Genomic DNA, 255,073 nt, shown 5'->3' with positions numbered 1-255,073 from the left:
ATGAGACCCCAGGACACCCTGAGAGCTTGTGCAGTGTTTGGTTCAGAGGCCCAGGTTCTCCCAGCCCTCCCCCTCCACTTCACTCCTATCCTCTAATTCCAAACTGCCACCCAGAGCTCCTGTCAGCCCTGCTCCTAATGTTTGCATAGGCGTATCATATACCCTCACTGCTCCAGGGTCCCTTGGTAGGTAGATCCACAGAGTGGTTTACACGTAAAATTTAAGGCACTAGCCGTTAGTGGCGCTCCAGGTTTCCAAAGACATTGAGCCAAACACTATCCAGCAGGCTCTTGTCAGAACACATTTTAATTAACCATGGTTCCCCCAACAGGCACTCCTGACTGATGGGAATAAACTGGGTCTTAGTCTTTAGTATCTTTAGTGTCTGGCACAGTGCTTTGAATATAATAGGTGCCCAATAAATGCTAATTAAATATCAATGATAGATGAGGATGGGTACTTAATATGTGTCAGACCCTCTTCTCTACATATGAATATGTGCTAATTTAATCCTCAAAGCCAAATCTTAAATAGGGTTCACCATATTATTCCCGTTTCACAGATAAGAAAACCAAGGCACCCCAAGTGAGATAATTTCCCTAAAGTCACATAGAAGAGGCAGAATCAAGATTCACATTCTTGCTCCAGAGGCCACACTCCCAACAATACATTGCTTACACAAACATACCAGACCCTGAAGCGGTCCGTCCTCGAGGCCCCTGTAAAGTTAGCACCGCCTGTAATAGAAAAGAACAAATCTGACTCCATATTAGATCTGCTCCTTTGACTTTAACCCTGTGCTCTCTCTCCCATGCTGAGTCGTGCTGATTCTGCACCTTTTGTACAAGAATGTTGCGTGTGGCCTGAAATATACAGGAGAGCCCATTCTCAAGGCTCTGACTTAAGGGTATGATACTTCCGCATTCATATAAAAAGTTGCAGAGTGGAAAGTAGCATTTGTCTTGTTGCAGGTATACAGGGACACCACGACCTGACCCATGTGGACAGCTGCAAGAACGAAGGATTCCAACACCAAGAAGTTTGCAACAACCAACCGCACGCCCTCCCCTTTTCAGTATAAAACGGGCCTGAATTCTGACTTGGGGGAGATGGTTTTCCAGGAAGGTAGTCTGCCATCTTCTCGGTCTGCCGGCTTTCCGAATGAAGTCATTATTTCTTGCCCCAACACTTCATCTCCTGATTTACCGGCCTGTCGTGAGGCGAGCAGGACGAATTTGGATTCCATAACATGACTTTGACGACATTAGAGGTACTCTCTCTCCTGCCACAGCTTCCCACTATTTCCGGGATTAGAGCGAGAAGGACACGCCCATCCTGAGCGCTATTATGGAAGGAGCTCCCGCCTGAGAGGGGCCCAGTGCTGGCCTACACCGTCCCCATGTGACTTGAAGATAGATTCCTTATTTATAATGGAGGTCCCTTGGTTGCCTGAACACCAGGGGAGTCTCCGTCAACCCTTTTGGGCTCTTCTCCCTGTCAAGTCACTGAGTCAACGCAGTTTCCCTGACCTCAGTGCCTTTTCAATTCCTCTGGGGCGATTTCCATAGCCCTTGGGGGCTGTCAACCCCTCTGGGGGTCCAACCTCTGAGAAAAGTACCCATTTTTGTAACCACACATCTCACTCACACCTTCAGGGCATTCCAGACCCTGAAGCGGTCCGTCCTTGAGGCCCCAGGATAAAACCTCCTGTGCGAAAATGAGCCAGAAGTAGCGGGAGCTGAAAACAACACTGACCAACTGGATGTGTATGTGACCCGAGGGAAGGGCGAGCTTTGGCTGAATGGGCCTCGTTCGGGGCTGCAGGTGTGGGCAGCAGGGGTGCCTGGGCTCATCCAGAGAGGAAATCGTGCGGGACTGGGGAAGCAAGGCTGCCGGGGGCTCTCCTTTGTGCCACTGAGTTCTTCTCCTGGGGACCCTCCTGGGAGGGGGCAGGAGGAACACCTGAGCCCCTTTATCCAGACAGCACAGGCCCATTTCCTAATCAGTTACCCCATCTGGGAAAACGACCACTGACATTGACGACTCTCACCTCCTACCCAGACGCACCTGACCTTCTCCAGATGCCTTCCAGTTTGTGCGCCGCCAGAGTGGCTGCTTCTTTATAGATGCAAGCACTTTATTTTTAAGAGGAAACTCACTTAATTCAATACCTTAAGGTCCCTGAGGCCAAGAGATAGCCATAGAGATAAAACTCCAAGATGCTCAAAGCTTTTAACATGATTGCTTCTAAAAATATCTTTTGGAAAGGCATGCTGAAGTTCAAGGTAATACTTTCAAACAGACCCCAAGAAAAAGCTGTAGCCGAATCCTTCTCAGACACTGTAATCTTGGGATTGTCTGTCTCTTGTTCCAGGTCTTTACCCCGGATTCTGTAACGCATCACTATAGCTTATGCAAAGGAGCTTATTCTGCTAACTGAGACTTCCTGACTGCTGCTCCCAATAACTCAGCCTGTCAGCTCTTCCGTTCACTTGTCTTTTGTCCCTGGGGGGACAACGACCCCCCTTTCTGGAGCAGCCAAACCTGCCTCTTTGTAGATTAAAGCACTCTTATTTGCTGTGGAAAAGAACATGCACAGGAAACCTCAGGAACTAATGTCAACATTAGGAGCTTAAAGACCTGTGAGTAAACAAGGGGGCTGTGTTTCCATTTGTGTGTTTGCTTGGAGTTGCTTGCTCTGAAATAGTCCCCTCTTTGTGTTTGCTGAGGGATAGTTACGATTGTCTTAAAAACAGACCGTGAAAGTTGCTCTAAGTTTTTAAAAGCATTAATTATTTGCATAAAGCTATTCGTGTGGGTGGGATGTGTTTTCAGTAGCAAACGAGAACAAAGCCGGGGATAACACGGGGCTTAATCCAGGGCAGTGCCAGGTGTCCAACCACTATTTTAGCAAATAGAGCACCTATGTTTTTGTCCCACCAAATGCATAACCCACGTTTAAATCTATTGGTTTTGGATTTAGCAATGTCTGTGTGCATCTCATTCTGGGAAAACACAAGTCAGGCAAAAATTCACTGTTGAATAACTAGGCATTACGAGGATGGACTTTATTACACTAAGCAAACAATAGCTTAAAAAAAAACCAAACAGGTGCTTTCCAGTTTATTTTTTATAACTCAAAATTCAGCCTGTCTGTGACACGTTGTAGCCAAATTCTGGGCCATTTGTGGAGATTATGGCAGGAAGCATTAGATACTGAGTTTCTCATGTTTGTTTAAAGATGCATCTTTTTGTTTTCAGTCCTCTGGGTGGAATGCGTCTGTTTTGTTCTTAGCTTCTCTGCGTCGCTCCTGTCAAGGGGCTCCTACTAGTAGCCTGGGAGACGAGTGCCCTCCTGTGGACAATTCACTAATTGCAAATTCAGGAAACTGGTCTGGTAATCAAACAGGCCCTGCGTCTGAATTTCCTTGGTAGAGAACACACAAAAAAAATTAGTATGTTCTGTGCATTCAAAGGGCCTGCTTTCGGGGATGGCATAGCTCAGTGGTAGATTGCATGCTTAGCATGCATGAAGTCCTGGGTTCAATCCCCAGTACCTCCATCAAAAAAAAAAACAACAAAAAAAAAACCCGTAAGTAAATAAACAAAGGGCCTGCTTTTACTTTAGAAGATAAAGCATCTTGCTTTGGAATTTTCGAAGTGATTTGAAGAGACAAGAAGACACCTTATTTTAATAGCTTTTCTTTAAAAGGTGTGGCCCTACTTAATAGCCAAAATTTCATTTTAAAAATCTTATGACTAATTTTTTTTTTTGCTGTGTAAATTATTTTTTACAGTATATGATTTAAAATCCCTTTCTTTTTAAAGATTAAAAATAGGATGAATAGCAAGGGCATTTTTGTTTGTTTTCAGTAAAGATAGCTGGATATTTAAAGTCATTATAAGAATATAAGTTATTTTTTGTAAATCACAAATCAAATTACTGTCTTGTGTATCAATAAGTTATCACAAAGTGCTTAAGACAACTCTACACCCGTAAAGTGTCCTTTGCCAAAAATGAAGTGTACCTTTCACAATCTCTCCATAATGAATATCAAGGAGTAAATACCCTGTATTTCTGGGTTTTTTTTCACTCAGCGGAGGAGGGGAAAATAGAGTGTGGGGATGGCCTTGCTCGTTCCTTAACTTTACTTGTGAAAACATTCAGTTTGTGATTCGTCAGCAAATTTCCGGTCTACCACTCACTAACTTAAGACCTTGTTCAGGTTACTTAACTTTTGTAAACCCTCAGTTTCACCATATGAAAATGGGGATAATAGTGGTGATAATAGTGAGAGAATTAAATTAAATAATCCATTATCTAATTAGTAAATGTGCAATAAATGTCAACTATGCCACCACCACCACTACCATCACCCCATCACTACCACCACCTCCACCACTATCAGCAGCAGCATCAAAATCACTCCTTCTGTCTTCCTTTGCTCCCCTCTTTTCTCACTTTTTTATTGTAAAATAAAATACATAAAACCCTCCCCAATAAATGCACAGCTTTTATGAGTCATCATAAGGTGAACACCCATGTGACCAAAAGTGCTGGCCTCCCAGACGCCTTTCCATTGTCCTGTTCCAACCTCAGTTCTCTCCATTCCTGGAAGAGTAACCACTATGCTGACTATTATCATAATCACTTCCTTATTTCTTAATGGTTTTGTCAACCAGATACACATGCCTAGACACACTGTAGTTCAGTCTGTGCCCCTCCTTCCTTGTTTTTTACATTTTATATCTTTTAAGTTTACTTTAATCTACAGGTTCCCCTCCATCCCTTTCTTTCCAATTGATCTGTTGATGGACGTGGGGTTTTCTGACCTACAGAGCTCCCCAGAGTTTGTATTTTGCTGACTGCGGATTCACGGTACGATTCGGCATGTACCCCCATCCTCTGCATTTCCGGCACACTGGTAGCTGGATCGCACTCACGTTCAGTTCCTTCGGCAGGCCTCTGGGTGGTGGTGTGTCCTTTCATCACGAGACACGTTATCACCAGTTGTCTTTTTTGTGAGGTTACCAGCTGGTGATACTCAACATCTACCTCCATTCATGCACTAGGGTCTGCAGAGTGGTGATAGTCTCATTTCATCATTTACGTTTCATTTATCATTTAGATACTTTTGTAAAGGGCTGCTTCCTTTCGTGTTATATTTGCTTTCTCAGTGGCACAGTTCGCAGAGGATAGGTTTAATTGTCTTTGCTTTAATTACCCTTTTTCCAGAAAATGAATTCGTTCCTGTGATGATACTAGAACATGGCTCCAAATTCTCTGGCATTTCTGCATTTAAGAGGTGGGGTCTGTGTCCCCTCCCATTGAATCTCAGGACATGTGACCACTTCAAACAATAGAGGGCATAGAAGATGATAGTGTTTGACTTCCATGGCAGTGTCACAGAGGTCGGGCAGCTTCTGGCTTGTTTCCAAGAACACACACTCTTGGAGACCTGAGCTGCCTTATAAGAAATGTAGCTACCCTGAGACCACCTTGTTCCAGGCTTTCTGGTCAATGGCCTCAGCTGAGCCCAGGCTTGGATTCATTTCAGCCCAGGCCTAGCCCTGCAAGTGAAGTAGCCTCCAGGTAATCCCAGCCCCAGCCATCTGGTCTTCCCAGGTGAGGTCCAAGACTTCATGGAGCCATTTCCCCCGGGTCTTGCTGAAGGGCTGAAATACAGAATCCATGTGCACAACAAAATTGGTGTGTTACTGCACTAAGTCTTGGAGGGAGTTCATTATACACAGCAGTTAATTGGAACAGTTCCTTATCACCCTCTGAAGGTGACCAATGAGATATTTTGATGTCCATATGAACCCGTAGATTTGATTTCATGATTTCATTGATTTCATCATGATTTCATTTGATGGCATTTGTTATGATTTTTGATTCTCAGATTGTCCCTTATTTGGTCGGTGGGCCTCTTCAGGTTGGTGTTTGAGTCCTTTTGGTGTGACTCTGTGGTCTGTAAGAGTTTACCCATACTTGGTCTGACAGGATGACCCAGACTAACAATGTACCAGGACTCAGACACTTCTCTGGGAAGCCTTGGTTTCTTCTAGTGGGAAACCATATTTCAAGCCACAACCTGGGTACTGGAAATGTTCAGTGCAACTGGGTTGGGGGATTATTTCTAGGCCTCTTTTCGAAGGATAGACAAAGAGATATATAGTTTGATAGAAATAAAATATCTCATGAATTCATACTAGTATTTCAAATTCAGTTCAGGACTTGAGTTTTTTATATCATCTCTTACCTGTTAGAATTGCATTTCCTTCAACCCGACAACCCTGGTTTCAAGGGAATGAGAGAATTAGTATATCCCATAATATTTATTTGCTTCAGCTCACATTACCTATATGACAGTCTCAGAATAACATTACTATCCTCACTAATAAAATTATTGGGAATAGCCTAAAATTTCTGCATGGGCTCTAGTCACCTCTACTATTTTTTGTTACTTGTGTTGTGTCTTCACTGCCTGCACTTTCAGCCATGACTTACCATACGGTCTCCTCTTTAACCCTCACTTAGTTTTAGTTCTCAGTGTCTAATGTTCCCTACCAGTCCCTGTGGCAATACATCTCTAATCTTCCTGGCTTTCTGAAAGTCTTTCTCTAATTGATTGCTCAGGAAAGAGTCATGGAAACAATTTTCCCTGATATTGATAACAGTTTCTACCTTTTGCCTGAAAGTCAGTTTTGCTGGGTATAAAATCTTTGCATGCATTTTCTTTCCTTGAGTGTCTTTTGTTTGTTTGTCTGAAGTACAGTCAGTTACAATGTGCACAGCATAATGTCCCACTCATGCGTATACATACATATATTTGTTCTCATATTCTTTTTTCCTTGAGTATCTTAAATATATTATTACATTCTCTTCTGATGAGAATATAATTTTCTTTCTCTTATAAGTATCTTACTAGTTTTTCATGGACAAGAAAAGGACATTTTCCTTTTCTTTGTTTCATTTTTTAAGTCAAATAATTTTACTGGAATAGACCTTGGTGTTGGTTGTTCCATCAATATTGGAAATACATGTTATGCTATTTCCAAATACAGTTTCAAAACTTTTATACTTCAGGAAAATTTTATTGAATTACAGTTTTTGGTATTTGTTCTTTTCTCATGCTTTGCTATTTTTCTTTAGAAATCCCTACTGTCTTTATGTTGGATCTTCTTTGTTCCGAATATTTGTCACTTTCTCTTGAATCTTTGGCATCTGTTATTTCTAATTGATTAAAAAATTTCTTCCTTTTCACTTTCTATTTACTCTTAAAGCATTCTCTATTGTTTTTATTCAATCTGCTGTTTCTTGTAGTTAATCCTCATTTCTGAAATGATTTTTTCTTTTATTTCTAATTCTTTCTAAATTCTATCACCTCATTTTTGAGTTTGTCTAATTCTGGTTTATATTGTTTGATAATTTTCTGGTCTTAAATAAGTGTTTATGAGATAAAATTCTCATACTGTACAATTCACTTATTAAAAGTGAACAGTTCATTGGCTTTTAGTATAGTCACATATGCAAGCATCACCACAATTAGAACATTTCATCACTCCAAAAAGAAACTCTGTACCCATTATCAGTCACTCCCCATTTCCCCAACTTCTGAGGCAACCACTAAACTACTTTCAAAATAGAGTTGCCTATTCTGGGCATTTCATATAAATGAAATTCAGTATGTGGTCTTTTGTGCCTGACTTTTTCACTTAGCATATGTTTATCCATGTGGTAGCATGTGTCAATACTTCATTCCTCTTTATGGCCAAATAATATTCCATTGTATAGAAATACTACAATTTGTTCATCCATTCATCAGTTGATGATTATTTAGGTTTTTTTCCATTTTGGGGCTGTTAACAATGCTGCTGTGAATATTTATGTATAAATTTTTGTGTGGACACATGTTTTCAATTCTCTTGGGTAAATACCTAGAAGTAGAAATGCTGGGTCATATGGTAACTCTATGTTTAAGTTTTTGAGGAACTGCCTAACTGTTTTCCAAAGTGGCTGCACCACTTCATGATGCCACCAGCAGTGAATGAAGTTTCCAATTTCTCCAAATCCTTGCCAACACTTGTTATTATGTGTCTTTTTGTTTATAGCCATCCCACTGGGTATGAAGTGATTGAGGTTTTTTAAAAAAAAAATGTTATTGCTGCATGGTTGATTTATATTTTCACTGAGGTTTTGATTTGCATTTCCCTGATGGCTACTGATGTTGAGCATATTTTCATGTGCTTATTTGCCATTTCTGTGTTTTCTATTCAGATTGTATCATTTTCTTAATGTCTTTTAGGTCATTTTGAAAGAGAAAATTACAACTCTGATCTTTTCTGTGAACTTTTCTTTTTTTCTGGTGTGCTTTCAATGTCTGTAGTATTGTTGTTCTGAATCTGTTCTTTTTTACCCCTTAAGGATTTTATTTGGAATTTGACTATATTTTTTGTTGTTATGTTTAGGGAAAATTAGTTTTTCTTAACTGTTAGAGGAAAGCAGGGTAGGTTTTCTATCTTCACAAAGCTCTTTGTTGTTTTTTGATTGTGTGTGTGTGTTGTGTTGTGTGTGTGCTGTGTGTGTGTGTGTGTGTGTAACTTGCTTTTTGAGATTTCCTGGCTCTGTTCATCTTTGTTACCGTTATTTGGACTTTCTCTTCCCTTGTCTTTATTGTCCATGTCCTGTTCGATTTTGATCACACGGTTTCTCCTCCATGTGGAGTTCTTTGTCTGAAGGGGCCCTGGCTGGACTGTTTAGGGGTTTCTGGGGAGTAGCCTGAGCTTACCATGGACCTCCTGTATCATCCACTGTCGGACTGGATGGCCCCCCCGCCCAGTTTCATCTGCTCCTCTCAGACTGTTCCCTCATGCTTTCCAGTGAACCTGAGGTGGGAAGCCCCATGAAAAAGACAGCAAGACCCCCAGGCAGGGCCACTACCCTCCTGCCAGCACCATTCAGTTTCCTGGCCCAACAGCATTATTTTGCTTTTTAAACTCTGCAATGGCTTACTTCTAGAAAAGTGGGACTTACCCCTAAGATTCTATTGGGTCCCTGAGCTAACTCCTGATTGGTCCATTTCTACAAAGTTTGTTCCTAATTAGTTACCTTTGTTATACCTTATTTACATATGATGTTGCAAAATGTTGCAAAGTCTAGACTGGTAGCCTATAAAAGCCTGTGTAAACCTACAGACAGGGTCCAGAGCTTGGAGTGTTAACTCCTCTGGGCCTGCTGGCAAAATAAATCTGAGTTCTCCAACTCTCCGAGTGCTGCTTGGTCTCTCGCCCGGATCCAGGTTGCTTTCACAACTGAGCTGTAACACCAAGCTGCAATTCTGAGCTGTAACACACTTTTCTGCAACAAACCCTTAATGGCTACTTTGGGATTCTCCTGTTCAAAGGTCTTTCTGTGTCTTATCCACTTGTAGTTTGGGGTTTGTGGGGATGGTTTAACTTCCAGTTTCATTTCAAAGGTTGTTCATGGGCTTTGGTTTTGCTTTTTCATTGCCCTTTCTGTTTTTATGAGGAAATTTGGTGTGATTAAAAATCTATGCTGTCGGGAGAGAGTATAGATCAGTGGTAGAGCACATGCTCAGCATGCACGTGGTCCTAGGTTCAATCCCCAGTACCTCCTCTAAGAATAAATGAATAAGTAAAACCTAATTACATCCCCCCACCAAAAAAAAAAAATCCTATGCTGTCACCATATCATCTTTCCAAAATCCCTCTCAGACTCCCATTTCACTGACAATGACAAATGACATTTAATTTGCCTTTCACTTTGCTGTCTGCTTTGAACTTGAGTCATCTGTGCAGTGCAGACTCAGGTCCAGGTAGATAATCACATTGGAGGTCATTAGTTTACTTCAGATGGTGTATCTTTGTCCTCACTAGGGCTGATTAGAGCCAATTGCTCTGGGCGTCCTGGGCTCTTTCAAATCACACTGGGCAGTCAGCAGTCCTGAAAGCCAGCAAGTCCACCTAAGACGTCTAATCGAGAGCTGAGCCACACCAGATCAGGCTGTGGATCGTCTTTTCTGGTCCCTTTGCATGTCTTCCACGCACTTTGCAGACTCCATCTTACTGAGAACTTACTATGGGCAGACTTTTTGAAAATTTCAGAACCTCCCCTCTCAGCTTATCTACTAAATGTCTAGGATCTGTGGACTCTGGACAAACTCACAGTCCCCAGAACAAGAATAACCTCAGTCCAGACCAATCTACTCAGGTTACATTGTGCTTGGAATCACTCCCTCAACAGGCACATGTGCTCCACCGCTGAGCTCTACCCACCTCCCTGATGCACTTTCACACGAGTCGTGAACAAAGCTCTTGGCACAGAGGGTGGGCACCATAAGGGTTTTCATTCTCTTTCCTTCCTCACATGAGCTGGTGTGGGATTTCAAAGTGTCACCACCATCATGATTTTCAAAATTCGAGGTGGGTGCTGAGTGTAACTCAGTGATAGAGTGCATGCTTAGCATGCGCAAGGTCCTGGGTTCAATCCCCAGCCCTTTCACTAAAAAAAAAAAAAATTGTCATTTTCAAAAGAGAAAAGAAGTAGAAAAAAACTGACTAGGAAAATGATTGCGGCATAAATCCCAGACAGAATCCTTTTGAAGTAGAAACTAAAGGGAAATGCTAAGCAGGTGTTTCCAGACTCATAATGAAACTTTCAGCAAGCCGCCAGGCAGCAGCCTTGCTGATTGAGGGACACCCAGGGAACGGCCCACCTGCAGGGGGCAGCAGCGGAGCATTCACAGGCCCTTCACAGTCGAAGGGGTGGGGATGGTGGGAATGACAGATGTAACTACCTCTGAAATCCACGGAGGACAAGGAATTCACCAAAGACAAGGCTGCTCCGGGCAGGGAGGAGCGTGGGATTTTAACAGGGGTGGAAGTAACGTTGTGTTTTAGAGAAAGTGAGACATTTACACTCGCTGCAGACAGAATAAAGGAGTCTGAGCTGTATAAGAAAGGGAGTGACATTCACTTAATTTTGGAAGATTGTCTGCCAGGGCACCAGAAGATACGTCTGCCTCTGGTCATTGTAGCGCCAGCAAACGTGCCGTAGGGTGCCCACTCCCGTTTCCAGCTGGGCTGAGACCCATAATCTGACAGATGAGCAGCACCGAGAGCTGCTGGGTGACAAAGCAGGGGACTCCCTCCCTACCCAGCTGGACTACATCTGAAAACCGCAAATAAAAGTCTGGAAGCCTCCTGAGTCCAACACTCTCCAAACTGCTTCTCCTGGCTTCCGTCCCCAGCCCCTCCCTATACTCGGAAGACGAGGAATCGGGGATGACTCACAGAGTTTTCCGGGGACTGCCAGACAGAACGTGGTGTCAGCTTGGCATCAAACCTGCTGGATGACAGCTGAAGAATTGCCATGTGTCTGAAAAATAATTTTCCTCAATCAAATTCGATTTAATATGTCTTGGGGGAGCTGTATTTTTTTTTTTAATGGAGAAAGAAGGAAGGGAAAGTTTCAAAGGGGTCGTTTCCTCCCATCACTTCATTGAATTTTTTTTTACTTTATTGAATTTTTAAAGAGGCGTTTCCCATCGCCCCACCCCCACCCCATGAATTGAGTGGCAGAGCGTAGACGGACGCTTGGCAGGTGTTCATCGTCAAAGATCCTTCAGTCTGAGTTATTGGGAAGAAGCACTTCAGGGGTAAGGATGGAAGAACGCTGCGGGGTGGGGAGGACGAGAGCAAGTCACATCGTTAGCAACAGCCAGAGCCTCCTGAGAGAGGAAGCTGCTCCCCAGGTGATTGAGTCCAGCCTTGGATTCCACTACCTGCAGCATCTGCTTTGGAACAGCCCACCATCCAGTTCCAGCCAAGAATCAGACTGCAGATACCACGCTATCAAGGAATCCCAGGAAACAAAGGCTGGTGTTGGCTTCAAGAGAGAAAGCGCCAAGCAATCTCATTAGCATCACTGCCTTTCACATCACCCTCAGAACTGCTTTTTGGGTTTTATTTTATTTCCTGCCATGGTCACGTACAGGGACTCCAGCCCCAGCCCATTGGGTTCTGGTTGGTTAGTGGCTGGTGGCTTATCTAAAATGACAGAAGGCGTCTATGACTCAGAGGGCTAAGTGCCTGTTATTCTTTTCAACAAAAGGCTTTGGTAGCAGAAATGTTAATTTCTCTCTCATTTTCTACAGAGCGCAGTACATACACTCTTCACCAAGTTCTAAAGATTACCACATTGTGATCATTACCTAGACAATGAAACGTCAAATGCGCCACAAAGTATCTTAGGTGAACTGTGTGCATGTGTGTTACACTTAAAATCTGATCAATAAAGGTCCGAACGTACAAATGGAAAGAATTATGGTACAATCATCTTCAGCACGGAATCTTTCTCTTCTCCCTTAAAGAATTGATCAAAAACCCTTTTATAGGTTTTTACAAGGTTCCTTTGTACTTGTAGGATAAGAAAGAGCTCTGATACTAGGTAGGGCTGTGATCTCAGGCCACCTGAGCTCATCTGGCTTTGACATTTATACCCGTTGGGATGTGAGGAGAGCTGAGTAATCAATTTGTGCCAAACGTGCGCCGTGAGCTTGCTGCACAGAACTGCTGGGCTGATTACATGAGATAAAGCCTGGGGGAAAGATAGCCCTGGGCCTGGTACAGAGAAACCCTCGATAAAGGTTAGCTGTTATTATCCTGTTTAACCATTGATTTTCTCCCCCCTCTTTGGGGAAGTTATCTGTAACGCAGAATCATAGTTATAGCGCGTGAGTACTCTGGCCTCAAGTCAATTTCTGAATTTTACAAACGAGCAAATGCAGGATGAGGCGATAGGCATGCAGATCTTTCTTATGGTTGGTGGACTAACGGGAAAAACTAGACGCTAGAAACACATAAACTGAAAGGCAGCCTCTGTTTTCCTGGGTGTTGTGTCCGACCACATGCTGGTAGGACACAGGAGACTCTTTGTTTCCAGCTTCTGCAGGGAAAGTGATTTTGTGCACAGTGTGTGCCCCAGAGATGCCTATGCTGCCAGGATCTCAGCACATGCACTGTGCCTCATAGGCCAATCACTGCTAAGCCTTGATTTCTGCCGTGTCTAAAACTGCAGACTTTACCGATCGCAGGCAGCAAGGCTTCACCAGGAGGAACAGAGCCAGCCACAGCCACAGCCACAGCTACGTCCTTCATGCCCGCCTCTCAGGACTGGCCTGGCCTGCAGGAGTAGGAGGGGGGCTGAGGTGGGCAGGGAACCTCTGGAGGAGGGCACAGTTAAAAGCCCAGGCTCTGGGCTGTTAGGATGTGACCATAAAGTCACAGGGCCGAACGGAAGTCAGTGAACAGTTTTGATAAGCACTTTGGTAATCATGCTTTTGAAATTGTGATAAAATATACATAACATAAAACTGACCATTTTAGCCATGTTTAAGTGCACAGTTCCATGGCACTGAGTGCATTCATGCTGTCGTGTTACCATCACCACCACCCATCTCCAGAAAGCCACATTTTTGTTGAGGTTGTTGAAGACAGGGAATGGAAGATGTTTTTTTAAATAACTTTTTTTTAATGGAGGCACTGGGGATTGAACCCAGGACCTCGTTCATGCTAAGCAGGTGCTCTACCACTGAGTTATACCCTGCCTTCTTTCTTTTTCCTATTAAAAAAAAATTATTGACTCAATGTATTGGGCCTATGCTATGCACTTTTTCAGCTACAATAATGAGAAAAGGCAACATTTTCATAGACAGAATGGGACCTCTACACGATGCGCAAAGAGCAGTGTACACAGTAGGTATGTAGTCTCACAGTAGGTGTGTATTTGCAGTTCTAGGAGACCAGTAGAGAGAAAGTGAAGGGCTCTGTGCTTCTCCATCATTAAAAAGTCTACAAACGATAAATGCTAGAAAGGGTGTGGAGAAAAAGGAACCCTCCTATACTGTTGGTGGGAACGTAAATTGGTGCAGCCACGACGGAGGACAGTATGGAGGTTCCTTAAAAAACTAAAAATAGACTTACCATATGATCCAGCAATCCCCGTCCTGGGCATCTATCCAGAGAAAACTCTAACTGGAAAAGACACATGCACCCCCATGTTCATAGCAGCACTATTTACAGTAACCAAGACATGGAAACAACCTAAACGTCCATCAACAGAGGACTGGATAAAGAAGATGTGGTATATATATATACAATGGAATACTACTCAGCCATAAAAAGAATAAAATAATGCCATTTGCAGCAGCATGGATGGACCTGGAGATCATCGTTCTAAGTGAAGAAAGCCAGAAAGAGAAAGAAAAATACCATATGATATCGCTCATATGTGGAATCAGAAAAAAAGACACAAATGAACTTATCTACAAGACAGAAGCAGACTCACAGACATAGAGAACAATTTTATAGTTACCAGGGTGGGAAGGGGGTGAGAAGGAATACATTGGGAGTTTGAAAATTGCACCTCTTGGGGAGTGATGGAAATGTTAACTATCCTGATTGTAGTGGTGGTTTCATTGGTGTATGCATCTATCAAAATTCATCAAATTGTACACCTGAAATATGTGTAGTTTACAGTACAGGAGCCATACCACAATAAAAGTTTAAAAAAATAAATTATTAATGTATCATCCAAAATGTTCATTGTTCCTTGACTCAGGCAATAAATTAGTGCCAGACCAAAAATCCATCTCTCCTGATGAAAGAGGTTTTGTTTTTTTTTTTTTTTTGTAGAATAAAATAATGCCATTTGCAGCAACAAAATAACAACAGAAAAAGATCAGGTCAGTGGGAATTACTGAGTGTCAGGACACTGGGCAGCTATCAACTTGGTGTCTGCAGGTTAGAATTCTGAAAGTCTGAAAGACAGTTGTGAAATTTTGTGAAAGCTCTATGAAAAACCTAGGCAAGGTATAACTTTTAGGCAACGTCTAAATGAAACTCTAGTTTTAATCTGAGCATCTTTAAATAAAATGTTACCTTTTTTAATGGCAAAAGACAGAAAACTGCAATCAGGCTGCTGTATAAGATAAAGGGAGTTTATGGACTCAGTGGTAACTGGAAACCTAGAGGGACTGATTTCAGGTGAGGTTTGGTCCCGCAGCTCAAAAGATGCCACCTAGGGCCAGGTTTCCTCCCTGCTCTGTCTTCTATGATGTTGGCTTTGTCCTCAAGATCCATGAAGGAGCCCCAAAGGCAGCTCCAAGGCCTCCCTTAATGGAAGACTGGCTGCAGCAGCTCCAAAATTCGTATCTAATCTCTTCTTGCAGAACTGCTACAAGAAAAAGAGGGTTTATTTTGCCCCAAAGCCCAGCAAAGCCTTCTCCTGGCTCACTGACTCTGACTGGGTTACTGCCAGTCCAGGCGACTTAGGGGCACAGGTGGGTGTGCCAGGGTGTAAGCCTGCAGGACCTACTCCTGGAACTCGGGGCAGGTTCAATCCCACCCAGGCCAATTTTTCTCTAGATATTTGAGGATCTGTTGCCAGGACGGGCATAGTTGCTGGGTAGCAAATAACCAGTGTGAACAGTATCACAGTTTGAAGAGGGACCACCGAATTCCCACAACTGTGCTTACAGGTTTGTGCAGTAAAAACAAAGGCAAGGAAAATGCCTGTTTCTCCCTTGATTTTTGTCCCTGTTGACAGATCACAGTAATCAGGAAGGCGTTTAGCACTTGGCAGTTTTGCACTTTGGTTCTGTCCTGGAAGGTGGAGGGACGGCAGGTGTGACGTTTATAAATAAGTAACCAAAGGCCAAGGTCAAATGAATGGAGGGCCTAATTAGTTCCCTGAACAGAGAAATCTGTCTGTTGCCTTCCTGGCTCTGCTCCCCTCTGGGAGAGCTGTTGGCTCCAGCCCAGAGGGCTCTGCATTCTTTGGCTTCTGTTAATGTTAATGAGATCACCTGATCGCCAACAGCATTGCGCTCTGACAAACACTGATAGTTTCTTCGCGTTTAGATGAATCATGTGTACCTTAAAAGGAGCACAGGATTTAAGCCTTGGAGTGAAATAGGGTGCTGAGTTTAGACTGCCGTGACCAAAGAAGGCTGGAAATGGATGGAAACCAGGGGGGTCAGCCAGGGCCACCGAAGATTAAGCCCTGGGCCGCTGTATTTCTCCTCTCCCAGCCCACATTGTGATGCTCTGCCCCCTGGGCTTCCGGCCCAGAAAACAAGAGCCGGAATCAGTGGTTTCTGTAACGTCATGGGGCTAAATGAAAGGCTTCTAACTCCAACCTTCAATTATAGTTTAGAAAAGGTTTGAGTAATAGAGTTGAAGGTAATGGGAGATCAGCTGGGGGAAAGATGTATGATCAGATTTTCCAGTGTTCAAAATCGCTGGGGGGGGGCATGTTGCAAGGGGGCTATTCATTTATTCAACAAATGTCTTTGTTATCCAACACATCTTTATCAAAGGCCCCATGGGCAGATCCTGGGGTACGGTGGTGAACCCAGCCAGGACCCTGACCACATGCAGTTTATGATCTAGCCCGGAGCCAATAAACAATAACCAAGTGACCATGCAGTTCCACTGAAAGTAAGGGCTAGGGATTAAATATGCAGGCACAAGAGGAGAGAACATAGCTCAGTCATAGACTACAGGCTTAGCATGCACGGAGGTCCTGGGTTCAATCTCCAGTACCTCTGCTGAAAAAGAAAAAAAGAAAAGAAAAAGAGAAACACGCAGGCAAATTTTGACACAGCTAAGAAAGTCTTAGGTGAATCTTGTGGATTAAAAAGGGTAGAGAAACTTCCAATATAGAACACCTTAAAATTCTGGATAAGATGCAAAAACTATAGTTTTTTTGGTCAGTTTTATTAAGGTATTATTTACATATAATGAAATTCACTGATTTTAATTGTACAATTCAATGAATATTGACAAATGTACAGAGTCACGTAACCACCACCACAACGATGATACAGTACCTTTCCATCACCCCTCAAAGTCCCCTGTGCCCCCTAACAGTCAGCCCTTTCCCCTCCCCTCCAACCCGAGGCAATCACAGATTTATTTCCTATTACTATAGTTTTGCCTATTCCAGAACGTTCTATAAATTAAATCATACAGTATGGAGTTTCTTGTGTTTGTTGGAGGAGGTCAGTGAGAAGACGTGACCACTGGTTGACCCAAGAGCTGGGCAGCTGGAGGCTCCTCACCAGACTCCTGTTCTTGGCATGTGAGGGAGCTCCTTCCAGTGCTAGCACTGCCCGAGGACGCAGCCTTGGGAGAGTGATGTGCTGTTGAGCCCATCTGGACAGAGTATGGACATGACTTAACCCAGTTAAGGCCTCTCTATAAAAATTTAAGATTCTGGCAGGCAGGGGTGAAGATCTACTTATCCCACGGGCCCCACACAAGGCTTGTAAGTTCCCTTAATTACTATACATGCCACCTACCAATCTGAAATGCCTCTTTCTTCAGTCCCTCCCTGTCCTCTGTGGATGGGAGCCAGTTTCAGATTTCAGAATAAAGTGATCAACAGTATATGAATTCTTCCACTTGGCGCCGTATTTGGCGATTTCCCCATGCTGTTGTGCATGTCAGGAGTCTGCTCCTTTCTACAATGAGCAGAGTTCCACTGGATGGATATAGCACAATTTGTTTTATTAATTTACCAGTTGATGGGTATTTGTTGTTTTTCCTGGTTTTCAGCTATAATGAATAAGTGGATATAAACATTCACCTAGAAGTCTGGGTAGACATGTATTTTCACTTCTCCTGGGTAAATACTTAGGAATGGAATGGCTGGGTCATATAGTATAGTAAGCAGAATTCTAAGAAAGACTCTCAATGACCCTCACCCTTGCATAATTCCCTCCCCTCTGAGGGTCAGTAGAACATGAGAATATGTTGAGATATCACCCCCATGGTTATGTTACCTTACATGGCAAAGAGAGATGGCAAAGGGAGATGAGCTGGGTAGACCTAATCTAATCACATGAGCCTTTAAAACACTTTTAGACAAAAAAGAAAGTCAGAGATGTGATGCAATCACAGGGGTGATTCAGTATGTCTTTACTGGCTTAAAGATGGAGGGCACCCACGTGAAGGAATATGGACAGCCTTAAGGAGCTGAGCGAAGCCCCCGTTGACAGCCAGCATGAAATGGGGACCTCAGTCCTGCAGCCACAAGGAATTGCATTCTTCTAACAACCTCACTGAGCTTGGATGAAATCTTGGATGAAATCTTGGATTTCATCCTAGAGCCACTAGAAGAGGACTCAGCCCAGCTAACACCTTTACTTCAATCTTGTGATACCATGAGCAGACAACCCAGCCCCACTGCCCCAGTCTCTGACCTTCAGAACTATGAGCGAATAAGCAAATGTAGTTTTAAGCCACTAAATTCACAGTGATTTGTTATAGCAATAGAGAAGTAATACATATACATGTATTTAACTTCATAAGAAATTGCGAAATTGATTCGCAAAGTGGCAATACCATTTTACATGCCCACCAGCAGTGTATAGGGGCCCAGTAGCTCCACATTCTTGGCGATACTTGATATTGTCCGTCTTTCCCATTTTTTTAAGTCATTCTTGTGTAGTGGTATTACACTGGGGCTTTAATTTGCATTTCCCCGATGACTAATGATGTTATGCATCTTTTCACGTTCTCATTTACTACCTCTACATCTTCTGTTTGTGAAATGTCTGTCTAAATCTTTTTCCCACTTAAAAAAATTGGGTCATTTGTCTTACTCTTTCAAAGCACTGTGGGGTTGGTGTAAAGTAAAGGGAAGAGAAGGCAGAACTTTGAAAAAGCTTGAGTGTAGCCCTCTACAAAGCAGACCTTTGCTGAGAGGGATGGAGACAGGGGCACCTGACAACCCCCAGAGTCTCAGTTTGAATGAGCCACATCCAAGGGGCAGGAGGTAGAGAGAACTGGGCTTGAGCAGGTTGGGAGGCAAGAACCCTGGAAAGGCAACATAATGGATTTACAAGAGCACAACTTGCCTGCATAAGGAGATGTTACCTACCTGCGCCTTGGCACTGGGGAGAATACTCTGCCCAAAGTATTTCCAGTCTTCGGCTTCCACTCACAAGTGCTTGAACTTGAAATTTACATCTCCTGCATGGACCTGAAAACTTTAAACACAAAATTGATTTTAAAGTGCTCCCACCTCCCCAGCCTATCTACCTGGGCGTTTCACTTTAACACAGGGACTCAGAGGTCCCACTGATAAAGTTCCAAGGTACATGAATTCACAATAAATAAAGATCATTAAATAAACAAGGGAACAACATCATGAGTGAGAGTCACGTGAGACAATAAACCGCTGTGTAAAACCTGTAAAGACTACGATATTGAATGACTGGGGACAGAAGATTAAATAAGTGTGTTTAATATTTTAAGGAGATAAGATAACGGAATAAAAGCATAACAAGGAACAAAAGATTCAAAATTGACAGACAACCTAGAAAAACGTGAAAATTACATGACAGCTGACTCCTCAGTAGCAACAATGAAGCCAGGAGACATTTGGAATATCTTCAAAATGTTGATTGAAAATAACCATGATCTTAAAATTATATGTCACATGAAACCATATTTCAAGAACAAAATCAAAATAAAGGCATTATCAAACCAAAACTGGGAGATTTCAGTAACAAAAAACCCTTACCATGAATATTCGTAGGGATGCCCTTTAAAGAAAAGGAGAATGACCCCAGAAGGAAGTTCTGGGATGCAGAAAGTAAAGAGGAAAAATATGGGTAAAAAATGTGGACAAATATAAACAATATTGCATATACCAAATGATAATGTCTAATTGAAGTGTCAAAAATATCCAATGTAGAATTAAGATCCTGGGAAATAAGAGCCTAAAAACTGGGACGAATGTATTTGCTATAATGAATATATTCTTCCATGTGCCACACCCAGTGCTGAGTAATTTTCAGTCCTTCTGCCACTTAATCCTCCCAGCCATCTTATGAGGAAGGTGCTGTTAGCTGGGTTTTTCAAATGAGAAAGCACATATAGCCAGGAAGGGTCAGCTGGGACTTAAGCCAGGTCTGTCTGACTCCGAGCCTACGCTCTTAAGCAGTCTCCCATTGCTCTCATTGGCAATATTTGTTCTGGAAAACATAGGCATGTGTAAAGAAAACATAGACAAAGTGTAAAGCCAAAAATCCCCCCGCATCATAACTGTCACGTGGACAAGTACACGCACCCATAACTTTGAAAAAAACTGGGATCGTATCTGATGTTTTGAATCTCACTTAAATATTACCAATCTATATAATATTCTAAATATAATCATCTTGCTGTTAATTATTTTTGGAGCAATATTTTAAAATACTTCATTGCTTAGTATTTTTCAACCTCTTTACCCCTATTCTTCTGTCTTCTACAGTATTCACTGTGAATGTTGGTTAGAAGTGAAGATAATCTGCTTGATACTTTTTATTTTCTCAAACTTGAAATGTAATAAGAGAGAGAGGTGGGTGTCTATTCTATTGTTGGCTCTACATATTTTTGTTTTATAGAGCCTCATTTGCAAATGAGCGTCTGTGTAACATGATTCCAAAATTATATGCTTCAAAGCAGATTCAGGATACAAAATATGGATTTTCAAAATATGTAAACTAGATAGCTCTTAGATGAGGTTTTTGCTTCATGACAAAAATTTCCTGTATGTTTTCTTTTACATAAACTGGTTTTATAAAATATAGAACTATCAAAAAATATAGAAATATCACTTCGTGAAAATTAGAAGCATGTGGAACTTAACAGAAATGCATTTGAGTTTTAAAGAGACGCATTTGTATACACACATATACAAATATATATTTCATTCTCAACCCAGAGATTAATTAACATCATCATCATATTATAATGTGTAAAGTAAAATCTCAGCAATTTAAGCATGCTGTTGATTTCAAACTTTTAATAACCCAGATATGAAACATACAATTTATAGCGAGGAGAAACCAATATATGGGGGGGGGTGTATGCAATTGTATTATGCCTTGCACAAAGCACACTGAGTTGTTTCATTTTACTTTTGAGTACCAATTTGTCGTTTGATGAGTATAAAACGTCCATAGCCGAAAGTAACAAGATGTCATATGAACATTTAAATGTTTAGCAAATATGGACAGTCTCATCCACCCGTCTTCTTTTTTTTCCCCACCCGGAATTTCACCTGAAATAGTGAGTTTAATTTTGTTGCCATCATTGTGGACTGATAGTGCAAAGAAATCCCCCGCCGTCACATATTACTCCCACGAGGTCTCCCCTTGGCTTCACACATCTTTACAGGCCTCTCCTCACCTGTACCGGGAGCTAGCTAGTGCTTGGTCTGTGCAAAATAACTTTATAGATAGCACCTTAAGCGGAATGGAGAAAATCAAATGTGCTGAAGAGAATGAGGTAATTCATTCTAAAACCAAGTGAAAAATCATTTGGGAGGGGGGAGGGGGGAGCCACGCTGTCCCTGGGGTCCGCGATGCCACTAACCCCACCCACGCGCAGGCTCGCGGGGCTCCACCTCCATTCCCAAATATCGCTGCCCTGCTATTCCTGTCCCACCACCCTCGAGAATCTCTGTGAATCTGTGATTTAAAGCAGGCATCCACTGCCATCCGTCTTGAACCGCCTAAAGCTAGTTCGCAGTTCTCCGGGTAACAGAGAAGGAAGGAAGGGAGAAATGGCTCTCCGGAGTTTCCACGGAAACCACTCCCGGCAGAGGCAGGTGTGGCAGGCGGGGCGGGTGGGACGGAAAAGGGCCTTTGGGGCGGGGCGGGGCGGGGCGGGGCTCGGGGAGGCCGTGGGGCGTGGCCGCCAGGCTGCTGGTTACCCTGTGTGGATTGTATATGTACTGTTGTTGTTTTGTTTTTTTTTTTTAAATAAAGCACTACTTTCACTTGCAAAATAGAATCACCAGTTCCTTCAGGCTTGATAAAATCAAGTCGCTCTCGAGGAGCTATTCGCGCTTTGGAGATGGTCCAGGTCGAGAAGGATCTGCAAAGGAGCCCCCCCAGACAGTAAGGTTCCACTGTCCAGCGTCCTCTGCAGAGGCTGGAGCTTGCGTGTGCGCGACGAAACGTGAGGGAAACCCCATTCGATGAGCTTCCTGGGCTTTGCAAAGTGCCAGGACATCCCACCAGTTCCCAGAAATCAAGTATTAATAGGATTGAGGTTGACTGCTTCCCTCTACGTAAGTCCCCTTTACATTCGAGACGCAGGCTAGATTAACTGGAAAGGGACTTCCCTCTTATTTTGTTTCACAGGTACCTTTGGGAAGAGCATGAAATTTATGCTCAGAGCGAATAGGAAAGAACTGAGGCTTTTGAAAAATTCCTAGGTCAAGGCTGGCATTTGAACCTTTTCCTGGTCCGTGCGTGCAATCATTCCAGCTGCGGCGTTGCCGGGGCTGAGGCTTGAACGTGAGATCCTCAGTCCCCAGCCTGTCATCTTTGTGTCTCTTTATGGGGGGAGGGGCTGTCTGACACAGTTATTAAACCTGGCAGCTGCGTTGGCGGCACCGAGGCGCATTTTGAGTGAGCCTGCAGAAAATGAGGGGCTTTTAGCTGGGAGCCTGCTTGTCACTTCTCTCTGCCTGAAAGGCGGCTCTCAGGGCGCTTTCCCTTTTTTTTTTTTTTTTTTTTTTTTTTGCCAGTGGCCGGGGACAGTGTGCGCACTTAATGAAAACAACTGGAAACGTGAGTATCCGTGGCTCGGCGCAGCCTGTGTGTTAGGAGCTGGGCTCATAAGGCTTCCAGCCTGGTTGCGGGGACGCAGAGGCAGCGAGAGGAAAGGCCGGCGCGCGGGGGATCCGGCTACGCGAGGGCCTCGCGACGCGCGTCGCCACGCCTTGTCTGTGGGTGGTGCGCCCTGGCGCGGCGACAGGGGGCTTGAGCGCCCGGCTTCTAGCGCACGCCTCGGGATCTCGTCCTATGGTTTGGAGGCGGACGCACAAAGAAAAGACGCTGGGCCTAGGCAGCCGGTGTAGACAGTCCTGTCCAGTCCCCAAATACTTGGGTCTTTTTTGAGAAAGGGGAAAAACTGCATTTTACGGTTGGCTCAAAGCAATGAGATTAGGCCAGTGTTTTCCCGCCAGGGAGGACCTTTGTGCGCTGGCACTGACCACCGCGATCAGTCCTGCAGGGACCTGGGCGCAGCGGCGCCCCCGGAAGCATCGCGCGCAGCAGGGCCTCGGCTCGCGAAGGCGGCGCGTCCGGATTCCTTCGGGATTTCAGAGCCTTTTGGGCCCCAAACTCTCCTCTCGCCGAGCCCCGAGCTCGCTCCTTCCCCTGCCTCCCCACACGTTGTGTTCTAACACGGCAGACATTTTATGAAGACCATAAGTAAAGCGAAGAGACCTCAATGCCCTCCTTTCTCCCCGAAGTATGGATGTAAAGGGATGTGGTTTTATTCTATCGATCGCTTAGAGAGAATCTTGAAGGTCAGCTTCAGTTTTATATTTATTTCTGGACAAGGTTTCCAAGTTTACAAAGGTGGCATCCTGCCAGGGTCTCTCCGTGGTTTATATACTTTTAAAAGAACCTTGACTTTCCCCTAGGGGTTCCTAGGGGAGGCTAACAGCGTCAGTTGGCTCTGGAATAGCTTGTTCAGTGTTTCTTGTGCATTTCCTCATCGATCTGTTTCGGGCCCGAATATGTGATACTGAGAAGTAGCATCTAAAGCCTAACACCACACCCCCCTCAACCCCGTTCCCGCCCGCCCTCCGGGCCAGGCTGGATTTCTTGAGGTCCTGTCGGGTGTTCAGAGTCAGGGGCTGATGGCAATGGAAGGCTTCACCTTCCCCAGGGACCAACAAAGCCAGGACTCAGGCGATATTTGTGTGTGGGCAGTCAACTATGGGCAAGCTGCTTAAACTTTCCAGGCCTCAGTTTCCTAATCTATAAAATGGGCATGCCAAAGTGATATCTTATAAAGATGTGCTAAAATGTGTGCTGGTTTTCCAATGCCATCGCCCACTAAGCAGCTTTCCTGTTATAACCTGAGAGTTGAGGATTATCTTAACGAAAACAAAAAGGAAAGAAAGGAAAAGTCTGTAAAATGGGGGGAAAAATAAATAACCCTCAGAAAAGCTGTTGTCAGATTAGCTTGGAAATTCCCTAAAAACAGACTAGCCTATTGGCTATAAATTAGTTAATTTATAGGTAAAGAACTAAAAGTGTTACGGACATGCTTGTGGCCCCTTTAATTTTGCATATCGGGTTATGGCCCTGGAGGAAGATTGATGTCCCTTTAATGAGGAAATGAGGCTTGATATTCATTGCTTTAATTTGCCCCGAAACTTGATTTTCCATCCTGGACTGTGGTTTCTCAGGTTTCTGCAAATGAGTCCCTTGTTAACAAAAACCAGATGATGATTAAGAAAAAAAAAAAGCATTGTGAGAAGACATTAATGTGATTCTGAGGTGTTAAATATACAAGGAACCGGAAATAAATACCTCGACTGAATTCTACTCTAGTAAAATAATGGTTAGGGTATTGTTTCTAATTTTGTGCATTGTACTTTAAAAAGAATGTGGAGGAACTGGAGGAGGGGTTCAGAATGGAGCAGCCAAAATAACTTAATGGAGCAGAAAGAGAAGCTTAAAAAAAAAAAAGAAAGAAAGAAAGAAAAGAAAAGAAAACCCTGAGGCTGAGTGAGGCACTGAAAAGAACAGAGTATGAGAAAACAAGGTTTTCATAGAACAAAATGAAGTACTTCTAAAATGGTGAAAGAATAAAATGTACCACTGAGGAGCTTCAAAAAGAGAATAATTTACCACCTGCCCTTCATGGTCTAGCCCCAGCTCTTTGTAAACATGATTGCATGTTCGAATCACCTGGGGACTTTGAAACTCTTCTGAGGCCCGTATTCTAACTTAACTGGTCTGAGTGTGAGTGTGGATATTTTGTCTGCGCTCCCTTGGTGAAACATTAGGTAGGGAAACATTGGTCATGCCTAAGAGGGCAGAGTGCATGGCTGCAGGGGCCAGCAGGGAGCAGAGATGCCAAGGAGAGCCAGGGGCTGATGGGGCTCTCGGAGGGAAAGCATTTTGATCCACTTGTGCATGTCAGCCAGCTTTGCCAGATCTTCTGCTTTATCAAAGATTTCTGGAAATCCAGTTACTTATCTGTTAATACAAAATACTCAGATCTCTAAGGTTGCAACTAAGTAAGAGTAAAACATTCAAAAATATATTGTGCCTGCAGGGGATAGGGGTCTAAATCAGTGGTAGAGCGCATGCTTAGCATGCAGGAGGTCCTGAGTTCAATCCCCAGTACCTCCATTAAAATAAATTAATTAATGAACTTAATCCCCCCCCTTAAAAGTATACTATGCTGGCCAAACAAAACATATCTGAAGCTGGAAATGGGATTTTCCATAATGACTGTACCAATTTATATTCCCACCAAAGTTTCCCTTTTCTCCACATCCTCATCAACATTTGTTATTTCTTGTCTTTTTGAAGATAGCCATTCTGACAGATGTGAGGTGATACCTCACTGTGGTTTTGATTTGCATTTCTCTGATAATTAATGATGTTGAGCAATTTTCATGTGCCTGTTGGCCATCTGTATGTGTTCTTTGGAAAATGTCTACTCAGGTGTTCTGCCCATTTTTTAATTAGGTTGTTTGTTTTTTCAATATTGAGTTGTATGAGTTCTTCATATATTTTGGATATCAGTCCCTTATCAAAGATAGAGTTTGCAAATATCTTCTCCCATTCAATAGGTTGCCTTTTCATGTGTTGGTGGTTTCCTTTGTTGTGGAAAAGCTTTTTTAGATGATGTAGTCCCATTTTTTAAAACTTTTGTTTCTCTTTTCTGAGGAGGTATTCCCCCCCACCCACCAAAATAGTGCTAAGACTAATGTCCGAGGGTGCCCATGTTTTCTTCTTAGAGTTTTATGGTTTCAGGTCTTACATTTAAATCTTTAATCCATTTTGTGTTTATTTGTGTACACGATGTAAAACAGTGGTCCAGTTTCATCCTTTTGCATGTAGCTGTCTAGTTTTCCCAACACCATTTATTGAGAAACTGTCTTTTCCCCATTGTAGATTCTTCTTAAGATTGCTTTGGCTGTTTGGGGGCTTTTGTGTTTCCCTACAAATTTGAGGATTATTAGTTCTATTTCTGTGAAAAACGCCACTGGTATTTTGATAAGCATTGCATTGAATTTGGCGATTGCTTTGGATAGTGTGCACATTTTAACAATATTGATTCTTCCGATCCATGAGCATGGGGTGTCTTTTTATTTATTTGTGTCTTCTTCAATTTCTCTCTTCACTGTCTTGTATTTTCCAGAGTATAGATCTTTCACCTCCTTGGTTAGATTTATTCCTAAGTATTTTATTCTTTTTGATGTAATTGTAAATGGGATGTGTTTCATTTCTCTTTCTGATTGTTCATTATTAGCGTATAGAAATGTGACATATTTCTGTATACTAATTTTGTATCCTGCTACTTTACTGAATTAATTCATTTGTTCTTTATTAGTCTTTGGGGTTTTCTATATATAGTATCATGTCACCTACAAATAGTGACAGTTTTACTTCTTCCTTTACAATTTGGATATCTTTTATTTCGTTTTTCTTGCCTAATTTCTCTGGCTAGGACTTGCAATACCATGTTAAATAGAAGTAGCAAGAGTGGGAGTTGTCTTCTTCCTGATCTTAGAGGAAAAACTTTCAGCTTTTCACCATTGAGTATGATGTTAGCTGTGGGTTTGTCACATATGGCCTTTATTATGTTGATTATATTCCCTTCAAAACCACTTTGTTGAGAGTTTTTATTATAAATGGATGTTGAATTTTGTCAAAATGCTTTTGTGAATCTGTTGATATGGTCATATACTTCATTTTACTAACATGGTGTATCACATTGATTGATTTGTGAATGTTAAATCATCCTTGCATCCCTGAAGTGAATCCCACTTGATCATGGTGTATGATCCTTTCAATGTATTGTTGACTTCAGTTTGCTAATATTTTGGTGAAGATTTTTGCATCTATGTCCATCAGGGATATTGGCTTGTAATCTTCCTTTTTGTGGTGCTTTTGGTTTTGGTATCAGGGTAATGCTGGCTTCATCAAATGAATTTGAAAGTGTTTCTTCATGTTCAATCTTTTGGAATAATTTGAGAAGGAAAGGTATTAACTCTGCTTTAAATATTTGATAAAATTGACTTGTGAGCCATCAGAACCTGGACTTCCGGGGAGGGTTTTTTTTTTATTACTGATTTAGTTTTCTTCCTAGTAATCAGTTTGTTCAGATTTTCCATTTCTTCATGATTCAGTCTTGGAAGATTGTAAACTAGGCATTTCTTCATTTCTTCTAGGTTGTCTAATTCACTGGTATATAATTGTTCATAATATTCTCTTGTGATCTTTTGTATTTCTGTGGTGTCATTTGTAATTTCTTCTCTTTCATTTCTGATTTTATTTATTTGGGCTTTCTTTATTTCTTGATGAGTATGGCCAAAGATTTGTAGATTTTGTTTATCTTTTCAAAGAACCAACTCTTAGTTTTATTGACCTTTTTATTGTTTTTCAGTCTCTATTTCATTTATTTTTAATCTGTTCTTTATTGTCCTCCCTTCTACTAACTTTGGGCTTTTCTTGTTCTTTTTCTAGTTCCCTTAAATGTAAATCCAGATGGTTTATTTGAGATTTTTTTCGTTTTTTGAGGTAAGCCTTTATTGCTATGAACTTCCATCTTAGAATGACTTTGGCTGTATCCCATAGATTTTTGGAAAGTTTTGTTTAAGGCTAATATTTCCTTACTGATTTTCTGTCTGGATAATCTATATATAGAAGTAAGTAGGGTATTAAATGTCCCCTACTATTATTGTATTGCTGTCCATTTTCCCCTTTATTTCTTTATATATTTGCTTTATATATTTAGGTGCTCCTATGTTGTGTGCTGGCAACTCTGACCCTGGAGAGGGCTCTGGCAGTTCCTCACCCATTTGGATTTCCTTCCCATATAGTCCAGGTGCCCTTTAAACTGGCATTTTTTCACTGTGTCCCAGAATTGTGCTTGGGACCCTCAGTAATATCCCTCCCTATTTCAAGTTGCTGGGTCAGGGGTGTAGCACCCATGGATATCATGTCTCTGTCTTTTTTACCCATTTCTGTATGGTTCTTCTATGTGCAGAAGCTGTTCAGTCAGCCATCAGGTATTTTTCAAGGGTAATTGATCTATATGTAGGTGTAGGTTCAGTATGTCTGTGGGAGGAGATGAACTCAAGGTCTTCCTTTGCTGCCATCTTGCTCAAGTTCTTTTTTTATGCTCTTTTTAACTCAAAGAAACATTTCTTGGCCTCCTTCTCTCTGAAGGATCATGTCTTCCTGGCTAAGTGCCTACTCTTTGACAGATCTCTCTGGATTATTTGAATGAAGCAATATTACCTAGTTCCCTAGCCTTCCCTTGACTGTAAGTTAAGGAGGCTGGCCCTGGAGATTGGAATAGCGACTATGACACCCTAAGGTAAGAGGGAGGCAAACCTGCTCCTCCCCAACATCTACCACCCAGAGCCCTGTGGTTCCCCATGCTGATCGTGGAGATAAGATGAAAGGGGATTGGGAAGCTTGATCTTTCTATGGGAGGCCTGGGAACTGTCCTAAAGCTGCCTTCTGTTGTCTCTTGGGTTGGAGGGGAGTGGGTACCATACACTGTCCATGCATATAAGCAGCAGTGATGTTGAAACATGATTTCAAAAATTCCCAGTTCATACATCTCTTAAATTTCCCTGTTGCTGCACACAAGCAATGGAAGAAAACTATGTCTCTATTAGAAAAGAGGAGGCATTTAACACCACTTTTCACAGATAAGAACTTTTCCAGAAGTAGAAAAAATTTTAGGAGACCTCAAAGTGTGACTCAGCTGGATTTGCCCTGCCTCTTCCCTCTGGATTAGGGCTGCTGTTATTTTGTTTGGATGTTGGGGTCAGGTGAAGTAACAGGAAGGCAGAACAGCAGCCAATGTCTGGCTGTACCCACTTTGTGTGGTGCTGAGACCAGGGTGGTACCTGCCTTCCCAGTGATGAGGTGGCCTTCCAGGCTGACACAGAGGACTGTGTGTGCAAGGTGGCAGAGACTCAGCACAGAGATGACCACTTCCCCCACGGCAATGAGCAGATGTCAGATTTGTTCAAAACAGCTTTGTTAAGTGACGTAGCACTGTAAGTAAATGAAATCAGCATTCTTTTTTTTTATTGAAGTATAGTCTGTTACAATGTGTCAATTTCTCTTGTACAGCATAATGTCCCAGTCATGCATATACATATATACATATATTTGTTTTCGTAAAAGGTTATAATAAGATATTGAATATAGTTTCCTGTGCTATACAGAAGAAATTTGTTTTTAATCTATTTTTATATAGTGGTTGACATTTGCAAATCTCAAACTACCAGCTTTATTCCTTCCCACCCCCTTTCCCTTGTAACCATAAAATTATTTACTATGTCTGTGAATCTGTTTCTTTTGTAGATGAGTTTCATCAGTGTTCTCTTTTTTCTTTTTAGATTCCACATATGAGTGATATCATATGGTATTCTTCTTTCTCTTTCTGGCTTATTTCACTTAGAATGACAGTCTCCAGGACCATCCACGTTGCCTCAAATGGCATTATCTTATTCTTCTTTATGGCTGAGTAATATTCCATTATATAAATATACCACAACGTCTTTATCTAGTCATCTGTTGATGAACGTTTATGTTGCTTCCATGTCTTGGCTATTGTAAATAGTGCTGCTATGAGCATTGAGGTGCATGTATCTTTTCGAATTAGAGCTCCCTCTGGATATATGCCCAGAAGTGGGGAAATCAGCAATTTTTAGCAGCTGCTATTTTTGCTTCACATAGGCTCTGGGTCGACAGGCAAAACCAGAGTGGTTGAACAGGTATGAGGCTCCCCTCTATTGGCTGTGAAAGGCCTCCCAGAGCCATGGCCATACTGTCTTTAGTCCTTTTGCTAGCTCCTCTGTTCTCCAGTGAAAAAAGCAGCACCTGTGATCAAAGATTTCACTATCAAGAAGGAAAAGAGAGTTTTGAAGTTAGAATGTGGAAAACAGCTTCAAGCAAGGGGAACAAAATAGGATCCAGGAGTTTGGTGGGATTCTGGTTGCCAAAACCCAGAAATATGTTTCTTGAAGGAGCAAAAGTCACATCAGCCCGAATTGAGCTGCCGAGGCCTCAGGCTGGAGTGAAGATGCTCTGCCCTGGTATAATCTTCCTCTCTCCTAACAACTGCGTTAAACAAATGATTGATTCTCCCACTGGAATCCTAGATGAACACATTCCACCCCATCAGCCTCTGCCACTAGCTTCAAAGGACCAGGATGTAAGGTGGGGGCGCTGTGAGGTGCCTTTGAGGGTCTGACTTCAAACCACCGTGCAGCCTCAGGACTGTGGCCCAGGAATGGGCTATATGCAAGACTGCTCCCATCCCTGCTCCTTTTAGTCCTGGGACCAACCTGCAAAGTGCACGTACTTTGGAATCAGCCTTCCTTTATGTCTGTCCTTCCAGCCATTGCCCAGGCTGTTAAATATACCAATCATCGCCTCCCCTCCAGCGCCTGGAACAGCAAGTTCTGCCCCTTTCTGGCTTGATAATGACAGGTTGCCTGTGGAGCATCCTGGCCCATGTGCTGTCGACCAGGGTTACACAAGCAGCTTGTATTTTTCCTTGAAGTAGATGATCCGGTTTCCTCTCTATTCTAGAACCTTCCTGTTGGCTCTTTTTAGTAAGTTCACTCTTAACAGAAGATCTATTTAAGTGCATCCAGGGACAGAGAGAAGGTAAAACTCCTTCAGTCAGTCCACTTTTTTTGAACTTCTTCATGATGGAGGTGGGAAAATTGATTAAGGGGAAATTTCATACTGTTGGCTGAAATGCAGATATATAGGTATGACTGTTCAATTCATCTCTGTCTTGCACAAAGATTCTTATACGAGAGTCATAAGAATATTAATAAAGTTCAATTATGCAGTGCCATAAGCTATAATTGGATTTAAAGAAAAACAGCAATTCCATTGGAAATTTTATTTTATTTTAAAGTAAATTATTCTCTAAGCCAGAAAGAAAGAAAAATGCCATATGATATCACTTATGAGTGGAATCTAAAGAAAAGGACACAAATGAACTACTTTTATTTATAACTTAGATGACTGATTTCTTAAATATGTGTTAGCACATTTGACTGTCCTTTATGATTGGATTACCGCATCCTGTTGATTCTTATTTTGTGGTTGGCTTTATTTCTTTGATAACTATGCAAGTTTAAAAAGCTAAAGCTCTAAACTGTTCTTAGAAACAATGAACAGTACATATATGTGCAGTATATTGTATATATGTATTTACATGCAATATAGTGTATATTAGGTAAAATTGACATAATTTTACCTAGTTAAAATGTGTAATTAAAAATTTATTTTTTAACTGTTAAACGTATATACGCATTAAAGTGTATAACATGTGTTGTATACAGCTGAAAAATAATACTGGAATGAAACATGCTTGTATATTCCTCCCCAGGTTAAGGCATAAAACATGATCAGACCCTTGAAGCTTGGCAGGTGCCCCTCTCCAGTGAATTCCCTGCATTCCTTCCTCCCACAGAGGTCTTCCTTCTGAAATTTTGGTGTTAAACCATTCCTCGATTTTCTTTATATGTTGCCACTTACATGTGAATCAGGCTCTTTCGTATTTTATTATAGAGTCTCATGACAGAGGTTACTGGCATCTAGGACCCAACTGCCAAACTTCCTGAGTTCTCATCTCGCTTGTCACGTGCCAGTTGCGCGACACTGGGAAAGTGATTTATCTTCTCTCTGCCTCGGTTTCCTTATCTGTGAAATCAGAGGAGTTCCCCCATAAAGGGTTGTTGTGAGAAGTAAATACATTTAGGTTGCAAGCCTTTATAACAGGACCTGATATATCATAAAAATTATGATGATGTCGTTGTTTACATTAGGCTGACATCGACCTTCCTGTAGATCAGTGCTTCTCAGTTATCTGCGGTAAGGACCAATCCACTGTGGATAATTTTGTAAAATATAATAACATGGAATAACTGAAAGATAAAATTTAAAAAACTCCAAACATATAAAATTCGAACTCCAATTTTTTATTTTGAGTCAACAGAAATAAAATTACTATGTCAAACTGCTTAAGTGTTTTTAAATGATTGCTTGCAATTGCTGCACTTACTTGTCATGAACCAGTAGCAGACAGCTTGTGGACAGCCACCAGCTCACAGACACAGTCCAAGCTGCTCTGGTCCAGATTTCTGCACACTGGTTTCTGCCTCGTCCTGCAAGAGGCCCATTCCTTTTTCAGGAAGCAAAGTTTGGCAGTCTTTTGTCGGGTGGTCCTCAGAATGTTGTTTATTTTATAAACACTTGCTAGAAATAAAAATGACTTTAAAATAAACATACTTAATAAGTGCTGATTATCACAAAAAAAGTAGATTACTCTCATCATTATATAGTGGTAAGCCAAAAAGCAAATTATCCTTCTAATGCATAGTTTTATATATATATTGGGCAACCAAAACGCAGAAAATTTTCAGTTAAATCTATGAAATAATTACTCTGTTTCTCCCACTAAATGTGAAAAAATAACAAAGCACATGGCAATTTTAAAAACTAGTTCCTACCATCATGTTTAAAAGAAAGATTTACACGAACAAAATCAGATAAAAAGCATCACAAAGAAAGTGTTAGGTGGAGTGCCAGACTGACTAATCAAATGTGAGAAGTGATACAGTCTGTTCTGTGCCAGGGCTGGAGGGGGGACACTGATGCCTGTGGGTATAATCCGGTGCTCTGTGATGGCTCCAGCGCCTTGAGCAATGGTCTAGAAAGGTAAGCAGAGAAGGTGGAGGTATTTTTCACCTAAAGGCGAACAACTTAAGCAGTGGCTCAAAAGGCATGGATTTGGCAACTCACTTTTGGCAGGGGGGAGGGGTAATTAGGTTTACTTATTTATTGTTATTTTTTTTATTTAATGGAGGTACTGGGGATTGAACCCAGGATCTCATGCACGCTAAGCATGCGCTCTACCACTGAGCTATACCCTCCCCACTGACAACTCACTCTTGATGGTTAATGGAGAGGAAGAAAGAGGCTTTCTCTCTGGAGGTAGGTGATTGGGGTTTGTATTCCAAAGGTGTACAACCTTGAGAATTTGCACAACACCCAGAGTCTTAGTTTCTTCTTCTGTGAGTGGGGACAACCATTGCACTATTGTAAGGAATAAAGAGAATTGATGTAAAGGGTCCAGATGGTTCGTGGCACCCAGATGGTTAACTCATGCTGCGTATTTGCGAGAAATATGTAATATGTGACTCAACCCCATTTCCATATCAGAATGAAGACTTTGAACTTGTTCCCAAGACAATATGGAGCCACTGTAGAATCTTTAGGAAAAGAAAGCTTTCTTGTACCACATACATAGAATGCCCACTGAATTTTTACAAATTCCTGTATGACCATTTGAATCTCTACTTGGATTTTTTTCCCCTCTTTTTTGTGTTTGTAATTCAAACCCTAGTACTTGAACAAGTTAATCAGAATTTAAATGTACTCCTCTAAATATATGAGAAGTCTCCTCCCAAGATGGCTTGTGAGTAAACCGTGTGATCTATGGCCACCATCGTATTGGCCTCCAGACTTTCTGGAGAAGTAATAGTAGCTTGGAATTTAATGATGTGAAAAGCTGTGACTGCCAGTTACTTCTGTAATAAATGAGCCTCGTGAAAATTCAATACCTAAACACTTTTACTAGTGGGGAGAGTATAGCTCAAGTGGTAGAGCACATGCTTAGCGTGCACAGGGTCCTGGGTTCAATCCCCAGTGCCTCCCCTAAAAATAAATAAACCTAATTGCTTCCTCCCCACAACATAAAAAAAATTAAAAATAATAATAAATAAAATTTTTAAAAAATTTTAATTAAATATATAGGATTCCCTAATTTCCACTAGTATTTTATTCTTCTTGGACACTTCCCGACAAGTCTTTATTTTTAGCTCTTTTAAGTAAGTTACGATTTTACTATGCTTTTCGTTGGGCAATAAGGAATATGTTTCGATAGAGTAATATCTCTATTTTACAACTTTCCACAATTGTTTGGTGCAATTTTTAGAATATAAGTCAGTTGCAGTCTTCACACTGTGGTTTTGAAAGAGGTTTTATAACCCCTCTGAGCAAATGTTTCTTTGAAATTTTTTCCCTACTCCTCTCCTCCCTCCTGTCCTTAATTCTTTTGAGTTCATCTTTGTTACACATAATCTTGATGCAAAATAAACTGTGTTATCTGACACTTCCCCTTCACCATGGTACTAGGAATAAGCATTTCTGAGATAATCCAGCAAAAATCACTGATCTCATTAGCTTCCCCAGAGGAAAACAAATCAGTCTTCTGAGGTAGCATAAGGATTTTTAGAAGATGATTATTTTCCAGGCTTTATTTTTAAAGGCAGGAGGGGAGGGCTGGGGGCTAGCTCTCTGCCTCACAAACAATAAAGCCTTCCATTTCCTGTTCTTTCATTTATTTCTGTGTTTCCCCAGGAGGGAGAGGGAGACCAGGCCAGTGTGAATTAACTCTTCCCTGGCCAGATTCTTTGGACATCCATTCACCGTCCATTCTGTAGTAACAGATTTTGTTGTACTTTGAACTAAAATAGGACCTCTGTTCTAAAAGCTCAATACAAAATTTTGAAATGAGGACTACGATCCTTCCTCTGTACAGAAGCACTATGCAATCTAATGTTTATAACCAACCCCTGCTGCTTTCACAAGCAGAGTGTTGGATCAACAAGACATCAACGCTCCATGTTAAGAAATAGCCTCCTTGGATTATTAGCACATGTGCAACCGAGCAGCCCCGTCCTTGTCCCTGCACATGCGCGATTGCATTGCATCGCAACAGGAACCCGGTGTTAAGGTATTATTGTCCTCATTTTAGAAGGCCAGAGAAGTTGGATACGTTCTCCAAGGTCATCAGCTACCAAGGAGCAGACACAAGGGTTTGACTCAGACCTGCCTGTCTGACTTTCCAGGACACTACTTACACTATGATGCTCAGCAGAATCCCTTGGAATATTCTGTTCTCCAGGTTGGGTTTCATTAGAGCTCTCTAATTAGTGAATGCTTCCCTCTCAAAGACCTCTCACGAGAAGACCAGCACACTTGCTAGTTTTCTTTGAATCATCTAGTTCTCATAAGCCAACCACTTCAAGGCAGGTCCAACAAGCTTCCTGGAGGACTGCATATTGGGCAGTATTCCAAGGTGGCAAACTATGCTTAAGACCCACTCAGAAGTGTAAGTAAAGGTAGCTGCCTGGACTACCAGCAGATAAATGCACTGTGTCGTCTGCAGCTGACTTGTTAGGGAGTGGGGAGTTGCAGCATTTCACTGGAACCTTCCATCTACTGGAAAAAAGAGATAAGGCAAGACTGGAAAAACCAAGTGCTCAAGTAAACTTGGTCAGCCTGATGGAAAAGCCTGATGATGCCTCAAGCTCCTAAATGAAATTCAAGTGCACGTTCTCTTAGCAGCCAACTTTGCCAGCTTACTCTCACTGTAGTTTTAACTCTTTATCCTGCCACTTAGATTATTGCTTGGCACACAGTATATGTTAAATAAATACTTGCTTGAATGAGTGTATCCATCGGGGTTCTCCAGAGAACACAACTAATAGGGTATTTATTTGTTTGTTTACTTGTCTGTTGGAATTGGCTCATGTGATTAAGGAGGTTGGTAAATCCAGTCTATAGTGTGGGACGGCAAGCGGGAAACCCAAGGAGAACCAGTGTTCCAGCTCAAAAGCCATCAGGCAGGAAGAGTTATTGCAGATGAAGTCGAAAGGCAGTCTGCTGGTGAAATCTCTTTTACTCAGGAGAGGGTCCATCTTTTTGTTCTATTCAGTCCTTCAGCTGATTGGATGAGGCCCACCCATATCGTGGGGGGCAGTTAAAATGCTAATCTCATCCAAAAACACCCATTGCAGAAACACTCAGAATAATGTTTGACCAGATGTCTGGGCACCCTGTAGCCCAGTTGAGTTCACACATAAAATTAATCATCACAGTGAGTGAAGGAGTAAATGAGATACAGCAGTTTCTGGAGTGTGGCAGAGCAAGTGGGATGTCGGCCATTGATCTCTGTCATTGTATGCTTCAGTTAAAATGACATCTTGCTAATAAGAAGGACTCTTTTTTCCCATGAGGGAGCTCCAACAGACCACAGAGTTTGAAACCATGATGCCACTCTAGGGGAGTCTTCCTTTGGCCACTCATGCCCAAGTGATCAGTTACCACTGGATCAAGTGAATTAAAAGGGTTGACGCGTGCACCATGCTCTCCAGAACTGAGGGGTAAGATTTTTTTTGAAGTCAGAATGTCAGAATCCTAAACACGTGTAAGAACCCAGCTTTTCCAAGACTTAATGGAAAAACTAAACTTTATGTACTCAAGTATACATAGCCATATTTAAGAATACTTTGTTTAGTTGATTTAATGCAGTTAGGTGATTACTGTAAATTTCTGAAATTTGCAGATTACTGATTCTCTAAAATCACAACTCATGTCATGTACTCTGGGATCAGGTTTCTAGATTTTCATATTAAAAATGTAGCATATATTCATTTTCATGTTCTTTTTCATTAAAGATTATTATAAGATTGAATATAGTTCCCTGTGCTATACAGAAGAAATTTATTTTTCATCTATTTTTATATATAGTGATAAACATTTACAATTCTCATACTCCCAGATTTATCCCTTCCCACCCCCTTTCCCCTGTTAGCCATAAGATTGTTTACTATGTCTGCAGGTCTGTTTCTGTTTTGTAGATGAGGTCATTGGTGCCCTCTTTTTTCTTTTTTTCTTTTTTCAGATACCACATACAAGTGATATCATATGGTATTTTTCTTTCTCTTTCTGGCTTATTTCACTTAGAATGACAATCTCCAGGACCATCCATGTTGCCTCAAATGGCATTATTTTATTCTTTTTTATGGCTGAGTAGTATTCCATTGTATAAATATACCACATCTTCTTTATTCAGTCATCTGTCAATGGACATTTAGGTTGTTTCCATGTCTTGGCTATTGTATATAGTGCTTCTGTGAACATTGGGGTCCATGTATCTTTTCGAATCAGAATTCTTTCCAGATGTATGCCTAACACTGGGATTGCTGGATCATATGGTAAGTCTATTTTCAGCTTTCTGAGGAATCGCCATACTGTTTTCCATAATGGCTGCACCAAACTACATTCCCACCAGCAGTGTAGGAGGACTCCCTTTTCTCCACACTCTCTTCAGCATTTATCATTTGTGGATTTTTTAATGATGATCATTCTGAGTGGTGTGAGGTGGTACCTCATTGTAGTTTTGATTTGCATTTCTCATAATTAGCAATACTGAGCATTTTTTCATGTGCCTATTGGCTATTTGTGTGTCTTCACTGGAGAATTGCTTGTTTAGGTCTTCTGCCCATTTTTGGATTGGGTTGTGTATTTTTTCTTATTAAGTTGTATGAGCTGTTTATATATTCTGGAAATGAAACCTTTGTCAGTCACATCATTTGCAAATATTTTCTCCCATTCTGAAGGTTGTTATTTTATTTTGTTTATGGTTTCCATTCTTTGTTTCATGTTTCTAAAAATTATCTTCTTGCTGATATTTCTTTTTTTGCCGGAGGGGGGGTGCTCTTAGGTTTGTTTATTTCTTTATTTTTAATGGAGGTGCTGGGGATTGAACCCAGGACCTCATGCCCGCTAGGCATGTGCTCTACCACTGAGCTGTACTCTTACCCCTCTGTTGTTTCTTTTTAATTATTTCTTTTCTTTATTCAAACAAGTGATACATTAACAGAATTCACAATTCAAAAGAAAAAAGGGTAAAAACAATGAAAAGTCTCCTTCTCACCTTGGTCCCCAGCATCCCTAATTCCTTCCCTGGAGGCAATCAATATCCCCAGCCTCATGTATTTTTCCTGGGATTCCCTGCACATACGTACATTACTGTTTACTGATCGATTTTATGTTGTATCTATTGACTCTTAGTCACAGGAGATGAGAATTTCGCTTTCCCTCCTACACTCTGTTTTCTCCCTTTCCTTCCCTGCGACTTAGTCAGAGGACATGTCTTGATTAAATCATAGTTTACATTAGTACGACTATATAAATGCTGTCACTGCTGAGCCCCATAGTTTATATACTGCATTATGTTTTACCCAGAGCTAATAAACACTTCATTTTTTCATTAGGTTTTCATTGGGCCTATTGTTAGCATTTTTTTCAACTGTCCCAACAGATGTGTCACATGGCCTCTGTTCTACTCCAGTTTGGACGGCTTTTTTTTTTTAATTTTGTTTTGCTTTGTTTTTCCTCCACTCCCAGTGTGCTATTGTTTGGGGACTTACTTTTATCATTGTCCTGTGTTGAATTCTCTTTTCCTGGACCCCAGTGTCTTTTCCTTTCTTCATTTGATTCTGTTTTTCTGAAATACATCCTCCAGTAGTTTTTTTAAGATAGGGTACATGCAAGGTGATTTTTGAGTCCCTATATATCTGAAAATGTCTTTATTCCACCCACACACTCTATAGTTTGGCTGCGTATAGAATCCCTAGCTGAAAATAATTTTTCCTAGAATTTTGAAGCCTACTCCACTGCCTTCTCATCTCTGCCATTCCCTTTCTCTGTCTCCTTCAGTGTTTTTTCTCCCTATGTATTCTGATTTGCCACGATCTGAGTGTCTTTTCATTAATTATTTTGCTTAGTTGGCCCTTTTTAAATATGGAAATTCATGCCTTTTATTTCTGAAAAAAAATGCACTCTATTTTCACTTTACTAATGTTTCCCCTTTTATTTCTTCCTGTTTTCTCTCCTGGAACTCTGGTTAGTTGAACAATATACCACTTGAATTGATCTTCTAATTTTCTTACCTTTTATGCTATTGAGAACTTTGCTTTTCAAATTTTTGATTTCTAAGGTGTCACTCTGTTTTTCTAGTTTTTAAAAAATATCTTGTCATTTCATAGACATAATAGGTTCTTTTTGGCTCTGAAGATGCACAGCGAATTTTTTAAAACCATTCTTCTACTTCCTGTATTGTTTCTGTGGCCTCTGAGTTTCTTTTCTTGATGTGTTTGTTTCAGGCTATTCTCAAGTGTCTGGAGACCTCTGATCTCTGTCCACTCATAGTTAAGAGTGAGGCTACAAAACATTTGGTTGCTGTCTTTGTGTAATAGAATTGCTGGGTTTGGCAACTGGTAGAAGACCTCCTTTGAAGAATGATCTGGCCATGCGCCTAGCTTTCCTTTGGGAGCCCCCACAAGGCTGTGTTGGAAGGATTTTTCTTTAATGGGGACATTTAGTTTCTTTTAAGACTAAGAAGTCCTAAGAATACGTCTGCTTTGGGTAGATATAACTGATTTCCACCATTCTGGGAGCATGAAAAGGAACAGAATCTGGAATGCCGACCATTCAGGGCACAGACTTCACTTTAACCTCCAGCGTTCAGTTTGATGTGCTTTGACCTTCCAGGAGTGTGTCTGGTGACCTCAGATTAAATTCTCTTCTTGAATAATTACTTAGCTTTTTACATGACCGCAAAGCTGGGTGTGTGCGGTGGCATCAGACATTTAGTAATATCAAGAATTTGGACTCTGCCGCCAGAATGTCTGGGTTAAATCTTGCTGCCACCAGTTACTAGCTGCGTGATCTCAGTCGAGTTCCCTAAGCCCTGTAGTTCGTGATTCCCTGCTAAAGGTAAACAGTACAATCCCCTGGGAGGAAAGGAGCACATTTAGATTTTATTTCTCATTAAACTGGGCTATTAATATTGTATTTTTAAAAACGGTTTCTCTTATAACGTACAACCAAGCCAATGAAAGCACAAAAGAACACAATGGCCCACGTGGCCTTTCTGCAAAGATGATACGGGGTTTCCTACTGAAGTAATTCATTGTTCACAGAATTTGGCAGAAAGAAAAGGAAAAAGTCTCAAAACAAATAGGCCGTTAAGAAATACACCATGACACGAGGATGACTCAATGGCAGATTGCAACATGGAAAGAAGTCCTGAATGACAATTTTGTGTTACAAAAGGATGGAGAGAGTCCAACAAAATGGCAGGGAAACAGTGTTTATTTTGAAATCTTATTAGGGTTTTCATGTTTGGACTCTCTAACAAGTTATTTGTTTCCAGTTCACCACCACACACCCGGACTTCGAATCAGCATGGGATATTTCTCAGCTCCTGAACTCCCTTTGCTTTGGGGGAAGTATGACTATGGGATGCAGAGTCTGACACCTCCCACAGTGAGAATGGAGGGTGTGTAAGAACCCGGAGGAAAGCACAGTAGAAGAGCGGTGCAGACAGACTTTGGTCAAACCTTCAAAACACAAGTCAGGGAGAAGGAGCCAGGCCTGGGGGTTCTGTCCCCCAGCAGGCCCTAGGCTTGAGGGGTTTGTTGAAAGTGGTCCTAAGTCCCTCGACCTGGAATTTCTCTTCTGCAGATTTTCTGGTTCAAATCCATAGCAAACTGCAGGGCCACCTGGTACCTCCCGAGGCCCCCAACCTTCCAGCCCTTAGGCATCTGCCTGTTCCTGATGGGCGTTTGTCTTAGCACAGTTAACGGCCCTGGGAAATGACTAACCTCACCGTAGCTCAGGCTGACTTGTCTCAGCCCAGGTCTCCTCCTTATCGGAGTCGTAAATTCCACTACCTTGTTTGTGTCAGCTCATGTCTCCATCTTACTAGAGTCGTAAATCCACTATCCTCCTATATGCCAAAGCCCCCTACCTCACTCACAGCCAATCAAAACTCTGTTGCCCCATCCCTTTGTGTTCACAGCCCCTTCCCCAGTAAAAGACCCTGCACATTCACATTGGGTGGCTGCACTGGCACCTCTTCCCTGGGTGGCCTGCTAGAGCAGCATAACTATTAAACTTTTCCTTTGTTCTCTGCACCGGAGGACACACAGGCACTTGTGTGGCCCACTGTTGCCTGTAGCAGCATGCCTATTAAACTTTCCTTTGCTCTTAAACTTTCCCTTGCTTTCGGTAAATTCTTACCAACCCACGTCACCATCCCTGACAAGTGTCCCCCAACACAAATGACAACATATGTAAGTGTTTGAATAACATTAAATATGAAAATATGTACCTTTTAAGGTTCATTTGCCAATTTGCTTTCATTTACTTAATTCTTGATTTATCCATGATGATTAAAAAAAACAGGGAAAATATAACCAGCTACTTATTTTATATATAAAGAAAACATTTTATTTTTTTAAGAATTTTTGTTAGTTTGTTTTTGATAGAGGTATTAAGGATTGAACCCAGGACCTCATGCGTGCTAAGCATGCACTCTACCACGGAGCTATTTCCCTACTCCTTAAAGAAACCATTTTAAATAGAAGAAATATGCACAGGTGTATGTACAAGGATTTTTTTTTTGCATTTGTTTATAATATTGTTTTACCCACATTGGAGATTGGTGAAGTAAATTATGCTACAGCCATAAAACAGTATTCTGTGCAACCACACACCAAGAAATGGGCTCATAGAACCAAACATTTCCATAAGAGAAGTTGTCCATGATATGTTATTGGGAGGAAGGTAAAAGAAATGATAAACTACTGTTAATTATTTTGTTTTGGTAAGCATTGTTTTACGAGTATGTTGGCCTAGAAAACCATCTGGCATGATGCTAAACTGTAATCATTTCTGTGTGGTAGGATAATAGATGATAATTGAATTTTTGTAAAGAGTATGTATTGCTTTTGAAACTAGAAAAAAAATGTATATAGCTATAAAGTGACCAAAGGCAGGCAGTGAAGAGCAGGGAGTTAGAAGAAAATGAACTTAATATGCACATAATGGGTAGTCATGATGGATAAGATCAAAACTATGGAGACTTTCCTGGAAATAACTCAAATGTTAATTTCCCATTTTTCTCAAATGAAACCAATTTAGTAGGTCTAAGGATAAAAACAATCTTTCTTAAATCAGAAAGCACATTAATATACAGTGGTTGATTTAATCACATTGTTAAGAGATCTTTAAAATACATTCCCAAAATGTGTTCCAATTCTATTCTAGCGCTTACTCAAACTTCTTCCAAGGATTTTCATTTGATATAAATTCTGTCGGGGAGGCACCTGGTTCTCTTCAGAAATCAATCCATACTGAAGAGTGGAGAGTCTGCTGTTCATGACACCACTGGGGCCAGTATTTCAGGCGGATTCTTGGAAGAAGTGTATCGTTGTGACCGGCATGTCTCAGAAATGTAGACTCACCGCCCCATGCTGTGGTATAGAGTTAATGTCTCTTGTTTGCTTTTAAAATTTTTTCCTACACTTGTTATCTGGAAGGCAACAGTTTTAGTTATTGGACTAGTTAAGAGGAACTGTGTAGCAGGATGTGCTATTATGGTCTACTCTGGTGTATGAATTTGGATTTAATTTCACTTGACTATTTGAGGCAGCATTTTTTACTTGCCGTTTTTTCTGATGTAATTCAAAATTTTAAAGTATATGCAAATGTATATGTATTGATAGGGCATCGTACTAGAAAATGACAGTCCTAAACCACTGCATCCGTAAAGATGTTAATATTGACGAGGGCTCCCTTTAATCCTCCGGCATAACATGGACAAAAGCACCAACTTAGTGAAATTTCTCTGTAGCCTCCCAGACAGTCTGTACTGGGTTTAAATGGATGTGGATTTGGATTTCTGAATGGCTGCATGTGGCCTCTGCCCACCTAAATACGGTGCACGTGAACCGCATACGTTTCCCCCACGGCGCGGTGCTCGGCGTGAGGGAGGCGCGTGTCTCCGCACCGTCGGGCACTTTCTCGCCTCATCTCTGCCTCGGAAACAGACGTGCACTTGTGTGACTGTCCATGGAGGCAGCCATGGCGCCTGCAGCTGGGATGTGGATGGTACGTCTCAATCCACCGCACAGCAAAATACATGCTGAAGTGAATGGCCTGATTGTAGGCGGTAACAGAGTCTGCCTTTTAATTAAAGAAGAGGGAGGGGGAGGAGCAGGAGGAGGAGGAGGGGAGGGGAAGGAGAAGAAAGAGGAGGCAAAACAAGATAAGGTATAATCAAGCCTAGTGCTGAAGTGACTTTCATTCCAAGTGAAACAAGCAGTTAATCTACATTAATACACAAGTCAGCATCCCCATTACCATCATTTAGGAGAAATGAGAACACAATTTTAAAATCAGTGAGTAGAATTTCCAGGTATTCCTTGAGCACCAGGAATGGCATGTTTAGCCTGACCCCAGCCTGGTAAAGTCCAGGCTAATGGCTGAGGCCAGAGTGGGCTTCGGGGAGGGAACTGCAAAGCATGGGCTGCATAGATGGATGTTTTCCTTTACCCTGCAGTCCTGCCACAGCAGCCTTCAGACACAAGTGGGTCAGCACCAAGCACCTGCTTCTGGAGTGCTGAACACGTTCACCCACAGGCTAAATTGGAGGCAAGTCCTGGAGCTTTTGTTCCTTTTGGGAAATTTGATGGGCATCAGGGTGGACCTGGGAGACCTGTTCAGAGATCCTCCATATGATGTACAGATGACAGATGATACAGGAAAAATGAATGTGGGGCAAGAGGATGGCCGTGTCCCAGGTTCTGGCTGAGCCCCTGGGACATGCCCCGCCAAGCATGGGTCCTTGGCTTTGAGCAGGAAAGAATTCAAGAGGGAGCCACAACTGAGTAAAGGTAGATTTATTTAGAGAGATACATACTGCATAGCGTGTAGGCTGTCTCAGAAGGTGAGAGAAAGGCCACTAGGTGTGGGGTTTGGGGAATCAGGTTAAAGTAAAAGTAGATACACACTCCATGGACCGAGTGCAGGCCGACTCCGAAGAGTCGAGAGGCCTCGACGCGCAGTGTTGCTACTTTTTCCGGGCTCTGTAGCTTCATATGCCAACGAGAGAACCATTCCAACTACCCTGGGGAAGGGGCTGGGATTTCCAGGAACTGGGTCACTGCCAACTCTTGGAACTTTTATGGTCAGCCTTGAACCTGTTATGGCACCTGTGGGAGTGTCATTTGCCATGTTAATACATTACAGTGATCGTATAATGAAGCTCAAGGTCTACTAGAAGTCAAATCTCCCATCATCTTGAGCTTCAAGGTCTACTGGGAGTCAAATCTTCCACCATTTTGGTGTTAATTGCTCTCATTCCTTGAATGGCTGTCCTCTGCCCACTTCTTTCTTGTCTCACCTACACAAGGGAGCCCATTCTGGGGTAAAACCAGCAGCTGAGCCCCTCACCCTTGTTCAAGGCCATCCCAGCCTGGAGAAAGGGGCACTTCTTTCTAACGGCACAAATCACTGCTGGCGGACTGCTCTAACCAGGTGATGATGTTGGCTGCTGTAACTGGCTCTATCAACAGCCTAAGCAGGTACTAGGCTAAGCCTGTTATGATCTCAGTTAATACTCATAACCAGCTCATGAAGGGAGTACTACCATTAGCCAATTTTTGTAAATGAGAACACGGAGACCTAGGATAGGTTAAGTGGCTTGTCCAAGATTGCAAGGGGTGTGGCCTGCTGACACTAGGCAAACATATCCAGCATCTGGGAAGAGTCAGGGTTCCCCACGCCCAGGCAGCCAAATAGAAGCCACCCTAGATGTTTATCCTGCACGTGCTTTTGGTGGGGAGGAGGTAATTAGGTTTTCATTTCTTTCTTTTTTTTTTCATGGAGGTACTGGGGATTGAATCCAGGATCTTGTGCCTGCTAGGCACACACTCTACCCCTGAGCTATGCCTTCTCCGCAACACGTGCTTGATATTTGTGTGGCTCTGTAACCCTCACAGGTCCTCCCTCAATGCTTTTCACACCGCAGGGATTCCATCAATATGTGTTGAATTAACTAATGGGAAAAAGATGACACATCTGAGTTCAAGGATAGGAGATTATGGATTCTGTGACTTTTAAAAGATTTTTCTTTTGGACAATTTCAAAATTACACAAAAGTAGAAAGGAGAGTATAATGAACTTCCACGAGGAATCTAAACCCAGTGTCAACAGTTACCAACATTTTGCCAGCCGCATCCCTTCCCCGCCAACTTTTTGCTCTATTTTGTTTTTTGCTGATGCATTTTAAAGAAATCCCCAGATCTGTCACTTTACCTATAAATACTCAGGTTGGATGACTAACAGGCAAAGACTTAAAAAACAAGAACAACGTAACTACGATGCAATTATCATATCCAATAACGTTACCATTAGTATTTTAATATCTAATACCTCATTCATATTCAAATTGGTTGTCTCAAAGGCATTTTTCATACTTAGATTGTAGAATCAGTAAGGAAATTATGTGCACATTGCATTTGATTGTCTCTCGTAGTTTTTTCTCTTATAGTCTCACCCATGCCTTGTTTTTTCTTTTTTCTTTGTAAGGTCTTTGGCCTTTATTAGGTTTTTTTGTTTTTGAACACCTTTATTGTGGTATAATGCTGCTTTTTTAAATGACTTTTTCTTTACCCTTTCCTTCCCTCCTTCCCTCCCTCTTTCTTTCCTTTCCTTTCCTTTCTTTTCTCTTCTTTTCTTTTTTATTCTTTCTAGAAACCAGGGCATTTGTCTGCTATAGTGATTTTTGACTGACTCTGGAAACATTTCCTAGAGGGAGTTGACGATTGCCGATTTTCAGTTCTTCTTCCCAGTGTCCTCTGGAACAGTGTCTGTGTTGATGAGATGCCAGGTTAGATCATAATTGCTCTTTCCGCACACAAATGTGTACTGAATGCCTGCCATGTGCCCGCCCTGTAGGAGATACAGCAGCATCCCCGTGGTGCTAGAACTGGAAGCACACAGAAGGCAGAGCGCTGATGTCTCCATTTTTAGGTTCAAAGCCCTACAAAAGCAATGGAGGTGACACATCCTCCTGGTGGCCTCAGGAAGGACAGAATCAGAAGTCCCGCCAGGTAGGAGCACCCGCTCCCTCCCCTTGCCACATCCCTTCTCTCTGCCTTCTGTCCTGGAGAAGCTGGCCTGGAGCCCTGTTCCTCTCTGAGCTCACCTGCCATCGGCTGTTGCAGCATCCTGCCTGGCAGCCGCAACAGAAACTGTGTTCCTGACAGCTTCCTTCTCAGTGAAAAGGGTCACCCTGACCATGGTTTTCTTTGTCTTTCTCCTCACGTGGCTGGTGATTCTGAACCAAAGGGACTGCAGTTTGAAGACGTGCCAGCCATGATGCAGACAGTGGTCTTTCCTGAAAGTGCGGTCAATGCATTGATTTGACAAAAAAGCTACCCTCCCTCCCTGTCCTCTATTCTCTCCAGGTGCCTGGAGACTCCAGGCTCAGGCCTGAGACCCAGGTTCAATGGAGAGACAAGGCACATAAACATCTAGGCCAGTGAGGTTAATTGTGGGGCTTCCCTGGCTTCTCAGCAGATCCCTTAGAGTGTCTGAAGGAAAGGACCTGTCAGCCCACTTCTCAGGCTGGCTTCCCCCCAGCACACACCCACAGAGGGTGGCAGCCAGCCGGGCACCACCCTAATTCCTCAATAACAGTTTCCCAGGAGCAGGGCGATCATCTCTACCTCTTAGTTAATTTCATCGATTAAAAAATCCTATTTCGGCAGGGAGGGTACAGTTCAAGTGGTAAAGCACATACTTAGCATGCCTGAGGTCCTGGGTTCAATTACCAGTGCTTCCTCTAAAAACAAATAAATAAATAAACCTAATTACCTCCCCCCTCAACAAAAAAATAAAATTTTAAAAAAAGAATAAAATAAAAATAAAAAATCCTATTTCTTTCCCTATAAAATGCAAGGAATTAACTGATGCCTCAAGAGTAAGCTCAGTGAAGATGCAGAGGGCTCTGCTGTGCATCAGCACTGGGCCGTCAGCAAGCCTCATTCTTGCTGTAAAGACCTATGCTGGAAATAAACCCTCAGGGAGGAATAAATCGTACCTCCTAAGTCACCCTTATCAAATGCATTCATGATATTGATTGCTACTACATCTGAACAAAATGCAACGGCTGTTTAATGGCTGGTTACATCCAGGAGGCTTAAGTGATCCCAGTTTCCACCTCTTTGTCAAGTGCACGTGCAATTTTTCCCAGTGTATAGAGTCCATTAGGCAATTATGGGAAACAGGGTGCACGACGGGGTGAGCTCCACTCTTGACTGCTGCTTAGGTGAGAATTTCTAACACTGCAGTTACCGTGGTCTCATTGTGTCTGGGACGGACTGGGACGGACAGAACTCCTGGAAGCAGGAAGGGGCAGAACAGGGGAAGGGGGTGTGGGGAGATCTAGGGAAACTCGTGGGGTGGGGGGGGGCACTGCATTCAGGGGCCTAGAATTGACCCTGACAGCAGGAGAATGCCAGGTTTGTCAGTTAGTAAAGTGGTAGAAGTGACAGTAGCTGAACACAAAAACGATGTGATTTCTTTTTAATTTGTATTTTTTTTTCTTTCTTCTTCTTTTTTTTTTTTAAAGAAATACACCCTTAAAAATGGTTATCTGAGACTTGACAAATACATATATGATTCTGATTGGATCCTGGACTGGAAAAGACATTATTGGGACAATTGGTGAAATTGGACTATGAACAATAGATTAAGTAATAGTATTCAATTGGTGGTGAAATTCCTGAATTTGGTGACTGTGGTTTTGTGGGAGCTCTTGTTCTGTTCACATCAGAGTATGCAAGATTAAAGGGGCACAATGTACACGGTTACTTCTAAATGGGTTACAAATTGTGTGCAAAGAGAAAGTGAGACAGAGAGGTTAAGAATAATAAAACACAGTGATTCAGTTGTACATATATATATTCTTTTTCAGCTTCTTCTCCACTATAGGTATAACAAGCCATTGAATATAGTTCCCTGTGCTGTACAGTAAGTCCTTGTTGTTTATCTATTTTATATGTAGTAGTTTGTATCTGCTAATCCCAAACACCATAAACTAATACAGCATTATAAATCAATTATATTTCAATTTTAAAAAAAGAAGGATAAGGCAAACGTGGCAAAATGTTAAGAAATTGGTAAATCTGGATGCAGGGTACACCAGAATTCTTGTTGCACGTACTATTCATGCAACTTTTCTGTACGCTTAAAATTATTTCCCAGTAAAAAGATGTTTAGGTGCTATCTATTATATTAGCTAAGGCTTAATTCAGCTGTAACTGCAAACCCACAATAGCTTAACAAAAGGAAAATGTATTTGCCTCTCGGGTGAAAGGAATCCAGAGGTCATCAAGTTGTCAGGGTCTAGGGGTCCACTGCTTACGTTTTGGGGGTACCCTCAGTAACTGGCCTCCACCTCTTGAACTACAAAGGCTGCTTAAGCACCAGCCATTTCCCTTATTTTTGCAGCAGGAAAGGAAGGGCTTGGAGAGGAGAATGGGGGAAACAAAAGGGCCCATGTCAGCTGTCCTAAGGTTTCCTGGAAGCTGTCACTCAGTGTTTCCACGTACATCTCATTGGTCAAAACATAATCCTGTGGCCATAGTTCCTGCAAGAGGACCTATGAAATGAAGTCTTTATTACAGGTATTCCTGGATCCACTTAAAAATCAGGGCCTCTAGTATATGGAGCAAAGGGAGAATGGCAGGAGGGCAAATAAATCAGCAGCCTCTACCAAATGAGGTCACTTTACAGACACAGCTTCTGCCCTTGAACTTGTGGCCCAAGGGCCCAGCTAGACATCAGGCTAGCCTCCTGACTATGATTCAGGAATGCGGTAGGTGATGTGTGCAAGCTGTAGATGCTACAACTCTCTGCTACTTCACACAGCGCTCCACCACCACCCCAGCCCTGCTCAGCCAAACTGGGTTTGCAGGAGACTCACCTCCCGATGACCAGTTCCTCTACTTGTTGAAGATTAATCTTTCAAATGGCTTTGGTCTAAGAAGATAGACTATTAAAAAAAAATAGCGGAAGAGACTATCTCGAGTCAAAATAAAGACTCTAATGCCTTCTGGCTGCCTCACATGCTTACAGGGAAACAAGTCATTTATTTTGTAATTGATGGAAGGCAAAAAGGCCTGTTTTGTGAGAAAGCTTGCTATGCTAAAAGCAGTTTTTATAGTTCCTTGAGATGTTGGCTTTGAAGCAAGAGGAATACAACATGATTTGGGGTCAAAGTTGAGGATTATGTATACTATAATCTTCTGTTAGAGGTTTACAATACATAATAATCCACTAAAGGCTCAGAGAAGTCCTGGAGTAAGGAAGTCTGTTTATTTTTTTTTAACACCTTTATTGTGGTACAGTTCCTGTACAGTAAACTACATATACTTCAAATATGTGAATTTTAATAGATGTATACACCAATGAAACCACCACCACAATCAAGATGGCTAGTATTTCCATCACTCTCCATGACGTGCAATTTTCAAATTCCCAATTTATCCCTTCCCATCCCCTTTACCCACGGGTAACCATAAGTTTGTTGTCTATGTCTGTGAGTCTGTTTCTGTTTGTAAATAAGTTCATTTGTGTCTTTTTCTTAGATTCCACATATAAGTGACATCATATGATATTTTTCTTTCTCTTTCTGACTTGCTTCACTTAGAATGACAATCTCCAGGTCTATCCATGTTGCTGCAAGTGGCATTATTTTATTCTTTTTTATGGCTGAGTAGTATTCCATTGTATATGTATATGCCACAGCTTCTTTATTCAGTCATCTGTTGATGGACATTTAGGTAGTTTCCATGTCTTGGCTGTTGTCAATAGTGCTGCTATGAACATTGGGGTGCATGTGTCTTTCTGAATTATATTTTTCTGTGGGTATATGCTCAGGAGTGGGATTGCTGGATCATACGGTAAGTCTATTTTTACTTTTTTAAGGAACCTACATACTGTACTCCATAATGACTGCACCAGTTTACATTTCCACCAGCAGTGTAGGAGGGTTCCCTCTTCTCCACACCTTCTCCAGCATTTATTGTTTGTGGACTTTTTAGTGATGGCCATTCTCACTGGTGAAGGAAGTCTGTTTAATTCGGAGTCCCCAGACTTCTTGTTGCCAATTTTTTTTTTTTCCTCCTGTCTCTTATTTGCTTCTCCTCCATGGAGCCTACCTTGGAAAATACTGTGTCAAGAATGCTTTTGAGTCATGAAGCCCTAACTAAGCTGTCTTTAGCTTTGTTCTCATAGAGTGATCCTGGATGCTGCTGGTATATATTATTCAGAAAATGGGGTGTAAGTCATTGCTTAAGCATAATGACAAGATTTTTTTAGATGACTGAATGAGGAAGCAAATGGAAGCTGCAGGCCCATGGGAAAAGGTGGGTTGACACCTGAGTGGTTTTTAAGGGATGCACAGGAAACCAACATCTTGTTTGTGGCAGTATCACAGCGAGGCTATGGGAGTAAAGTTCAGGCATTGATTGTCAGTAAGCCCACCAGGCACTAGAACGGAGGAAGCCACGGCTGTGTTTAGGATGCCTCTTTATGGGGAAGACCCTTTATTTGTAAGAATTTCACTATGGAAGACAGTATGGAGGTTCCTTAAAAAACTAAAAATAAACTTACCACATGATCTAGCAATCCCACTCCTGGGCATATATCCAGAGAAAAATATAATTCAGAAAGCCACATGTACCCCAGTGCTCATAGCAGCACTATTTACAATAGCCAAGACATGGAAACAACCTAAATGTCCCTTGACAGATGACTGAATAAAGAAGTTGTGGAATACTACCCAGCCATAAAAAAGAATAAAATAATGCCATTTGCAGCAACATGGATGGACCTGGAGATCATCATTCTAAGAGAAGTAAGCTAGAAAGAGAAAAATACCGTATGATAGCACTTGTATGTGGAATCTGAAAAAAAGGACACAAACTTTTTTACAAAACAGAAGCAGACTCACAGACGTAGAAAACAATCTTATGGTTACCAGGGGGTAAAGGGGGTGGGAAGGGATAAATTGGGAGTTTGAAAATTGCACCTCCTGGGGAGTGATGGAAATGTGAGCTATCTTGATTGTGGTGGTGATTTCATAGGTGTATACATCTATCAAAATTCATCAAGTTGTACATCTGAAATATGTGTAGTTTACTGTACAGGAATCATATCACAATAAAGGTGTTTAAAAAAAAAGACTTTCATCAAGATTTATAATGGTTAACAGGAAAAGCAACTAAGTCCTGCAGTTCTCTTCCAAACCGTGTCAGATTTTCAGAATACATACAAAATTAAGTTTTATTTAAGCCAGTGAGGAGATGAGAACAGGTATTTTCCCTTTGCATTTGAAACCTGCAGTGAATAAATGGATTTGCTTTATCTTCAGAAAGTTAACTGATAACACGGTGCCCTTGCCTCTGGGAAGGGAGCTAAACAGGAGTAATACTTGGTCTTCAGTAAATGAATAGCCCCATTAACTCCAAGCATTTTTGGTACATGTTAAATAATTTTGTTTTATAGTAATAAATAGAGTAAGGCTTTCTTTTGTGATGCTCGCGGCACATTTCCCATGCCATCTCATTAGCTGTTACCATACCCCAAGGATTGGGTATTGTTAGAAACAGAGAAACAATGCTCTAGACAACCTCGAGCCTTGCAGCTAATTGGGACTTGGCTGGGAGGGGAGGCAGGGCTCCCGGTCTCAAGTCTTAGCTGTCGGAGCAGAAAGCTTTTGAAAGGCAAGTTTTCGGGGTTGTAGTCTTGCCCAGAAATTTAAAAAAAAAGTCCTTTAAGAAAAATAATAGTTCCTGCTAGCTCCTGGGCATCTTTGAGATTACTGCATTCATTCATTCATTCATTCATTCAGTAATTACACGTCTGGTGCCCACTTATCCCAGGCATTGTCCTAAGCGCTGGGGATGCCCTGCCCTCAGATATGTGCCTGTCACTGGTCCCAAGTGTCACAAAGGGCCCTCGGCGGGGTAGAAGGTGATAAGGGCTGAGGAAGAGGACCTCAGGAGAATGAACATTTATAGTTGTACGAAAATAGCAACAGGAGCCAACTCTTACATACTGAGCCTCGCGCTGGTCCCAGTCCTGACTTGTGTGTGCTCATCACAACCCTTGGAAGTGGATCCTGTGACTAAGTCTGTTTCACAGACGAGGACCTAGAGGCCCACAGTGGTTCAGTGATGTGCCCAAGTCCTGCAGAAGAGGTGGGGTACTGTCCAGGCAGTTCGCACTAACCATTTCGCTGAACTGCCTCTCTAAAAAGCCTTTAAGAAGCAGGCTGGAGAAAGGAGGCCGTTCTGGAGGCCCCATGAGCTCTGATCACAAGTGCCAGGCTAAGGGAGCAGGTGTAGCATGCCAGGCAGGGACCACAGGGCCAAGGTTGGGATAGTCACTGGGCAGAGTAAGGGCTCTCCTCGCCCCCAGCTGACACAGCAGGCTGACTTACTCCAAACAAAGACCTACCAGATGGTGAAAGGCTCGTGGCCCTGCACTCTGCCACCTCCCAGTCTGAAGGCGACTCTAGCTTTCAAACCGCCCTCCCCCACCCAGAAGAAGACAAGGCCAGGATGCAAAAAGGGGGTGTGTGGCAGTGGCGAGTCCTGGCACCCTTCCCCTCTTGTTTGGACTCCACCCCAGCCACCCCGTAGGTAGCCCTGGGCTGGAGGGGGCACACACAGGGCATCCTGCTTCCTTAGGGCCGTCAGATGTCTGTTGGCTGCCTGCCCCTTTTGTGGTCCAGCTCATGACCCTTCCTCTCCTCAGGTGATGCTGCGGCTCCTGTGCTGAGGAAGGTGCTGCAGAGGTGTTAGAAGACATGGGTTTCTGCTCTCTGAACATCTGTTTCCTATCCTGCGGGCCTGGCACCGGAGCTCTTTGTTTTTAGAAATGGGCGTGGGCAAGAAAACAGTGTTACTGCATCCTAATGACCAGCTGTGCTTCATCCAGGCCTCTGACACCTTCTGGTCTTTGAAGAAAAAGCCAGGGAAGGGCTGGGAAGGCTCCCTACCCACTACAGTCCATTGAGGGCTCACAGCAGCCCATTTCACAGGTGAGGAAACTGAGGCCCTTGGACAGATAAGAAGTGATGGAAGGAGATGAGGAAGGAGTTCTTTGGTTCAGAATCAGAAGTGAAGCCAAAGGGGCACAGGTGCCTGAACCGTTGTATTTGCAGACACTGAGTGTTTTTGACATCAGAACTTGGACGTGGTGAAGAGACTAGAGTCCAAGACAGCCTTCTTGATGTGACTGCCCTTCTCCAAGGGCCTTAGAGGGAAAAAGACGTGAGAGGTGGTGTAGGGTCATGGCTGAGGGTGGGAAGTTCAAGCCTGCATCTGCCACTTCTCAGCCACGTGACTATGGGCAACATGTGCCTGTGACTCAGTTTTCTCATCTGTGAATAGGACACACCTGGTAGGGCTGTTTTGAGGGTTAAGTGAGCTATTCCACGATAGTAAAAGCAGAGAGCATGGCCCTGCCCAACAGCAGGCACCCACTCAGTGTTGGCGTTTTGGACAAGAGTTCATTTCTGGTATTCAGGGTGCACACAATATAGAATGGTTTATTTTATAATTTTGTGGATTTCTCCCCAAATCCATGAGGTATTTCAGAATACTTTTTAATTCTTGAGTGAAATTATAAAAATTGTTACTGTCCTCCAGTCCTGTTGGCCTCTTTGCGTTCCTCATTCCCACAACGTAGCTCAGGGCTGCTCTGTCCTCTGCTTCGGGTTTTCTCCTTCGCCTCCTCAAGATGCACTTCCTGCCCCTGGATCCTCTATGGCATCACCCTGCTTAGCCGCCCAGAGCCTCTGTCCAAGCCTGTGATCTCCTTATTGTCTGATTTCCCCAGGGAGTTGTTCATAGCTGTATTTCCAACAGCCCGTGTGGCACCTGGAACAGAATAAAGGTTTGATGAATGAATGAATGCATGAATGGCCCCAAAGCCTGAGCCCCACCACGTGATGCTGCCTCGGATGCCACCTGCTCCGGAGCCCTTCCAGCCTGTACTGGTGCAGAGCCACCCGCTCTCTGAACACACAGCCCTCGTGTCTGCGCCGGCCCCTGGGAGATGTCGCCGGGGCTGCTTCTCATCCCTCAGGCTTGTCCTGATGATTTAACAGTTGCATTATTTCCCACGCCCATGATGAGGCTCCATGGCCCCAGTAGAATGATAAATGTTCCTAGAGGGCACGTATTGTGTGAAGTAGAAGAAAAAGACACCTGCTGAGGGTGTCTGCAAGGGGTGGAGGAGGGCTGCATGGAGAAAGTGACAAAAGTTGGAAAGGGACGGGCATCATGTCCACAGCCCCAGCTCCGCCATCGGTGCAGTGAATCCTGCTAAGGGGTGGGGCAGGATTGTCCAGATGGCTGTAGGGGAAGGGAGCGGGTGATGTGGTATCAGGGCCAGATCAATGCACGAGCTTGCAACCGTGTTAGGAAGCCCAGCCAAGGGAGAGGACTTGGGGTGCGGGGGCTTGGTCTGTGGGTGAGAAAGAACCTAGGGCACCCCTGTGAACGAATAAACAAGAAGATGGTCAGAATAGATAAAAAACAAATTTCTTCTGTATAGCACAGGGAACTATATTCAGTATCTTGTAATAACCTATAATGAAAAAGAATATGAAAACTAATATAAGTATGTATATGTATGACTGAACATTATGGTGTACATCAGAAATTCACACATTGCAACTGACTATACTTCATTTAAAAAAAAAAAAGATGGTCGGAGATTAGCAATGAGAACCCTCCCCCCTTCCCCAAGCAGAGAGGAGCATCACTTGCAGGTGTGGGTCAGACGGCCATACGGAACTTTCAGCGATGTGTTCTCTCTAGTTCCAGCTGCACCACATTGGTCAGTCTTATCTTGGGCAAGTTTAACTGTTCTGAGCTTCACATTCTTCATCTGCAAAGGGAGGATGACAATGGCCGACCTCACAGAGAGTCAGTAGGAGCGTCAGGGTAAAGCACGCAGCACTGCTCAATACTGTGAAAGCTGGGCTGCACAGTGCTAGCTTCCAGGGCACAGTGGGTGAACCAGGGGCCTTTTCCCTTGGGCCGGGGGCCCCCCCACAGAGGGCAGGGAGGGTATTAGTCCGCTGGGGCTGCCGAAACAAAGTGCCACAGCCCGGGTGGCTTCAGCAGTGGAAATGTGTATTCTCACCCTTCTGGAGGCTGGAAGTCTGAGATCAAGGTGCCAGCGTGGCCAGGCTCTGGAGGGAGCTCTGTTGCTGGCTTTTAGAGGATGCTTTCTTCATGTGCTCTCACGCGGCCTTTCCTTGGGGCGCGTGCGTGGAGGGCAGAGAGAGCAGAGCTCTTTGTTGTCACTTCTTGGGAGGACGCTAATCGGGCCAGATCAGGACCCCACCCTTGTGAACTCTTTAACCTTAACTACTCCCTTAGAGGCTCCGGCTCCAAATACAGCCACACAGGAGTTAGGGCTTCAACGTGTGAATTGCGAGTTGGGAGGGCACAAATATTCAGGCTATAACTGGGAGGATGAGGAGTAGCTCAAGGGACAAGAAGCGGTCTGGGCACTTGAAAGGGAGCCCCGTTCTCCCCAGTGGTGGCCTGGGCGGGCTTTGGAGCCTAGGTGTCAGGAGGGATGGGCTTAGCATTATTCACTTGTGGTCGGTCTCACAATAATATTCCCCTGTGTGCACGGTAAAGAGCTGTCACCTTTTGCATGGTGAGGAATGCCAGGCCTTTGGGGAGTCAAATAGGGTCCTATTCCATTTTCACATACCATTTTCTAGGACAAATGCCCAAGCTGGGCATTCTGACACTCCCTGGGCAGCCTTATTCCACAGTGATTTACCCTTTTTTGATACCTGCATTCTTCCCGTGTATTTACTAGGTGAATTGCAAAGATGAATGAGCGAATGAATGAACGAGTCTCTTTCATTTTGACTGTAGTTTCTCGAGAGCAGAGTTTATTCTTTCCACAAAAGCTTTCTGGGGAAAAGAGTACGTGACATAGTTAGTTCCTTATGTGACAGGCTTCTCATCATACAGCTTTCACTTAGTGTCTACATTTGGAAATCTCACGAGTGTTTTCATTTTCCCATGTTGGCCTTTCTACCTCAAGCTCGCTCAGTTCCAGAGGGGAGGGTACAGCTCAGTGGTAGAGCATGTGCTTAGCACGTATGAGGTCCTGGGTTCAACCCCCAGTACCTCCATTAAAATAAACAAATAAACTAAATTACCCACTCCCCACCAAAAAAAAAAAAGGAAGGAAAAGAAAATAAGAAAATCGAGTTTACTCAGTTCCAGCCTCACTTACACAAAGTGAAAACGGACGTGGGTCTTAGAGACTTTCCCTCCCTGTGTCCTGCGGCAGCCTGTTTGTTCTCAGGATTGGCTGTGTGGGTCCAGAACGGCTGAGGCGCTACGGGTCAGTCATTTTCCGGGCGATGCCCCTTTCACCTTTGCCCCGATGCTTCCACGTGTGATCGAGCACTAGAGCCAGAGCCCAGGGAAGAGTGGTTCGCCAGTCACATTGATTCTCCTGCTTGGTCCCTAGCACTGCCTGCGGTGGGGACAGTGTGGGGTGAGTGACACCAGTCCAGGAGGATGTAGCTCTGCTCTCAGGAGCTCTGAAAAGGGCTGGGGACACAGGACATAGGAAGTCATCTAAGGAGCATTGCAGAAGCAGAAGAGGCCTGCGGGCCAGTGATTCCTGCGGGCCAGTGAGCACGGACCAGGGCTTCTCTCACTGAGGAGGGAGGTGGATGATAAAGACTGGGTTCAATTAGCACGGACTGGGGGAAGGGAACAAAGGAAGGTGCACTTGTGCAGACAGCTGTGGTCATTAAAGCTGCCCCTCCTGAGTCCCTATGCTGTACACCAGCAACTAGCACAATGTTGTAAGTCAACTACAACCAGAAAACAAATCAAAAACTAACAATAAATTTACCATATGATCCAGCAATCCCACTCCTGGGCATACACCCAGAGCGAACTCTGATTCTAAAAGATACATGCACCCCCACGTTCACAGCAGCACTATTTCCAATAGCCGAGACATGGAAGCAACCTGAATGTCCATCAACAGATGACTGAATAAAGAAGTTGTGGTATATTTATACAATGGAATACTAACTACTCTGCCAATAAAAAAGAATAAAATAATGCCATTTGCTGCAACATGGATGGACCTGGAGATCATCTTTCTAAGTGAAGTAAGCCAGACAGAGTAAGAAAAATACCATATGATATCACTCGTATGTGGAATCTAAAAAAAGAAAAAAGAAGACATCAATGAACTTATTTACAAAACAGAAACAGACTCGCAGACATAGTAAACAATCTTACGGTTACCAGGGAGTGTGGGGGTGGGAAGGGATAAATTGGAAGTTTGAGATTTGCAAATATTAAATAGTATATATAAAATAGATAAGCAACAAATTTCTTTTGTATAGCACAGGGAACTATATTCAACATTTTATGGTAACTTATAATGGAAAAATATGAAAACGAATATTTGTATGTATATGTATGACTGAAACATTATGGAAATAATTGATGCATTGTAAACTGACTAAACCTCAATAAAAAGAAATCAAAACAACTGGCCCATAATGGGCAGGGGACCGAGGAAATTGCTAGACTGGTGATTCTCAACCAGGCTGACTTTTCCCACCCCCACCCCCCTCAGGACATTTGGCAATGTCTAGGGGCAGTTTTGGCTGTCGCAATGGAGGAGACAGAAGAGGTGCTTCTGGCATCTAGAGCGGAGAGGCCAGGGAAGCTGCTAAACATCCTGCAGTGCACAGGACAGCCCCGCAGCATGGAATTCTCCAGCCAGCTATCAGGGGTGCAGGGGTTGAAAACCCCCATGCAGCCTGGCAGAGTCTGGAGTCTGGTCTGGGTGCTGGGAACTGGGCCACATCACCTCCCTGGGTCACGGTTTCCTTATCCATGATGTGAAGACCTCTTAGGTTACATTTGGCTCTAACAGTCTGTGATTCAATGACACAGACTCAAACTAGAGTCTGAAGATGGGATGGGGATAGCTTCAGAATTTCATGCTTTAAAACAAACAAGCAGAAGAAATGTGGAGAGTTTTTAGAAACTTTCTAGGAAATGGTGCTTAAGCCTCAGGTGAATCTTGAAAACTTTGAACCATATCATCCTCATCAAACCTAAAAGGAGCCAGAAGAGCCCTAATCTCATGCTTTGTGGCTAAGGAAGGAATTTTTGTTGGGGCTCGAGGGACAGCTCGGGACAGAATCTCCTAGAGTTACACGGGACCTAAGATGCCAGCCAGCTGCACCTGAGGGCAGCTCTCGAAATGCTGTCCTGGCTGCCAAGTCCTTGAAAGGGAAGCGCAGCTCTCCCCAGCCTGGGCCTTCCTTCCCTGAGCTCTGACTGAATTAGAGCCACACCCTGTCTGCCCTCTGTTTCTCTTCTAGATCTTGAGAAATGATCAGAAGGGAAAGACTGAGAAAACAAGCTTTGCCTACACAGAGAAGCTGGTCTAAAGAAAACACAAATTGCCAGAGTTGCCCAGACAGGTTGATGGTATTATGTTTATTGGAACTTTCCAGAAAAAGCAATAGATTCTAATAAAATCCCCTTGCCACAAATTAGTAAAGAAATTCTTTTCCAATATTAAAAATTCAAATCACACTTGTAAAACATGCTTGTTTTTAAAGAGAAAATTGTATATGGTGATAACTCTAATTAAGGATCTATTGGGGGGTGGTATCGCTCAGTGGTAGAGCATATGCTTAGCACGCATGAGATCCTGGGTTCAATCCCCAGTGCCTACATTAAAAAAAATGGATTTATTGCCATGGCATAAATATGGTAAATTTGAATTTCTGAATGAGCAGTATTTTCATGGAAGTATCAGAATTTATTTGTAGGTATTTACAGACACAAATCAGTGCTAACACAGAATGCTAAAAAGAAAAGAATCTATTACCATGTCATAAATAACGATAAATCTGAATTTCAGAATGTTTGAGCAGTATGTTCATGGAAGTATCAGAATTTATTTGCAGGTGTTTACAGTCACAGATCAATGCTGACACAGAATGCTTTCTGTATGAGTGAACACAGAAAACCCCAAAGGTCAAGAAAAATAGTAGGTGTTGCCTACACTCATGAGCAAAAGCAAGGTAAGTCCCCCACGAAGGACTTACCTAGGGGGTGGCCGTTACTTGTTTCGTGGCCCTAAGCCCATCCCCCACCTTGAGGCTTTCTTTGGCTCTTTGAAGATGATGGTCAGTGTGTGAGCTTCCCTGTCCCTGCCCCACCCATGGGAGAGGGAGGTGGTGCTTCCTCCTCACCTTGAACCACATGACAAAGGGAGATTCCAGAGAACCTTCCAGAGAATTTGATACCCATCCTGAAGCGGGTAAGAGCATAAGGACTGGGGTGAGAACAGAGGGAGAGGAAGAAGGAGGCACTGAGGGTCATTGCTGCCCCCTAGTGGTCGGGGCAAGCCTGAGGGTCCAGTGGGAGCCACTTCAAGAGGCCCTTGTCTAAGAGGGCTGCGTGGAAGAGGGATTGGGACCTGACAAAGGGAGAGTCTGTGAGAGTCCACCCCTGAATGATGAGGCACTGACTCTCAGTGACAGCCACATCATGGAAATTTTAACTGGACTCCACAACAGAGCAATCTCCAGGGCCCCACAAATGCCTGTCAGGGACAAAGTGCCAGCTTCAGGCAGCTGCCAAGTCCCAGCTGTACCAATGTCCTATGACATCTGAACTGTGACCACCTTTCCTCAGTTCTCCCTCTTCAGTGTGACTCTGGAAGGGCGGAAACCTCAGAAGTAGTGGGAGGAGGAAGTAGAATGTAGAAGAAAGAAATCCAGCCTTTCCTCATAGCTCTACTCAGGTTTCCAGGATGAAAAGGAACTGCAGAAGGAGAAGCTCTAAATGAAGAAAGAGGTTGGCGTTGTCATCATTACGCTGGAAAGGGTGTTTTGTTTTTTGTTGTTTTTTTTTAAATTTTTTATTGAAGGGTAGTTGTTTTACAATATTAGTTTCAGGTGAACAGCAAAGTGATTCAGTTATGCATAAACATACACACATATTTTCTTTTCAGATTCTTTTCCATTATATGTTATTACAAGAAACTGAATATAGTTCCCTGTGCTATATACAGTAGGTCCTTGTGATTTATCTATTTTATATATAGTAATATGTGTCTGTTAATCCCCAACCCCCGATTTATCCTTCCTCACACTTTCTGTTTTGGTAACCAACAGTAGTTTGTTTTCTATGTCTGTGAGTCTGTTTTTGGTTTGTAAATAGAATCTGTATCATTTTTTTTTAGAGTCCACATATAAGTGACATCATATAGTATTTGTCTGGAAAGAATGTTTTTAAAATCACCTTTATTAAGAGGTCTAACTTACATCCAATAAACTGCACCCATTTTTGGTGGACGGTTCAGTGAGTTTTGACAAATGGATACCCCTGCATAAGCACCACGCCATCAAGACACAATATTTCCACCATCTCCAAAAGTTCCCTGTGTCCCTTCCAGCCATTTTCCATCTCCTTCCAGCCCCAGGGAATCACTGGTCTCCTAGCTTTTGCCACCGCTGATCAACTTGCACTTTGTAGAATTTCATATAAATGGAGTCCTATAGTGTGTATTCCCATGTGTCTGGCTTCATTCACTCAGTGTAATGTTTTTGAGATTCATCCATGTTGTGTGTATCAGCAGTTTGGTCCTTCTTATTGCTGAGTAATGCTTTATTGAATGGATGTACCATAGTTTACTTTCCATTCTCCTAATGCTGGACATTTGGGTTTTTCTCCTGGATTTGGGCTATTATTAATAAAGAATAATATTGTTTTTACAAGTATTCATTAGACATGTGTCCATTTCTTCTAGGTAATTACCCAGGAATGGAAATTGTTTGGTTGTATGATACATGTGTGTTTACCTGTATAATGAATTGTCAAAGTGTTTTCCTTTAGTGGTTGTTCCATTCTATATTTCCACAAACAATATATGAGAATTAGCAACTGTATCTGACAAAGAACTTGCGTCCAGACTATATGAAGAATCATACAGCTCAATAATCAGAAAACAAAATAACTCATGTTATTTGAATGTATGAGAGTTCCAGTTACTCCGTTTCAATGTTCATTTTCTGGATGACTAATGACATTAAGCATCTTATGTGCTTATTGGCCATTCATATTTTTTTTGGTCCATGCCTGTTCCCATGTTTTGTCCTTTTTTTTTTTAGCAAGTTATTTGTTTTTTGATTATTGAGCTGTATTCTTCACATAGTCTGGACACAAATTCTTTATCAGATATAGTTGCTAATATTTTCTTCCAGCCTGTGATTTGCCTTTTCATTTTCTTAATGGTGTCTTGTGGAGAACAGATGTTTTGAAACTTTGATAAAGTTCTATTTATTGATTTTTCCCTGCTATCACCCCAATTTTTTGTTTTATAAGGTAATCAAATGACTGAAATAAGATCTTCTTGGTATTGAAAATGCTCAGAAGACTTTTATTTTTTATATTTATATTTATATTTTTAATTTTGGGGTAAAAATATATGTCTATTTTTTAAAGTTTCATGTGTACAACATTGTATTTCTAATGACACTTCATAAAGTTGTGAGGCTGGAGGAAATAATGCTTAGTGCTCTTAGGACTGTGTGACACATAGTAGGGCCTCTATAGATATGGACTATAGTTAGAAGATTTTAATTACCTGAATGTGACTGGAAAAGTTATTGGAGAGGACATGCCAGTGATTCCATCCAAAGACCAAGAAAGACCAGCTCCCTTGGGGGCTACCTCTGTGTCATGGGCCATCCCAAAGAAGGAGAAATCACTATAAATTGGACAGCCACCATCAAATGAATGTCTAAAACACAATAATGAGGAACATGGGTACCTTTAAACTTGAACAATTTAAAATCAGAATTGCATAATTATACAACTGATTTAGTGTACCACAGAGATTCAGTGGAACTCAAATAAGCTATGCTTGGAGAAATGTACTGAGATTTTAGGCTATTAGGTAGAATTCTAGGGAGATGTTAGCTAAGCTTCTTACTTTTTGTAGTTTTTTGTTTTGTTTTTTAACAACTGATTGCTTTATGATAATATAGTTCTAGAAACTTTTTTAAAATCTATTTTTATATTAGTGGCTAACATTTGTAAATCTCAAACTCCCAAATTTATCCCTTCCCACCCCTTCCCCCGGTAACTGTTAAAGATTGTTTACTATGTCTGTGAGTCTGTTTCTGTTTTGCAGATGAGTTCATAGTGTCCTTTTTTTTTTTTTTAAGATTCCATATAGTATTTTTCTTTCTTTTTCTGGCTTACTTCACTTAGAATGATGATCTCTAGGTCCATCCATGTTGCTACAAATGGCATTATTTTATTCTTTTTTATGGCTGAGTAGTATTCCATTGTATATATGTATCACATCTTCTTTATCCAGTTCGGCAAATCTCTTCTTGATCTTCACCAACTAACTGAAAGCCTTCGTGGTGTTAAAGGTCGTCATGCTTTAGCTCAGTGGGCTGAGCGATGGCAAATGGGCCCAAGGCCTTTGCTTGGTCCACCATGTAAGTCAACATACTGATCTTTTCTGTGGCTATGGCCTAACTTTAGGCATCATTTTGCAAAGTGGGTCATTGGTACTATGGGGACAGAACAAAGACTTTAGGAGGCTTGTAAAAATCTACCAGCATGGTTGGAAAAGGAAAAGTACATTCATGCTGATGTATAGTTAGCAGAGTCTTCTTCACTGCTCAACTTCATATGAAACCTGACTTTAAGCCCTACTGTTGGTGTCTTTCTCAGAAAAATACAAAGAAGTCATATAGGATAGTAAATACGGAACATCCACATAATTACTTATAAATAGCCTCTCCTACAAAGAACAAATGTATTTGAGGATGATGAAAGTCTAGTGGAACGTGTTTAGAAATTTTCACTTCTTTAACAGGTGATGGGTAGACCAAAGAACTAATGATTCTGATCCATAATTGACAATGCACTGAGGAACAGCTAAGCAGAACAAAATGAAAAGTCTTGTCAAGTTAAGAGAAGATTGTTTCTCTCATTCCTTCTATCTACAAAGTCCTTCGATGTCACTGATGGTTGAATCTTCAACTTCTTCCCTTTATTAAGCCATGTTGCCTGTGCATAACTTTTATTGCCCTAAAAAAGAAAGTAAAGGATTTGTCCTTAGAAGTGTATAATTTTCAGAATCTTCTGAGAAGACTTAAGGGTCTAACCATTCATCTGTATATTATCCAAAGGGCCTCTATTCTGACTTCACTCAATTCCATTAATCATAGGCTCTCCCAGCATGAGAACCTAGTATTATGTGTGTATCACTTCAAAAAAATATATCAGTAAACAATTTAATATTTTGCTTCAGTACAGTGTTTTGTGTGCTGGCAAATCAGGGGCTTGATAATTGGATGCTATGGGTTGTTAAACTAAATCAGTTAATTGGGGCTTCAGCTCTGAGGAGGGTTGAGTGAAGCTCTGCTGATGGGTAATTGAAGCTTCAGGTTGCCAAGAGGTGGGTGACTAAGAGGTAGCTGTTTCGGATCAAGAGTAAATTTTTAATTGTGTGATGAGCATTCTCAAAGGGCATATAGCAATTTTCTGAATTGCATAATCTAATGGCTTGAAATTTAGAAAGTGATGATGTCACCTCCCCATCTTTGAAAAGAACATACGTCTCCCCCTGTAATTATTTTGTGTATTATGTTTAATAACAGCAACAGGCCAATGCCAAGAGATACTGTAGTCAGAAAAGAGACAGGCCTCGGGGGGGGCGGGGGGGACAGCGTGGTCGGAGACTTTCAGTCCTGTGTGGTTGTGTTTTCTTGATGAAATTCCTGGCAAAATCTTTCTGTGCTTTCAAAGCCTCCTTCTTCTTGTTCTCAGTTCATTTCCTGTTCCAAGTTTCCAAGAGGCTTACCTGTGCTGAGATGAACTGAGTTCAAATATAATCCTTCCCAGAGTAAAACTTGTGAATTACTCTCTTCTTCAATGGTGTTTAAGAAACCATGTGAAGAAAGAAACAGTAAACTCTCAAGAGAATGTCACATTGGCTGTAGGGCGTTACACTCAGAGTTTACAGAGAGTAGAAATTATGTCTACTAATACTATGGAGAGGCAAAGAATTTGAGATCTACTCAGGAAAAATTAATCTGAGATCGATTTCTTAATTTTTGATGTATAGCACAGTAGAAAGAACACTGGTCTTGGAGTTAAGAGATGTGAATCTTGCTGCTATTTTGCTATATAACTCTGGGCATGTCACTCAGTTTTGTGCAGGGCATTGGATTTCCCATCAGAAAAATGAGAGTATCTGGTCAGCTTACTTAGAAAACCACTCTGGGTCTAAAGTTCTATGGTTGTTTTCTGAAAATGAAACTTTTTGAGTAAGCCTTTGATAGCCGGTTTTGTATTTTCCCTGGTTTGTGTCTTTATCCCATTAGAAAGAGAGCCTAGCTGCCTTTTTTTTTTTTTTTGACTTCTAAATAATAATACATTTAAGTCATTTATTTATTTTTCCCTCTGCACTGGGGATGGATTCAGTTCTTCACACACCTCTGTTCAGGGAGCACCTGGTGGAAGGAAAGAGCCTGCTTCGTTGCCTATGGGCTGGGTGCCTTTGGGAAGGTAGTTAAACTCTCTGATTCTCAGCTTCTGTCTCAGTAAAATGAGAATAATAATTTCCACCCCCTCAACTCCAAGTGGTGTTTTTTTTTAATTGAAGTATAGTTCATTTACAATCTTGTGTTAGTTTCTGATGTATACAAAGTGATTCAGTTCTACATTTATATATATTCTTTTTCATTACAGGTTATTGCAAGTTATTGAATATAGTTCCCTGTGCTGTACAGCAGTTGTTATCTATCTTTTATATAGTAGTTTGTATCTGCTAATCCCAAACTCCTAATTTATCCCTCCCTTTTTGGCAACCATAAGTTTGTTTTCTATGTCTGTGAGTCTCTTTCTGTTTTGTAAATAAGTTCATTTGTATCATTCTTTAGATTTCGTGCATAAGTGATACCTGATTTTGAAAAGTAAGTGAGATCAAGACTGAGATGACCTAGCAGGTCACAGCCACTTACCAAACATTAATTCTCTCACCCTGCCTGCCATGTTCCTTTCCCCTTTAGATGGTCCTGTTCTTTCTCACCTTTGATAGAGAAGGTGTAAGTGGGTCTCCTGGCATTTAATAGATGCTGAACAATGCACAAATACTGAATGGATGAGTACATGAATAAATCTTAAAAAAAAAATCTTCAGTAAATTCCTGGGATGACCTTTCGAGGAAGGTTCCTGTTGAACCCAGAAGATACTGAAGCTTAAACACACACACACACACACATACACAACTAGCCATTTTAAAGTGAACAATTCAGTGACATAATCACATTCGCAATGTTAGGCAACCACCACCTCTATCTAAGTTCCAAAATAAACCTTGCATCCAATAAGTGGTTTCTCATTCCCGCCACCCTACTCCAGTCCCTGGCAACCACCCGTCTGCCTTCTGTCTCTACGGACTTATTGATTCTGGACATTTCATATAAATGGAATCATGTGATATATGACCTTTTCTGTCTGTCCTCTTTCATTTAGTATAATGTTTTTGAGGGTCATCCTCTTTGTAGTCTGTATATCAATACCTTATTCCTTTTTGTGGCTGGACACTATTCCATCGTATGTATATATCACAATTTGTTCATCCATTAATCTGTTCACGGGCATTTAGGATGTCTCTACCCTTTGACTATCATGAAAAATGCTGCTGTGACTATGAGTATGCATGAATTTGTCTGAGTGCCTCTTTTCAGCTCTTTTGGTTACGTACCCCCGAGTGGAATTGCTGGCTCAGCAGTTCTACGCTTGACTTTTTGAAGAACTGCAGGACTCTTTTCCACAGCCGCTGAACTGTTTTAAATTCCCACAAGCAATGTACGAAGCTTCCAGTTCTTCCTTATCCTCCTCAACACTTGTTACTTTCTTTTTTGTTTTAAGCCATCCTAATGGTTGTGAAGTGGTACTTCAATGGGTTTTGATTTGACTTTCCCTAGTGACTAATGATGTTGAACATCTTTTCATGTGCTTGCTGGCCATTTGTATATCATTTTTAGGGCAATTTCTATTCAAGCCCTTTGCCCATTTTTAAATTGGGTTATTTGTCTTTTTGCTGTTGAGCTGTAAGCGTTTATTATATATTCTGCATATTAAACCTTTATCAGACATGTGATTTATAAATATTTTTTCTGTCCTGTAGGTTACTTTTTCACTTTCTTGATAACAAACTTTGATACAAAAAAGTTTTTAATTTTAATGAAATCTAGTTTATCTGTTTTTTCTTTGATTCAGCTTTTGGTGTTCTGAAGCATTTTTAAAATGACATGTTCTTTAGGCTTTAGAGGAAAACTAGACATTTTCCAGAAGGTAACCCGTACTTTAAAATCAGATATAACAGCATCTCTGGAATCACTAGAAAAACAGAAGGGCCAGAAGGTGCCTCAAACACTATTTAGAAGAGCTACCAGAGGAATCTTACTTTAATATAAAGTAAACATCAGTGTCAGAATCATAAATATTTTAAAACTGCCATAGGTTAGAAGGGACAGTGTCTATGGATTATCATTTTTATAATCCAAGTCAGAAGGGCTTGATAGAGAGTTTGTGGGAAATGATTATATTTCAACATTTTCCTGTTTCTCTGCTAGTTAATTTTGATAGCCACCGTGCCTCCCTTTATAAACAACGAGTCTACTCCAAATTGTACTGAGTGTACTTTTCTCAACGTTTCTATGCCTGTAATTTACACAATGCCACAAATCATCCAAGTAGCTCTTAATTTTATTTTTACCTCAGTGTATTATTTAGAAATCATATAAAGAAAGAAAAAGCCACAGTTCATTTCCTTTATTTCTTGATTCTTGGTTATTATCACGGTATTGAAAACTTAAGCTGACCTCGTAGCTTTAAAAGCAGAATTTAGTTTAAGTTCATAAGAGAGAAAAAAGCCACAGCTGTCCTGCCTTCTCCCAGATGCACTGACCTAACTTCTGCATAGGTATGATCAGATAAATGAGCATTTAAAAAATGAATGTGAGTCATTTATATTTGGGAAATAAAATAAGCCTGTTTCTTTAAGTTCTGAAGATATACCTATCAAATCAAGCATTTTCCCTCTAGATGTAGTGAGTATTTCTCAACAGATATTATGTCCAACAGAATAAGCGTGCCATAAAAGCATCTTCCTTGGACTTTGTTCTTTGAAAAACTCCTTTCCCCATTGATTCATTACCCCAGTGAATACTACATTTATTAACCGGGAGAGATCAAAGATGGTTAATGCAACACAAATGTTCGTGACTTCTAAAAATCTATATAATTATGTGCAAGGCATACAAGCTCTTCCTGGAAAATGATTTTCTGCAGGCAGCGATTAAACTTTTCAACTTGGACCCATTTCATGCTGCAGGGCTGCCCTTCCTATTCAGTGCTGTTCCCTCTCTGTCTCTCCTCCAGAATGAAACACAATCTCTAAGCTAACAGAGCCCGAGGAGGCTGATCATTGGCTCCCATTGTCCCCCGCTGCAGCCCCGCCCCCTTGGCTCGCGCTGACTAGCTGTTTATATTTTCCTAAGGGCCACCCTTTAACTCGGCAGCCTGCTGACTATAATGCGCTGGATTGTCCGTAGGCTGCAGGGAGCTGAGTCCCCACATCCGAGGAGGCTGGGGCCCGGCTCTGATGCGCGGGAGCGGCCGGTATGGAACACCGGTAAGGGAAATTCCAAGTGTCAGGCGATGCTTTTCCTGGGCTAGCTGGTTAATTAATCCTGGGCGCTGCTCTGGGGAGAAACAAGTTGTGGTTGAGTTGCTGGCTTTTTCCTGGTTTTGATTTTCTGCCTTCTAAAGACGGAAGGAAAAGATGGGTTCTCTGGATTTGCTGACCAAGGGATGCCTGTCGATCCAGGCGGGAAAGGGGCAGGGAAGCAAAAAATCGGGGGAGAGACGCTAAGCACCATGGAAGAGGCCAAGTGTATGTACGGCTACCTCGGTGATGTTGTGAGACTCAAAGGCAGTTTTACTTTCTAACTTAGCTGCTCACAGTCAGGAGTTTAGCTCTGCCACCGCCGGGTTTCTGTAAGCCAGCTGTTAGCACATGTCACTCGGTCAACCCCTCTTGAAAGGGTGTAATATCTGTTCGTGTTTTCAAAGGGCAAACCGTAGTGGTCTTGTAAGTCATAAATAGTTCTATTCAGAAATGTGGGAACCGTTGAGAGCTGCAGGCTGTAAAGTTTTACTGCCCCATAAAAGTGCTCAAACGGCACTGTGGCCCGCTGCACTGGGGCTCAGGAATGAAGGAAAGCCCCAGGGGGCAGAGCACTTGTCCTTGACTACCCAAGGGAGAAGCCCGCGGAGCCAGAGGACAGCGTGTGAGAGATGCGGTGAGCCCTGAAATGGGCTTCCCACCCCCTCCCCCAGGGATTCTGTCTGGTTTCCTGTGAGTGAATGAGCAAGATGGAGAACCTGTGTTTGGTGCCTGATTTTATCATCCCATGTGCCCTCTTTGGCCAAGCAAGACACCTCTCCTAGGGCAGAGGGGCAAGGGAGGAGGTGTGCTCTGTCTGGTTGCTTGGCTGCAAGTAGGGACTAGGGGATAGCCCATCCAAAGCCCTGAGAATTGCTTTGGGAATTCTCGCCTCCTGCTGAAGAGAAAATCACTTTGATCGGAGGATTTTGCCCTTTCCTTTCTGATGAGCTTCGTGGGGTGAAGTCAGCCCACTCAGTCTGTCTTTGATATAGACAAGAGCCTGAAAAACGAAAGAGATGTGACTTCATTTTTAGATAAAGCAAAGAGTGAATCATGGGGCTTTAATACATCAAGTGTTTTATAAATCTCCCCGCCTGGCCTAATCCCCAGACTTTGTATTTATTATCTTGACACAGGATGTTTAAAGCCAACACAGTTTGGGGCTCCTGGAGGAATTAAATCAGATGCAAATGTTATTATTATTTTTTTAATGAGTTTGACCCAAAGGATCATGAATGCTTCAGTGCAGTGTATGAAAACACCAGGTGGTTCCAAGTGAGGCCAAGTTCTCCTTCAGCGGTATGAGAGCCTGGGAAAGGGGCATGAGTTGCCTTATGGTGTGATCTTGATCAGGAACAGAACTTTTGGTCCTGCCAGTGCTGCCAGGTGAAGTGGAGGCTCAGCGGGGAGAGTACATCACCTCGCCCTGCGGCTTCAGGCCTTCCAAATGCCAGTTTCCTTCAAGTCACTGCATTTTTACCTTTCCACCTGACAAGCACCACTGGAAGATGGCGAGATGAGAAAGAACAAAAAGGAGGCCAGTCAGAGCAGATGGGGTCAATTTCAGGAGACTGCACAAGGCACAAAGCCAGCTCTTGCCTGGCTGCCTTCATCAGAATGGTGGGCACGCCAGCTCCTGGAAATTCAGGCACTTACAGCATCATTTTCAGACACAGAATTCATACAAACTCATGCTAAAGTAGGAGATTTGCAATAAAAAGTAATATTTCTCTAGAGCACTTAAATACTGAGGACTGTTCTCATGGGCTTATGAAACCAAAGAAACAAGCATGTATGGATGAAATACTGTGACAATGACAAATACTACTGGGAATGATAGGTATCCTTTATTGAGCACTTACTGTGTGCCAGGCCTTTACATGTATTTTCTCACTCAGTCCTCACTTACCCTTTGAAGAACAGTTATTGTCCTCATTTTACACCAAAGGGAACTGGGGCACAGAGAGGTTAAGTAACTTGTGCAAAGTCACACAGCTAATAAGTGACCTGAAAGGTGAATCATTGGGAAGGTATACAGTCCGTAGCCTTGTATTATGAAGTGAGGATTTTCAGTGGAATATAGTTGGCATTCATCTTCATAGCTTTTCAAGTATCCATCTAGTCACTGCCACCAAAATGTAACCTCCTGCTGGAAACTAACTGGCAGCTGGGAAGGAGAGCCCAGAACCACTTCCTCTAAATTGGAGAAAGTGTCAAAGAGAAGCATCCTTGTGCAGTGAGCCGGATGCCGGAAAGAGCCAGCTGAGGGGGCACTGGGGGCCTGTGCTATATGGTGCTGGGCCCATAAGGGATGACACACAGAAGAGAGACTGAAGAATATGGGACTTAAAAGAAAGACCTTTGAACAGTCCTGGTTCAAGGCTCACCTTTGCCATTTTCTTGTGTATATTGGGCAAGGTACCTAATCTCTCTAAACCTCAGCTCCTCAGCAAGATGATGGGGAGGTCAGTATCCACTTCACTGGACCACTGTGGGGATTAAGTGTGGTAATGAGTGAACATTCCTCACCCAGGGCTCAGCACACAGCAAATACTCTGTGAATATGAATTCTTTTATTGTGATAGCTCCCAGTGCTCAGTGATAGTCCTAAGCACTGGCCAAGTGTGCTGGATGTCCCTTTGGTTTCCCTGTGACATCTGGAGGAGAGAATGGTGAGCGGATGCAGTGTAGCGGGGAGAGCAGTGCGCAGACACCAGCAGGCTCACGTTCTAGTGTCGACACCCCCGCCCATGTGGAGCTCTGGACCACGGCTTTCTGATCCGTCCATGTGGCCACCTCTCTGTTTAAGGTCCATTCTACCTCCTAATCTGTGACTCTGAATCTGACAGGAGCTCCTTCACAGGGACTTGATAAGCGTAAGCTAAACAGAGTTGGAAACTACCCTTAAGCTCACTATTGATCATGCTTATCCTTGTTGAAGTTTCATCCAAGAATTAGTAGATGGGCCTGAAATGAAATATTCTTTTTAAAATAAATTTTTAAATAAAATTATTTTGTAAATTTTTTATAAATAAAATAGAGATTAAAAAACAATACAGAAAAATCAATCAAACAACAAAAAAGAAAGAAACAAATATTCTTTTGGAATCTCCTAGTTTCAAAGTGCAGTTTTAAAAACAGACTATTTTCTCAGGCAGTAACACATTCTAAGTCTGTTACTTGCTACAGTAGGAAGATACCCATTTCTTAGATGATCTTTTGGATGTTTGTAGAGAATTGGAAAATGTCCAATTTTGGACTGATATTGTCTGGAGGCAAAAATTCCAAAAGGAATTTGTGGGGACAGCCAGAAAGAAGCAGTTCTCAGTAGCCTGGGACCCACTGCTCCGGGGATGTTCCCCAGGTGCTGGTCTCATATTTTCTTTCTTATTCTCTCTGCCCACCACCTGGCTGTTTGAAGACCCACTGCATCCATGCAGTGGAGGCAGCTCTTGTGCCAAACACTCACAGGAGAGGCGCTTGGGGCTCCACACATCCAGAGACCTGCAGGGTTAGGAACCCGGGTGGCTTCAAGTTCTTCCCCTTTCCGTCCTTCTCTTTCCTTGCTCAGATATTTACTGATCACTAGCTACCCTGTGCAAGTCCCTGGGGGCACAGAACTCAGAGCCATGATGTTCCTAGAGGAATTCACGGTCTGGTGGAGAATTGCACCAGGGCAGAGTACAATGGATATATGTATGAGATGCCATGGGAGAGTGGGAGGGAACACCTCTAGCCAAGCTCAGGATATCGGTGAAGGCTTTGTGGAGAGAGGGATGGTTCTAGAAGGGAGTCTGGAAGATGGAGGAGGAGTGAGTCAAATGGACACGGAGGGAAGCATGACTCATGCTGGCAGTTTCTGATGTGGTTGGTCAGTGGTGGGTCCTGTGGATATCTGTATACCAGGATTGGAAACCCCTGAGCCCAAGGGATCAACATGTGCAAAGGTCCAGAGGCAGAAAACAATATTCAGAGAACAACTAAACAGCTTGTTTAGTCTGGTTGAAACGTAGCATGTGAGTGAATGAGTGATCCTGGATGAAACAAAACTGACAGGAAATGAAGCCAAAGAAAATTGCCCCACAAGGATGAAGCAAAGTGGCAAGATCTTGACAACTGTTTTATCAGGGTGATGGGTATTTAGGGATCCATCATCTACTTTTGTGTTTGTTTAAATGGTTCATAATAAATTTTGTGAAAAGTAGAATATTTCATAGAGGCACCAAGACCAGAACATAGTTCAGACAGAGCAGAGCTTGAATCCCAGGCCTCCTGGTTTCTAGCGACTACTGGAGACCTTGTCAAGTTACTGAACCTCTCTATTTCTCATTTTCCTCACCTGAAAATGGAAGTAATAATGTCTACCTTACTGCACTATTATGGGGATTGAAAAGATGAAACATGCAGCCATCCTTGCATAGTATTTGGCGTGGAATCATCCCTTTTCCCTCTCAGATGGACCATCCCATTCATTCTGATTGAGGTTTCTAGGTGGTGCTGTAGAGGGTTCCAAGCAGAGAACCTCGAAATGTTCTGTAAGTTACGAAAGCAAGAACCTACAAGGCAAGGTCTAGAGCTGGAAGGAAATCTGGAGCTGGGCGAGTGGCCTGAAAAACATCCACACCACAAACCAACACGTGCGGGTTTAGACAGGTTAGGCCTGTGGATGGCTAAGGAGGAGACAGCTCAGTGAGCTCGGGGAGCTTGGCTCCCCCTAGAGCAATGGAACCTTAACTTGATTTGCATTTATAATCTCTTGCATTTCACCTATTTGTGTATTTCTGGGCTTTAAATTGCCTAGAAAATACACATGAGAATGTAATATTTTAAACTGGGGCAGATGAAGTTTCAGTTCACCTCCCCCTCACTATTAGGGCCATTTTAAACCGTCATATGCAAAACTAAACTCTACCAAGATGTAATAAATATCCAGGATGGAGGAAAAAACTTTTCAAATGAAACACACTCACACCACCACTCACACTTAATAAGCATGCTGTTTGGTCATCCAGGATGTTAAAGGGACCCATCAAGAAAGATGGAAAGCGAATCAGAAATGGAGACTGGGATTCCAGCCCCTGGGGAGCCCCTGGGAGCTCTGAGCATCTCACCTCCAGGCGCACCCACTGGCAACATTGTCCCTGTCACACCTGCAGTCCTGTTCAGCCTTTCAAGGAGAGTGTTTCCTGGTATGTAGGTCTTCAACTACCAGGTGTGTTTGCCCACCCTCGGCCTGTACTTTATAGTACCGCACCTGACAGGCTGACACTGAGGGAACAGCACGTTTCACATTTTGTAGCTGTTGTGCAAATAGAACTTCAGTGGATTTCCTCCAACCACTAACTCTACGGAAACCACAAAGAGCCGAAGAGCCAACCTCTGACTTTCCAAACATCAGTCATGCCTCTTGACTCCTCACTCTGGAACTAACTTGGAAAATGCGGTCCATCCTTAATGGGTGTGTAGGAGAAAGACATTTAAGTCCGTATCATCCTCAAAGCCTCAGTATAAACTGGGTCAGGGCAGACGGTGTCCAATATGTGTTCTTCGATGTGTTAGGGAGCTAAGCCTACTGTCACTGAGATCCCACCAGGGACCCTCCAGGGAGAGTTCTCGCTGGGTGGGTGTCCCCGCTCTGACTTCTCCCGCTCTTCCCAGAAGGGTAAAACATAGAGTCTACTCTGGACTTAGAAGCTACAACCTGGCCTCAGAACCATGTACCCTACCGAGCACTCACATGCTTTCCAGGATAGTTTTCATATAGCTTCCCAGCTGCAATCCTGGGTGATTTCATTTTAACTACAGGCGCTTTAAGCTAAATCTTGCTGAGGCTCCTCTGTCTGCAGAACAGAGGCTGGCTCCTTCCATGGCCCTCAAGTGCTCCGCGCGCACCTGGGTCGTCACTGCATTTCCAGGAAGGCCCAGGAGAGCCCAATCTCTTTGAAATGTCTCCGACACATGGGTGCTTGCACTGGAGACCAAGTGACAAGAACCAGGGCTCTCAGGATATGGGATTCTTGACCAGTGTTCCTCCCTGGATGATTCTATCATCTTAAGAGCATTTTTAAAGGATAAAACAGCAGCAATCAGCATTTTTCTTAGAAATGGGGCCCATTTAAATATATCCCCAGGGAGGATGGCTATTGTGTGTTCTGGATACACCGTGTGATCTGGACACACTGAGGGCACCGCGTAAATATTAATTCATGTTGATCCATTATGGAAAGAAAATGGAAAGACCCCTATAAGGCAGCAGTGACCCTACAAGACCCAAAAGGCTTGCTGGAGCTGTGACAAGGCAAGATTGTGACAAGGCCCGAGAAAAGCAGTTTTTCTTCCCTCACTCAACACAGCAGTGAACCGAGGCGCGGCATTGCCTGCGCGGTCACTGGAGGGCGGGGAGGGGGCCCTGGCAGCCGCCCGGCGGCCCCCATCGCTGTCCCGGGATGATCAGGGAGTAGCTGCCTCTGTGCCCACCAGGGCTTCACGGCTGCCGGCTGCACACAGAAGGGGGGAGGAGGCTGGCTCAGGCTTGCGTGCCGCCTTGGAGGGGCAGGGTCCTTGGGCTGATAGGCAGGGGACCTGAGCTCAGAGTGGAATAGGGCCGGTGGAAGGAGGGCTTGGTGGCCGCCGATACTTGTCCAGGAATCATGGTTATTGGCTCTGAGAAACGGCTCAACTCCTTCCGGGGTTCCGAGGCTGCTTGTAAACCTGCTCCTTTAGAGCGGACCCCGCATCCGCTTGCAACCCTACGATGGCTTTCGGATCCGGATCCGGATCCGGTGAGGAGTCCCATCAGAGCATCCCATTTCTTTCTATGGAAGCTGTGGCTGCACATCTCCTCTCCGCAGTGGATGTGAATCTGTCTTCGCCATCCCTGTTCTGTAGTCTCGGGAGAGCCGGGAGTGAGAAAGGGGCGGGGTGGGGAGGGCAGGCAGGGAGAAGAAAAAAGTGCGTGGGTGGACGGGGCCGAGAGAGTCTGGAGAGGAGGAGAACGTTCCAGCTCCTTCCTCGCCAAGACTTGTTTGCTGCTCTGTTGGGAGTTTTTTGTTTAGAGGCCTTTTTCCCTTTTAATCAAAGCAGTCCGTTCTGGTGCCGCCCCTGCAACAACCCTGTCCAGCTCCTTCGCATGGCCACTGTGCACGTAGCCCCCAGGCCGGGCTCGTGTTCCTAATTTCTTCTGATGACTCCAAGGGAACTTAGGTTTGGTTCCCATCTCCGCTTCCTCCCAGACATGTACTTTCCCAGCCATTGACTGGGAAGCTTTGTGTCTGTGATGGATCACAGGGCAATCAGACTCCAGCTCTTGAACTTCAGAGGGACTGGGACATTAACTCTCATTAAGCACCAATTGTATGCCAGAGACTGTTCAAAGTGCTTTATGTATATAAACCAGTCAGCCCTCCAAGGTAGGCATTCTTATTCTCTATTTTCAGGTGAGGAAACTGAGGCTTGCAGAGTTAATTGTCCAAGGCTGCACAGCTGGTGGGGGCAGGCTGGCACTCTGACTGCAAAGGCTACACTTTTAACCACCACACCTCAGCCCTAGGAGGGTGTTCTGTTCTTCCGTATGGATACCCAAAAGTGTGTGTATTCATTCCCCTAATTCTGGTCATTTAAGTTCTTTCAAAAAATGTTCCTAATGTTAATAATGTAGTGATGAATGCTTTTGTAACAATAGCTAATAATTCTGAACATCTACTGAACTGCCAACTGTGTGACAGGGGCTGTTTGAAGGTCTTTATGCATCTTAACTAATTTAACCTTTGGACTACTATTAGTACCATTTAACTGATGAGGAAGCTGTGGCCAGGGCAGTTGGTTAACTGTTTTGTCCCAGGCTGCACAGAGCTATCGCTCTTACGATGCTGTCTGGACATACATCTGTGACCACACCACTGATACTGCTTCAGGAAAGATTGTTATGATGGAATTACTAGGGCTTACAGCAGAAACATTTTTAAGGATCTAGATACATATCACAAAATTATTTTTCAGGAACACTGGGTGGTTATGCTAATTTATATTCCTATGAATGCTGTGCTGCTGATTAAGGAATCTGAAAGTTAGATGAGCCCCAGGGCAATCTGTCCATAAACCTTTTGGGCTTTTGTCAGTTGATCTAGGCACTAACTACCACTAATGATACTATTTTTATGAAAATAATATATATATCTGGCTCAAAACTACACTTTTTATTAAATTTTTTTTTTGGCAAGGGGAGATAATTAAGTTTACTTATTTATTTTTGATGGAGGTGCTGGGGATTGAACCCAGGACCTTGTGTATGCTAGGCATGCACTCTACCACTGAGCTATACCTGCCAACTCAAAGCTACATTTTGGAGGAAGCATCTGGGTTGCTGGTTATGTTCCAGTTCTTGATCTGCGTGGTGTTTACTCTGTTGTGGTTCTTTGTGATAATTCATCAAGCTATTGCCTTAGGACTTGTTCACTTTTCTGTTTGTAATTTATACTTATTAAAAGTTTATGTTTTTCTTTTTAAAACCTACTATTATAATCTTTTGGATATTAGGGATAGAATACATTGAAATCTGTTGTAAAGAATAAGACAATGACTCAGTTGTCTCCATATTTTCACCACATGTTGGAAAAAAGGAGATTTTGAAAGATTTTTCACAATTCCTTTTTTTAAAAATCTCCAGTGTGAGAAGTGAATAGACATTAAACCACAATATTCCTAAGAAATACAGTTCTAAAAAAGTCTTTTATCTGTTTTTATTGCTTTGGTTTTTGTCCAAGAAAGGTTAAGATTTTCTGTTTGAAACTTGAGAAGTATGACGTATATTTAAAACATGCAGTTATGATGATTGAGTTTTTGGCAAAGACTTGAGAACCATGATTATGATCCCAGAGAGAGTTGTTCTCTTTCCGTATTGACGTTCTAATGTGTTCTTCCTTAATACTGGTTTGGGGGTAGTGTGTGGTTCCGTGACATGGCCTGATGGCTGTACTCAGTAACGTCCCTAGAGATTCAGGTACATCTTTCCATGGCTAATGGATCAGCCCAAGAAGATCAATATATCATCATTTCAAGAAACCATTGTAAGAAAGTATGCTCTTACTCTAATGGAAGCCAGTAGCGATTTCCTTGTCAACTTCCTGATTGTTTTAAAGTATTATTTCAGTGCTTATTTCCCTCTGCTGACTTTATTGTCGATCTAAAAATTAATTGTTTAGCCCTATTCAATTTCTTAGTCGAATTTTTACCAGTTTTTATTCCTCTGCCACAGAGGACGTAAGTGGCAGCAGACTAAGAGGGCATCTTGTGCCATTTGTGACAAGACAAAAGGAGCCATGTTTCCTAAGTCTTCCCTAGTTTCTACCCCCAAAAAGGTCTCAGCATGAGATTCTGTGAGTCAGCAATATTCCTTTATTTAGACTGGCTTTCTTCCACTTCTAGCTAACATCTTACCATTACCACTGTGTAAGTCTGCCTAGGCTGCTGTCACAAAACACTGGAGGCTGGTTGGCTTAAACAACAGAAGTTTATTTCCTCACAGCTCTGGAGGCCAGAGGTCCAAGATCAAGGTGCCCACGTGGTCGGGCTCTGATGCAGCCCTGGTCTGCAGACGGCAGCCTTCTCACTGTGTGCTCACGTGTCCTTTTTGCTAGGCGCATGGAGAGAGAGAAAGCTCTGGGGTCGCTTCCTCCTTTTATAAGGACACTAATCCCGGTGGATTAAAGCTCCATCTTTTGACCTCATTTAACCTTAATTACTTCCCTAAAGGACCCATCTCCAAATACCCCTGAAATGGGAATAAGGACTTCAACATATGAATTTGTGGGAGGGCACAGCTTAGTCCGTAACATGACCACAGTCCCGACAATTAAAATTAAGCTTCATTGGGGGAGGGTATCGCTCAAGTGGTAGAGCGCATGCTTAGCATGCAGGAGGTTCTGGGTTCAAGCCCCTACTTACCACCTCCCCCCAAAAAATAAATTAAAAAATTAAATCAAAGTAAGCTTTGTTTTCCTTTTCAAAGTAGCTTTTTGGGGGGGGAGTGGGGCTAATGCTCTGTTAAATGACATTTAGTTTTTAAATTTGTAAAACATTTTGGGGTTTCCTCTAACTGCATTTTGGGAATCCAGACTAAAGAAGGCACGGACCCTACTCTAGGAGACTCCTCAAGGAGTTTATAAAATAATGAAGGAGATGAGTTGCATGCACGAAGAATAGAATCTCTGGAAGTTGGAGATACTGTAAATACAAGAGTGTGCTGGGGTGGCGGGATAGCTCAAGTGGTAGAGTGTGTGCTTAGCATGCACGAGGCCCTGCGTTCAATCCCCTGTACCACCAGTAAAACAAATAAATAAGTAGAAAACCTAAATATCTACCCCCCCAAATTTAAAAAACCAAAAGCAAAAAAACAAAAATACAATATGCTATGGGATTCAGAGGAAAAGATAATCACCATTCAAGAGCCGCCTTTTTTTTTGATGGAACTCTCTCTCTTTTTTTCAATTGAAGTATAATGAGTCACAATGTGTCAATTTCTGGTGTACAGCATAATGTCCCTGTCATACATATGCACACATATTTGTTTTCATATTCTTTTAAGGGCTGCCATTTGAGCCTCGTAATCATAGACAGGCAGGATCCAGACCGGGGATGATGTAGCCAAGGCCACACCAGGTTTAGCAGGAACAGACACCACGGAGGCAGCAAAGTGCAGTGCAGTGGAAATGCGGGAATTAACCGGGGAACACTGTGGGGGTGAATTTTATGGCCTAAGAGAAGGTTAGGTTCTGAAATCAGCACTTAAAAAGGGTCACTGTGACTAAATGGCCCTTGACAATTTGGATATTTTTTTTGTCTCTCAATGATTCTCGTATCGCCAGTTTTTCCTCCAGTGTTGCAGCAGACCAGTTTCTTTGAGCACCAGATGAAGAGTGTGGTTGGCTGTGCTGTGGCAGAGAGACAGAGAGAGAGAGAGAGGGAGAGAGAGAGAGAGAGAGAGAGAGAAAGAGAGAGAGAGAGAGAGAAAGGAAGGGGAAGGAGAAGAGAGGGAGGGGGAGAAAGAAAATGAATGAGAATACAGCTTTAAAAAAAAAACACACACTTACCATGACAGGATGCTCACACGAAGATAACCATAAGAGAAACCAGATTGACTGAGAGCGTTGCAGATTCTTTCCAAGTTTTGCAAACAAATATATATTCCATTTACAGCATTTGATGTAAGTACATGAACTGGCAACGTAAAGGAAACATTCATGGAAACGATCACGTTCAAAATGTTCCACATTACTAGTGAGCAAATACATACACAGTGTAACAACAATGAGTTACTATTTTCTCCTTATCAGATTAGCAAATATTTTAAAATAATACTGTTGGTGAAGGCGTGTGTCTTAATAGCACACCTTGCTAATGGCAATGTAAATTGGTACAGCCTTTTAAAAAATTAGTTGGCAATATTTTACTCTCTTGAGAGTCCTAGGAAGGTTAATACACCTTGACTTGATAATTCCACTTACAGGAATCTATGCTGATAATACAGAGGTGTGGACAAAGATTTGTGTTGAGCAATTTCATTGAAGTTTTACTTGTAATAGTTGAAAATTTAGAAGCAATCCACATGAGAATGCTATGAAAATTGGTTGCATAAATGATATATCAATTACTGGAATATTCTTGAGCTTTTAAAAAATATGTTTTCAAATAATTTTACTGATATTAAAATGCATATTCTATATAATATGTTTTTAAAAAGTGAGTTCCAAAATTATGTGTATAATAAAAATATGCACAAGGGAAAAATAGAGACAATAAATGGTAAGGTCATTTATTCATTTTGCAAATTTTTATTAAGCATATCATATGTTTGGCAACGCATTTATCTATTGTTAGTGGGTCTATGGATGATTTCCATTTTATTCTTTATGCTTTGCTAAGTTTTCCAAATTTTCTAGAGCATTTAATTGCTTTATATCCAAAATATGCATTTTAATAAATTCTTCCCACCTTTTAGGGCCCAAACCCACCCTTCCGTAAAGTCTTCCCTGGTTACGCTATTAGGAAGTGATCTCCAGCTTTCCAGTGACTCTTTCCTATCGGTCTTAACACGTGTGGTCTTGAATTGCAGCCACTGTATGTATGATGCTCATCCCAGCTGGGTTAGGAGCTACCGAAGAACAGGGACTATGGTTTAGACGGCCTGAGTTTCTAAGCAAAAGCCTGGCTCTCTTTCCCACCTTCCAGAAAGGCTTTCCTACTCCTTAAACCAAATGGGTGATTTCTTCTTACTCTGAATCCTCAAAACAGCTTTTTATGCCTCTTTTATTGGAGGTCCGCTCTGCTTTGGATGATGATTAATTGTGTTTGTCTTGACGCCTCATTTGTCACCCAACTCCTGATCATGGGAGACGAATCTTACTCCTCTTCGTACCCAGAGCTGTGTCTTGTGTAAAGTGCGTGCTCAGTAGACAGGGGATGGACCTATGACTGAATGAGCACAGGCTCTTTTCTGCTATTTCCAACAGATGCCTTCCCCCAATTTCTAATCGGAAGAGTTGCAGACCGCTGGACAGGCTCAGGGACAGACGGGATAAGAGACTGTCCACAGAGACTAAGCAGACCCAAAGCACTGAGCAGTGGTCATCATGAAATGCAACCCACCGGATAAACCTGCCCTTAGCCCCGCGATGCCCCAAATACTGCTCTTAAGCTTCTCTCTGGGACCTGAGAACTTTATCAGTGAAGCATTCACCTTTTTTAACCATTTCACAAACTCACAGAAATTAATTCCCCCAAAGAATTCCCCTCTTCCAGTCATACACTGAATAGCATAGATTTGCCTTGTTACCCAATTTCATTCCCGAAGCCCCCAAAGGTGGGTCATTAAGAGAAAACTTTAAAATCAAGGATGGCATAGATATAATTTTAGAATAAAAAATACAATTAAAGAAAGAAGGCCCATCATTCAGTTCCATTTAGCACGTGTTTATTATGCTCCAAGTGTTTGCAAAGCCTTGTCCTGGGCTCTGAGGATGGTCTATAGGTTAAGTAGGACATTGATCTCATTCATAAGCTCTCACTATAGCGGCTCTGACCCTGTAACAGGAGAGGGAGAAGTGCAGTGGGGGAGAGGGTGGAGAGGGAGGTCCCTGCATGGTACTGCAGGACTCTGGCTGGGACTGGATAGACGTGAGAAATGAATGGAAGGCTGCTGGTAGTCCTGCTCAATTGTGTTAGTGGTGGCCATTGATACTTTCGGTCCGTAACCAGGAAATGTAACATGTGGGTGTCAAAGGGTTCAGAGCACAAGTTCCAACATTTGTCTGGGCAGTGGGTCCCCCCACATCACCAAGCAGTTCTCTGTGACACCAGCAGGGTGGCCTATGATTCAACTCAATTCTGACACTGATATCTGGAGATAGCATCGGACCACACAGGTTAAGGGTTTGGTTTCACAAGACTGCACTTCCCCCACTCCTCCACTGTCCTTCCACCTCGTTTTGAGGCCAGTCACAAGTCCCGATGGTCACCTGTGCTTCTGACCAACCGCCTATAGATGGGAGGGTCTGACAACTCCCTCCTTGGGTTCCATTAATTTGCTAGAGAGGCTCACAGAACTCAGAGAAACATCTTACTTACTGGATTATTGGTTTATTATGAAAAGATATCACTCAGAAACAGACAGATGGAAGAGATGCACAGGGCAAGATATGGGAAAAGGGTGCAGAATATCCATGCCATCGGAGTGCACCACTCTCCTCAAATCTCTCCAGCTGTCCACAACCTGTAAGCTCTCCAAATTCCGTCCTTTTGAGTTTGTATGAAGGCTTCATTATATAGGCATGATGGATTAAATCACTGGCCATTAGTGATTGATTCAACCTTCAGCCCCACTCCTCCCCCCAGAGGTCAGGGTGTGGGACTGAATATTCCAACCCTCAAATCACAAGGATGGTTCTCCTGGCAACCACTGCCTCATCCTTAGGTGTGGCCCAAAAGGTGCCTCATTAACATAACAAAAGACACCCTTATGGCTCTCACCTTAGGAACTTCCAAGGATTTTAGGAACTCTGTGCCAGAAAGGAAATGAAGACCAAATATGTATTTCTTATTATAAATCATGATATCACAGGGCGGGATTCCAATAGAATAGAAAGGCTTTAAGAGAAAACAAACCCAAAACCGAAGTTCTAAGGCAATCTTGGAGAGAAGATGTGATATGAGACAGGTTGTTACAGAAAGAAAAAATAGAATAAGATGGTATTTAACAGAATCCAGTGCACCTGTCAATGTTCTTAGCTACTGACAATGCTATTCTAGTTAGTTTGAGCATAAATGGAATTTATTAAGGAATATTAAAACACCATCAGGAAAGTGAAAGAACAACCTACAGAATGAAAGAAGATATTCTCAAATCATATTCTGGTAAGGGACTTGTATCCAGAATGTAAAAATTAAACAATAAAAGATACATTTAAAAAGACCTTTAAAATGGGCAAAGAATGATGAGTGCACAACAATGTGAATGAACGTACTTAATATCACTGAACAGTACACGTCAAAATGGCTAAAATGGGAAATTTTATGTTACGTATTTTTAACCACGATTTTTAAAATTTTTCTTTAATAGGTAAAGATTTTAATAGATATTTTTTCAAAGATACACAAATGGTCAATAAACACATGAAAAGATATTCAACATTATTAGTCACTAGGGACATGCCAATCAAACCCACAATGAGATACCACTTTACACCCACGAGGAAATTAGAACCCTCACACTTTGCTAGTGCTAGTGTAAAACGATGTAACTGCTTTGGAAACCAGCCTGGCAGATCCTCAAGTTTTTAAAGATAGAGTTACCCCGTGACCTAGTAATTCTACTCGTAGATATCTAACTAAGAGGAACAAAAATATGTTCATACAAAAACTTGCACACACATGTTTATAGCAGCATTGCTCATACCAGCCAAAAAGTGAAAACCATCCTCGTGTCCAGCTGATGAACAGGTAAACAGAATGTAGTTTGGCTATGTTATTTGGCAACAAAAGGAATCATGGACTGATACATGCCACCAAATAGATAAATCTTGAAAAAGTTTTGCTCAGTGAAAGAAGCCAGACCCAAAAGGCCACATGGCGTATAATTCCATGTACATGAAATGTCCACAGTGAGCATATCCACAGAGACACAAAGTAGATTAGTGGTTGCCGGAGGCTGGGATGGGGTGGGAAATGGGGGAGTGACCACTGGTGTGTATGAAGTTTCTTTTCAGGCTGATGAAATTGTTCTGGAATTAGACAGTGGTGATGGTTGCACAACCTTGAAAATATACTGAAAACCAGTGAATTGCAGACTTTAAATGGATGAATTTTTATAGTATGTGAATTATCTCAACAAAGCATTGGTTTTTTGTTTTTTTTCCTATTTTTAAAGAATGTTACCTGGCTCAGAGAATCTCTAAGAAATCCAGAGAATTAGGCTTGGCTGCTATCCCGCTGAGAACAATGCCTAAATTGTACCACGGAATGGCTCCAGGGTGAGCCGGGGTACAGGTCCTCAGGGCACAGGCCCCGGGGAACTTTGCTCTGCTGGCCCAGAGCCTCCATATCTTTCCACCAGCCTCTACCACCTCCCAGAAAACGCCTTCTCTAGGGTCTGCTTTCCCGTTTTGCTTTCATCCAGACTGAAGTCCAGTGTCTGTCCACCAGATTCCAGAGCCTGGGCCATCTTTTCGAGCCCTAAATCTAAATAAGGCGGAGAAAGCCGGTTAGGCGTGGAAGGCAAGTCCCCTCAGTGAGTCTACTGAACAATGATTTTAGAGTCGCAGAATATGGAGTTAATGGGCCCTTTGAAGTTCATCTATTCTGACCATTTGGTCTAACGACTGTCACACTGCCAAAGGCCATGGCAATTTCTATCTTTATGTGCTTGACTTTGTAAGCATTTGGCAACATGAATCACTCCACACTTAAACATTTCTCCCCCTTCCATGTTGGTGGGTCTCCTCCCTTTTCCCTTTCTAATCGTTTTCCTCTGACTTTTCACCCAGAACTCTTCTCTTTGCCCACTGAAAACTGGGGTTTCCCCTCATCTCCATATTCAATCCTGCCCTTAATAACTTAATTCACACTGTGAATGTGATGGGTTGAATGGTGTCCTCCACAAAATCCGTATGTCGAACTGCTAACAGCCAGAACCTCAGAATGTGACTTTATATAAACACAGGGTAATTTCTAAGCAGGAGACAGAAATAAGGGCAGATGTCATTGGTTACAATGCGATCATACTGGAGTGGGGTAAGCCTCTCACCCAGTATCACTGGTGTTCTTATAGAAAGGGAACACCTGGACACAGACGCTCATACCAGGAGAAGGCCACGTTGATTGAAGTTATGCTGCCAGAAGCCAAGAAACTTCCAGAAGCTAGGAAAGAGTCCTGGAACAGATCTGAGGGCTCCCCTGGCACCCAGAGGGAACATGGCTCTGTGGACACCCTGATCTTGGAGATCTAGCCTCTAGCATTGTGAGCCAGCACATTTCTGTTGTGTAAGCCACTCAGTTTGTGGTACTTTGTTATGGCAGCCCTAGCTAGTGTTGGGACTTTTCTTTAGTCCTGTATTTACCTTCTCCTTATCAGTGGACAATTGCCTGATTTATATTTTTAGCTCATAACACTGAAAATATCTACAGATCCACGTGGCTTGTCTTGCTTGCTGGGACATTTGCATCTGGATATTCCACAGAGACCATAAACTCAACCTGTCGAAACGCAACTCATCACTTCTCTGGCTGGTCCCGCTTGCTCCTCCTCCTTCTCTTGTTGCTTCTGGTGAATGTCGCCCTCCATCCCCCGTGTTGCTCATGTCAGAAAAACCTGAGTGATAGCATACAGCTTTGCTTTCCTTTGTTACCAGGCATCAAATCCTCAAGGTTCCACCTCTCTCATATCTTTGGAGTCTTCCTTGTCCAACTCAGCCCCACCTTCACTCCCTTCCTAGGCTGTCTTCCTTCCAGATGCGTTCCACAACAATCTTTCTGAAACACAAACCTAATCAAGTCACTTATCTGCTTAAAATTCTTCAGGGAGCCTCCAACAATCAAATCCCAGAGTTTGGCAGATAAGATCTTTATGGTCTGCCTGCTTGCCACCCTGGATAACCCCATCTCCCACCTTTGCACTCATCACCTGCTTTCTGCAGCCACCCAGAAGCTCAGACCTTCCTCCATTCTATCTCATGCCTGCTCAGTCTTCATAATGCAAATGCAGCCACCTCTGGGAAGCCTTCTTTGATTTCCAGCATGATTTAAAACCTGCTTCTGTGTTCCTGTAACTCTCTAGACATAAACTTTATCGCAGCAATTTCACCATGCCTTGAAATTGTCAGTCTCCACACCCTCCTTCCCTCTCCTCACCCTCCCCTTCCCTCCCTCCCTTCACCCCCCCCCACTAGTAAGGCACTCGAGAGTAAAAACTTCAGGCCTTTTCCAAACTTCCTTTTCTTAGTCTAGTGCTCGGCACTTAGGAGGCACTCAAATGTTTTTAGGAGGAAGGAAAGGGAAGCGGGGAGGAGAGGGGAGACTCCCTACCCCACTTATTTCACAGGGTGAAAAATAAGACCATGAGAGGCAGCAGTTTCTCCTCGTTTTGAGGGCTGATTGTGTCCTCTTTGACTCATTGTCAGAATTTACTTAAACGCAGAAGATTTTTTCCCACTCTCATATTCAGGACTTGTGATTGCTTTCAGTAATGAACTGTTCTGTCCTGGAGGCTGGCTAGCCCCTTGCCGCGCTCTCAGCCGCGTCAAACTGAAGTCACTCCCCTGAACGGACAGTCTGTAGTGTGTTTACAGGCCGGGGGGTGGGGTGGGGGGTGGGGGGATGCATTTTCTGAAGCAGCCCTGAGAACCGCGTCCACCCTTTTTCTACGCCACCCCCCCCACCCCGCCACCTCCCCGGGCTGCGATTGGCGGTGCCCCCGGGGGGGGGGCGGCCTCCTGAGCCTGCAGTTCGCGCGCGGGGAAAGCGGTGGGAAACGGGGCGCCAGCTTGCGTGTCGTCTGCCTGCTCTTTGTGCGGGGATTAGTCGCCGCGCCAGGTCCGGGAACGCGGCGGGCGCCGGGCGGCGTGTAATCCAGGATTTGCCGCGGCCGCGCGGTTTATGGAAAACAGATGTCTCAGCCCTGGGCCTGAGCAAAGGATGGAAGTGACCGACCCGAGAGCCTTTGGGAAGCGAGGACACCGAGCTGAGGCCCTTCGGGATCCAGCTGGGAGGCGGCTTGCCTTCGGCCCGTCCGCTGTTGCCGCTTCAGCCTAGAGCTCGAAAGTGCCAGGCAGTGCCGCCACTTCTCCCGCCGCGGGCCGTGCGCGCCTCTTCTGTCGCCGAGCGGGTCGCCGTTGCGCAGTAAGTCGGTCCTTGCTCGGCTCCGGCCCGGGCTGTGCGTGCGCAGTTGCGGCCGGTGGGCCGGACCCCGGCACTTGGTGCCCTCCCCCCGGGCCAGGCCCGCGTGGACCGAGGTGTGCGGACTGGCGGAGACGCCGCTTCTGGGTCCCCCGGGGGAGGGGGGACAGGCTGCCACCCCCCAGTCCGCCCGGTCCCCGGGGGCGGGGACCCTCTGCCAGTCCCGAAATGTGTGCGCAAAGCCTCGGAAGCTTTCACGTCTTTTTGCACTGAAGGAAAAAGAAAAGAATATATTCTGCAATCTAAAGCAGTACATTTAATAATTGTTGAAAAGATGGGCCTTGCTCTCTTTATGGTTTGGTCGTTTGTTCCTCTACAGCCCACTACTGAAATCGACGTTCTTTTTAATTAGCTTCCCCTCTGCTTCTCTGCTTAGCTTCAAACTGCGGTTCTGGCATCTTAGAGGAGGGAGATGTTGAGTTTTGAGGGTTTTCGGGGCTCTTTTTGATTGTTGTATGTATTCTGAAAATGTATGCCCCATGTTGAAAACTGCACGCTGCGGCCAATTAGGTAAGAGGCTGGGAATGGGGAGGAAGTTTTATCACATGAAATGCCTGTCAGATCCAAAGCAAAGCGTTCTATGAATCCTAAATTGGTTCCCACCTGTAATCCAACCCCAAAAGCAACTGGTTTCTTCATCACCCCTTCACTCCTAGAATTCACCAGCCTTAATTTATGAAACAGAGACACCTTTAGATTCAAATGCTTTTTAAGTGGTTAATTTCAAATCCCCTAGAGTCCCAGACATCTATAGAGTAGGTGAGCCCCTAGGGCGGGAGGGGTTCCTGTGACCCTATGCACACCGAAGCCTTTTTTTTCATGAAAGAGTTTCTAGCCGATTTTCCTCTAAAAATGGAGAGTAACTTTCCCATCAATGATTTGGAAATCTAGTTATGGGCTTGTTGCACGGCTACGTGTATTTCCGGGTTCCTTTACTACGAGGTGGAAGGGAGATTGTGCTTGGTTCACTACCTCCCTGCTAGACTGACCTCTAGTCTCAGATTTCCACAGGGTTTCACCCTTGGGAGACCTGATACCGGACCTGATACCTGCCTTTTTATGTTGAAAGAAACAAAAGAGCAGGAATGACTCAGAGCCCCTTGGCTACCACAAACTTAACCAAAGATGCAAATTGCTTGATTGGATTCTTTATGACGCACATCACTTTGTTTCCTTCCTCTTCAAATTTAGGTACATCTGGCAATGACGGATCAGTTTAAAACACCAGCAAAAGCTCTACCTCCCTCCTCCCTTAGAGTAAACACCGATTTGGTTGAGTCCGGCATGGGCACCTACAATAATGAGATGTCTTCGTGGTGAGATCATTCAGTCATATTCTGGACCAGGTACAGGAAGGGTAGCCCCAGGCTTCCTTACTCACCCCTATGTTTGAACATTCTTTTCCCTGTACCCTCCCTTTTCTTTCCACCATTTTCTATGCTCTTATTTAGCTCCTTACTATGACTATCTTGGATCATGGAATCTAGGCTATTATTACCTTTCAGTGTCAAGTTTGTTTAGATGACAGTGTCCCCTTGTCAGTATTCCTTTTTTAAAAAAATGAATTTTTACTTTTTTTAATGAAAGTGCTGGGCGTTGAACCCAGGACCTTGTGCATGCTAAGCATGCGCTCTACCACTGAGCTATACCCTCTCCCCCTCTTAGCAGTATTCTTAGAACATTTTCCCGAATCTAGCCTTTATTTTCCTGGAAAACTCTTTGTGTATGAAATCCTCCACTGGAAATTCCATTGCATCTTTCAAAAGTAAATGTGGCACCTACATCTTGAATTATTTTTCTGGCATCGTTATTTTAATGTTGACTTGCATGCTTTCCTGATCGTCTGGTCAGCTTGTTTTTTCTACTTCCTTTTGAAACATAAGTGGAAAGAACTGCTCATACTAGGCACTGAATATAAATGGGTTATGGAGTCTCCCTGAGAATTAACAGCATACACTCGGATCTTTTCTTTGGTCTGCCCTTGGAATTTCTGTCCACTGCTTACTCTAGAAAGAAGCTAGATATTTATCTTGGGGCTTGGGAGTGATCTGTTTATTTGGCCTTTTCTGAGCAGCAGTAACTCACCACCTCTCCAGCTTTTGTGGTGACAATTCGGCCTGTCAACAGAGATAACCCAATCTGGTAATACAGCAATGCCCTTGAAAAACATCATCTTGAAATCCTGAAATCTGGGAAGATAACATTATCAGAACTTTCTCGTCTCTCCTTCTTACTCTGTGAAAAATGACACTGCTTGGTTTACGCCAAATCTATCTTATATTATAAATTCCCAGCAAACAATTTTAGCTTGATTTGTTTGTTTTGTCTTTTCTTGGGTGGGGGGATAATTAAGTTTTATTTATTTAATTGGAGGTACTAGGGATTGAACCCAGGACCTCTTGCATGCTAAGCACGTGCTCTACCACCGAGCTATACCCTCCCTCTAGCTTGATTTATACAGGATCTAAAGGCTTGTGCTGGCAGGTGCTGGTAAGATTTTTTTTTTCTTTCCCAGTGTCTAAGTCTTTCACCTCCTTGGTCAGGTTTATTCCTAGGTATTTTGAGATGCTTTTGATGCTGCTGCTAATGATGCAGATAAAGACAATGACGGTTTTCCTTTTGGGTTTCATGAAAAAATGCATTCCAGGGTATCTTTCTGAGGGGCCCCTCTGAGACTGTTGTCTTAAAAACCTTGAGTCAAGGCTGAAGTACTGTCATCTGTGTCACCAGCATTATTTCTTGGGCTCTTATGTGTTAGACCTTAGGACTGACCAGCCAGTTGGCAAGTCTGAAAATGTCCTTGCAAGTTATCTGTGAGTTTAGTTTATTTTCTCTGAATGAGAATGGTAGGTCTTTGATACGACTAGTATTTGCTCTGAGTTAGAAGAATTGGTAGATGCAAACTTTGAAATAGACAGGTAGAGGAGAAATGAAGGAGAAGTAGGTCTAGACGCTGAGCCAACTGTTCACTAGTCACTCAGCTTTTTTTTTTTTTTTTTTGAGAGTTGAGTGGAAATTCAACCTCAGAAACTGAGCCCTTGTTGGCAGATATTTTGTCTTATGAATACTCATTCCTTCCCATGTAAAACTATTGTTTTTACATATCCTGCCTTTGAGTCTCATCTTAATCCTTGAACAGAAATCGCCTCTCCCTAGAATTTCCAATACATTCTTCTTTTTCATAATAACATACTGGATGTGTAGGTGAAATTTATTTAGACAGAAAGGCTGGCCAGGAAGATTAGGACGTGTCCTTGAGTCAAACAAAAATACTGTGTCTGTCAACATCTTTATTAATTTATGACAGTTTAGAAAGTTCTCAAATAGAGGCTGTGGGACTGGTTCCCTTCCACCCTAACAGCAGTAAAGTGAATCAACACGCAGACTTCTGGAACCAAAGCCATTTGTACAAATATGCTGGAGGCGATTGGAGTTATGGGAGCTGATTAGCCTTTTAAATCACCATCTCCTTATTGTAAATGTTTTTCAGGTTTCAGAATGTCTGCTGTATGAGGACTGTGTTTTTGCATGTAAATGTAGCCACCAACCTAATCCAAAATATCAAGAGAGGCATGAAGTCTTGCTAACCTGTTCAGCTTCCGTTAGGATCAGGATTCGCCTTTTAGGACCCTCATTGCTGACTTTCAGGGATGATGATTTTGAGGACTAAGAGGCAAACAAAATGGAAAGGCTCTCAGATTAACACTCTTGAAAAGAGAGATCTGACATAAGACCAAAAATGTGAAAGATTAGACACCGTTTCGTTTTAGGTGGTTCTGTCCAATCAGGTAGACGAAAGGAAAGCTGTTTCAAGCCCAGTCTCCCAGCCAGCAGGATTTATTGAACAGATACTATGTTTCAAGCCCCCTGCTTTATGATCTGAAAAATACAAGAGTATAAAAGGCAGAGCATAAGCCCTGAAGGAGTTTTCAAGCCTTGGAGGTACCTTTGGACATTCACAAGCATCCTTCTCCCACCTGTTCACTGATTGCCTCACCTGGGAAGCCAGGTCTAGGGCTGTGGTAGGACCCTCTCCTGTAGTTCAGCTCAGATTCCTGAGGGAGTCAAGATGGCCCCTTGACCTGAGAGTTGATTCTTTTAGCAGTGAAAGGTGTGTTCCTGGCTCTTCAGCACCACCTGGACAAAGTGACACTTGCTACCAACCCCAAAACTCCTTTTCAGTATATGGTTCTATATATACTGAAATCCTTAATTCTCTTTCTTTTTCTTTCTTTCTCTCTTTCTTTTTAGTGGGGCGGTAATTGGGTTTACTTATTTAGTTTTAGAGGAGGTACTGGGGATTGAACCCAGGACCTTGTGTATGCTAACCATATGCTCTACCACTTGAGCTATACCCTCCCCCCGAAATCCTATAATATTTCTTCCCCAGCCACCGAGCAGTTCAAAAGTGACCAGACTAGCACCAAAATGACCCATCCTGGGGGCATTGCTGGAGGGTAATATAACTGTCCTTCAGATTCGCCTTAATTAAGAAGACAAGATCAGGTCTCTTTAATCATGAAAATAACCTCTCAGACTAAACAAAGACAGAACTGTCTCTTGCTGACCACATACAATTTATTTAAATTAGTGTTAGACATTCTACAGTGGTGTCAAAGCTATATTATAAATCTGCCTAAAAGAATGAGTTTTCTGAGCCTTTGCTTAGAGATAAAAAAGGCATTAGCCACACTGAAGGGGATTTACATCTAGTTAGCCTGCCTGGACGGCCGGGCACAATGGGAGGGTCCACGGCCATCTTTCTAGCTGGGAAGCCTGTCTTAGTTATCATTCTGCTGGGACTGGAGATAGTGAACTGGAAGCACAAGATGGGGAAGGGAAAGGGCTGGAAACTGCAGGACTCAAAAGAAGTGGGGCTTGGGGTCGGCTCTGTAGTTCAAGGTTAAGGGCGCGGTTTGCTTTAGCCCCAGGCAGTGCTGGCTACATACAGCTCAGCGTGCAGTCATCTCCATGGTGTTGGTGCTGGTGGAGTGAAACGTCTCATTGTAGGTCTGGGACAGCTGGTTCCCCTGTATTGTTCAGCATATGTCTAGGGCTCCCTCTGCTTCCCTTGTATAATGGATTCTGCTAATAATTGCCAGATGAGCCAAAGAAGGAAATTATAAAAGTTAACCCCTTATGAAACTTAAGCACATGTCCGGGATACCCCCTTCTTTTAGCGTGAGCAATCAGGAGTCACCCACGGAAAGTGAATAAAAAGGTACTCGAATGGGTTGAATGTTTGCAGCTTGATCGCTGCAGAAAAGAAATGGCAAAAATTAGGTGTCTTTCTCATCTTAATCTTAGCCAGTAATGAAGCCACTGATCAAAACCACACTTAAATAGTTACAGAACGTGGTCTCCAGATGCCTGGTACCATTAAGAAGAAGTCTTTTTTTTTTTTTATAACAGAACTTTGCATTTTAGAGAATCAACGCCTGCCAGTACTGTTGTGCCACAGACTCTTTACAGCAAATGAGCCTCAGATGACAAATGCTTTCTTCTGCCCCAGGTCACACGGAAGTCACACAGTGACTTGTTGTACAATAAAGTGATGTGACGGGGTGCCGTTTGCTTAGAGGAAGGATGGGCAGAGGTTAACTGCAGTCTTCTTGCTGTTTTTCCTTATTTTCAGCCATCAAATAGCACTTACCCTTTGAGTGTCCTCCATCCCCTTCCTCCCCAAACTCTCAATCCAGAAACCAGAAGTACAAAGTAATTGATGCCTGAAGGCTAAAACCCACTCAAGCTGCCAAACCACCCACCAAAACAACATGAAAAGATCAGGGAGCCTGAAACAGGAAGGGGTGGGGGGAGGTGTTCTATGCAAAGTCCTCCTTTTTCCTGTGACATTTACTGTAATGTCTCTGCTTCAGCTACAGACCCTGCAGAAGAAGGTATGTTTTATTCATTTTTAAAACAATATCATGGAAAGAAAAAAAAATTGGATTTCCTCTATAAGGCTTTTTTTGGGGGGTGGAGGAGGTAATTAGGTTTATTTATTTATTTTTAGAGGAGGTACTGGAGATTGAATCTAGGACCTCATGCATGCTAAGCATGTGCTTTACCACTTGAGCCACACCCCCCCCACAAAAGCTGAGTTTTTAATAAGCCTCTATTACAGATTGAATTCATACTACTTTCTAATAAAGCCTTTACATATCAAGAATGGGAAATAATTAAGAAGTGGCTTTGAATAGTTAAAAGCAGTTTCTGTAATGGGAGATAGCCAGATTTGGGGAGTTATAAAATTATGAATTCCATCTGCATGGGAGCTGGTTTTCATTTGTAATGCAGTACAAAATATTCTTGGCATGTTTGGGGCTTATTCCACACAGGATGCTCCACGCTAGAACTAAATCTAAATAGAACTAAGTAGATTTCTTTTCTTAGATGTTGTCCCCAAATCATTTCCTTTTCATCAAGTTCCTTGGATAAATGTACTTACCGAAGTCTGCCAGGTCTTTCTACAAGTCCTCTAGTCTTCAGTCTGCATTATTCAGCTGTTCAGCGAGGATCTGTTGATGGGTGGTCAGTGGGGACTGGAGTTCACCAGCAGACCAGAGGGTGGGAGTCACACTCAGACCTCCTGCTTGTCTCCTACATCTGTTTTCCAGGCTGTAGAGACCCAGGGCCTGTTACGAGTCCAAGCTTCTAATGCTCGCTGCACGACAGGCCAATAAATTGAAGGATGAGTTGTTGGGGCAAGGAATAGTGACTTTATTCAGAAAGCCAGAAGACCGAGAAAATGGTAGACTAGTGTCACAAAGCACCACCTTGCCTGAGTTGGAACTCAGGCTTCTTTTATACTAAAAGGGGAGGGAGCAAAGTCAAACATTTCCTGGTTCCAGTCAGCCTCCACAGGGGGTGTGTTAATTTCTTCCTGCCTACAGTCATTCACAGGTGGGCCTGGTCAGGATGTTTCCTATGAGCTAAACAGAGGTATTTTTGCTTAACGCTCATTAGCTGGGAGGCAGGGTTCCCAGAGACGGGCCATTATGTATAATGTAAACTTAGAGGCAACATCCTTTTAGTGATTAACTTGTAGCAAAAGCAATAGAATGGGAAGGTTAAAGTAAAAGAAGCAGACCCAATATGGAGTCACATTTGTTCTTCCCTATTACAGGCCCAGCTTTCTGAATTTTACACATAAAACCTGCTATAATACTAACGTTTTTAACATGCATGCTGCATTTGGCATCTACAACTTAAGGACGATCACTTAACTCATTCAGAATCATTGGCTAGCATTTACAGTTTGTGAAACAAATTCCAAAGATGAAGTAAAAGAAAAAAGTTAATTTAATTCCTGTAAAGAAGAAACATTTAAATTAAGAAAAACAACAAGTCTAAATTCATACGGCTGGGGAAAGTTTGGTGGTTTCCGGATGTGAATACTTACCAAACACATTGACTCTACACCACTAACGCTCATCTTCATTGGAAATTGGAGTGAGAGGTTGGTTCATCTTTGATTTCAGTAGGCTCATGGGATGAATCGTATTGTGAGTCTAAATCAACAGAAGTTGACTTGCTTTTTGTATTTTAGGCATATTTAGTAATTCTTGGTTAGCTTTCAGTCTTAAAACCAGGAGGATTAAATTACCAAATAAAAACAACACAAAACATTCAGCTCTTGACTTAGGGATAATATATTACCTGGTGGATTTATTGTACCAGAACTGATGCTGTCAGGGACTGTCAGTCATTTCTTCTGAGAGCTGGGGATGCCTGCCTTAAGGTAAATTGAGGTGACTGCATGCTATCTGTCTTTTATTTATGAAGCTGACCCTGTTCACTCACTGGATGTGCTTTGTGGTTTTCTCCATACTTCTTCCCACTCTATTAGTCCTGAAATTTATTGGCCCCTGTGGCACAAGTCGTGTAGAACCAGCTCACTTGATTCAAGCCCATAATTTCCTGAGCAAGGCAGCTAACTGGGCTCTGCCATGATCATAATGCTCTAACATTGGAGTGAATCTTTACCTTTTAAAAATCACTTTCACATTAAATTATTCCATTTTATCTTTACAGTGGTGCTGAGAAGTAACATTTCAGAGGTGAGGAAACTTAAGTCTAGTGACTTCCAGGAAAGGAAGAGTTAGGACTCACACTTCAGATGTCCTTCTCACTAAGCCAAATGCTCAGTAATATTTGATTGGCTGTTACATGATAAAAATAATACAAGAATCACGGGCAGCTCTGGATGAAAGGATTTTTTTTTTAATTTTGGGGGGATGGGGTAATTAGATTTATTTATTTATTTATTATTAATTTTTAATGGAGTTTCTGGGGATTGAACCCAGGACCTCATGCATGCTAAAGCACACCTCTACCATTGAGCTGTACCCTCCCTCTGATCCCAAAAAGTATTTTATTGAGGAAATAAATTTAGGAAGGTGCCTGGAAAAGTGGCTTCCAATAGAGACTTAAAATTTAACTCTAGACAGAAGAACATCACTCAAGATGCCACTCGAGAAGTATGTGAACAAGACGTGATCGGATGTCAGTTTATATGACACAGACAATAGTACATGACAGTTCAGAGAAGAGAGAAAACAATAGGCTGGAGAATCAGGGACAGTATAACTGAGGAGGAGGGGCTGATGTTAGAGCTTAAAGAATGTGCAAGATTAAGATGAAGTGGAAAGTGGGTGGGGCGTGGTAGGCTGCTGAGGGCCTCCCGAGCAACTGCAGAGAGCTGTATCAGATGAGGGCACAGCTCTGATTGTAGGAGGGACTGCCTGGGAGGTCTAAGTAGGGAATTCGTGGGAACTAAGGTCAACTAGGGAGGATGGGGCCGAATCAAAGATCCTTAGTGCCAAACAGAGAAACGTGGACTGTTGTTTAGGTGCCACAAGGTGTGTGGCCGGAGCTGGTTCCTTCTCAGGGCTGTGGTGGCCTCAGGCATTCCTTGGCTTGTAGACGGTGTTCTCCTTGCGTCTTCACATCGTCTTCCTTCTCTGTGTCCAAATCTTCTTTCTTTTTTTAAAATAAGGATGTCAGTCGTATTGCATGAGGGTCCACTCTGATTACTTTTCACTTGATTACCTCTGTGAAGACCTGTTTCTAAATAAGGTCACATTCTAATGTACTGGGGGACTTCAACACATCTCTTTTCGTTGGGGGGGGGGACACAATTCAACCCATTATAGGAGTTATTGAAGAGTCCTGAGCTGCAGGGTAAGAGAGGGAAATGTTATTTTAATGAAGATAGACAACAGAATGCAGGAGACATGAGGGAATGGGGGAGCTATAGGCTGGGAGAGGAGGATGAAGAAAAAGATAAGGTCTATAGATATTTCAGAGGTGTAGTTGAAAAGATTTCAGTAGTAGTGACAATAATACTTCTTAAGTCTAGAACATGACCGTTCACAGAGCATTTCCTCTGTGCTACCGTCTTGGGTCTTGATGACTGTGTCTGGTGTCTCCGGGTTTCTGGCCTGGGAGAAGGACCAGTGTTGAAGTCACCCACACCAGTCAGGGCAGCTGGCCAAGGCAGCTACACGTGCTCAATTTGAGGTGGTGACAGAGCCGAGTGGAGGTGGCCACTGGGTCACTGGAACCCCGAGCCGGCTAGACAGATTTTGGAGTTAAATGCGTCGAAGCAGTCCTTGAATCCAGAGAGTGGGTGAGATCCCCGCGGGAGCGAATATAGGAAGAGAAGGCAGTAGGCTTGGAATATGGGCAAATTCCCAGAGTCAGAGATTGCTCATAAGTCAAAGCATCTTTTAAAGAGGCGGAGGAGAAGCAGCGAAGTTCTGAAGAAAAAGTTTCTAGTAGAAGTGTCAGTGCCAGGAGCTATGGAAGGTGGGAAGGGAACAGGAGGGGAACTGGCAGGGAGTCACCTGGGGGAAGACTTGGGTTTTAGCTACGATGAAGAGCATGGAAGGAGCAAGTGTCAGGGAAAGGAAGACAGGAAAGACAGCGATGACCACAGGGCGGCAGGATGAAGAAAAGGATCGGGGGCTTTTATTTTGAGGTCATGTTTGGTTTTTTTGGTGGGGGAGTCATTTTTTTTTATGGTGACAGTTTACAAATAGTAAAAGTCACCCTTTCTAGTGTTCAGGTCTGTGAGTTCTGACAGTGTGTGGTTGGGTAACCACCACCACTATCGAGACAGAACAGTTGCATCTCCCCAATATTCTCTCCTGCAGATGAACTTTTTGAGAGGAAACCAGGGTTTCCTTAAAGTTGGAAGGGAAGGAAGCTAAGTTAAAGGAGAAAATGATGGTGCTACAAATGACCTTCTTTACAAAACAGAAACAGACTCACAGACACAGAAAACAAACTTATGGTTACCAGAAGGGTAGGGTATGGAAAGGGATAAGTTGGGAGTTTGAGATTTGCAGATACTGACTACTATATATAAAATAGATAAACAGTGAGGACCTACTGTGTAGCACAGGGAACTGTGTTCAGTACCTTGTAATAACCTATAATGGAAAAGAATATGAAAAGGAATATATATATATGTATAACTGAGTCACTGTCTATACACCAGGAATTAACACAACATTGTAAACTGACTATACTTCGGTTTTAAAAAGTTATTTAAAAAAAATAAAGGTGCTGAAGTAGAGGAAAGGCTGCTGGGAGAGTATAGCTCAGTGGTAGAGTGCATGCTTAGCGTGCATGAGGTCCTGGATTCAAACCCCAGGACCTCCATTAAATCAATCAATCAATCTAATTACCTCCTCCCACCCCCCAACTCCTCCAAAAAAAAGAAGGGTTAACTGAGGGAGTGAGACCTGGAGGTGGTCAAGAGGCAGACCGGCTACGCAGAAGGGGTCAATCTAGTGGGGAAAAAAAAATCTCCCCTCTTCCTGTGAAGTAGGAGGGAGGAAGAATGCATACATTCAGGGTCTAGGATGTCTGTTGGGAGTGGAATCCTGAAGTCCTGTCAGCAGAACCATTTCCTGCTGAGCGAGATGCTAAAAGTCCTATTCCATAATTTCCTCCTCAGAGGTATTATTTCCTGTTGCAATTACTGTTTGCAGGAATCACATCAAAGTAAGGACGGGCAGAGGCCTGGTTTTCTTTGGGCTGTGTGCCCACATTCTTCTGCCGTGGAATACTGGAGCAGTTTGAGAGCGAACCACTTCACAGGTCTCCAAAGTTAAGGGCATCTGTTTCTTTTCCAGTGGAAAAACCTGGGAGCAAAAAAGGCTTCAATCCCCATCAGTGTGTGTGACAGCCAGTGAATGACACTCGGCTGACAAGCTCACTTCCACAGACACATCCTCGGGGCATGATTTGGCAGATGAGATTCACTTCTCATCATGTTATACTTTTGGCTTAAAATCACCTTGCAGTGACGTGCCCTCCCGTGGTCTGTGATGTCACTGACATCCCTCCTCCCCTTTGCCATCTCACTGCAGCCTACCTGATTCAGGTGAGGGAGGTGGGAGGACGTTGAACAGCAATCCTCAAACCATGGGTTTCACAAGCAGGTTGTGAATCCAGTCATGGGCTGCAACCAACCTATTTAAAAAAATGAAATAGAACAGAAGACAGCAGGGAGCTAAGTGTGATCTCACGTGACTTGTGTTTCAGTGAAACATGTGTCTGTCCTGGACCACAACATATAATGTGTTTCTGTATGCCTCATGGTCACAAAGGTTTGGGAAGTTCAGGGGTACAAGTGTCTGGATCCTTCACTAATAGTGTGGCCCTTGGCAGGTTACTGAATGTCCCCGTGGCTTAGTTGGAGCTGTAGTCTGGAAAATGGGATAATACTGGTATCTATTTCGTATGGTTGTTGAAAGGATTAGAGAGGAAATGCCTGAAAAGCATTTTGCACTTCGCCTGGTTCATAGTCAGTGCTTCTTATTATGATTTCTTCTCCCACCTAGATTTAGAGCCCAGACCTTTGCCTCCTACCCAGACCTTTCTTCTGCAACTGGAGCTGTGAACTCCCCAGTCCGCTTGACATCTCCTCGTGGTTGGTCCACAGCCTCTCCAGCTCAGGCTGTCCAGATTTGAACTCAACTCATCACCCCCTTCTCTCCCCCGTCTTCCCCTCTCCTGGTGCCCCATCCCACCCCCCGAGCACACAGACCCCTCTGCTGCTCTGCCAGAATCCACCTCTCTGTGAGAGGTGCTATCACTCACCTCTCACTTAGGCTGTCTGAGCAGCATCGTACTTATTCTTCCAGGAGCAGGCTTCTGAGCCACCATCACCCACTGGCTTAGTGAGATTCTGCCCGAAGTCATGCTCCGTTCACCACACCTCAGCTTGCCTAGATCCATCCCCTCCAGCCTTTCACGTCTGTGAGTCTTCAATGGCTCTCATGATTTCCAGGTTCAGGTCCACCCGCTTCACCCTACAAGGCAAGGTCCATCATGGCCTGGCCTCTGACTGCCTTCCCCTTGTACTTCGTACTCTGGTGATTCCAAACTGCTTGTCGGTGGACACACATACCTTCCAGTTTCCACTGCCCTGAATGCTCGTTCCACCATTCTGTTGTACGTATGGCTAACTCTGACTTGTCCTTCAGGACTCAACACTGATTTTCGAGTGAGAAAGACTTAGATTTGAATCTCCTCGTCAATAGTCAATAGCTGTGTGAGTCTGAGAAGCAAATTTCTGAAGCACTTGATGTCAGTTTGTGCATCTGTGAAATGGGAATAGCAAGATCTACCTCAGAGAGTTGTGAGAATTACATGAATGGCTGTGTGTAAAGACCAGTGCCTGGCAGGTACCAAGGACTTAATAAATAAGTGGCTGTGATTGTTTTATTTATCATCATTAATTTTCATTTAAAAAAAAAGGTTCAGTTCACCTCCTTGTGGACCAGAGCTTCTCACAGACCTGAATGAGTCAGGTGGTCAAAGATTACTGTCTTTGCACCGGCTGTTCCTTCTGTCCAGTTACCCTTCCCACTCTTCTTCCCTTGATCCACCCCTCCCTCTCCATTAAGGTACATTCAACCGAAGGTTCACCTCCTCAGGGACCTCCCCATCCCCCTGGACCCCCAGGGCACCCTGTGCTCACCTCCATCAGCATTCTTGCTGCCCAAACTGTGATGCCTTCTTTCTCCCGGACTCTTAAAAGTCTCCTGGGGGCTCTATGCCTTATTCACCGCTGTATCCCAAGCTCCCTCAGTGCATTCAGATGCCTGACAATATAGAACGTGATCGATAAATGTATCCTTGATGCACACATGGATGGGTGGGCGCACTGTTGTAATTCCTTCCTCCCTGCGGTGCCTGCCTTCTCCCTTTCAGGAAATTCTTTCTGTTAATTGCAATCAGATTAGTTCTCTTACAGTCTGTCACTCACCTGTGCTTCTCCCATGGCTCTGGTCGCTGCACTGTGCTAACATCGGCGATTAGGACCTTCCACAAGGTGGCTTCTATTTAGTGTTCCAGACTTCTCTCCTTTTCTCCACCTTATCCTTTATGCCATGGGAAACCACGCTGTTTTCGCTCCCTGGGTGCTTATCCCCTCTGGCTCTTTCTGCTTCCAAATACACCTTCGCCACCTACTTTTCAGCCACGCCTCTTTACATGTCCCCGTCCTACAAACCCACGAAGCCCTCTTAAATGCTACTGTGCGGCAATTCCAGAACCTTTTCTGATCTATTTTTTAAGCTTTATTTATTTATTTTAAGCTCCTTTATTGTGGTATAATTTCTGTACAGTAAACTGCACATATTTCAAATGTACAATTTGATGAATTTTGATTGATGTGTACGCCAATGAAACCACCACCACAATCAAGATGGCTAGCATTTCCTTCACTCCCCAAGAGGTGCAATTTTTGAATTCCCAATTTATTCCTTTCCAACCCCTCTACCCCATGTTATACATATTTGTTTTTGATGGCAAGCTTTTTGAGTCCAAGAATTGTGTCTCAAACTTCTGTGTAAACTTTCCAACATCTAGGACATCACGTTGCTTGTCGTTTCTCATCGGCGTTTGAGGAAACGACCAGAACTGACCATCAGCTAGATCTAGCTCTCCTTTCTGCCTCCTGCTTTATCTCTGGGGGCATGGGGTAGGAGAGATCAGAGTTTAACTCTTGCCCTTTGATTCTTAAATATAATTCATTTAACTTTACATTTGCACCATGTTACAACCACATTGTACCAGGTATTCAATAAGCATGTTTGATGAATTAATGATTGATTAGTGGTGTGGTTTCTTTTAGAATTAATACACCTTCAAGTCTGTTGTTTCTGGTTCTTCGTTATTTAGAAATGTGCATACTAATAAAACAAGAGGCAAAGTATATGAAATGTGTAGATGTGAATCCACACACACATTGGTGGGTGGTGATTGCATATATATATTTTTTATATATACATGCGTATACTCTACACCATCAAGTAAAAAACAGGAGGATTAGGACAGTCAGTGAATGAACTTACAAACGTGAAAACCTAACGATAGTTCTTTTTCAAAGCCTAGAATTTATATTAGTAGTTTGTTCTCCAGCTCAATCCCTCTACAATCTACCGCTTTCCCGGTCGTGCAAAGCTTGGGGTGTGTGATGGGTGATCTGCCGTGGTGGGAGTGGTAGTTGAGTGACCTCCAGAGCTGGTCCTGGGTCCAGCTGGTCTAAAGCTCTGTTTCTTTGGTCCTTATGAAATTGAACCCCTTTCTCCAAGCAAAAGAGTCAGGCAGCTGAGCCTTCTTATCTGTTTGTCCTTCTGCCTCTCTTTCCATCCCACTCCTGAGTGACCGTGAGCCTTCAGGTGGTGTTGGCCCTCGCTTTTGTGTGTCTGAGTCAACCGTCCAAGCAAGACTCATGAACAAGTTGACAAAGCAAGTTTGCCAGTTCTCAACTGTTGATGTGTTTTGGCCGGGTCTAACTTCCAAAATTATTAAGGCATGCTATGTGGCATAACAGAGTTCACAATTTATATCCAAGCAAATTCCATGGAGGTAAAGGTAATGAGTTAGCTATTGTGAAATCTCACATTGGTCCTTACTGACGGGAGACATGTGGAATATACTGGCGATAACCAGAAAATGACTTCTATGTACTTTTGGTGTTGTTCCTGGGAGACCACAAAATCAGAACAATAATAGATGGTTTTTCTAGGCATCGAAACACCAGCAGCATCCAAACAGTGGAATTATTTTCAAAGCACTATTTTCATCTAGTTTTTAAAATCATGCCAATGTAATCATCGAAGAGCATTTGCTCTAAGGAACACTGCGAGTGGGGATGCTGTGATCCACCAGCTTCAAAGGACGAGTGGGTGGTGTGGCAACAATAAAATCCACTGAATACTGGGTAAACTGGATTGTGGTGGATTGCTCCTCCAACATCAAGGCAGTCTCACTGTTCATGCCAAGTTGTGTGGCTCTTGGTCATTTCCATGTTTTGGTCGGTATAAGCTATGCTAAATGTTAAATTTCAGTGATACATATAACACATATTACTTGCTAAAGCACCATTTTTTTCTTTCTGTTTCTATAGTGCTTCTTTTTGTTTGTTTTTATTTTTATTTTTAAAGCACCGTTTTCAGTTACTGCTTTTTCAGAGTTAAGATAACTAAGCTCCAGAAATATTATTAATTCAAAATAGATCCCATAGGTCTCTAAACATTTTGAACAAATATATTCTCTTATTTCTAATAAGATGATTATTTATAATTTTTTAATCGACATGTAGTCAGTGTACAATGTTGTGTCAATTTCTGTTGTACGGCAGAATTCTTCAGTCATACATGGATATACGTATATTCATTTTCATATTCTTAAGACGATTCTTTAATCTCTGTTTTATTCAAACCAGTAATTCCTATCTTACGAATTTGTCCTTGAGAATAAAATGGTACATTTAACACAGAATCTGGTACATAGTACAGGCTAAATAAATGTGAGTTCACTTGCCCTTCATACGCCATGAATCAAAATGCGTATAAGGGAAAAGTAACAGTCACAGAGTAAATGACTGATACTTACTGAGCACTTACATAATACTTCTAGACCCTGCTGTATCAGGGATAAAAAGATGGGTAAGGCAGGGCCAGAAGCTCGCTCTCTAGCAGGAGAGGCAGACATTTAAACCCACAGTTGTTGCTGAGAGTGCTAATACAGCAACAGAAGTCCATCCAGGGAGGGCGGATTACGTTGCCTGGGTGAAAGGGCTGTCAGGAGAATTTTCAGAATAGAGGTGTTGCATCAGCTGACTCTCTAGCAAGAGAAGAAAAGGATTGGATTCCAATCGTGTACAAAGGCACCAAAGGCAGAGGGAGGGGAAAGACTCAGGACTCCCTGGAGTGTTGGAATGAGTGCATTTAAAAGTCCTTTCTAGAAGAATAGGAAAACAAATGTATGTATGTTTATGCATCACTGGGATGTTGTGTTCTACACCAGAAACTGACACATTGTAACTGATGGTACTTTAAATAAATAAATAAATAAAAATAAAAATCCTTTCTAGAAGATTCGTCGGAGGGCAAGCCTGTAGCAATTCCAGCCCCAGTTACAAGCATTGGAGCTGCTGGGCTTAAATGTCCCATGGTTGCTCATGGGATTTTCGTGTCTCCAGTAACTTGAAGTGGTTTGTATGTTCTCATCACTGCAGGGAGGACCAGGAGATGGGGTCACAGGGGCAGAAGAGGTCTAGACCCTCCTGTATAAAAACCTAACGGCTCCTGTAATGGATTGATTGTTTGATCCCCGCCAGAGTTGAAGCCATAACCCCCAGCATGATGGTATTCATTAGTAGATGGGGCCTTTGGGAAGTAATTGGGGTAGATGAGGTCATGGAGGGTGGTGATTAGTGCTCAGTCTCCAGGTTAGGAAATAACTCTGGCTTTGAGTTTTGTTTAGTTTTGTTTTATTGAAGTATAGTCCGTTACAATGTGTCAGTCGGTGGTGTACAGCATAATGTCCCAGTCATGCATTAACACACATGTATTCATTCTCATTTCTTTTTTATTAGAGCTTATTACAAGATACTGAATATAGTTCCCTATGCTACACAGAAGAAATTGTTTTTTTCTGTTTTTATACATAATATTATGTTAACATTTGCAAATCTCAAACTTCCAAATTTATTCCTTCCCACCATCTTTCCCCTGGTAGCCATGAGATTATTTACTATGTCTGTGAGTCTGTTTTTGTTTTATAGGTAAGTTCATTAGTGTCTTCTTTTTTCTTTTCTTTTCTTTTTGTTTTTTGTTACATTCCACATATACATGATATCATATGGTATTTTTCTTTCTCTTTCTGGCTTACTTCACTTAGAATGACGATCTCCAGGTCCATCCATGTTGCTGCAAATGGCATTATTTTATTCTTCCTTGTGACTGAGTCGTTTTCCCATAACAAGTACTTCTGAAGGCATTTTACATGAGAACCTGGCCAATAAGACTGTGTTCTCCCAGGAGCGCTGGTCCAGCCCCGGGAACGTCCAGGCAGACTGATGATCAGTCAGTCTTCATCATGGGCTATTGTAGGCCACGTGCCAAGATTGCATGTGCTCTAGGACATCACTGGGGCAGGATCCTGTCCTTGTGGAGTTTACATACTGGTGGGGAAGGCAGCTGTAACCAAGCAAGCAAATAGATACGTCATTACAAACTGTCCTAATTGCAGTAAAGGATTCCAACAGGGTAAAGTGCTAAAAAACAAAGGGGGGACACCACTTACAATGGGAGGGAAGAGGAGGTCATATCAAGGAGGCACCATCTGGGCAGAGAGCCAAGGGTGCAGGGGCAGCCTTGCACCTGGGGGTGGGGGGCTGGGAGCAGGGGTCTGGGAGAGCCCTGACTGTTCGAACAAAAAGAAAAATAGAGATAAAATCTGTTCTTTTCATGAATCGGCTTATGGGCAAGTCTAAATTAAGTCTGGGTTCTTCCATTTCCATTTCTAGGAGCAAACAAACATGTGTTAATAGCTTTTTAAAAATAGAATGGAAATCCTACCAAGGCCCTTCAGGGAAGGGCCGGAACTCACTGGTCATCTGAGGCCAACAACACGCTCTTCAGAGTAAATCCAGCTAAAAAGGCTTCATATGCCATCTGTACAACGGCTAATGATTTAACTTCCAGTCTTCTGTTTCTACGTTAGTGCCAAATTTTTATTGACAAGGTCAGAATCTGAAGATTCACAACTTCTTAACTATGCAGAGTTGGTAAATACACTCTGTTATGTCTTGTTTGTTTTTTTTTCCCCCTTTCTATTCCCAGGAGCCTGTCTTCTCAGTGAATCCCCCTCTAACAGGATGTCCTGGTTTATTTTTTCCCTGCCCTTTGCCGAGTGGATGGCCAGGGTTTTAACCTTTTAGTACCCTCATCCTTTGTGGTACATCCTTTGTGGGTTCCTGTTTCTCTGCTATCTTGGGAACTCCTGCTGTTTGACTGCAGGGTTTGCATATTCATAAACTCTAAACCTTTAATTCCTCGGGCAGACCTGCCGTGTGGTATGAGAGCTGTTTGTTATTCCTCAATACAGTTTTCTACTTTCACTTGGTGAGAAATACACCTGTGCTTGTATTTCTAGTCGTTTCTGTTGTGGAACAGTTTCCAGAGAACTACGTAGTCATAATGAAACCCCGGCAGCCTGCAAAGGCGGCTCCCCAGGTCTGCCTGTGCAAGTCAGGCCTGAGTCTGTGCTGGGCTTTGCCACTTGCTAGTTGCATGGCCTCGGGGGAGTCACGTCACCTCCCCAGACCCGTTTCTTTGTGTGTACTATGGTGATGGACTGGATGTGGCCACAGAGCTCCAGGTGTTCTGAAGAGATGCATGGGGTGGGGGCAGCAAAGAGAGAAGTGAGCATGTTGGCAAGGCCCTCAGGACCAGGACTGGTTCTTTAAACAAAGTATTTTGTGGCTTTAAAACCATGGGGACTGTATCGTTGCTCTGGTCCTTTCCAAATTTAAATACCTCTGATTCTATGAAAGGATGAGAGTCTTGTGCCTTCTTGCTTCCAGTCACTGGTGGAGAGGCTCCAGGGCAAGAAGAGAAATAGAATAGAATTCAGGCCAGGAGCTGGGGTGGTGAACTGAGCCCCCACTGGGACTAGAACGTGATGGAGTCTAATCCCTTGATCCAGGCCCTTTGGTCTGAGCCTGGGGATCCGAAGATCCCTACGATGGAGGGGTGGCTTATGTCCCCTAAGAGAGTACCAGTGCCAGCCACGTGGCAGGGGAAAGAGGAAAGAAGGTGCCAGGTTCTTTGACTTCAGGCTTGTGCTTCTGGATGGGCACGAATTGAGCACTGGGTGCAGTTGGGTGCATCTTGGCCAAAGTTCCCTCCCAGATCCCAGCTCCTCACTTTTTCCTTTCTGGAGAAGCTTTGCTTTCTTTCCACATTATTTAGCAGTAAAACAAAGAGGCAGTTCTCAGGGAGCCAGTAGGTTGTCTATGACTGAAACTATATATACACCTGTGACTGGGCTGTGTTTCTCCCAGAGAAGAGTCCCCACCAAGTTAGAGGCCACTGTTACAACATCTGACCTTGAGGGCTGCTCAACACTTCAGTCAGGCTGGATTATCAGACACTTCATCCAGTAATGACAGCAGGAGGTGGATAACGCATAGTTTTGAAAAGATGTACAGGAATAGATTTCTTGGAATGGCTTTATAAGAAAGACTTTGCATTTCCTCTGGTTCAAGGGAAACAAGTTTAATTATTCATTGCAGTGTATCTAGAATATGGCCTTTTTATAGCATTAGAGAAAGAATGTCTGGCCTGCGAGGAATTTGATATGAACTGGAAAATAAAAACCTTCCTAGATCGCAGTGGAAAGTAAAGCACAGTGTCCTATTCCCATCCACAGATGCCGAGGAAGTTAGGGAAAGAGGCGAGGAGAGGAGGAAATTCGGAATTACGTGGCATTTCTTGGGGGTATCTGAATGTTTTACAATGAAATTATTTGCAGTTTGATTTATCCAGGGCTGGGACTTGGCCTGTTTCTGGCAGGTCCCTCCTGCCCTCCCTCATTTTTCCCAGCCTTCTTCACACTCACCACACTTTCTGTCTTCTCTCATCCCCTGTGTGTAAAATTTAGGGGTTTTGTGACCCCCTGTGATGTTTCCTACAGCTGGGTTTCTCCATACACAGCTCTGAGAAGTGAACTAAATGCATTGCAAATTCTTGCATCTGTGGAAGCAACTTGCCTTTGTCTGCAAGACACACGGTGACCATGCGTCTAAAGAACTGATTGTCTTTTCTTGTCTTACCTTGTGCGCAAGTAAATTGTCGGGGTTGTTTACTGACCTATCTTTGCTTGCGCACACTTAAGTTGTAGGTATTGTTTTTCTTTCTTTTTTTTTAAACTTTTTTTATTGAGTAATAGTCATTTTTCAATGTTGAGTCAAATTCCAGTGTAGAGCACAATTTTTCAGTTATGCATGAACATACATATATTCATTGTCACGTTTTTTTTTCGCTGTGAGCTACCGCAAGATCTTGTATATATTTCCCTGTGCTATACCGTATAATCTTGTTTATCTATTCTACATTTTAAAATCCCAGTCTGTAGCTTCCCACCTCCCGCCCCCTTGGCAACCACAAGTTTGTATTCTATGTCTGAGTCTGTTTCTGTTTTGTATTTGTGTTTGTTTGTTTGTTTAGATTCCACATATGAGCGATCTCATATGATATTTTTCTTTCTCTTTCTGGCTTACTTCACTTAGAATGACATTCTCCAGTGACATCCATGTTGCTGCAAATGGCGTTATGTTGTCAGTTTTGTGGCTGAATAGTATTCCATTGTATAAATATACCACTTCTTCTTTATCCAGTCATCTGTTGATGGCCTTTTAGGCTGTTTCCATGTCTTGGCTATTGTAAATAGTACTTCTATGAACATTGGGATGCAGGTATCATCCTGAAGTAGGGTTCCTTCAGGATATATGCCCAGGAGCGGGATTCCTGGGTCATATGGTAAGTCTATTCCTAGTCTTTTGAGGAATCTCCATACTGTTTTCCACAGTGGCTTTCCTTGCTTCCCTCTCCCACTCTTAATGATTTAGATGTCTTCTTTTACAATTTTGTCTTTATTCTTTTTGTAATTCATGGCAGTTATCTCCTTTCCAGTTATGAGTTTCTCATTTTTGTAGCATCTTTCTTCTTTTTATTTAGAGTAGACCTGTCAATATTTCTTTTAGCATGGGTTTAGTGTTGCTAAACTCTTTCAGTTTTTGCTTGTCTGTGAAGTTTCTTATCTCTCCTTTTCTAAAGGATAGCCTTGCTGGATAGAGTATCCTAGGCTGTATCTTTTTTTCATTCAGGACTTTGATTATATCTTGCCACTCCCTTCTGGCCTGTAGTGTTTGTGTAGAGAAATCAGCTGAGAGCCTTATGGGGGTTCCCTTGTAACCCACTATTTGCTTTTCTTGTGCTGCCTTTAGGATCATTTCTTTATCCTTGACTCTTGCCATCTTGATTAGGCTATGTCTTAGTGTGGGTCTATTTGGATTCTTCCTGTTTGGGACCCTCTGAGCCTCCTGTACTTGGATATCTGATTCCTTCTTTAGGTCTGGGAAGTTTTCAGTCATGATTTCTTCCAATACCTTTTCAATCCCCTTTGTTCTTTTTTCCCCTTCTGGAACCCCTATTATGCATAGATTGGCACGCTTTATATTATCCCATAGGTCCCTTATATTGTTTTCATTGTTTTTTATTTGTTTTTCTCTCAGCTGTTCTGATTGGGTGCTTTCTGTTGTCCTGTCTTCTAGGTCACTTATTCGTTCCTCTGCATTATCTAGCCTGCTTTGCACAGCCTTTAGGTCAGCTCTCATCTCAGCAAATGAGTTTACTAATTCTACTTGGTTCTTCATAGCTTCTGTTTCATTTTTGACATATTTTATATCTCTAAACACTATTTCTTTTAGTTCCTTCAGTACTTTGATCACTCCTTTTTTGAAATCTTGATCTAGTAGGCCATCAATGTCTATTTCCTTGATCGTGCTTTCAGGGGATTTCTCTTGATCTCTTAATTGGGAGTGGTTCCTCTGCTTCTTCATATCGCTCATATCTCTCAGTCACTGTGGCCGGTGGGCGGGCGGGTCACTCCCCTTCCCAATGCCACAGTCAGATGCTGACCTCAGGCAAGGCAGGTGGGTGGATCGCAACCCCTTCCAGCACTGTGGTCAGGTGCTGTGTTCCTGCCAGGAAGGCAGATGGCCACCTGCCCTCTCCCAGCACTGGTTGCTCCTCTGTTCTGTGCAGTTGCCCGCTCTGCCTAGGGTGGGCGCTCCGCAGGTGGGCTCAGGGAAGACCATGGAACTGCCCTGCCCCTGCTCTGTGCCAAATCTCAGCTCATTTGTCTTGGCGTCATGAGTTCTCTGAGGTGCCAGGGCAGGAAGATCCTATCTGCTTTGGGCTGTAAACAAGTCTCAGTCCTGCCTAGGAGGTTGCAGAGCCCCTGGGTGTGGATTCAGGTCTCGGCCCCGCCCCTGCCTGGGCACTGCACATAGGAGGAGATGGCAGCTGTGGCTGCGCCCCGCCTGTCTTCTCACGAGAAGCACCAGTAATGTCGCCACGGGTCTGAGAAGATAAAGGCTACAGTGCCCCTCCCCCCAGGGCACACCAGCAGTGTTGCTTTGCTTTTTTCACAATTTATGGGGGACTGAGGTTGTTCTGCTCCATAGCCCCTCCCAGCCACGGCACGCAGCCCCCTGCAGTCCCCCGGGGCTGCCTCCGTGCAGCCGCCCCAGTCCTCCGCCTGGCTCGGGCCGCCTGGCCTGGCCCCAGCTGCCGGCTCGCGTCTCAGGCTGGGTGTTGCAGGGACCCTCTGTGCCCATTTAACTCAGTTCTGTTGGCCAAGGGGTTCTCAGGGCAGATCTGAGTCTCGGAGGCTCCCCCTCCATCCCGCTGGCCTCTCCGTTGGAGAGGGGAGACCCAGTGAACAAGCGGTATTACCTTTGTGCTCCCTCCCTGCGGGACTGGTCCTGCACTGTTTGGTTTTTTCTTCTTTCTTTTTTCCTTTTCTCCTACCAGATTTTTAGCGTCTTTGTCTTTTGAAGAGGGCGATGTTCTGTCGGAGTTCGGCAGGTGCTCTGGTTGGCTGAGTGGGCCCATAGGTGTGAGTTTTGGTGTATTTGTGGGAGAGGGTGAGCTACGAGCATCCTTCTACTCCGCCATCTTGCTTCTCTCCAGTATTGTTTTTCTTTTATGAGATTTCTGCTGTTCTTGGGTCAGTCAGTACCCTTGTTAAAATTAGTCAGGCTTGAATTAGACACTGAGTTAGGGTCTGATGGACTCATGGACTGGATTTCCCTTTGAGGCCAAATCCATGAAAGAAAGTGCAACCATTTCCTTAAGCTTGATCGGAAGTGGGCAAACCACGGCCTGTGGGCCAAATCTGGCCGCTGCCTGTTTTGGTACAGCCAGGGAGTGAAGAATGGTTTTTATGTTTTTAAATGCTTGGGGGGAAAAAAGTCAAAAGAAAAATCAATTTTTGTGCCTATGAAAGTTACATAAAATTTCACCTTCAGGGTTTATAAATGCACTTGTCCTGCCGCACAGCTCCACTGCCTCGTATACCATCCATGGCTGTTTTCACTGTACACAGGGGCTGAGTGGTTGTAACAGGTATGTGTGGCCCATGAAGTCTAAGGCGTTTACTGTTGAGACCTTTACAGAGAAAGCGTGCTGACCCCCAGGCTTGAGTAATTAAAACCACCACCAAGGGGCGGGGGCAGGGGTGGGGTTTGGGTGTTGGTGGAAGGGTATAGCTCAGTGGTAGAGTGTGTGCTTAGCATGCATGAAGTCATGGGTTCAATTCCCAGTACCTCCATCTTAAAAAAAAAATTAAAATAAATAAACCTAATTACACACCACCCCCAAAAAAGATATAGAAAAAAAAAAACACCACCACAGTTGTCTTTTGAGTCCTACTACATGCCAGGCATGGCTCAGCATCCTTCAGGCATCAGCTTAGTTCATCCTCGTAACCACCCTACAAGGTGTAACTCTTCTATCACCTTTTAACAGATGAGGAAAAGGAGAGTCAGGCAGGTGGTGTAATTTCCCCAAATCAATCTGCCAGTCAGGGTCGGAGCTGGGATATGGACACACATCTGTCTGATTCCAAAGTCGGGAACACCATCCACCATGGAACAGCATTCCAAGTGGCTGGACTGACACCTCCGAGCATCCTTGCTGGCTGGGTCTGCGGTGGAGGGCACAGATAAAGACTGCTTATTTGATATCATACTTGTTTTCATTTTTATTAATGCAACTGATGTTTCACTGAGACTTTGTCTCTCATGAGAGCACACCAATTCCTTAAAGTTGGCGACTGAATGTGGACCCCAGCACAATGCCTAGTACATGGTAGAGCTAAATTAAAAGCTGTTTGAATGAAGGAAGTGGGTGGGGAGTCAGGAGAAGGCAGGAGAATAGGGGAAGACGGGAGACAGGAAGAGGAAAGACATTATCAAGGAGGAGTCCGGCTTCCCCTGCACTGGCCCTCAGGACAGCGATGATTCCACCTGGCACCAAGGTGACTCACCCTGTCCTGGCCCAACCTGACTGGCCTGCACACCTCCTCTGCTGTAGCCTAGCTCCTCCTATTTGCCTACCTCTGCTCCCCTCCCCGGGTGTCACTGTGGCTTCCTGGCACCCAGCCCAGACACATTGCCAGCCACTGCAGGAAAAGGCTGGGTGAGTGGGTGTTTGCTTTAGAACACGTGCATTCAGAGGAGGACATGAAAGCGAGGCCTCCCATCCTCACATCCAGAGATGGTAAGCTCCATCAAAGGGAAAAACCTGGACTCTGCAAAGGTGCCAGAAGGAATCCTTTCTCTTCTTATCTTTCCAAGAAGGCTGCTGACGCTCCAGGCCAGAGCTGGCCCATGAGGACTTGTTCCCACTGGCTGATGACCAGCAGAAAGTACCAGGGCTCTTTCTAACAAGAACCAGGTGCAGGTGGGCTTGGAGCAGAGACCCCCTCTTCCTTTCCAGGACTGACCTGTGATTAGGAGTTGGTGTGAGGACTCACTAAGCTGCAACAAAGTAGCGCTGCAGTCTCTTTCTCAGCTGTGTCAAAGGCAGCCGGGAGATACCCTGCTAAGTGGGTGACAGGCCAGTGGAGGCGGTGTGCTGCCAGGATGATAAAAGTGAATAGATAGAGCATTTCCGATTTTGCATGATTCTGCCCACTCTCATTTAATGGTTTATTTTAGTTGGTATAAGAAAAGAATTAATAGGGAGTAGTATATTATTTTTTAAATAGTTACTTTATTTTTATTTTTGAAATGGAGGTACTGGGAATTGAACCCAGGACCTTGTGCATTCTAAGCACATGCTCTACCACTGAGCTGTAACCACCCCACCCACTGAGTAGTACATTATTAATCTATTCATTTATCAGAAAAAAAATGTTTATTGAAGCTGTAGGGGCTGGGTTCTAGGAATCCAAAAGGGAATCATTTTTCCCAAAGGAACTCAAATCTAGTAGTGGCAGGACTGCTAGTACCACTGCCCTAGCAATACCTGACTGCTTGCTGCGTGTCAGGTACTGGGTGGGGTAGGTTCTCTTCATAGACTAAGCCATTTCTTTCTCACAATAAACCCATTATTATCCCCATTATACAGGTGAGGAAAATGAGGCACAGAGGTTAAATTACCTACTCCAAGTCTTAAGTGGCAGAGCCAGAACTCAAATCCATCCTGGCACTAGGGCCCATACTCTCCACCACCGCCCCACACGGCTTCTGGTCACAGTTACTTGAGACTTGCAGTGCACTGAGCATGGTGCCAAGGCACTTACTCCTATAGCATTCAATCATCACCACAGCCTTATGAGGCGATGGTTTACAAATGAGATTACAGAGGCAATGAGCAGCCTGAATGTAGAGCAAATACAGATGTGTCTCCAGAGCCTGTGCCTTAATTACAACTTCATGCTGAGATTCCTAATATGATTCTAATCCAGGTGACCAGTGTGGTGTGATGCCACATATGTTGCTTAAGAAAATACTCTCTCCTGATTACAGGTACGGGGGAGGCAGCCTCCTCCGGGTTATGTCAAGTTCCGCCATCCTCAGATTATCTCCCCCAGCCAAGATGCCCGGACTCCTACTTTAGTACCACCCTCTGGGTTAAAAGAACCGAGCCCTAGAAGTCCTCAGGAAACTCAGGCATGTTAACGGGAGAAAGTCCCAGCCTGACTCCGTGGCACCTTGGTCACGTGAGCTCAGACGCGGAAACCTGCCGGGCCGGAAAGCGGGAGAGCCGCAGTCCCAGGGGATGGGAAAGGGCCGCAGGGAGCGCACCCACATCAGCGGAGGGGGCGGGTCTGGGCGATCCCCCAGCTCACAGCCTTTACTGCTGTCACTGCATAAAAAGGCCCGACTCTCCCTCTCCGCCCCTCTCCGTCCCTGGCGCTGCCATCGCCACCACTTAAATCAGTTATGTTATACAGTGGTCCTGTCTCCCGGTGAGAAATAAGGTCAGAAAAGAAAACTCCCCGGGTAAGGGGAAAAAGATTCCGAATGCAAGCAGAGCCACGGACATCTCTCTGGAGGACGCTGCCTGGGGGAGGAGTCTGTCGCCATGGAAACCGTCGCCTGGCGGGCGGTGGGACCGGTGAATGCTCTCGGGGCTCCGGCTGGTCTGGGAAGCCAGGGCTGCGGGAGGTTGGCCCGTGTGTGTGATTATTACCGTAGACTAGAGTTCTAGAAGCAGAATTATTTTGTCAACAGCATGAACTTTTGGAAGGTTGTCTCAGAACTGCATGTCGGTTAAAAAATAATCCATTTCGTGGGACGGAGAGGAAGGAGTGCGGGGAAGAGGAAGTCCGCGTCCAGTCAGGCATTATTAGCGGCGCACCCACATCGGCCACCTCCCGGCTCGCGGCGCCTGTCGGTCCCGGCTCTGCCCCGCCCAGCTCAGGTCTGGCCTCGGCCTCAGCCTTATCCTTGGCCTCGGCAGGGCCGTCACCGAGGGGAATTTGCTGCCTAGAATCCCTGACTCCAAATTCCAACCTGGCAGTCAGAACCACTGCACTGATTAATTAAACCCCGTGAGCCGCTGAGGCAAGCAGGAACTTGGCACCGCCGTGAATTTAATTGTCCAGATGAAAATTGTGACGGTGAAACTGCTTTAGAGAAAAAACAACACCTGGTACTGATGTGCTCATCCGTGTGGACATCAGTCCAATTGAGGATCCGGAGTTAGGACTGGGAAGTTACCTTCCAGGTATACTCCGGACAAGCAGTCAACTTAAAATTAGCCAAGCCAAACACTGGCAAAACAAAAGAGCTGTTTGCTTGCTTGCTTGCTTTTGCTTGTTATTTTTGTCAGAGAGCAAGACAAAGAATAAGGCGAGGGTAGCATGCTGCTCGGGTGTGGTGTATGAGGGATCGCAGAGCCTTGTGTTTTGCTTGGGCCTTCTCTGGAAAGGACATCTTCAGGCTGAGAAGGGGCTTCTGAAGCCTCATAAGAAAGAACTCAAACCTGGGCAGGCCAGCACACCTGCGGTCGTGGGTTCAAGCTGCGAGTCAGACTCCCAAGACACCAAGAGGCTTTAATTTAATAATATGGTTAGTAAGCACTGGCAAAGGATACAAAGCAAGAGATACAGCACCTGCATCTCACTGGGAGGCCCAGAAGCTTCTTTTCCCCCTCACCCACTTCGGGTATGTACGAAGGATGAAAGCCAACGTGTGTAGGACTCACCTTGATACATACAAGTCATAGCGCCTTTTTCCCGCCAATCTTTTATGCCATCCTAATTATGTAACCACCGGACAGCTCCTCTAATGCACATCATAAACAAGGCAGACGGAGCATTCTCCATTTATCTCAACTTTGCTTTTGAGAGAACAGTGCTGTAGGAAGGCCAGGTCATTCTCAGGTGGGCCTGGGCCAGCCCAGGCCTCACGTTAGCCTTTTACCCACAGTAGATGTTATGGGTCAAATTATGTCCTTCAAAAAGAGGTGTGAAAGTCCTAAACCCCAGTACCTATGAATGTGACCTTATTTAGAAATAAGATCTTTGCAGATGTAGCTAGTTAAGATGAGATCATATGCTATAGGTATGGGCCCTCATCCGATGACAGATGTCCTTATAAGAAGGAAAAACAGAGACAGGGCAGGGAGTGGCTCATGAAGACAGGTATGTTCAGGGAGAAGGTGGCCGTGTAACAGCAGGGGTGGAGATTGGAGTGAGGTACCTACCAGCCAAGGAATGCTAGGGCTATAAGATAACGGAAGAGATAAGGAAGGATCGTCGCCTGGAGTCATTGGAGGGAGCTTGACCCTGCCAATACCTTGATTTTGGTACTTCTAGCCCCTAAAAGCGTGAGGGAATAAATTTTTGTTGTTATAAGTCATCCCAGTCTATGGTACTTTGTTTTAGCAGCCCTAGGGAACAAATACAGTAGGTAAAAATAGAAAATTCAGTTGCTCTCCATACATTTTAAGTCCTCTGGCTTCAACAAATGATATTCTAAGTTATTGAAAGGATGCAGAGTGCAGATAGCCACATCCCAGACCCGGATTTTTATGAGATCTTAGGGAAAAGGGGAATTTCTTAAAGACTGGAGATAGGCAAGTATACTCTTTATTTACAAAGCTCACAGCCACAAATTGTAGGCAAAGAACTCTATCAAGTATAATTTTATAGAGGAATATTAATGGGATGGTTTCCAAGCACCTAGAAAAGGAAGCATCCTGGGTTCCTTGAGAATAAATGATACCCGACCAATTGGAATTCCTTTTTTGATGGAGTTGTTAGACATAGATTGTAGTTATGTTCCCTATGATCCAACATAACAAAAGTGCCAGGGAAGATAGGATGAACACAGAGGTCATGATAAAAGGATAAGGCCGAGATCAGGGGAAGGGATGGGTCTCACGGTCTTCTGTGCTGGGCAGCCGCACCTGGATTATGTCATCAATATGGGGCAGCACCTTGTAGAAACACACAGACATCTGGAGGGAATACCAGATGGGGAGTCAGAGTGCTTGATCTGGATCACCTTTGCTGCAACACTGCCTGTCTGGGAAGGACTATCCTGACACATGACACCCAGTCAATATGCCTGTGACTTGGAAGCAGGCAACTCTGTCCCCAGGAGTGATTTTTGAGAGGTTCCACTGATGTCTTATTTATTTTTGTGTCATCAGTGCCTGTTACACCACCTGGCACATAATTATTTGTGAAATGTTTAATATTAAGTGGTAACCCCAAGGCCAGGCCAGTTCTGGTGTGAGTTCTCGGGCTGTAACTGTGTCAGCTGGTGCCCTGGTTAATCTGTTTTTATCCATATAACCCCACTAGGTTAAGGCCAACTTGGACTATCTCTTTTCTTAAGGACACTTGAAGGGCAGGTCATTTCTGTTTCTTCACTATTATTTTCAAACAGTTCTGTGTGGTCTAGGACCTCCCCAAAAGCCTGGGGAGGGGTTTCTCCCCAGGACCTCTGCCAGTGGAGGGGAAGGAACCTCCTGGGGTCCAACCCAAACCACTTACCCAAACTGATCACAATGAGTCTGGACTGGCGGGAAGAGGCTGGTTCTGAGGGGTCACGCCCAGCATGCTGACCAGTGAAATACAGCATAACAGTATCTCTTCTCCAATCACTCAGACCTGAATTGAAGTCTGGAAGTAACTGTTCCTTACCATCTTCTTTCAGAAGACCATTTGGGCACAATTTTCATAGAGATCTTTGAAAGCAAAGAGAGGGAAAAAAACAAATCTAAATGACGCTTGCATTAGGCAGACTTTATAGGTTCCTGATTTCGGGCGGTCTCTTCCTAGCTGATTATATTCATCTCTCACTGAAGTGAGATGAATTCTCATGTCACCTCTCTGATCAACTGGCTTTGTTCCACTGCAGAATTGTCTGGTAGCTGTCGCTGCTCTTGCCCATCCTTGAAGGGCATCGTGGCCCATTGAAAGGGGAACTCTGCCAGTCACAAAGCCTGAAGTCACCTCTACTGCATAGTGGCTGCTCCACTCTGGGCTGGTCCTATAACCTCAGTTTCCACTAAAATAATAATACCATCTGCTCTGTCTCTGGGTTTGCTTTGCTTTGTATTATGAAGGTGCTTTCTACATTCTAAACCACCAAGCAGATGTGAAGAATTGCCTTTCCCTAATGGTGTCTCATCCGGCTCTTCTCCAGTTCTGAGATGCGCGTTTACCCATACATCATGTTATGTCACTCATCCATTTGTAGAAGGCCTTCCATCATTCCTCATCTACTTATTATGTGACAGGCACTGCATAGGGACTGAGGAGTTCGAGGTAAAACATGGAACTGTCAATCCTTTTCAGCAAGAATTCTGGAAGCATATGGTGATGACACCCAATCCAGACAGGCGTGGGAGGGTCTGGGATTGGAGGCGTCGCAGAGAATCCTTCCTAGAGTGCCTGGTGTCTTTACTGAGTTCTGGACGATTTGAAGGAGTTAATCGGGAAGGAGTCCAGAGAGGATGAGCATTCCTCTCAGGACAAATGGCATGTGAGCCTAGAGAACAGTGTTTCTCAAAGTGGGTGCTCTTGGCAATATACGGGACACGTATTTGCATGAGACTCTCCTATGCATTGGAGGAAGGCTGGCTGGCATCCCTCTCTCCAGGCACTAAGTGTCTCCGCCCACAGCCTGCAAACAGACCATCAATGTGACAGCCAGAAATGCCCCTTCTCATTTCCAAATGCATACCCTCCCACTCCATCAAGGGGGTTCATGCCCTTTCCTGGTTGAGAACCAATGCTCAAAAATGCATGGGAACATGACTGAGGAACCAAAGTGTGAATGGGGAGAACAGAAAGTGGGAAAAAAATGAAGAAGGCAGAGGCCAGGTCATAAATGGCCTTATATGATGTCCTAACGAGTTTATTTTCTAGGAGAAATGCCTGTGACTGGGGATAGATAGGCCGTATATAAAGGGCTCGGAGTGAACCTGGCACATAATACATGGTCAGTAATTTCAGATTTCCCTGTCTCCCAGGATCCTGCCAAACCCACTTTAGTTAGCACATATCTAGTTCTTATGCACATGTCCTTTCTGTATACTTCCCCAGCATGCATCGTAGTCAAACTGGATGATGACAGTTAATCCCTCATGTTTATTCTCTGGAAGGGAAACACAATTAATCCCTCATGTTTATTTTCTGGAAGGGAGGGACAGAACAACTCCTAGAAGTCAGCTCCAAGATTGTACGGGGAACCAGTCCCAAGGATCTTGGGCTCTTTGCTCTTGTGGCCCCAGTCTGGCTTCGTGAGGTTTCAATACAAGCAAACTCCAACTCAGAAAGAAACTGAGCCATTCTATACCAACAGCCACTACCACCAGTCAAGGCACTTACCACTTCTAGTTGCAATTGCCTGCTTACTAATCCCTCTCCCACGCTCGACCGTGATCTTCCTGAGGGCTGAGAAACCATTAGATTCTTCTCTGTGTCCTCAGTGCCTACTGCGTGCCTGGCTCACGCTAGACATTCAGTACGTGTCCATTGGAATGAATGACTGAGTGAGTAGGTGAACATCCTCCAACTCCAAGCCCAGCAACAAGACTAAGGGTCCCTCCCACTTCTCTGCCATCTTCGTGAGAAAAGAGACTTGCTCCAGTTGTATGCCCCAGAGTTTGAGTTGAGTTGGGGACCAGCAGGAGAGAGATCAGGAGAGAGACGTGCTGGGGAGTGACCAGCTTTCGATGAATTTGGCAATGGGATGGGCTCAGAAACACAAACGAGAAGAAGCAGCGACTCCTGTCATAGCAAGTCAGTCACCTTTGTACTGGCCTGTTTTAGGAAGAGGACATTGTAAAGTCGAGTGGGGTTTGCCTGACTGTGTTTCTAATTAAATTGTAAATTTCTAAAACAGAACGCTTGTCCACACAAACAGCATGTACATGAAGTTTATAGCAGCATTATTCAGAATAGCCCAAAAGTGGAAACAACCCAAATGTCCATCAATTGACAGACGGATAAACACAATGTGTTAGATCTATACAATGGAATATTTTTCAACCACATAACAGAATGAAGTACTGACACATGCTACAACAGGGATGAACCTTGACAATGTTACACTAAGTGAAATAAGCTAGACACCTAAGACGACATAGTATATGATTCCATTCACGTAACAGCCCAGAATAGGAAGTCTATAAAGACAGAAAGTAGATTAGTGCTTACTTAGGACTGTGGGGGATAGGAAAGTAGGGGGGATACCTAAAGAATACAGCTTTTTGAGGTGATGACAATGTTCTGAAATGGACTGTGGTGATGGTTGCCCACATCTGTGAATATACTAAGAGCTATTAAATTGTACACTTTAAATGGGTGAATTGTATGGTATGTGAATTCTCTCTCAATAAAGCTGTTAAAAAACAAAGCAAAACTTCTAAAGCAGAGTGTTAACCTGGGCTTTGGAGAACTGTGTACCACCTGGAACAGCATGCCAGAACCGGCATGTCTGCATTTCCTGGGTCTGTCCATTTCACTTAATTCTCTTGGACCTCCCTCCCCTCGGCAGAGCTGAGCACTCCTTCACAGGGCTGACTGCAACCACTATGCAGTAAGAATGTGATGAATATTAATGTAATCAAATATGCAAATTCAGTCTTATTATTTAAATAAAAATGATTAGTGTCCACTTTTTTAAAGGAGTCTTTTTTTTTTTACTTTTTAAAAAAATTGTTGGTAGTGGGGAGGTAATTAGGTGTATTTATTCATTTATTTAATGGAGGTACTGTGGATTGAACCCCAGGACCTTGTGCATGCTAGGCACACACTCTACCACTGAGCTATACCCTCCCCCCCACCATGTCTACTTTTAAACTAGTCAAGGAATAGAATGCAATACGGTTCCCTGCCTCCACAGTAGAAAAGAGAATTATTGTGAATTCTATTCTGATATGTAAGATTTTTTTGTTCTAAGGTATTATTTGTAATGTGAAGATCTAATTGTTTTTATATGGCTGCTTGCTGATCATTTTTATCTTACTAAAACCTTTTTAAAATCAGTTGGATGACTTGATAAGAAATCAAATTATGTAAATATATAAAGTTCGACAAGTTTCTCAACCTTTAACTGAAAACTTTTGCATCATCAGAAAAGCGAAAGGTTCTGTTCATTCCCTGAATCAAATAAACGTTGACTTATAAGCGTTTTTCCTGAATGACTAGAACCACAAAAAGCAGAGAAATGTCATTTGCATTATTTGACTTTGAGGACCTATATTTTATAGGCCCTTTCTGGGTAAATACCAACAAGGGAAAAAAGGTAGCAGAGGCTTGTTGAACCGGGCTGTTTTGCATTTTTTTAAATTTGCACTTGTGTTTCAAGCTTGGGCAGTCTAAGGAAATAGATCATCGCTCTTTTAGGGGAGGGTAATTAGGCTTATGTATGTATTTATTTTTAATAGAGGTAGTGGGGATTGAACCCAGGAACTCAGAACTCGTTCATGCTAAGCATGCACTCTACCACTCTTCCCTCTCATCATCACTTTTTTTTTCCTAACTAAAGGAAGTGCGTGTGCGCTCTCACACTCCCCCAGAACGCTCCTCTAAACTTGAACTTTTCAGGCTGAGGTCCCGTATGCCTAATTTTCTTTCCGGAGTCTTTTCTCACTGCATCGTCTTTTAGATGATCAGCACGCCCTCTTTCCGATCTGCAGCTCCTCGCGGGTCCAGCCTGCGTTGCGCAGGGAGGTGGGCTCCGGTTGCCTCTCCCGCCAGTTAACCGTGCAGTCCCCCCTGGTGGTGGACCTCGCGGCCCAGCACGAGAGCGTGGAAACAGCTGACTGCTGACTCAGAGGGGAGAGCAAGCCACCCACGAATCTCATTGCAGCTCGCTGCTGCATCCCTATCCCATAATCCCTTGCTTGGTTTGCTGCAGTCTTTTCAACAGACGCTGAGTGAGAAAAAGATGTCCTGTGAGATAAAGATTGATTGCTTTGAATACCGAATGGGGTCTCCCACTTGTTAATGACCCAGAAACATTCCTGCCGACTTTCCTGAGCCTTCTCTTATTTCCTCCGTTTTTCTCTTCTTCTGTTCTGTTCATGAGCTGGCACATCACTCCATAGAGCAGAAGATATGCTGGGCTTCTGATGATGGCTGCTCTGCATGGTAGGGAATTTTAACCAGTCTCTTTGCATGGTGCTTCCAAACTTGAGATGTTAACAGAAATGCGCATTGTTCTTTGGGGTTGCCGCGGGGCTGCAGCGCCAGGCTGGGGAGGATTTAATTCTTCGCCTCGTTAATTAGTCTGTCTGCAGAAATGGGTAGGTCTTAAATGTTCGAATTGCTTCGTCTTATGCCAGGTGAATAACTAATTTCTCCTGCTGTCTCTTTTCTGCCCCCGAACCCCCAACTCGTCTCTCTCTTGGTGATGCTGTATGCTCTAACTATAAGATATAGGGAGACCCACTCTTTGCTTAAACAAAGGCATCAAATTAACTAGACTGGGAAGAAAGTCATGCAAGATTTTTCTCATCCAGTTTCTAATGTGATCTGATGAGATTTTGATTTTTACTAGTCTATATTTTAATATGTATTTCGGTCTATTTTAAATATAAGATTTTTCCCCCCTGCGTCTCCCTTTTGGGTACGAAGATGGGGATGAAATTTTGCAGGACTCCTCCCTCGGTACCCCAGGGTGGAGAATGTGCGATTCGACCCTTCCCCCACCGTGCCCTCTGTTCGAGAACCCTGGGGTGGAGTGCCACGGTTCCCAGTTACCATTGGAAACCCATTCATTCATAATGCATGACTCGACCCTCTGAATTCTGAATGCCATTGATGATCAGAAAATATGCAGGAGATCATTTGGGGGTTTTTTTCTGGCATTTTCTCCCTCTGCCTTTGAAGTAGGCTCAAATCTGGGTGGAGTTCAGTGGCAGCATTACACAGAAGGGGGAGAAAAAATACCCAACTTGGGTTGGACCTTAGGTTTGCTTCCTGAAACAGTGGGTATCATTTTTGTGTCCGAGAGCTTTTTCTACAATGATGCCCCACCCTGTCATTATTCCTTATGAAGGGTGGGGGCGGATAGGAGACAAGTAGGAAGTCTATTTAAGCTAAAAATTGAATGTTAATTAGTGGCCTTCTGAACCAAAAGGTAAAATGATATTTCTGTCTTAAGAAAAGATGCTTTCAGTGTCAGAGCTTTAAAGAACACTTCTAGATTCAGAATGAGGCGTTTAAAAAATTATTAGTTCGGTTATTTGGCTTAGACCATTTTACAATAGTTTTATTCCTCTTGAGTCAATTATTAGAGGTTTTTTTGTTCTTGGTCTTGTTTTACTTTGAATATGGAAGGAGAGCCGTTTGTTTGCCCAGATTCTTAAATCGATTTCTCAAGTATCAGGATTCATTTCTGCCTACTGTGAACCTCTTTTCTAGTGCCTTTCACTATTTTCAGGGAGATGCTTTACCAGCTCTATTCCCTGACCCACTGTGGCGTTAAATAATGCACGCCCCTCCCGAGCAAGCACACAATGAGAAGTTTCCTGTGTGCTGTGGAACAAGAAAGCAGCTTTCTGCTGCAGGGATGTGAATGGTGGCCTTTCCCCAACCTCTAAGTATTTCTTTGCAGTTTTCTTCTAGAAAGACACAAGGGATTGGAATTGGAAAGGTTATAACACAGCTGATTGTGAAAATGTTCTCTAATAGAATGTGCTGTTTCAAGAAATAGGGATGCAGCATAAAACGGAGAACAAAGTCTATATACATTTTTACCACGGTTAATATTATAACCCTGTGATGACTTAATTTTTTTTTATTTACATGGTAACAAGAGCTTAGTGGATTTTGTTGCTTGTGAAATAAAGTAAAAAATATTCACTCTTTGTCTTACTAAAAAATAAAAATGTCCTCCACTTGGATATCTTTAGACATTAATTTCTCCAAACTTATGACTTTTTTTAATCTGTCCTGATTAAGTAGGAAAAAATCCTAAATATGTAGCAATTCTAAAAAATTTAACTAAGCTTAGTTTTTAAGACTCCTTTGTGCCTTTTTTCATTATTTCTCTGATAAAATGAAGACTTCAACCAAACGATTGTATGTATTGTTGAGATGTATAGGAGAGAAATACTTTTAAACTTACCAAAAAAATTGCTACCAAATTATTTACTACCAATTTTTTTCTTTTAAAAAAATGTGACTGAATTACCTCCAACTGTGGCAAAATTCTAATTTGCACACACCTGTAATTGCTTTTTTTTTTTTTAATCTGATGCCATCTGGGCCCCTTTATTAATTATATAAGGATTTTAGTGTGAATATGCATTATAATGGGCTTGGCTATTAAAGTTCTTTGAATACAATTATTGTGCACGTTGTTTGAATTTAACAGATCAGGTGTCCTTCTAGAATTTGGAGATTTAGATTAGACCAAATACTGAGGGAAAAGAAGCCCAGGATGTTCAAACAGCATCACGGAAGGAGACATTCAGGATGCTTTTTGCATGCTTGTCTGTCTACCCTCTTCCACTTTGCCCTGTTCTACGTTCATATTCTCAGATAGCTTCTGTTCTTCCAGTAAATGCTTCTTCTTTTTTCATTTGTGTAGTTTTTTTTTTTTTTTTGCTGCTGCTTTTTTTTTTGCAGGAGGAGGGAGGTAATCAGGTTTCTTTCTTTCTTTATTTATGTTTGAGTTAGTTTGTTTATTCAAATTCAAATAATATAATCCAACCTCACAGTGTACACAGACTAGTTAAGTAGAAAGTGGTATTTTTTTAAAACATTTTTTTATTGAGTTAGAGTCATTTAACAATGTTGTGTCAAATTCCAGTGTAGAGCACGATTTTTCAGTTATACATGAACATACATATACTCATTGTTGCATTTTTTTCTGCTGTGAGCTACCACAAGATCATCTATATATTTCCCTGTGCTATACAGCATAACCTTGTTTATCTATTCTACAGATGCTTGTCAGTGTCTACAAATTTTGAACTCCCAGTCTGTCCCTTCCCAGCCCCCTCCCCCTTGGCAACCACAAGTTGGTATTCTATGTCTATAAGTCAGTTTCTGTTTTGTATTTATGTTCATTTTTATTTATTTATTTATTTTTAAATGGAGGTACTGGGGATTGAACCTAGGAACTCATGCATGCTAAACAAAAACATGCTCTACCACTGAGGTATAACCCCCTGCCCCGCCCCTGCTTCTTCTTATTCTCAAAAACTTGTTAATTTAAGTAAATATTTATTCAAATCAACAACAGATTTACATAATATGCTTCTTATCCACCAGGGGCACGAAGGGGTTTACTATGATGTAGGCCTGTGTCTTCTGCAGTTCTGAGGTAGAATGAATTTCTCTTTCCAATTTCTCTTCCCCCTTCTCGCTAACCTCACCCAACTCCCAGAGCTTAGGGCCCCGGCTGCCCTCTGCTTTTTCCTGGAATACGCAGCCTCTCTGTGTAGTCCCCAAGGAAAGAAAGAGAAGACACTTGGCAAGGTGATGGAGGAGGAGAGATGAGACCCTGCTCATCTTGACTGTCCCTGGGGATTGTGGGCTGAGTGCCAATTAGCCTGACCACTTAACACTCCATCACACACACCCTTCTGGCACTTAGAAAACCCAAAGCAAAATTTAAGAACTGACTACCAAAGGTGAGGATTTTTATAAAGAAGGGAATGGCAAACAGTTATTCTACCAAGGAGAGAGGAAGGAGAAGCAGGCATAAATACCATTGACAAGTTGGAGGCTTGGCTTAAAAATCAGTTTCCAAATGGTAAAACCCAGCAATTTAGGGAAGTTGTCATACATCTGACCCTGGAAAGAAGGAGAAACCATGGAAAGCTTGGGCACATCCTTCCCTGGAGACAGAAGTTAAAGTAGATGGTCTCCTGGGGGCTGAGTTAATACTCAGTGGTAGAGCACATGCTTGGCACGTGCGAGGTCCTGGGTTCAATCCCCAGTACCTGCATTAAAATAAACAAATAAATAAAATAAACCTAATTGCCCCCCTACAAAAACAACCCCCCCCCAAAATTTTAAAAAACCTCCCGAGTCCCTCACATCCCTTCTCCCTCTTCCCATTCGCACCTTTTGTACAAAGACATTGCATCTGGCTTTTCTTTCTTTTGTTAAAAAGTATTTTATTTATTATTGTATTTATTGGGGAGGTAACTAGGTTTATTTATTTTTAGAGGAGGTACTGGGGATTGAACCCAGGGCTTCCTACATGCTAAGCATGCGCTCTACCTCTTGAGCTATACCCTCCCCCTACGTGTAGCTTTTCTAATTTACAAAATGACCCATCTGGGATAGAAGCTTGATTTAACTAGAAATAGGTCACCCTGTTTTTTTTTCACTGCAGATTGCCCTCTTTTCTTTCCTTTAGTTGAGTCCTCAAGAACAATGCAAACTCCATGGCAGATGAAGAATATGCTCATAAATTTGAATAATTAAAAAGTCCTTGTTTTGAAAATTCTATTTTAATCTGTGCCTTGAGCTCTAGGGACCACCTGCTTGGGCAGGTAAAAGGTAGCACATTGTGAGTTACAGATAATCCTATGGGTTCAAGATCTCCTTTCTATAAATGTACCAGAAGATTTTTCACTTCTTGGGAAGCTAATTTTAGCATATCCGCACCATTGTTATTGGCCCCAGAGCAATAAAAAAAAGTAACAATATTAATAAATAAATTCAGCTAAGTGGCAACCAAGAGAAGCCCTAACCAGGAAGGCCATAAAATTAAGTCATAGAAATGGAATCTAGTGCCTTTAGGATGATGTATAAACAAAGATGCTTACCCACAAATCACATGTGAAAACTTTATTTTCCGAAGGATTCTTGACCTGTTTCCCAACCATGTTTCCTTAGATGAGCCAGACAAGCTTTCACCAGCTCTCTCCCCTCCTCCAGAATCCTGCTTTCAGTCTGTCTTTTCTCTGCCAGCCTCCCTCCCTGCTCCCCTCCACTCTGGTATTAGCAGTTAAGGGTTTGGATAGTTTTCTGATCTAAATGATATCATGTGGGGCGGGAAGTGTGGTTTCAGCTTTAGAACTGTGGACGCAGGCATTTTCATTTCTTCTCTTCCTATCGAGTTCTTCTTTTCCATTTGGTTGTAATTACCTCCAAGTTGTAGGAGATTTGAGAAAGTGGTGCCAGGCAAAATACCAGGGATGACATGGGGAAAGATATGCTGGGACAGGATTTTTCTGTGCCTGAGGATTGTGTGACGTGATTGCTACATTGTTCTTACCCACACGAGCTGGGTTCAGTTGGCAAGTCCCCACTAATAAGGAATTTATGTGTTATTTCCGTGCGTCTTCAGTAGTTCTCAATTTCTTTTCCTGCATTTGTGAGTATGTTGAAATATGTCACTAAATATTTACTGTCTGGCTCAGGGCTGATGTTGCTAAGCTTTAGACTCACACAGGAAGGCAGGTCATGTCTGATGTCGAGTGAAAATGGTCACATGACCGATAATGCCCATGCTCTTTATCCTGTAATTTGCAAGTGCCGCTCTTCTCTGCTACTGGAACTGAGTCTATTCCCATGATATACTTCATTTGTTCAGTCCATTCAAAAAAAAGAGTGTCTACTATGTAGCGGGCACAGGTCTAGGGGCGGGACTGCTGCAGAGCAATCAGACAGAAGTCCCTGCCCTCGTGAATCTGACATCCTAGTGAGGTGGGGGAGCAGACAGTATGCAAAACAAACATGTTGCACCCATTATTGGAAAGAGACCAGTGCTGTGGGGAAAAATAGAGCCGGATCGGAGTAGCCAGTGCTAGGAGGTTGGGGGCAAGTTTCAGTTTTAAACAGAACAGTCAGATTGAGCAGGTGCAGTTAAGCACAGAGCTGGAGAGGGGAGTGAACCCCTCTGTAAGCAAGATTGTTGGTTTTCCACCGACGGGGAACCTGAGCTTCCCCACACAAGAGCTGTTACATTTCAGTGTAATAATGTCAATATTACACTAATGTTGGCTATTTATATAGCTTTAAAATGGCTCTTGCTGACTTCGCTTCTGCATCCTTTCCTTTCTGTTGGACTTTTATCAATGTGTCTGGTGCTAGTTCCTTCATCCCAAACCGTTTGGGCTCCTTCAGAGACAGAGTCCAACCCAGGCGTGTTTTCACGTGTCTTTCCAGAAATTAGTTCTGTGGATCCCCAGTCGAGAGTAGTTCTGTATTCTGATCTCTGTTAGCGTGGACTTACTTCTGCTGGTTATATGAGTGAGAAGGCTCTTTGACACTTCAGAAACCAAGATGGGAAAAGGAGAACATTTGAGAATCTAGATAAGTATTGACTACTTTTCTAATCAAGCAGACCAGAAACTTCTGGTTGTGCCCAAGCGCTCTGATGAAAGGCTGTTGTATATTTTGTGTATACTCCTGGCAGCTTATTCAGATTGATGGAAAGCTTCCCTGGTGCTTATTAGCACATTCTGTGACTCCAGTCTTCTAAGCACATTATCCCTTCAGGAGTCAAATTTCTTTCTATTGTGTGTATCCAGTTATATTCAGGGAAAGATCATTATCTTGGCAGAGTCTTAGGTTGGGGATCTTTGGGGGTTGGAATCCTTTTGTGTTGATTCTGGGGGTCCTGAAAATCCAGATGTCTTCAACAGATCTCTTGTGACCGATTGTAATATTGTCAAGATTTTAAATTAGTGTTAATGAGTTAACTTAATTTACCATATAAACTATCAGTACTAACAAAGACTTACTCTCACCCACTACAATAATTATCTTAAGATTAGAATGAAACTTAGAGTGAAATATTTTTATTTCTGTTTTGGAGAATAAAAATGTCAGCTTAGGAAATTTTGTTTAGTCAATGTCTATAATTTGATTAAAGCCTTGCCAAAAATCCAAAATTTTAAGGTTAAAAAAAAGACTAAAATCCAATATGATATTTTCTCTCTGCTTGTTCAGTGCTCAGCATGACTGATTCTTTCAAAGGGTAATATGAACATTTTCAAAACTTATTCAAAATAAAATTTCATTTTAACTGAAAAGTTCAACATGATTTTTTTTTTAAATATGACACGCTTCACAAATTTGTGTGTCATCATTGCTCAGGGACCAAGCCAATCTTTTTTCTTTTTTAATTAATTTAATTGAAGTACAGTCACTTACAATGTGTCAATTTCTGGTGTACAGTATTATGTCTCAGTCATGCATATATGTACATATATTCATTTTCATATTCTTTTTCATTAAAGGTTATTACGAGATATTGAATATGGTTCCCTGTGCTATACAGAAGAAATTTGGTTTTTATCTATGTTTATATATAGCAGTTAACATTTGCAAAACTCAAACTCTCAATTTATCTCTCCCCCCAAGTCACTCTTCTGTATCATTCCAATGTTAGTGCTGCTGAAGTGAGCCCTCTATAATTTATAAAAATTATCAAGTCACACACACACACACACACACACACACCAGTTGTATTAAATTTGCTTAAGATTAGGTCTCATCAACTTATCAGATAAAGCAGAAAACTTGAAATCTGAGCTTTCTGAGTCACTGATTTTACCAGATGACCTTGAGCTAGTCATTTAAACCCTCAGCTTTGGTTTCCTTATCTTCAAACCAGACAAATCCATTCCTTCTCTACTCTGATGTCATAGGGGTGTGATTAAAGAAAGCAGAAGACGTGCCAACATTTGATTTCCTGGGAGAAGAGTTCCATTTAATCCCATCAATGGATATCATTCTCTACAATAGTTCTGTAGAGAGACAGTCTACGAAAGCCTAGCAGATAATGCTGGCTAATTAGATATGTCACATCTACACTGCTTAACTAACGCAGCGAGTCCTGTTCGAACTTGACCCTCTGGTACAGCAGGTGCTTTCTCTAGCTCAGTCTGTTGATTAGTCATGCTCTTCAGAGACCTGACCTGGAAGGTACAGAACTGGAAAATAGGTGCGTCATGTTTGTAACTCTCCTCAAATATGTCTAAATAGCAGAATTGTCTTGATAAAAGTTGACATACTTTTTGAAAGTTGGTGATTTGATAGGGAGAAAGAAGAACCATCATTTATATTTGGAAAAGAGGGTTTCCTTTAGAAAGCATAGAATTGTCAATTCTGTAAACACAGGTCCCAGGCCAAGTTAAAATGTTGTATAAAAACCCGGCTTCCATACATAGTACACCCTTCTTAAAACACAAGGTCAAGGGAGGTACAGCAGCTGAAAAGGTCATAGTTTTACATTCTGGCAAATTTCCTAACTGAGCCTCGGTTTTTAAAAATCTGTAGAATGGGAATAATACTCCTTCCTGACTGGGATCATATTGAACATTAACTACATTTCTTTTTTTGTTTTTTCTTTGGAAAGAGCATTTCTGTTGGGAATTGGGGGGAGGCTCTGGACACCTTACAAATATTGAGAAAATTCAGAAGCGAATTTTAGCTCAGCCTTGGTGGGCTTTGGGATAGAAGCCAGAAATTCTTTAAGGTGGTAAACGAGGCTGTGTTATATGTGGTGACGCTTCCCTCCCTTATTCTTTCATAGGCCCTTCATTTTCTCTTTGTTATCCTCTTCCAAGTCTCCTTTTCTGGCCTGATCGCTCACATTTTGAAACCTCCTCTGAATTAATTCACTTCACCAGACCCTCAGATACCAGTAGAGATTTCTTAAAATAATAAAGACCACCTCTAGACTTTGTCCCTGATCCATGGCAAATATATTTTAGTATGAAGTCTACAGATCTTTAGCTCTGAAGAAAATATTCTGAACCACATACAAAGGTTTTCATTTAAGATTTTAACTATTCCATTCCTGCATATGAATAGTATGTAGGGGAGGGAAAACTTCTCTGATCTTAAGTTCTGTCACCGAAGGCTGTGAATTAAAGTGACAAAAGACATATATCAGGAGAAAAGGTGTATACATTTTATTGATATTTCATTTTTCCAAAAGAAAAAATACGTATTATATTTTATTGAATGTTATTGAGTTAATATTTTAAAATATTTATTTATTTATTTTCATTTTTTTTCTTGTGTATTTTTGTTTGTTTGTTTGTTTTACTTTGTTTTTGTTTATGGCAGGGGAAGGTAACTAGGTTTACTTATTTATTTTAAGGGAGGTACTGGGGATTGAACCCAGGACCTCATGTAGGACCTAAGCATGCGCTCTACCACTTGAGCTATATATCTCCCCTGCCTCATTATTTATTTTTTAATGGAGGTACTGGGGGAAAACTTCCTTTACAAATAGGAAATGTGTGCCCTACTTTTAGGCAGATGGGAGGGGGCAGAGAGCTTTTCCTCATCTGCGGTTTCTCAACTGCCTTCAGCTCAAAATAATCCTTATGTCAAAGTGGCTTATTTTGAGCCCCTTCTACTATAATACTTGGGAAGACATTTTCTCCTAATAAGACCATTCTACGTAAGGTAGACTATAATGGTCTATATATTATATTATATATAATCTAGGCTATAATATTTTAATAAGACTATAAACATAGATTCAAACACAGTCCCGGCTGAAGCCATGAACAGGTGCAGCTGTGTAAGTATTCCTCCATTCAGCTGCCTCTGCTTTGAAAGCCAGCAAACTCCCTCTTTGTACAACATACTTTCTTCTAATTTGTCTTGTTTGCGTGGTGAACTTGTGATTATTTTATTGATTTACAAGACAGGCAGCTCACTGTATACCGTCTGTAGCGAGGAGGGTTGGTTATGGTCATTCTGAGGTCACTGACATGGAATTCTGCCTGTATTCATAATACAGTGTATAATGAATGAGCCTATGACTGATTTGCATTTATAGATTATCATATGTTTTTCCATCTTGGTTTTTCTGTCTGACAGCAGCAGCGTGCAGGGTCAAAGACAGCCGGCCCCCCATGTCAGTGGTCTAGGATGGCCAGTGAAGCCACCAACATCCCAAGTCCTGTGGTACGCCAGATTGACAAGCAGTTTCTGATTTGCAGTATATGCCTGGAGAGGTACAAGAATCCCAAGGTTCTCCCCTGTCTGCACACTTTCTGCGAGAGGTAAGCCTCCTTTGTGCTGGGGGAGGGAGTTTCACAGACTGACCTCCTGCAACCTGCCAAAGGGTTCTTTCCAGAATTCTCCAGTTACCTATGGGAGACAGTAAATCTTTTGTGCTTCTGGTAGACATCTAGAAACATAACCACGAGTTGCCAATAATTTAGTTTATCTCAAATAACTCTAAGTAGGAGGAAGTAATCCAGTAGCCACTGATTTATTTCCATGGGAGATGGAACATTAAATATTTTAAGATTGAAACATTTTTAGCACAGGGAACTATATTCAATGTCTTGTAATAACCTCTAATGGAAAATAATCTGATAAAGAATAGACTTATGTACGTAAATATAAATGAATCATTTTGCTGTATGCCTGAAACATTGTAAATCAACTATACTTCAATTAAAAAAATGAAAAAAAAATTTTAATTTCCCTTTGTTCCTTGTGACACAGTTTTTGCCCACCACACATCTCTCAGAGAGGATCTTTGGTGAGGCCAATTAAAAGTCTATCATTTTCTCCCACATAACAAATCAGGTAAAATACCTGCATATATGAGGAGTTAGTTGAAGAGAGATCTTTCTTCCAAAGATGCTTCAGAAGACGCATACTGATGGCACATGTTATGATGTTGCAGATGAAGGAAAAAAACTGTATATATATATGAAATAATTATAAATTACCTGAATATACAGTTTGCTACATATGAAAACACACTTCTTTTTTTTAATCTTTCTTAAATAGTTTTTCCATTGAGTTAATCAATTTTCAAAATATATTTTTTACCCTCTTATTCAGCTTACACCATCAGCAATTAAGCATTAAAAACACTGTTAGCAATTAGTTTATCTGTGGTCTACTTTATTTCCCTAGTAAGTTTACATATTTTTCTTTTTTTTATATTACCTTACACATTCACTGTTTTGGGGTTTTTTTTTTTCTTTTTGAGTTTTATTAGATAGAATTATTACAGTTTGCACATATACATTATATTGCATGTAAATACATATATACAATATACTGCACTTTTTATTAGTTTACATATGTGTACTGATCATTGTTTCTAAGAACAGATTAGAGCTTTAGCTTCTTAAACTTACATAGTTATCAAAGGAATAAAGCCAGCCACAAAATAAGAATCAACAGAATGTGGTAATCCGATCATAAAGGACAGTCAAATATGCTTTTACACATATTCAAGAAATTACATATTCAAGAAATCAATCATCTAAGTTATAAATAATAAGTAGTTCATTTGTGTCCTTTTTTTTTTTTGATGTGGTATACGGATCAAAGTATTTTTTGTTTGTTTTTTATTTTGGTGATGGGGGAGGTAATTAGGTTTATTTATTTAGTTAGTTAGTTAACAGAGATCCTGGGGATTGAACCCAGGACCTTGTGCATGCTAAGTACGCGATCTACCAGTGAGCTATACCCTTCTCTCCTGCATATTTTTCTTAAAAACAAATATGGTAATTATTTTTATAGCATTTTATTAAATATATTTTCCTTTATTACTTAATGCACAAAATTAATTTTTTTTACCTCCTATCATAGAGCAGGAAACTGGTATTTCCAATGACTTCACATCAATGCTAATTACATTTACCATCCAATCTAACATACATTTGTTATCTGATTGAACGTTCTTTGAGTTGATTTACTTTGGAAGGTCTCAGCTGCAATAGAAAAATCACATCCTTGGTGGTGATGGATGGATGGATTCGGTGGATTTGTTACTGGTGGTTGTGGTGTTTTGTTTCTTTGTTTTGGGTTGTTGTGGAGTGTGTGTGTGTGTGTGCGTGTGTGTCTACTTTTTGTTTGTTTGAAGTGGTGGTATATAAGGGCACCGATACTTTATTCATTTTATATGTCGGCTTATGCACTTTATAATTCATACTCCAAAATGGCTAAATGGAGAGTGACTTCCCCCTCACTCCATGGATGTAGCTAAAACATGAACCCCAGCTGACTGTCCACGGTTCCCCGGGCTCACGTGGTAAGATGACTTTGAAATGCAGCAGTCGACACAGCCTGGAACTCTGTACACGATGCTGAGAGCCACTCAGTTTGAGCTTGGCAGAGCTGCCCCATCCCCCGCTGTTCAATGCCTGGGCAGTCTGTTGTTTGGCTTCTATTTCCTTGCTCTGATAGGTGAGAAGCAACCCTTCTGGGCTGCCCTGGGTCTGCTCCCTGCCGTCTCAGTGAGGACTATTTCAGCCCACTTCCAACTCCCATCCAATAGCTAGTGGCAGAAATTTTCAAGATCGTACCATGGCAAGTCCCTATGGAATGCTGTATGTTGACATTGTTTTAGCATTGTTTGCATTGCAATTATGTACTTCCTTAAAATAGGAAAATTTTGTTTACATAGAGACAAAATTTCAAGGCTGGTCTTACTGTCATTGGCGAGTGAGACCTAAGACCCCTTACCTCCACCTCCTGCCGGGCACAAACACCAGCCAGTGAAGAGCAGCCCTCTTACTGTCATTTCTTCCAAAATGCCATCAGTGGGGCTTGGAAGACAGAGAGTCAGTCCCTGGCCTCATGAAGCTTACAACTAAGTGGAGGAGCCAGTTGTTAACCATCTAATCACTACGGTTAATGTGAAATTAAACCAATGACAAGTGCTACATACCAGGCGCACACAGGCGGCCGCATAATAGAGGAATTTGCTCTAGTCAGGGAAGGCTTCCGTGCAGAAGCGATGATTAAGTAGAAATCCCAAGGGTGAGAAAAAATTAATTTAGCAAAGGGGAGTGAGCAGAAGGAAAGAATTTCAGGGATGTGCAAATGTGGAGAGTGAGAGGGACCGTGACACTTAGGAAGAACTTAAATAAGCCCAGTGTGGCAGACATGCAGCAAATGAAGAAGAAAGAAAATGTCTAGGTGTCAGATCATACAGGTGCATAATCTGTATCACCACATACGGACTCCTGTCTTCCTTGTATGAGGGGAAGCCACAGAAGGGTTTCACCTTCAAAGTGAGAGGAAGGAGAATGGTGAGCTGTGAGTTTTGAGAAGGTCACTCTGGTTGCAGTATGGAGAAGGGTTAGCGGGGTACAAGGGGGATGACCGGACACCAGGTGCAGAGCGACTGCAGAAACCTGAGAAAGGGTGGTGTGATGCAGACGGAGACCTGGAGAAGCTGGAAAAATATTTAGGGATACCCAGGCTTTGGTGATGGGTTGGATGTGGACAGTGAAGGCCAGTAAGGGAATTACGGTTTGAAGAACGACTCCTACATTCTGGTTTACTTAGATGACTGGATGGAGGTGTAGTTCATTGAGATTCGGGGGGTGGACACAGTTTGCGGGAAGGTCAGGGGTTTGGTTTTGAACATGTGAGTATTAGGACCTGTGACACATCTAAGAGGGGAGGTCAAGAGATCAGTTGGTGTACAGATGTGGGGCTCAGGGGAGACATCCGTGTGGGAAGAAGCATAAATGTGGGAGTGTTATGCTTACTTTTAGGCACTACAATATAATGCAATACCCCAGGGAGAAAAGAAGGCTTACAGTAAGCCTTGCTTAACTCCAAAGTGTATTGATTCAGTCGAAAAGAGCAGGCAGAAAGAACCCAGTGAGTGTGATGTCATAAGCCAAGGAAGGATGAAGTTTCCCAAAAAGGAGGGGTAGGGAGATTGTGGTCAAACGTGATGAATACTGTTAAGAAGTCTAGTAAGACAGTATTGAAAAGTAAATGTCTGTTAGATGTAGATGTCGCTAGTGACCTTAGAGAAAGCTGTTTCGTCTCTGGTATTGATTCAGTGCTATGCCACCGACGTGTGTGACATTGGGAAGGTCAGCTTACCTCCTCCGTGTCAATTTCCTCATCTGCAAAATAAGAGAAAAGGAGCGAAACTGGAGGTTTTCACATTCTGTCTGCCGGAGAAACTGGTAGACAGTATACACTGCAGTTATGGAGAGCTTAGATTCTGATCCCAGGTTGCCTGCGTTTACCTGCTGCTCTGCCTCTGACCACCTAAATCCCTCGGGCAAATAGCACCCTCTCTCTGCCTGCAATACCGCATGTGTCTGAAGGAGATCACAGGGTTATTGGAAGGACAATTGACCCTTGAACAACACAGATTTGGACTGCACAGGTTTACTGATTGCGGATTTTTTTTCAGTGGTGAATACTATGGGATTCCATGATCTGCGTTTGGTTGAATCCTCAGACACAGAACCGCAGGTGCGGAGGAACCGGGTAATCGGAGGACTGGCCCTAAGTACATGTGGATTTTCCACTGCAGGAAGTGTCGGCTCCCCTAAACCCTTAGTTGTTCGTGGGCAACTGTACTTTGAACTTAGTGAGCAGTGTTACTCATTATTAGCCATACATTTTGCTAATTAAATGAATTAAATTTGACACCTTTTAAAGAGAGGTCAGGATGGTGGGACTCCATCCCTCTTTCAAACAAAACATTTCCACTTTGATATGTTTTCAGCACCTGAGATCTGCTGATGATTTTGTATGTAAAAAGAGTTTAAATGTTAACAACAACAAAAAGTGACATGTTTCTCCCAATTTGTGTGAAAGTCCACAAATTCGTGAACACCATACTAGATATTCTAGACCAATCTTCACCTTGAATGTGCATACAAATTGCCTTGGAATCTGATTCATTGGGTCTGGAGTGGGACCTGTGGTTCTGCATTTCTTCCAAGCTCTGGGTTGAGGCCGGTGATGCTCACCCATGGACCACACTTTGCTGGTGTGACAGAGCTCTAAGAAACACTACCAAAGCCAGTGAGATTCTTCTTCTTTTTTTTTTAGCAGAATCCTTTGCCTGATCAGTTGACGGGTCCAATGTGAGGTTACTTATTAACCTCAGAGATATTCTTTTCCCAGTAAAGGAAGCTACCACGGAAGATCGTGCCGAGTAGCCCTGTAGTCACTGAGAACGTGTATGGTATCCATTCCAGGAGCCCCGCTGTGCTGACAGCCCTCCTTCTCTTCTGCTCTGGCAACAGGTGCCTGCAGAACTACATTCCCGCCCACAGTTTGACCCTCTCCTGCCCAGTGTGCCGCCAGACCTCCATCCTACCCGAGAAGGGGGTGGCCGCGCTTCAGAACAACTTCTTCATCACGAACCTGATGGATGTGCTGCAGCGAACTCCAGGCAGCAACGCCGAGGAGTCCTCCATCCTGGAGACGGTCACCGCTGTGGCTGCGGGGAAGCCTCTCTCGTGCCCAAACCACGATGGGAATGTAAGTGAGCGGACTGCAGGTACTACTGCGTGGCCGTGTGGCTGCTTGATTTGGGGAGGCTTTGGGCAATCAGAGGTTAGACACTAACACAGAACTCCACCTGGAAACTGAGTGATTCAAAATGCGTTTTCCCAGTCCTCAGACTATTTTGCCTGCTTCCTTTCTCTGACCGAATTTAAATAATAAAATCAATCTTCATTGTGTCTACTTAGCACAAATTGTTGGTTTCAGCAGGGGAGCTAACCTATAACTCTGCAAGCTGGGCATACTTCGCCCCCCATAAACATCTGTATAATAAATTATAAAGATGTCTAACAGATAAGTTCTGCAAATTGAGAATGATTATTAAAATATTACTGAAAAAAAAACAGAGAAGTAACACTAAAGTGTTACTAAGTGTACTAAAAAGCTATACACTAAAGGACAAGACAGAAAAGAAAAGAAAAAGAAGTTACTGAATTACAGTTCTTTCTTTTTCTTGTAAGGGAAATTTTACTCACGCTCCCTTAGACCCTACTTCTTAATCATAAATAGAATTTGAAATTATGTGAACCTCTCACAAGAGATTATAGATTATGGATTCCAAACATATTTCCTGCTACCAGCAAGCACAGTAACCATTGTAAACCCAGGAGGACAGCGTGTCCCATCAAATAATGGATTCACAGTAGCCGTGTGCCCGGACAGGCAGCACTGCTTAGCAGCTCACTGTTGGCTTTGGACTCAGATTGTCTGATTCAAATCCTGCTTTTTAATTCAGCCCCTGTGTCAGCTTTGGCAGATTTATTAAACTCTCGGTCTCACTTCCTCATCTGTCAAAAAGAAAGCAATAATAGTTTCCCATACAGGATTATTTGGAGAATTAAATATTTAAGTCAGAGAAAGCATGTGGTAAGCTCTCCATAAATGGTAGCTGTTAAGTTATTTCTAGCTTATGACTTCACCTTTTTCTTTATATAATGGCCACTCCAGAAGTATTGGAAACTGCTGTAATAAAACTCTAAGGCAACAAGAGATCATTAGAGCCAAGCAATAAGTATTAGCCATAATGACTGACTGTTGAGTTAACTCTCATACCACTCCCTGCCCACTGTGCTGCAGCCTCCCTGGCCTCCTAGAACTTTCCATGTGGTCTCCCACCCTGGAGCCTGGCTGTTCTCTGTTCCTGATGACCGGTATGCTCCTGGCTCCCTCTTTACGTGGCTGGCTTGTTCTCATCCTCCCTGCCTCAGCACAAACTCCTCCCATACAGAGCAGTCTTCCCAGATGCCCTAGCTAAGGCAGACCACCTCTGACACCCGGGTACCTGGCATCGCACCGCTGTCTTGACTTGACATTCGCCACGTTCTGCCTGCCTCCATCTGTGTGTCTGCTGACTTACTGATCTCCTGGCCCTGCTTTTAGAAAGTGAGCTCCAAGAGGGAGGGACCATGTCCATCATTAGACCCCTGGCACTAAGCCCCGTATCTTACACATGAAAGTGCACATACAAACAGAGACCAACCAAATAAAACAAAAAAGGCTATTGATTCAGCACTTGCTGTAACAAGGAGTCAGCCACCATCCCTCGTGTTTTGTCAGAGACTCAGGGTCAGGCAGAGGAGTGGGAAAGCTCCATAGTGGGAAAACGGGGTCGGCTGCAGGTGCGCCCTGACTGGGAGCTGCTGACTTGGGGAAGCTGGAGGCAAACGATTTCGTAGTGGGCAAACCTCTGTGATTGCTGAGGGGTGCAAATTTGTCTTTCTCTGGTTGCTCCTAAGTTGGAAGCAGGGACAAAAAGTATTAGTTCTCAAGCCCTAGCCATTTGGGGCCAGGTGGTACAGAATTTATTGTTTAGTTTGTTGGATTGTTACCAGAGATAGCAGTTTGACTTTTCTCTACAATTCTGACTCGTAGCAGGCTGGCTTCCTGTGTTGTTTCACGTAGATAAGGGGATGGGTCTCCCAGGCAGGTTGTGGGTCCCAGTTCTATTTTTCTATCTGGTCTGACCATTGTCCATCTTTATATTCAGTCTCTTAGAAGTCAACCAGCACCTATTTGTTGAACAAATGGCCAGACACCATGCTTGGCTTCTTACACACCACTCGGTGTCAAGTAGGTATTGGGTACCTTCATTTTATAGATGAAGAAACTGAGACTTGAACGGTTTAAATCACACACCTCTCACACTGGCTCTTAGTGAAGACTAAGGCTGTCTCCTCCTGGGGCTTACATCCTAAACACTAGTCTGGGAAGGCATTTATATCAGACACATGAGTCCCCGTACCCCTTAAAGTGTAGTCCAGGCATGGAGTTCTCTGAAGACCTGTGCTGATAGGAAAGTAAAGTTCCAGAAACGTTAGGAGACCTACGGTACACACTGGTCCAAATTTGGGGTGTCAAGGACAGACACGTAGAATGAGAAATAATGGCAACTGGAATGATTACATCAATAAGTAAAGGCAAGAGTGTTGTGGAATTCAGGAAACAGCTTGCAGCTCAGCTCAGCTAGAGCCTGGAGATGGGGCGACAGTGGTGGGAACACAGCTGGGTTGCAGAATGCAGGGATGGGTCTGGAAAGAGAGGGGAGGAATTGTGATGAGCTATGAATGTCATTGAGGAAAGGTTTGACCTAAACACCATAAGCAGTGAGGAAGTATATCACTTATTTGTGAGATCTAAAACAAAATGATACAAATGAACTTATTTACAAAACAGAAACAAACTCACAGACATAGAAAACACATTTATGATTACCAGGGGGTAAGGGGTTGGGAAGGGATAAATTGGGAGTTTGAGATTTGCAGATACTAGCTACTATATATAAAACAGATAAACAACCAGTTTCTACTGTGTAGCAAGGGAACCGTATTCAATATCTTGTAATAACCTATAATGAAAAAGAATAGGAAAAGGAATATATGTATGTATATATGTATGACTGAAACTTGATGCTATACACCAGAAATTGACACATCGTAAACTGACTATATGTCAATAAAAAATTCTTGAAAATAAAAATAAAACCTTTTAAACAGGAGGTGAGTATTTTAGTGGCATGGTGGAGGAATAGAATAGCTGAGACTGGAGGCTGCAACACCAGTTCTGAGTTTAGTATTGAGTTGGCCAAATGAGAGATGGTAAGAGCTAGAATGAAAATTTCATCAATGGACTTGGAGAAGGAAGGATGAATTTTAGAGAGGAGAGTACTGTTTCACTTGAGAATCTGCCCCCCAAAATTAAAAAGGCATATACTAAAATCTGTTGAACCAAGCTATGAAGACTTTGAGCAATTCAAATTGATCATCTAATAGGATTAAAAAAAAATCACTGTATTTTCGCATTGTGTAGACCAAGTTCCTGCACCACAATGCAATAAAGTTACACTAGGACCGTATGTTATAGAAGAAACCCCAAATCTTTTTTAAGCTTATAATTATTTAATCAAAGAAAATTAGTAAAATTAAGATTATTTACAAAATAGTGTAAGTGGAAACTTTATTAAATGTGTAAGATAAAGTCAAATCTGTACTCAAGAAATTTTATAGGTTTAAGTATTTTCTGTTATTTAAAAAGAGTGCATTTCTAGAAATTAGGAAAAGGACAATAAAATAAATATATGGAACACAAAACAAAGAATAAAGATAACTTTGGAGAATATGAAAATAATGAAACAGTGGAGTTGATGAATAAATCCAAGAGCTGAATTTTTAAAAATTAATTAAATAACCTGACATCTGATAAAGCAACAAAGGGTAAATATATAAGCCAGATTAGGGCTAATAAAGAGATATCAGCACAGATAAAAAGATTTTAAAATTTGTCAGTTCTCTGTGCTAAAGGCTAATGAAGTCTGAATGAAGTGAATGATTAAGAAACTACAAATGATCAAGAAAATCCAAGTAGACCTATAATCTTGAGAGAAACTGGTAAAAGTGAATTTAAAACTGAATACCTTCAAGCCTGTATGAAACAGGTATGATTCATGGTATCTATACTTCTGGACCGTAAGTGAAGATAAGCCCCAAGTTCACCTGTGATACACTCATGACTCGGGCACCAAAATCTAGTGACGACAGAAGAAGAAGAAAACTACAAATCATTCAGTTTATGAAAGTAGCTGTAAAATTCTTATTTAAAATACCCCAGTACATTTTTACTGTATAAGGGTGCTTACTTAGAAATTAAGTATATGAACATCACGAAAGAAAATGAGCATAGAACTTAAAAAATTCACAGGTGGTATAAAAATGGCTGATAATCATATGAGAAAAGATGTTAAGCTTCACAAAGAATTCCTGAAGATGTATTTCCTGAGCATCTCTGGGCACGGAGACCCTTGGATGCCATGGGCTGCTAAACAGAACACTCTCAGAGATGCTGATTGCAGCAAAGTTAAAGCCTTTAGGTTAAACCTTTCCCTTGTCTATCAAACATACTGCATTAAATCACATTAAAAATTAACTCTATTAAAAGATTGGATCCTCCTGGAGGTGAATGAAGCTATTTTAAAGTATGTTTTGAGCACTTCCTCTGTGCTGGGTTGTTCTGATTCTTTGGAATCATAAAGCTTATAAACCAGGAAGAGGCCTTGGAAAATTAACTGCATGTCTTGAATCATTCAATTGCTTCACCGTAGATTGTAGGAATTCACTACTGCTGCTTTGAAACAGGGGTCCTCATTGCATATTCAAGCCAAATGCATGCAATATTACGGATAAATTGCTGCAGTTAATTGCCATGGGTAAATCTTTAAAAACAATTCAAGCATCAGAAGGTTAATAAAATTGGGTAATTAACAGTAAAGCAGGATGTTGCCTCATAAACTGCCTGGTGCTGATTAGCACATGTGGAGGAAAGCCTGTCATTTACTTTAAGTGCTGTGACACTATCTGTCTTCTAATTAAACTGCCACGGCTGCATTGTTCAAATACAAAGAAAAATGGGAATAACGGTCAGTGATTTAAGAGGTTCTCTGCACTTAAAGCAGACATTTGAGCTCATGCCTCATCCCAGAACACAAATGATCATTAAGCCCTGTTGTTGGTTCCTTAGGCTCCTCACTAACAAGGATGTTAAGAGGTGCAAACCTTAAATCCTCATTAAGAATGCTCTGCCACTCACCAGTTCCCACTCCCAGAAGCCTCGGGGTTGGCTGCGAGGCCCTGAGCATCCTTTCCAGCATCTTCTCTCTTAACAAACACAGACAGTGACTACCTGTCAACAAGGATAAGCTCATCCTGGCCTCTGGCCCCCCCCACCCCTGGGAGCACCCACATCAGCTCATTGGAGATGGATGAGCTCAGCTGAACCTCACACCTCACACAATTAAATCTCAGCTGGAATCAAAGCTGTCAGAACCCAAGCACAAGCATTTGAGAATGATGAGTTGTTGACGCTTCAGAATAATTCCAGGGCTTTTGCTTCCCAAGAAACACTTGGGATACTGAACCAGGGGCAATTACCCAGGTCGGCTACTGTCTCTTCAAAGGTGCAATCAATTTTTTTTTTAATTTTGGGGGGTGTTGGTAATTATGTTTATTTATTTTTTAATGGAGGTACTGGGGATTGAACCCAGGACCTTGTGCATGCTAAGCATGTACTCTACCACTGAGCTATACCCTCCCCCCAATTTTTTAAATTGAAGTAAAACTCATGTAACAAAACATTTAACATTTTAACCATTTTAAAGTGTACAATTCAGTGGCTTTTAATATATTCAAAAGGTTATGCCAACAACACCACTATCTAATTCCAAAAGTTTTTCATTATCCTCCAAAGAAACTCCATATCCACTAAGCAGCTATTCCTCATCCCCTTCTCCTAGCCCCCACTCTGGCACCCACCAGTCCACTTGGTCTCTATGGATTTGTCCATTGTGGACATTTGATATAAATGAAATCCTACAATATGTCGCCTTCTGAATCTGGCTTCTATCACTCAGCATAGTGTTTGTAGGGTTCATCTACATTGTAGCATATTTCAGAACTTGATTCCTTTTTTATGGCTAAATAATATTCATCATCCAGGTATACCACAATTTGCTTATCCATTCATGAGTTGATGGATATTTGGGTTGTTTCCACTTTTTGGCTATTATGAATAATGCTGCTATGAACATTCATGTGCAGTTTTTGTGCGGACATATGTTTTCAGTTCTCTTGGGTTTATAGCTACGGGTGGAATTGCTGGGTCATATGGTAATATTTACCTTCGAAGAACCACCAACTGATTTGACAGCAGCTACGCCACTTTACATTCCCGCCAGCAAAGTATGAGTGTTCCTATTTTTCCACATTCTCATCAGCACTTGTTATTGTCTCATTTTTGAGTCTGGCTATCCTAATTGGTGGGAAGTAGTGTCTCAATGAGGTTTGGATTTGTTTTTTTCCCAGTGACTAATGATGTTGAAAATATTTTCCTTTGCAAATTGGCCATTTATTTATCCTCTTTGGAGAAATGTCTATTCAATTCCTTTGCCAGTTTTTGAATTGGCTCTTGAGTTGTAGGGGTTCTATATGTTCTGGATACGACATCATTATCAAATATATGACTAGGAAATACTTTTCCCATTCTTTTCTCTCTCCTGGTAGTGCTCTTTGATGCTCAAGTTTTTAAATTGATAAAGTCCAATTTATCTATTTTTTTCTTTATTTGCTTGTGTTTTTGGTGTCATATCTAGGAATCCATTGCCCAATCCAAGGTCATGTACAATTACCCCTATAGTTTTTTTCCTAGGATTTTTATAGTTTTAGCTATTACATTTAGGTCATTAAATCTATTTTGAGTTAATTTTTATATATGGAGTGAGGTAAGGTTTCAACTTAACTCGTTTACATTGTAGATATCTGGTGGTCTTCACATCATTTGTTGAAAGGACTCTTTCCCCCGCCCTTGTTATCTTTGTCAAGAATCAGTTGACCATAAATGTATCGTTTCATTTCTGGACTCTCAATTCTATTCCATTGATCTATGTGCCTATTTTTATCCTGGTAACACACAATTTTGATTACTCTAGTTTGATCATAAGTTTTGAAATTTGGAAGTGTGAGGCTTCCAATTTGGGGTTTTTTTTAAAGATTGTTTTAAGACACTATGAACTCATATACAAAACAGAAACAGACTCGCAGACATCGTAAACAATCTTATGGTTACTGGGGAAAGGGGGTGGGAAGGGATAAATTTGGGAGTTTGAGATTTACAAATGTTAGCCACTATATAGAAAAATAGACTTTTTTTTAAAAAAAAAGCTTCTTCTGTATAAAGATTGTTTTAGCTATTCAGGGTCCCAGTGTAATTCTGTATGAATTTTAGGGCTAGCTTTTTCATTTCTGTGAAAGAGGGCGTTGGAATTTTGATAGATGGTTCACTGAATCTATAAATCAATTTGAGAAATGTTGCCCTTTTAACATATTAAGTCTTCCAGTTCATGAGCATGGGGTATCTTTCCATTTATTTCCATTATTAGGTGTTCTTTAATTTCTTTCAACAATGGTTTTGTAGTTTTCAGTGTAAAAGTCTTACACCTTCTTGGTTAAATTTATTCTTTAAGTATTTTATATTCTTTTGGATGCTATTGTAAATGGAGTTGTTTTCTTAATTTCATTTTTGGATGAATTGGTTTTTGTTTGTTAATCTTGTCTCCTACAACTCTGCTGATTTTATTGCTTCTAATTGTGTGTGTGTGTTTGTATTTTGGGGGATTTTACATATATTAAATCATGTCATCCCTGAATAGAGAAATTCTTACTTCTTCCTTTCCAATTTGGATGCATTTTATTTCTTTTTCTTGCCTAAATGCTCTGACTAGAACCTCTGGGATATTGTTGAATAGAATTGGCAAGAATGGATGTCCTTGTCTTGTTCATGATCCTAGTGGGTCATCATTAAGTAAGCTGTGGGTTTTGGTAGAAGTTTTTTGAAGAAGTTTCCTTCTATTTCTAATTTGATAAGTGTTTTTAATCATGAAAGGGTGTTGGATATTGTCAAATGCTTTGTCTGCATTCACTGAGATGAGACTGTGGTTTTTCCCCTCTTCATTCTATTAGTGTGGTACACTACATATATTGATTTTTGTACGTGGACCACTCTTGCATTCCTGGACTAAATCCCACTTGGTCATGGTGTATAGTTCTTTTAATATGCAGCTGGATTCAGCTTCTTAGTATTTTGTTAAGGATTTTTGCACCTATATTCATAAGGGATATTAATCTGGAATTTTCTTTTCTTAGGATGTCTTTGGCTCTGGTGTCAGTATATTATTGGCCTAATAGAATGAATTAGGAAATGTTCCCTCCTCTTCTATTTTTTGAAGAGTTTGGAAGGACTGGTGCTAATTTTTCTTAAATGTTTGATAAAATTCACCAGTGAAGCCATCTCGCCCTGGGCTTTTCTTTGTTGGAAGTTTTTTGAACATTGATTCGTCTCTTTCGTTATTATAGACCTATTCAGATTTTCCATTTCTTCTTTGAGTTAGTTTGAGGTAGTTTGTGTGTTTGTAGGAATTTATCCATTTTATCTAGGTTATTTGATTTGTTGGCATACAAGCGTTCATTGAATTCTACTTGTCAATTTTATTGATCTTTACAAAGAACCAACTTTTGGTTTCATTCTCTCTTACTCTGTGTTTTTCTATTCTCCACTTTATTGATCTCCACTCTAATCTTTATTTCCTTTTTTCTGCATGCTTTGGGTTTAGTTTGTTCTTTTTCTCGTTCCTTAAGGTGGAAGCTTAATTAGTTTATTGATTTGAGATCTTTTTTGATGTGGGCATTTACAACTATATATTTTGCTCTGAGCACTGTCTCTTATAAGCTTTGATATATTGTGTTATTTTTATTCATCTCAAAGTACTTTCCAATTTCCCTTGTAATTTCTTTTTTGACTCATTGTTTTAGAGTATGTTATTTAATTCCCACGTATTTGTTAATTTTCCAGATCTCCATCTGTTATTGATTTCTTATTTCATTCCATTGTAGCCAGAGGAGATACTTTTTATGACTTCAGTCTTTATAAATGTATTGAGACTTTTGTGACCTAACATATGGTCTATTCTGGAAAGTGTTCCATGTGTCCTTGACAAAAATGTGTTTTCTATTATTGAACGGAGTGTTGTATGTAGGTGTGTTAAGTCCAGTTGGTTTATAATGTTCCAGTTTTCTGTGTCTTTATTGACCTTCTAATACTGCTGTTGTTATTAAAAGTGGAATATTGAAATCTCCAACTACTATTATTGAACTGTCCATTTCTCCCTTCAATTCTGTCAGTTTTTGCTTCATATATTTTGGGACTTTGTTGTTGGGTTCATATTTGTTAATATTTGTTATATCTTCTTGATGGATTAACCATTTTATCATCATATAAGGTCCTTTTTTATTGAAGTATAGCTGATAATGTCCTCTTTTGTCTTCTATAGCAACTTTTGTCTCAATGTCTGTTTTATCTCATGTTGGAATAGCCACTCCAGCTCTTCTGGTTACTATTTGCATGGAATATCTTTTTCCATCTTTTTACTTTCAACCTATTTATACTCTAAATAGGTTGTGAGTCTCTTAGAAACAGCATACAGTTCACTCATTCAGCAGTGTTATTATATACCTACTATGTGCAAGGGATTACCTAGGCTCTGGATGAGAGAATTTCAGTGCTCAATAATTTGAAATAAGTGAGGTATGAATAAAATTGCTTTGGTGAGTGCATTCACTTTGGGAAAATCCATCAGTCTGTCTTAAGATTTGTGACATTTTCTGTTTGTGTGCTATACTTCAAGAAAAAGATCCCTCTGAAAAAGTACTCTGGGAATTCAATATTGAAAGAAGTTATTTCCAGCTGAGAGAGTAAGAGGAATGTCTTCACAAGGAATCCAACTTTCAGGCTTTATGTTATATTATTACTGAAAGTTCATCATATCAAGATAAGGTGGTTTTATTTTCAGGTAAGCAAATGTGATCATCATTGTCATCATCATTGCTCCTACTTACTGAGAACTTACTCTGTGCCAGTGCCAGGTATCATCTGAGTTCTTTGTGCTTATTCATCTACCGAATCCTCGTAGCAGCCCTGTGAAGTAGGTTAGTAGGTTACCTGATTGTTTCCATTCAGCAGAGGGAAAATTGAGACATGGTGAGGTCATGTAAGTGGTGGAACCAGGATGCAGACTGCTCTGACCAGCTTGTCTCTTATCCAAACAGTAGCAATTCTCAAGGTGCAATCCAGGAACTCTCATGGGTCCACAAGGTCAAAACTATATTTATAATAATACTAAAACATTATTTGCCTTTTTTTACCCTCAATCTCTCAGGAGTGTACAGTGGCATTTTCCAGAGACTGTATGTGTGCTGTCAAAACAGATTGAACGCAGAAGCAGATATGAGAATCAGCTGCCTTTTGTTCAGCCAGACACTGAAGAGGTTGACAGATATGGAAAACAATGCCATTCTCCTCACACACTTTTTTTCATTTTGCAAAATATATTTTTCAGAAATTATACTATTCATGTTCACATTTAATGGGCTTGTTTTTGCTTGTAATACATTAATAAATATTTTTGAAAGTTTCTCAGTTTCCATTTTTAATATGATAAATACCTTTTTGTTATATAAACAAAAAGCATTTGGAGTCCTCAATAATTTTTAAAGGGTTATTTGAAGTCCAATCTGTCTCTGTTTGAGAACTGACACTTAAAAATTTATCTTTCCTTTTCTTCTGTGAAACTGGATATAATATTGCCTACATCCTGGGGAGGCTGTGAGAATTAAATGAGAGAATGGGGTGGAAGATATAGTTCAAGGTTGGAGCAAGTGCTTGGCGTGCACGAGGTCCTGGGTTCAGTCTCCAGTGCCTCTGTTAAGGGGGAAAAAAAATTTTTTTTTTAGGGGGAGGAGGAGGTAATTAAGTTTATTTTTTTAATTAATTTTTTTAATAGAGGAACTGGTGTTGAACCCAGGACCTTGTGCATGCTAAGCATGCACTCTACCTCTAAGCTGTACCCTCCCCTTAAAAAAAATTGTTTTTTAATGAGAGAATGTAGGTGAAGCCCTTGTGCATAGTAAGCACTCAGTCAGTGGCACTGAACCTAGAATTGTTCTTGTGTTCCCTGCAGGTGATGGACTTTTACTGCCAGTCTTGCGAGACTGCCATGTGTCGCGAGTGCACAGAGGGGGAGCACGCGGAACACCCCACAGTCCCCCTCAAGGACGTGGTGGAGCAGCACAAGGCCTCACTCCAGGTCCAGCTGGATGCTGTCAACAAAAGGTGTGCACACCTCCCCCAGGCTCCCAGCTGGCCGCCGGTGGCCTCAGGGTCTCATGTCCCAGGGAGACAGTAGGTTCATGTCGCCTAAATAAATTCTCCTTTGATCGTAGGTCTGTCTTCATAAATTAGTGAGTGATGAAGGTCCTCCCCTGCCCCATGGTAAAATTCTAACCCCCTTTTGTTACGAGTGGTGGCTTTCCTTTTAGTACCTTAGTAATGATTAAATGATTTTCATTCATTTATTCAAATATACACACAAGGAAAATGCTTTCAAGAGATCTCTGAAATTTGTGCCTGAAACCAGGTGGTCTGAAGGGCCTTCTTAGCTACTGTTCTTGAAATACTTAAAGGCCCATTGTGCTGACTATGACTGGCTCCTCTCTGTTGGAGCCCAGCAAACTACTCCTGAGCAGCAAACGCTCGGTTTTCCTTCTGCTTCCCTGCTTCCAGGCTCTTTATTTGGCATGGAAATGAAGGAACAGAGTAGCTGTGTGATGCATGAGAAAGACCAAAGAGAGGAAATAAACAGCCAGCTGAAAATAGATCTCTTCGCCAATAGCTGAAGTGAGAAAAGTGTGGTTATTCTGCACTCATTAAAAGAACTTGGAAACTTGCAGGAAGTTCCCTGGAAACTCGTTAAGTTTGGATAAGTTTTTCATGTGATTGGGGAAAAAAGATACAGCTATATATTTAGAACAGTTGTTCTCAGCCATGGGTGATTATACACCCCCCAGAGGACATTCGCAATGCCTGGAGACAATTTGGTGTCACAACTGTTGAGGGGGGAGGAGGGGAAGAGGAAAGGATGCTGTTAAAATCATAATGTACAGGCAGTCTCCTGCAGCAGAGTTCTCTGGCCCCAAATATCAATAGTGTCAAGTTACAGAATGCCTGATTAGAGTGTGAGGCAGAGCTGTAGGGTTCTGAGAGCTTTAAGGCTTTGTGCTATCAATTATTAAAATTAAACGTTTGAGGTAGATTGAAGTAGACAAAGACCTTCAAAATCTCTCTTCTCAGAGGCAATAATTGTGTCATGTCTTATTCATTCTGTTCTTTAGGGATTACTTCTTTAAGATGCCGAAAGGCACAAAAAATGTTTCTTGAAAAATATAGTGTTTGAATAGTTTGTGTGTATGTATTTTGTTTTTTGTTTGTTACTATTTCTGTCTTGATGTTACTATGATAGTGACCTTTGACAACTGTCCTCCAGGCTCCCAGAAATAGATTCTGCTCTTCAGTTCATCTCGGAAATCATTCATCAGTTAACAAACCAGAAGGCCAGCATTGTGGATGACATCCATTCTACTTTTGATGAACTCCAGAAGACATTAAACGTGCGCAAGAGTGTGCTGCTGATGGAGCTGGAAGTCAACTATGGCCTCAAACACAAAGTAAGACCCTAGCCGTTCTTACAGACATCCTGTAAGAGACGCGGTATCTGGGGCCTCCCTGGTGCCAGCTTACTGTGTTCTTCTAGCAGCCAAGGGGACTCAGATGGCTCCTTAAGTGTCACTGTTGTTCACTAAATAGTAGTTTTCACTCAATGGCATATCCAGCTATTTTTTTCCTTCCTGTTTTCAGCAAAACTATGATTCTGTGGCCTTAAGTACCACTTTATAATGTGGCACAATGCAAGGTTGAATATAAAGCAGTGCTTTCAGGATTTAGGGTTAAACTGGATTGTTTTCCTTCCTTAATGATAATATCTAGTAGTCTCTTAATTACTCTGTCACCCACACCAACCTATTAGTCAACTTCAAAGTGAACACTGACTGCAGACTTTACCATGTCCAATCACAAAACCAGGGATGAAAGCTTCTGATAGTCAGGTGTGGAGTTTTCATTTGTTTGGTTTCTGTTCCTTTAGTGGTGACAGGGGAGCTTTGGACATTAGGGAAAGATACTGAATAATGCATATTTCAGATGTCAGGCATAGCGATCTGTTTGCCAAGCTCTTGGTGGTAACGTTTCTGCTTGTCCCTGTCAAAGACACATGACCCAAGAAATATGTGTGTGGGAGAGACGGGGGAGGGGGAGGAAAAGGGAAAGAGAAAGGACTGGGAAGGCGATTTTGGATTATGCTTTAGGACGAGGTTCACTGGGTTAAACCGAACACCGCTTGCCAGGAGCCATCTGCGCGGGCAGGTGCGGAGCGTGCGCGCTGGGAAGCGCGCACCTAGCCCGGGTTTTCTCCGGTTTTCCCCGCAGGTCCTCCAGTCTCAGCTGGACACTCTGCTCGAGGGGCAGGAGAGCATCAAGAGCTGCAGCAACTTCACGGCCCAGGCCCTCAACCATGGCACGGAGACGGAGGTGCTGCTGGTGAAGAAGCAGATGAGCGAGAAGCTGAACGAGCTGGCGGACCAGGACTTCCCGCTGCACCCGCGAGAAAACGACCAGCTGGACTTCATCGTGGAGACCGAGGGGCTCAAGAAGTCCATCCACAACCTCGGGACGATTTTAACCACCAACGCCGTCGCCTCCGAGACGGTGGCCACGGGCGAGGGGCTGCGGCAGACCATAATCGGGCAGCCCATGTCCGTTACCATAACGACCAAGGACAAAGACGGGGAGCTGTGTAAGACCGGCAACGCCTACCTCACGGCGGAACTGAGCACGCCCGACGGCAGCGTGGCGGACGGCGAGATCCTGGACAACAAGAACGGCACCTACGAGTTCCTGTACACCGTGCAGAAGGAAGGCGACTTCACCCTGTCCCTGCGGCTCTACGACCAGCACATCCGAGGCAGCCCGTTTAAGCTGAAGGTGATCCGATCGGCCGACGTGTCCCCCACCACCGAGGGCGTGAAGAGGCGCGTGAAGTCCCCGGGCAGCGGCCATGTGAAGCAGAAGGCAGTGAAGAGACCCGCCAGCATGTACAGCACCGGAAAGCGAAAAGAGAATCCCATCGAAGACGACCTGATCTTCCGAGTGGGTAAGGAGCGGGCGGCGCTGCGGCTGAACGCCGAGCTTTGCTCTGGCTAAGGGGTGACGGGAAGGTGCTGCAAGTAGCAGCTTTGCAGCTCGCCACTTCGGCTTAAGTGTTCTATCGGGTGAGCTCATGCAGTCTCCTTCTCCGCAGATTTCAGGATTTATTTTCCCCTCCTCCTGCCTCCCCTTCTCCCCCTTCCTCCTCCCTCCTCCGGCATCCTCCCCTGCTCTCTCCCCCACTCCTCCCTGTCTACTTCCTCTCCCTCCCTTCTCCCCTCTCTCCTCTCCCATTTTCTCTCCCCTCCTCCTCCTCCTTAAAACACAAGCTCTGCGTTTTCATTATCGTAGATTAGAAACTGAAAATAAGCAAAAAAGAGAAAAATCACAGCAGTCATAATCTGGAAATTTTAAAGGAAATCTTAGCAATCTCCACCCCCCCCCACCTCCCCACGGGAATGTTTTTAGAGAACTCCTGCCAAAACCCAAAGGCAGCAAAATCATTATATCAGATAACTTCATGTGTTTGTCTCGAATCTGCCAGCTCGGGCTGTAACTGTGGGCAGAGGGTCTGATGCCTCCCTGTCACCGCTTCTGCACTGGGGGTGAGGGACATGGTGCGTTGCGGGTTGTGATCATGTCCAATTCGGAGAGCTGCCCAAAGAGGGGAGGGTGTATGAAAACCAGGAGAATGGAATGAGGTTGGGTGGGAGCAAGAAGGCTTAGGATGAGCCAAGAGATTTGGGGATGCAAATAGCCCTTCCCTTGTCAAATGTGTTGGCTCTGATTTCTTTAATCTGTGTATTTTCTCAATAGAAAGCAAATGAATTTAAGGAACAAACAATTTGATAGCTCTTAAGAAAAAAGTCTGCATTTTCGTGCCTGTATCCAACCTGCTTCTCTTTCTGCCTCTTTATCCTACATTGCAGTATCTCTGAAAGGGTGCTGCAGGGTCTGTTAACGAACATGTGGAGAAACAATTCTGTGATTCAAATAGATTGGGGAAAGCTTAGCTTAATGTGAAGGAAGTAGGGTTTTTTTTGTTTTTGTTTTTCCTACAGTACCTTTGGAAGCTGCTGCTGTGCACTGTAAGTCGCCATGGCAGGGGAGGTGTGATAAGAGGCAGCACTTCCCAACTTTGCTGACCATTGAACTTTTCCCATGAAACGTCTTGGGAAAATAAGGCTCCTTAGAACATTCTTGGGCAAAAGCTGCTCTATTTATTGTTTATTATTCTATGTTATTTATTATTCTTTGGGCTGAATCTTGGTAAGGATTGTGATAGGACAAGCTATCGGTTCAGAGTGTGGAGGCCCTAGTCCACTCACTGGCTGCTTGTGCTGGGTGTGAATGCAGAAGCTGTGGAGACATCCGCCCAAGCAGAGTGGGTGGGCGCCCGGAGGGTGCAGGACTGGGAGCCTCCCCAGCCTGCCACTCCGGTTCTGCTGCTTACTGACAACTTGGGCACATCTCTCAGCTTCCCTGCGCTTCAGTTTCCCTGTCTGGAAAAAGAAAATACAGGAGAGAAAGTATAGCTTAGTGGTAGAGCGTGTGCTAAGCATGCATGAGATCCTGGGTTCAATCCCCAGTACCTCCACTAAAAAAAATTAAATAAGTAAACAAACCTAATTACCACCCTCCCCAAAAAAGAAGAAAAAATACATATATATAAGAAAAATATCTGCTTCTCAGAACTGTTTTAAGTTCCCAGCTTAATGCCTGGCCTGTAGGAGAAGCTAAATACTCAAGAAGGATTGTTTTTGCACGTGCAATTAAGGCTGTTAGATGTCCCCTCCTCCTTTTTCTTCCAAAAATAAACATACCTTGCTGTTCCCCATCCATCTGCATTAAGAACAAACTCAGTCTCAAATTCAGAACCCCCTCCTCCAGCCAGGTGACCCCAGGCCACATCCCCAGGCAGGCAGCCCAGTGGAGAAAGGCGTGGATCTGGGTCTGGTCCTGATTCTCCTCGCCAGCCGGCAACTGGCTTGCCCTTTCTTAGCCCGCTTTCCTCCTCTGTAAAACATAGGGAATGAAATAGGACATAATTCTTTTTTTTAAAATTGAAGTATAGTCAGTTTACAATGTGTATTACCTAATTCTTAAGGTTGCCGTGGGAGGACATGAGAAAGAGTTCTTATACCATGGCTGGCACTGGCCTGTGTACGGTAAGTGCTCAGTTAACGGTGGCTATTATTTTTCTGTTGTTATTATTATCAGTCATCATCCTTGCACCTGATTTTCTCCTGAGGAGACAGTTATATCCCTTAGGGGCGTTCTTTCCCCAAACTATACTGATTCTGAAGGCTCGGCTCCCACCCTCGGGGGAAGGGGTCCCACTCGTCTCCTCTCTTACCCATTGAGAACTGCAGTCACAGTGATTCACATATCTACACATTTGTAAGGAGCTTAGAACAGCACCTGGCCTACAGCACTGTGTCTGAGTTTATTCGTGGAGTAAAGATCAGGTCTTAGTTTTCTAGGGCAGAAGTAACGAAATATCACAGACTGAGTGGCTTAAACAAGGAGGCTGAAAGTCCAAGATCGAGGAGGTGGCAGGGTTGGTTTCCTCTGAGGCCTCTCCTCGGCTTGTAGACAGCTGCCTTCTTGCTGCCTTTTCCTTCCACGGTCGTCCCTCTGTGCACATGCACCTCTGGTGTTTCTTCTTCTTCTTCTTGGAAGGACACGAGTCATATTGGATTAGGGCCTCATCCTAACGGCCCCATTGAAGTTAATCACCTCTTAAAGACCTTAACTCCAAGTACAGTCACATTCAGAGGTGCTGGGGGTTGGGACTGGACTTCAGCTTAGAAATTTCATGGAGATACAGTTCAGCTTGTCATAGATGCTGAATACCTCAGGTGTGGAAGGGCAGAAAGGGAGATAGAGCTTACTGACTCATTCCTCTTTAGCTTTATGTTCTAATCCAGAGTCTAACCAAAAGACACCACCACTGTGCAATAATATAGCTCATGAAACATTTCTAGAGTGCATACTACAGGGCAGGCATTATGCTAAGAGGTGAGGAATACAGAGATGAAAGAAATGAGGTGTCCTCCCTCCAGGGACTTAGAGTTTGGAGTGACAGATGTATGATCTACTAACTAATACCATGGGTTGGGAAAAGGAATTGAAACCAGACGTGAATGATGAATACAAGCCATCCAAGTCGACAGGTAGAAATGGCATCCTGGGCAGAGGGACCAATGTGAAAGTCAGAGAGGCCAGGTGAAACGGAGTGAACACGACTGATGTGTCAGGGGGGTGGGGGGACGCATCCCATGAGAAGATGCAGGGGCAGCAGAGGTCAGAGGGGTGGAAGGTGGTGGGGGCACTGGCTGAAGGGGAGCTGGGCAGATCAGTGTTGGAACCCCTGCTTCTAGAATGCCCTCTGTGCTTTCACACCTTCATCCCTGAATCCTCTCCCCAATTTTATCCTTCCCTCAACTACCCCCTTCTCTTTTAGAATCCACAGTGAATATTATTATTTATGCCTAGGTCTTATTTTCTGATAAGATTATAAATTACTTGAGGTCAAAGTTGAAGTCTTTATTCATTTATAATCCTCAATAATACCCATAAGAATTCCTTGCGTAAGGACTTTGCCCATTTGAGTAGGATCAAGTCACGACTTACTGCATGATTTAACTTCCTGCTCACCGCTGTCAAGTCCCAGTTTTGAGGCCCAGGGACACACAGACCAGGCAACAAAGCCCCAAGCTCGAAGGCAGTTATCACCTATGTTCCCATGCATGGAACTGTGCTAGGCTAGGCGGTGTCAGACAAACAGTGCTCGCCTTCTGAGAACTTGTGTTTTCAAAAATCTATACTGTGGGCTACAAATGAGTTTATATTAGCAATTAAAAGAGTTCAACTGTCTTTTATGGCTACACATTTGTTTTAGGACTCTAAGCTTCTCTGTACAGTCAGGCTGTTAGGTGCATGATAATAGAACATTCGTGGTTGGAACAGTCCCTCTCTGCATGTGTGGAAACCTATCACATGTAAGTCAGAATTCATTCAATTCCAAGTACGTGAGCGGGCAACTGTGGTTCTGCTGTTCCCTCAACTAGTCTCACATACTGAGCTTGAGGCCCTGATTTCATGCTTAAAGCTACTGAGTTTTTCCTAAAACATGTATTAGGATTCATTCAACAACCCTAAATAATGTGTGTTAATTTTGTATATTCCTGAACATGAATCATCACTTTCAGGGTGAAAAAAAGAATTTTCTGGGGGTGATTTTGACCCAGGTTTTCACCTTCCCCATCTATTATTCGCCCTGTAGTTTAGATGTGACTCTGCTGTTTGAACACCTACTGTGTGCCTGACACTTGGCCAGGTCGTGGTGGGAAGAGAGGGATGAGATTCTGACTCTCACCTAGAGGAGGCTGCAGTCCAGAAGGGGACAGATGTACAAAACGTCATGCATGCAGTGTGAGTCGAGGCCCGGAAGCTGGGTTGGGTGGGAGGAGGCTGGCAGGCAGCCGGGAGTTAAGGAAGCTTCCCAGAGGTGACATCTAAACCTGAACTGGCTTTGGAAGAGGAGTCTGTCAGATAAGAGGGGGAATGAGGAGGTTTAGATGAAGGAAAAGACCATGAGAAACTGTGTAGTTCTAGGAACTGTAAATGATTCCATTACCTGGAGCGTTCAATGAAGTCAGATAGCAGAGAAAAGATTCTGTTTCCTTGATAAGGAGCAGAGACTTCATTCTCTACACCTGCGTTTCCCATAAACCACTTGAATTCCCTGGGGTGCTTGAAAAAAAAAAAAGAAAAGAAGATTCCTGGATTCCAGGTTACCTTTACAGAATCAGAATCTGGGGGAGGGACCGGGAATCTACGTTCTGCAAACTCCATGAGCTGATGCCCACGGAGGTGTGAGAACCGTCGCGGGCTGGATGATGGGGCGGCACTGAACGGTGTGAAGTGTTGTGGTGACTTACTAAGATCCTGATCTGCAGAGAGCCTGGGGCGTTGTAGGGAATGTGTTGACCGTGTTTCCGGGGAAGCAGGGAGCCGCTTCTTACTGCAGTAGTCCACGTGAGCTCTTACAAGCGCCAGAACTGAGAGGGATGCTACGGCAGGAGAGAGGAAAGGGCAGGTTATCACACGCCTAGGAGGGAGAGGGCAGGACTTGATGACAGAATGGAACTTCCATCTGTTTGACTTGAATGGTGGAGGGATGTGAGGTAGAGGAATGAGTGGTTAAGGCTGAAGACTTGGATGTAGACCACCCTGGGTTCCGGCCCCAACACTGCCACCTTGCTATCTGTGCAATCTGGGGCGAGTTAACTTAATTTCCAGTCATCCCTCCTCCCACCCTCTGCCTCTGGAAATCACAGTCTGATGATCTTTTTTTCCATGTTTTTTTTTTGTTTGTTTAAGATTCCACATGTAAATGAGGTCATACAGTATTTGTCTTTTTCTGTCTGACTTATTTCACTTAGCATAATTCGTTCAGGATCCATTCATGTTGTCACAAATGGTAGGATTTCATCCCTTTTATGACTGGGTAATCCTGCGCACACGGGCGCGCGCACACACACACACATCACAACTTCTTTATCCTTTCACTCATCTATGGGCACTTACTTTGTTTCATGTCTTGGCTGAAGTAAATAGGGCTACTCTGAACATGGGGCTGCAAGCATCTTTTCAAGTTACTGTTTTTTGTTTCCTGCAGAAAAATACCCAGAAGTGGAATAGCTCAATCATATGGTAGCTCTATTTTTAATTTTCAAAGATCCTTTATCCTATTTCCATAGTGGTGGTACCAGTTTACCATCCCACCAACAGTGCACAGGGACCAACCGTCCATATCCAAGCCAGCATTTTTTATCTCTGGTCCTTTTGATGACAGCCATTCTAACAGGCATGAGGTGGTATCTCGTGGTTTTAATTTGCCTTTCCCTAATGACTAGTGATGTTGAGCATCTTTCCATGTGGCCTTTTGTGTGTCTTGTCTGTTTGAGTCCTTTTCCCATTTTTCAGTTGGGTAATTTGGTTTTTTGCTATTGAATTGTATGAGATCATTATGTATTTTGGATATTAACTCCTTATCGTATATATGATTTGCAAGTATTTCTTCCCATTCTGTAGATTGTCTTTTCGCATTGTTGATGGTTTTGTTTACTGACAGAAGTTTTTAGTTTGACATAGCCCCACTTGTTTATTTTTTGTTTTCCTCGCTTGTTCTTTAGGTGTTATATTAAACCAATCATTACCAAGACTCATGTGAGGGAGCTTTATTTCTGTATTTTTTTCTAGTAAGAAATAAGACCTGGTGTTAAGTCTTATACTTAAGTCTTTAATCCATTTCAAGTTAATTTTTGTCAGTGTGGGAAGACAGGGATCATTCCATTCTTTTACGTGAATATTCAATTATCCCAGCACCCTTTGTTGAAGAAGCTGTCTTTTCTCCCTTTGAGTGTTCTTGGCTCTGTTGTCAAAATATTAGTTGACTACATATATTTGGATTTATTTCTAGGCTCTTGGTTCCGTTCCATTGGTCTATTTGTTTGTTTTTATTGCCAGTACCATACTGTTTTGATTACTGTAGCTTTATAGTATAGCCTGAAATCAGGACATGTGATGCCCCCTGCTTTGGTCTTCTTTCTCAGGATTTCTTTGGCTATTCAGGATCTTTGGTGGTTCCGTCTAAATTTTAGGACTGTTTTTCCAACTTCTGTAAAAAATGCCATTGAAATCTTGATAGGGATTGCATTGAGTCTATAGATGGCTTTGGTAGTATTGACACTTTAACAATATTCATTCTTCCAATCCATGAACATGGAAAACCTTTCCATTTATTGGTGTCTTTTCAATTTTTTTTAAATCAGTGTCTTGTAGTTTTCAGAGCAGAGATCTTTCAACTCCTTGGTTAAATTTATTCTTTTTTTTTCCAGTTTTATTGTGTAGAATTATTACAGTTCGACTGCACATACACATTATATTGCATGTAAATACATATAAACAGTATACTACACATGTTTTTAGTTTTCGTATATGTACTAATCATTATTTCTAAGAACAGATTAGATCTTTAGCTTTTTAAACTTACATAATTACCAACTACACAATTTATTCTCAAGTATTTTATTGGTTTTAATGCTATTATAAATGAGATCAATTTCTTTATTTTTCAGAAAATTCATTGTTAGTGTACAGAAACACTACTTTTTTTTGTATGTTAATTTTGTACCTGCAGCTTCACTGAATTCCTTGAAATCAGCCATGATGGGAGCATTTGCCCAACAGAAATGGGCAAATGCTACAAATCAGAGCTCTTCCTCCAGCCCTGCAGCCCTGCAGCCCTGCCCCTCAAGAGCCAAATTCTCAGGACAACATATAATTATCCTTAGCTTTGGAGGAATGGAGGCTCAGGAGAGCTGGGGTAGTAATCCAGGGCACCTGGGAGTCTAAAACCCCTGCATTTTCAGCTGCATAACAATCTCTCTTCATCTAAAATGTCTTTTAATTACTATGGTTTCCCGAAGTTGAGCTATTTGGTATCTCCCTTACCTGAAGACTTAACAATATGCCCACTGTGAATGAGTTCTTCTCTTACTCTAATATCATATTGGCAAAACAATCCTGAATGGGTTTATGGAAGCAGCTTAGAGCGTCTGTTGACGAGTCCTTGAAGCAGGGGATTATTTTTCCCTGCACTGTCAGAGTTTGCTGATGAGAAGCCATGAGCTGATTTTGTCAGCTACTGAAGAAAACCACTGAACAAATAGGAAGCCTGAGGATGTGGGAGGGAGTGAAAGAATTACAGTTGAATTGTTTCCGATTCTGTAATTCATACACCATACCTGAATGAGTCCTTGGAATGATGTATTCAATGAACCATTCATTTGTACTCTAGAGTAGGGTTCTGTCTCATGATGAAAGATGGATGCGTAAAATCACTTAATGTGAGTTCAGTGGCTTTCCAGGAAGATGTGATATGATTTTATGCCCCTCTCCCCACCTCACTTCTGCAAATCACCACCCTTCCTCCCTAAATCTCTGAGGAAGGAGATCATGATAATTTGGCGTCTGAGGTCATCATAAAGGAACGCTATCCCTACTCCTTGAGAATCTCATCCTTGGGAACTCTCCTTGCATTTCAAGTGTAAAAAGATGCACTGTTATTTACTGTGTGCCAGGCACTGTGCTGTGTTGTAGGGTTCCACAGTAGACAGGACGGAGGTTGCCCCTGCCTTCGGGGAGCTCCCAGGATAGCGAGGGAGACAGTGAACCAGTTAAAATGGAGTTTTCTAAAAGATTTTACAGAGAAAGCATGATCCACGTGAACCCAAGGGTAATTATCCTCACTTCAAAAACCTGGCATTCTAAAGTCCAATTAGAGAGAAGCAGTGTGTGTATTAAAAATATATATTATGTAAAGTGTCAGGAGACCCACATTTTATCCTTTGCTCTGTCTCTTTACTACCTTCATAATGTGTTCAGCTTCAATTTCTCATCTATATAATGGAATGATAGTATTTATCCTGCTAACCCTTGGGGTTGTTATAGGGAGTGCATGAGAAAGAATGTGTCTGAAAGTGCTGTAAATATTACTGAACACTTCCTTTTCCCATGATGTAGCTGGGTTGTAATTTACTCAGTCATTAATAATTCGTTCAGGCACTCATTCATTCAGCGACTATTGTTAGGCACCTGCTTGGTTGAAGATCCTGTGTTAGACCCTGTGTTTGGCTCGATTTCATCCTCTTGTATTATCCCGTTCTAGTATCTAGATTTATTTAGCATTAATTTTCTTACTAAGTTGGATTGGAGGGAAGGAAATTTGCAGTTACTGATCTCCTATTTCAGTCCAGGGACTTATTACCTTGCTTCCGTAATCTTCCTGAAGGTGTGGGCGGGAGCACAGATGACAAGCTGATAAACATTCATTTTGTGCTATTTCATAGGCTAGTTTAAAATCTGGGGAAAACAAGTATAATTATCTCATGGAATTGTTGCCAAATTGTTTATAACTACTTTAAAAGCTCACATTAGTCATTTTAATAGCCAAAATGTCACCATCAAATGAAATCTTTTACATCAAAGTAGACAGGAAGAAATTTGATAATTACTATATATGTTTTATGTGACATTCATATTTGTTATGGAAAAAAGTAGTTTTCATTATGTATTTAGAATACTTTGCGGAGGGCAGAGAACTTTTCTATAGATAAATAGAATTTACTAAAAATCTTGAAGAGTAAAGCATGATCCCAAATTATTTGGCTTCTGGAATTTCAGTTTATTTTATTTTGGTCCCAAGACACCTTATAAATACCTTGACTTTGGGCATTTCAGCATACTGATATGCCAGAGTTCTGCATCATTACTCAACATTAAGAATGGCTATTAAAAAGAGTCAGTATGAGTTGTCCCTCAAAAGTACGCTGGTGAATTTCCTTTCATCCTCAGGAGTAACACCGCGTTCCTGCTATGCTTAACACAAATAGAGTTTTGGTTTTTTTAATGATCATTAATAACTCTGACAAGACCAAAGATGCTCATCAGAATCAAAAGATGTTACCAGTAATGCCAAGCCCCAGCTGTTTGGCCACTGAGCCCTGTGGCTTAAAGAGAAAGATTTTTAAAAACAAATACAAAATTTCAATGGCCATGCCTGTTCCACCTAGCGCCTTTAAAAGTATATAAGCAACCAGGGACTAACAGACGTGCCTCCAACCCTGAGATTTTATTTACATGGGAAGCAGCAGACTCAAGCGCTAGGTAACTTGAGACCAGGAGTAAGAGCCGGGCCAGCGCATCACCCTGGAGCTTGGTGGTGGCTGGAGAACCCGCCCCAGCTGCGTGGTCTTCCACAGCGCAGGTGCATTGTATTGGCAGACACTGAGCCTCTCACATTCCTGTCAAATTAGGCATAGAGTCTTCCTTCTCATTCTGAGTGGTACTGACACGCAGTTCAACTAAATGTCTTCCCAAGTTTTAAAATCATACCCCCGAATACAATTCTTTCCCGTTTCTACTCCCCTTTTTCTCTTACTCCCCTCCCCAATTTCAGTATTTCTTTCTCCTGCCTGTGGTGCACTTCCAGTTTTACATAACCAGGTCTAGAACAGCCTGGGTTTCTTCATAGCCACTTCTTTTTTGTGTGTTTCATCCTCTCTGGCAGGACTCTAGCTTTGTTTTTTTTTTTTCGTATGTTTCTTTATATGGTCCTCAGTTTCTTTTTTTTTTTTTTGAAGAGTTGTTTCTCTTAAAATTTTTTAAAATTTATTATTATTGTATTAAATTATTTAGGGGGGAAGGTAACTAGGTGTATTTATTTTTAGAGGAAGTGCTGGGGATTGAACCCCGAACCTTAAGCATGCTAAGCATGTGCTCTACCACTTAAGCTACACCCCCACTGCTGGTCCTCAGTTTCTAACCTTGCTAGTAACTTCTGTGCTTCTGTTTATTAAAGCTTCTGATAACTTAAGTTTTTATTTTTGAGAGACTCTGGCCTCGCCTCCAGTATCTTTTAAAAAAGTTTTTATAAACTGAGCACTTCAGAAGAATTGTTTCTTTTCTTGGAACTTCAGTTTTGCTGTACTTAGTGACCAGCTGTTACTCAGACATCAGAAGGAATAGCCAAAAAAAGTTAATACCACGCCAACGCGTACCTCCTTCAAAGGTCAACCACCCCTTTCCCTGACTCCCACCTACAGATGCCAACACACCATTTTTAGAGCATTAGCTGATCCTACAGACTTGTGTATTTTAGGGAGTCTGTGTAGATCAATAGGAAGATCATCGCCTCTGATACATCTGAAATGAAATAGAACCGTTTGTCCCACAACGTGGAGGATGTCCTTTTGAGGATCTGGATATCAGATTTTTCTTTCCCATTAGTAAGAGATAGAGGTGGCGAGTCTTACTTGTTAGAGCCCAGGATTTCAATAAAACAACTACGGTCTGGTGAGAACCAGGTAATCTAAGATGGTTCGCCCAGCAGTTCTGTTCTTGATTTTACTCTTGAGTTTCATTCCATCGCAGTTTTACTCTGTAAACGCAGAAACCAGCTTCAGAAGAGTCTGACTGTTCCTGATCAGAGCCCAGGCACGCGTCTGACGTTAGCCCTCGTCAGCATGTCTTTGTCTGCTTTTTCCTTCAGGTGCTGCACTGATGCCTAAAAACAAATATCAAGTTGCTCTTTTGAACATAAATGAATTTATAAAACTGAAGCATAGCGTTCTCTAACTATGAAAATGTGACCCTCCTCCCTGGTCATTTCTGAGCAAAGTTCCTTCTGTTTCCATCCGTTAATATTTAAATGATCCTATTAAAATAAATTATAAACACTTCTTCGGGAACAAAAATAAGCATCTGTTAACCTTGGCTTTTTTTTTTTTCCTGCCTCATCTCTTCCATAAAAATAGCCAGTAAGGATGAGGCTGTTACTTGGATTAACTAATTTTCTTTTGCCTTTCTTATTTATTTAATCTAGAAAGCACTGTCAGGGTATCTTTTACAGGAAAGATAAACAGCTTATGGGATGCTGAGTCTCTGAAAATAATACATAAATAAATCCAGTACATGGAAATCAGCCTGCTAGCTTTATGACATCTGTGACCTTACAAGGCTTATTGAAAGTGCTAACAGTCAAGCGTCCAGGTTTCTAAGAGCTGCTGAATGAGAGGGTGGGATTTTGGCAAAACTCTAAAATAAGGCCCTCTCTTATTACATATCCCCGATTGTAATATTAGGCGTTATAATTGTGTCCTTGTGGAATCTAAATATGTGTTTAGTTATGTTAATACGTAGCTACAATTTAATAAGAGGAGATTAGTATTTGCCCCAAGAAACATGATCTTTCAAAGACTTTTGTTGGTCTGGAAGAGAAGTTCAGTAGAATATGGATTAGGTCATGGTTGGAGGGAGGAGGTCTTTTTTTTAAGTGTAATTTAAAAAACATTGCATCCTCAGGTTACCGTTAGAAGGCTGAATAATTCTGTTGCGGAAACTGAGAAGTCGAATTCTCTCTTGCTTAATTTACTGTGGTTTTACAATCTATTTTTAGGCACTAAAGGAAGAAATAAAGGAGAATTTACAAATCTTCAAGGGGTAGCCGCATCTACGAGTGGAAAGATATTAATTGCAGACAGTAACAACCAGTGTGTGCAGGTATGGCCCTTAATGATGTACCTTTAACCACTTACATGGATACGACAGATGCAGTTGCCTATTTCCCCACTTAAGATACGGGAAGGAAAGGGAGGCTTATAATGTATGTGTGGGCTTTTCTTTGAGTAGAGTTTGCATGTTCTGACCTGCGGTACTTACGACAAGTGTTCTTGCCTGTTTGTTTCTCACTGATTTCTGTGCTAATTCATATTCCAATGAATGTCATTTGTTTTACAGATATTTTCCAATGATGGACAGTTCAAAAGTCGTTTTGGCATCCGAGGACGCTCTCCCGGGCAGCTGCAGCGGCCCACGGGAGTCGCTGTGCATCCCAGTGGGGACATAATCATTGCGGATTATGATAATAAATGGGTTAGCATCTTCTCTTCAGATGGGAAGTTTAAGGTAAGTTTAAGTTCAGTGCCACCTGGCCACTGAACAGGAGAAGGAAGGAGTAGGAAATACAAGATGAAATTGTCTTTTTTCTTTGGCTCTCTCAGACTCAATAATATATTCAGCAATTTTTTGTACATAAAGACGTCATGACTTTGTTGCATCTGAGTTTAATGAAGCAAGGGTAATAATGCTATTGCCATTAATCTACTCATGTATGTCCTAAATGAGGCTTCACTTTATAAAGCAATTAGGCTGCTCAGTTGCTTTCTTAAAATTGTTAAACAATTTTTGTGGTATAATTTCTGTACAGTAAACTACGCATATCTCAGACACATAATTTGATGAATTTTGACACATGTATACACCTATGAAACCACCACCACAATCAAGGTAGCTCACATTTCCATCACCTGGCAGGTCAGTCGCTTTTTTTAATACCTTCAGATTTACCTCAATTCAATGAGAAACAACCTTTAGAAAAGGATTATTAAAAGGCAAATTGTATTTCCCCAATTCACCTACAGGTTGTCATTTATGAAATGACTTCTGCTTTCTCAGGCCTGTGGTAGATGATGTGGGAGAAACAGAATTGTAAGCCCTGGTTCCTACCTTTTAAAAATGGACAAGCCCTGTGAGGGAAAAAGACAAATAAATACACGAGAAATGACAGAGAACAATTCATGTCGGCCTTTAAACAGCCACAAATTGGTACAACCTAAAACCATAGTGTTATAGTACTTAATACAAGAATTGGAAAAAAAAAAAAAAGAATTGGAAGTGAAAGAAAGTGGGGCCTGGCTTCCTGGAGAGAACATGACCTGAGCTGCGCTTGGAGGAATCCTGTCATGTGACGTCCTTACTGTTACTCCCAGCACCGTCTGTTCTTTCAGTAAGTCACTGACGAGGAGAGAGCCCTTGGGTGACAAGAGAAATGTCTCTTCTAAAGTGTCATCAAAGAATATTATCATCCAGCCCATTCTCTACATTTGTTGACCAGAAGATCATGAGACACATTGTCCTGGGTGTTTTGAAGGCCACGCGCACCATGCCGTCCATATCCCAGCCCCCCAACCCCCACCCCCCGTCCAGGCTGCTCTTAGACCTGAACTTCAACTCAGACCGATCAGCCCACTGGAATCCCAGCTCTGCGCTGCGTTAACTGTTCTGCCTTGGGCAAATTCTAGGATGTCCTTGAGCCTTGTTAGCCTCATATTTCAAATCTGGGTTTAAAAAATCTGTCTTACAGGATTTGGGTAAGGATTAAATGAGATTTTATTTCTGGGTTTTTTTATACGCCTTCTAGGAAATAGGCACCCTAAGAAGTGTTCTTTCCCAGCGCCTTTAGTCACCCTGTCCAAAATGAAAATTCTGATCAGCTACAGTTTTGGCTTCATGACCTCCAGCCAGCTCCTGGTGGTCACCCCCTCCTTGTCTAAACGTTCAGAGATGATGCTTTTCAAAATCCATTCTGGAATCCTGGAGATTACATGACATTTGCTCGTTGTGTCTCTTTTTGGAGGAATTTGCATTCTCCTTTTTAAAGTCATTGGACCACTACCATCACCTCATCATTTTGATTAAAATGAGTTACTGACATAATTATTACCCCTCAGATCAGAGCCTGTGTTTTGTGTGGAGCAGCATCTTTTCAATGGAGGAGGATAAAAAGCTGTCCTTAATTCCAGCCTATTATACGTAATTCTTCAATTGTCCTTGACTTTTTTTTCGTTCCGCTAGAAATTTGATGGCTCCATCTGACGGCCATGTACGCAGAAAGTTCTGCTTTTCTGCATCTCTGACTTCCTCCCCTTCCTTTCCATTTTCATAACTGTGTTTGCAGTAAGACACGCCCAAATATGACAACTTTAACGTCAGTAGAATAAACACTACTCAGTGACCTCTTGAAAATACCCTTCTAGTTTGGAGACAACCCGTTTGTTCTATTTTCACACTCCAGCATGACCTATCTTTTTAGATTCAGAAACTAATACTATAGATATTGAAGCAGGAGTCTTATATCTACTACATTGAAGTACTTTAGACCTAATAATACATTAAAGCAAACTGAAATAGAAGTTTTATATTTAAGAGAGAAAGGCTTCCTGAATTAAGCCTTTTTTCATTCAGTGGGTCAATATTCTGTATGTGATAGACTCTCTTCCTGGAAGAACTGGGTTCTGATGGTTGAGATACTGTTGTCAATAATTGGAATAAACACAAAAGAGCACTCATGCCCCCTAGAGGATTGGGGGAATAGACATGGTACAGTTTCAACATACGTGCTTTTTTTGATAGGTATTGATCAAAACCCGCAGGGTAAAAGGATAGCAAGCAAAAACGTTTTTGCAGTTTAATGGGATTTCATCCAAGTGTGATGGCCATTATCATAAACAGAAGGAAAAATACCTATTTTCTCCTTCGGTGGGATTCAGTAAAATTAAACAGGTGCTCAGAAAGACAAACCTTTAGCACAAATGTGGATTCTCTGTATTTATTCCTAATAGATCCACGGATATAATATCTTATCTCCTTTTTTTTTTTTTATGCACCAGCTTCGTAGCCCCAGTTTTCATTTCTCTTTGCCTCTAATTTTTTCCTTTCCATCTTCCCTCCTAGCTTACATCTTCCAGTCCATGTAGGAACCATTTGTGACCCTAGAACAGGTGCACAGGCGCCTGACCACCATATTCTAAAATATCTCATCTCTTCTTTTTCTTCAATTTAAGGACCTATTTGTTGAATTAAATACTTTCATTTAACTTTTCCAGTCAAGTTCTAAAATATCTTTGCTTACCTTTCCGTTTAAGATGGGGGACACATTGTCAGGCCAAATGCAGTAATTCTTATTTCACTTGGTAGAATCTAGTGCAGCTAAACTGGGGGTGATGAATGGACTGGAAGGAAAAGAGGTTTTGGGTCAACATTTAAGTTTTTTCTTTAAGACGTGCACTAGCTCTCACTACCTGATAGAATGGCGGTAATCCTTTATTTTCTGTTTCTGTGCTACATAATTATCATGCACTTAGTGTTACATGACTAAGTCATTCTAAGTAACAGCTAATATTCATAATGTTAGGTAGTAATAATATTCTTGTGCTATTGATCAAATAATCGGTTTCCTCCCTTCCTTTTGATCTCTACTGACATATCTCCCATTCAGATATGAAGAGAATATATATATATTTTTGCAATCTGTTACATTAGCATCTCTGATCTCTGGGCTAGATTGCAGAATCAGAATTAAATGAGCCAACAGATTCCCTTGTGAGAATGCCAATGTTTCCTTCCTAAGTAAATGTATCTCTTGATTCTAAAGAGATCAAATCTGAATCTCAGTCCTTTATAAGCTTAAAAGAATGAAAGATCTTAAAAAGTCTGAACCTCACTGTGGGGAAGTCCCCATCCTTCTCTCCTTTCTTTCTGCACGTATCTTCCTGTCACTGTTGAGTAAGAAGATAATCCTGCAGGTCATGTCTAATATCAGGTGAACAGGGTGAGAGAAGGAGATTGTGTGTCCGCCACCCCCTGTGATTGGTGCTTTCCTTTATCCTTCAGAATCTGCACAACCCGGGAGCTAAATAGCATAGCTGCTGGTTTATAGATGAGAAAACTGAGGTTCAGAGTGGTGAAAGAAAGAATGAATTTTGCTCTGAAATTTGACCCTGAGTGACTGGATGAACTTTGGTGTCATAAAAGGAATTAGGAAATCAGATGCTAGTTGGGGTTTTCTTTTCTTTCTTTCTTTCTTTTTTTTTTTATATGATGGATATAAAGGAGATGTGTGGTTTGACATTGGTGGAATTTAAGGTGATAACCTGTAAAACAGGCCTTGACTAGAGATACAGTTTTGAGAATTTTATACATCTAGTTGAAAGCTGATGCCGTAGCATAAGTGAGATTTTAGAAGAAATGCATAGAGTTATGCTGTCCAATATGGTAGCCACTGGCCACATGTGGATACTGAGGTCTTGAAATGGGGCTGGTCTGAATTGAGATGTGCTGTGCGTGGGAAATACACACTGGATTCCAAAGTCTTGGTCCCCCAAAAGAGTGTAAAATAGTTCATTAGTAATTTTTATATTGATTCCATGTTGAAATGGTAACTTTTGAATACATCAGGTTAAATAAGTAATTAAAATTAATTTTCCCTGCTTCTTTTCCCTTTTTTTTTTTTTGATGTGGCTACTAGAAAATTTGAAGTTACATGTGTAGCTCATGTTATGTCTCTCTTAGACAGCACTAAGAGAGGGAAAGTAAGAAGACTAAAACAGAACCTTTGAGAATGTAATTTGGGGGGAATTTAAATTTTTAAGTTAAAAAAGGAATACCATGCAAATGGATTGTTCAAATAAGCCTGCAGACGAATATGAAATGAAAAGTAAGGGGTTTTCCTACCACCACTTTCTAAAATAGAAACATTATGTTGTTTCTCACTTTCTCTTCTGGGAGTATGTGTACATACATAAACACATTTAATACTGGGGGGCTCAGACTGCTCACGGTTCTGCACCTTGCTTTGTTCAATGACATCTCTGAAGGTCTTTCATAGAAGCACAGAGAGATCCACTTCTTCCTGACATTTTTCAGCCTGGAGCTGGGAGGTCTATGGTCCTTACCATCCCCATCACCCACCATGTCCTCCTTCCCGCTGCTCCCTTGTCTACATGACCTGTCTCATTAGGTTATTGTTCCACTTGGCTTCTGACATGGCCTATTGAATTCTCCCAAATCCACCAAATAGAACTGTTGATACCAGGCACTTTAAAAAAGGCACAGTAGACAGTGGAACTGAGCTATCCTGGAAGGTAAACACTGTGTCCTACTCGTCCCTGTCTACCCAGTGCCACAGAGTGGGTGCTTAGTCAGTGTTTGTAAAATTAGTAAGTAAATGGGTGAATGAATGAAGTACTTCTTTATACGTACGCTAGAAAATGGAGCTATAAAAGTAAAGGTATAGCACGTACATCTTGTGGCAAACAGGCATTTATATACACACTATAGTCTACTCAGAAAACTCAGTGAGATTTTAAATGCATATGGTATAGGTTTACAAGAAATCTAATGCTTTTCTCCCATTCTAAAATACTGTGAAAACTGGAACCATTTAGTCATAATGAGGGCCCTATAAAGATGCTAGCCTTTGTAAGTTAATAATACTGCACAAATGTTTGTTGAGTCCCTGTTAGGCACCAGGAAGTGTGCTAGGCTCTGAGTACACAGTGCTGGATTAAACAGATGTGATGCCCACCCGTGTGGAATTTAATTCTAGTGAAGTTCAATGGCAGGTGCCTGGCAATTTCGGTATCTGTTCTGACATAGAATAACGACAGTGACTTCTTCCCTTTAACAGCTGCTTAACATGTGCTATACTCTGCATGTGCTTTACCTACTTTATTTTACTTAATACATATTCCAGATACACCATTAGAAGTTACTGAGATTTTTAATATATAAGAAATCTGAAGCTTAAGGAAATAAATCCATCCGTGCTGTTCTGGGTGTGTCCAGAGCAAGTGACAGGGGCAGGATGGTCTTCCTACTCCTAATCCAGTCATCTTTTGTTACACCATGTTGCCTCTTTACTGTGACCCCAGTTAAGGAGATTCTAGAACTTTTTTGGTGGTGATCTTGATAATATAAAAAATGGAGCAAGAGGATGGCCATGTGCCAGGTCCTGGTGAGTCCCTGGGACACATCCCATCAAGTGGGGGTCCTTGACTTTGCACAGGAAAGAATTCGAGAGTGAGCCACAGTTGAGTAAAAGGAGATTTATTCAGAGAGATGCACACCCCGTAGACTGGGTATAGGCCGTCTTGGAAGGCCAAAGAGGCCATGAGGCATGGAGGTGGTTAAAACAAAAGTAGATACACACTCCATAGACAGAGTGTGGGCCATCTGAACAGGCAAAAGAGAAGGCCACAACGTGTGGGAGTGTTAGTTTTAAGAGCTCGGTCATTTCTTATGCTAACAGGTGGGAGGATTATTCCAACTACTTTGGGGAAGGGGCTGGGATTCCCAGGAACTGAGCCACCACCCACTTTTTGACCTTTCATGGTCAGCCTCAGAACTGTCATGGCACCTGTGGGAGTGCCATTCACCATGTTAATATATTACCATGTGCGTATAATGAAGCTGAAGATCTACTGGGAGCCAAATCTCCTGCCATCTTGGCCTCAGGGTCTACTTTGAGTTGAATCTTCCACCATCTTTATGCTAATTGCTGTGTCATTCCTTTAATGGCTGTGCCCTGCCCCCTTCCCTCCTGTCTCAAAACTTTAAAAAAGAAAACTTCATATAAATATCAGTAACAGATAATGGACGTGGCCCAGACAGTCACAGAAGAGCATCGTGACTTATGGGTGGCTGTGTGCCTTCGTGTGAACGTGCCAGTAAATGTTTGCCAAAGCAGACATCTGTCTGCATGTGCTGTAGTGCTTTCAACCTCATTTCTGTTCTTGTTTCTAACAGACAAAAATTGGATCAGGAAAGTTGATGGGGCCCAAAGGAGTTTCCGTGGATCGCAACGGACACATCATCGTGGTGGATAACAAGGCGTGCTGCGTGTTTATCTTCCAGCCAAACGGGAAAATAGTCACCAGGTTTGGTAGCCGAGGAAATGGGGACAGGCAGTTTGCAGGTACACTCGATGGTAATATGTAAACCCCCTTCTTTATGCTTCTTCTGCTCACGTTTGCATGGTGTCGGAGCATGTTGAAGGCGCCTCGTCCCCCGTGTGTTTGCCGGCTTTGGCCAAGACACTAGGGATGAAATCTAAGCAAAAGCATGGTTAGATGCTTCTCAATTACTCCACCCGCAGTAAGTTCAACCGCAGGCCATGTGTGGTTTTAATTGGTGGCGGCTTACAACGCCGAAGTCTCACCTTCGAATATGAGCATTAAATAAAATACAAATGTTAAAAGAGAGTATTTTTTAAATAAAGATGTGTGAGGAACAATGGAGAAATGCCTGTGTCCACCTAGCCATAGCTTTGTTTAAAGAGCTTCTGAATGAGAAATTTTTTCACCTTTCTAGGTGATTTTAAGAGAGCAGGAATATTTAGAATATTTGCCGAGTGCAGGAAGGGCCGCCTGGGCCACCTCTTTGCCTTGTTTGGGGTACTGCTGTACAGTCACAAGCTTACTTTGTTTTCTACATCAGCAAGAAGAGGCTGAAAACAGTTTATTCATTTTATTTTGGAAAGGAGGCTTTGGCATTTAACATTAATTTGCATCATCTTTCTTTATGCTTTGTCTCCAGTTCTGCCAGGTTCTGAATGTCACCTAAAATTATAAAGTGTGGGTATCTGCTCTACTTTAAAAATACACTAGATATTGGAGTTTTTTTTCCCCCCAGTGCTGAGAGTTACCACATCTCTCCTCAGCGGGAGCTGAGGGCCCTAAAGTGACCATCAAGGAAACTGGCAGATGTGACTTTCAGCTGGTGATGCAGAGAATGAATTCTGATGCTTATTGCTCATTGCATTCATTAGGGCTGCTGGAACTCTTAGCTTGATCTGGGAGAAGGCAGCGTAGACAGTCACAAGTGTAGGATGCTACAGAATCTGCGGTGCCTGGAGCCAGAGGTCTGGCTGAGTGACCTTTCAAGGACTGAGTCTACGATCCTTTGTTCTTTCTTAAACAACTAAGTTACTATATTAAGTTTTGTAACTGCTGTGCTGTTGTCATCATTTTTGTTGTTGCATTTATCACATACTTTTTTCTATCTTTATTGCAGGTCCCCATTTTGCAGCTGTAAATAGCAATAATGAGATTATTGTTACCGATTTCCATAATCATTCTGTCAAGGTACCATGGACACATCAATTGTTGTTAACTGTTAACTGCTTGTATTGAGGAGTCCTTCTGGGAGAAAATAATAGAATACTCACGTACACACACAGGACTGAAGGGAGTCAACCTAAAGGAGTAGAGTTTTGCTTCTCCTTAAAGGTGCAGGGTTTAATTGGGATGTTACAGACTTTGGAGGGTCAGAAAAGTGACCAGAATATGGTGGCAATAAGTTTCTTAATTTAAAACTGGTATAAATGGAGACGACTTGAAAATTAAATTTGAAAAAGCAATTGCTTGAACTTAGAGAGGCAGAACTTTCTGAAGCTTGATGTTTTGTGGCTATTCAGCAAATTAAAACAGATCACGTTTTTCAATTTTCTGTATCATAAGGCCTTTCAAACAAAATTGGGTACTAGACATCTGCCACAGCAACAGCTTTGGGGAGGGAAACAGCCCTGGCATATGTTCATATAGTGTGTTTCATATGCCTTTGAATGCTTTCACACACTTCCGGTTCCTTACAAAGCATCACCCACCCCCTCCCCTAGACAGCGTAGTACCAGGCAGAAGGGGAGGAAACATTTGACCATTATTGTGAGCAGATCAGAACATAATAAAGTGGTTCAAAACAAATGTCTCACTTACCAAAACAAGAAGTTGTTCAGTGACATTCTAGACCAAGCTTCTCAAAGTGTGACACACGTTCCACCGCAGGTGTACCAGGCGGTCCCGGGCAGTGCATGGGGAGATATCTCTTATTTCGAGAGCTATGTGTTTATTTTTAGGGTTACCTTCTGTTCATATCAAGCGATACCGGTTTACACTTGTAGAAGTGATATAAAATTTGCCTTGTAAGTAAGTTCATTTAAATTTTTTAAGGTGAGGCATTTTACATGTGAAGGAGGATAAGAAAACAGCATGGGTGGTGTGCCAATGACCAAGAGTTTGCATTTGGAGACAACCATGGAGCCACCAACTTAAAAACGATTTGCCAGTGTTGATAACTGGAATAGTTTGATAGGGATAGGATTTTAATACACAAACGTCCTCGCTCATCACTGCTTTATTTCCCCAGCTCTTCCTGGAAGAAGGTGTCTTTAACCTGAGTAAATAAATGGAAAGGCCTTGAGCTCTTGTGATGGGTACCAAGTCCCTTGCAAAGAGGAGAGCCCAGTGGGCCATAGTGATGAGGCAGGATGAGGGGAAAGGATGCTCACCGTTGCTCACCTCTACAGCTGCTTCCTGCCATGTGGTCCAGAGCTGCTACCATAGTGGTCAGGTTCCATCCCCAGTGCCCCCACCTCCCTCCATGCCCATGAGCTGCATTCTCTCTCTCTACTGGGGGTGTCTTGGTAAAAGGAAGAGGACAGAGGGAAAGTGTTTGGAGGAGGAGGGGAACAGAGAGCGAAGACGCAGCAGGGACGGGGCTTGTGACTGTCCTCCCAGGACGCTGTAATACTCCTCTGTGACGAGCGTCACTATCAAAGGATAACACAGGCTGTATTCACACTTCCCACCCTTCACTCACGCTGTAGAGGAATCCTTCATTGACCTGTAGTGCATCCAACAGGAAGAAAACCCATTTAGATCTTAACAGTGCAGAGGCCAGCACAGCCTGGCATAGGTGCTGCCCATTGCCACCAGAAAGTGACATTAATCAAGTTGCTCTTTACTATTAAGCCTACTGTGGCCTCAGAGCCTTTCCCGCCCCAGGGCTCCAGGCACCTCTAGGAATCCTCTGGCCCTGGTATTCAGGGTGATTCCTGTTTACCAGCCCTGCCTGACACTGTAGGAGAAAATAAAACATATGTAGGTAACCGAAATGCAAGGCAGACAGCAATAAATGATTTCTTAAAAACAGGCACATATAAAGTCCTCGAAGTAGCCAGAAGACAGATAGTCGGGGGGACTTCCAAGTGGAGGTGGTATTTGAGGTGAGCAGAATTTTGAAATCAGAAAAGGACTGTCATCAAAGTTATCAAAACTTGTAAAAAATTTGTTATCAAAAGCAAAGCTCTAAGAACAATTTCAGCTCCTGCGTCTACCTCTTAATGTGTTTTCTTCTGGATAATTTATAAGCAATTAAATGACATTTGAGATGGGAAAAATAGAAAATAGGAGAAATGTATAATGACTGATTATGGAAACACTTCAGGTTTTCAGTACCATAGAAATAGTTTATTTAAGCTCAGTCTCTTCAGATTTCAGAAAACTGGTCATTTGTTTCTCTCTTCTGTTTGATAGCTGTTGCCATGTAGCTTTGATGAGCTTTTGTTTCCTATGGAACTCAGGGCAGTTAACAGTTCTGGATTCAGGTCACTGCTCTGTTGGCAAATGTAAGAACCGGACCCAGAGGTCAGGGCTCACAAGTGTTCTTGTTAGTCCTTTAGCTACCTTCAGTATATGCTCTCTTTTCATCGCAAAACAATTAAGACTAAATCTGGCATTCTCCGTTAATTCAAAGTGGAGCCAGAGCACATACATCATTTGACTTATGCCAAGGAAAACATACTGACTCAGAGAGATAAACACAAACAAGAAGATTATTTGTACAGCTTACTAGGGGAAAGATCAGAAAATAATCATTTATGGGGGGAGGGTACAGCTCAGTGGTAGAGCGCATGCTTAGCTTACACAAGGTCCTGGGCTCAGTCCCCAGTATCTCCCCCTACCAAAACAAAACAAAACAAAAAAGAAAAGAATCGATTATGACCTCATCAGTGTGCAAGCACTCCTTTTGGTCTTTAAAACTAGAATGTTTTGTGTGAAAGGAGTTAAGAAGAGTCAGGGAAGATTTTAAAGACATGACACCTTAGTAAAAGGTGATTCCTGTCTCTGTCCTGTCTAAAGAACCAAAGAGGTAGCTTGCTTGCTTGGCAAGTGTAGTTAACTCAGGGAGTGGTCCTGACTCTTTTTTTTTTTTTTTTATCTTTAAGACAGTTTAGGCTTTAGAAATGGAAGTGTCTCACTTTCCTAAAATACATAACTAAAAGAAATAGCATTATTTTAATCATTCTTGATTACAGAGATGGTCATAGGAGAATCTCTAAAAGGCCCCGAAGATGATTTTAAAGGTTAAAATCTGTGCTCAGGTAAAGTGAACACTCAGGTCCACGTGTCAGGAACCCTTACTTACTCTCATGGTGCCTTCTATGTAACACTCTTTGATTTGTTGCTGAGTATTTCTACACATGTCGGCAACATGATAATGGAAGCTTAGAATAATATCCTGAAGGCATTTCAATACCGTTAAGGATCACCTGAATCATCAAGATAAAATTATGCTTACTATAGTTTTAGCATTAAACACATATTGAAATTTTAATTCTCTCAAAGGTAGTCATCTGCAGTTGATACTCTATGAATACGAATATTGAATTAATCACAACAACCCGCTTCTTGACCATACCAGATGTTAAGGGAATTTGAGAGTTCCTAAAAGTTCTGTTTAGCCCCTCCCTACTATCCGCCTCCCTTTTCTCAGTGGGCTCTGTGCATCAAAGCTTTCGGGGCGTATAAACTCTCTAACTAAAATAGATCCTGAAAAAAGTATTTTTAAAAGCCCTGTCCTTATTCTTTACCTGCTGCCATCTCACACACACACACACACACGATGGATTTTCCTTGTTATAAGTTCAGTCTACCCTTTCTTGTTATAATGACTTAGTAAAATGGTAATAAATCTTGAGCCTCTGACCTGACAAAAAGCTCCTACTCTCTGATTCAACTTTGAGTGATCATCCAGCCTGTTAGAAATACAATGTCTGTTCTTGAAATTAGCTATATAGTTAAAGGCAGAAAGAATAATGTTTTTATTACAGCTCTGTGCTTACTCATACTACTTTACATCTGTATATATTTTATAATTTATAATGAAAGTATTTTTGACATAGTATTTAGTAATCAAGTATCAGCTAGAAAAAAGAAATGGTTTAACAAATGCTAAATCAGATTTAGACAGTAAATTGGGGAACCACAAGTGATGGAGAGTCCAGTGTGTCGGTTTTGCCCCCTTTTCTTTAGAATGTCTTAAGAAACCTGCTCAGATATTTTTAAAAGCTGTAATGTTTGCTCAACTCTTTAAATTTAAAATAAAATCACTTTAACATATTTCATCCAGGTGTTTAATCAGGAAGGAGAATTCATATTGAAGTTTGGCTCAAATGGAGAAGGAAATGGGCAATTTAATGCTCCAACGGGCGTAGCGGTGGATTCAAACGGAAACATCATCGTAGCCGACTGGGGAAACAGTAGGATCCAGGTAGATGAAAACGCTGATTTGTTTGTTTAGAGTGATTGGTATTTGTTAAAAGTAAAGAACTGGCTATCCCCTTAACTGGAACGTTTCCCATTCCTTCATTGGTTAGGTAATAAGGCTGTAAATCTCACCGGAAGTACCAGACTCAGGAAAGCGGAGTAGAAAAAAGTCAACACGTTCCCAAACTGAAACCTTCTAACTCAGGGACTCTTAGCATGTATCCCACAGACCCGAAAAAGGTTTGTGGCGAGAATTCAAGAAGTCCACTGTACAAAAATATCACATTATTATTTTTACTAACTCTTTTTTTGAAAAATATTTTATTTATTATTTTATTATTTTATTTTGGCAGGTGGGGGGAGGGGAGGTAACTAGGCTTACTTATTTTCAGAGGTGGTACTGGGGATTGAACCCAGGACCTCATGCATGTTAAGCATGTGCTCTACCACTTGAGCTGTACCCTCCCCCTTATTTTTACTAACTTCTAACTGAAAATTATAATTTGCTTTAATTATGAATATAGGCAACAATCACAGCTTTAGTAAGACCTGTAACTTTGTCACCAAGAGAAATTACAGAAATTTTCATATTACAGTTGCAGATATCTCAAATTATCATTTATATTCATGACTTTAAGGTCAGTCATTATGAGACCCATCATTGTTTCTTGTTATTTACTTTGTTAATTTGAAAAGCATACATATTACTATGTCACAATTCCATCACAATTTGATAACCATCTTTTATTATGATGCTTTTCCTTTATAATCCCATGTATTTTGTTTCATGCATTTAAAAATATTATTCTGCTAAATAACTCATGAGTCAAAGAGGAAGTCTCAAGAAAAATTTAAAAATACATTGGACTGAATGAAAATGCAAAATTGTTTAGCAAAGTTCGAGAAATGCAGATAAAACATTGCCCAGAGGAAATTTTTTTTCCCTATCTTTATTGAGATATAATTGACATGCATTGTGTAAGTTTAAGGTATACAGCATGTTGATTTGAAACACTTGCATACTGCAAAATGATTACCACTGTAGTTTTAGCTAAACCTTCCATCACGACACATAATTACCTTTTGTGTGTGTGTGTGTGTGTGTGTGTGTGTGTGTGTGGAGAACATTTAAATCTACTCTTTTAGCAACTTTCAAGTACATAGAATAGTGTTATAACTATAAGAACCACCTAGTGCATTAGATCCCCAGAACTGATTCATCTTCCAACTGCAAGTTTGTACTCTTTGACCAATTTCTCCCCCATCCTCACTCCTTGGTAACCACCATTCTATCCGTGAAGGAAATTAATAGCACTGAATATTTACAGAAAAGAGGACAAGTCTCAAATCAAGAACCCAAGCTCCCACCTCAAGAAACTAGAAGAAGAGCAAAACAAACTGAAAGCAAGCTGAAGGCAGGAAATAGAGACGATATATCAGATATCAGTTCAACTCATACTACTCAGCCGTAAAAAAGAATAAAATAATGCCATTTGGAGCAGCACGGATGGACCTGGAGATCGTCATTCGAAGTGAAATAAGCCAGAAAGAGAAAGAAAAATACCATATGATAGCACTTATATGTGGAATCTAAAGAAAAAGGCTAACATACTTATTTACAAAACAGAAACAGACTCACAGACATAGAAAACAAACTTATGGTCACCAGAGGGGGAAGAGGTTGGGAAGGGATAAATTGGGAGTCCGAGATTTGCAGATACTAATATATATAAAATAGATAAACAACAATACACTGTATGGCACATGGAACTATATTCAATATCTTGTAGTAACTTATGGTGAAAAAGAATATGAAAACAAATATATGTATGTTCACATATGACTGAAGCACTGTGCTGTACATCAGAAATTGACACAACATTGTAAACTGACTATACTTCAATTTTATATATATATATACACACAAAAAAGAAATCAGTTAAACTCAAGAAAGAAAAATAGAGGAAATCAATGAAATAGAAAGCTGGTTCTTTGAAAAGATCAATTAAACTGACAAACCTAGCAAGACTGACAGAAAAAAAGACAGACACAAAATACTAGTGTCATGACAGGAATCAACAGGATAATAAGGAATTCTGTGAACAACTCTGCATGCAGCCATTTTACCACTTCGATGAAATGGACTAATTTCTCAAAAAGTTCAAACCCCTCACCTCGCCCAATATAAAGTAAATAATTTGGATAGCCCTAGGGCTATTAAGGAAATTTAGTTTAATAACTGAAAAGCTCCCCGAAAAGAAATCTCCAGACTCAGCTGGTTTCCCTAGAGAATGCTACCAAATGTTTAAAAAAGAATTAGCACCAGTTCAGTTTCTTCCAACCAACAGAAGATACAATTCACTTTCCAACTCAGCTTTTGATGCTATGATACCAAAACCAGCCTAAGACAATACAAAAAAAGGAAAACTGCAGACCATGTTCCTCACGAATATAGATGCAAAAACACTTAACAAAATATTAGTAAACAGAATTCAGCAATATGTGAAAATCTTTCCTTGGCCAAGTGGGGTTTATTCCAAGAATGCAAGCCTGATTCCATATTCAGAAATCAGCGTAACCCATCATATTAAAAGGCCAAAGAATAGAAGTCATATGATCGTATCAGTTGATGCAGAAAAAGCATTGAATAAGATTCAATACCTATTCAGGAACAGAAAGTCTCAGAAAACTGGGAACTTTCTCAATTTGATAAAGAACGCTTATGAAAACCTACTGCTAACACCATACTTAATGGTGAAAGACTGAAGTCTTTTCCTCTAAGATCAGAATAAGGCAAGGATGTCTGCTCTCACCATTCTTATTCAACATAGTGCTGGAAGTTTCAACCAACACAATAGGGAAAGAAAAGGAAATAGCAAGCTTACAAATTAGACAGAAGTAAACTCTCCCTATTAGATAACATGATTATTTACGTAAAAAAACTCAAGAAACCTATGAAACAGTAGCTAGAATGAATAAGTGAGTTCAGCAAGGTCACAGGGGACAAGGTCAACATACAAAAATCATTGTATTACTTTCCCCATCACACTCTGACTCTGTATTTACAGGTTTTCGATGGAAGTGGATCATTTCTGTCCTACATCAACACATCTGCTGACCCCCTCTACGGCCCCCAGGGCCTGGCCCTCACTTCAGACGGCCACGTGGTGGTTGCAGACTCTGGAAACCACTGTTTCAAGGTCTATCGGTACTTACAGTAACAGCGGGCAGCTGGACACCTACTTCGAAAGATCTTACAGTATAAACTGGAATGGATATCTCAACGCAGGACCAGAATTATACGAGACTTTTCGTGCTAGAAGGAATCATTGGTGAACTTTCCAAGGTTATTTCTGAATGTAACCATTTCCTTAAAAACTGCATATGTGATTTCTGTAATCCACATTTAGGGTTTAAACAAAAGAAATCTCTTCTACTGAATCTACAGAAACTGCAGGGTTTTACACCTGTGAACTTGGCTTATGGGACAGGGATTTATGTAGTGAAACTAATTTTGCAAATCAAACAAGCATTAAAAAACAACTAGAATATTTAAAGGTATTTGTTCATCCTGTGAGTGGTAGCTTTTGCACAGAGCTTCCAAAAACAAAACAGAAAGAAAATCTGTTGTAGTTACATACTTTATTTAACCTTGGTCACAAGACCCAGGGGATCTTCAAACCTCACTTTGACAGTGGGTATTACCCTTGTGACATTTTTTTTTGGTTATCAACAACTACATGTAAATTACTTTAGGAAAGAAGAAAACTGTCTTGCAAAATCCTCTCAGCTGGGATGAGCAAGCCTCTTGAGTTTAGCCCTTAAAAATCAATGCAAATTTCCCCTCCTTTCTGGGTTAGAACAGAGCCCTTTTTCGTGTGTTCTTTTCACCTCTCTCCTGCTCACCTTGTATCTCTCACACACACACACACACACACAAAATACAAAGTATATTTTCAGGGAAACCTGAAATTCCTAATACTTTGAAAAGCATATTACAATAGTAATGCTACCTTTTGGTAAACCAACAGCCCTGTTAACTCCAGGTTAATGCACTGGACTGGAAGCAAGAAAAAGTTAGTCACATTTTATGTGCCACGTTCTCACACGTACCTGTCTATCCTCTTCCACTTCATGGATGCGAAAGCTTTACCTCCTGCAAAATGTCAGCACATGTAGTAGGACACCAGTATCCTAGGACAGAGAGCCATAAGCAGCCCTTTGGAGGACTGATGGTGTCAACCAAAGGCATGTGATTGATTAATGGTTTTCCCCTTAGAAAGCAAGTGTTACCAAAGTTGTGTTATCTTGAAAGCATTACAGGTAAGGGCATGTTATGGTTATTTATCGTTGTCTAATGACTAGTAGAGGCATTAAAGGACTATGTATACATGATTAGGGTAAGGTAGAATGTATCATATATATATATATATATATATAGCTGAATCTTTGGTTACTGAAATAGGCAGCACTCTGAAAGACAGAAGCATCGGCCAGCCTTTCCGCAACACACATTCTTTGCAGCGCAGTTTAAAGCCGTCCCAGTAGAGCAAGCCCTAAAGCAGCTGTAATTTTTGCCATTTTCCAGGAATGCTGGTATCGGCTGACTTTCCGTCAGAAAAACGGCCTTCTGTGCTTTCAAAAACAAAACAAAAAAACAAAACAAAACAAAATAACAAAAACAGGTGGAAAGAAGAAAGTTGAACTGGAGTTACATTTCATTTAAACTAAGTATAAGTGCATTTTGCAAAATGTTGAGAATAATTTAGTCAGTCGTTAATCCGTCACTGATACTGTAAAATAGGAGTGGTCTGTTTCCACTGTTTAATTTTCTACTCGGTTCTACCAAATAGGATGTCAGGTTTGGCATTTTTGATAATGACTTTGGGACCTTTTTCACTGAAAGCACCTTAGAACTATACTACAAGGAAACACTTCCCATACGTATAACTCCATGAATGTGATGTTTATTTCTTATTAATTTATAATTCAGCCATTCTCTTATATAGGACTTTAAAAAATTTAAAGTGGAAATCTAGCTACTTCCAATTATCTATCAAATTTCTTATGCCCAAATCAGCCTCTGAAAAAAAATTTTTTTCAGGAAGATTTATGTTTAGGTTTCGTATTTTTTAGTTAGGTAGAGTTTTCAAAATACTTGAGACTGTCTGTGATAAAATTATAAAATTCAATAACATTTTTAGAAAGTTAAACTAAGACACTGTTTCCTAATGCCAGTGCTAAATAAGTCTTTGAATTTAAACATTCATATTTAATGAGTGCCTACGGTATGCCAGGCACTGTTCTAGGCACTGAGGATAAAGTGATGGATAAAACAGACAGAAATCCCTGCCCCTTTGGAGTTTTCACTCTAGGGAGGGAGTTGCATTTTACCGTTTACTAGCGTTCTGCATAAAAGCTAATAAGCTAAACTCTTGATAGCTCCTGGAAAGTTTAAAAGGAAACTTTTCAAATTGGTTAAATTAATTTTAGTTTATTTTCCCAAGCGAAAACAGCTTCCTATTTAGATTCTGTCACAGGCCATTGATCTTAAGATTAGTTTACTTCAAAGGGGTGTTTTGCACATTTAAGTTATACTTGTGAATTCTGAAATTTACCAGCCATCATACCGTATCAGACTGGATATCTTAATAGTAGATTGAATATAAAACTAATTTTTTACATGGCAATATTGGAATGAAACTGGAATGAAAGAAGAAATACTTTGATTCAGACCTGTTCCACTCTCTGTTTCTAAAACATGCTATGAGCACTCCAGGAAACACTATATTTTTCCCCAAAATACATGTAATCATATATGTTAAAGTATAGATAACATTTCAAATTTGGATATATATGTGCATTTACTGTATTTCTTGGTAAACATATTTTAGGGGAAAAGTGCTGCTGATAAGGTACGAATAGACAAGATTTAAATGAAATTGTGTCACATTCTATGGAAAATGGTTTCTGGTAAACTGAGAAGGCTATTAAAATAAGTGACTTTTTTTCTGGGCTACCATTATTATTTGATTTCTCTTTGTCAAGTGTACAGAACCTGTCATACATTCATGATAAGTAGCACTGAAAATTACCCATTCGAATTTCCCCTGGGCACTATACGGCAAAATATTGCCAGTTAGAATGTAAAGGTCAGTGACAACGCATTCCCTCCCCCAGTTACTAGCTACGGATGCTAGTAACTGCATCTCCGATACAGCCTCCCCTGCTGGACACGGGGAGTTGGGTGGAGAGTCGCTTGACCGTCTAGAAACACATGAATAAAACCTTTATGACTGTTAGCCATTGAAAAACATGGTTCTTAGTATCTTAATCAAAACTTTAGTCCCCAGCAACTAAAGTCCCCAAGTTTTCTTATTTCAGTTTACTCTTTGACTAGATTTGAGGCAAATCAACGCTAACAGGTCCATGCAAATAGAAGACACTTGCTTCTACTACTGGAGATACAGGGTATGTCCTAACGGAGTTAGATGGAATAGTAGTGCAGCAGCAAGTGTCTATGGCTCCTTAATACTGGAGGATTCACGCAAATGCTTTGGTAATGCCTATCGAGTTAATGGGAGGAAATAGCAAATAAACATCAGGTAATCCACAGATTACTTCAGATGGGAAAAGTCTTTATGTACATTTGAACTCTATAGTATCCTCCCTACTCACCAGCTTCTGAAAAAGGAGGAATATTTTTAGTTTAATAATTTAAAAATACATTTCCAGGTAGGATAAAACGGAAGCTACTTGCTGCAAACATCATCTAATTTTGCTTAAAATCAAAAGTCGTAATACTGTTGCATTCTGTAAATGTTGCAGGGTTTTAAACTTTACAATTATTTTAATATTTTTGATAACTAGGAATCTAGCATTGCCATAAAGGAAACTAAGTGCCCATTAAAGATTTGTTTGGTATAAATAAATAATTTTTTGTTTTGTTTTAAATGGCAGTAAGCTACAAATCATGATGTTAATCTAACTTTCTGAAGATGAATTGTGTGGCAGTGATTGTGGTCTGTTTGTGGAGAATGTATGAGAGCTATTAATATTCTGAAATAGATTAATAAATTGGCTATGTTGTTCCAATGAATGTACAGCACTTCCATTAACTTTTGAAAGCAACACAGCCTTAAGCTCAATGTCTTTGCTTTATGACATGGGAATGTTCTGTCATCAACAGAGTGTATTCTTAGAATTCTTTGTATCATTCTCAATTCTACAGCCTTTCAGTCCTATGTATGAATATGAGGGGGTTTTGCTTCTTTTTTTTTCTTTTTAAATTTTATACATTCCATCTTAAGAGGTCTATTTCATACGTTCTGTGTGTACAACACTAAGTCTTGCGCTCTCTGACATTGATACTGATACATTCTCATCATTTGTTCCTTTATGAATCAAAATGCTGACTGCCTATTTAAAGAAAAGAATGAACGCTGTGCATCAAAGTGTTTGTACGTTCGTAGCTACATACGTACCACAGTATTTTGGATGCTTTAGTCTACAATAAATCCTTAAATTAATTCTGTCTTGAAAATAGGAGAAACAAGATTCGTGTGTATACCTTTACCATGCACAAAATCTCAAGTCCTTATAATAAAGCTTGTTTTCTCCATTTCCAGAGTGAATGTTTGTTTATTTATTTAACCTATTGTTCTCTTTCTTGGTGAAGGAAAATGAAAGTATGTTGAGACGTCAATATCTCAACCAAATTGTTTATACTAGTGAGAAAAGGCTGAGTGAACGGGACTGTGTTCTTAATTTCTCTTTCTGATGGTTTGTCTTTAGTGTTTAGAAAAGCAACAGATGTCTGTATATTAATTTCGTATCCTACAACTTTACTGAATTCAGTTTTAGTTCTAATAGTTTTTTGGTGGCATCTTGAAGATTTTCTATGTATCGTATCATGTCATCTGCAACCAGTGATGGTCTTCATTTCCAGTTTGGATTCCTTTTATTTCTTTTTACTGTCTGATTGCTCTGGCAAGGGCTTCCAAAACTATGCTGAATAAAAGTTATGAGAGTGGACATCATGGTCTTGTTCTTGATCTTAGAGAAAATGCTTTCAGCTTTTCACCATTGAGTATTTTGAGTGTAATGTTAACTGGGGGCTTATTATATATAGCCTTTAACGTGTTGACGATGTTCCCTCTATTCCCACTTTGAGAGTTTTTATCATGAATGAATGTTGAATTTTGTCAAAAGCTTTTTCTGCACCTACTAAGATGATCGTATGGCTTTTATTCTTCAGCTTGTTAACGTGCTGTATCACATTGGTTGATTTGTGGATACTGAAAAATCCTTGCATCCCTGGGATAAATCCCACTCGATCATGGTGTGTGATCGTTTTAATGTATTGCTGGGTTCAGTTTGCTAATATTTTGTTGAGGATTTTTGCATCTATGTCCCTCAGTGATACTGGCCTATAATTTTTTTTTTTTGGTCATATCTTTGTCTGGTTTTGTTATCAGGGTGCTGCTGGCCTCATAGAATGAGTTCAGAAGTGTTCCTTCCTCTGCGGTTTTTTGGAATTGTTTGACAAGGATAGATGTCAATTCTTCTCTAAATGTTTGGTAGAACTCACCTGTAAACTCGTCTGATCCTGGTCTTGCAGTGCTATAAACTTCTCTCTTGGAACTGCTTTTGCTGCATCCCGTAGATTTTGGACTGTTGTGTTTTCATTTTCCTTTGTCTCCAGGTATTTTTTATTTCTTCTTTGATTTCTTCGGTGACCCACTGGTTGTTTAGTAGCATATCGTTTAGCCTCCACCTGTTTGTGTCTTTGCAGTTTTTTTCTTATAGTTGATTTCCAGGCTCATAGCATTGTGGTCAAAAAAGATGCTTGATATGATTTCAGTACTCTTAAATTTACCAAGACTTATTTCATGGCCTAGCGTGTGATCTGTCCTGGAGAACAGTCCATGTATTTGAAAAGAAGATATATCCTGTTGCTTTTGGATGGTATGTTCCATAAATATCTATTAAGTCCATCAGATCTCATGTGTCATATAAGGCCAGTGTTTCCATATTGATTTTCTGTCTAGATGATCTGTGTATTGATATAAGTGGGATATTAAAAGTCCCCTACTATTATTATGTTACTGTCAGTTTCTCCCTTTATGTCTGTTAATATTTCTTTTTGTATATAAGTGGTCCTATGCTGGGTGCTTATGTATTTACAGGTGTTATATCTTCCTCTTGGATTGATCCCTTAATCACTATGTAATGTCCTTCTTTGTCTCTTGTAATAGTCTTTGTTTTAAAATCAGTTTTCTCTGATATTAGTAATACAACTCTTTTTTTTTTTCACATTTGCATGGGATACCTTTTTCTCTCCCCTCACGTTCAGTCTTTGTGTGTCTTTAGATTTGAAGTGAGTTTCTTGTAGGCAGCACATGTATGGGTCTTATTTTTGTGTCTGTTCAACCACTCTGTGTCTTTTGATTAGAGCACTTAATCCGTTTACATTTAAATTACTGACATGTATGTATTTATTGCCACTTTGTTCATTGTGCTATAGTTCTTTTTTGTTCCTCTCTTCCTTTGTTCTCTTCACTTATGATTTGATGACTATAGTTAATGTTTGGATTTCTTTCTCTTTTTTGTGTGTATATCTATAATAGATTTTTAGTTTGTGGTTATAATGAGGTACACACATACACACACACACACGATTATTTAAAGTTGCTGATTCTTAGTTTCAAACGCATTTTAACAGCCCTGCATTTTTGCTCCTCCCTTCGCAATCGCTGTTTTTGACGTATTTTACATCTGTCTGTTTTGTGTGTCCCCTAACTGCTTAATGTGGATATAGATGATTTTACTACTTTCATCTTTTAACCTCCTTACTAGCTTTGAACGTGGTTGATTTACTACCGTTACTGTATATTTGCCTTTTCCAGTGAGCTTTTTCCTTTCATAATCTTCATGTTTCTAGTTGTGGCCTTTTCTCTTTTCCTTAGAGAATTCTAACCTTTCTTGTAAAGCTGGTTTGGTTGTGCTGAACTCTTTTAGCTTTTGCTTGTCTATAAAACTTCTCATCTCTCCATCAAATCTTAATAAAAGCCTTACTGGGTAGAGTATTCTTGGTTGTAGTTTTTTCTGTTTCATCATTTTAAATATATTGTACCACTTCCTTCTGGCCTGCAGAGTTTCTGCTGAAAAGTCAGCTTTAGAGGATAGCCTTATGGGAACTCCTTTTTATGTAACTTGTTGCTTTACCCGTGGTGCTTTTAATATTCTCTCTTTGTCTTTAATTTTTGCCGATTTAATTATAGTGTGTCTTGGTGTGGTCCTCTTTGGGTTGATCCTGTTTGGGGCTCTCTGTGCTTCCTGGATTTGGATGTCTGTTTCCTGTCCCAAGTTAGGGAAGTTATCAGCTATTATATCTTCAAATATGTTCTCTGTCCCTGTCTCTCTCTCTTCCTTCTGGGACCCCTATAATGTGAATGTTTGCATGCTTGGTGTTGTCCCAGAAGTCTCTTAAACTGTCTTCATTTCTTTCCATCCTTTTTTCTGTTCATCTTCAGTGATTTCCACTACTCTGTCTTCCATCTCAAAGATCCATTCTTCTGTATCATTTAGTCTACTGTTGGTGCCTTCTAATACATTTTTATTTTAGTTATTGTACTCTTCATCTCTTGTTTGGTTGTTCTTTATGTTTTCTAACTCTGTTAAAAACTGCTAACTTCTCACTGTGTTCAACCATTCTTCTATAGAGTTCTTTGATCATATTTACTGTCATTAGCTTGAACTCTTTCTAGAGATTGCCTTTCTCCATTTCATTTAGTTCTTCTGGGGTTTCATCTTGTTTCTTTATTTGGAACATGTTTATCTGTCACCTCATTTTGCCTAACTTGCTTTTTTATTTCTGTCTTATCTGGTAGGTTGGTTACGTTTCTGGACCTAGGAGGAGTGGTCTTTTTTAGGAGACATCCCATGTATCCCAGCAGCATGCTCCCCTCTGGTCACCAGAGCTGTATGCTCTAGGAGTGTCTCCGTAAGGGCTGCGTGGGTCTTTCTGTTGTGTGGGCTGACTACGATGGGTGGTCTGGTAGGCGTGACTTGCCCCTGGTCTGGTTAGCTGCCAGGCCCTGCCTTATGGGGAGGCCGCTGACCACTGGTTGGTGGGACGGGGTCACAGGGTGGCTGGCTTCAGAAACTCGGGAGGCCTCAGGACTAATTCTTGTAAAGGACTCTTGTCTTTCTTCATTGATTGTAAACAAGTAGTTGACTTACAGTTATGCATACAACATTTTTCCTGGTGTATTTATAGGATTTTTGGTTTTTCATTAAGCCTGTGATCTGTATGTTGTGTAATGAAATGAAAACTAAGTTTATCATAATTAGAGTAGCCTGTTAAAAATGGAGGGAGACTCCAAAAATTTTGTTGTTTTGTTTTTTGGAGGGTTGAAACAAATTCATCACAGGCTGAAAGTCGGAAAGAGATGACCTAAATTAGTCTTGGAAGGAGAGATGAAACAACAAAAACGAGAAAATGATCAAATGTGGCACTGCTAACTAGTAATTGTGAACATTGATATTATTGACAGCTAATTCCATTCTTCATTTTTTTTTTTCTTTTAACCAAGCAGATACTGTTGCAATCATGGGCTCTTTGGAGGTTTTCAGAGCCAGACTGAGAGTAGGGCATTCCTGATATAAGCCACTTGCCCCAGGTTTTAGCATATCTCAGATTGCTTTTTAGGAACTCGGTTCTCGTAAAGCCAGAGGCATCCCTTTCCAGAGCAGACAAAGGGTTCAATTAAAGCTGTAGTTTGTTATCGCCTAGGTTAAGAGGCAGGAAGGACAATCAACATTCTAGTCTCAACCCCAGCTTGCTGTCTCTTTTTTGCTGCTATAATCTGAACAAATGTCTGACCACCTATGGTATACCACACTTTGGGCTAGGGGTAAAAAGGCTATTAGGATGAAAAATAAAGCCTGTAACTTCTGAGAACTTACAGTCTGGTTGTAGAACGAGACCAGGTAATTACAATACTGTGAGCTGCCTTTATAGACCTACATTAGCAAATATTTGCTGAGTCTAGTATGCTTGGGTCCTGTTCTCGCCACTGGGGAATAGCAGAAAACAAAAAAGGCCCTGTTCTCATGGAGCTTTATTCTACTTTGGTGAGACTTATGTGAATATATGTAGGGTTGGCTACATAATTTGTGACACCTGGTACAAAATACAAATACAAAGCTCCTGGTTCAAAAGGAATGAAAGAGACTTTTTCCTTTCTTGTGGTCTCCGTTTCAACCTGTGGTGGTGGGTGTTTATTCGCTACTTAATGTCACGCTCCCTTAGGTAGAAGGATACTAGCTGGGTAAATGAAGACCCTCACATACACCTGAGACCCCACCCCGCGACTCACACTCGCCCCATGCTTGTGCCCAGCCCCTCACCAGGAGTGGAGGGTGGCAGGGATTGCTGGGTGGAGCCAGGGATGCTGGCAGCTGAGAGCACATCCTGGGAGAAGGCAGAGAGGTGGTGTTGGGGGGGCCCACCTGTGAGCCAAGGCTAGCTAAAAGAGGGCCAGAACACATGAGTTGTCCAGGGAAGAACAAAATGTTCAATACCGTGAGGCCAGCGGATGGTCAAGAAGAAATGATAAGAGCTGAGGCAAGGTTACAAAAATGACTTAGCTACTACTGGGGGTGTTTTCAAGGAGTTTACATCCCAGATGGAAATATGAAAAGAGCATTAATTATTGTAATACAGAGCAAATTAAGGTAAGAGTAATAAAAGAAGTGTCAATAAGGCATGATAGAAAATCCAAGTTTATCACATAATTGATTGGGACAGTCCTGCTTTATACTTACTGTCCCAGCATAATTATAAAGAGCAGTTTTTCATTCCCAAGAGTGTCCTCATTTGGATGTGAAATTATATTCTCACTCTCCACCAGTTTTCTCAGCCTTTCTTCCCATTATCATTCCCCCAAGGAGCTTTTATAGACATATTTTTCCTAATTTTTCCTAATCGCCCCTCACTCCCACCCCATGACATTTTAATACCAGGGATATACTTTATATTTGTTTCTGTGCTACAGCTCTTTGGAGGTTCACAAACCAAGATTTTTTTGGCCCCCAGGAACCAGTTACGATCTTTCCACCCTTGAGACTAATGCTCTGCACAAATGACATCAGAGTATCGTCACCTCCAACTCAGGAGACATAGTGTGACTGAGAGGTTGATAATGTTAACTATTTCTTCCTTGAAATTTTCTTCTCTCTTGGTTTTTCATTCTCCTACTTCTGTTCCTACCTCTTCTCTCTGTCTGTTTCAAATGATGTTCCTTTCTCTTCCTAATGAAGAAGCTTTCTTTTTTCTTAATAAAGAAGCTTCTCCTATAGGTTATGCTTTTTTTCCAAGAGAAGATCCCATGGGGTCAGTTTGTCACAGTCCAAGGCCATCCTGGCCACCTCAGAGGCAAGTTGCCTCCTTTATCTTCAGCCTATACATGTAGCTTTTGGTTTGAGCACCCTGGTCTGGTTGTATGGCCCAGCTGGCAGAGAGTTCATCGGGTGGATTTGGCAAGAACCACAACTGTAAGCAGAAAGAATGCTGGGAGTTTCAAGGCTCAGAAAGCAAAGGGCCTGGGAGGCACCTAAAGCTTCAGAGCATCCTCTCCAGTGAGTTCTGTCCTCAGGTGTTGTCTCTCCTATGTTTTCTTGAGATGTCCACAGACTTCCATCCTCTTGGGCAAAAAAGATGGGTTTATAAAGATTTTTAAATGCCCAAACTGAAAAGTGAATGTCGTTAGTGCCTCTTCCTCCCTGGACACCTCAGAGGCAAGTGGCTCAAGTGGAAACTGTTAGGGGAGGTATAGCTCAAGTGGTAGAGCACGTGCTTAGCATGCACAAGGTCCTGGGTTCAATCCCCAGTGCCCCCTCTAATAAATAAATAAATGAATAAATAAACCTAATTACTCAAGTGGAAACTGTTTCATCCTCATTGCTTCCTCACTCCCAGAGCAAGTCATGAATTTTTTGGTTTCCCAGTGCATATACTTAAACTCTATTGTATGTAGCCTATTAAGTGTGCAATAGCATCATGTCTAAAACAACAATGTGCATACCTTAACTTATAAATACTTCAGTGCTAAAAAAAAAAGCTAACTATCATCTGAGCTTTCAGTGAGTTGTATCTTGATGCTGGTGGAGGGTCTTGCTTCCATGTTAGTGGTTGCTGGCTGACTAGGATGCTGGTTGCTGAAGGCTGGGGTGGCTGTGGCAATTTCTTAAAATAAGACAGGAAAGTCTGCTGCATCGATTAAATCTTCCTTTCATGAACGATTTCTCTGTAATATGCAATGTTATTTGATAGCATTTTACCCACTGTAGAATGTCTTTCAAAATTGGAGTCAGTCCTCTTAAACCCTGCCACTGCTTTATCAACTAAGTTTATGTAATATCTAAACAGTTTGTTGTCATTTCAACAGTCTTTACAGCATCTTCACCAGGAGTAGATTCCATCTCAAGAAACCACTTTCTTTGCTCATCCATAAGAAGCAACTGCTTATCCATTCAAGTTTTATCATGAGATTGCAGCAATTCAGTCACATCTTCAGGCTCCACCTCTAATTCTGGTTCTCTTGCTGTTTCCACCACATCTGCAGTTCCTTCCTCCACTGAAGGCTTGAAGCCCTCAAAGTCATCCATGAGGGTTGGAATCAACTTCTTCCAAACTCCTTTTAATGTTCATACTTTGACCTCTTCCCATGAGTCACAAACATTCTTAATGGCATCTAGAATGGGGAATCCTTTCCAGAAGGTTTTCAGTTGACTTTGTCCAGATTCATCAGAAAAAAGTCACCAACTATAGACTTACAAAATGTGTTTCATAATAAGAGTTGGAAGTCAAAATTACCCCTTGATCCATGGGCTGCAGAATGGATGCTGTGTTAGTAGGCATAAACATTCAACTTGTTGTCCATCTCCATCAGAGTTCTCGGGTATCCAGGTGCATAGTCAATAAGCAGGAATATTTTTAAAGGAATCTTTTTCCTGACCTGATTTGATCTCTTTTGAAAAGAGTTGAGGCCTTGCTCTGGGTTAGACTTGGGCTTAAGGAAATGTTGTGACTGTTTTGATCTTTTATCCAGATCACTCAAACTTTCTCCATATCAGTATAAGGCTGTTTCACTTTCTTATCATTTGTGTGTTCACTGGAGTAGCACTTTTAATTTCCTTCTAATTTTTTTTTCCCTTTGCATTCACAATGTGGCTGTTTGGTGAAACAGCCTAGCTTTCAGCTTGCCTCTGCTCTTGACAGGCCTTCCTCATCAAGCTTAATCTTTTCTAGCTTTTGATTTAAAGCAAGAGACCTGTGACTCTTTCTTTCACTTCAACACTTAGCAGCCATCGTACAGTTATTTACTGGCCTAGTTTCAATATTGTTTTGTCTCAGGGAATAGGGAGGCTCGAGGGAAGGTAGAGAGATGGGGAAATAGCCGGTTGGTCAGCGGAGAAGTCAGAACACACACAACAAGCTCTCTGTCTTACATGGGCATGGTCTGTGGTGCCCTGAAACAGTTACAATAGTAACATCAAAAATCTTGATCACAGATCATCAGAACAGATATAATAATAATGAAAAAGTCTGAAATACTGCAGGAATTCCCAAAATGTGACACAGAGACACAAAGTGAGCCAATGCTGTTGGAAAAATGGCATTGATAGCCTTGCTGGGTGCGGGGTTGCCACAAACCTTCAATTTGTAAACAACACAGTATCTGCTAAGGGCAATAAGTGAAGCATAAGAAAAAGAGGGGTGACTATACCAGCACATCTTTGTCTCAGGCTTTGTTTTTCTGGGTACTCAATCTAAGATAGGCAGGGGATACTGGGTTCCTAGGTTCCTGATCTAGAAGGAAGGTTGTGGGTAATAGATGGGTATGTCCCTTTGACCCTGCAGACCCCTTGGCTATGGGGCGGGATGTGGCTGGGGTGGGGCCAACATGGCCTCTACAGAGCAAGGTCTAGGGCAAGGGCCAGGTGCCCAGATGGAAGGGCAGCAATGGCTGGAGTATAAACTGCTTAAGGGTGTGTGTGGGCTTTCCAGATCATCCTCACACATTCTGCAGGCAGCAGATACTCAAATTTTAAAAAGTGGAATTGTTGTATGCTTAAGGATTTTGTAAAACACAAATGTGTGCAATAAACAAATGCCATTTGGGTAGTGTAACAAATGCTAGATGGTGGATACAAGAACCAAATTCATGAGTATTTCTCAGATGCTACAAATATTTATTTGCTTTCATACTTAACTTATACACCACATCTGCCTGCCCTGTAATCTTGCAAAATTTGGAGTGTCTCAAGACATCTGCATGGTATATCAGATGATTCCAGAATCATACTGGTGAAAATAGTAAATGGGAAAGAACTACTCGATGCAAATAAAGATTTTTAAAAGCAAAATATCCTTTGGTTTTTCACCTGAAAATTGTATCACGATATTCCTAAGTCAAGGACAAGATGGTGCTCTTGGATACCTGGTGTATTTATTTAATACACGTTTACTGAGTGTTTATCACATGTCAGGCACTGTGCTAGGCTTTGGTGATACAAAACTGGTTGGTTTAGTCTCTGACACAGAAAGGAGTCTGACATTATAGGGAAGCTGTCCAAGTAAATAATTACAAAATGGATCTGGGGTGCTGTGATAAAAGTACAGAGATCCTATCTGCTTGTGGGGTGGGGGTGAAGAGGCAGAGAGAAAAAGATTCCAGGAGGTGACACAGGAAAAAGAATGTGGGGCGAGAGGATGGCCATGTCCCAGGTCTCGGTTAAGTCTCTGGGGCACATCCCGTCAAGTGTGGGTCCTTAGCTTCACACAGGAAAGAATTCAAGAGTGAGCCACAGTTGAGTAAAGGTAGATTTATTCAGAGAGATACATACTCCATAGACAGAATGCAGGCTGTCTCAGAAGGTGAGTTTAGAAAGGCCATAAGCTGTGGGAATTGGGTGCTCAGTTTAAAGTGAATGTAGATATACACTCCATAGACAGACGGTAGTCCGTCTCAGAAAAAAGTGTTCCCCCAAGGGGTGGTGTTGCTAGTTTTTACATGCTTGATAACCCCATATGCTAACAAGTGGGAGGATTATTCCAAATACTTTGGGGAGGGGGCTGGGATTCCCAGGAATTGGGCCACTGCCCACTTTTTGACCTTTTATGGTCAGCCTCAGAACTGTCATGGCATCTGTGGGAAGACTACCATGTTAATCTATTACAGTGAGCGTATAATGAAGTTCGATGTCTACTGGAAGCCAAATCTCCATCTTGGCTCTCAAGGTCTACTGGGAGTTGAATTTTCTGCCATCTTGGTGTTAATTGTTGTGTCATTCCTTGAATGTCGGTGCCCTGTCCCCTTCCTGTCTGACAGGCTCACTTGAGCTATTTAAAGGATGGTTAAGAGTTAGCCAGGTGAAGAAAGGCTGTTCTTCATGGAGCAGATGAGGTGGGCAGACTGAGAGCAAAGGCAAGGCTTCCCACAAATGTCACCTTTATGATTTTTGAAAACTCTGTACAGCACTAGTGTAAGTATTTAATAGTTTTCTTAAATGTCACTTTCATTTCTGAGTGACGTACCTACTTCAGCTGTATCTTAATGCATGAGAATTCTAGGGTACGGTGTATTAATTACACATTTTCTAGTTCTAATATTAAAACATTTTCTAAATGTCTACCATTTTACAATTTTTATATCTTCTCATGCACCATCAATTGAATTGTATTGAACTCTAGGAAAAACTAAATAGAACTCTAAGCAATTCTATATATATATGTATTCTCTTACCGTGCTTCCATGAGATGCAACAGGGACAAATTCCTATATTAGATGCCACTCTTTGTTTCTAGTAAAATTAAACTTTAAAATGGTTCAAAATCTCGTACAATTATTTCCAAAATAACTAACTGAAAGGTCTGAGTTAATGTCACCTTGATGCAAAGGGACCCGAGCTTTTGATCTGAATCCTTATCTGTTGTCAAGTAACGACGTACCCTATTTTCGACCGTTTTGATTTAAAATTCATTCTCCTTTATCAAAAAAAAAAACAACAACTAAGGTTAAGACAAAGATACAAACTGATTTTTAAAAGCTGGAAAAGCTGTGGACAGCGATGGGGAAGATGAGACATGAAATTTAGAGAGACGCCGCCCCAGACCAGGCAAATCCGGATGTTGGGATGCTGTGTTTCCTTCCCCAGCAGCCAAACTGCCTGTTTTTTAAGGCAAACTTAGGCCGCGTTTCCGCTAAGCGAGGAACGACCTAAAGGCGAGGACTCAAGGCTTTCTTTTAGAAAAAAAAAAAAAGTCACTTTCAGCACGAAGGACGGAAGAGGCGGAAGCAGCTGGGAGACCTTGCTCGCCAGCAGCTGGAGTCAACCAAGCGGAGGCCGGCGGGCCAGGCAGGCCCCGCCCCCAGGAAAGGCCCCGCCCCGTCGCGACCGGCCGCTTGGCAGAGCCGCCAGGGGACGCTGCATGCCGTTGGGGTGAGGACCGGCCTCTCTTCCCCGCCTCCTCTCCTCTGCACCGCCCCCGGGGCGGTGTTGGCGCCAAAATCAAACCAGCCTGCGCGCCCCGCCCCTGCCGCGCGCAGGCCCCGCCGCCGGAAGCCGCGCCGCCCGCGCCATGGTAAGAGCTGGGAGCTCGCCCCGCGGTCCCCCTCCTCCCCAGTCACCGGGCCGCCGAGCCCCTCGGCCGCGTGGGACCCCCGGTTCGGTGTTGGCCGCCCTGGCGGGCTGCGGGGCCGCTCCCCCGCCCGGTGGACACCCCCCGGCCACCCCACGCTTTCCGGCTCCCGCGGCCCGAGCCGGGAGACTGAGGCGCCGCGCTGGGACCCCCGCCCGTCTGCCCCGGCGCCCTCCCGGGCGGGTTAGGTTAAAGATGGGAGCGTTCGAGAACGTTCCCCGAGTATCTCCCAGACCCTGCAGTCTGGCCGGCAGAAAGAACACGAGCCACTCCGGAGCAGCTCCTCGCCGCTAAAGGCGCAGCCCCGGGATGAGAACCGGAGGAGGCGGTGTCGGCGGGCAGCGCCGGGGCCGCCTCGGCTCCCAAGTGGCTCGGTTGGTCTTTGCCGTTTGAGTGCTTTCATGCTGTAACCGGTAGAGCGCATTTCAGGATCGCGCACGATTTCCAGAGTAACCTAGCGAATCTTCACTTCATGCCAGTTAGATGATTTCTGTGAAAATGTGTTTTTTGCTTTTTTTTTTTTTTTTTAACAAAGGGCAGGAATCGCTGCCGTTTTGTGCTTCAAAGGACGGCTGGCTGGTAGGGAGAGTCGCTTTGTTAGGGAAGCACCGTAAAGACTTAGTTTTCCTTGCATGCCATAATGGTTTAAGTCCTGGTAAGATACCAGATTGTCTCCTTTTATGATTTTAATGTCTTTCTGTTCATCCAGTCATTTTCATAAACCTTCAGTTTCATCCCACCCCTCGCTTCTATTGGTAGAGAATCAACATCTAGTGAAATAGATCTAAGATTTTAATATCTTAATTAAGTGGCCGTTATTTTGCAAGCTGGTGATGGACAGGGACCTGGGTTGTACGGTGTTTATTTGAGGGTACTTGTCCAGATGTAATTATAACTGATAACGGCTTCTTTGTGGTTAAACCAACAACCCAGCCACCTGGGCGTTAAATGATATAAGAAGCCAAACAGGTTTACGCTTAAATCTGTTACCAGTGCTCTGTGATATCGTATTTCTCCTTATAGAGTCACTGGCCTGATACAACTGACTGAGAACTATGCAACTATGTGCGTGAAATTTTTTTTGTTTTTGTCTTTTTACTTAAGCTCTCTCTACACCTGAATCATCTAATACTAAAAACTTTTGGTAAGATACATACTTATTTGTCACATATTACTAAGAAATAAGTTTCGAGTTATCTTGATCAAAGGTAACTTGTTCTCTTTCCTTATTTTGAATTAATAGTTGTTTGTTCCAATTTGGTTGGGCTTGCTGGGTAGAGTTGTTGTAAGTCCAGGTTTGTTTTTGGAATTGGAGAACTGCAGGGTGGTCTGCCACTTCTTAGGGCCCCAGGTGTCTCCTTTTAATTTTTCACTATTTTATTGCAGTTGATCAACAGGACTGACATTAGGGATTTTCTAAGTCTAATTGGAGAAGATTCCTCCCCCGTCCTTAACTGTTTGGTCCTCTTACTTACTAATTTGGTTGGATCTCTAACATATACTATCAGGAGATTTTCTTTAATCTTAAATATTAAATGAGCCCTTGCAGATTATTTTTTTTTGGAGAAATTTCTAAATATGGATTAATATGGCATCCATTTACATTAGTTACTTTAATTCTTGCCATGGTACTCTCCTGCTGTGGTTAATAATAAAAAAACTACTTGTCACGAAGGAGGCTGATGAATAAATTAGCCTGAAATCCGTGTTAACAGATGATACAGCTCATCCGTATTTCCTGAGTAAGTTTTACAGCTCCTGAGCTGAGAGAAAAGAGCTTTCTTAAAACTGTGAGCTCTCAGGACACTAGATTCTCCTCATTGCCTGCCCTCTGCGTGGCAGATTCTTGTGGAGTCTGTGGTCTCTTGAGCAATTTATAATACCAAAATGGTAGCCTTTTCTGAGGCTTTGTATCTATTTTCCACTGATGCAGCCACAGACTGGAGTCCTGAAAGGATTTTCACTGCCCTTGACATAACCCAGGTTCTGGGCTGAGAAGAGCTGTGTTCTCAATCCTGGGGCACAATTAAAGCACCTCACGAGTCTCAGAGATTCTTATTCATTCCATATGGGATGTGCTTGGGCATCAGTTACTTTTAAACGCTCCTGAGATGATTCTGATCTATGTGGAAGTTTGAGACCAACTGGACCAGAGGAATGAGCTGAATGGGCCTTCTAACTGGATGTGAATGGCTTGCTTTATTATGCTGCCAAGGCCGATGTGAAGGGAGGGTAATCAAGTAGTATTGTGCTCTAGCTCTGTACTTCAGAGTAGATGCTTTCTTGGAACTCACCTGGCTGAGGCTTTTCTGGTTTATCTCTCCAAACAAAGCAATAAATGGTTATCACAGAATTCCTTTTATTAATTTACCTTGTGTTGTACTTATGGGACTGCAGTGCACTCGGCAGAACCTGGTGATTGGCTGGATTTGGAGTAAGAGAGATGGAGGAAACCAGGGTGACTGCCAGGCCTCTGGCTTGGGTAACAAGGTGGTTGGTATCCAACTGAACTTAAGATCCAGAACAGCAGGTTTGGGCAGTAGACGTGGGAGAGGAAGAGGTCATTGTAGACCTCCTGAGTTGGAAGTCTGTTCAGCAGGCAGGTAGATACATGAGATTGAAGCTCAGGTGCACACTAAGTCCAGTGATGTATAGATTTGAGATCTCAGCGTAGGTGTTTGTTAAACCCATGAAAACAGCTGAGATCAGAGAGAAGGTGCGAGGCAATGAGGGGATCAATTGAGAACCCTGGGGAACTGCAGTATTGAGAGTGGACAGAGGGAAAAGAAGAAAGTAAAATTTTGAGGCTATGTGCTTTACCTATATGACTCACCAGGAAACACCTGGTAAATTTATTGCTGTGAAAATGATTTAGTGGGTTTCTAGGTTCTGCTGGTAAGATAGACTCGTGTACCCTGGTGTGCATTCACAGTGGCAGTTCCACATTCCTTCCGCATCTAGCGTAGGCTCTCATTTCTGATGGAGTTTATGGTTGGATGGGGCCAGTCAGTTTTTAGTTGTTGGTTGACTTCTGCCTGCTTTTTAAGTGCTGTAAGGTGTTTTGAAGTTCTAACTAAGCAATTTGTGTTCCCCTATAATCCCATGCAGTTTTTGAGAAAGATGCAGATCACTTTTTAAAAAAAAAGTGTGGAATCTTCCATGAGAGCACTAGAGATATTGGTTCTCATTCTCTTGTTTTTCTGTGAATTTTTTTAAAGACCTTTTTTTTATTTGTTTGGTTTTTTTGCGGGGGGGTAGGTAATTTGGTTTGTTTGTTTGTTTTTAATGGAGACACTGGGGATCGAACCCAGGACCTCGTGCATGCCAAGCACTCACTCTACCACTGAGCTATACCCTCCCCCACCTGTGAATTTTTGCATTAAGGAAATTTGGTCTTTTTTTAAATTGGACCTTAGGTATATACTCTATATACAATATATAATAAAATTTATCATTAACGTACATTTCAGTTACATATTAACTATCTTAATTTCAAATTGGTCAAAGGGTAGTTACAGAATAATAGTAACCCGAAGAGGCTTTCATTTTCTATTTAGATGTGATTTTCCTTCCTCCCGCCTACCCTCTACAGTGCTGCTACAGCTGTCGTACCAAGATGTAACTGATCTTGTCACTCCCTGCTTCAGAAATTGCTCAGTAGCTCCTCATTGCCTGGAACAAAGTCTGCTCTCTTTGGCTAGACAGTCAGCCTTGCATAATCTGGCCCAGACAGCCTTTGGCATCTCATCTGCCACTCCATCTACATACTCCACGCATATAATAATTGTCCCTGAGTGTTTGTCTTTCTGGTGCATTCCATGTACTACCATAACGTTATGCCTATTCAAGACACCTTTCTTACCGTTTCTCAACTTGACAAAATCCTGTTCATCTCTAGCCTTCCTAGCTAACCCTCCTCCCTCTCCAGGGTGGAATTAATTCATTCTGTCCCAGGTAGCAATCTGTGCACGTACCTGTTCATCAGTTATAAGTGGTTATGCCCATTTATTTTCTTTGAGAGATTGTTAAGTCTTTTGAAGGTAAATACAGTGACTTATTGGATCATTTAATAAATACTGAATTTCTACAAAATACCAGCTCTGTGTTAGTCACAGTTCTTGTTACCATACTGGCAGCACCTGCCACAAGGCTTGGCAGAGTGTTAAAATCTGTCTTGAGGCCTGGCTCTGAGAGTTACTAAACCTCTTCGTCTCAGACAAGACCATGAATAATTTCTGATAATGTTTTGAACCAAGTTGTTTTAAAATGCAACGTTTATTAAAACAACAACAACACAGTGTTCACTTTTTAACTTTTGTGCTTTAGTCGAAGAAAAAAGGACTGAGTGCCGAGGAAAAGAGAGCCCGCATGATGGAAATATTTTTTGAGACAGTAAGTCATTTTCCTTAAGATTTTTAGAATTTTGTGTAATCTTCTTAAGTGTGTGTCATCCAGTATTAACTCTACCTTTTTCATTAGAAAACAGTACTAACCAATATCCTGAATAACAGATAAAATTCTACAAGCTTTTGTGGTACCTGTGAGCTATGGAAAGAACCCTCCCCCAGTGTTTGTAGAATCTCTTCGTACATGCTGGCACTGCAGTTATCTTTCTGAGGCATGTATTTCATTGTCCCCTTTTGCCTGAAAATGATACTAATAGTTCACATCCACTGAGTGCTTCCAAGGTGCAAATCAGTATTCTAAGCCCTTGGTGTAGATTATCAAATTTTGTCCTTTTTGCCCCTATGAGATAAGTACTATTGTTATCATCCTCATTCTGCAGATCTGGACATCTGAACAGCCTAAGGTACCAGCCCTGATCTCAAAAGTGGAAGTGATAGTACTGGGATTAAAAACCCAGGGAGGGAAAGAAAAAAAAACAACCCAGGGAGAATCATCTGATTTTAGAGGGAATGCTAAATATCACCAACATTTATAAGCCTATGAATAATGTAACACGTAGTCCTCCTTAATTTGTGCCTGCCACTAACAGGAAACATGCTTGAAGTTTCCACTTCTAAGTGACAGAGCCAGGATTCAAACCCAGTCACCTGGCTCTAGACCCTGTTTTCTTCACCAAGCCAACATTCAGTGGCTTTTCTTGTTTCCAGGTTAAAATTCAGACTTTGGACCCACAAAAACATTTTAACTTCCTATGTCTTATGTCTTGACAGGACCTTCAAAGTCTTGTCTGGCCCCAGCCTACTGGCTGTTTTCATTATTTACAAATGTGAAGAAGATGGGAAAATGGCAAAATAGAATATGAAATCAATAAGTAATGATAATACTTGACATTTTCGTTTTGATAAAGCATATTCTTAATAAAACAAGTGAAATATTGTAGGGGCTTTTTTTTTTAATGCTTTGCCATCTAAGTGAAATCTTAGTAATCTTACTTATATATAATGACTTACTAAAAGTCACTGGCAATTCAGAACAGAGTATCATATTAATAATGATGATATGGTTAGGAAGATAAATTGATAACGTTTGCTGGTGAGGATTATGACTGTTCCTCTGAGTCGAAATATTTTTTCTATGCTCCTAGAGCAGGAGAAGTAGAATTAATTCCCACCAGGCAGTGGAAAGCTGGGGAGAGTGGTGAGGGAAATTATTTTGTCCTTTATGGAATTGTTAATTTTCTTGAATATCAAAGTTGGCTGTTTCTGATTGAAAAATATTCAACTCTTCTCTCAGTAACATTCAGATAGTAATGACTGTGACACTAATGAGTAGTAGCAGCTTAAAGAAGTTAATACTGTGTTTTTATGTAAAGCTAGAAATTAATTGTATTAATTGCTTGATTTCAGTTCTTATATTCCTATATATTTATTCTTATAAATACATAGTTAAAAGATTTATTTGAAGTTGCTAATGTAATAGAAAAAGACTTCTTTGCTGTTACCCTTAGGATGAACATGGCAGCAGTATCGCTCCATGACAGAGAACTTGCACCTCCAGTCTGCTTGACCTAACAGCTTTGCGACTTTGTGACTTACTTGACCTAAGTCTCAGTTTCCTCATCTATAACTGTACCTAGCTCACAGTGTTAGTATGAGGATTAAATGAGATAATCTGTGTAAAACATTTCAATGCCCAGATCACAAGTGTTTAATTAAAAATATTACTGTGTGTCTTCCATGGTATTTTGTTTTTATAGTTTTGTTTTTGAGGGCTAGAACCATTGTGTTCATCTCTTCTTTGTTATCTCTGTTTCTTGTTGGGGAGAACTATTATTTACTGGAGACCGTTTTCTCTGTTCGTTTAAATGACCCCACTTTAGTCCTGAGGCTGTTTCTTTGCGAGCATGTTTATCTACACAGCGGCCCCACTGGGGCAGCCAGTATGTCTGGGGCTCTTCTTTGATGACCACATGTGGGCAGATATCTCAGTGAGTTTATGTTCTTTTTCCAGGGAATCTAAGGTATTTGCAAATAGGTTTGATTAATTGATTTTTTTTAAATGCATTAGCGACCTAAAGCCAGTAATTTATTGCATGTTCTCTGAGACCCTACAGAATTATTTTTTGAGAGTTTATTCCCAGAGGGACAAAAATTGATTTCACACTTTCTAAGACCAATGATTCAGTATTTTCCTTAATTTACTTAATCTTAAGTGTACTGAGATGAAGTTACTTTTTCCAGCTTTTTATCATTCAAGATGAAAGAATTTCACAGTGAAGGACTATATGCCCAACCTAGATTCTACCTGTAATATTTTGTACTCTGCTTACTTTATTAATATATAATATTCATCTGTCCACTCCTTTATCCATCATCAGTTCATCTTTTTGAGGGCAGGGGAGTGTATATCTTTTGTGAATTGTCTTCTCGGCAGTCTTTTCAGTTTCTTAACAGTGCCCTTGAATGGGCAGACATTTTAAATTTTTATGATGTCTAATTTCCATCTTATTGAAGTTGCTTTTTCAAGTTTATTTTGGAAGAAATAGATCCCAGATTTCCATAGCAATAATCACAATAGTTCTGTTCTAATAACTGAATACTTCAGTCTTTTCAAATATTTCACTTCTGTTATCCAAGTTCTTTTTACCACTTCAGCCAAGGCTTATTACAAGAAGAAAGGAATATTCTACATAGATTTTTTTCCTCAACCGTAAGATTAAATATTCTACTTGTATATCGTGCGATAATGTTTTGTTTTGCACGTGGTAGACATGCAGTAGGTATAGGTGAACGATTGATAGGCAGCCCTGAATTGTATGATGGTCATGTTTAGGTGCAGCTCTTCCGTGAAACTGTAAATGTGAACAGATCTTGACAGCTGTCTGTTTTGCTCTTAGTTAGAGCTGCTAAATCTGTGATGTATGCTATGTGCTAAGCAAAGCATTGCTTGTGTTTTCTTCAAGTCAGAGTGTCAGAGAAGCTGATTATCTCATGTTAAATGATTCATGATGACTAGTTTTTATACTTCGCTGGGAAGATGTTCTTTACTTTCTGCCCTCCACTAACTTTAAAGAATTGTATGTTCATGCAAAATCTGTCCATTTTAAGTTCTGTTGGAAGTATTAAACAAGATAATTAATTTCTTTTAGCTCTAAAATTCTTAATTCCATAGCACTGTTCATTTCCAGGCATAGGTTTTTAGTACAGTATTTTATAAACATAATATGGTAAATATAAATATATAGTAGGAAATAAATACATATTTTTCACCTTTTTTTTAATAACTCTTTTAAACAGAAAGATGTATTTCAATTAAAAGACATGGAGAAGATTGCTCCCAAAGAAAAAGGCATTAGTAAGTATCAAAAAAGTTCCAGAATATTTTGGTAAATACCGGTCATCTTTTTTTGCAACAGTCTTTCACTTTATAAATTTCTAGAGATGAAGAATGTTTCTAAAATCCCTTATATAATATCTCTGGGCCACAACCATGATTCTTGTGTTTGAAGTATCTGCTCTAGGAAAACTGAAACGGAATATGCATGCATGCATGTGCACACATACACACATAATATGTACACACAATTGTACACATTTATCTATGGGAATAATTTCCTTCAAAAGAAGTAAAAACTATTCATGTATGTTCTAGTATTTGTTAAATGTGATTTGTATGGTGTTAATTTTCTACAGCTGCTGTAACAAATTACCATAAACTTGGTGGCTTAACACGATAGAAATTTGTTCTCCCATAGTTCAGAAGTCTAAAAATAAGGTGTTGGCAAGGTGGGTTCCTTCTGGAGGCTCTGAGGGAGGATCTGTTTCATGCTCTTCTCCTAGCTTCTGGTGGCTGCCAGCAGTGTGCCTGGCTTATAGACACAGCATTCTAATCTCTGCCTCTGCATGGCCTTCCCATTGATTTTCTTCCCTTGGTGTCTTATAAGGACACATGTCATTGGATTTGGGAACCCACCCTAAATCCAGGATGATTTCACTGTGAGGTCCTAATTACATCTCTATAGACCATTTTCCAAGACAAAGTCACATTCACAGGTTCTGGGGGCTATCTTTTCAGGGGTCACTGTTAAACCCACTATGTATTTTATGTATATATATAACATTATTTTCTGATTACATAAGCTATATTTGTTTGTTTCAACAGATTTGGAAATTATAAAGAATATTATAAAAATAAAAGTTGTTCATAATCCCTCTGAGATCACCCCTGTTAACATTTTGGTGTATTTTGATGTCTTACTCTTAGATTCTGTTTATCTGTGTGTGTATATATCTGTCCCTTTCTCTGAGAGGGAACCATGCTGCATATACAGCTTTGTGTTCATGTAGTTTTTCATATAGCATTATATCATCTACATTTTCTTATGTCATTTGCTTTAAAAAAAATGATTTACAACATCTGCATCTGCTAATGTTTTATTCTATGACCACCCACTGTGCCATAATTTGCTTAGCCTGTTAGCTATTATTGACCATGCAGATTGTTCCCAAATTTTGCTGCTAGAATTAATATATAAGTAACATGCCATCCATAGATTTTTCTCCTAAAAGACTTATTTTTTACAGCTTTTTTAATTTCAGGATTTCTCATATACTTCCTCACCTCCATCATCAACATCACTCACCAGCAGGACATTTGTCACAACTGATGAACCTGCAAGGACATTTCATAATGACCCAAAGTCCGTAATTTATATTAGTATTCACTCTCAGTGTTGCATATTCTGTGGGTCTGGACAAATGTACAGTGACACAGATCGTTGTTACAGTGTCATTGTGGTATCATACAGAGTATTTTCACTGCCTTAAAAATCCTCTGTGCTCCACCAATTCATCCCTTCCTCTCCCCCCACTATGAACTTTTTTCTACATCTCATGTTACTTCATTAGGAAGTGTCCCTAGAAACAGAGTAGAAAAAGAGACTTATGTAGTTTTGGGCTTTTTATATGTATTCTTAAATTGCCTTCAGGAAAGATTATACCAAATTCTACTCAAATTCATTTCTCAAAACTGTTTTCATTTTTAGAATTCTTTGACATTTCCTTTCGGTTTGTACTTCTTTACAAATGAGGTTGAATGTTTTGTATTTGGTGTCAATTTTATTGCTTTTATTTATTAAATCTTTAAATTTTTAATAGATTTTTATTAAATTTACTCTAGGAAAAACTAAAATGGACATTAAAATATGGATAATTTCTTGGTGTAGTTTTGCCTAATAGAAAGCTTGAATAATTCATGAATTTCAAACATTTGTGAAATATGATTTTATATTTTTACATGCTATTTTTAAACTTTTCTGATCTTTAATCTTACCCCAACCATAACCTCCAGTTTCTTTCTTTCTTGTTGAATTTTTCATAGTAGTTTTGTTTTTGTTTCCTTAGCATAATGAATAATACATATTTATTGTTGGAAGAAAATAAGAAAAATGAGCAAAAAGAAGGAAATACAAATTGCCTCTTAACCTTACATTCAAAATAACAACTGTCACATTAGTGCATACTATCTTTTAACTTGTTTTTCTGTATAATACATTTTGAATGTGTATATATCCAGGCCATTAAATTTTTGTAACGTAAATTTAATGAATGCATAGTATGTCATTGCAGTAAAATACTTTTACGAGTCCAGTAATTGGACTGATTTGTAAGTTTTTACTGTTGAGAACAGTGCTTTAACAAGCATCCTTATGCATATCCATCATTATTTTCTTTAGCTGAATTTATAAAAATGGAATTTCTGTATAAGAGATATGCACAAATCTCAGGTTTTAGATACATAGTGCTATATTTTCCCACTCATTTCCCTGAATCCTTTATTATAATTTTTGATGTGTTTAACTTGGTAGTCAGGAAATCATATCTCATGCCTTATTTTGCATTTCTTGAATTGTTAGTGGGTTTGAACACTTTTCTTGTTTCTTATTGATCATGCGTATTTTATAGATGCCCATTGATGTATTTTGTTTTTCTATTGGAGTATTTGTCTTTTTAAAATTATTTTTGAAAGCTTCTTGTTTATTAACTTATTAACTCAATCTATAATATTTTTTGACTTTATTTATTAATATTATTTTTAATTGAAATGCTGTCAGTTGCAATGTGTCAATTTTTGATGTACAGCAGTACAATGTCCCAGTCATGCATACATATACATATAATCATTTTCATATTTTTTCATTAAAGTTTATTACAAGATATTGAACATAGTTCCCTGTGCTATACAGCAGAAACTTTTTTTAAAATCTATTTTTATGTGTAGTGACTATCATTTATAAGTCTCAAACTCTCAAATTTATCCCTTCCCATCCACTTTCCCCGGTAACCATAAGATTGTTTACTATGTCTGCAAGTCTGTTTCTGTTTGTAGATGAGTTCATAGTGGCCTTTTTTTTCCTTTTCTTTTTAGATTGCATATATGAGTTATATCATATGGTATTTTTCTTTCTCTTTCTTGCTTTACTTAGAATGACGTTTATCTATAATGTCTATTGCAAGTGTTTCCCCAGTTATTGGCCTTTTAATTTGTGTCTTAATATGGAATCTTTAAAAATTACCTCTTTCAGCTGCTATGTCAGTAAAAGAAGTTCTTCAGAGCTTAGTCGATGATGGTATGGTTGACTGTGAAAGAATTGGAACATCTAATTATTATTGGGCTTTTCCAAGTAAAGCTCTTCATGCCAGGAAACGTAAGTTGGAGGCTCTGGAATCTCAGGTAGGCCACCACAGTTAAAAATAATAGATTTGCTTTGTAAGAAAGAAATTTGTTTTGCTTAATCCTGTTTTCATTTAGTGGTTTCCGTTAAATTTTTAACATGCATTATTGGACTCAAAGTCTAAAGATAATCAACATCTCTTTTTCTCAGAGCACAAGGACCTTAGGATATTTTAACTTTCATCTTCTTACATGCCATGATGTTGTTTTCTAGTATTTAAGTTCTTTATAGGTTTACAGAAAAATTGATCGGAAGATACAGAGAGTTCCAAAATACCACCCCTCTCTCCCCACCAAACATAAAATTTCCCTTAATATTTACATCTTGTGTTAGTTTGGTACATTTGTTACAATTGATGGCCAATATTGATATCTTATTATTAACTAAAGTCCATAGTTTACATTAGGGGTTCATTCTTTGTATTGTACATTCTGTGAGTTTTGACAAATGCATAAATGTCATGCATCTAACACTACAGTATCGTATAGGATAGTTTCACTGCCCTAAAAATCTCTTGTGTTTCACTTATTTCTTCATCCTTCCCTCTCCCCTAACCCCTAGCAACTGCTGGTATTTTTACAGTCTCTAAAGTTATGTTTTATTCAAAATATCATCTGGTTGGAATCATTATAGTTTACAGCTTTTTCAAAACAAGGAAGGTTGGCTTCTTTCACTTAGCAATATGCGTTTTAAGTTCCTCCATGTCTTTTGATGGCTCATTTCTTTTGATTGACGAATAATACTCCATTCCATTGTAAGTACCACAGCTTGTTTATTCTTTCAACTATAGAAGGAAATCTTGGTTATTTCCAAAAACATAGTCCCAGATCCCATCACACTTAGTGAGCTGTTTTTCATCCTTTTATGGGACTGATGCCATGAATTATCACGTGGAACGTACACGTAATTACAGTACAGGAGCCCCCCTTATTTGCAAGAGATATATTCCAAGATCCCCTGGTGGATGCCTGAACCTGTGGAACGTACTGAATCCTATTTATGCTATGGTTTTTTACTGTATATATATACCTATGATAAAGTTTAACTTATAAATTAGGCACAGTAAGAGATTAATAACAGTAACTAGGAATAAAATAGAATAGTTAATAACAGTGTGAATACGGTTTATCTCTCTCAAAATATCTTACTGTACAAATATAATGCCTTTTCCATCTTAACAAAGCACTCATCACGCACTGTGGCTATAACTTTTGCAGTTTGAGGTGCAATAGCAAAACTGGCATGAATTTCTTTTTCCTTCTTCACAATTTCATGGATAGCAGATTCATTCTTACCATAGATTTTAGCAACCTCAGTGTATGATTTTTCTTTTTCCTTAGTAAGTTGAGAACTTTCACATTTTCACTTAAAGAAAACACTTTACAGCCTCTCTTTGGCATATCCAAATTGCCAGCCTCACTATTCTTAGGCTTTGGGGCCATTATTAAGTAAAATAAGGGTCATTTGAGCACAGGCAGTGTGATACCATGACATTAACCCAGTAACCAGGATAGCTAAGAAGTGACTAAGGGGCAGAATATGCTGGACCAAAGGATGACTCATGTCCCGTGTGGACAGAGCGGGATGGTGCAGGATTTCATCACGCTACTCAGAATGGCACACAATTTAAAACTTATGAATTGTTTATTTCTGGAATTTTCCATCTAATATTTTCAGACTGTGGTTGACCACAGGTAACTGAAACCGTGGGAACTGAAACCACAGATAAGAGGAGACTACTATATAGGCAGGAAATGAGACTTTAGGGAAAGGGGCTGTGGACTTGTTTGGGGGTGAAAGGAGGAAGAATCCTGATTGTCTGGAAGATAACAAGAACAGGAAAAGTGAATCAACAGAAGTAAAGTAAATTAATTTCTCTCTGGAAGTTATGTGAGATTGTGTTTCTTCACAGGGAAATCCTCCTGAAACACCACTTTTTTAAAAGATGCTCCTGGGTTTAAGAAGGTTCATGTTTATAGGAAGTCTTCTTTCAGTCAGTATTCTTCATTACAAGCAGCACTAACTCTGGCTGATGTTAGCAGAAAAGGAATTTATTGAGAGATATAAGGTGGACTTGCAGAATCACTGGGAAGAGTGGACACCCAGTTCTAAAAGTGGGCAGGAACTGAGGGAAGGTTCGCAGAAAGACCACAGCCGAACACACCGTGAAGCCTGTCTGGTGAGGATACTGTGCCTCAGAGCCCTGAACACCTCACCTAACTGTTGACATTGCTGACCTCAGAAGGTAACTCCACTGGCACTCCTGGCCCTGGCTGAAGAACCAGATATTGCTACCACCAAAATAAACAAAAAGCCACAGAGAAACCTCTTTCCCAGTTCCCAGTCACAATTCTGGGAGGTACATGTGATTGGCCAAACCTGGTCGTGTGCCAGGGGAGCTGGTAAAGTAAATAATTAGGGTTTCTAGTTTCTATGAGGGAAAGGAGCTGCCTCCTTTTGGTGCCTGCAATTTCCCAAAATATGAAGGGGGGTTGGGTTCTGAGTAGCACTTCCTCTCCTCCCATGGTGGATATATACCCAGAAAATAAATCAAGAGAAAAATCTGGAAAGGAGCACAGAACTTGAAGTCAAAATAACAACAGATTTATTGAATACGTACTTTCCTCTGTGTGCCAGGTACTGTTCTAGGCACTTGGAATTCATTAGTGAACAAAGAATGGAAGCAGGAGACCAGGAAGTTATCAGAAAAATCCAGCTATGAAGTAACAGTGGTTTGAATCAGGTCATAGCAGCCCACCTACCTGCCCTCAGCCCTAGACAACCACTAGTTTATGTTCTGTCTCTGTAGATTTCCTTGTACTGGACATTTCATATGAATGGAATCACATAATGTGTGTCTTTCATGACTTGCTTCTTTCATTTAGCAGGTTTTTAAAATTTGTCCATGTTGTAATATGTATCAGTACTTCATCCCTTTTATGGCCAAATAATATTCCATTCTACAGATATACTTCATTTTGTTTATCTGCACATCAGTTCCTAGCTATTTGTTTTTTTTCTACCTTTTGACTATTATGAATAATGCTATAAAATTTCACATACAAGTCTTTGGGTGGACATATGTTTTCATTTCTCTTAGGAATTTCTGGGTCATATGATAACATACTTAATTGATTGAAGAACTTCCAGAGTGTTTTCTAAAGTGGTTGTACCATTTTGCGTTCTTACCAGTAGTGTATGAGGGTTCCAGTTTCATCACATCCTTACCAAAACTTGCTAACTTTTTGATTCTAGCCATACTAGTGGGTATGAAGTGGTTGTATCTCATTATGGCTATGATTATCATTTCCCTGGTGACTAATCATGAGCGTCTTTTCATGTGTTTACTGGCCACTTGTGTATTTTCTTTGGAGAAATGTCTAATCAGACCCTTTGCTCGTGACTCATCTCTTAAACATGATGCTACTTTTTTTTCCTGCTAGGAAACAACATGCATATTTATCACTCAGCAATGTTTTTTAAACTTAATTATGCAATTAAAAACTTTTTACAGGGTAATTTAGTTTTAGACCTTACTACATTTTCCTGTCTTCATAGATTTTGTTCTTACTTTTATCCCCTTTGAAAGTTCCCTTGTCTTTCCTTTCTGCTTAGCCAGTTCTAAACATCTCTCCTCAGGAACCTTCTCAAGCTCCTATAGCTTACCGTATTCTGGCCGTTCTCTAAACTTGAGTAATATTTTTGGTTTTACCGTAAGTAAAATGTGTTCCTTTGGCAGATATGGCTGGTTGCCTATCTAATAAGCATTGCTACTTCCTTCATTACTAACAAAACACTGTGTTGACGTAGCTGCGTGTCCTGCTAAAAAAACGTTAATCTTCCCAGACTCCCTTGCACCCAAGGACAGCAATGGGAAACAGTTCTAATGAATGAGGTGTAAGTGGAAAACTGGCTTTGAGGTTTATGGGAAAGCATTCACTTTCCTGATGAAAGCAAAACCCTTTTGTCTTCTTTTCCATGATACGGACATGAGATCATATTGTGACACCCCCAAGGTAACAAGCATTCGAATGAAGACATTCCCTAAGAATGGCAGGACCTGGATAAAAAAAGGCTTGGGTCTCTGGTGGCACTGAGACACTGCGCTAGCCTTGGACTCCCTTACCTCTGGAGTTCATATTACATAAGAAAATTAAGCCCCTGTTTAATCTAGTTTTGGTCAAAAACTCTCTTATCTGTAGCTGAGTGTATTCCAAATGGATAAAATTGCTTTGATGACTTTTTCTACATAAACGTGACTTAGATCTCATACTAGGAGTGTATTGCTGTGGAACAAAACTGTACTCTTAAACTTCATGGCTTAAAGAATCGAACATTTATATCTCACAATTTCTTTGGGTTAGGAATCCAGGCACAGTTTAGTTAGACTCCAAGTCTCACATGAGATTGTAGTGAAAACTGTTGGCCAGAGCTGCATTCTCATCAGAAGGCTCCTCTGAGAGAGGATTTTCTTCTGAACTCAATCATAATGGTTATTGGATTTAGTTCCTTGCAGGCGATTGTGCTGAGGTCTTCAGTTCCTTGCAGGCTATCGGAGTGATGGCCATAATTTCTTGATAGCTTTTAGCCAGCTGTCTCCCGCGTTCCTTATATCATGACAGCTGCCTTCCCTCAGAGCAAATGCGTGTGGAGAGGCCAAGACAGAAGCCACAGGTTTTTTTGTAACTTAATCTTGGAAATGACATCACATCACCTTTGCCTCATTCTGTTCCCTAGAAACAAATCATTAAATTTAGTCCACACTTACACATGGGCATAAATACCAAGAGGCAAAGATCATTGGGATCATCTTAGAAGATACTTATCACAAATTTTTCATTCTTTTAACTTTTCACATGTATAAAATCTCTTTGATTATTTTTAAAAAGTAGCCTCACTGAGGAATAATTGGGTTACAAAAACTGCTCACATTTAAAGTTTATAAACTGACAAGTTTTGACATATGTATACCTCCAAGCAACCATCACCGCAATCAAGATAAGGAGCATACCTTTCACCCCTAAAAGTTTCTTCCTTCCTCTTTTTAATCTCTGTCTCCTGCCCACCCCCCACGCACACAGACATGCTGCTTCCCCTGCCCACTTCCCCCGGCAACACTGATTGGCTTTCTGTCATTAAACGTTAGTCTGCATTTCTTAAAATTTTATGTCAGTGGCATCATGCGGTATATACTCTTTTTCCTGGCTGCTTTTACTCAGCATAATTAAAGTATATCCATTACTGCCATATATCCTACTCATTCGTTTTTATTGCTGAGTGGTGTTTCGCTGCATAGATATACTAGAGTTGTTTGTTGATGGACATTGCAGGGTTTTGTTTACTTTAGTTTGAGGTTACTAGAAGTAAAGCTTTTAAGAATATTCGTATATAAATCTTTGTATGGACATATGTCTTCATTTAAATTGGATAAATACCTAGGAATAGAATGGCTGGATCATTTGGTAGGTGTATTTTACTTTTCAAGAGACTGCCAGGCTGTTTCTCAAAGTGCTTATGCCATTTTACATTCCCACCAGCAGTGTATAAAAGTTCTGGTCCCTCCACATCCTCATCAGTACTTAGTATGATACCCACTCTAATAAAATATGTAGTGATATCTTGTGATTTTAATTTTCGTTTCCCAAGGGCCTTAGAATGTTGAGCATCTTCGCAAGTGTTTGTCATCCATATATCATCATTGATGAAGTATCTATACAAATCATTTGCCTTTATAAAAATTGACACGTTTATTTTTATTATTAAGTTTGGGCAGTTTTTTTGCATATTCTCGATACAAAATCCTTTATCAGATAAGTGCATTCCAAATGTTTTCTCCCTGAGGAGGGGCTTCAAGATGGAAGAATAAAAGGACATGGAGCTCACCCTCTGCCACAAATACATCAAAAATACATCTACATGTGGAACAGTTCTCACAGAATACCTACCAAATGTTCTCCCAGTCTGTGGTTCGCCTTTTCATTTTCTTAACTGTCTTTAGAAGAGCTAAAGTTTTAAGTTTTAGGGAAGTCCAGTTTATCAGCTTGTTGCTTTATGACTGGTGTTTCTGGTGGTGTATCCTACCTTCCTCCAGGCATTTATTCATGCCTGAAATTAGGCATAATCAGGTGCTGATTAAGCATTTCTTTGTTGACTTTTTAATCCAGAGATAATCTGGCAAAATGTCACTTCATTTCTTTGCCTCCGGATTTAGCATAATCTTTACTTAGCAAATGGAGGAGTTCGGCAAACCTTAATAGAAGAAAGAGATTCTTGCTAGTACAGTGAATGTATTTTTAATAAGTGAACTTAATATCATTACTTATTTATTCTGAATGATTGAGGAATAAGATGTTCTTATCAGTTACTGTCAATATACTCCTCTCCCTGCTGGTCTGAGAGTTGTCATCCAATGTATGTTGTGACACACCCCTGTCCCCCAGCCCCATTTACAAGCTGGAGGTCAAAGCTTACTCTCACACACTTACTCAGAAGTTAGAGTTCAAGTTAGAGGCCAGCACATAGGCAGTAGGTCCTATACCTTAGAACCTCTGTGGTTCTAAGCACCACAGAAGTAAATGACGAGTTAGATTTTGATATGTCATTCATAAAAGATAGCCTTGGCATTTGCTATAAATAACTTCTTTAAAAGAAAAGAAAATACTTAGTATCATTTCACTGACATAAACTTACCTTATTTTTCACTGAAATTTGAGAGGGAATGTCAGTATCATACTAAGTCCCTCAACCATGGTTCTGAAGATGACTTATTTCAGAGAGGCCATATGGCCTAATGGGAAGAGAAGCAGTTAGAAATTAAACATGGATTGAAATCACAGTTTCACGTTTTACTAGTTGGAGTGGGATGAAGTGAAAAGTGTTCTATGGCTAACTGCCTGAATGAGTGATAGAAACATGCTGCAAGAGATGGTGAGTTTTATATAAAGATAGCAGTCCCTCACTTACTGTCGAATTGAACCAGATTCCAAATCCAGGGTTGCACTGAGGATCAGTTTATTCAACATATTGCCGAAGTAAAATGTTAACTTCTTCGGAGTTTCTTGTTAATTACTTCCAGATTATACAGAGAGGGAGCTCTTAGTTGTATTTTTTTTTTCCTCTCATTCTGTTATGCTTTGGTTCTGCCAGTGATTCCAATTATGTACAGGAATGTATTCGTCTCTTGAGAATAGACATTCTTGTAGTAAGTTTGAAAATTAAATCAGGAAACACATTTTTTTCTCTCATGCCTTTAGGTTATATGTGTTGATCATCATTAAAGACAGTCTAAAATCCTCATGGGTATAATTTCTGTTTCTCTGTAATATTTTATAAGATAGCAGATAAGCCATCAACTGTGTGGGGGTTGCATTAACTGCTTCTACAGATTTTCACTGTGTGCCTCCACTGTACACTGTGCTAAGTTCTTCGAGCAATATAAAAATCAAAATATGTGTTTCATGTCAAGGTAATTTATACTTTACTTGGTAAGGCAAGATAAATACCTGATATAGTTAATTAAGTTTTTAGGAAAGAAAATCTGTATAGTTAAGGAAGACTTCTTAGAAATGGTTCTTTTGAGCTGACAGTTGACCAGATCTAGGTGGAGGGAGGCGATTGCCGAGGGAGATGGAGGGCACCGGGATGCTGTTGCTGATAATTGCAGCCACAATCTATTGAGCAGTTTGCCAGGTACAGTTTTAAGAGCTTGTCTTAGTCCATTCAGGGTTCTGTAACAATATCCTAGATTTGCTAGCTTATAAAGAGAAATTTATTTCTCAGGGTTCTGGAGGCTGCTCGGGTAAGAGCCCTTTCCTGGGTCACAGACTCCTTGTTGACTCCTCACATGTGGAAGGGGCTGGGTGTCTCTCTGCAGCCTTTTATAAGGCTTCAGTCCCAGGCTCAAGGGCTCTACCCTCATGACTTAAGCACCTCACAGAAGCCCCCCCTACTAATACCTTTGGGGGTTAGGATTTCAATGTATGAATTCTGGAGGGACACACATATTCAGACCAGAGCAGAGCTTCTGCGTGCTGTGTATTATTTGATTCTTAAAGCTGCACGAGGTAGCTATTGTTATGAACTCCCTTTTACGTGTGAGACAACTGGAGACTCCAAGAGGTTAAATAACTTGCCCAAGGTGACAGTATTAGTGGTAAAGCATGATTCAAATCCAGGCATCCTGACTCTGTAGTCCTTGCTCATAACCACAGATAAACACAACTTAAAAGCAAATTACATTTAGTGGATAGTTGGTCATTGACTTGGAAAGAATATGCAATTTTTCATTGTATAGAAATGGAGAAATAAGATTGGACATTAGATTGAGGCCATATTATGGATTATCTTAGTGATTGGTTAGCTCTTACCATGTACACCAAGCAGGGGAAGTTGAAATTTTTCCTTCCAGAATGTTATGGGTTTTTTTCTTGGTCTAATTGCTTAAAAATTAGATTATAAACTTAGAAAATAGTGTTGTTACTTTCTGGTATTAAGCAAAAAAGGTTTTCCCCTCTCTGTATATGAGTAAGATTTTATCATTAGTGTTGCTGAGAATAATTTAAGGTGTAGTAATTTATTTTTGCAAGGCTGAAATAAATATTTGGGTTGGGTGAAGAAGTAGTTGTTAACTAGCCTCTAAATATCTGTGACCCAGATGCATTCCTCAGGTTTTTTCAAGTAAATTAGTAACTTCATTGTATGCAAAGATGATGAGTGTGGTAACATATGTTCAAGTCTGGTGGTCTTCTGAAATATATGTAAATATGTTACGGTATTTGGATGACAGCAGAAGCAGCCATTTTTGGTTCAACGGAAAGTAGAAATGACCAGATCCTTTTCTCATGTCTTTGTTGTGCTTTTGTTATGAATTTTAATGTAACTTAAAATGTAATTATATTGTGGAAACTCCCAAGTGAAATGGCATTTTTCTGTGTCCTGAAGAATGTATAGAACTTTATTAAAGGTCAAGAGATGATTTTTATTTCTTGATAACAGTTTCAAGAATTTTGGCTGAAACTTGCTGATTTTCCCCAGCATGATAATAATTTCAGTGTGTGTATGAGAGAGACGAAGAGTCTGTCTGTCTCTCTGTGGTCTTTATGAATATTCTTTGTAAGGAAAAGCCACACAAAATGCATTAAACCATTCTTCCAATCATCCTCTGGTTCTCATCTTTTTTTGCCCCTTCCAAATAGCTTGCCCTTCATAATGAAGGAACAGTCTCAACTTCCAGGGAGTGACTCTGTCCATTTTACCTTGGCTAATACTGATGATGCAGGATGGTGTTCTGTAATGTGTGCAGACTAGGTGAGAGCAGCGTTGTAATTGTTATGCCTAATTCACATGGAGTCAGTCACCTGGCAGTGTGGGGAATAACTGGCCAATACTGATTTGAAATGCACACTTTTGGTTTTTTCCCAAAAAGAACAGCACTTTCAGTATGCTTTTATTTTTGTGTTTGTGCCCTTTCCCTCCTTCCAGGACTCCCCATTCTGACTTGAATGTTTGTTTTCTTTACTGCTGTAGCATCCTGAGTCTAACTCCAGTCTTTCACGCTGTGCTACCGCTGTTACTGAACACGGTCTCTCAGTCAACCTGTACCCTCAGCACCTGGCACAGCTCTTAGCGGATGACAGATATCTAACACACGAATGAGAATTAGGGGAAACAAAGGATGTGAAGTCAGTCTTTTTTTTTTTAACATCTTTATTGTGGTATGATTCCTGTACAGTAAACTACACATATTTCAGGTGTATAATTTGATTAAGTTTGATAGATGTATATAAAGTCAGTCTTAATGATAACAATCCACTGATTCAGAGAATTTCATTAGTGCTGCAGCAAGTCTGTGTAGCAGTTTTTAACTTATGTTTTTAAAATTTTGTTAGAGGGTCGGAATGTAGAAATCATACTCTTTCTTTTGTTTTCTTGCTCTGCTGAGATCTTCCATAGTTCTTCATCCGAGTTCTGGTTTGCAGGTCATTCATTTCTAGGGGAAGGTAGTTTAGGGGACAGATTTTCGAGGAGTCAGTTTATGATAAGTGTTACGTTTTGAAATCTATACTGACTTGAATTTCGGGCTTGGTGTATGGGTTTTGGGAGACACTAATAGATTCTCTGAGGATAATTCAATGATTCTTTTTTTTTTTTTTTACCAGTTTTTAAAAATGAGTACACATCTTCTTCCATTTACAGTGGGGTTACATCCGGTAACCCCATGGTAAGTTGAAAATACTGTAAGTCAGAAATACATTTAATACACCTAAGCCACCGAACGTCATAGTTCAGCGTAGCCTTCCTTATAAGGGCTCTGAGCACTTATATTAGCCTATGGTTGGGCAAAGTCATCTGACACAAAGCCTGTTTTATAATAGCTCTTGTAATTTATTGACTACTGAAAGTGACAGAGTTGTTGCCTGGGTCCAGAGCAGTTGTGAGTGGATCCATCATTCCCCCTCATGACGGCGTGGCTGCCTGGGGGCTACGGCTCACTGCTGCTGCCCAGTGTCAGGACAGAGGATCATACTGCATGTCAGCAGCCCAGAAAAGGTCTGAATTCCAAATTCCAAATACGGTTCTACCGAACAATTTTAATGCATAATTATAAAGTAGAAAAAAAATCATTAGGTCAAACCACTGTAAGTCGGGAACCATCAGTACATAGAATTCTTTATTGCCGAAACTGGACAAAGAGTAGGTCCGCTTTTGGGCTATGTGGACAACTTGAAATATTTTATGAATAAAAATAGGCATTACTTCTATTGAAATTCATTTAGTTCGGTAAATGTTTAGTGAATACTTGCAGTGGTAGGCCCTGTGACTCATGAAAGGGATGTAATGCTAATTTAGGTCCTCCAGGACCTCACAGTGAGGAGACCCACGTCAGCAGATCACTGCAGTATGATGTGATCGTGTGCAGTACGGCAGAGGATGGGAGTACAGAAGAGGGCGAGAGTTAGTCTGCCGAGGAAGGGCTTTACTGTTAAGGAAGGAGAACTTTACGTTGGCTCTGGAAAGATGTACGGGAGTTCATAAGGGAGTCGAGAGTGAAGGGCATTCTGGGTACAGAGACCTGTAAGTTAAGGCAGTATGTACAGCACAGTGGTTTAAGAGAGTGCACTCTGCACCCAGACTCTAGATTCAAATCCAACTCCTTCCATTTACTCATAATCTCTGTGCCTCTGTTTTCTCCTCTAAAAAATGGTCCTGATGTTTCCTACGTCACAGGGTAGTTGTGACAGTCAGCTGCCTCCAGTGATGACTAATCCATAGTACGTGCTTCAGTTCTGTTGCAGTGTGCCGAGACCAGGGGTGTACAGAAGCAGAGAACGTGGGGGGCGGATCTTGAGTTGTTTTGTACTGCTCAGTTGTGTGTGAGGGATGAATGAGCAGGTGGATCCTGATCATGAGGGGCTCTGAGTATTTAAGCTGAAGAGTTTTGAGTAGGGAAGTGAGATGATCAGAGCCTTATTTTAGAAAGTGCTTCTTTTGGAGGATACATAGGAGTGTGCCCTGTGACACTGCCCAGCTAGTGGCTGTCCCAGGCCCACTCTGCTCCAGGTAACAGAGGCAAGAGTGCTTCTTTGCACCTCCTCTGCTGCCTCCCAGGGTTCTAGACAGGAAGTGATAGATTGTCTGTGTTCCTGTATCCTCCAGATTTCCTAGGGGCTCTGTAGTTGCACTCCTGTTTCTGTAGTTGTAACCAGTCTCATCATGTACTGGAGAGGGAAGATCGGGGCTCGTATCAGAAACCCTCAGCAGTATTCAATGTTCTTCCTTTCTTCCCTGCCTCTCCTATCTTCAAGTTGTCATTTGGAGAAGGCGGTACGGGACTGGTTCTGGCTGGTCCTGTATTTTTCTGACTTGAACCTAGACTTTGATTTTTGAAACAACAAAAAGAAGAAAATTGTCATGATTCTTCTTTGGCTGTCATTGAAGTTGGTTCATGCTCTATTAGAGCACTTGTCACACTTGTCATTTATACATCTCCCTCTTGTGTTAGGCCTGAGTGTCTCAAACTAAGAGCCATATCTTCAACTATCTCTCCCCCAAACCTAATATTAATCCTGATAGAAAGTAGGCATTTAACCCTTTAAACAAACGAATGAACACATCAGACAGCTGACCAGCTACTGAACTGTGTTCTGGTCATCCTGAAAGTTTTATAAGATGTTTGGTAAAGATTGCTTTTGTCTACAAATAGTAGAATATCTGACTAAGAGTGGCTTAAATAAATGGAAGTTAATTTTTCTCACAAAGTCTTGAAGTGGGTCTCCATTAATGTTGATCAATGTCTCGGCATCTTTGTGGTCCTCTTGGTCTTTCCTTCATGGTCATGGGGTGGCTGGCACAGCTCCTCGTATCATATCCGAAGCAGAATATGGAAGAGGGGAAAGGGAAGTGGTTGGAATGTCTGTCTCTCTTAGCAGGAGAACAAAAGCTTTCCCACAGCTGTCCAACAGACTTTTCCTTAAATCTGTAGCGGAAGCTGGGAGTGGGAATGGGTAAGGGAGGAAGGAGGTTGGAAATGGCTTAGATGAGTTAGTTAACCAGAAGGATTGACACAGGCATAGTGTTATAAATAGGACGTTATTTTATGAGAATGTAAAGTTCTGTAACTGCAGCACAATTGATCAGACAATAGTGTTCGATGGTAATGTGGTCTGTTCTCTGTGAGTACATGGATTATACAGAAAATACTCTGCTTTACCTCTGATTCCCCCCACCCCTTGGTTGCAGGGGTATTACAGGGCATCAACAAAATAATATTTGTGCTTTGATTTTTCCTTGAAATATGGAAATACTTGGCCAATTTCTTACTTGTATAATCTTTTTTTTTTTTTGCTATTTTTGCTGTACAGGGACATTTTCACTGGTATGTATTCATACTTCTATCGATATTGTCTGCTAAGGATTTTCTTTAAATGCCAGAGGTTGTTATTTATTTAATAAATTTTTGTTTCTGCATTGAAAGGTTCTTCTTGATCAAAGATACCATTTTACTCTAATACTTTCTTTCAAAGTGGTAATCTTAGCTAAGTATATGCTGTATAACTCAAAATGTAGTTTTTTTATTTTCTTGAGGATGCCTCTCTTGAAATTGTTCCAGACATTGTTCGTTAGTATTTAAAATGTTGACAAATTTAATATATTAGTATGATGCCCAAAGGGGCAAGAATTCTCAGTGAAAAACAGGCTTTGCTATCCAGATGAGCTGGATTAAACAAGCAACATTGCCACTTACTGCCTGGTCAAACTACCTAATCTTTCTGGATCTCAGTTTCTTAATCTGTGAAATGGCAGTGTCAGAACTTCCAGTGAGCTCATGTATGGACTGCATCCTCTGCAGGCCTGGCTTGCTGGAGACTTAGTTCATAGCAGGTGAGGGACTCTTGACAGTGGACAATGCAGGGAGAATGTGTGGCTTGTTCACTTGTAGTTTGTTGCTCGTCATCGTTTTTATATATATGAAGGAAGAAAAAAGAAAGTGAAGAATGTGACAAAAAGTTTTCAGAGTGACATTATTTGCTATTTTAGTTAGCATTGTCATGTTCAGTTTGTTAAAATGTTAGCTTTGTAGAAGATAGTGCAACTTACTCTCTCTCAAAAAAAAAATTATATTACCTCTCTGTTGTCGAAGCCCCATATCCCTTCGTTCATGAGAGAGGAATAATTCCATTGTTTTCCTGCAGTAAGCCAGAGGGTCATCACCTCATGACATAATCACATTAGAAACTTCCATAATTACACTTAACTGAAGTTCCAAATGGACTTTTCTTAGGAAATAAACCCTGAGAAGCAATGTACCAAAATCAAGCCAGTTTTTCCCAGTGGAAATTCTATCTATCATTATTGTATTAGATATAATCTCATCAGACAATTTTCAATAAGGGTTAAAAGTCACTGCTAGACATTTTAATAATTCCATTCTTGATTTATAATTTTTAGTATCTCTTCCAGATAAGAAGGAACTTTTATTTTTGTAGCATTTGATATCTTCAAGTTCACATCTATATCAAAAAGGTAAATAGTTGGCAGCTTTTCATTTCTCCTCTTTAATAAGCTCCTTTATATTTTCAGTTCTTAAGTAAACTTCCAAGTTCTTTTAGAAGTTTAAATATTGCATTCTACTTGATGGGAAAGATTGAAAACATTAGGTCTTAGCTTTTCAGACTTTTGCAAGTCTGTGTTTTCCGTTGGCTTCCTACTTATCAGCTTTCTCTTCCTCTCCTTGATTTTTCCAGTATCTGAATTTGAAATTTCCTCCAATACTCACAGTGCTGAGAAAGCATCACCACACTTTTGGCAGACTCTCATTTTCTGTCTGTCACTGTGTTTCGTCTGTTTATTTTTTGAGATTCTACTGTGGGCCAGGCACTGCTCAGGGGACTTGGGACATGTGTCAGTGAGCAAAACAGACAAAGATCCTTGCCTTTGTGGAGCTCACATTCTAGAAGAGGGAGAAATCTATAAATAAAAATAGATTTAAAATAAGAAAGAGTAAACCTTCTTCAGAAAGTGGGATTTGAGAGGAGAAGGGATTAACCTTGTGAATATCTTGAGAAATATCCCAGAGAGGGACAGAGAAAACAGCCAACATAAAGGCCTTAAAATACCAGCATAGTTTAAGAAACATCAAAGAGGCCAGTGTGGCTAGAGTAAGTATAAATGAAGTGGAGTAAGAGAACTTAGATCAGAGAGATAAAGGGAGAAGGTGGCCCAGCAATGTCAGGCCATCCATAATATCACATGGTTTTTATCCTGAGTGAAATGGGGAGCCATTCAGCAAATTCCTGTGGTGCGGCACCATGCAAGGTGCTGGAAATGTAAAGATTAAGGCATAGCCATGTCCTCAGTGAATTCGTATTTTAGATCAAAGACTAGACCATAAGTAAACTGTATGATATTAATTAACACGTGTTCAGTAAAAGAGAAATGAGCGGGCACTGTTATGGAATGGAGGAGAGGGAGCGAACTTTCAGTGAGTTTATGATGCCACTGCCTGTTTCTTCTCCTGAATTTCAGTACTTTAGGTGCCCTGCGTACTGCTTTCAGTGCCGTTCTTCTGTCTTGCTCTCTCTTCGTAACCTCTTCCTTCTGCCAGTTTTGATAAGGTTAGCTGGGTCTTTGAGCTATTTACTCTTGATAATTAATATTTCTCTGACCATTCGACTTTCCTTTACTGCTGTTTTCTACTCTCCACTCTCATGTCCTTCAAGACTCATTCTAAAGAATGTTTTCTTCTCCAAACTTACTTCCTTAGGGAGCAGTTCTAATCGGTATAACCAGTATCTGAGTAGGATCTAGAGCTGTAAAAGGAATTTCATATCCTTTCCAGACACTTAACTGAATACGTCTAAGTATATAGAAAATGGAGATCATCCTGAGGTCTGTCACTTTCATGGTTTTGCCATCTTCACATTGGAAGATTAACACTCGTTCTTTCTATGTTGTATGTAATGCATCACTAATTATTGTCAGTTGTCCTTAGTTATGTTTCTTAACTTGCCTCATTTTCATTCCTGTAATAACCCTAGTCTGGTGTTTCCCAAACTATTATCTCAGCTCTGTTTCAGATTCATGACTCTGTTACTTCATTCGTATTGTACTTGATTTCATTTTACTGACTCTACTCCCAAAGCTGTACATTTCATCCTCATGACATTTATTTTGCAACTGGAAGTTTGTACCTCTTCATTTCTCTTACCTATTTCACTCATCCCTCACCCCGACCCCTCTGGCAGTTACCTCTTCTCTGTATCTGTGACTCTGTTTCTGTTTTGTTATGTTTATTTGTTGTTTTGTTTTTTAGATTCCATATATAAGTGAAATTATATGGTATTTCTCTGTCTGACTTATTTCCTTTAGCATAATACCATCTAGGTCCATCCATGTCATCACAAATGGCAAGGTTTTCTTTTTATGGCCAAGTAATACTCCATTGTATATGTATACCACATCTTCTTTATCCATTCATCTATTGATGGGCACTTTGGTTGCTTCCATATCTTGGCTGTTGCGAATAATGCTGCAGTGAACATAGGGGTGCATATATCTTTGAATTTGTGATATTGTTTTCTTTGGAAAAATACCCAGAAGTGAAATCGCTAGATCATATGGTAGGTTTGTTTTGTTTGTTTTTTGAGGACACTCCATACCATTTTCCATAGTCGCTGCACCAATTTATATTCCTATCAGCAGTTCACGAGGGTTTTCTTTTCTCCACATCCTTGCCAACACTTATTTCTTTTCTTTTTGGTGATAGCCATTCTGACAGGTGTGATACTGTATTTTGATTTGCATTTCTCTGATGATTAGTGATGTTAAGCATCTTTCCACGTGTCTATTCGTTATCTGTATATCTAATTTGAAAAAATGCCTATTCAGATTCTCTGCCCATTTTTTGTTTTTTGATGTTGAATTGTGTGAGTTCTTTTTATATGTTGGATATTAACCCCTTATCACATATATCGTTTGCAAATATCTTGTCCCATTCAGTAGGTTGCTTTTTCATTTTCTCGATAGTTTCCTTCAATGTGTAAAAGCTTTTTAGTTTGATTTAGTCTCATTTGTTTATTTTTGCTTTTATTTCCCTTGCCTGAGGAGACATATAAAAAATATCGTGAGGATCAGTGTCAAAGAGCACATTGCCAGTGTTTCTTCTAGGGGCTTTATAGTATCAGATCTTACATCTACATCTAAGTCTTTAATCCGTTTGAGTTTATTTTTTACATGGTGTGAGAAAGTCCAGTTTGATTCTTTTGCATGTAGCTATCTGGTTTCCCCAGCACCATTTATTAAAGAGATTGTCTTTTCTCCATTGTATATTCTTGCCTCCTTGGTCATAGATTAATTGACTATAAGTGTGTTGGTTTATTTCTGGACTCTTTATTCTGTTCCATTGAGCTAAGTGTCTGTTTTTGTGCTAATACCATGCTATTTTGATAACTGTAGCTTTGTAATATAGCTTGAAATCAGCAGGTGTGATAACCTCTAGCTTTGTTCTTCTTTCTCAAGATTGTATTGTCTGTTCAGAATCTTCTGTGTTTCCATACAAATTTTAGAATTATTTGTTCTAGTTCTGTGAAAATTGCCATTGGTATTTTGATAGTCTTTGGATTAAATCTGTAGATTGCCTTGGGTAGAATGGTCATTTTAACAAAATTAATTCTTTCAGTTCTTTCAATCAAGCAGTTATATCTTTACGTCATCTTCATTTTCTTTCTTCAGTATCTTACAGTTCTCCAAGTACAGGGCTTTACCTCCTTGGTTAGATTTATTCCTAGGTGTTTTACATTTTTTGATGCAACTGTAAATGGTATTGTTCTCTCAATTTCTCTTTTTGATAGTTCATTGTTTGTGCATAGGAACGCAACAGATTTCTTTATATTAATTTTGCAATTCTGCTGAATTGTTTTATTAGTCTAGTAGTTTTTTGGTGGAGTCTTTGGAATTTCCTATATATTGTATCATGTCGACTTTTAAACTGTGACAGCTTTACTTCTTCCTTTCCAATTTGGATTCCTTTTATTTCTTTTTCTAGTCTAATTGTTGTGGCTAGAACTTATAGTACTATGTTGAGTTGTGAGAGTGGCATTGTTGTCTTCTTCCTGATCTTGGAGGAAATGCTTTCAGCTTTTCACCACTGAGTATAATGTTGGCAGTAGGTTTGTCATATATGGCCTACATTATGTTGAGGTATGTTCCCTTTTTAATTTCTGAATTTATTTGAGTCCTCTCTCTTTTTTTTTTTGATGGATCTGGCTAAAAGTTTATCGTTTTTGTTTATCTTTTCAGTAAACCAGCTCTTAGTTTTATTGATCTTTTCTATTGTTTGTTTGGGTTTTTTTTTTTTTTTTGTCTATTTTATTTCTGTCCCCACCCCATTGCATTTTTAATCATTTTTCTCATTTTTTTAACCAGCAATATATTTGACAGCAAAAAGAGCTTTTCAGAGTTGATGTGAATTAACTAGTGCTAACATACTTAGTTGATACAAATCTAGGCCTTAAAATCTCTTCTAGGCCTTCAATCTCTCTAATTGTAAAGAAAGTTTGGTTTATTCTTTCCATTCAAGTCTCCTTTTTGAAGATTTGCCATTTAGAAGAACTATCACTCATGAGATTTTTAGCTAGCTTTTGCAGCCTCATCTTAATTAAATATGTGTTTTCTGTTAAAATGTTTGAAACAGGGGAGGAAAGAACTCAAATCCAGGCAACCACCTTCGCCGTACTAAGGATCTCCAGATGAACGAGGGTCCAAGTCCTTATATCCTCAGCTCATTTCCCTTCTTGCTCTGCACATTCCTCCTGGGAGGCCTCACCTACTCCTGTGGCTTCCGTTGCCACCTGTATACTTTTGACTCCCCACTTTTCATCTCCTGCCTGTACCTCTGCCCTGAACTCCACACCTGTGTATTCAGCTACTAACTGGACATCTCTTGAACAGCTAGCAGGCAACTCACATTCAGTATGTTCAAAATTCTTTACTCAAGACTGCTCCTCTGAGTTGTAGACTCTGAAACTACTATCCACTTAGTCACCCAAACCAAAAACCTGGTAGTTATCTTGGATTTTTTTCCTCTCCCTTTTCTCCCCATCCAGTAGGTTCTGAACTCTGTTGATTCTACGTGCTGATACCTCTCAAATCACTCCCGTCCTGTCCATCCTCACTGCCACTGTCTGGGCTTAGACTCTCATGACCTCTGGCCCAGAATTTTGAATTAATGTCTTTACTGGTCTCCCTGTCTCCAGCTTTCACTTTCTTTCATCTGCTGTAGTAGTTTTTTGTTTTTTTTTTTTTTAATTCCCTTTGGATGGTTTCCCATTCCTGAATAACAAATCCAGATTCCTCAGCCTGACATTAAGGCTCTCTGTAATCTACCTCCTGCCACTGGCCAGCCTAATAACCTGCTCTTACCCCTTCTCCAACCCTAGCACCCGTTAAACCAAATTGTTTACAGCTTCCTGAATGCTACTTATTTTATATCTTGCATTTTTACATGCTGCACCGGACTGGCTCTTTTCACTTGTTTAACTAACAAACTCCAGCCTGTCCATTAACCAGAGATATTTATTAAGACCCACCTCAGAAATCTTTTCTTCTGGGAAGTTTTTATCCCCTCAGCAAAGCTGAGTACTTCTTTGTGCCTTGACTATCTTACATGTGTTTCTTATAGGGTGAAGTCTTTACGTGTCTTATGTCCACGGCCAGCATTCTGAGAGCAGGCATATCTTAACCATGTTTTATCCCCAGCATGGAATGCAGTTACTGAGACACACAGAGACATAATAACTGTTAGTGAATGAATACATAGATCAGTACAGCACTGCCTAGTTTTGGTCCTAACTATTGTCTACTTGGTCTAGGAGCCTTCCTCCCTGGCCCGTACCTTTTCTTTTCCTTCTAGTCCACAATATAGAGCAACACAGATGATTTCCATTAAGTATTCATGTTTATAGGAATCTCGATTTTTAAAAATTCAGCCTCAGGAATATCATGTATAGGAATAATTAAGCATGAATTTTCAACTCCATTATTTCTTTTTACCATCACTTGAATTATATTTTGCTAGAGACTAGCTCGGCATTATCCAAAGTAATCCTGTGGAATGGATATATAATAGGTATTACTTGAAGAGGAGTTCTGTAATCAGAGGAATTTGGGGCTTTGGATTAACAAAGATAAACTACTTTGAGTTCTCAGAGCCTTTAATATGCCAGTATGCTTTGTGAATCTTTACTTGATTCTTTTTCTTGAGGGATTAATGTTCTATGGAACACACTTTGGGAAATGCTTCCCAACTTTATGGATTCTTTTCAGCAGACAAGACTGCTGTCTTAGACTACCTTCTTCTCCCCAAAATTGATATATATTCTTTGTTGAAACCTGAAATAATCTTGCCAGTCAGCAAACCACATCCCTTTCCAGCCACTGCTAGGGAACTTTCTCATCCAATATAAATTCTGCAGAGTAATAGGCATTAAATAAATATAAATATATATATATATATAAATTAATAAATTTTCCCTGAAAAGAAAAAAAAAACCACATCCCAATTTTCAAATATTGACATTTGCATTTTGCTATAACAAATTTAAAACTTACTCACTTTAGAACAAAAGAGTAGAGAAGAAAGTTAAATTGCTTGTAATTCTATGATTCAAAACTAATTACTGTTATTTGCAGATACTAGCTACTACATATAAAATAGATAAACAAAAAGACCCTACTGTATGGCACAGGGAACTATATTCATTATCTTGTAATAGCCTATAATGAAAAAGAATATGAAAAGGAATGTGTGTGTATATATATAATATTGTATGTGTATAACTAAGTCACTATGCTGTACACCAGGAATTAATACATTGTAAATCGACTATACTTCAATTAAAAAAACCAATTACTGTTGACATTTTGGTATACTTCCTTTCTTTTATTATATTATATTATTTTATTTCCTTTTCTTGTGTACATGAATCAGGATATCTTTCAGCCACAAATAACAGAAAAGTAGATCCAAATGGGCTTAAGTAATAGGGGTTTTTATCCTGTGTAGGAAGTTTGGAGGTGGGCTCTTTCAGAATTCACCACACATTGGTATCAGAGGTCTGGGCTGGCTTCTCTTCTTGACTTTCCCTTTTTAGATGCAAGTAGCTACCACAGCTACTATATCTTCCCATGACAATGTCCAAAGCAGGAATAATGATGGACTTTCTTCTTGTATACCTCTCTCTTTTTATCCAGGAGGGGAAATCCCAGAATGCCCCCCTTTCCCAAATAGGTTTCCCTTTATGTATAACCCTCATTGGCCAGGTCTGAGATACATGCTCATGCTGGAAGGTAGGACATCATAGTTTGCCCTCTTGGACTGGGAGGGGCCTATTCTCTCTGAGCACATTGCCCTCCCAATCTGAACAAAGTTGGAGTTCTGTTTACAAAGAAAGGCTTTAGATCACCTGAAGCTTTAGAGAGGCAATTAACAGGGCCTACAAAATTATATCTATATGCACTTGAAAGTCCAGGTCTTTTAAATTGAATGTTCTTACTACTTTTCTCCATCAGCTTGGATAATCAAGAATTAAATATGTTTGTTGAGGTTGAGTTAGTTAAAAATTGGGGGTGGGTGGTAGATGGAGGAAGTATATAAACAGGATTTTTGTTGGTAAATAATTTTAAATAATAAAAAATTGTAATAGGTAATATTACAACTTGAAACTTGCAGAAATTTTTACAGTAGAACCAAAGATTTCAATGATTTATTTTTTATATTTGTTTGTTTGTTTTGCTTTTGCGGTAGGTAGCTTTGGGCTAGGCTTCTGAACCTTCCCCCAGGAATTATTCTCCTTTGCTATTGGAGCTACTTGCTGGATGAATTTGAAAAGCCTTACTCTAGAGCTTTAGAATTCCCTCTCCCACTCCCAGAACATTCTTCTGTGCTTCATGTGGATTACAGATTTGTGACAGCCATTCTTCATTCACAACTCTCTTCTCCCCAGATCAACCAACCTGGAAAAGATTTTTTCCACGAAAACTGGACCTACAATTTTAATGTCATGCCACCAGGTGGTGGCAATGTCCAGGTCATATATATCCTTAGTTTCCCAGGATAGCCAGCCCTAATTTCATTTGGCTTGTTTTGCCCTCAAGAAGTGTATCAATATTTTATAGATTTTAATATTTCAGTATTCATAATGACTCTGGCTGTTTTATGTATTTAGAAGTTTCACGAAAATAGCCCTATAAGTTGGGTGCTTTTTTGGGTTTAAAGTATGGTTCTCACTTAACCAAAGGGCATGGCTCAAACTTTCAACCCTGCATTTCAACAGATTCAAATATTGGGCGTTGTTCGGGTTCCGTAGTGTTTATATTTATTTATAACCATAAATTTCCTGGTCTATAACTTCTTTAAAAATTGAGATTGAATGCAAAGAAACTTCAATTTAAATTTTTGTTAATTATTATAGCTTTTAAAGTTAAATACATTTTACCTTTTCAGTAATTTCTAACACTTGAACTTGCCACAGATCTTAGTTTGGTTGGCTACTCTCATCCAGATGTGTTATGTTGCTCTCTTTATTCTGCTAAAGCTGTTAAAGCTGTGGAAGAGAAGGCTTTCATTTGCTTTTTTAATCCTTTGAAATCCAAGTTCTCTTGAATCTATCCACTATAAGAGGCAGAAATACAGGAAAAAGATAAAAGCCTTTATAGGCAGGTACTTTATTCAGTTACTATTTCTGAGCACTCTTGTCTCTTTATGACTTTTTCTTTGGCTTTATATACTTAATGTGGAGTATATTATAACCTGGCCTGAAAAGAAATGTAAAACTTTAATTTAAATTAGTTACATTTAAGTTAAATAGATATTTGAGCTTAAGCTCTTTAACTGATGCTCCTTAGCAAGTAATTTGTTATATTTTAGATGGGTGGTTTCTAATGAAATAAAGTACTTAAACTGAGTAATTTACTGGATCAATACATTTTAAATAGTATTTAAGTAACATTTTTATTAGAAATTCAAATAGTGGACCATCTTAATTTCACAAGAAGTATTCAGATGTGTTAGGACTGAAATGTGAGCATGTCATTTCCCAGTGCTCTTGAAAGACAGTGGGAAAATAAATGATTCAGCAGTTTCACTCCTTGAGATCTACCCAGATGGGTGGAAAACATGCATACAAATGTTTATAACAGCTTTATTCATAATTGCCAAAACTTTGGAAACAACCAAGATGTCCTTCAGTAGGTATATACATAAACTGTGGTACATTTAGACAGTGGAATATTATTCAGTGATTAAAAGAAATAAGGTATCAAGCCATGAAAATACATGGAGGAACCTTAAATGCATTTTACTAAATGAAAGGAGCCAGTCTGAAAAGGTTACACAATGTATGATTCCAACTATATGACATTTTAGAAAGGCAAAACTATATAGACAGTGGTTGCCAGAGGCTGTGGAGAGGAAGCAGGGATGAATAGGCAGAGCACAGATGTTTAGGACAGTGAAGACACTCAGTGTGATAGGGTAATAATGAAGGCATGTCATTACACATTTGTTCAACCCATTGAATGTACACCACCAAAGGTGAGCCCTAATGTAAACTATAGACTTTGGGTGATAATGATGTGTCAGTGTAGGTTCATCAGTTGTAACAAATGTACCACTCTGGAGGGGATTTTGTTTATGGGAGAGCCTGTGTGTATGTTGGGACAGGGGTTATATGGGAACTCTCTATAATTTCCACTCAATTTTGCTGTGAACCTAAAACTGCTCTAAAAAAATAAAATCTATTTTTAAAAAGTGAAGTAGACTATAGAAAATATATTGACATGAAACATAAAGGATAATCCCCTGTGTGTTTTGACATGTTCTCCACATTGACCTATACTTGAATATTAAGCAAAAGAATTGGGACAAGAAAGATGCCCACTAGACTTTACAGGGGTCCCCCCCACCCCGGAGAGGGTAGTGGGGGTGGTGTAGAAGTGGAGAGCGAGGGAGCTTTAGTTTAAATACTTGTGCATTGTTTGAGTCTTTTAAAATAAAAATATTCATTTTGGTCTCTTGAAAATACATTCATATATTTCTTATAATGGGAAAAGAATTTTTTCTTCCAGTTTTATTGAGATATAACTGACAGCACTGTATAAATTTAAGGTGTGCAGCATAATAATCTGATTTACATACATCATGAAGTGATTACTACAGTAAGTTTAGTGAACATCTATTATCTCATGTAGATACAAAATAAAAGAAATAGAAAAAAAAAATTTTCTCGTGATGAGAACTCTTAGGATTTACTGTCCTAACAACTTTCATAGATAATATACAGCAGCATTAATTATATTTATCATGTTGTGTATTACATCCCTAGTACTTATTTATCTTATAACTGGAAATTTGTACTTTTTGACTGCCTTCATCCAATACCCCCACCCTACCCCCTGCTGTGGCCATCTCTGATAACCACAAATTTGATCTTTTTCTGAGTTATTATGCATTGCTAGTTCCTGTTATACAACATAGTGATTCTATGTTTCTGTACATTTCAGACTGATCACCATGGTTAGTCGTCTAGTTACGATATATCACCATACAGAGATATTACATAGCTATTGACTATATTCCCCACACTGTACATGTCATACCCATGACTCATTTATTTTGCAAATGAAAACTTGTACCTCTTAATCGTCACCTATTTCTTTCTTCTTCTTACCCCCTTCCCCGGGAAAAGCATTTAAAAAATAATAGTTATGTATGCTTTTAATATGGAAAATTTACAAGTATGTTTCACAATACAGAGATAACCATTTTTTAAATTTTGTGCATTTTCTTGCAGTTTTTTGGGGGTTTTGGTCATAGATAAGCTCTCAAGTGTATTCACAGTTTTGTTTCCAGCTTTTTAAAAACCCTGTTCTATATCTGTGTCATTGAAAGTTTTCTTAAATGTTTCCTTTGGTTACATAATTATAACCTATCTATTACCATGAAATAATGATTTACCATTTCTCTATTGTTAAGACAATTGTACAGCTCCCATCTTTATGTAAATACATCTTTATAGTGTTCTTTGTTTCCCTGTGATCTATTCCTAAATGAAATATCACCCTAAAAAATAAATTTTATATGAAAACGAATATATATATGTATGTGCATGGCTGGGACATTGTGCTGTACACCAGACACATTGTAATTGACTGTACTTCAATAAAAAATAATAAATTTTAAAATTGTACTACACTAATATAAACTATACTTTTTAAATGTATAAAATCTTAAGTTATACTACCTCTAGCTCTCTTTTTTTTTTTTTTTTCTTTTAAGGGAAAACAAGACATAGAACCTTTTTTACCCTGTAACGTGTTGTACATGAATTTTGTTCAAGCAGTAGACTGATCTGGTTTCTCTTGCTCTTTTCCCCATTCTTTGTTTCTTGACATTCTTTCGCATCTATGAAAACTTCTGTATTTCCTCCTTACTGCTTTGAAATTTTTTTATTTCTAAAAGGGAGCCAATCAGATTTCCAGTGCAACCAGCTTGAATCAATCTTTCTGTTCCTCTTATGAATAGACAGTTCCTCCAGGCAGTGAATTAGCCCTTTAGAAAACATTGGCATTATGTTTCTGAACCCTGAGTGTCTGTATAGGTGGTCTGGAATGCATTAAAGAGAAGCATTGTGTCAGAAACTCAAGTCTAAAGATGAAATCCTGTTCTTTCTAATTGTAAGTTATTTTTGTTCTTGCTGGTGCTGCTGTTTTTTCTGAGTTACAGAATCTTAAAAATTATTATTTGCTTTAGGGAAAGTTGGAAATGGATTTCCAGTATATAGGTGGTTCTTGTTTTATGTTATACAAATGTGTCAAGAGAGTTTTCTCTTTAAAGGAGTCCTATGGTGAATCCTCTTTGATTATAGAGTATCACTGTGTTTTCTCCTTTTGTAAGTGTGGACTTTGTATTTCTTTCAGTGACGGAAATATTGAGATGTTTTGTTTCTAGTTCAGGCTACGATATTTAGCAGTACTTCATTTTTGCTGATGAACTAGTAATAGTCTCCCATATATTAATACCTTGTGTGTTTTACTTGGGTTCTCTACTGCAAGAAAACAGGTTTTTGTTTAGGTCACTAGTTCTCAAAAGTGTGATGCCCCCAACCAGGAGCATCAGCATCACATCACCTGGGAGTGTGTTAAAAATGCAAATTACTAGGCTCTACCCCAGACCTCTACTATTCAAAAACTGGGAGGTGGAGCCCAGCAACCTATATTTAACAAGCTCTTCGGGTGCTTCTGCTATGTTCTGAAGTTTAGAACTACTGGTTTAGGTAATATCTACAGAGTGGCTTAAAATCTCAGCTCTTAGTCATCTGAGTTCTGGATTTGGTTTAATTCCAAGGTGTGTGTTAGGAACTATAGCAATGTTGCTTCTAAGAGATGTGTAGATGAAAAACTGATAGCAGGGGCTGCCTCACAAGAGCTGCTGCCATTGTTCCCAGGAGTTAAGATTTTAAGAACTAAACAGAGCCAAGAATCCTTCACTATTGAGTTGAACCAAATTGTTTCAGTACCTAGGATGATTGGCAGAAGCTTCTCATTTAATAACATCATTTAGATTGTGCTTCCCTCCATTACCAAGATACTTAAAATGACAAATCATGAAATCACATTTAAATTACATAAGATTATTTTCAGAGTTAAGGAATTCCTAAATTAGCTCTCTTTCAAATGCTTTTAAGTTGTAAATAACTACAAGCAGACATACAATACCTTGGAGATACTTCATTAATATAATTAAGATATATGTTCATTAATTATTGGATTATTTTTATGTAATTCTTCATTTTGAGGGTAACATCTGCCTGTCTGGTTATTTTTAAAACATTTTTAATAGGAAAATGTTACGCTAATAAGTATGTGTATTTTTTCTTTGGAAAATTTTCTACTCCTGAATTTAGATGTTACATACATTTATTAATTATTTCAGGTGGGTTTGTCAGGGTGGAATACTAACCTTTTAAACAAGGTGTTATTTTATAAATGAGAGCCTTTGTTTTAAAGAACTAGATCCCCTTGCTAAATTTAGGGCTTTATAGCTTACTTTGGCTCTTAAATCTACAGCAGATTTTTGTTTTTTCAACTTCGGAAGATACTCTCAAGAAGAGGTATAACTGGTTTGGTGTGGTGTCTTCTTGGCATCACAGATGGATCTTGTTCGTGCTCTGGGTTAGAATCAGGAACTAGAGAATCATTAAAGGAAAACCTACCTTTATGTATATTGAGAAGTGGAAGGTTTTTTAAAGTCAGGGTAAATCTACCAACTTTCTGAAGGTACTGTTTGTGGTTTTTAAGCGAAAACGGGTATCTAAATATTATTCACCCTCTACATATAATAAGGCCATATTCTGAAAGGTTAGTTTCTTAGAATCAGACAAAAGAAATTACTCATCCAATCATTAATGATTTTCTAAATGTTTCTAACTCAAGAATGAGGGAGGAGTTGAATATATTTTAAGAAACCCCTTACCCAATCAAGTGAGTCTGAAATTTCTAAAAAGACGTGGTGGAGAATTTAGTATTGGGAATTTCCTGTGATTATTTAGTCTGGGGCCCAAGTAAGATTAATACAATTAAGACAAGAAGCAATGTTATGAAATTAACAATCCTTTTTGGTGTGGGCTCAACCACGTACTAATGAATATTCTATTATCTGAGGTCTCCTTTTGCTGGTATTATTTAATCCATTTCCAATACAACTTACTACTTTCTAAGCTTAGTAAAATACTTAAAATGATCACTTTTAAGGTATGTAAAACATGAATAAAATCAACAGCTGGCTAGTAGATTTTTTTCTTTCTGAGAATTTAATATGCAATTCCTTATAAAGTACCTTATTTAAGAATAATCAGTGGTGCATTCATTTTTGACTGTGCTAGTGAAACAGGTCCCAATACCACCAGTCTATAAGAAACAGTCTAGGTGTTTCAAAGAGACTTAAGTCAGAGGTGAAAAGAAATTTAAAGAGAGAATTTATATAAAACAGGTATTTTTGAATTTTCGAATTAAAAATTTAAATAATACACTTCACGTTATTTGTGATGAAGGTGGGAAAACCTGATATATGAAGATTGTAGAAAAGGTTGAAAGCATATTACTCTTTTTTTTATATAGGATAGGAAGAAATACTTTTTTTTTAATTGAAGTAGAGTCAGTTGCAATGTATCAATTTCTGGTGTACAGCACAATGTCCCAGTCATGCATATAATATATATTCTTTCTCGTTAAAGACTATTACAAGATACTGAATATAGTTCCCTGTGCTGTACAAAAGAAACTTTTTTAAAATCTATTTTTATATATAGTAGCTAATATTTGCAAACCTCAAACTCCCAAATTTATCCCTTCCCACCCCCTTTCCCTCATAACCATAAGATTGTTTACCATGTCTGCAAGTCAGTGAGTTCATAGTGTCCTTTTTTTTCTTTCTTTTTTTTTTAGATTCCACATATGATTGATATCATATGGTATTTTTTTTTCTCTTTCTGGCTCCGCTTAGAATGATGATCTCTAGTTCCATCCATGTTGCTGCAAATGACATTATTTTATTTTTTATGGCTGAGTAGTATTCCATTCTATAACTATACCACAACTTCTTTATCCAGTCATCTGTCAATGGACATTTGGGCCACTTCCATGTCTTGGCTATTGTATATAGTGCTGCGGTGAATATTGGGGTGTGTGTATCTTTTTGAAGTAGAATTCTCTCCAGATGTGTATCCAGGAGTGGGATTGCTGGATCATATGGTAAGTCTGTTTTTTGTCTTTTGAGGAATCTCCATACTATTTTCCATAATGGCTGTACCAAGCTACATTCCCCTCAGCAGTGTAGGAGGATTCCCTTTTCTACACACCCTCTCCAGCATTTATCGTTCATGGACTTTTGAATGATGGCCATTCTGACTCATGTGAGGTGATATTAAACTTTTTTTTTTTCAGTCTGCCCTAATGATTTATGGTAGTTGGTTTTCTCCAATTTAGAGAAATTAGTTCCCAGTGTAGTCTTTGACTTTTTTGTTACATGGACTTGGGCTGAAGACGAATCTCATTCTGTCTTCTTGACTCGTAAACTTTATGTTAAGCAAATTTATCTTAGCAAGACATTTTATTTGTTTTAATTCTCTAGTTATCTGAGGGAAACCAAAAGCATGCAAACCTACAGAAAAGCATCGAGAAAGCTAAAATTGGCCGACATGAAACGGTAAGTTTGTATCTGTAGGTTCTTTAATCATGTCGATTCTAAATAGAAGAGTAAAGGCATAGAGCTTCCTGTGGGGAGGATGCTGCTTCTCCCAGAAGAGAAGTGAAGCTCAGCAAAGTATGTGAACATCTCACCTGGTAGTTCACTAGTGGTGAATCTAGATTTGTCATTATTGCTGTGTTGTGTTGTCTGGGCAGTATAGCAAAGAAGCATTAACCCTGGAGCCAGGCTGCCTGGGTTTGAACGTCTCCTAAACTCTTTCTTCTCAGTTTTCTCCGTTGTAAAGTGGGAAATAATAAAATCTACATCACTGAGTTACTGTGTGGATTGAACTAGCTAATATTTGGAAAGGACTTAGAAGAGAGCCTGGCACAAAGTCAGCCCTATATAAATGTTTATGTAAAATTTTAAGAGTCTTTTATTTTAAAGTCTTGGCTCAGAACAAATTGAAAACTATCATTATAGTATCCTTGTGTCCTCGTAATGTTTCTAAATTATTTAAATGAATATTGACCTACTAGTTTATTTCAAAAAGTGTAAATGTTCTCTGAAGTATTACATTAGGGTTTTTTAAAAAGTCACTTTACTTTCTAGTTTCAATTATCTAAAGTATGGATTTATGACTTGAAAAAAATGTTGAAGATCAACATGAACCACTAAGCATTTCAACTCAGCCTCTGCTTGTACCACTTGATTGTGAAAGAGACTCAAAAACCTGTCACATTGTAGAAAAGAATACATCACAGGTTTACATGCTTTATGCTTTTCAAAGTTGTTTTACATACAGTCTGCGTGAATAGTCAGCACGCTCAGAGATAGGAACTAGAGAATGGTAATTGCTGAAGAGGATTTAAGGGAAGGTAAGTTCTGGGCATAACCTTAAACTATTATGTTTCTTCTTCTGTGGACAGCAATTACCACTTCTTTATTTGGCAATAACTTGTAGAAGCACCTTCAACTAATGGTGACATATTCATGCCCAAAAGTAGTTAGTTAGCCAGTCTACTGAAGGTTACCCCATCCACTGTAACCACTGGAATGAGGACAAAAAGACACTGGCACACTTAGTTGGTGCCTGTAGCCATCAGAAGGGTAGAGTAGTTCAGAAAAGCTCCTGAGAGAGACAAACTCTTGTGTTCATCCTGAGTTCACTAGTCAGGAGTTTTCAGAAATATCTAAAAGATTTTTCCATCTGCTAGATATTATTCAAAGTGGTGATACTGCTGACAATGGTAATGAAGGAGAAGAAACAGCTAGCTTACATATTCTGCTTACTGTGAGCAAGGCAGGACTGTTCCAAACACATTTTCTATACTTATTGAATCCTGCCAACAGTCCAAGGAGGTAGCTCCTATTACTGTCTTCATTTCTACATTTGAGGAACTGAAAGCACAAAGAGGTTAAGTAATTTGGCAAAGATCTTGGTGCTGGTAACAGTCTAAGATGGCTCCCAACTCAGGGTATCTGGAGAGCTGTCATTGCATTCACACGGATGGCCACCCCTCTGCTTCTCCTGTCTCCGTTAGCTTCTCTCCACTCATTTGTCATTGTAGAATGTGTATAATTTCAGTGTTGATAGCAAATAATGACCGTCTTATATTGTAGTTATTTTTTAATTTCTTCTGTGCTGTGCTAATGTGGTATACTGTAATCATATTTATCTATTTCATTTAAATTTAAATTAAATACAATTAAATTCAGTTTCTCGGTAACAAAAGTCACAGTACATGTACTCAGTAGCCCCATGTAGTTGATGCTTCCTGCCTTTGAGAACACAGATCCAGAACATTTCTGTCACTGCAGAGTTCTGTTGGACTCGGCTACCTCAGAGCTGTGTGCATGCATTCTCTTGTATAAATGCCAACAAAAGGAGCTTTCTTCGCTTTGGAACTAAAGAGAACAGAGAAAGGCAAAAGTAGGAAAATACAAGTACAAAAATATAAGCTAGCAAGGAACCTTAAACAAGTCCGATCAGGCAGCTTGAACTCTGTTTGGTTTTGCCCCAGACTTATCCTATAATTCTGTACCATAACTTTTCCATTAGTTGATTTTTATATGGGCTTACGTTTCACACATATGAACTGAATACTGATAGCACTATGACTTCTACCTGTTAGAACTATGGCTAGAAATTTCAAATGGTATTTATTGGATCATTTTGTGTTTAAAAGCTTTATTCTGGTTTACCTTTAAAGGAACGTGATAAGGAGGTCACAAAACTACAACTCTGTTATTTCTGATATTTTAAAATATTTTTGAAGGTTAATCATCTTTGAAGGTTGGAAAATTATCTAGATGACTTTTAAGGAAAATTTTACAATGATTGATGTTGCCATAAAATATTACTTATATAATAATGGATGCAGTCTTGTGAAACTAAGGAGCAGTATTTTTTTTTTCCTAACTTGATGACAATCATCTTTGAGTTCATGCATAATCAGTAACCTCTTATCTATTTATGAGCATTCCATTCTACATAATAATTTCCATTCAGTTAGTCAACATATATATAAGGTGCTTGAGATTGCAGAGAAAAATGAGAATTGAGTTTGTTCTTGCACTGTGAATATATGTATGTATATAATATTGTCAAAAGCCTAATGCATATCAGTTATGAGAAATAAAATGAAAATGTTTATAAAACATGTAACTTTATAACATATGGCATTTTGTTTATCTTACTTGTACATAATATTATTTTGAATGCAGGAAGAGCGAACCATGCTAACAAAAGAACTTTCTTCACTTCGAGACCAAAGGGAACAGCTAAAAGCAGAAGTAGAAAAATACAGAGAATGTGACCCGCAAGTTGTGGAAGAAATACGTAAGTTTGTATTACACTTTGAGGGTTTTTAACTTTGCTAATGAAAGATACTTTATACTTCTAGTTCCCTGGTAACCATTCTCCATGTGAGAAAATAAAGCCCTTAATAGTATTAATATTGCATTAATATTTCCATTAAGGGGTCTTAATGTTAAAGCATTGAACAGTAACAACTTTGAAATTATAAGCATCTCAAGAACAAGGAAGGTCAGTGAGGTAGAAGGATAAAATCATAAAATATAAGCGTAGGAAACTGAGGAGTCAGAGAAGGAACTAAGTTGTCTTGATTCTAGGAAGAAACCCACCATTATCTTCCAAGAAAAGTGATATCAAAAAGGATGAGTTTACAAGTTGCAGAAAATTAGTCTGTGCATTGACTTGCCTTGTGAACACTCCAATGATATTCTTCCTTTTAAACCAGAGTCCCCAGAGCTTCATTTTTAATAATTTTTATATATTTATGTAAATACGGAATTTTGAATATTTGAAGAAATGATACAGTGTGTTATAAAGATACTACATTTAATTGCTTAGGGAAATATACATAACCTTTTTATATTTTTCTACCTTAGCCTCTCTTTTCATTTAGGAAATTTTACCCAGTGAAACTTTTAGAAAAATGACAGTATGTGATTGAAGGCTTTGAGAGAAAATGAAAATATTTGGTATTTTTAAATGAAGTTGAGAATCACATGGTATTCTTCACAATTAAAAAGATTTTAAGCAGTTCAGTTAGTGTTATCTACAGTTAATCTTAATTTTAGAGACAGGTCCTGCTCTGCACGACTGCAGGAGTCACCATTCAAGTCCTTGCGGTGCACAGCGGGGATAATATGTATCAGTCCTAGTTCAGCTGATTGCCCAGGGCAATTTTCAAAGCAAAATGGAGACAGAACCCCCTGAGCCCTTTTCTGTGAATTAAGTATTTGGGAGACATGTTAACTCTTTTGTGCTGCCTGCAGATTCTTTTCATTTATTATTTTCTTGCAGAAGAAAGTGCTAACCAAGTCTGCTACAGAATTAACCACTTTAATCTATTTTAAAGTTTTAACTAGTATCAAATGACCCTTAGTGAACACAAGCACATCAAAGCAACAGGACACAAGGTATGAATTCACTACTAGGAAGCTAGGCCTGCTCATGATTTACCTTCAAAAGGAAACACGTACTGTGTGTTAAAGAGGACATCGGATGTTATGTGTCTTATCTAGAGCAGCTTCTCGTGAAAGACTGTTTTAAGAACAATTTTCTTACCCAGATTTAATACCTTCAGATGATTTATTTTCAGAATCAGCATGGCTGTGCCCTGTAGCAGTTCCTCATGAAAATTACGTTTTCACAGTAACCAAATATGATCTTTCATTTATTACTTTTACTTGGTTCTACATTCCTTCCTGATTTTAGTTTTGTGCAATTCTTGGACTTTCTCCTTGAAGTACCAACTCTTTGCTTCCCTGTCTCATTCTCTTTCCTATCCAGTCTTAGCCATACCTAGTCAAGGCTTCTGCTTTTTCACCCTGTGGTCTTCATTGGGTTGTCACAGCTCTTTCCCTGGGCAGATGACCCTGACTGATATCACCTCGACTTGTGACCTCCCATTTTTACAGTCCTTTTCATGATTTTGATTACATCTGTCCACTCAAGAATGACTAAAACTCTTATTTAGGCTTAGAAAACTATTCTGACCTATGCTGATGCTGATCATAAGCCAGTGGAGCATCTTGAGTTGCTGAAAATCAAGACAGAGAATTAGGCCAGACTGACTCATGAAGTGGGAAAACTTGTTTCAGGCACATAATTTCCAGTATTGCCATTTCTTGTACCTCTGAATCAAGCAGCAATCTTGGCAAGTGCATCACCTGTTAGAAAGGTAATCAAACTTGAAGAAAGAAGTTTCAGGGTATATTAAAGATGATGGGTTTTCTGGAGAGTAGAATAACATAGTTGAGATGGAAGTTGCAACTATAATTTTATAGTGATTGCCTGAATTCTCTCCATCTTAACCCTTGAATTAAAAAATTCATAATTTATTTCTCAACCCAAGGAAAACATGCCAATGTGAATGAGTATTATGCAGGGTATGAGGTCTAAGTGAATGAGAAGTTTTCTGGTTTTCAGTGAAGAGACTATCTTTCTTCATCAACATCAAACCTAAATTATCTTTTAGTATTTATTTATGCAGCCACATAAGAATGGATCTGTATTTGGGTTGTATAGAATTTGTAATCATGAATCTATTACAAATATATTAATTTTTTACATTTTCACATTGTACGTTTCTGATCTTAATGGGAAATGAAAGGATAAGAGTCCTTCCTTCCTAGTTTTGTGCTATTATTTTTTATTTCATTAAAAAATCTTCTATAGAATACATTAATTATAGAAAATTATAGCATATTTAATAGACAGTAGATATGTAGGATAATTACATTATTCCATAAATAAATTTTAAGAGTCTCATGTTCTACCAACCAAGCCAGTTGAGCCATAAATATATTTTAGATGTGAAGGTAGGATATCTTTTTCTGTAGAATGTTACCAAACTACAGTGAAAAGAAAAAAAGACTGGCAAAGCCTATATACCTGTAGAAAGAATTTTTAAGCTAACTTCAGTTCATATTTTTATAGAGAAATGTTTAATTTCTTGGCTTTTAAAATTCAGAACAGCTAACAAGTGAAACTTTATATGTGGAGCTTTTACTTTCAGCCAAAATAGAGTAATAATGTACTGAATTTATCCCCCCACATAAAAACAAACAATATACGAAGTGACGGTTTTCAAGACACTTGATATCAGACCACAAAGGAAAGTGATTCCTAGAGAAAGGAAACAGACAAAGTAAGCCTCACATTGTCCCAGGTTATTCTGTTGAGTTTCCTGGCTGCAGCACAAAGAAGGAGAACCTAGGCAGAGCCCTGCAGACTCCCTGAGTCGAGGAGATGGAACTGAGATTAGGGAGACCAACAGCATACTAGAGGGGAACGAGTAACACAAAGAGAACCATGGATATCTAGAGAGGGTTCCTCTCAAGTAGTTGATGCATGCATATGAGGAATAGACCCAAAGCTGAAGAAAAAACAATCTCAAAGGATTGAAGGAACAGTGCCAGGCACTCACACAGGAGCAGAAGTAGTGTCTGCTCTCACCAGCCAGATTAGCAAAATTTATAATTCATAAGGCATTGGGTAGAGTACTCAAGAAGATCTTGCCTCAGTAGAAGGGAGTAGTTAGCCCTCAACTGAGCTTTGCTCTCAACCCACCTAACAAGCCATAAGGACAAGTCTTGAAAGGATCAAACTTGTACAATACCCTAAATTCATTCATAACAGAGCTCAATAATTTTTGTAGGAGTACAAAAATATCCAGCACCCAGCAAGAAAATATTCATGTCTGGCATACAATGAAAGATCACCAAGTATGCAAAGAAGTAGGGAAAACATTACCCTTAATGAGGAGAATAATCAAACCTTCAATGAAAACTGACCCAGAATTAACACAGATAGTAGAATTAGAAGACTAGAACATTAAAAGTTACTATAAATGTACTTTGTATGTTCAGAACGTTAAGTAGAAACATTGAAGATATAAAAAAGACCCAAGTCAAACTTCTGGAGATGAACACTGTGGTGTCTGGAAAGAAAAATACACTGGATTGGGTTAACAGCAGATTGAGCTTCTGCAGAAAAGATTAGTGTATTTGAAGACATAGCAATAGAAACTATTCAAAATGAAACTCAGGGAAAAATAATTTAATGAAATTAGCCTCTGTGAGTTATAGGACAACTTCAAGTGACCTAATGTATGTGTAATTACAGTCCCAAAAGGAGTATATTTAGAGGGTGGGGCCAGGGCAGGGGGTGTTTCAGACCAGAAAAATATCTGAAGAAATAAATATCAGAAGAAATAAAGGTGTAAATTTTTTTAAATTTGATTAAACCCACAGATTCAAGAAATTTAAATATGTAAGTAGTAAATATCAGTGATCTCTGTATCACTAAATCTAGAGAACTTTTTTAAGCTTTACCTTGACTTACCCTAAATCCCTTTTCCCGATGAGATTATTGTTTTTAAAATGTACTTTCTGGTAATGAAGGGTTTCATAGGATTTGGCTATCATGTTATTGCAGAACAGATTATACTGGATTAAAGGATTATGAGTTTCACAAATTGATTTTAATAGGATTTGGTTCTTAATAATGTGGCTGTAACACCCGTATAATAACAGTCAGGCTTATCTCTAAGTCTGTCATGGCTTATTTTGAAACTTTTTTTTCTGCTGATAATAGCTATAACCCTTATGTTTGTGTAGACATGATTATGTATTCTCTCTCATTTCTCAATAATTCTTGCAGGAAATATTTATATTTCATCATGCCAGTTGAATTACTGATGTCATTAAACAAGTATTAGCAAGATTAGTTGCAAATATCCAAGAAATGAGAAGTAAAAGAAATAATTTATTAAAAAAATAAATTTTTAACTACTCTAATCATTACTTAAGTGAGAAAATAAGTTGTAGTAAAACCTGAATTCTCACATTAAAGGATTTGGAAAGTAAGTCTTATAAGTACTTAAGAAATTTTCTTAGAAATAAATGCCCAGATGACAGTGAAAATGATGGAGTAAGGACCTTTGGAAATTTACCCTTTCATGAAAACTAGCAAAAATTGTTACAACTTTTCCAGAATTCTAGAAACTAACCAAAGATTTGCCTATTCAAGACAGATGACTTCTGCAAGAAGAGTGAGCTTTGTGTTGTTTAATTTGCTCTAGTTTTATCGCCTACCCTCCCCCTCAGCAGTCAGCCCTGCATTCTTGGTATCAGAGGGAGTAGGATAGAACTGGAGCTCTTTAAGATCCTCATTCCCAAGGAATTGTCATTATTTGGCATCTTTGGTGGTTCCCTAAAAGCCACTAATAGAAACAATTGTCTTTTTTTGACCTGGCTTGGAGTATGCTCATCACTAACAGCCTCTTCCTGGGGACCGTTTGTCTAAAACAATTACAGGCAAGACTTTAACTTCACAACTGTCTTAGGTGATGAATAACAGTTAAGGAAAAGAGTAGACTAACTAAAAAGCTTAAAAGGAGAGACCAAAGGAGATGTTCATTGGTGCCTTGAAAAGAAACATATTCCTGGAAATCTAGAATGCCACTTACATGCATAGCGCTGTGTACATTCTCAGGAAAGACCTGAGAAGGTCCTAATCTCCTACCACTAGCTGACCTTGACAATCTGTGCAAGAAGGAAGTGAAGGCTAGAGCAGAGTTGTAAACTGACTAGCTGGGTATTCTTGAAACATGCCTTAGCACATACAAAGACACACACACACAACCTCTCACCAAAGACTTGGAGATTTAATCCAGGTGTTTAAGGTACTGTTCAATTATTAGCTGACAAGTAAGCAAACTGACTACAGACTTCAGTAGCCACACATAATAAATATAGACTCTGCAGAATTAGTTCAGTAAATCATTAAATAAACAATAACTACAACAAGTAGCAACAACACTAACCCTGGGAAGAATCTGATTTCCAGAATTGCAACATTATATTATTTTAAATGTTCAATTTTCAATAAAAAAACAATTACAAGACATACAAAGAGACAAGAAAACGTGGCTCATGCATGATTTTGGACTTGCTAGACAGAGACTTTAAATCAGCTATTTTAAATATGTTGAAAGTGCTAAGGAAAAACATGTCTAAGAAACTAAAGGAAAGTCTGAGAATGATATCTCATGTAATAGAGAATATTAATAAAGAGATAGAAATTATTAAGAAGGAACCAAATAGAAATTCTGAAAACTATGATAACTGAAGGGAAAAATTCACTGGAGGGATTAACAGCAGTTTGAGCAGGCAAGAGAAAGAATCAGTAACTCAAGGATAGTTCAATTGAGTTAATCCAGTCTGAGGAACAGAAATCAAAAAGAGTGAAGAAACATTCACAGTGTCTCAGAGACCTATGGTATGGCATCAACAGTGTCACATACTCATAATGGAAATCACAGAAGTTGAGAAGAGAGAAAGAGGGCAAAAGAATAAGGGCTGAAAACATCCCAAATTCGATGAAGAACTTTACACATTCAAAAAGCTTAACAAACTCCATTTAGGACAGCCTCAAAGAGATCTACACAGAGACGCATCATAATCAAACTGTCAAAAGATAAACAGAATATTGAAAGCAGCAAGAAACAACTCATCATATAGAAGGGCTCTTCAGTCAGATTAACAACTTGATTTTTATTAGAAGCCTGTAGAGGCCAGAAACATTGGAATGACATATTCAAAGTGCTGAAAGAAAAAACTGTCAACCAAGAATTCTGTATCTAGAAATATTTTCCTTAAAAACTGAAGGACAAAGTAAGATATTCCCAGATAAATAACTGAAAGAGTTTGTCACTAGTAGACCTACCTTTTAAAAAAAAAAAAGGAAGTTCTTCTCATTGAAGTGAAAGGACACTAGACAGTAACTTGATCAACATGAAGAAATAAAGCAAACTAGATTTACACAAGTAAATCTAAAGCACAGCACATGTGTATTTTTGTTCCTATCTTGTGTTCTCTTATCTGATTTGAAATACAGCTCCATAAAGCGATAATGATAAACATGTTGGGCACACAATGTATATAGTATAATTTGTGACAATAACAGTATAAAACTGAGGAGGAGAATGGAGCTATGTAGGAGGAAAATTTTTGTATACTCTTGAAATTAATTTGGTATTCTAATTAGAGTGTTATAAAATAAGATGTTAATAGTAGTCCCCAGGGCAACCACTAGAAAATTACCCAAAAATATTTGGTAAAAGAAATTAGAGAATTAAAATGATATGCTAAAAATATTCATTTAACATAAAATAAAGCAATTGTGGAGGAATTAAGAAGCAAAAATTCATATGACATATAAAAAACACAGCAAATGGCAGATGTAAATCCTACTTTATCAGTAATTACATTAAATGTAAATGGATTAAAGTCCAATTAGTAGGCAGGGATTGACAGAATAGATTAAAAATACATAAGCTAACTACATACTTTACAGAAGACTCACATTTGACTCAAAGACACAAATATGGTGAAAGTAAAGGCTGGAAAAAGATATTTCGTGAAAACAATAACCAAAGGTGAGCTAGAGTGACTAAACCAGTACTAAAGAAAATAGACTAAGAGAAAAATTGTTACTATAGACAAAGAAGTACAGTTTATAAATATAATGTTAGAGGTCAACTCTTCAGGAAGATATGACAATTATAAACATATATACACTTAACAATAGAGAACCAAAATATGTAAAATAAAAACCAAAAGAACTGAAGGGATAGACAGTTCAACAATAATTGTTTAAAATTTCAGTAATCCATTTTGAATAAACAGTGGAGCAATCAGATGGAACATAAGCAAGGAATTAGAGCACTTAATGCTATAAACCAACTGAATCTAACACGCATCTATAGAACACTTCACTCAACAATAGCAGAAAACACATTCTTCTCAAGTACACATGAAATATTCAAGAATAGACCATATGTTAAGCCTAAGCAAGTCTCAGTAAATGGATTGATAATACAAAGTATATTTTCTGATGACAATGGAATATTATAAGGTAAATAACAGGAGGAAATGTGGGAAATCCACAAATATGTTGAAATTAATCAACACTCCTGAAAAAGGATGGCTCAAAGAAAATCATAATGGAAATTAGGAAATACTGTGAAATAGTGAAGATTAAAACGTATGAAAACTTACTGGATGCATGAAGGCATTGTTCAATGAGAAATTTATTAACATTTTAATGCCTGTGTTAAAAAAATAGAGAAAGCTCTCAAATAAATAACCTAGCCTTCCACCTTAAGAAACTAGAAAGAGAAGAGCAAACTAAACCCAAGGCAAGTATAAGGAAGAAACTAAAATGACTAGAACAGAAATAAGAGAAATAGAGAAGAAACAGGAGAAAATCAATGAAACCAAAAGTTGGTTCTTTTTTTTTCCAGTTTTCAGTTTTATTAAGTAGAATTGTTATAATTTGACTGCACATATACAATATATTACATGTAAATACATATATTACAATATACTGCACATTTTTTTAGTTTGCATATATGTACTGATCATTGTTTCTAAGAACAGTTTAGACCTTTAGCTTTTTAAACTTACATAGTTATCAAAGGAGTAAAGCCAATCACAAAATAAGAATCAACAGAATGCCGTAATCCAGTTGTAAAGAACAGTCATATGTGCTTACACATATTCAAGAAATCCATCATCTAAGTTATAAATAATAGTTCATTTATTTGTTTGTTTTTAAGATTCCACATACGAATGATATAATAGGGCATTTTTCTTTCTCTTTCTGGCTCATTTAGAATGACCAAAAGTTGGTTCTTTAAGCAGATCAAAAAAATTGATCTTTAGCTAGACTGATCAAGAAAAAAGGAAGATTCAGATTACTAAGATCAGGAATGAAAGAGAAGGATCATTATTGACCTAACAGATAGAAAAATGATCATAAAGGAATACTGTGAGCAGTTAGTTGTACGTCAATAAATTTGATAAGCTATATGAAATGAATAAATTTCTAGAAACATACAAACTACCAAAACTATCTCAGGCATAAATGAACTATCTAAATAGATATATAACATGTTAAGAGATTGAGTTAGAAATTTAAAAACTTCTTACAATGAAAAGCCAAGCCTACACTGGTGAATTCTACCCATTTAAAGAAATAACTTCTCAATGAAAAAAAAAAAAAAGGAGAAAACACTTCCTAACACATTTTTTGAAGTCAGTATTACCCTGATACCAGAACCAAAGATGGCGTAAGAAAAGAAAACTATAGTTAAGTATTGCTTATAAATGCAGATGTAAGAATTCTACAAATTGCTACACAATACTAGCAAATCAAATCCAGCAGTATGTAAAAAGGATTATACACCATGATTAAATGATATTTATCTCAGGGATGCAAACATTGTTTCAACATAGACAAAAATCAGCCAATCTAATCAATGGATTTACAGAACAAAGGTGGGGAGAAACCCCAGATGGTCTTAATAGACAAAAATTTTTTGATAAAGTCCAACACCCTTTTATTATAAAAACACTCAACAAACTAGGAATAGAAGTGAACTTTCTCAATCTAATAAAAGAGTATCTGGAAAAAAAAAATGCACAGCTAACATGGTAAAAGGCTGTATGCTTTCCCCAAGGATGTCCACTGTCACCACATCTATTCAACATTGTACTGGAAGTTCAAGCCAGGGCAGTTAGGCAAGAAAGAAATAAAAAGAATCCATACTGAAAAGAAAAAAGTAAAACCACCTCTGTTTGCATTTGACCTGATCTTAGATACATAGCCCTAAACAATCCACAAAACAACAACAAAGTACAAATATTAGACCTAATAAATGAGGTCAGCAGATTGCAAGCTCAATCCATATGCAAAAATCACTTGTACAGTATGTAGTATCAATGAACAGTCTGAAAATGAAGGGAAAAAATCTATCAAAATGAATAAATACTTGTAATAAAAGTAATCAAAGAAGTACAAGATTTGTACTGAAAGCTGCAAAACACTGAATGAAATTAAAGACTTATCTAGATAGAAAAGTATCCTGAGTTCATAAATTGAAAGACTTAACTAATGTTAAGGTGGAAATATTCCCCAAATTGATCTATAGATTAAATGTAAAACCTATTGAAATTCTAATTGCTTTTTTGGCAGAAACTGATGCTAATCCTAAAATTCATATGAAATTGCAAGGGACCCATAACAGCCAAAAGAATCTTGGGGGAAAAAAGAGTAGGAAGACTCAAATTACCCAATTTTAAAACTTACTACAAGTTTAGAATAGTCAAGGCAATGTGGTACAGGTATAAGAACAGACATATAGGTTAATGGAATAGACTTGAGAGTCCAGAAGCAAGGTTTTGAACCAAAGTGCCAAGACCATCAATCAGTACTCTTTTTATTTCTTTAATGGAGGTACTAGGGATGAACCAAGGACCTCAATCGTATTCAGCATACACTCTACCACTGAGCTACTACTCTCCCCTATTTATTTTTTAAATTATTATTTTCTTTTTCTTTTTCATTTATTTTTAATGGGGATACTGGGGATTGAACCCAGGACGTCATGCATGCTAAGCAAGTGCTCTACCACTGAACTATACCCCCACTCCTGAGACTATCAATCAGGACAGAATAGTGTTTTCAGCTAATGGTGCTGGGCGCAACTGGTTATCCACATGCAAATGAATCAGTCTGACCTCCCACCTCACGCTATATATGAAAGTTAACTCAAGAGGATCAAAGACCTAAATGTAAGAGCTAAAACTATAAAACTCTCAGAAGAAAACATAGATGTGTATCTCTGTATCCTTGGTTTAGGCAACAATTTCTTGGATATGACATCAAAAGCTTGAGCAACCAAAAAAGTAGATACATTTGACTTCATCAAAATTAACAACTTTGTATGTCAAAGTACATTGTCAGGAAAGTGAAAAGAAAACCCACAGAATGAGAGAAAATAGTTGCAAATCCTGTGTATGACAAGTGTCCAATATCCAAACCATATATTTTTAAAAATTCTCATGACTCAACAATTTAAAAAATGTAAGTATAGGCAAAGGATTTGAATAGACATTTTTCCAAGGAAAATAAATGGCCAATAAGCATATGGAAAGATGCTCAACATCATCATTAGGGAAATGTAATTTATTTATTCCCCAAAATGTTGTACATATAGTTACCATTTGAACCAGCAATTCCACTCCTAGGTATATACCCAAAAGAATTGAAAACATGTTCACACAAAAATTATTAAATTGTTCATATTAGTAATATTAGCCCATGTCCATCAGCTGATGAGTGACTAAATGAATTGTGGTATAGCCATTCAATGAAATATTATTTAGCAACAAAAAGGAATGAAGTATTGATACATGCTACAGTTGATAAACCTTGAAAACTTTGTGCTAAGTGAAAAGAAGCCAGACATAAATGATTTAATTTATATGAAATGTCCAGAATAAGGAAATTCATAAAAGCAAAGTAGGTAAATGGTCTTCAGGGGCTGGGGGAAGGGGGAATGTGGACTGACTCCTAATGGGTGTAGGATTTCCTTTTGGGTGATGAAAATTTTCTGGAATTAAGTAATGGTAATGGTTGTACAAACTTGTAAATATACAAAACCCTACTGAATTTTCACTTGAATATGGTGATTTCTGTGATATATAAATTTCAATAAATAAATAACTACTATGGTGATAAATAATATTTGTGCCTTGTTGATCATGGCATTATTGTATGCTGTATAGATTAACTTGAAAAACATGATATAGATACATTTAATAGCAGGATGTATAATTAAATTTTTAAATTAAAGTAAATATTTCCTTCTACAGGGCTACTGTATGACCATTAAAATTTTATTGTCAGGTTTATTGTGGTCTAAAATATACATAAACTAAAATGCTTATCATTAAACACATTATTTTATCCTTTCTTGGTGTTGTAAATTGAGAAACATCTCAGTTAAACATATGTTGTCTTTAAAGGAGCAAGTGCAGTAGCAATGGACATTTAGGAAAGGGAAATTGTTCACGTTGACTTTCTTTTCATGACGAATATGACTGCAGCTATCTAAAATTTCCCTGGGAAGCTGAGCAGGTTTGTGAGATACAGTATCACTATTTGAGCTTTTTTCCCAAAGCCATTTTGTATGTATAACCTTTGTTTATATATTTTTTAAAAAGAATCTATACATAGATGAAGATTATTTTGTGTGTGCGTGGGTATATATATATATATTTTTTTTTTTCAGGTCAAGCAAATATACTGGCTAAAGAAGCTGCTAACAGATGGACTGGTATGTATCACAGGGCACTGGTAAACTGGTCAGACTCTTCCACACTTACTATGATATGAAGTGTAGAAGCTATTGTGCCTAGTTTTGTTCAAGAAAAGACATTTCTGGAAATGTATGTATTAATCAAGTTTTTATATATTAACTCACTTTAGTAACTTAAGGTTTTTTTTCTTTAATCTTATTATGAGTCATTTTGTAAATTTAAGACATTTTTTAAAACCAATGATTTTGTCCAGTTTAAGTTTTGTGTAACTTTTCCCAGATAAATGGCTTGGGTTGATCCCTTAACCTTCGTGTATATTAATACAAGATACAAATTCAAGAGTGTATCCTAAAGATTGGTCTTCTTGCTTATAATAAGCCAACATTTGTTGAGGGCTGACTGTAAGCCAGGCATCGTAAAGTGTGTCCATGGTGTGTTCTCATTTTATCCCCACAACAGTCTTGTGAGGTGGATAGGATTATCATCCCTAATTTTAGAGATGAAACTGAGGCCACTAGGAGCCCACAGTCACACAGGTGCTGGGCAGTGGGACAGGGATTCAATTTCACCGTCCAAGCTCTTGCCCAGTGCATGATATGCTCTTCTCTGTGTACCTGCTTTCATGTCAACGCCTCTTTAATCCACTTACCAATAGATATACCCTCTGGTCTATGTCAGGATATTTTAAGAAATGGGAATTAATAAGGCTTTATCTATGTGTCTTAAAGTTTAGAAGAAAGTTAATAAATAATAACTGTAGAGAATTATATACAAGCATGATTATGACTGTTAAAACCTGTCTGGAAGTTACACTGGTGTTTTTCCAGTATTTAATTATAAGATAGTGGTAATTGGACTTTTCCACCTGGTAAGTCTTTAGTGCCCTCACACGTGTTACTCATCTTTGTGTTTCTGTGGGAGAGCGTGGGTAAGATTACATCGACAAAGAGAGGCACAAAGCTTGAGGTGGCTGCCTGAAGTCAAAGGTGACTAGTCACTGGAGGAACAGGGATTCGAGCCAGGTTTCCCTGATTCCATGTCCAGGCCTCTGTGTTTCACAGAAAGCTTAAGAATCATTTCTCCTTGTCTGTTTTAGAATTAGGTAGACTGATAAAATCAATGTAGCTGGCCTTTGGTTCCTATACAGTTACAATCTTATTTATTACAAAGCTATTTCCTACATAATGTAGTGCTTTAGTGATAGGAGCAGAGGAGGGTAAAAGCAGCAAACTTAACATTGAACAAAAGAAGATAGTGAAACGTGTGTCCCGTAAAATGTGAGTAAATAATAAATACAGTGATGTATAGGTTTGAGTAATACAAAATTTGAGTGAGAAAAGTGACAAGTGAATTTTTAGGTTAAAAATAAGACAAGAGGAAGTACTGAGAGTATAGCTCAGTGGTGCTTAGCATGCACGAGGTCCTGGGTTCAATCCCGAGTCCCTCCAGTAAAAAACAAAACAAAAAAAGACGAGAGTCACAAAGTGATTTCCCCCAATGAATAAGGCAGCTAAGCAAACAGTAGGAACCGGCAGCCTGTGTAGATGGTGGGAGGAGCTTGGCTTTGAACAGAATCCAGGTTGTGCTCCTTATTTGCTACGTGACTTACTGAACTTCTCTGAGCCTGCTTCCTCATCTGTTCAGTGTGGATAATATCTACCTCACATTTTGGGAGGATTAAATAAGACGGTTTGTAAGCCCTTGAGCACACCATTAGACACAGATAAACAAATATTCCCCTTTTCCCTTTCTCTTCAAAAAAATCATTTCATGTTTTCCAGTTGGTCATAAACTTCAAAAATTATAATTTAAAAAATGTGAACAACTTTTTTCCCCTTGTGTTATTAGCTGAGAAAGAACCTGAATCTTTTTAAATCATGTAGGAAGGATATTTTTAGGACAGCAGAAACAGCTAAGAACCATCTTTCCATTTGAAGAGGGAGGGTATAGCTCAAGTGGTAGAGCATGTGCTTAGCATGCACGAGGTCCTGGGTTCAATCCCCAGTACCTCCTCTAAAAATAAATCAATAAATAAACCTAATTACCTCCCTCCCTCTCAAAAAAAAAACTTAAAAAAATTTTTTGGGGGTTTACAGCTTGCTTACTCCTTCTAACATAAAAGTGTTATGCAAGAATCATGTAGTTAAAACAAATTACACCTCAGAATGCCTCTTCTTAAAACAACAAAGAGGAAGCATCAATAATACTTTAAACTAAAGATTGTTATATAATTATTAGTTAAGATTTGGTTTCTTTATACAGAAAAGCTCCCTAAAATATATTCTGAATCAAGCATATTAACTGTTTAGTAATTCAGTATTTCAGTTTTATAGAATGAGAAATTACCTAAGGGTATAACTAGAAATATCACATCTAAATGTTTTATGACATTAAATAACTTTAAATGTGATTTATCAAATTACATAAAACCTTGCCTAATAACTAAGACAGTGGAGTTTTTACGACTGTGTGAGAGGCATCTCAACGAACGAGGAGGGATAGATGTGTGGTCCTGACGTAGACTCATGAGTGTGCTACTGCCCATCCGATTCCTATATATATATGTATGCGTGTGTGTGTATATAGCTTGGGTATGATGTCATATAAATTAAGACAAATTCTACCAGTCTTCAGGTTGTTTCTTTAAAAACAAAAAAAGAACCTATTTTTTATCCATTTGCAAACATTTCCACATAATAGAAAAATTAATTGACAGGGATGAACTGTCAAGATTTTGGGCAACATTGTCTTGAAAGCAGACATCCAGTGGCCCAAGGAGATATTTAATCAGAGTCTTTTTGAATTGGTCCATTGAGCATTGTGTAGAGAAGCTTTTTATTTGTCTGTTCTTCATCTTTGAAGATTTATAATAAAATGTTTTCCTGCCCTCATATAAACCAGGAACTTCTTCCTGCAAAGCCTCTAGCCTTGCTCTGGTGCCTTGTTTTCTTCTCTCCTGATCCGGTTTGAAGTCCATTCCTCCAAGCTTCCTAGAGTGTTGCATGTGTCCTCTTATTTCCTGGAAATCCTTCTGTATTCTTGAGCCTATTCTGGAAGCTGTACACATAACCCTTGATGTTTTCTCTCTAACAGACATATGACTTTGGAATTGTTTAGAAATAAATTGATTTTTCTCTCTACTCTTGTGTCAGCTTGAAGGCATAGGCTCTTTATGTTCTGGAATTCCTGTAACACACTTAATACTTGTCTTATGTAGCAGTGGGCTCTCTATAAGTATTTGCTTCTGATTGTCAAGAATGCACAGGTTGTGCAGACACTAATAAAACTACACAGGTCGTTCTACAGTACCTCGCGCTATTAGTGTTCTCGCTTAGGGTCTTGTGGAAAGTAACGATTTAGTTTAGACTGTTACACGGATTTATTTTAGTGTCTGTTATTCCATAACACATTAATTAAAAGAAATGAGGATATTTTGTTAACATTATTCTACTTGATATAGTAGTATTCACCTTAGCAGTGAACTTCATTCCTAACATTTAGTTATCATTATCTGATAGGTGGAATTAAACTTTCTTTTAGAAAGTTTTTTTAAATGTTTTAAAAAGTGATCAAACTACATATATTAATTTCCTAAGAAATCATAACATTATACTTCAGACTAGGTGGCTCAAACAACAGAAATTAATTTTCTCACAGTTCTGGAGGCTGGAAGTCCAAGATCAAGGTGTAAGCAGGCTTGGTTTCTTCTGAGGCCTCTCTCCTTGGCTTGTAAGTGGTCACCGTCTCCTTGTGTCCTGACAGAGTCTTCTCTCTGCCTGCCCCCGGTGTCTCAGGGTGTCCACATTTCCTCTTCTTACAGAGACACCAGTCAGATTGGATTAGGACCCTTCCTAATAGGCTCGTTTTCACTAAATCACCTCTTTGAAGACCCAATTTCCAAATATAGTCACATTCTGAGGTAGTGGACTTAGGACTGCAACATACGATCAGGGGAGGTGACGCGATTCAGCCAATAACACTCCAGAAGAACCTGTTTTAACCCTTCATTCATCTCAACTAACACAGTGCTCAGCGTTTGATGGAATACTCTGAACCAGAAAACTGTATACCATTATTTTTCTCTATAATAATATTCATTATGAAGATGGTGAATGTACATTAAAGAGAACGTGTAAAATTAAAGAAAGCTCACCGTCATTCCCGTCCCCTGGGTGCAGCCGCTGTGAGCACGTTGGCACTGCCTCGTGTCCCTCACTGCCTGCGCGTAGTCACCCTTCCAGGGGGTTAGACATTCAGAGTGCTTCTATTTTTCCCTTTTGTTACACTGGGGTGAAGATTTGATCATAAATCTTTGTACACATTCTGTTTCATTTCCTTGGGATAAATCCCTTTAGGTAGATAAAACACTTTTTTCAGTGGCAAATGCAGTTTAAATTCCCCCCAGAGGACACGGAGGACACATCTGCTCCTCTCTTAGTCTTAAGAGAGGAGAACCCCTTCCCTCTTCCTCACCCCTTCGCCCTCCCACTGGCCTGACTGGGAGCCATTACTCTCAGTGGGGGAGGGAGGGGGTCTGGCCAGAATGCGTTCCTTTGGGGACCGGAGCAGCTCTGATCCCTGAGGTAATAGGCCTGCCTCTGCTGCAGAAATGTGGAGGAGGCGCCACTAACTTCTCCCCGTCTTTGGATTATTCTTTAAGTCAGCTATTCTTTAGCGGCAACTGATTCACTGAATTTTTAAATACGAGATCCATTTATTCAAAACACTCATTAAATATTTTCTTTCTTCTGAAATTAATTGCCATTACTCTTGAAAATACAGAAATCTCCTTATTTTGATACTTCTAGAAGTAAAATAAAAAAAAAACCTGTAGAATATATTTGAAATGTTTTATGATTATGTTTTTGATTCTCAAAAGTGTTTCTCCATTTTCTTTATAGATAACATATTTGCAATAAAATCTTGGGCCAAAAGAAAATTTGGGTTCGAAGAAAATAAAATTGATAAAAATTTTGGAATTCCAGAAGACTTTGACTACATAGACTGAACTGCTCAGTGTCGGTGGAGGATCTATGTACTTGTGAATATGTAACGTTTTTGTTACCCAGCTAAATGTACTGAATTATCATTTACCTGTAACTGTGTTTTTCATTTTATTAATTTTAAATAAAGTATAAAGTGTAGATGTTTTGCAGTCTTTGATCAGTTAAAAACAGGATGAGAGCCTCAGTGCTCATCAGAGTAGGAGAATGCATAGTAAAGCTGTCCACCTGTTGGGCTTACCAGTCATTTTTTTAGAGATCACAGCCATCATGACATGATAGCATTTTTTATTTTCATTCAAACATTAAATATTAAGAACTAAGGGTACCTTTGAAGGCTCTATTATACACATACATGCTAGGAAATAACTTCAAAAACCCTAATTGCTGCTTTACTATTTCTCAGTATTTAGTGGAAAATGTGTGTGAGTGATTCTCAACATACTGCATCATATTTACAAATTTTCCACAGAAAAAAATACAGAAAGTTGGTATTCTTCAAATTTAGAGTTAGATAGAATTCCTCAGATGTGAAAACTACTTTCTGTTGAATGTGTGATGCTTTTCTATTGTAAAGAGCAAGCATTTTGTCCTGATTTATGTACTTTTTATAAGATGATATAGTGGTGTCAGTATAGCACACATCACCAGCTAGAGTTCAGGAATTTTTTTTCAACTGCCTAAAAAAGAGTAGGTTAAAAATAATGTATGTCTCGTGTGTCTTTTTCTAGTTCAGCCTATGCGTTTAGAATATTTGCAGGCACTCCAAGACAAACGTAAAACAAAAATCAAAAGGGCGTAATGCCCTTTACACACATGCCTTAATTTTTTTTTTATATTGTCCAGTTTTGATATTCTTTTAAGTAACTTGAATGAGGTACTCCATGTGTCTGAAATGACCCAGATGGCATCCAGGCCATTTGTTAGTGAATCTGGCCTTTGTATTGCATGGGGTTGCTCCGGGCCTACTTCCTGGATGTGGGCGGGAACTTATTAGTCCAACTTTGTTTGTTCTTGAGGCCAATTTATGTTGCCTTAAGGCAACAGCTCTTCTCAGGAGAAAGTATTTGGTGTTAAGAGACAAAGGACAAAACATAAAAATAACCCATCGTAAGCCTTTCCCTAATACACTAATTGTGGGAATTCCAAAATTTCTCAGACCCAGTGTGCTATTTATTAGAAAAGATGCTTCCTTGAGAGAAGGTATGTGTGTTCTAAAAGGAAGCCATTTCTAGTGATCCCTAAAAGATTCTGTTTTATAAATATTCAGGCAGTGTCAAAAAGTTTTTTTGAATATTTTAGAGGCTAGCAAGAGAATGATTAAGTCTGTTCGTGAGTAGGCCAGAGGTTGTGGTACCCTCCTAAGCCAAAATTGTGCTGGTAGGGGTTTAACTAAACTGACTCTTTGGAAAGTGGGGTGGGGCTTGGTTTATAGTATTTGCCTATTTGTGTAGCGTAAATACTCCCAACATGGCCAGTTTCAGATTACCAACGTGGCGACAATGAGGGTTGGGAAAAGATGCTCAGTAGCGCACCATTAGACAGTATTTCTCCCATACAGGTGCAGTAGGTGTACATCTCAAAAACAGAGAAAATGGTAAAATATAAAATAATTACAGAGGGATGAGTTTTTAGTTTTAGTACCATTGTTTTTAATATGATACAGTTTATCGTAGTTTGTGTGATTTAATCTTAGTGATGGCAGTGTTTAACAGCTGGCTCCCTGTTACTTAACAGTTGGCTTGCCTACTCCAACACATCACCGTTCTTAATCTTTAAGAGCTGCGTTTGAGCTTGCTTTTCCCTGAAACTAGAGATGGTTAAGAAGCCCACGGGCATTGGTCCAGCCAAGCTCTAGGTAATCCTTAGTCCTGGATTCTGAGTACAACTAGGGTAGACATAGAGTCAAATTACTAGTGGTCTGAGATCAAATTTGATTCAGTACATGTTATAATTGATATTTCCAAATATTTAAATGAATTGTGAAGTTTAAGGGATATTTGAGAGCTGATTTCCATCTTAACCCATTCTTCACATGTAGTTATTTTTAAAATCTTACTATCTGTCCTATTTTTAAAGGATTCTGGGAGAGATTTTACAGTCTCCTAGTAGGTTTCACAGTTGTTCAGGGCCAGGTCAGATCACTGAAATGTCCTTTCTGAGGTTGGGCCAGGACCAAAACAATACATAGGAAGAACTGGACATGACTTTTCCTCTGATGTTTGCCACATCATTAGTCTAACAGGATTACAAAGTTCTTGGCCTGTCTCTGAAATAGATGTTATGATCCTAAATTTTATCAAGCAGTTCTCTCTAAACAACTAGGAAAGGAAATGAGTAGAGCTGGCAGCCAAGAAGCATGAACCATCCCAATAATTCTTGAGCAGAAAAGTCTAAACTGTAAACCCGATAATACTTTTTTTGTGTGAACATGATTGGAGTAAAATATAAAACATTTTCCAGCTAACGTGGCATCATTTGTAAGAGCAGTTACAATGTGACAGATGGTAGGAAGATGCTTTAAAATTGTACATAAACTCCCTTTCAGGGTGTGCTTCTTGAATACTGTCTATATACCTGGAGGAAAATGTACTGCATGATGAAATGGCCCTTTGTGATGAATTTATATTATACTTATACCAGCTTGATTTTTTAAAAATTATTTGTGAGAAGTAGAGGTCAGGTAATGTGGCTGTCTCTGGAAGTACTCATTGAATCTCAAGCCTAAAGATTTCTATTAACCAGGATTGGCAAACTGCCCCCCTGAGAGCCAAATCCAAGGCGTGTTTTTCACAGCCCTTGAGCTAAAAGTATCTTTTTACACTTTTTTAAAGGTAAAAATAGA

General features: G+C 40.6%; 2 protein-coding genes and 2 non-coding genes across 14 annotated transcripts; 2 read left to right on the top strand and 2 right to left on the bottom strand.

The window, feature by feature from the left end:
- The first annotated feature begins 22,616 nt into the window (after positions 1-22,616).
- Positions 22,617-181,553, top strand: TRIM2 (tripartite motif containing 2). 9 transcript variants are annotated; one of them, XM_072975478.1, is made up of 13 exons: positions 85,664-86,075; positions 87,324-87,478; positions 129,807-129,988; positions 134,963-135,200; positions 146,281-146,432; positions 147,643-147,823; positions 148,641-149,364; positions 161,386-161,489; positions 161,727-161,894; positions 168,354-168,522; positions 169,620-169,690; positions 173,796-173,936; positions 177,001-181,553. In XM_072975478.1, the coding sequence occupies exons 3-13, from the start codon at positions 129,855-129,857 to the stop codon at positions 177,151-177,153; spliced, it is 2,235 nt and encodes a 744-aa protein (XP_072831579.1). In that variant the 5' UTR covers positions 85,664-86,075; positions 87,324-87,478; positions 129,807-129,854; the 3' UTR covers positions 177,154-181,553. The 9 variants fall into 9 exon arrangements, with proteins under 9 accessions (XP_072831547.1, XP_031525847.1, XP_006213230.2 ...); XM_072975469.1 differs by having other exon boundaries at positions 129,804-129,988; XM_072975446.1 differs by lacking the exons at positions 85,664-86,075; positions 87,324-87,478 and adding an exon at positions 22,617-22,658 and having other exon boundaries at positions 129,804-129,988.
- TRNAS-AGA (transfer RNA serine (anticodon AGA)) lies at positions 111,308-111,380 on the bottom strand. The gene has a single exon. It is a non-coding gene; the product is annotated as a tRNA-Ser (tRNA).
- A 10,902-nt stretch (positions 181,554-192,455) lies between the features above and the next one.
- MND1 (meiotic nuclear divisions 1) lies at positions 192,456-252,369 on the top strand. Of its 3 annotated transcripts, none has more exons than XM_072975411.1 (8): positions 192,456-192,584; positions 196,968-197,033; positions 200,345-200,402; positions 203,632-203,780; positions 232,466-232,540; positions 235,250-235,364; positions 247,198-247,242; positions 252,127-252,369. In XM_072975411.1, the coding sequence occupies exons 1-8, from the start codon at positions 192,582-192,584 to the stop codon at positions 252,231-252,233; spliced, it is 618 nt and encodes a 205-aa protein (XP_072831512.1). In that variant the 5' UTR covers positions 192,456-192,581; the 3' UTR covers positions 252,234-252,369. The 3 variants fall into 3 exon arrangements, with proteins under 3 accessions (XP_072831512.1, XP_072831515.1, XP_072831524.1); XM_072975414.1 differs by lacking the exon at positions 192,456-192,584 and adding an exon at positions 192,745-193,015; XM_072975423.1 differs by lacking the exon at positions 192,456-192,584 and adding an exon at positions 193,279-193,296.
- TRNAA-GGC (transfer RNA alanine (anticodon GGC)) lies at positions 195,928-196,000 on the bottom strand. Its single transcript has one exon. It is a non-coding gene; the product is annotated as a tRNA-Ala (tRNA).
- Positions 252,370-255,073: the final 2,704 nt, after the last annotated feature.

This window comes from Vicugna pacos, chromosome 2 (genome assembly GCF_048564905.1).
Source record: "Vicugna pacos chromosome 2, VicPac4, whole genome shotgun sequence".
NCBI lineage: Eukaryota > Metazoa > Chordata > Mammalia > Artiodactyla > Camelidae > Vicugna > Vicugna pacos.
The sequence above is the reverse complement of the archived record's forward strand: the minus strand, read 5'-3'. Positions and strand labels throughout refer to the sequence as shown.

Bases quoted from the DNA above. Each gene is read 5' to 3' on its own strand.
- TRIM2 (XM_006213168.4), top strand. From the start codon at position 67,626: ATGCGCGGGAGCGGCCGGTATGGAACACCG. The intron at 149,365-161,385 runs GTAAGGAGCGGG...ATCTATTTTTAG, and splicing joins CGACCTGATCTTCCGAGTGG to GCACTAAAGGAAGAAATAAA. The intron at 168,523-169,619 runs GTACACTCGATG...TCTTTATTGCAG, and splicing joins TGGGGACAGGCAGTTTGCAG to GTCCCCATTTTGCAGCTGTA.
- MND1 (XM_072975411.1), top strand. The intron at 200,403-203,631 runs GTAAGTATCAAA...TACCTCTTTCAG, and splicing joins TCCCAAAGAAAAAGGCATTA to CTGCTATGTCAGTAAAAGAA. The intron at 247,243-252,126 runs GTATGTATCACA...TTTTCTTTATAG, and splicing joins AGCTGCTAACAGATGGACTG to ATAACATATTTGCAATAAAA.